Genomic DNA, 264,286 nt, shown 5'->3' with positions numbered 1-264,286 from the left:
CTCTGGCTCTGAACCAGCACTCAAACTGCCTTGGTGGAAAAGGAGTATGTGTGTCGTTTATATTGGCTTAAGCTTTGTGGTCATTAGAATGACTGTAGCCACCTGTGTTCTTAAACAATGACTTCAATGATTTCATGGTTATGGTGAACACCAATAAACCTTTAAACACAATGCGTTTTTTGCATTGATGTCTTTTTCAACAATGATAAGCTATACTTGACAGGCTGAATAAAATGATGGCAAGGTTTTTGGTAGAGCTATCCAAAACGGATGCATGCAAAAGGTATTTGTGTCATCCAAAAAATATTTTCAATGTGGACAAGTGATTTAATGCTTATTTTAATATCGTGTGTTACGTGTCATGTGATGATAAAAATGTGACTTTTTATTGTGTTAAAACTCATTGGTTTACTCAGTCACCTCAGATCTTTATTATAAGATGGGAGGAAAACTTTGATAGCTTTGGTACACAACATTTGGTACACTAAATGCAATGGTACAAAACATATTACAAATATGGAATCCTGCGCAGGTGAGCGGATTTAATCTGTTAAGAGGTTTGTCATCAAATGGCAGTCCAAAAGCCAGTGTCATATTGTACTGACAAATAGACTGTTTTAGCAAACTTATCTTAAAGAATGAAATCTGTATGACTAAAAGGAATAAAAACCAATTTACCCTGAGCATTTCTGTATTGTCACTGTATCCTATGTAACAGCTTGAATGGTAAAAAACAAATATGCAGTTGTTTAACCAGGGGCGGTGTCAAAACTGGTGTTTCCTCTGGTATAAATATAGCATTTAAAAGAATACAGTATTCGAAGGTTACGTTTTTCTATTATATTTTCACTTGATCATAATTTCCTGTTATTATGGCCAGGAAAACTGGGTGTTGGGGTGGGGGGGTGAAGTTACTTTTTTAGACCATAGTTTTGACCTTGTGCCCAACATGTGTATCTCTTTATAGACTGTGGATGGCAAAAGCACCATTGAGGACAGTCCGCCAATGAAAACAGATCTCTCCAGTTCGCGGGTCACTCTTTCTTACGAAAGAAACTGGGAAGCTTTGGTTTGCAAGCCCAGATTCACAACCTGTGGACCTGACTGTAGCTGAATTACTTTATAGCTTGACAAACTCCAACACTTAATAAAACTAATGCACATTAGCTTTGTACAATCTAAATCGCTCTCTATGCGATGTGTACAGTAATGGGTGCCAGCCATTTTGCAGTGTTGTTCAAATTCTAAATAAACATTCCATATATAGTGCACTCCTTTGTATTCATAATCCGTAATGCTGCATTCACACGGAGCGTCTGCATTAATCCTTCTCATTTACTTTGAATGGGTGACGTTTTGCATTGCTGAAATGAATTGTGGGTTCCATTGCATCGCATCACTGGCATTGCTTGCAGCAGAAGATGAAAAATTTCAGCTTTTCAAGCGCCAACGCAGGCGTCAGCCAATCAGATCCCCTTTATGCAAATACCCTAGCACATAGAGGAACATCAAAATGGAGGAAAAGCTTATCATTGCGATGGGTAATCACCCAGTTTTGCAGGCCCCACATCAACAGACTACACAAGCAATCACTAGCGCAACAAAATCGGCATCCATTTCGTATTACAAACTAGCTGTCAAAAGCTGGCTTTTTTGTGTTGTGTTGCAGTCCAAGATGAAAGTAATGTGATTGGCTGTTGTCACTATGACAGTTGCGTCAGCACCAAGCTTTAGACACGAGTGTCATAAAATTACAATTTAGTGGATGACTAGTCAACTAAAACTATTGAAAAATTGTTACTTGAAATGGGATGTCATCCTTGGGATGGGATGTGATCCTTATTGATATACTTTTGATATAAATATTTTTTTAATCTGACTTAAAGCTGCAGTCCGTAACTTTTTTTGGTTAAAAATTATCCAAAATCAATTTTTGAACAAGTACATAACCAGCCAGTGTTCAACACTATCTCATTATCTTAGCTCGATTCACAACGGTAAGCTTGTAATAATGTTTTATAATAAGAGCGACATGGTGGATTTCCGCGGGAAATTTGAGCATGCGGCAGTTCCTCTGTGCGTCATTACATCATGTCCGTAAACAGAAAGGAAGGAGTCCAGGCTAGTCGGTTTTATCACGTGAGGACGCTGCTGGTAGTGGATCATTTATAGCCTGTTCTCACAGCAGTTGAAATAATTAACCCTTATGCGGTCTTCGTTTGGGAAGTACACTCAGGGTCTTCGGGGTCTCCACAGACCCCAGGCAACAAAATGCAATTTTTAAAAACATTTAATTTTACTCTTTTTATTAATGTTTTTACTCCATGTTTGTACAGTTTTTGGAGGATTTATCATATTTTTTAAATTTATATAAATAAATTAAAAAATATTTTTTTAAAATAGGTTTTTATACAAAAACAGCTTTTTATGTAAAATTCACTTTATAAAAGACCCACATTTCTAAATTTCATTCATGGGGATAACATGGATAATTTGACATGGTTTAGTGTAAGATTTTTGCCCATCTTTTGGAAAATGCAGTTTTAAAAGTAAAAAAACTATCATTTTTACCAGTAGATGGCTGCAGAGCTCCACTATATGCTATGTGCTATCTGACTGACTGAAAGACATCTTTTCATAAGTTTTTTTCAGTTGGATTCATATCTAAATATTATGAAATCACAATTATAACAATAAAGGGTACTTTTTGTCAAAGTTTAGCATTTTTTGTAATGAAAAAAAATAGTTTTTCAATATTGTTACATTATGATGAGACTCCACTGTGAAAATGGACAAAATTCATCCTCAAAATCAACATTTTGGAAAAATTAATTTTTTTCAGTACAAAAAATGCTAAACTTTGACAAAAAGTATTTTTTATTGTTATAATTGTGATTTCATAACATTTAGATATGAATCCAACAAAAAAACTTATGAAAAGATGTCTTTCAGTCAGTCAAATAGCACATAACAAATAGTGGAGCTCTGCAGCCATCTACTGGTAAAAGTGATTTTTTTTTACTTTTAAAACTGCATTTTTCAAAAGATGGGCAAAAATCTTACACTAAACCATGTCAAATTATCCATGTTATCCCCATGAATGAAAGTTAGAAATGTGGGTCTTTTATAAAGGGAATTTTACATAAAAAGCTGTTTTTGTAAAAATATTAATTTATTTATTTATTTATATAAATTTAAAAGATACGAGAAATCCTCCAAAAACTGCACAAATATGAAGTAAAAACATTAATAAACAGAGTAAAATTACATTTGTTTTTTAAAAAGCAGTTATTTTATAACAAAATTAAATTTTATTGCCTGGGGTCTGTGGAGACCCCGAAGACCCTGAGTGTGACCCTTTTTTTTACACTAACATAAAAACAAGATATCACTCCGATTTTTTTTTTCTTTGTAGATCTAGAAAGTGTTAACAACGGTACAAAGTTTCATGTCATTTGGACAAAGAGAATATTTTTTTTTATTTGAGCAAACGTCGTTTGGGGTCTGTGCAGACCCCAAAGACCCTATAAGGGTTAAACTTATCATTTTGATGGTGAATTGTAATCCAGAAAGATCCAAGTGACAACTGGAGATTCACCCGTAGTCAAAAAGCAAAAGACTTTGAAATTGAAATCTACAGGTAACGCTAATATACACATAGTCATAGTAATGCTGATGTTGTTAACATTAACAATTTGAGAACAAAGTATAATAATTTGCACGGTTTGGCATGATCCAAGCTAAGCGATCATTAGATTTAATCATCATTGGCAGCGTGATTTATTGTAGGCCTAATGCTTTTTTCCTCAGTTGGTCAGAACAAAAGTGGCAGACATGTTACTTACTTGTTCAGATGATATTTTCCAGTGAAAATTCTTATATTGGTCATACTTTTTAGACGTAGAATCTGTGATTCTGAAGTGCAGTATCCACACTGGTGCGGTGATTGACAGCAAACATTAGATTCATCCGCGCTGACGAGCTGTGCCGAGGCACAACGCACGTACAGATAACTGTTCCGCATATGACTGCAATTGCAGGTTTCAAACAGAGATGGCGACAAAGGAAAAATCGTGGACTGCAGCTTTAATTCAATCAAATTTAAACAATAAAATCTAACACTAACCTTTTTCTTTTACTCTCCGCAGGTAGATGACAATTAAATTTGATCTTGAAAAGTTGACTGAAAAAATTTTTATACACTTCGATGTTCAACAAATCATGTTTATTTTGTAAAAGTAGTCCTTGTGTGTCTGACGGCATCTCTTGTTACAGTCCCAGGTGGGGAAAAAAGTACATTTCTATAATATACTTAAAGTGCTCTATTTCGCGCACTAATTTTGTACTTAATATACTAAAAATTCTACTTTAGTACTTCTTAAGATAATCTTAAGAACATCTAAGTGAACTCAACTGTGCTATTTTGAGACACCATGAAAATGTGCTTTTAATATACTATCTATTTATTTAAAAAATGTATTTAGATACCACTTAGTACACCATGGGTTTTAAACACAGAGATAGTATATTAAATGCACATTTTAGTTCATATTTCATGGTGTCTCAAAATAGCACAGTTGAGTTCACTTAGATGTTCTTAAGATTATCTTAAGAAGTACTAAAGTAGAATTTTTAGTATATTAAGTACAAAATCAGTGCGCGAAAATAGAGCACTTTAAGTACATTATAGAAATGTACTTTTTTTACACCTGTGGGAGGATCGGTGAAGTTGCTGCACTCCCACTTCAGGATTCATATGGACTAGTTTCACTGGTTTCACTCCTTTTAGGAATCAATAGGCACTAGTGAAACCAGCAGAATTAGTATATAATCATAACTGATTAAAGACTAAAAACAACAGACCACCAAAGACTTATTAGGCTGAAAGAGTGTACAATCAACACAACGCTGACCGCAGTATGCCGACTGCTACAACACAGCCGGATAAAGAACAGAGTGCTTTCACCTGTATCACTGATGAACATGGTAACAGAAAAACAGAAGAGGGTCAAGAAACTCCTGTGAGTTCTTTTTAACAAAGTATTTTGTAAATCATTCATAGCTATATACAGAGAACACCTCCTTTAAACGTTTGTATGCTTCTTCTTTTTTTTTTTTTTTAAAGAGGCCAATGTTTCTCTCTTTATTGCTCTTTCTGTGTCTACAGAATAAGGTGAGGCTTTCCCTTTCCAGAAAGCTGTGTTATGCAGTAGGAGGTGTACCATATCAGATGACCAACATTGCTATGGGTTTTTCTCTACAGATCTTTCTGTTGGATGTAGTGCAGGTAAGAATGATGTAAGCATTTTCTCACCTTTGGCTAAATTATAGTCCAAAGATTAATAATGATTTATATTGTCAAATTAATATTTATTGCAGAATATGACCTGCATGTTCTATTAACCTAATAGCACTATATCCTTCTGTTATGTTGATTGGATTGTGTAAGTGGCAAATGCCACAATGGCTAAAACAATACCTAAAAAGCTAACTGGTTATTCATTCAAATTTTTTTAAAAAAGCCAGTGCAGCCAAAGCCACATCAGCCAAAAAGAGAGGTCATTTCAGAGGCAAGTCAGTACATTTCGATGAAAGATTACAAAACCAACCTTTTCACTCTTCAATCCTTCAAAAATGAATAGGGCACTGATAAAATACACTGCTCAAAAAAATTAAAGGAACACTTTGAAAACATCAGATCTCAATGAAGAAAAATATCATGCCGGATATCTATACTGATATGGACTGGGTAATGTGTTAGGAACAAAAGGATGCCACATCGTTTGAATGAAAATGATCAACCTACAGAGGACTGAATACAAAGACACCCCGAAAAGTAAAGTGCTCAAAATGGTACTCAGTATGGCCCCCACATGCTTGTATGCGTGCCTGACAATGTCGGGAATGCTCCTAATGAGACAACGGATGGTGTGTTGAGGTATTACCTCCCAGATCTGGACCAGGGCATCACTAAGCTCCTGGACAGTCTGAGGTGCAACCTGGCGGCATCAGATGGACCGAAACATAATGTCCCAGAGGTGTTCTATTGAATTTAGGTCAGGCGAGCGTGGGGGCCATTCAATGGTATCAATTCTTTCATCCTCCAGGAACTGCCTGCATACTCTCGCCACAGGAGGCCGGGCATTGTCGTACACCAGGAGGAACCCAGGACCCACTGCACCAGCGTAGGGTCTGACAATAAATCCAAAGATTTCATCCCAATACCTAATGGCAGTCAGGGTGCCACTTTCTAGCCTGTAGAGGTCTGTGCGTCCCTCCATGGATATGCCTCGCCAGATCATCAGCAGCATAACATTCTCCACGACTTCTCCAGACCCTTTCTCATCTGTTACGTGCTAAGGGTGAACCTACTCTCGTTTGAAAAGCACAGGACGCCAGTGGCGGACCTGCCAATTCTGGTGTTCAATGCAAAATGCCAATCGAGCTCCACTAGAGGACATCTGGCCCTCAGGCCACCCTCATGAAGTCTGTTTCTGATTGTTTGGTCAGAGACATTCACACCAGTGGCCTGCTGGAGGTCATTTTGTAGGGCTCTGGCAGTGCTCATCCTGTTCCTCCTTGCACAAAAGAGCAGATACCGGTCCTGCTGATGGGTTAAGGACCTTCTACGGCTCTGTCCAGCGCTTATAGAGTAACTGCCTGTCTCCTGGAATCTCCTCCATGCTCTTGAGACTGTGCTGGGAGACACAGCAAACCTTCTGGCAATGGCACGTATTGATGCGCCATCCCGGAGTAGTTGGACTGCCTGTGCAACCTCTGTAGGGTCCAGGTATCGCCTCCAGGAGCGGCCTCCACCTGTAAAACCATTCCTGTTTTCCTGTTGGGGGTCATCTCATTGTTGCCCATCTAGTGCACCTGTTGTTAATTTTATTAACACCAAAGCAGCTGAAACTGATTAACAACCCCCTCTGATACTTAACTGACCAGGGGTGTTTCCCGAAAGCATCGTTGGTGAACCATGGTCGTAAGTCCCATTGAACTCAATTGGTAACGACGGAACTTGCGACCATAGTTCGCTTTGGGAAACGCACCCCTGATCAATATCCCAGGAGTTTAATTGACTTGATGCTATTCTCTGATTCTCTGATGTTCCTTAATTTCTTTGAGCAGTTTTTTTGTTATAATATAATGAACTTATTTTGCTTTCAAGAAATGAATGGCAATAAATGGAAATTAATTTTTGGAATGGAGGAAAAACACTTACTGAGTTTCTTGAATAGAATCATTTAATCTCAGCAATCTTATCTCTGACATGGAAAATATGCACCCGTATTTACTCTTATTTTTCTCTGTTTTGTGTTCAGATGGAGGCATTTTTTGTATCTTTGATTCTGTTCATCAGTCATGCCTGGGATGCCGTGACTGACCCACTCGTCGGCTATTTAGTGAGCAGGAGTAGGTGGACCCCGATTGGCAAGCTTCTCCCATGGTGGGTGGTAAGATAAGAGGGGGAGTTTGTGACATGAGTGGTACTGCATATTTTAATTAAATATTACCTATTTTAATATTAATGAATATCATTTGTAGTGAATTCCAATTAGATAAATTCACAGTACTAATAATGTACTTGCAGATAATGAACTTAATCCTTTAGTGCTGCTCATGTGGCTGTCAAATGAAAGATTTTTTTGTTATTTCAGTGAAATGAATGTAGTATATTTTAGTTTGATATGTTTTTTATTACTTTTTTTTTGGGGGGGGGGGGGTGGTACTAAATTTATGGTACTAAATTGTATCTATGGAATAGTAATGTTCCATTTAAAAATTCAAATGTACTTACTCAGACAGTACACCATTTCGGATGCAGAGACAGTTTTATCGAATCACTTGGACCGTCAGTACATAGCGGTTCACTTTTGCAATTTAATACGACTGCATTCATATTAGCAGCGAACTGTTCCAGAGTTCACATGGACCACCCTTTTTATGCAGATTCGGGTATGCTTCGCAGGTGTGCACCGGAGTACGGAAAACAGTGTTCACACAAAGACCAAAGAATAACACAAGACGTGTCACTCGTATTGTTTTGAATGGGAGAAAGTGTAACGCGCAATATGGCGGAATAAGTCCCGCCTTCTTAATAAGAGTCAATCGCCGACTGGTAAAGTCATCGCGTCACTTCAGCGGCCGTTAGAATCACCGGTTTCTATAGAAACAGTCAGATGCGTGCCTCCGAAGACACACGCATTTAGGTCTGCGCATGCGCATTAGCTTGATCCAGCCTGAAAAATACAGGGTTTTTTTGTCATGATTCGTGCATTTAGAAACTAAATTTATGAGCCAGTTGTTGTTAGATTTCATTGGTGACTTCAAATATGAAATTTAATCGTAAGGTTGGCGAACAGTTTTGGAGAATTTGATGTTTCCCCATTCAAAGAGATTGCATGATGCCCAGGATGCCCGAGAGAAGGTTCAAAGATGGCCGCCGAGTGAAATGACTTGTCTTAAAGGGACTTTGGTTCACATCATCTAAACCAGGGGTGTCAAACATACGGCCCATAAAGGTGTCCAATCCAGCCTGCGGGATGAATTAAACTATAATAATAAAAAATAATAAAAAATAGAGATGCAGTAGTCCACTGGTCAAAAATCCAAAGTTTTTTAGTTTTATTTTGGTCAATCTTTATTCCGAGCTTGCAAACAAAGTGCTTTGTAATAATTTCCCTAACTTTTAATTTGTGTGGAAATATTTACGCGGTCTGTAAACAGGACGTTAACACAGGCACACGCTGAATACAGACACAAAGAAAAGAACAGACGTGCCAGCAGAGAAAATACTCTACCATGCACAAGCTCACTGTTCATGAAACATAGGAAGAATAATATAAATATTAAATTGGGGTTGATGTGAATATATTTCTGAAGGGAACTGTCTTCAGAAATGTTTTGGTGGATTTTCCTCTTATCTCCATATAAAGTAGTAGCCTATTTATCGACGCATCATTGTTTTGTGTATAGCAGTAACCATTGAAATGCTTTATCACTGCTGTTCCATAAGCGCCATCTACTGTCAGAGAGTGAATTTGCATTTTCATTCAGTCCATCTGCTGATTTTGTTTTCTGCAAGTGTCTTATGTAGAATAATTTCACAAAGCTAAAGTCAAACCATGCTGTTTTTGCTGTTAATCTTGAAATTATACAATCATTTAAATTAAAACAACTGCTCATGCTCATGTGCATAACATCTTTGTTGGGATTGTGAAAAAAAATGCAGTGTTTGCCTCTAATATCAAAGAGCTACACATATTTTTTGAACGAATAAATGTGCTTAAAAAAAATCTGCAACTATTAACATACCTGGCCAATTTACTTCTAAAAAAAATTGTAATTGGCCATGAAAAATCAAAATAGGTGCATCACTAATAATAAAAAAAATTTAATAATGCATTATTTTAAAAATCTAATAGTTTTTTCGCTGTAAAAACAAATGCAGTTTTAAAGCGCAGTGTACTTGTGTATATGTTGATTATATGGTTAATATTAATGCAACTATCAGCGCACTAAGGTTTTTTTTGTTTGTTTTTTTTTTGTTTTTAATTAATTAATTCGGTCCGCACATGGTTATTTTTTTCCAATCCGGCCCTCAACCTAAAATGAGTTTGACACCCCTGATCTAAACGAACTAAACTCTGACGTCAATTGAGCCCGGGTGCATACCAAAAGTGTTAATGGAAAAACATCCCATGTCACCTTACAGAGGTTTACCCTACAGTAGTTTACTTCTGTGTTCCATATGTGAAAAGAGTCCATTTAGAACTTTACTAAACAGATAAATTACTGAATCATTCATGTAAATGCATTAACAAAAATAGCTTGACATTTATGCTTTTAAACCCTCTCGCCTGCTTTCCTGATAGGCTTCCAGTGTAAGTGCACTACTGTATGTGCATTTCCTGTTTGTTTTTTCACTGAAGTATGAGTCATAATTATTGTCTATGATAATGGACAGTTTTCAGTACAGATGTTGTTCATAGACTCTTCTAATAAAGTGTTGAGAATGGAATGGTTGTAAAGGGCATAAGTTTCCAGCACATGCAAGAAATGAGAAAAGTGGTTTATGAGGCAGCTTTACCCTGCTTGATATTACTCATCTGCTTCTTCCTGTCTCAGGGCAGTGCTGTCAATGCCGTTGGCCATTCTCGCTTACATCTTCCTGTGGTTCATACCCCACAATGCAGTGAGCTCAGCATTCAGAGTGCCCTGGTACCTAACCATCAGCTGTCTTTTTGAGACCTTCATGAGTGTATGACTTCATTCCTTATTCTATCAATCACTAACATATGCCCTGTCATTTCCCCCATGTGATGATTACAGAAAAAGCTTTTTATGTAATAGGCAAATTAGCCGACTTCCATTAGCAACACTCTTGTGTTCATGATTGAGGTCAAGTGGCTGTTACATCACTCAGCTACCCCCGCATGTCTTTCATGTGCTGTGCTACTTGCTGACGTCTTCAAAGTGAACATTATGCTTCCTGCAGTGCTACAGTGTTCCATATACATCCCTCAACATGTTTCTGGGAGGAGATCAACAAGACAGAGACTCTGCCACAGCTTACAGTGAGAACATTTCAAACACTCACACTGTATGTCAGCGTTAAAAAAAATCTAATTCTGTTATCAATTACACACTCATGTTGTTTCAAACTTCAAACTTGTTTTTCCATGGAACACAAAAGGAGACATTCTTAAGAAATGTTATGGAAAAGAGGGCATTCTTCACAAATTCATATTTTGTGTTCCACGGAAGTCAAAGGAACTTATACAGGTTGAAACAACATGAGGGTGAGTTTTCCTTTTTTACTATTTAATCAAATGTTTGTTGTGGTATGCATTATTACGTATCTTAGAATATTGCGCTACTAGCTTGGCAACATGCTAATGTTAAACTTTGCTGCAATTTTGTTTTTGTTTAATTGAAATAAAGCTGAAATAAAATAAAAACTCAAATTAGATGTCGCCAACTAAATTAAATAAAGTGAAACTCAACTAAAATAAATAATTTGTTAATAAAACAACAAATTAAAATGAAAACTGAAAATTTTTAAAATAAAAGATCATTCAAAATATCAATAAATACTATATAATTTTATATAAATACATATATAACAATATAACAAAATGAAAAAGTTTATTTTATGCATTAAAATGCATAAACAGTAATGCATTAAACTGATCAAAAGTGACAGTAAAGACATTTATAATGTTTTAAAAGATTTACATTTCAAATAATTTTTTTTTTTTTTTTTTTTTTTTACTTTCCATTGAACAAAAAAAAAAATCAGGGTTTCCACAAAAATATTAAGGAGCACAACTGTTTTCGTAATTGATAATAATCAAAAATGTTTCTTGAGCAGCAAATCATCATATTAGAATGATTTCTGAAGGATCATGTGACACTGAAGACTGGAGTAAATTAATGATGCTGAAAATTCAGCTTTGATCACAGGAATAAATTACATTGTTTTAATATATTCAAATGGAAAACAGTTGTTTTAAATTGTAAAAAAAATTCACAATATTACTGTTTTTATTGTATTTTAAATCAAATAAATGCAGTCTTGGTGAGCATAAGACACTTCTTTCAAATGCAACAGTAACACTATGTGTGGCGCAAAGTTGCGACCTACATAGATCATAATCAGCCACTTACAATGTTCCATTTTGGTTAGAATGCTGCCTTATAAGGCAGCTGCCCATTTAGGCAGTAGGCAGCTCACTAAGTTTTGGAACAGGGCCATTATAACCTATTATTACACTGCCAAGACGGCCCTAATTGGAAGCAGGATGTGTGTGATAGCATTTCACTGAGCAATAGTTGGTATTATCGGTGGCTGTATGGTTGCGTGAACATCTGTCTCACCCTCTTTCTGTCTCTCTATCAGGGATGAGTGTGGAGGCGTTAGCTATGCTGATGGCGGCTGTGATTCAGGGTCAGGTGCTGTGGGTGTATAACAAAGACAAAGATCAAGCCTGTCTGAACGTGGACCAAGTACCGGATCTCCCACACAGCACAGCACTTCATGAAACCGTAACAATAACTCCTACACACCAATACCACACTATAAAATACCGTGTAGGGCAAATGTTCAGATGTTACTCAGGTGTTTTTCCATTTATAATTAGTGGTGTTTGCTAAGGAAAGCTTAGCTTGTAATACTGCTCATACTTAGGGATTTGAACAAAGCCATAAAAAGCATTTAACTTTGAGGTGTACTTTTTGGGTCTGATAATGTGTGGCAATTACACAATTACTTTTTAACGGAATTTCTATGGGTAATTTGCAGCCTCGGGGGACAGTTAGTCTACAGGACCATGTGAAAATACACATTCTGATTAACATGTAATCCAACTCACTCATTACTGTTGTAATCTAGCTAAAACATTGTTTGAAAACAGTTGTAGTTTAGTGTAGATCCCTCACGCTTTTTTGGGGAGGTCTTATTAATGCCTCTGTAACTTGCATGAGTCTGTCTTACATATATGTCTGTGTGTTTCCCAACAGAGAAGTGCCTTCATGATATCAGCACTAGTCATGAGTGCACTCTTCTTTGTTTGTTGTATGGTGCTGTTCCTTGGGGTCAAAGAACAAAAAGGTGTGCCACACATTTGTGTACAAATTATTTTTTCAAAGAGAAAAGGTGTGGTCACAATAGACTTTGAGCACTTGAAATTTCTATGGACACTGCAACCGTCACAAAATGACGTCACATTCTGCAATGTAATTTTTAAAAACATTATTATTTAACATATATTACATCAAGAATGTAAAAATATGCAATCTACTCCACTTTACTGCAACACTGCAGATTTAAAGTTTGAATTCTTTTAATTCAGCTAAAAGGTCGCACGGTGGCATATCAATCTTCTATTGGTCTTCACGTGATACAAATTCACAGGTCAGAGTTCACCTAACTTGAACTTTGGAATGCAGTGAAATGTGAAACTTTTTCACTTGAGTTTGCGTTTCCAGTCTCCCGCATTCGTATGCATATTAAGTCAATGGAACGAAAAGTGTAGTGTGACTGTCTCTTAAATGGATAGTTCACCCAAAAATGAAAATTATCCCATGATTTACTCATCCTCAAGCAATCCTCGGTGTATATGACTTTATTCTTTCAGACGAACACAATCAGAGTTATATTGAAAATATCCTGGCTCTTCCAAGCTTTATAGTGGTAGTGAATGGCACCTTCAAATTTGAAGCCCCAAAAAAGTGCATCCATCAATCATAAAAGTAATCCATACATCTCCAGGAGGTTAATAAAGGCCTTCTGAAGCAAAATACTGCATTTTTGTAAGAAAAATATCCATATTTAAAACTTTATAAATTCTAATCACTGGCTTCCAGCAACTGCTGTATGCGAGTCTTGTTCAGGTCGAAAAGTGACCTCTGACCCAACACATTACGTATTGACAATCGCAGAAGCCAAGTATGAAAACGGGTCAGGGGTGAAAAAGGTGAGAAGGATATTACCCCTGTAAGGGGGTCCCGGGGCATGGTCCCTCGGAAGAAAAATTTAAATATTCCATATTTTAAAGCATCAATCTGATGTATTTTGAGATGCTTTTTTTTGCCAACCTGGGGAAAGCTGGAGAAACTTAACTTCAGCCATGAGTCAAAAATTATTATGGCCTCCTTACTAAGTATTATGAAGGGGGATCAAGTGGGAATCTTTATTGGTGTCAATTTTCAGTCTCTTTTTAATGATAGGCTTTACGCATCTGTCAATCATCCCCACTTGCTATTTGGAGGAAGAACCTAGCGCTATGATTGATCGAACTCTTCTTCTTTTGCTGTTGCTTGATTTAAGGACTGCGCGTGCACAGAACCAGGTTTTTGCGTAGTTTAGAGTGACAAATCGTACCGGCGTACTTTGAAGTCAAAATGCATGTCCGCTACGCAAATTGCGTACAGGTTGGCAGGTCTGCTTATTGATAGAACGGTGGACCACTTTACCTTCTGCCTTGTCAGTCCCCTCACCTCAAAATCTACCTCCTCAAAAACGGTATTTAGCTAATAATTTTCCACCGGAGCTTTAGCTAGCTGGCTAACGTTGCGTTTCTCCTGCTGTGTTCAATGACTCAATTCATCAAGCTGTAGCTAACGTTAGCCAAGTCTATGTCAACAGAGTTCCTGGGTAACTCATATACAAGAAAATATTAAAATTATTGAAACCATCACTCACCAAATTCAGTCAGGTAAATCGCCGAAGCTTTCCGCTTCTGATGGTGGTCTGCACTGGTGATGCAAGGCCCTTCGTTAATATTTCCATGCACTCGTGCTCCCTTCTGGCACGCGCACCTGTTCGCAATTCACTGAATCGCAGTTCACTGAATCTCACACTCCCTTCTGGCACCCCCCCCCCCCAAAAAAAATAAAAAATTCTCATCGAATCTACACGATTCACGTAGGTCACCTATTTTGGTTTCAAAACGCCGAATTTCGCCGAAAGGTGAGGGATTTTCATGTATGAGAAGCGCAGAGGATAGAGCAAAACAAAACACCGGTCATGAATTAGAAGTCTAAAATGAGAATTTTCAAAGAGAAATGTCAGAGGATTTTAATATAAGAGAAGAGGAGCTTGAGTTTGTTGCACAGCCCTATTTGTTTCATCCGCGAGAAGCGTATAAACTTATGCTACTCCTACATCCTACGTCATTCATAGGGTCAGAGGTCACTCTTCATCCAGAACTTCAACAGTTATTATAGTTTGGAAAGTTATAAATGTGGATATTTTCTTACAAAAATGCATCGCTTTGCTTTAGAAGGCCTTTATTAACCCCCTGGAGCCATGTGGATTACTTGATTGATGGATGCACTTTTTGGGGCTTCAAAATATTGGTCCCCATTCACTACCATTATAAAGCTTGGAAGATCCAGGATATTTTTTTTAATATAACTCTGATTGTGTTTGTCTGAAAGAAGATAGTCATATACACCTAGGATAGCTTGAGGGTAAATCATGGGATAATTTTAGCTTTTGAGTGAACTATGCCTTTAATTTCAAAGATTTTTTTGTTTTGTTCTGCCAGATTCCATGATCATATTATTGAGCATAAGGATTTGTTGAGTAACATTTAATAATGGTAACTTTATGGCAGACAGTTTGCGAGCGAAACAATATGTGTTTGAACTGTAGTAATTTCAGTGTTTATGATTAAAATCCCACCAAACTAGCTCTTAACTCTGTACCAGATCAGTGTCAAATTTCATAGCTTTTGTAAAGATGTATTGTTGCATCTCGCTCTGGCTCCTGTAGGGCCTCAGAGTGATCACATGCACACTACATACCTGAATGCTTTGAAGAAGCTCATTGGCCATGTGTCATACCAGCGTCTGGTCCTCGGCTTCTTCTTCTCCACTTTAGCTTTTCAGGTAGGACCTTTAGGTAACATATAAAATACATGGAAAATCAGAACTAAAAAAAAGAAAGCATGTTGACGTTCAATCATGTCAACACAATTTGATTGAAATTGTATGTGATAAATAATAAAAACCTTCTGTATTGTATAAATCTTAATGTTTAATTTTAAGCTAGGAACTAATACATCAAATAACTTCCATTCTCATATGAGAGTACTCCATTAATGCTTGCTGAAATTTTCCAGATGTCTTTAGGGAACTTCACAGTGTTTTGCACTCATGTTGTTGGTTTAGGAGCTCAATTCCAGTATCTCGTGTTAGCTATACTGGTAAGTCTGAACATACAAATGCAGAATTAAAAGAATTGTACCAATGGAAGGACAATTTTAGCATGACCTTACATGATTCATGAGATTTTTAACTCCTTGGATGCCCTATTGTGCACACAGGTGGCTGCTACCATATCAGTGCCAATGTGGCAGATGACACTGGTGAAGCTGGGCAAGAAAACGGCACTTTTTATAGGTCTACCTGTAAGTTTCCTCTGATGCCGATGGTGAGGAGACCATACACAATGATTCTGGCTTTGTACCCTAGTGGTTGCAGTTCTGCACTAGTAGCTGGAACACAATGTGCATACCTTAGCTATAAATTTTGTTTCCACTGTAAAACAACTTCAGATTTTTATAGCAAGTCTTTGTCTGTGTTTCTCTATAGCTCCTCATACCAGCTCTGGTGGTCTTAGTTGCCATGTCAGAGAACTTTGCGGTGTACATGGTCATGTGTGTTTTGGTTGGAGCTAGTTTAGCTGCACTGTTCTTGTTACCATGGTGAGTAACAATAAGACCTAGATCTGTTCACTTCATGCTGTTCATCTTTGCTAATCAGGCCAGCGTTCTTCACCATGGAGAGTTTAGCACTTGCCGATCTACCAGCAAATCTTACTTTAATTGTATGCTGGACATTGCAATCCCTTTTGCTTAATATCAATATTTTAAAGGGAAAATGTGCACTTGTTTATGTTGTCAAATGTCAGTTTAATTACTTTCAATCATTCATTGAACCCAATGGAGAGGTCATATAATTGGTGGAGTCTGCTAAGGCAAACATCTGTTAATTACTATTGCTCATACTCAGAGTTAAAGGGTTAGTTCACACAAAAATACAAATTCTGTCATTTATTACTCACCCTCATGCCGTTCCACACCCGTAAGACCTTCGTTAATCTTCGGAAAACAAATTAAGATATTTTTGTTGAAATCTGATGGCTCCGTGAGGCCTCCATAGCCAGTAATGACATTTCCTCTCTCAATATCCATTAATGTACTAAAAACATATTTAAATCAGTTTTATAAAGCGACAAGAACAATTTTGGTGTGCCAAAAAAAAAAAAAAAAAAAAAATGACTTATTGCTGATTTCAAAACACTGCTTCAGGAACCTTCAGAGCATAATGAATCAGCATGTCGAATCAGCTGTTCGGATCGCCAAAGTCGCGTGATTTCAGCAGTTTGGCGGTTTGACACGCAACCCAAATCATGATTCGATACACTGAGTCATTGTGCTCCGATGCTTCCTGAAGCAGTGTTTTGAAATCGGCCATCATTAAATAAGTCGTTATTTTGTTTTTTTGGCACCAAAAATATTCTCGTCGCTTTATAATATTAATATTGAACCACTGTACTCACATGAACTGATTTAAATATGTTTTAGTACATTAATGGATCTTGAGAGAGAAAATGTCATTGCTGGCTATACAGGCCTCACTGAGCCATCGGACTTCAACAAAAATATCTTAATTTGTGTTCTGAAGATTAACGAAGGTCTTATGGGTGTGGAACGACATGAGGGTGAGTAATTAATGACATTATTTTTATTTTTGGGTGAACTAACACTTTAACTCCTCTCACCTCTCCTCTACTGACTTTAACCCTCCAACCTCTGTTAGAGTCTTCACTGTTTGATAATATTTAAAAAAAAAAACAACAAAAAAAAAACAATTATCTGCCCCCCCCCAAAAAAAACATCATGTGGTGCAAGCAACCGTAATGTGAAACTAATTTGGGCCAGTAAGCAACACCCAAGAGAAACCACACAGCAATGTACTAAAAACCACTCAGGTCACCCAAACAACCACACAGTTGTGTGTTTTGCACATGAAAGCACCACTCACTAAAAATCTAGTTAAAATGCTTCTGTTTTGCTCAGGTCAATGCTGCCAGATGTAGTTGATGAGTTTGCTGTTCAGAACCCCTCCTGCAAGGGCCTGGAGCCCCTGTTTTATTCCTGTTCGAGGTTTTGCAACAAGCTTGGAGGAGGTCTGTCTGCTGGCATCTCCACTATGACACTGCAGTGAGTCAGCACTCGCTCTCTCCGAGCTAATGTAATGCCTGATTTAATGTGGCAGGACTGTCAGTTTTTAAAAATATTGTGGACTCTGGCCCTACATTCAAGTACAATTGTTCATGCTCTATGTCCTGCAAGTTTTTAAATACTGTCAGGCAAGAATGTTTGAGCAAAAACAAAATCATGCTTATGTTTGCAGTAGTTCAGCCCTTTTTATGGAAGTCTGAAATGTTCACACTGAAATGTTTACACTGAGCAATGTGTTTTTCTGTTGAAGCTTCACAGGATATAAAGCAGGTGCATGTAGTCATGCGGATGGAGTCATCTTGGCACTGAAACTGCTTTTGGCCCCCATACCAATCACCTCTTTGCTGGTGGGTTTGGTGTTTTTCTATCTGTACCCAATCAATGAAGCATGTCAGAAGCAGATTCAACAAAATCTCGGACACACAAGGTAAGATGTACTAGTGTCAACCAATATCTATCCAGAATATTTAGCTAACTTTCCCATTACAGGGTTGGTTCACCCAAAAATGAAAATTATCCCATGATTTATTCACCCTCAAGCCATCCTAGGTTTATTATCTTCTTTCAGATGATCACAGTCAGAGATATATTTAAAAATAAATATCCTGGTTCTTCCAAGCTTTATAAGTACAAGCTTATGGTACTCTTGTAAAACAAAATGTAAAAATTAAAATAACTAGCTTCCTCCAGACAACCGAATGCATACTGCGCAAGTCGACTTGTGGCAAAAGAGTAACCCCTGACGCGATGTTGGAGTAGGGTAAGCTTAGACGCCTCTCGCGGTTCAAACAAATAGGGCTGTGCAACAAAGTCAAGCTCCTCTTCTATTGAAATCATCTGACATTTCTCTTTAAAAATTCACATTTTAGACTTCTAATTCATGACTGATTTTGTTTTGCTCCATCCTCTGCGCTTCTGCGTTCGTCATTGCGTCATGCAATGGATCAGAAGTTACTCTTCCACCACAAATTGATGTGTACGGCCATCTGCCGAAAGCTAGTTATTTTAATTTATAAAGTTTTAAATATGGATATTTTTCTTACAAAAACCAATCGCTTTGGTTCAGAAGGCTTTATTAACCCCCTGGAGCCGTATGGATTATTTTTATAATGGATGGATGCATTTTTTTAGGCTTCAAAATTACTATTTAGTACCATAAAGCTTGGTAAACATAGGATATTTTTTAATATATCTCTGATTGTATTCAGCTAAAAGAAGATAGTCATATACACCTAAATTGGATAATTTTCATTTTGTGGTGAACTATCCCTTTATGAAAACATTATTACTGAATGTTCTCTGAATGTTTAAAATGTCTAGTTTTTCAAAATGTCAATGTTTTACTTGGTTATGCGGACATTAAGGAAACACTCCACTTTATCATTCTTCAAATATAATGAGAAAGTTACTTTTGAATGTTCTATAAACATTCTGAAACAAGTATTAATATTTAAAGTGCCCCTGCTTATTTTGTTTTGGAGGTCTACAGTAGGTTTACATGCATGCAAGGTCAAAAAACACTTTAATTTTTTCTAATTTCTTTTTGGAAACAATATCTTTATGTGGTTGTGAACTTCATGCAAACACTGTGTGCATGAAAAGTAATATTTAAAAAAAAAAACAAGTTTTCAGCTAAAACATTTCAGAAAAAAATGCTCCATGAATGATGTAAAATGAACGTTTTTGTGCTAACATTTCTCAGAACATTATTAAAGAGCTGGTAACTTTGAATGAACATTCTATTAACATTCCTGGAAGAACGTTTGTTCATAACTTTGAGAGAACCTTGCCAGAACATTCTGAGAACGTTCCCTAATAGCTGAGTAAATCTGATAAGATTTATGAATGTTTTCTCTGTGATGATAATTGTTTTCTTTTGCTTTTCTAGGTCTAACAGTGCCACACTTCCCAATTTAGAAGAGGAAAGGTTTCCCATAAGTCAACAAATCTATGAGCCCAGTCAGAGTTTCATCTTCAAATCAAAGCCCAGAATAACATCTCATCTTAATGCAAACGAATCTGTCTCTCAAGCAAAAAATTCGACAGAATCATCTCCTCAAAAACACTGCAACACAAGTGCTGATTTACATGAGAGTTTCAAGTCAGCAAGCCAGTTTCATAAATCTAGAGCTTACCCAACATCATCACAACAACATAATTCAAGTGTGAAACGTCTTGAATCAAAGTTGAGTGAAACTCAAGCCACACATCAACTTGCACTGAAGTTTCAAGACATTCCAGATGACAGGTCAAAAGTTACATGGGTGTAGACAAAGAGTATAGAAGCCAATATAGTCAATATAAGTTCTTTGGTGTAGATGAGTAAACATAGGCGGCTTAGCAAACATTCCTGTATGAATCTAATCTCCCTAAATAAACATTTATTTCTGTTCGTTGGCCTCCTTTTTTATTCATAATTCGTTGATGAATTTGTTCTGTATTAAAATTTTGCGATTCAAAAACATATGTTGTTCTGAATATCAGCATAGCTGTGATTCGCTGCATGAGTGCAATGTTGATATTTACTACTACAAATAGCAAATAAGTTAAGTAGCTTACATTGTACACAAAACTTACTTTGTGTGTTGCAAACAAAGGCAAAGCAGAACCAAGTTGCTCTGTATAGTGGTTAGTGGAGTTCCTGAATGAATCAGTGTTCTGAACGAATCGATTGAGTCAATTGGTTCAATGACTCACTCAATATGGACAGTCAACGTATGTAACCTGAAAAAAAAAAAGTCACTGAAAATGCCTCAACACTAATGCTGACAGTTTGTCTGGAACACGCAAACTCATTTTATAGTTTAAAAAGCTGGAAGGAAACAAGATGGGTTCTGTGATCTATACCATCCGTATTTCTTCTCATTAGGTGGCGATAATGAAGCGAAAAAGGCGATTAAAGTTATTTTAGGCGGGCGTGGCCTGGTGTGTTGGGCGTGGCTTGAACCGTGGGAGGAGTTGGATAAACATTTAAATTTTAAAATTAAATATCAGCACTCTTGTGTGCACTGTTGTGTAATTAAACATTTTTTCTTTAATTTTGTTGCCTTTCCCAAATTATTTCTGAACAGAACACAACTACCAAATTAATATTGTTGTTGTTGTATTAATATTGTACTCCTGATGATTTCATCCCATACGGAAAAAATGTATTTCATCTGGCCAAAATATATTTTAAATATATGTTGTAAACAGTGAAGTTCAATGAAATATATTTTTGAAACTGAAAATATATTTTGTTTAACCTTTATATACTTATAATATACTTAAAAATATATTTCAGGGGCAAGAAAATACATTTCCAATCTTACAGTTGTGCAAATGTAGGTGGAAAAAAGCCTAGCGATCAAAACTACATTTTGTATCCATTAAATGTTAGAATAATTTCACCATATTTTCCACATTTACCACTTTTGTTCATATGTGATCATCCCAAAAAGTGCAGTGGCAGAAAAAAAAGACAAATTTACGGTCACTTGATCCCTGTAGCCTTACAAGACCTTCATTCATCTTCAGAACACAAATTAAGATATTTTTGATGAAATCCGATGGCTCAGCGAGGCCTGCATTCACAGCAATGACATTTCCTCTCTCAAGATCCATAAAGGTACTAACAACATATTTAAATCAGTTCATGTGAGTACAGTGGTTCAATATTAATATTATTAAGCAACGAGAATATTTTTGGTGCGCCAAAAAACAAACTAAACACTTTGCGAATCTGTTTCAAATATGTTTTTAGTACCTTTATGGATTTTGAGAGAGGAAGTATCATTGCTGGCTACTTAGGCCTCACATCAAAAATATCTTTATCTTAATTTGTGTTCTGAAGATGAATGAAGGTCTTACTGGTGTGGAACGGCATGAGGGTGAGTAATAAATGACATTATTTTCATTTTTTGGGTGAACTAATCCTTTAAATGTTAATATCAGTTACCAACTGTGGTTTCCATGGCAATGCGAGGTTGATGGACGTCCAGAGGTAGAGCGCAGTTCGGTGTTTGTCCGCTGGGGGCGCTAGATGCTCGTGTGTGGCGCAGACAGGGGTTTTCTGCCCTCAATCTCAATTACTGAATTACTGAAGCGCATTTTGTGTGCAGAGCTTCAGGAGTCAAAACAAGCAGCCAGGATGGGAGTCGAGGTTGAAACCATTACACCTGGAGACGGTAAAATACATCACACATGGAATCACATCAACAATTCAAAAACCACAGTACTTAAATATATCAAATGAACCGAATTTTAAATCGATTTATTCTGTCTGTTCTTGGCATCACGGGCGTTAGCCTGCTAGCTAACCACTAACCTCTTCCCATAGTATTTGACATGCATTTTTAATCGTTTTTTCTTCTTGTTTTGGATTTTTAGGAAGTACTTTCCCTAAAAAAGGACAGACTTGTGTCGTGCACTACGTGGGTAAGTTGATAGGTGATCGTGTTGATGAATCCCTGAAGGGTGTTAGCCAGCATTAGCTGATTAGCCGCATTGACACAATAGACACTTTCGCATCCGCGATCAGCTCGTCGAGGCTTTAAATGTGTAATATTTTAATTGGCCTTAATATTTACCACGTTTTGATGGTTCCTTTTACTCAGATCTCTTAAATGCGACTCTTTAACAGCGCCGATTTAGAAACCGTGGCCTGTTTTGCGGATATACAGTGGCTTTATTGCCGTCATTTATGATGAGATAGGCTGTGTTGAAAAATAGCGGGCAGCCGGACAAATGTTTTTGAAGATTTGTCTTAACATCACATTCGAACTTTTTTTTTTAACGCGCTTGTGATGTTCAGAATGTTTAAATTCGAATTTTCAGCAGCTGTGATGTTTAAAAACGCTGTAATTCGAATCCTCGGGCATGTGATTCTCATAATGCTTCGATTTAAACGCGCCCGTGATTATTAACAATATTTCGATTCGAACGACATTAGATTCTTTTGATGAAGCCAAATTATTATAGTGAATAAATTGCATCCATAAAAGGCTTTCTGACGTATACATTTCAAATGAATCATGATTTGGGGTGTTGAACGTTTGTTGGTTAACGGATGTTTTCTTCGCATGATTCATATGTGTTAAAAAAAAAAAGAAAAAAAATCCTGTTTCTCTCAGGCTCCCTGACAGATGGACGCAAGTTCGACTCTTCCCGGGACAGGGGAAAGCCTTTCAAATTCAAAATTGGCAAACAGGAAGTGATCCGTGGTTGGGATGAGGGAGTAGCCCAGGTAAATGCACATTCTTCCTGTAATCCTCTGGGGAAAAATGGATATGATTTGCTATATAAATCTACCTGACCCATATTGAGATGTTCGGAACTGTCTGTTCATAAAGTAGGTCTGTGCCTAATTGGAAGATTTCCTCTTTTGCTTCCTCAGACAAGTGCACACAAGCTGTCTGTTATGGTTTTGATAACCAAGACATGTCACTTCTTTAATATCCGTTTATTGTTTCATATTATACCTAATTTGGCCTTTTCCCCTTTGTAACAGATGAGTGTTGGGCAGCGTGCCAAGCTGACTTGCACTCCGGACTTTGCTTATGGAAGCAAGGGGCACCCGGGCATCATTCCTCCCAACGCCACTCTCGTATTTGATGTGGAGCTGATTGGCTTGGAATAAAGCCCCCACGTTTGGACTCAGGTTATTCCCTATTCATTCTTTCAGGGTATGTGCACAGTTTTCCACATTCAGTTAATTTGTTAATACACTTTATGAATGCAGCATGCATAAAAAAAACACCTTGTAGATAGTTCATCCAGTTGCATGGATAGCGTTAATAACTAAGAGATAATCTTTAAAGGAGATTATTCTAGTCTCGGTCTTAACTGTCCTGTAGAGTTGATTTAACAGGCTCTTCGATTAAACCCTCGTAATCGTATTTATGGCCTTTGAGGACCACGGTTCAGTTGTTTAATAAACCTCTCTCTGTTTTCTTCCAGGTCAACCTTTTTAAGGAACATTGCTCCATGCATGTGATCCTCAAAAGGGGTAGTGTTAATAGCGATACCACTTAGCTTAGCTCTGTTTTGCATTTGTATATTTTGTTGACTTTTTCTTTTCTGCTTGACATAATCACTGGTATACTCAATCATTGGAAGTTCACTAAGACACAATTTTATTTTATTTTATTTTTTTTTTTCCCCTCTCCTCTCTTTTTATATTTGATTTCTGTGTTGTAAACGTGATCACAGCAACAGGGTTTTGGCTGAGCTGGTAATAAGTACTCTGGTGGGGAAATCTGGTTAAGTATAAAACAAACTACTTGAAAATAAATTGTTTATAAAAAGATCAAGCTGGTCTCTGATGTGTTAATTGGGGAAACTGGTATGGTGTGTTTGCAGGTGCATCATTATAATCATGTCATATGATGATAAATGGCTGGACATTTTGACAGTCATTTGGTCCCTATCTCTGATGTTGTGTATTTTGTACTGGGTAGCCCCACCCACAGTGAAATCTCATTGGTCTACTCTAAATCCCACTCCACATAACTGTTAATTGTTCTGATTGCCTGTAATTGTTTGGTCACAGCATTCTGCTTTATTTGAGGACAGTCTAGTAGAGATGGGAGAAAAAAAGCTTTTCGAAGCTCTGAATCAAATAAACCAATTGTCGCCAAATGATTCACTGTTTCGAAGCGTTCGAAACGCCACACACCGCCGGTCAAAAGTGTAAATGCAACCAACTCTCAGGCCAAACATGCTTAAAACGGCTTTTAAAACCCCATTTCAAGTGTTTTATTGAAAGTATAATCTATCAAATACAATTATCTAATAGTAAATATCTGTGTAATATGTTATCAATTTTCAGGGTTTGTTTTATGGATGGCTCTGCTAAACAGGCAAATAAGAGACTATTAACTACTATTGTTCCTTTTAATTATACAAATGTCTCATTAAAATGCCTAAAAGTGCAAAAAAAAAAACATAGACACTTGTTCAAGGGTTCACTGCTAGGGGCGAATCTCAGTGAATCCACATGATTCATGGGTTCACAGAGATCACCCCCAGGGGTGAACCATTGAAATTTTAAAATGATTCGAAACAGTTAAGCCTTGTTTACTGAAATCACTTGACTTTGGCAGTTTGAAACACACTCCAAACCACTGATTCGAAACAAAAGATTTGTAAAGGTTTCGAAGCATCATGAAGCAGTGTTTCGTAAGTACCCATCACTACAGTCTAGGACCATGCAAATTAACAAAAAAAGTCATCAGCACAACAGAAGCCATGTCATTTTAATGAAACACTTTTATTTTCAAGGTGCAATTGAACCAAACAATCAAAATTTACAATAAGGGTTGAGTGCGGACAGGCTCTGTCTAAATACACAATCATACTTTGCAACATTGCTCTTCAAAATCAGCATGAGTTGTTATTCAAATGTCTACATGAAACAGAATCTGTAAGTTTGCTGATAGTTAACTACTAGGAATTCTTGTGCTAACATGCATTCTAAGCCCTTACAATAATCTACTGGAATGCCATGATTGCCTGGTTTTGTTCTTTTGTTTTACTTCAAATAAACAAGACTTTGTTTTACAAATGCATGAAGTAATCTGAAATCTGGATGCATGCAATAGCTGACCCATTGGGTTTGATCAAAAAATCTAAAAACAAGTCTTTATGACAATAAATGTACATCTTCACAACTACTGTTATGTTTATAACCTTAGTGTTTCTAATGAATTAATGTTTTGGCATGATTTTGACTAATTTTGCATCCTCTCTATTACTATTCACCTGAGTTCCACCTGAGACTGAGTTAAAAATAACTGAAAATCTACCACCCAAAGAACAGATTTATAAAGTCATCTTAGGCCATCACCTTCCATTGCTTTATCAATACAATTTGGCATTTTTAGCAAACAAGCTGAACTACTATTCAAATAATTCCATAAATATGCAACTGCACAGTAAAGCATTTTCAAAATTCCTTTTGCTCATATATGAAGAAGCACAGTTGTGCAACTGATAAAACATAACGAGTAGAAAAGACTAGAATGACATCATATTGATCCACTTAACACTCCACATTTAGGCATTTTCATGTGAAGTTTTAATTCTATGTAATGAGTGAAGCATAGTTTTTAGAGATCCAAACAGTTTCTGGTTACCTGATGCTTCTTGTGTTAATATTTTATGAAATAAGATGGATTGACAATGGGTGCTTAGCAACAGATATGTAATGGTTTAAAATTTGAAAGCCTAGCCCTGCTAATTGGTTTGAGCTATGGACTTTAAATTTCCTCTTTTCATGAGCACCCATGTCTTTGTAACCTACCTAAAGTTACATGCATCTTTAAAGTAACAAGTTTTCCTGTGAATGGGCCTCATTCATGAAACTTGAGCAGAATTAATTAATTGCAATAGAACAGTTTACATAAGAATATTTCAAATTATTTACACATTCTTGTCTGACACCTAATGTCAGTGAGTAAATGTTATATCACTAAAAAACCCATAGGGGGAATGTTGCAAATTTACTGAAACTGACAGTGACGGACCAGGGTCATTCATTCAGCAGTTCAATTTTTCTTGGATGAACTGAATAAAAATAATTCTTAAGGCATTTAATTAAAATTTGTGCTTAAAAGGCCTAAACTTCTGTAAATTGTGTAGCTTGGACTGTTAGGTCATTGCTGTTTACAGCTACTTTTGACTGTGTACTGCCAGCTGAGTTTCAGCCAAGAAAGGGAGGAAATAAAGCAGATAAGAGAACCAGGGAAACAAATGGTGGAAAAGAGGAAAAGGGAAACAAATGGTGGAAATGAGCCTTGAAACTTGTGTCTGTGCAAATTAGGGCTACATTCCCTCGATCTTCGTCCCAAACAAGCATTTGAACCAAAGACATATTTAGGCCTCCTTGGTTCCAAGATATTACCTGCTGGGAGATCAAGGACAAAGAGTCCACACAAGGGGCCTCATTTATAAAATGTTGCACAGAAACCGTCCTAAATTTGATCTTACAATCATTACTCAGATGTGCGTACGTGCAGTGTTGGGGTTAACGGATTAACTTGAGATACGTAATCAGATTACTTTTTTCAAGTAACTAGTAAAGTAACGCAATACTTTTTCAATTTGGAACAAAATACCTGAGATACTTTTTCTCAAATAAGTAATGCAAGTTACTTTGTTTTCACATTTATTGCTTGACAGCTCTCCTGTCACCATGTTAAGAGAAAAATGGTAAGTACAGAGGTGTTGTGTGCACTACTATTGTAGTTCTAGACTAAATGTGAACATGCATTAACTCATCTCACTTTCATTCCTCAAAATGAATAAAAAAGGTGAAATGCAATCAGAATTTTACGCAAACCTATTAAATTACACAAATATACTTTATGTATTTAATTACACTTTATTAACACAAATCTTTGCTGCTGACCTTCAATGGTCCAATTCAACCATACTAATAAGCAAAAATTGCTTTATATTAGATTTAGAAATAAGAGTGTTGAACTTCCTTCTCCTGTATCCTTTTCTTCAATTCAGAATGGCAGCACAGCTGAAAGATTTGTTTGAGCTGCGCCCTCTACTGTACAGATGTGAATATGCTTTTCCTTCAGCCTGAGTCTTATTCATTTCAGTTTTGGCGTGAAACGGCCTTAAAGGGATAGTTCATCCAAAAATGAAAATTTGATGTTTATCTGCTTACCCCTAGCGCATCCAAGATGTAGGTGACTTTGTTTCTTCAGTAGAACACAGAAGATGATTTCAACTCCAACTGCTGCCGTCTGTCAGTCAAATAATGTGAGTGGATGGGAACTTGAACAATAAGAGTCGAAAAAACATGCACAGACAAATCCAAATTAAACCCTGTGGCTCGTGACGACACATTGATGTCCTAAGACACGAAACGATCGTTTTTTTGTGAGAAACCGAACAGTATTTATCATTTTTACCTCTAAAACACCACTATGTCCAACTGCGTTCAGCACTCGTTTAGTGAGGTCTGATCGCGCTCTGACAGCGGAAGTGATAAATACTGTTCGGTTTCTCGCACAAACTGATCGTTTCGTGTCTTAGGACATCAATGTGTCGTCACGAGCCGCAGGGTTTAATTTGGACTTGTCCATGCATGTTTTTTTGACTCTTATTGTTCAAGTTCCCAATCACTCGCATTATTTGACTGACAGACGGCAGCAGTTGGAGTTGAAATCATCTTCTGTGTTCTACTGAAGAAACAAAGTCACCTACATCTTGGATGCCCTGGGGGAAAGCAGATAAACATCAAATTTTCATTTTTGGGTGAACTATCCCTTTAACATTAGCAAAAATAGAACTTTTTTTGTTGTCATTAAAAAACAAACAAGCAAGCCCAGGTGAGAAAAAGTACATTACTTTTCATAAAAAGTAACTAAGTAATGCAATTAGTTTCTTTTTTAGGGAGTAATGCAATATTGAAATGCATTGCTTTTAAAAGTAGCTTTCCCCAACACTGCGTATGTGAGATTCATAGAACGAACGTACACACAGAAAACGAGCGTACGCCTCTCTTTCAGATGTGAAATCTATAAATCGCAAATGATCTTGAAATTGCAGGCAGCTGAATGGTTTCAGTTCTGTGCCTTGTAAACGACACCAAATTAATGTCATTTACATATACAAGATCACCAGTCATTGTATAAATTTAGATTCATTTAGAATGGCGAGCTGCAAGAATAGCTTAGATCTCCAAAAACCTGCAGTACTCTGACAAGGAAAAGTGAGCACGTCTGCTCAGACCCTGACTTGGCGCTAAGCACTTTTTCCACGTCAAAGACCATTTTTACAAATATGAACGTTTGGCTTTTAGCGTACACACACTCTAAGATCAAATCTGTATGTACGCATGCTTTATAAATGAGGCCCAAGATCCAGTTAAAAGTTTTTTGATGGTATTGTAATGCTAGGGTTATCAGATAGGTGTCGCTCTTCCTGTTCCCGAGGGGGCGCGACCACAGCCACTGCCAACCCGTCTAAGAGAGTGCAGCGCAACAGCACAGCAGCCGCGCAACAGGGACCCCATGTTGTACATGGGCATGCCTTCATTCCGTGACCCTCGGCAAAGCCAGGCCAATGTCGGAACTACGGGAACGGCCACCGCTATGAGGTCGATCAGGAAATAGCGGCTCCAGTGGTTCCTCTGAGGGGGAGCTGATTCTGCATCCTCCCCCACTCCATCTTCATCATTGACATTTACTACAGTTGTTTCCTGTGGTGGCAGCTCAAGAGGTGGCGATGCTCTGGGACAAGGTTGCTGAACCTGTGGCTTGGTCAACACTGTTGGTGTCGCTGTTGATGATGTAAATTCAACTGTGCTGTCTAGAGGTAAAGTTTCTGTGATGTAAGACATCTGAGCAGGTGAAGTAGTGGCCGAGGATGGCGAAAACAACTGTGGTTCAGCTAAAGTAACGTCTGGTGCGCAAGTTGCTGAAGTGATGACGCTCAATTCCTCTCCTCCGCCCTCTTCGGAGATCCAGGTTATGGTGGGGCTGCAAGCCTGTGAGCGGTACCCTGGCCTGTCACTTACTTCGGATGCACTAGGGGGTGCTGGAGGAGGAGGAGGAGGAGGTGGAGGAGGTGGTGCTTCCTCCTGTGGGAGGTGCAGAAACAGATGGTGGTGTGGGAGGTAGGCATGTGGACCACAGCTACAGTTGTTGTTAACAGCATGGCAGGATCGGCTAACGGGCAACACCGTCTCTCCGCTGCACAATCTCTCGCAGGTGGATGATCGCGACAAAGTGGAGCATAGCGTTGCGTGAGGGACTTGTTCAGACAGTAAAGCTGCCTCCAGAAGTAGATGAGTACGTCCGTCACCTCTCGGTAACGTCATTGCCCCTCTGTTGGCGGGAATGTAGCGATCCGAAAGTATGTTTCCATTGCGATCTGTAGCGCCCGGTGACGTATCACTGCTCAGCCTGGTGAAGGTGGCGCTGCGACTCATGGTGTGGGCTGGAGAGCAGCCACAAGACCTAGAAGCTCCAATTCGTTGGCCTATCCTACCGACACCTAGACCTTCTGACTTACAGTCCTGTTGATCTGCCTCGTGGACCCCCAGATTGGACCTAACTGTTTCAACAGCCTGCTGAAGCTGCTGGATTTCCTTCCGAGCCTTTTTTAGGGCCAGCTGGGCCTCTATGCGATGACATTCTTCCTCTATCCAGTCCTCCTGCATCCGAGTCAGCTGCATCCGTAACTCCTCGATCTCAGAGTCTCTGCCGTGGTACAGAAAAACAAGGGCATAGAAATAAATCTAATGCTGCGTCTGAAATCGCATACGGTTTAGTAGGCACTACATTTGGTTTGAAACTTACTTTGTGTCCATTATTTTACAGTCCTGTTCCCCATGAACATACTATGTATTTATTATATTAATTACAATAACTGGGTAATAACGTACTAACCCTGAACTTAATCTTAAACCTAACCTTAATCCATCAGTGGTTCTCAACTGGTTTGGCCATCTACCCACATTTTGCCATGGTCATTAAGTTTCCACTGGGTAAAGACCCATTTTTTTTTTTTTTTTTTTTTTTTTTAGGAATTTGACCTAATTCCTATATATATATATATATATATATATATATATATATATATATATATATATATATATCATATACTATACTGTATTAACAAAAACTAGTTTGGGATTGCTACATGTATGTGTATGTGAAGTATATATTTTTATTTCCATATATATATCCTTTAAGTACACGTACATTGTAGCAGTCCCAAACTAGTTTTTGTTAATAAAGTTATTAAGTTGGTATGAACCACCACAGTCATTTAAAAAAATATACAAAATAACCCGAAGCGAAAATAAAACGGAATTTTGGGATTATGGAAACGACAGATGGTACATACACAATACTAACATGAACTGTTATTGAAATATGGAAACGGCTTTTTCTCAGAATTGTGTGATATAAGTCGCAATTGCGAGTTATAAAGTCGGAATTGTGAGATATAAACTCAAAATTGTGAGTTATAAAGTCAGAATTGTGACCTATAAACTTAAAATTGGATGTTATGAAAGTCAGAATTGTGAGATATAAACTCAAAATTGCGTTATAAAAGAATTGCGACATATAAACTCAAAATTGTGAGTAATAAAAGTCAGAATTGCGAGATATAAACTCAAAATTGTGAGTAATAAAAGTCAGAATTGCGAGATATAAACTCAAAATTGTGTTATAAAGTCAGAATTGTGACAAACTCAAAATTGTGTTATAAAAGAATTGCGACATATAAACTCTAAATTGCGAGTTATAAAGTAAGAATTGCAAGTTATAAAGTCGCAATTGCGAGATATAGTCAGAATTTTGACATATCAAATCAAAATTGCGAGTTATAAATACAGAATTGTGAGTTATAAAGTCGCAATTGTGAGTTATAAAGTCGGAACTGTGAGTTATAAAGTCGCAATTGCGAGTTATAAAATCAGAATTGCGACATATAAACTCCAAATTGTGAGTAATAAAATCAGAATTGCAAGAAATAAACATGCAACTGCGAGTTATAAAGTCAGAATTGCGAGTTATAAAGTCAGAATTGTGACAAACTTAAAATTGCGTGTTATAAAGTCAGAATTGTGAGATAAAAACTCAAAATTGCGTTACAAAAGAATTGCAACATAAACTCAAAATTGCGAGTAATAAAGTCCGAATTGTGAGATATAAACTCAAAATTGTGTCTTATAAAAGAATTGCAACATAAATTCAAAATTGCAAGTAATAAAGTCAGAATTACAATAAATAAACATGCAATTGCAAGTTATAAAGTCAGAATTGCAAGTTATAAAGTCAGAATTGTGAGTTATAAAGTCAGAATTGTGAGTTATAAAGTCAGAATTGTGAGTTATAAAGACAGAATTGCAAGTTATAAAGTCAGAATTGTGAGTTATAAAGACAGAATTGCGAGTTATAAAGTCAGAATTGTGAGTTATAAAGACAGAATTGCGAGTTATAAAGTCAGAATTGTGAGATAAAAACTCAAAATTGCGTTACAAAAGAATTGCAACATAAACTCAAAATTGCGAGTAATAAAGTCCGAATTGTGAGATATAAACTCAAAATTGTGTCTTATAAAAGAATTGCAACATAAATTCAAAATTGCAAGTAATAAAGTCAGAATTACAATAAATAAACATGCAATTGCAAGTTATAAAGTCAGAATTGCAAGTTATAAAGTCAGAATTGTGAGTTATAAAGTCAGAATTGTGAGTTATAAAGTCAGAATTGTGAGTTATAAAGACAGAATTGCGAGTTATAAAGTCAGAATTGTGAGTTATAAAGACAGAATTGCGAGTTATAAAGTCAGAATTGTGAGTTATAAAGACAGAATTGCGAGTTATAAAGTCAGAATTGTGAGATAAAAACTCAAAATTGCGTTACAAAAGAATTGCAACATAAACTCAAAATTGCGAGTAATAAAGTCCGAATTGTGAGATATAAACTCAAAATTGTGTCTTATAAAAGAATTGCAACATAAATTCAAAATTGCAAGTAATAAAGTCAGAATTACAATAAATAAACATGCAATTGCAAGTTATAAAGTCAGAATTGCAAGTTATAAAGTCAGAATTGTGAGTTATAAAGTCAGAATTGTGAGTTATAAAGTCAGAATTGTGAGTTATAAAGACAGAATTGCGAGTTATAAAGTCAGAATTGTGAGTTATAAAGACAGAATTGCGAGTTATAAAGTCAGAATTGTGAGTTATAAAGACAGAATTGCGAGTTATAAAGTCAGAATTGTGAGTTATAAAGACAGAATTGCAAGTTATAAAGTCAGAATTGTGAGTTATAAAGACAGAATTGCAAGTTATAAAGTCAGAATTGTGAGATATACTGTATGTGTGTGTGTGCACGCATGAATGATAAACAGGACGTGATCTTGTACTGTTAGAATGGCAGGAAGCTATAAAACTCCACTGACACGACAGACAGAAGCCCTACTGACCGGTCCTGAAGCCTCTCCACATTTTCTTTCAGCCGAGCTCGTAAGTGACGAATACACACTTCCTTCTGCTGCAGTGGGGTGAGATACTGCTCAGGAGCTGGTGGACGGATGCCGTGATTCTCACTACAGGTTGCATACTTTGCCTGCCGTCTGAGTCAGAGAGAAAGGAATAATTAATATTTAATCATGATTAATCTCAGAATTTTTAAATATTTAACACATTAACTGTACAGATGAAACTAAATAACAGGTCCAAGTGTAATAATTAGGCTCGGCAAATGGTGTGAGACAGTGTAAATTTATGCAACAAGGATTTTTCACAGAAAGCAACAGATTCTATATATCTCTATATTTATGCTGAAGAGAAAATTACGGAAGCTCTAAGAGGCCATGCATTAAACTTTTTTCTTTCTTTTTTTCTTGTGATCTCAACATAAAAGTTGATTTCTTTTGATCACAACATTTTTCATGTTTTAAACATAAAAGCATGTTGTTTTTTACTGTACTAGGGGCAGCAAAAGCTTGCTGCAATCCTTCAGCATCATCAGTGAACAAATTGGTTTTACTTTGATCAGGGATTCACTCAAGCTAAAATAACTCTACATCTGTGAGTGACTGGCAACTTCCACATTAATGTTGTACATTTGAGAAGCTGTCCGGTCTACAGTTTTATTGCCGAAGACAATATATTGACCCTGAATATGTAATCAGTTTTATTGCCAGGTTGCATTTTGCAAACGGCAATGGTGAAGATGTCAACGTGCATGCAACACCAGTACCATTTTACAAAAACTTCCTTTAGTTCACCCAAAAATGACATTTCTGTCATTAATTACTCACCCTCAAGTCATTCCACACCCATAAGACAGGACTGCAGTGTTCAACCTTAAAGGATTAGTCCACTTTCAAATAAAATTTCCTGATCATTTACTTACCCCCATGTTAACCAAGATGTCCATGTCCTTCTTTCTTCAGTCAAAAAGAAATTAAGGTTTTTGATGAAAACATTCCAGGATTATTCTCCTTATAATGGACTTCAATGGACTCCAAATGGTTGAAGGTCAAAATTACAGTTTCAGTGCAGCTTCAAAGGGCTTTAAACGATACCAGATGAGGAATAAGGGTCTTATCTAGCAAAACGATCTGTCATTTTCTAAAAAAATACAACTGTATATGCTTTATAAACACAAATGATCACCTTGTACGTGCTTCCGCTTTCCGTGTTCTTCGAAAAGCTTATGCTGTATCCTACGCCTTCCCTATTCTACTTACGGAAAAAAAAACGAAACTGCCGCCGCGTTCGTTCCGTAAGTTGAATAGGGAAGGCGTAGGACATACAGCGTAAGCGTTTTGAAGAATACGGAAAGGTGGTGAACATTTGTTTATATAAAGAATATACATATACATTTATATATTTTTTGTTTTTACATATAGTTTCGCTAGATAAGACCCTTATTCCTCGTCTGGTATCGTTTAGAGCCCTTTGAAGCTGCAATGAAACTGTAATTTTGACCTTCAACCGTTTGGAGTCCATTGAAGTCCACTATAAGGAGAAAATTCTGGAATTTTTTCTTATTAAAAACCTTAATTTCTTTTCGACTAAAGAAAGAAAGACATGGACATCTTGGATGACATTGGGGTGAATAAATTATCAGGAAATTTTAATTTGAAAGTGGACTAATCCTTTAATGTTATGAGGTGAGGAGAATACTTTTTGTGCGCAAAAACAAAACAAAAATAATGACTTTATTCAACAAATTTGTTTCTCCCCTGTCATTCTCCTATGCTGTTTATGTTGAAGACACAGTGCAGCGCTTACAGGTTCTACGTCAGAAAGCCGACTCATTATTGGTCGGCACTGTTTATACAATGTAAACAGCATAGGAGATAAAAAACCTCTCGGATTTCATGAAAAATACCTTAATTTGTGTTCTGAAGATGAACGAAGGTCTTACGGGTTTGGAACGACACGAGAGTGAGTAATTGATGACAAAATTTTTTTGGGTGAACTAACCCTATAAAGTTAAAAATACATTGTGAGTCAATCACGATATACAGAGGAAGGATGCGAGTAGTATGAACTACTTTTATGGTGCTTTTTTGTCCTTTTTTGGAGCATGATAGCCCCAGTCCCCATTCACATTCATATAGAAAAGAGCAGCTTGTACATTCTACAAAATATCTCCTTTTGTGTTCTACAGAGAAAGTAAAACAGGTTTGAGTGATATGAGGGGGAGTAAATAAGACTCTTTTTTTATTTTTGTGTGAGCTATTCCAGTACGCACAATCACATCAGTATTTCAGACCTTTTGAATTTAACTAGTAACTAGACTTATAAACGAATCTAGAGTCATGTCTGTTCCATTAATTCTATTTTTGTACTGTACCTTTTGCCACCATACAAAATCTGGAACACGACCCTGATGGAAGACGAATCTAATCTGCCTCTGAGTGTGTGTCGCTCACCGTGGTGTGGCTGGGTTGGAGCGTGGTACAGTATTGCTCTCTGTGCACTTGCAGGATGCTGTTGAGTAACTGCTACGGACAGTCGAGTCCCCATGCGAGTGTCGAGTGCTGCTTGGGGCAGCAGACCTTCTATGACACACACACAGTGACAGATGAGCTCTGACGTCCATATCAAACATGCTGTCACAGTGAAACTCAAACTTTTTACACTGTATGTGTTCTAAAGGAATTCACACTACTGGTGCTGAATGAATATATCACATCATAATAATTGTAACACTATCAAAGTGTCTGATTATGTATGTTTAAGAAGGCAGGTAGCATTACCTGCGGGAACCAGCAGATGGCCTTCGGTTCGCTGGGAGGGACATGGGTAAGGACTGACACCTTGTAAAGGCACAATTACAAGGATTCCTCACGACAGATGTCTCTAAAACACACATACGCCGCAGAATATGAAATATAATCAGTACCAAACAGATAAGACAGGATGCTGGTCTCTTGGACAGGAACCATTTTAATGGAATACAAAAGCTTCAGATTATATTTTAAAAGACTTACTGACCTTGACACACATGAGGGCCTCCTCTCTATGATATCATTTCCTGATTTATGTTTTTTGAATGCATGTTTCTTAATGTGGGCTGCACCACATGATTCTGATTCTGAACAGAAAATAGTTTTTCAAATATGAAAAAGCCTTGATTTGTTTAAAGTCACAATGAAATCAGAATTGGATTTCTTTTTAATGCAATATTGTATTATTTATAAATGATTTATTAGTGCACATAATTTTTTTATTCATGTGCCCTCTTAATCTTTAATCAAAATAACTTCCCTTCTGCAGCGACATCACTTTTCTTCTCTGATGAATGTGTTTACTGGCATGAGGGCGGGACAACCTGTCACTCACATGAGATCCACCAATAGCAAACCACAAGCATACAATCAATTCCAGAAGGACAAAATCAAGTGCCGCAAAATCAAGTTCAGTTGTTTCACTCATCACAATAGGGAAGAAAAGACTATTGACTATTCTGTTTCATGCCGACTTTAAATGTATACACAACCCTATCGTTCAAAAGTTCGGGGTCAGGAAGATTTATAAATGTTTTTGAAAGAAGTGTCTTATACTCACCATGGCTAATTTATTTGATCAAAAGTACAGTAAATATTATTACAGTTTAAAATTTCTATTTTAATACATTTTCAAGGCTTCAAGATCACATGAACCTTCAGAAATCATTCTAATATGTTGATTTGTTGCTCAAATAGTATTATTATCAACGTTGAAAACAGTTGTTCTGTTTCATATTTTTGTGGAAAAATATATACTTTTTTTAGGATTCTCAAACAGAAAGTTCAAAAGAACAGAATTTATTTGAAATATAAATATTTGTAACATTATAATTCTAATTTCTACCGACACTTTTGAACTAAAATTGTATAATGAAAGTTTTGTAAAGTGAAAGTAAAGTTTTCATATCAAGAACTTTGTTGTTTTAATGAGGCTTTTTCATTCATTATGATATCAGGACAGTATCACCCTGACAATTCTGACTTCAAACTACAACGTACTACTTTGACTACAACGTAGCCCAGGAGACAATGGGCCTAAAGATCCAATTCTGGCTGCATCTATAATTCAGATTTTTAATCCCCGTATCCGCTTACATATATTTATATATAATCTATTTTTAATCTCTATAATAAAAATGTATAATTCAGATTTTGATCTCCATATACATTTACATATATTATATATATCTTCCAAGGGGTTTTTTCCCTCCTAGGACTTTTTTCCCAGTGCTAGCACGCTGGGTTTTTCTCCTAGGGGTTTTTTCCACCCCTGGAAGTCAGCCGACATTGGCTTAATGTAGCACCATCTTGTATATGTTACATATTACCAGGCTTGTTTGTACAGTTTATTTTTAACCACTTCCCTTTTTTCTGTGCTTCTAATATGTAAAGCTGCTTTGAAACAATTACCAATTGTAAAAGCGCTATATAAATAAATTTGACTTGACTTGACTTGACAAGTGTTTAATAGGAGACTCTGTAACCTTGTGTCCCACTACAGTACCAAATCCACAAAGACACATGCCAGACAATATTAGATTCCCAAGATGCTGAACAGAATCCAACAGAGAGCATTTCATTCTGGATGTCACATGACTCACAAGACAATAAATGCTTATGTAAACCAAACATTCAGAACAATACACAAAATGAACTAGACAAAGGCACACACACACACACACACACACACACAGCTGACGGATTCTTTCACACTTTGCACTGAGCTTTTCACACACTCACAGAAATGTGAATTGTCTCTCGGGTGCCTGATATGGTGACATGAGTGACGTGTGTGTGTGTGGGTTTGACTGACGTAACATTGGCTGCTAGTGTGAACTATGAGATTCATGTGCTTCTAGATTATGTTCATGCATTTTAGTAAAAGTAAATAAAATATTTAAGAATATTTAATCCCAACTGTCCAAGAATCTTCTCAATCATCCGTAAAGGTGTCGATAGTAGTGGCCCCTTTGAAAGCAGTTGCTATATGTTTGGATTGGACTGATTCTGCACATAAATTGTGATTTTTATAGCATGACCCAGTTCTGATTCACTGAGAAGTCTGCACTGTCATCAGCAAAAAAAAAAAAAAAAAAAAAAACCCTTTCACAATGAATAAGCAGAGTGTGTAAGATATGGCTGTATATTTGGCCTCTGAGAACATCTGACAGACAACAGGGTTCAGTTCAGGACAGAACACTCAGGGGGCAAATATGGGAAAAACCCAACTTTTGGTTTAAATTGTTTAATACATTCTTAATCCAACAATTGGGTTTGTCCATATTTGACCCAAACATGGGTTAAAACAACTCATTTTTTAGAGTGAAGGTCTGCACTACAGTTATCACAGATACAATATCTGGGGACAAGGAATCCATGTGTGCCAAAGCCGATCTGAACAGTCAAATCCATTGCAACTAGGCTTGTGACGGTATCAAATTTTCATGTTGCAATTAATTGATGAAGCTTTTATCACGGTATACGGTATTATCACGGTATTAAAATAAGTTGCAAAACCATTTTTGTCATAGTTTAACAGTTTTAAGAACTCTTTTTGTAATCAAACAAAAACAACTCTGACTGAAATTTTCAAACAGATTAAAATGCAAAAGAAGGCTATAAAGACCAACAGATAACACTTTACTCTGTTTAATGCATTAACTAAGATTTAGCAATAGCTATATTTGTTACAGAAAGTGTTATTTTTTGTTAATGTTAGTTTAGAAACACAAATGATCATTGTTAGTTTCATCTCAGGTCCATTAAATAAGTTCTTTTGATTTTAGTAATGTTATTAAATGGTAACTAAGAAATTAACATTAATTAATAATAATTAATATTTTATAAGTATTTTTATTGTCAGTTTAGTGATAATGAATTAACATGTTAACTAATGAAGCTGTATGTTTTCAAAGTTTTACTGAACAATAACAAATAATCAGAACATTTCTAATCATTGGGGCATGTTGTAGTCCAGATTAAAATAAAAGGATATATATTTTCAAACCTAAACATTTTTATAAGTCTTTTGTAAGTATTCAGTATTTGGTGCTGTGATGAACAACACTGAGATTACAAAAAATGAATGGCTGTTTGAAGCATTTTAAAAACTTCACTAGCGCAGTTACTTTGCACGGTTTCCGTGGTAACCGCTGCACGCTGCTGTTCCATCAGCGCCCTCTGCTGTCAGAGAGTGAACGCGCACTTTCATTCAGCTCGTCTCCTTCACTGGTTCCGCCATGTGCTTCTCGTGCACTTTGGGATTGTTTACATCTGAGCGCAAGTCCTTTTGACGCAGAATACAGCGGTGTTGTGCATTTTATACGATTGATGGGTAAAGTATTCTTAATTGCCTTATAAAAAATTAATAATTGGTAATAAATTATTATTTACGGTATTCTGAAGTGCCAACGATTACAATATCGTGCATATTCATTATCGCGATTTATCGCATTACCGAATATCGGCACAAGTCTAATTGCAACTTTCAAGATACATCTTTAAACAAACCTCTTCAAACTACTTCCTGTTGCTCACTCTCATTTCTGTTCTTGCCTGCAGTTCTTTGAATAATCTTGGAACTTTATTTTGCAGCATTCGTCATTTGTAATTTTGGATTCAGCGGTCTGCAAAATTAATCTAAATGTAGCCTATAATACAATTTACAGTTTTTTCATTTAAACATGGAAATACTCCACACGGCTCTGAAGCCTTCTGAAGCGAAGCGATGCATTTGTTTGAGAAAAATATCCATATTTAACAAGTTACGAAGTAAAATATCTATCTTCCACCAGACCACCTTCTGTATTCAACTTATGAAGAAAGTATAAAACTAATCCTTGGGATTTCAAGGTGGGTTTTTTTAAACAAAAATATTTAAATATTTGCTTGTGTTATGCATTTTTGATTATTATTATATTTAGAATAATCTATTCCTATTTGGCTATGGGCGTAGAGTCTCTGTGACCTGTAGCTGTCAGATATTGTTCAGAGGCAAGTGTTGTTGAATGTGTACGCTATGTCCTATGCCTATTCAACTTACGGGAAAAGCATAACTGACGAGACACCAGTTTACACTTTCTTCGTACGTTGAATACAGAAGGCGGTCTGGAGGAAGCTAGATATTTTACTTCATAACTTGTTAAATATGAGGATTTTTTTTTAATACAAACACATCGCTTCACTTCAGAAGGCCTTTATTAACCCCCGGAGCCGTGTGGAGTACGTTTATGATGGATGGATGTGGATGGAAGCACTTTCTTCAGCTCATACTTGTTGATCCCGTTCACTGCCATTATAAAGCTCGGATGCGTCAGGATATTTATTAATATTTCTCTGATTGTGTTCATCATAAAGAAGAAAGTCATATACACCTAGGATGACTTGAGGGTGAGTAAAGCTTGGGCTAATTTTCATTTTAAAGTGAACTAATCCTTTAACTGCATCCAGCTGAAAACAAATCAAAAAATCTTCTATACTTTCACTATTTCTTAATCCCTCAATGTTCTATCTTGTAGTATTCTGAATGTCTGACACTTTTTTACTGCCTCCATAAAGGTTTAGTTCACCCAAAATGTTGTTTAAGTTCAGCGCTTCATGTTCTGTCAGAATGCTGACTCATTATGGGCCGGCTCTTGAGTCAGCATCACACACTTGCGTCGTGCTGTTCACGTGAACAGCGTCAGCCAATAGTGAGTCACCGTTCTGACGTAGAACACAGAAGCGCTGAACATAAACAACATATGCGAATGATTTCTCCACAGAAGAGAAGATATTGTTGAATAAATTTATTTTTGTTTTGTTTTTGTGCACAAAAAATATTCTCATCTTTAGTACCTTTCTGGACCTTGAAAGTGGTGGTTAAATTCAGGGCTCGACAATAATGACTGCCCGATGAACGACGCTCGGGACTGTAGACGGAACGGTCACTTGCCCGATCGGGCCAGTGCTGTAGGGTGTGCGTTATATATCTTCTGTGATATCTTAATTGTGGATTTAACAATCTGAAATTATCGAGTATGTCCCTCCCTTTACAAAGAACAAACAAAAACACACCAGAGTGCAGGCATACACTACGTGACGTAGTCTAATGCGCGTGCGTTTTAAGAGTGCACACTGTGTGATTTAGAAAAATTTAGAAAATTTAATTTTCTGATAAATGAAAATTTAGAAAATGCCTTTATAATGCCCCCAGAATTCAAAATAAGGGGCAAAAATGCCCCATTTCATATTTATATAATTTAAAATAGTTAACCAATATTACACAAAGAGCACAGTTTTTCTCCAAATATTAGCATGATTACAAATGAACTTAATATAAAGTGACTTACATTTAAGACACCAAATCGTCTATTTCGTCAATGAAAATAGTTCCAAAGTCCATAGAATTGTTTTGCATCGCTGAGCATTGAATGAATCGGTTGAATCTGATTCGCTCATTAACAGTGATTCGCTGCCACCTACTGGAGCGTTTAATTTCACATTTAAAGTGTCTTAATTTTTCTTTATAATTTCACATAACAGTATTTAATGTTTTACATTTTCAACATTAAAAACTTTTTGTAGTTTTTTGTAGGTTTTTTTTGTAATCTGTAACTGCTCTTGACTGATTAACTTTAATAAAGTTTAATCTATTCTATAGTTATACATTAGATTACAATTTCTGTACCTGAAAATCTCCTGTTTAAACCTACATGAAAAACTTGAAAAGCAACATTTATTTCATTGTTTGTTGTTATTACTCGTAATTTGATTATTTGTTAATATTTTATTTATTACAAATGTTTATTTGTTTAACAAGATTTAAGTTAATCTAGTAGCTTTTGGTGTCATAATAACCCTATTTATTGAGGTTAAATGTAACAAAGACAATGATTTATAGGCCCATTTTCTTGTCTTTTACTTTAATTATTTTTTTGTTGTGGGGCCACTGAAAATTTTGGCAGGGCAAGTAATAATTTGAACCACTGGCCCAACTGGGCCAGTAGAAAAAAAATCCTTAGCGTTGAGCCCTGAAATTGCTGTCAGATACCTCTCGGATTTCATAAAAAAATATCTTAATTTGTGTTCTGAAGATGAACGAAGGTCTTATGGGTGTGGAACAACATGAGGGTGAGTAATAAATGACAGAATTTTCATTTTTGAGTGAACTAACCCTTTAAGATTAATCATTTATGCCACTTTGGATTAAAGTGTCTTAATTAAAATAATAAATGTAAAATTAAATGTCATATACTTTAACTGAATTTATTGAAATAAATTTTCAATTTAAACATTTACGCCAAATCAACATCAAATCCAAAAGTCCTTGTAAATAATGCCCAAGATGACACACACACAAAAAAAAACACTCAGCTAAAATACATTTTAAACAACTGTCCCGTCTTTCTGTTTGATCACGGTATTATTTTAATGCTGTCAGTCAAGTTTTGAAGCTCCATCCAGTGTTTTTAGGGCTTATTTTACTTTCATTTGACATTACTACACATTCAACAACACTTGCCTCTGAACAATATCTGACAGCTACAGGTCACAGAGACTCTACGCCCATAGCCAAATAGGACTAGATTATTCTAAATATAATAATAATCAGAAATGCATAACACAAGCAAATATTTAAATATTTTTGTTTAAAAAAAAAACACCTTGAAATCCCAAGGTTTCTTTTCTTTGTATTTTTTAATTAAAATCCCAAGGTTTCAGGACCCATGATGGGAGCGGGGCATGACGTCACCACCCTCCATATGTTGCAGGTAAATCGTCCCTAAAGTAAAGGGCACAAGCTGTCTTACGTAACAGTATATCAGCACAATACTACTCGTCTGTCTGAGACTGAAACGCAGCAACAGTGCGTCGTTGGTTTCGGTGGGCATAAACTACATTATATAACACGCTTAGTCTAAACTATCTCATGCCGAGAAACGCACTTATGATAAACAAGTCATTATGATGATGAACATGAAGCTTCTGTCATAACATTACAGTCGAGTTTATGGAACATCTGCAAGTCGAGAGAATTATTGACACGGAAGAGAAGACCGGGTTGAACGTCACTTACATCCTCTGCTTTTCCGTCGACGATGCTTTGCAGTATCCCAGTGAAGTTTGTTCATGGATGCTGTTGGCTGTGCCCTGCGCGCGGGCCAGTAAAGCGCGCCGCGTCATTTCGCCCGGGTCGATTGATGATGGATGGATGCTGCTGATGAGAGCGCGCACGAGACCTGCGAAAGCAGAAACGACGCATTTGCGTGACGCTGCGACGGCGTTTCTTAAAGGCACAGAGAAGGGATGTTTAAAAAGGGGCCGGTTTATTATAGAATCAGAGATGCAGAGAATGAGGGTATCTTCCGATCTGGACTTCAAAGTTTTTTGTACAGTTACACTACAAATTATAAACACGTGTCTCTTTTTATAGTGGCTTTGAACCTTTGAAGCGTTAACAGTGGCGATTGCTTTAAGACAGCAGCTTCCCCTAGAATGTAATTACTCTTCATTATTAAATTTACCTCAATGGGAGTCTATGGCAAATGCTTGTACCACTGATTTTGCTGGGTAAAGTTTAAAATACCAACATATCAAAACAAGACATACTGTAAAATCTAAATATTTTTATAAACAGTTTATAGAGCCTTTAGACAAAATACTTACCAAAATAAATTCTAAAAACAAAAGTTTGTTTATGCCTGTTTTTTATTTTTTGATACACAAGGCATTTATGGCTCACATAGTAAGATTATTGGGGAATTAGGGGGGGATCTCAATTTTATTCAGAGGCCCAAACTGTAAAAGTATGCAATTTTGTGCTGTTGCTGAAATTTATATGGCCAAAAAGTAAGATGAAATTCTTAATGTAATGTAAGTCAGTGAGATCTTTATAACAGTATAGCAGACTAATTTAATGCATATAAATATCAATTGTCACCCTCCCAATAAAATGTCTTAAGATGATATTTACAAAGCTTTATGATCAAAGCTGCTCTGTATTTTTTATTGGGGTGGGCAAAACATATAATGCAATGCAATACAACTATGATAGAGAGATGAACAAATAAACGCTCCTCAAAAGACTTATGCATCATATTAGATGCTCACATTTTAACATGATTTCTCTTAATAAATGATGTACGTACAGATAATCAAGTAAACCTAAGTTGCTTCAGTCCAGTAAATGAGATCTCAAGACACGTGAACAATATTTAGTATAATTTATAATTATACTAAAAGGCCTTTTACTTGCTAAAAAAATAAAAATAAAAAATAAGAGTATAAATCTTCAAAAATCAATTAGATGACAGAAGGCATGTAGAAGATTGGTGAAACAGGTTTTTCAGCAAAGTTTTGATCAGGTTGATAATTTAGCGGTCTTAGAAATTCATGCATCAAATATGATACACTACACTACTGAACACTACTTTAAAGTAATGCTAAAGCAGCTGCAGAGATAGATTAGAGATCTGAAACGGTCGTATCTACTTTGACAATGCTGTTTTTCTCAGTATAGCATCAGTCCCCATTCACTTTCATTTTAAAAGAGCACCCAGAACAATCTGCTAAACTTCTCCTTTAGCATTTGTGAAAGAATGTCATTGTTTGAAACAACAGTAGAAAGAGTAAATATTTTTTTTTTAGTTTTGCAATATTTAACGGTACTTATTTATTTGATTTATACGTTTATTGTTTTTTAAGGATCGGGTGAAAAGAAAATACAGATCAACATAACCAACATTGAGCAGAACTGTTTTAAAAACTTAACTATTACTACATTAAACTGTAGGAAGAAAAGACTATACATGCTCGACTTTCAAGCTATTGCAACTCACTTTTCAGTAATGAACAAATGTTAATTTACTTAGATCATTAAATTGGTTAAACTGAAACGATCATATTAATGATCATTTGACCCAGACAATTCACTGTATTGAGTGCTGTTCTACGGTACGATTCTGCCATAGCCAAGCTCACACAGATCTGAGCACAACATATATATATATAAATAAAAATATATATAATATATATTTAGTTTTTTTAGAAACAGTAGAACACTATACAGATGCATTTCATTGTGTTAAGCAGGTCTCCTCAGGGATTCATAACACATAACACCACTAAATTTCTAAAAAAAAAAAAAAAAAACCCTGAAATTCATCAAAGTTGCTTCCAACTCAGAACATGTATGACACAGCAAAGCCCTTTAATGAGTCAAAGCCTCAGATGTTTTTCCCTCCATGGCTTCATGGCTACCTGTTCTAGAGGGAAAGAAAGAGAGGCCCAGGTGTGGCGATAATGTCACTGTATGGGGAGCTCTGGTGCAGGTTGAGGATTTGTTGTTTCCTTAACACCAGCAAGCAGAAAAACATGGCTGCCACACATGAACGACTTCTGCTCTCACACAAAGCGTGAAGACTGTACATGGCATTGGGAGAAGAGTCTTGTCTCTGAAGAGAAAGGAGAAGTTAGTGCAGGTTCAAATCTAAAACATGCATACCAACTAACACATTATCAAGTATGCAAATTATATAGTGACTTTCAGGAGGATCAGCCTTTTTTGAAAGGAATCTTTATAGATTATTTTTGGAGAGCAATCAAATGATGTTTGACTTGCACAACTCGCCGCTTTGAAATTATCAGGTTCTATCTGCATTCTGAGTGGTTAAACGATATGGGGAACAAGTCTTTCATACATTAATATGAGTCCCTAAGTGTATTCTAAATGTGCAATATCATAATCCTCTCAAATTTTGTAAATGTGGATTTTTGGAACGGGTCAAATGCAAATAGAACAAAAAAAAAAAAAATCACTTTTCGCTTGGAATTATAAAAGGTAAACATTAATTATCTTGCAAAACATTAATTGAAGCAATATTTTTCAAGAAACACTAACAATTTACTTAATTTATTTTAAAACAAAAAAATAGTGTTGTAACAATGCAACAACATGTATGAGAAAGTTAATGCTTTCTATGACATTTATTTAATATTTTAGGATGAATAATAATTTTCTTCTTCAAGTTAAGCATAAAAGGCATTGATAAATATTTTGTCCAGTGCAGATGTTAATTTTAGGTAGGAATATGGTAGGTAAACACATTATTGCAGGAACCATTAGTTTAAGTTTCTTTTGGTTTAGACAGACAGCAACTACTGTAATACCAGGACTTTATTCCACAGAAACATGTAAAATGGCTTCCTCTGTAGAGATCAAGTTGGACTGAAAGGTTTGTAAATAAACTTTGATGTTGGCTTGAGAAAGCCTAGCCAGAAAGCAGATTTAACAGCTTTAAGTTTGAAATACTTTAAAGTTTTAGTTTAGTAGCTTTAAAAGCTAGAATTTTAGATAGAGATTTAAACCTAATGGTATTCAATACACTTGAAATATTCAAGTCCAAAAATTGATAGAGCGGTTCACACCACAAGCACAGTCGTGATCTTTCACCGCTATATCCTCTAATATTTTTATCTAGAGCCAAATGCACTTCATTCAAGCCCTTTCTGCTGTGCGCATTGCTTCTCTCTCCTGCTAAACACGGTGAGCTGCAAAATAGATACTTTTGCTAAAATGCTGCAGAAAACGAGAATGCAGCAAATACAATTATTTTATCTGTCGTACACTGTCATGTTTAATTAAACCAAGTTTTTGACAAATTAATGCATGGCACCTGTAGAAGTTTTGTTTTTTCCCCCATACATTTAGCATTATTAAAGGAACACTCCACTTTTTTTGAAAATAGGCTCATTTTCCAACTCCCCTAGAGTTAAACTGTTGAGTTTTACCATTTTCGAATCCATTCAGCCGATCTCTGGTTCTGGCAGTACCACTTTTAGCATAGCTTAGCATAGTTCATTGAATCTGATTAGACCGTTAGCATTGCGCTTAAAAATGACCAAAGAGTTTTGATATTTTTCCTATTTAAAACTTGACTCTTCTGTAGTTAAATCGTGTACTAAGACCGACGGAAAATAAAAAGTTGTGATTTTCTAGGCTGATATGGCTAGGAACTATACTCTCATTCAGGCGTAATAATCAAGGAACTTTGCTGCCGTATCATGGCTGCAGCAGTGCAATGATATTACGCAGCGCCCGTGAGCCCCTGCTTGCACAGGGAACGTGCCTTGCAACCATGGAGACGTTTGTGAGAGACGCTGTGTAATATCATTGCACTGCTGCACCCATGATACGGCAGCAAAGTTCCTTGCTTGAACTTTTCATGTTCCGCCAGTCTTAGTACACGATGTAACTACAGAAGAGTCAAGTTTTAAATAGGAAAAATATCAAAACTCTTTGGTCATTTTTAAGCGCAATGCTAACGGTCTAATCAGATTCAATGAACTATGCTAAGCTATGCTAAAAGTGGTACCGCCAGAACCGGAGATCGGCTGAATGGATTCGAAAACGGTAAAACTCAACTGTTTAACTCTAGGGGAGTTGGAAAATGAGCCTATTTTCAAAAAAAGTGGAGTGTTCCTTTAATCAGTATATTAAGAGCATTTCATAATAAACAATGTTATAATTTGGAAAATGATTCAGAAATGGCAAGAGAAGACATCTTTGAAATGACTAGATAACTTTGTTTTGTCCTCATAATGAGAGTTTTGATTATTAGATTATGTACAGTGTTTGTTTTTAGTAGTTTAATATCCCGATCCTATGCAGAACATGTTTCAAATATGAAAGTGAAGTGCTTCAACACGGCCTGGCGTTTCTCCTATGAACAGAGTGACAAATGAATGACAGCGTGTGTGCGTTTATGACCTTAAACCTGCTGTTCTCATCATCACCCATACATTTAATTTCCCATTCTTTTAATCCTTCACTCCTAATCCTCATCTACAGCTGCTCCTCACACCAGGCCCGATCAGCAACAACACTGTCTTTGGATCTGGCGTTTGATTGTTTCTTACTTTGAGGGCCTGAAAGAGGTCATGTGCCCGACTGGTCAGTCTCTTATCCTCCACATCCTGGCTGTTTAGAGCTGACTGCAGACAAAGGAAAGACGTTAATGTTCTGCAGGTACACACATACACACATATACACACATATTCTCTACTCTGAACACAGCAACTCCCTACTGTAAAAGTGTTATTTTTTGATGAATAGAAAGTTCAAAAACAGCATTTCAATCATGACAACTCTCGGAAGATTGTTGGCATGGTAATGGATATGACAATGTTAATGTATTTGGTCTTGGCAGAATAGATCTGCTACGCTGCTGTAGATTATTGCTGTTGCTGTAGATTATTGCTGCTGCTGCAGAGCAAGTAACTTGCCACTGCCAATACACCGATACACTGCTGCACAAAAAGCATATATCAATATTCTATACAGGTGGATCTGGGGAAGGTGGCGGGTTTTAGAGGAACTTTGATGCACACTGCAAACTGCTATAGTGAATGTTACCAGCCATTTAAATGTGTGTCTGGCTGCAAAAGTGACATGGACCAATCAGCTTGTGCCAAGTAGTCAATGCTGTAATTATCATCAGCTTGCGTTAAGGACCCATCAGCCTGCGCCATCTAGAGTGTCATGACGACTGAACTATTTATTTATTTGAAATAGAAATCTTTAGTAACATTTTTTACTTTCATGTTTGATCAATTTAATGCATCCTTGCTGAATATAAAAGTATTCATTTCTTTCCATTCATGGATAAGCTCTATGTAATATATATGACATAACAACATTTGAACAACAATAACAACCACTGTAACATTTTAAATCACTCTCTGTTAGGATAGACTATGTTGCCAAATGGAAATGCTTGCATTATATGACTATAATAGTGTCCTGGTATTATCCATCTCAGCTGCACTTAGTAACATAAGAGCCATTAAGGATCACTCAGATTGTTTGATAGGTAAGAAAATTGTAAGTAATTTTTATCATCTGTTTTAAGTGTGCGAAAAGAGCCTAATCAATCTGAAATTACGTTGAAATACAGCAGTTCAGATGTAACAAAAGCACAATTGGACCCGCCTCTCAGATTCGCATTGTGGTACATTTTTCACAGGAAAGATTGTCTGCAGTGCATTCACAGGACTAAACGCAGCCGAGTACGGCATGGGACAAGTTTTGAATCGCTGTGTGTGGCGGCAGGGAAGATACTGATGTGTGCGTGGAAAGTGGGAGGAGAAAGATGGTGATGTCAGAAGCGTCATTTGTGTGAGGGAATAGGAAAACAATGGAGTGAGAAAAAAAAAATCATACTGAAACTGGACTGAAAAATCCTTGTAGATCTCCATCTGTGGGATGGTGCAGGTAGCAGCAGGACAAAACATAAAAATTGTGGGTGGGAGTGGGAAGAAATATAACTTATTTTTAGAGGGAGAAAGACAGAATCTTGCGAGAGCAGGAACGATCATTCACGCACATACCTTAAGAGCCACAAGAAACTTATTTTTTTTATATAGATAATGAATAAATTGTAATATAATAGTTATGAAAACTTTGAAAGCTCTAATAATATGGCAATTTCCTGCAATGGCCATTAGTTTACAGAATGTAAGAGCAATACAGTTATGTTAAATATTTTTAAAAGTAACTAGAACATTGAAAGTTATTTGAGTTCAACTCATTCATATATCACATAGTTGCAAAGAAATATGACAAATCAGATGGACTGCTACCCCATATGACGTCACTGCACATTGCAAAGAGCTCAATAAGTGATACTGAAATTTGTTAATGACTATTATATATTATATAGACTATTACGGATACTATCGAATACACGACAATAATCAAAGCATAGACCGAGTAGATCCATCAGAGTCCATCAACACCCCCAAAGCTTGCACAGTCCTTTACCTTTATATGACTGTCTGTCTCAAATAACCCAATCATAGTCAATGTGGGGCATTGCCGTTTGAGCTGACACTGAAGATTGAATGAACTGCTTTGCTAGTAGGTTAACCAACTCAACCAAACACATCCTATATGAAACTAACAAGACATATACCACATAGAAGTAATTACCACTTAAATCTGCACGAAAGGATGCAAATGCACAAGTGAACTTGATGTGCTTGTCTGAACATAGGATTACTCTTGTTGTGGATGCATTCTTCCCGTGACAACAACGCTGAAACACGGGCAACTAAAGTACAAAGAATTCACAACATTTTATTACAAAAGTGTTCTGATTACAGGGCTCCAGACAACGACTAAATACTCACATTTTGCGACCATTTTCCCTGCAGGCACAATCAAAATTTGTTAGCACTCATGCTGGCGTGACCACCTGAATGAAACTGACTCGTGAGGCACACAGAGTTACTCACGTCACAAGCCGATCTTTATCACGCGACACTGTTACTACACAGTGCTGGGAGATCCAGTAAAGAAAGCATTTGAATTCCCAACAGAATTAATAACATCGCTTCGAGATCTAGTGAGAAGCATTCAAATTCATCGCAGAGTTCTCCGTTATTAACCGTAGATACCAGATCAAACAGCACTGATGTGGAAACCAGGAGAAACACTGTGCCATGAATGAACAAGTTATAGAGGGCTTTCAGTCCACAAATCAACAACATTTGCCATGGATTTAATGTAGTAACACTAACTGTAACCATGGAAGTTCAGCAGGAATAGTAAAATGCTTTCAAGTACTTTGCACATCTTTTTCCAGCACTTCAAAACTCTAATATTATCATATTTAAATGTTATTTTTAATGTGATGACCAAAACATTATTTGTTCACCCTTCATAGATTATGAAATGAATAAAATGTATAAACTAAAAGTTTCAATGTAGGAAAACTTTCACTTATTTAAAAATAAAAAAGACATTAAATTACCATAGTAACCAGTAGGTGGCTGCAATTTCCACTGCCTAATATATTTTCAATCGTTTTGCTTTTGAATTATTATTTAGACATTAATAATGATAATGCAGCCCTCAGATGCTAATCTGGAGCCTTGCAAACTTAAAATAAAACTGCACATTGTAATTTCTGTAAATTAAGTCTATTTATTACCAAGGCATTTGTCAGTAATACAGTCAAAAAGGGGGAAAATGTGAATAACTGCACTGCAGGTCGATTTAGGTGTGCCCCTAAATTTTCTGCTTGTGCTTCTAAAATTTTCAGGGGCTACAGTGCTCCTAGTTAAAAAAGTTAGTCTGGAGCCCAGCATTATAATGTTATTAGCACTGCATCCTAACCAGTCAGACTTCAGGTACCATCCAAAATGCCGCAATTAATAATTTTTTTTAAGTCACGGTGATCATTGTTTTCATGATCGATTGTCACTGTCACATCCAAGTACTCGAGTACTCCTCCATACCCTTAATTTATATGCTGTTTAATGGTTAATGTTCGCATGAGCCTTGCATGTGCGTTGTCACGATCACAGTCTGTTCCTGTTCACTCCGGACTCCATTTCCCATAATCCTCCCTGCCAATCACATGCACTCACTCCACCAATCACCTGTTGCCACATACACTCATGCACATTCCACATTGATCACCACACCCAGCTGCAGCTCATTATCAGGACTATATAGGACTCTCACTCACATCACCAGTTTGCTAAGTCTTGATTCACCCTGTGACAATTCTAAGCGTTATTATTCTGTCTGCCTGTCTGTTGCCGTTCCTGCCTGTTTCCTGTTTGACGATTCTGTGCTGCCTACCTCTGACCCTTGCTTTGTATATCGACCTGTGTATGTTATCTGCCAGTCCTGACCTCTGCCTGTACCTGGATTACGATTCTGTCTACCCTCTGCTGTTCCTGTTTGCCCCTGGTTTACCCTGCCTGTACGACCACGCTTAACTTTAATAAACGCTGCATTTGGATCCCTGCCTGTGAGCCTCCCTTTTTTACATGCGTAAGCAATGCTTCTTCTTCGCTTGTTTTTGTATCCGGAGATACAAAAGGTACTCTTTCAAAAGACACGTAATAACGCCTAATAAGTACATGTGGCCGTGTTGAAGAGACCAAATGTGTTTTGTGTGTGGTTGAGTGTTTAACACTACCTGAGTCTGTGTCACCAGTGGGGATTCCCTCATCTCTACAGATGGATGAACAAACATGGAGATCTCGGAGACAGGCTCTGGATATGACACCTCCAACCTACTCTCCTCCTATGACCAAAAGGGTGAAAGAATGGTCAAAAGTTATTTCAGGGACAATATTGACTTCTTGACGTCAGTGCTCATTAAGGCTGCATTTACACTACAGGTCTTGATGCCCAATTCCGATTTGTAGATGAAAAATACATCTTTTAAAAGTGACCCATATCCGATATCTGCATTTACACTATACACTTGACAACCCAATTTAGAAGTACAAAATGGCACGATTTGTAATGCATGATTATACAAGCTTTTGCTTTAAAGGTCAGTAAAACATTGGGTTGAGCCTTCGTCCTCCATTGCACCACTGAAAAGAGTCATGTGATCGCAGTTGATGTCGACATCATTCACCACCATCACTTTTTCAATGACATACGGCTCCCGTTGACAGGGGAATATCCGATCTGTCCGCTTACATGGCAGATGCAAATGCACATATCCGATTTATTTCCACATATGAATTAGGCCTGAAACGGATCTGAGAATATCAGAATCCATGTGCTTTTTTCCTGCTTACACATTCATGGGTTATATCCAATCGGAACTGAAATATCAGAATTGTGTCACTTAAACCATGTAATGAAAAAGCGGCCTAAGTGCATGTGTACATGTCTTACACTGGTGGTGTTCCAGGTAGTTGGAGGTTCTAGATGAGTGACAGAAGGTTCTACAGTAGTGTTTGAATCTTCTGCTTGATCTTGAACAACAAACTCTTGCAGCAGACTCCAGTCATCCAGCATCGGCCCAGCAGTGTTCTCCCCGACCGCTATAGGTACACAGATCATTTGCTGAGATTTCACATTCATGCCATTCTAAACTTACTTTCTTCACAACAAAATTTTGCGGAAAGTGCAGACTTACAATACAAGTCATTATTCACCAAATATCTAGCTCTCCTTGTGTGTTTGCAACACACAAGAAAGGTTTTGAGAAGGCAGTGCCATCCTCATGCTATCATTTGATTCCAGAATTAGAATACAATTAATTTCAATATTCAATTCAATTCCACTGTACAGAAAAAAAGCACCAGAGACATTCTTCAACCATGACACAGCAATGGCATCAGCTGTTAAAGGGAAAGTTTGCCCAAAAATGAAAATTCTGTGATCATTTACCAACCTTCATGTTGTTCCCAACCTGTAAGTCTTAAGTTGTGTCCCAATGACGCACTAAACACTACGCATTTATACATTATATACTCGACGTAGCGTAGTGTAGTGTAGTTTTTATATTTTATAAGCTTGTTTTGTCATTCAACATCAAAGTCTGTTAGCCCCTCCCCTTCTGCTAAGTAATTAAAGCTCCAACAGTTGAGTGCATGAAGTGTCCAACATTACACAACTTCATTTTTACGGTTAATTAAGTGCATCATCCGGATATTTAAAGTGCACCTTTTGGAATTTTCAGTGTGAACACACTACTCGTGTTTATTCATTTATACTACAAAACGGCATAGAATTATGCAAATTGGGATGCACCTGTACTTTCTTCTGTGGAACAATAAAAATATTTTCAATGTTTTTTGTTTGTTTGTTTGTTTGTTTTTGGTCTATTTTGTCGATGGTCACCAAAACTGTTTGTTTACTAACATTCTTCAAAACAGCTTCTTTTATGTTCCACAGAAGAAAGAAAATCATGCTTTGGGACAACATGAGGGTGAGTAAATGATGATAGAATTTAAATTTATGGGCGAACTATAGTGTATTATTTATGACATTTACAATGGAACTGCAAGAAAGTCAAACTGGTTTGAAGCGACATGAGGGAGTAATGATAGATTTTCATCAACTCTGTTTCTGTCTGAAGCAATGTGATTTCTTACCCTCTCTAGTTTGCTCTCTCATCTCCTCGGGGTCAGTCTGCTGTCTCGCTCCTCCCTCCAAGCCCTGTCTCCTAGGTGATGTTTCACAAGGGAACAGCTAGAGGAATAGAGGGAGAGGACACTTACCTATGATGCACAGCTTAATGCTACACTGACAGTATAATAATGACAGCTGTGCACTTCAGCTGAGCTCTGCTGCTGTTTCAGCAGTACCTGCTTTAAGTCAGGGTGTAAAAGTGGAAGGCAAAAACTTGAGAACAGCTGCTTCACCCCTCCATTCGCCCTCCACTCCATGAGCTGCCGAGTGGGTGGGGCTATCTCCAAAGGGGTTAAAAGGTCAGAGCAGTCAGCCAGTTGATCTCTAATGGCATCGTCAGTTAGTTCCTTTGACCGGTCAATCACCAGCTTTCTCTTCCTCGCCACTCTTTTCCTTGTTGAAGATGCTGAACACATGTTTGAACTTTCCATTAGTCTGATGTCAATTGTAATTATTAGCAGATTTGTGACCATGCCTAGATTCAGAATGGAATACTAGCGTACTGGTTATTGAGCAGTATGTTCTATAGGATTCTAAAATTAGTCAGTTTAAATATTTCAAACACACAATATGTCAAACAAAGTTGCAAGCTTAAAGGATTAGTTCACTTTGGAATTAAAATTTCCTGACAATTTACTCACCCCCATGTCATCCAAGATGTTCATGTCTTTCTTTCCTCAGTCAAAAAGAAATTCTCTCAATATAGTGGACTTCAACGGGGTTCAAATTGCAGTTTAAATGCAGCTTCAAAGAGCTCTACTTGATCCCAGACGAGGAATAAGGGTCTTATCTAGAGAAACAATCTGTCATTTTCTTAAAAAAAAAGAAAAAAAAAGAAACCACGAATGTTTATCTTGCAATAGCTCTGGGATGCGCATTACGTAATCAGGTTGGAAAGGTCACACGTGATGTAGGCGGAAGTACCGACCCAGCAGCAAGGTAGGGTAGAAATAACTCCATCTCATTTCTCCTCCAACTTCAAAATCATCCAACATCATTGTTTTACCTTTTTTTATAAAGGCCGTTTCACTTAATCTTTGCATGTTTGCTTTGTAAACACTGGGTCGGTGCTTCCGTCAAAGTCACTCGTAACCTTTCCAACGTGATTACGTAATTTTTTTTTAGAAAATGACCGATTGTCTCACTAGATAAGACCCTTATTCCTCGTCTGGGATTGTGTAGAGCCCTTTGAATCTGCACTGAAACTGCAATTTGGACCTTCAACCCATTGCTCCCCATTGAAGTCCACTATATGGAGAAAAATCCTGGAATGTTTTCCTCAAAAACCTTAATTTTTTTTACGAGTGAAGAAAGAAATACATGAACATCTTGAATGACATGGGGGTGAGTAAATTATCAGAAAATTTTAATTCTGAAATCCGTTAATCCTCTAATCCTTTAACGCATCTAGTTGCCATCTCAAAATATAAAAAATACAAATTTTGTATTTTTGATCCAATATTATGCAAAAATGGCTGTATGTTTGGCAGTGCAAATAAAATCAGTAAAGAAAAACTGTGGTTGATATTACTCTGGTTGCATACTACACATTTTGGCAAACATAGTAGTGCATCATGGTATTCTGTGAACATAGAAAATCTACATAGTGTGCACTGTGTACATACTGCAGCAGCTGATTCATTACCATGATCTGGCCTAGAAAATAGATATTTTTATTCCTGGTTGTCAACAGCACCCTCAAGTGGCTTCATGAGACCAGTTAAAACCCCAACATTAAAGGGACAGTTCACCCAAAAATGAAAATTCTGTCATCATTTATTCACTCTCATGTCATTCCAAACCTGTATGACTTTAATTCTTCTGTGGAACACAAAGAAATATATTTTAAAGAATGTTGGTAACCAAACAGTTTTGGTGACCATTGACTTCCATAATGAACACAGAAAACTTTTCTCAAAATATCTTCCATTATGTTCCACAAAAGAAAGTAAGTCATACAGATTAGGAAGGACAAGAGTTTTAGTAAATGATGACAGAATTTTTGGGTGAACTATCCCTTTAACAGTTCAACAGTGAACACTGTTAACCAATTCGAAGCAAAGGTCAATACTACTGCTCATTTTATTCTCCAGAGCAGTTAACACTCACGTGTAACAGCAACAGGTGCAAGAGCGAAACCTTCCTCTGCATTTACCAAGAAAGTTGTCTCAGTCAAGGCTGGACTGCTCCTACCCTTTAAACAGGAAAGTTCTGGTTGCACGGACTCTGAGTCTTTAAGAAAATGACACAGTGATAAATGTTAATGTTGGAAGCAAAGGGAAATTGCTTGATTGATAATGTTAAGTTTGTTACTGTACACCACATCAGATATTACGCATTTGTCATATTATAATCTTAATGGTTGGGTATTAAACGTGTAAAGCCCATACTACACACCTAAATGTATTTGTTATTAAATATTTATATTTAAATGCATGTCAGTTTAGCCTCAATTTGAAAATAAATTTAAAAACTTGATTTATATTCACATCCATGTAAACTGGCTATGTCAGATTTATTCTGCATGACAGCAAAATGCATGAATGCAAATCAAACTTGTCTAATTTTTACAATCTTATTTTTTGCCAGCAAGACTTGTAATACACTTGGATGACAAAACAAATCATTGTGTACTTTTTTTGCGTTTTCCTTCTCATAAGTATTATTTTATCAATTTATTTTCAAATTGTGTGTCTGTAATTTAATGTTATCAATGCTTTGGCAAAGTAAAGACTTTTTAAAACAACTTAAATCTGAATCAGAGCATTCACGTGACTATTTCTTGTATATGTCCACTGACACCATGTCAGAACATTTACTTATTCCTAAAAGCTAATGAGAATAAAATACGAAGATGAATAAACCATGAACAACAATATGGCTGCTGGCTCATCATTTTCAAAGGGCAAAATATAATGTAATCCAAATATGTAAAACAAAAAGTAACATTACCTCCTGCACCGACAGCGGTTGGAGGAGGTGTAGCTGGTAATTCATCAGGAGTGTCTGCATAGAAATCAGGCATCGGAGTATCCTCAGTATTACTCGCTATAAAATCTTGACAGACCACAAACAAAGAAGGAAACAAATATTGGACTCAGAAGTGTAAAGGTGGTGAGGTTCCATTAAGGTTTTTAATAAAGACAAAAATTAGACAAATGTGTTTGTACAAAATCAAATGTAAAAAAATGCACAAAAATGCAAGGGACTCATAATTCATTCTCAACACATAAACATGTGATCATTTTATATATTATTTGATTTTTGGAATTTAACATATTTATTGTGTTCAGTTTAATGTGCACACTGAGCCATGGGGGGGTAGCCATATTTCCTAAACATGTTAAAAAATAAAAAAATAGTAGTCAATAGTATAAAAATAGTCACTTGTCGCAATTCCATTTGGTGGTGAAGAAATTATACAATCCACCTTTCAAGTCAACATTAAACCATATTTGAAACCCATTTTTCTTTTGTAATGTGACATGAGGGCATTTTATGTATCCTATTTTTTTTTTTAAAAAACATTTAATTAAATAAGTTTAGTATTGATTCAAGCATTTAACATTTGTAAGTTATACTTTTCAGAATCGCACACAATAGCCTACTGCACAAATTATAGTGATCACGAACAAGTAGGCCTTCACTCTGTTCCAAACGCGTACACAGTAAGGTGGATAACATATACCATACCCCATCAGTTATATTCAGTTCTATACTGCCACCTGTGCCACCTTCTATACTACCAACTTGTGGCTCGTTTCCACCGAGCGGTACGGTTTGGTTCAGTTCAGTACAGTACGATTCAGGATGGTAAACTCTGATCCGGCTTGTGTTGTTTCCACCGGCAACAGTACCCTTACTTGATGAGCGTGGTGTATGCCGGAAAGTAGCGATCGACGTCATTCTCACGTGAAGAAAAATGTAACAGTAAACAACAACGAAGGACATACAGCAGCTTTGTTTGAGTAAAGATTGAAGGCTGCAAGGAAAAACAGCCAAAAAAATACACATTGTGTTGCAATGGTATTGTGTTGTTATTCCCCTTTGTAGCATGCGCAAGTGATGAATCTCTGTCAGCCAATCAACGTTCTCCAGTGAGGGTAGCTCCACAATTTTGGTACCGGTACTTTGGGTACTACTGTGCTAGGTACCCCAAAAGAAGGGTATCAAAAAAAGTGGGATAGTACAGTTCGGAATTAGGGTACCATTCACAACTTCTGACTATAAAAAAATGGAAACGGCTAAAATTGCGTACAGTACTGAACTGTACCGCTCGGTGGAAATAAGCCATTAAAGAACAACTGTTGTTGTCGAGATCACAAGAAAATTAAGTCGTGATCACAAGAAAACATTTGTTATTTTGAGATCATGAGAAAATTAAAGGTGCAATATGTAAGAATTTTGCAGTAAAATATCCAAAAACCACTAGGCCAGTGTTATACATTTTGTTCACTTGAGTACTTACAATATCACAAATGTTTGCGACTATTTGTAAATCTTGAGAAAATTGCAATTTTAACCAAGGCTTCGGGACGTGTGAGGAGTCGCTTGTTAATTGCGTCATTCCCGCGTTACCCTCGGTTTCCGGTTTTATTTTGTAGAAACCATGGAAACACCAAAGATGCTTTAATATATTATGTTTTAATAGACAAGATACAACTGTTTTGATCTATTTATAGACAGAAAACTAATTATTGTTATATAGCTCAACACGTTTACTCATTGTTTAAATAAATTTTTCTTGATTTTTTTCGAGTACCATGCTTTAAAATGCATCAGAGAAAAACACTATTTTGTGAAGTAGCTAACATAGCATAATCAGATGCAGCTTTATTTTCAGTAACAGTAATAAATAATTTTCTCCATCATACATTACGTTTTAAAATTAATTCCATGCCATTTATCAACACAAGCTATCCAGCATTTAATATGACATTCTAAAATCTTACTGCAGTGTGTAACAAATGTTTCACAGCAGCCAACGGGTGAATGCACAACGTTATAACGTTATGACATCATTTTCAATACTCTATGTATCTAATATGATAAACATAGCTGTGTTACCTCATACTCATGACCGGAAAAGCACAGCCGGCGGCTGTGACATAATAAAAGTTCCGCTGCTCTCAAGGCACGTGTTGCGTAATCACTCCAGCGGCTTTGTTCACAACACTCGCTCCTGCTCTGCTTCATACTACAGTAACGTTAATAATCACATCCATGAACATTATTTCTGCCCGAGTCCTATCCCGATTATTTTCCACCGGTTGTAAGGTAAAGACTACATGCCCCAAGATTCTGCGCTCAAACTTGGCATCATTAAGCTATGCCTTTGTTTTGAATAGGTCTCTAGCGACCTCTAGCGGACAGAAAATTTTATATACTGCACCTTTAAGTCATGATCATGAGAAAACAAGAAAGAAAATTAATAATCATCCTTGGCCTCTTAGGGTTTCTGTATGCAGTAGTGAAAAAAATGTCAGTTTTGATTTCGTGTTGACTTTAAACAGTCATATAGAGGATGTTTTGTTTTATACATTTTTGCAATATTACTTGAAACTGTCTATACTAAATGATAAAAGACTATTTATTAGGTGCACTGAAAGGAATAATATCAATATACATCATCTGTGCACGAGGTAGGGCCTTAAAAACATCAGCCAATTGGCCCTCTGGCTTGTCAATCACTCCCATTACGTTCCTTGTGAGAGACGTGCGCGCTCCAGTAACTTTCCACACTCCACAGGCGCCGCATGCAATGTTTTTGTCAGGAGTAACAACTGCAGATTATGAGTTACCTGTGGTGAGTCCGACATAATGAATCCACTAACACGACACAGCGAATGCCGGTGGTAAACAAACACTCGTATTCCAATGCTCATGCACGAGTTTTGGGAGGCGTTCCCTCGAAATGAGCTGTGAAGGAGGGGGGTTGTTCTTACACATGTGCTCATTTCAAAAACTCAGTAACAGTCTTTGGTTTCTCAGTTGGCGAAAACATCCTCTGTAGCACCTTTAATCTACCGAAAGTGCATTAGCATGTAGAACGTGAATATTCAGTGTCAATGTCATGAACTCACCGATGAGGTCGACAGCCATTTCCTCATCACCAAAGCAGTCGCCATGGACACTGAAACTCTGATCAAACAATCCTTGATAAGCCTGGATTTCCTCCCCTTTGAATAAATAGAAAATACAAACAAAGGCATGCATGGTTTTGCATAGACTATGTAAAAACAACTTGGTTTTGTTGATTATTCAGAGTTGATACCTATTCCCTCGATGGTGAGAAAGTGGTTCCCAAAGTTCTCTTTGAGAGTAATATCTTCAGTGCGGCACTGATTTAAAGAGAAGTGGTCTACCACATCAATGGTGCTGGGTGAGACACAGCATGCCAAATAGGTCATAAAAAAACACTACATCAGAAAAAATATATTGAAGAGCTGAGCTGTTGATAAACACGATACTTGAGATCAGGTAGCTGAGTGTCAAAGTCAGTAAAGTCTTCTGGTAGAGTGATAGCTTTTAACGTGGCCTCCATCGCATCCTCAGGTAGGTCTGTCTGTCCTATGGTCAAAAATGAAATCTCATTAGAGTTGCAGTGTTTGCTTATTCTGCTGTCACTGACAGATTTAAGGCTGCATTCACCTGGCCGGAAAGCCACTTTAATTTTGACCAGCGCATCACTGCAGTCTGAGAGAAGGTATCTGGTCTTCTTTGAGTATATCCGGACAACTCCTAAAAGAAGGTGACCTGAAGTTCGCAGACCAATTTTAATCTGTTGAATCATAGAGTTAGATCACACACACAAATTATTTTCTTTTTCTAGTTTAGCTTTACACTTTATTCTAGCTATAAACATGAGCAGTAAGTTAACCACAATAGTAACCTGATTTAGTGCAAATATATGGATTAACCAGGTTGAACCTTACCTGGGGGGATAGGATTTCCTTGATGGTGGCCTCCAGGTCACATTCAAACACGTGTGCTTTGGTTATTTTCTTCTCCCAGTGGGCTGCCAGCCAGATCTTGGCCAGTGTGCCCCGTTTCGAGATGAAGAGTTGGGAATAAAACATCGTGGTGTGTGCTGTGTCTGTCATGGGAAACCGTGAGCTGGAATTTAGCTTATTTGCGTTTATGCCGTACATTTACATGTAGTTATTCGTAAAATAAGAAAATCCTTTTTGTTTATAAACATGTTGTACTTCGGTACAGGTTGCCACTCCAAAGTCCTTACGTAACATTAGCGTTTGTCTATTTATTAGGCTTTGAATTCGTCTCAAAACATATAGTTAGCTGCCGACCTAGACAGCCTTAATAGGGACCGTTCAAATGTTTGAACGGTCTTCCAAAATGCTGTCTAGATAGTCACCAAACATTTAGTGCTTTCGAAACGAGCCTATGACGCCCTAGGTAGAGAGCTCGCTAGTTTTTGAGACGCCATCTTATGTAAGGCTACTGGATTAACTTAAATACACCTGAATTTTTGCTGTCTTTAGGAGAGGTTTCACCTCATATCGTGAAAATTAGCTTTATTCTTTTAAAAATAAAAAATTGTAAAAGTTTAGACATCTTTTATTTTTCTACCGTAGACCTACCTTTTGCCGCTCAACGTTCATCAACACTGAATCAATTTTCCCGCCCACTTCACGTGCGCTTTATTTACTTGTATGCTATGCTGGACATTAAAAATATTGCCTTGTCTGCTACGTGCTGTTAGATGCTTTTTTTTTCATTGAGTTTCGCCTCTTCCCTATTTAATTTATTTGAATAGCCTATTAAACGAAATGAATAGAGTTCAAAAGAATGTCCCCACGCGCAACCCGCTATTTCTTAAATAATCCAATTAATTATTTCTCTTTTTAAACACAATTTGAAATTCCACTATTTATTTATGAGGCCTATTGCTTTTATTGCCCATGGTTACTTTGCAATTTAATCTATTTATTTTTAGGTTAATTAATTTGTAAACACATTTATTAATGCACATTTTTATTTTACAATTAGTTATTAATTAATGATATGCTTTATTACTATTTCAGTAACACATGTGGACCGCCATAAAAAAAAAAAAAAAAAAAATAAAAAAAATAAAAAAAAACGATTAACATGGAAAAGATACCTTTTATCCCGTCGCGTCTGGTTAGGACACGGTGTAACTCTGAGGCAGTAACACTTGGTAGGCCTATGTCTTATATCAAAGAGACATGTTAGTCTGCTGAGAAAATAATGGTGTTAAATTTCTTCACAGGTTACACAAAATAAATTTGTTTATTTTATTTATTTTTTTATTCACTGTAGGATAAGAGTATATATAGAATAAAGACATTTTATATAATTCCCAGGTCACTTCTGTGTTTACCATTCTCTATTTTATTACTTTAAAATAGTCTTGTGTTTTCTTTTTTGTATTTCAATGACAATGTAGCTACTGTAATTTGTTGACAGACCAACAGTAAAAGCATGAATCCAGTCCAATCTCTTGCAATCAATAAAGAAATATGTGTAACTTTGTACTACTGAAATTGAAGATAAGCCATATAGAAAAAGTGCAGCCCTGTGCATTTTCAATCATTTTCATTCAATTAAAGTCACAGCCATAGTTTATATACCAGGAAATACTGACAGAGTACACTGTTATATTGACAACACAATTTAGAGCATAGCCTAATAGTGCACTTACAGTAGACAGTAGGGTACAATGGGGCTAAAGGCACACCTTAAGAAAGATTATGCTCTTCACTACTCTCAAAGAATATGATTGCAGGAAAAATATATAGCCTATGTTTGTATTGGACATTGAGCAACATATTTTGTGTGAAAAAAAAAAATAAAAAAAATCATAAAGTGGTTAATTTTGTTTAAAAACTTATAAATGTATGAGGTAGTGAGGGGGGCTTTTTACCCCACACATAGGCACACAGTATTCATACAAATACTTTAGCTAAAATAATATGTTTATAAAAATGTATAGGTTAATACTTGTTCAAAAGGATAACTTTAGCAAAGTTTGTACTATTTTCTGTTTATTTTGATAAATAAAAGAATTCATTTGTGTTCATTAAATATACTGTCATTAAAATAGGCCTATATTATATACATTTTATTAAAAATACAGAAATACAGAAACAAAATTATTTTAAAAAGTAAAGATTCTGAAAGCATTGAAGGAGTTCCCATAATAGCCTATTTAATATAGATTTACTGTAGAAAAAATAAATTATATTTTATTATGATATGATTCATATATTTTAAAATATGATTGTTTCATTAAGATGGATAACCAATTTGATATATTATATTTTCCATCTGAATTTAACCATGTCACATCAATGGAAAAGTCAGCCAGCTATTCATTATCATGTTAATTATTGTGCTTTTTGCCCCAACAGCAGGGGCGCCTTTTACCCCAAATACCATACTTTTACATATTCTTCCGTTATTGAAAAACTGTTGCTTGAATTACCTTGAGCAAAACTGAAAATCATTAAGAAGACCTTTGTCTAAAAATATAAACATTAATTTAATGGATTCTTATTTGCTACTTAAATCAACAACATTTAAAAAAATATCAAATATTAGATCAAACTACCTCAGAATCAACTTTGCGTTGCTGCCCGCAATCGTGTCAAGGATCAGATAAATTTGCACGTACATTTTGAAAAACGGATGTTTAGGAAAGTGATGCGGCAAGTTTTTGTGCCATCTAATGGTTAAGAGGAAAATAAAATCAAAAGGTTCCTTTTGCCTTGCCATGCCTTTAGCCCCGTTGTACCCTATAGTGTATACTCTATAATGTTCCAAAATCAGAAAGCAGTAGGCCTGTCTTTTAAAGTCAAAACCTTTTTTTGTCCCTCAGCACTGATGGAACAAAATGGCAACATACATTTGTAGTCAACAAGTCTAAATGTCCAGAATAAATTAACATCAGTACATAGTCTCCATGACCACCATGGGACAAAGGGTCTGATGGCTGGTACGGGGTGTGACTAGAGAGGAACGAAGCTGCTGTGGTAGTTGTAAGCTCCTTTTGCTCTGGTTAGTCCTCTGGTTTTTAGAGTACATCTGGCAAAAGTAAGTGACAGTGGAAAAAAAGATTTGCCGGTATTTGGACGAGACCAGGTTGTAAAGGATGGGATTGATCACAGAACTCACATAGAAAAGTACATTTGTCACCATGTAAAAGTAATGGTAGAAATCATAAAGTTCACTGTGGGGGAAGAAAACAAAACCAAGGTTACAAAATCTGCAAATTATTTCAAAAGCAAAATTATTGTTTGCAAATATATGGTTATATGCAAATACAAAACTCACTTGGTCCACTCTGTTACATAGCAGTACATCAGTCGGCGACAGTGATAAGGAAACCAGCATAAAACAAAGGCAAAAACAACCCCACCTGATAACAGAGAAAAACCACATGGCAATGAACTACTGAACCCAAGAAATTAAAGGTTTTACCACTGGTTAAAATGTGTACATGAGATGAAAATGACAAATGGGCACTGGTAATGACTATTACATAATGAATTATACAACAGTTCTCTTCCTCAAATTTGATTGGACAAGTGGCACTCCAAATGTGTTGATATCCATCTTATTTTGCAAAGCAAAAGTAAGCTATATTTTGTGAATATGTGAGATTTCCAATTTATTAGCAGGTAAATGACTAAAAGAATAACAAAGTGCACATCAGGAGCCCGACGGTTACACTCTAGGACAACAACAGTACTGAGACTTATCACTTTTTGAGTTTGTATCACTCCACTTGTTTTATTTCCATTTTTTAGTGAATCTTTTAGCTGGCTATACATTGTTATGCCAGTAGGTGGCACAAGTGATTGTACTTATGAGTGAACCATTTGAATCACTCAACTTATTTTTTCTAAAACACTCATTCATTAACCTCCTGAGACCCAACATTTATTTATTTTTTTAATTTAGCATTTTTTTTCACGTCATTATATTGTTTAGAGCATAAGAAACAAATGAAAAAATAACATTTTTTAAAAATTATATTTTATTCATATGTTATGCTATGTCCTCTGTAGTGGACACCAGGACTAAGTTGTTTAAAAAATAAAATGACATGAAATGACATTTATAGGCAAAAACAATGGGATTTTTTTTTAATCACCAATCAATTTTTAAGCTTCAATATTGTTTTTAACCAAACTATGTATAAAGATGATTCTCAACTGTGTTATGAAACATATAATGGAATTAATTGATATACCATTTTACTTTATGCAATATGAGGGTAAAATGGCCATACATCGGTTTTCCCATTCAATACAATGTATCTATACACTGTATCTAATTTGCATACCACCGTATTCTTGGAGCAACATGCAATGAAAAAAATAAGTGTAATAATGGGAGCAATAATTGGCAACATTTTCATAATAATATCTAATAATTAATAGGAATATTGATATATAATTTCTTTCCCTATTCACTTGTTGTGTCTCCTAAAATGCCTGATAAACATGATTTAAGTCCTGGTGTCCTCTACAGTGGACATGTATGAAATCAATGTTCTGTTTCATAACAGAAAGTCATATTTTGATTTGAAACCCCATAACATTTTCCTGAGATGTTGATTTATAATAAACAATTTGAAAATTAATCCGATTTAAATAACTTTTAAATTTAATCACAAAATATTATCATATTTCCATAAGAGTGCTAATTTTCATTTTCAGTCATAATTAAAGACCAAGAAGTTGTTGTTGTAATGGCGAAACCTCTAAAAATCTGGTATCTCTGCAAAGCCCTGAATGTGCTCTTTACAGGACATCCAGACTTAAAACTGTGACATGTATGATGTCAGAGAAAACCACTAAAATATAATGTCCACTACAGAGGACAGAAGTCTATTCCTGGGTCCCAGGAGGTTCATTAAAGAAAAAAAACAAGTGATTATGAATGAGTCATTGAATCATTTACTCAACCAGTTTGTTGAAAACCACTGAATCATTCAGTAACGAAAGAAACTCCTCTACTATTTTAATGCTTCTGCTGTTACTTTGGAACCAAACTAAACTTGCAATATTTTGTCTAAAATGTAAAAATATCAGTATTAATCAGTTGTCTGTTTAAAAAACAATTAAACAGTTGCGCTTCCTCCTTGTTACTCCAGTGCTTCTCAGAAACAGCCCAAGTCATCTTTCCTTGTTACTCTTTCTTGTGTGATATTGCTTTAATATATGCGATTTATACAACCCAAATTCCGAAAATGTTGGGACGTTTTTTAAAATTTGAATAAAATGAAAACTAAAAGACTTTTAAATCACATGAGATAATATTTTATTCACAATAGAACATAGAACACATTAAACTGAGAAATTTGACAATTTTATGCACAAAATGAGCTAATTTCAAATTTGATGCCTGCTACAGGTCTCAAAATAATTGGGACGGGGGCATGTTTACCATGGTGTAGCATCTCCTCTTCTTTTCAAAACAGTTTGAAGATGTCTAGGCATCGAGGTTATGAGTTTCTGGAGTTTTAGTGTTGAAATTTGGTCCCATTCTTGCCTGATATAGGTTTCCAGCTGCTGAAGAGTTTGTGGACGTCTTTGATGTATTTTTCTCTATAGATGAAAGATCTGGACTGCCCAATTCAGCACCCAGACTCTTCTACGACGAAGCCATGCTGTTGTAATAGCTGCAGTATGTGGTTTTGCATTGTCCTGCTGAAATACACAAGGCCTTCCCTGAAATAGATGTCGTCTGGAGGGGAGCATATGTTGCTCTAAAACCTTTATATACCTTTCAGCATTCATAGTGCCTTCCAAAACATGCAAGCTGCCTATACCGTATGCACTTATGCACCCCCATACCATCAGAGATGTTGGCTTTTGAACTGAACACTGATAACACGCTGGAAGGTCTCTGTTTGTCTTTAGCCCGTTGGACATGGCATCCATGATTTCCAACAAGAATGTCAAATTTGGACTCGTCTGACCATAGAACACTTTTCCACTTTGAAACAGTCCATTTTAAATGAGCCTTGGCCCACAGGACACAACGGCGCTTCTGGACCATGTTCACATATGGCTTCATTTTTGCATGATAGAGCTATAGTTGGCATCCACAGATGGCACGGCGGATTGTGTTCACCGACAGTGGTTTCTGGAAGTATTCCTGGGCCCATTTAGTAATGTCATTGATACAATCATGCCGATGAGTGATGCAGTGTCATCTGACCACGGGCATCCAAAGGTCTTCGGCCTTGTCCCTTATGCACAGAGATTTCTCCAGTTTCTCTGAATCTTTTGATGATGTTATGCACTGTAAATGATGAGATTTGCAGAGCCTTTGCAATTTGACGTTGACGAACATTGTTTTTAAAGTATTCCACAATCTTTTTATGCACTCTTTCACAGCTCTGTCCATCTTTACTTCTGAGAGACTCTGCCTCTCTAAGAAATCCTTCTTATAGCTAATCATGTTACAGACCTGATATCAATTAACTTAATTAGTTGTTAGATGTTCTCCCAGCTGAATCTTTTCAAAATATCTTGCTTTTTCAGCAATTTGTTGCCCCTGCCAACTGTAGACCTGTAGCAGGCATCAAATTTGAAATGAGCTAATTTAGTGGATAAAAGTGTAAAATGTAGTTACGCTGTATGGCATCTAACAGCAGCAATTTCTATTTTATAATGTCATCCTATAAAATACTGAACATTCTGGTAAAATCATGCATTTCTTTTACTCACGTAGAACTTTGACACTATGGCGTAGGGAACGCTCACGGTTTGTCTCTGTTGTGACATCTGAAGTTGCTGAACAGTATAAGTCATGATTGGTCATTCTCTGGAGCTGATGTCCAATCAGGGCGTTCATCACTGCGATCACCAGCATTGGCACAACAAAAGAGAGAAGGGCATTTACCTGTAAGGAAAAACACTTCAAGGAACTATTCAAAAAGTGGGGCCCGGAAACATTAAGGTAAAGGCATAATGATTATTTCCCAAAATCCAAAGGGGAGAAATCCCTTCCCTGCCACTAACAGTTTCTACCCTGAAAAACACCTGAAAAAAAAAGTGCCTCTATGGTTTGGTCTATTAGTGCAGTTTCATTATGCTCTATTTTGGTCTGCTTTGCTCTTTACTGTGTCATTAATTGATTGACTAAATTATTAATTTGCTCTGAGGTTAATTTAAGGTTTCCTCTTATTCTTCCTCCCTCCCTATACAAATACAGAGCTTTTTTTACTAGCTAGTATTCTAAAATGAGCTTGTCCGTGTGAAAAATATTCTCCAAATGATAGAATATATATTTCATTTTTCCCCCACCATTTCAGATCACTTCATGTCCATAAGGTCATGTTCAGTATATACACATGTGTTCAATTATATCTAACTAGAAATTTTAATAGAGCTTTTTTTTTTCTTTTCTTTTTTTCTTTTCAAGCTGTTGAAGTTAAATCACAATTGACTGTTTTGAGGGCTAATGGGACTGTCTTTGGCATGCCAGCAGCCTTCTATGTATCACTAACTCTCTCAGACATATGGTCATGTTAACTACTTTATACTCAGGGCTTTACTGCATCATCTCTCTTTGTAGACTTGATCAGATTTTAAAGCAAACCTGACATATAGACAAATGGCAAAGAGCTACATTGAAATGTATTATATTTTCTGTAAATACTGTTTTTTTTTTTATTATTATTATTTGCTTTACTATTTACATTTTCAAAACTGAGTACAAAAATCCAAACTGATCACACTTGTTACACAGCTAGTATGCTTTCTTTCCAGTTGTACATATTTTTATTCTACATAATCCCTGTTTCAAAACACAAGATCATTGTGATATGTAATAAGAACATTTGGTTTAATCACCGAAACACAACAGTATGTTTTTCTTTCAATTTAGTACTTTTAACAATAACTTACATGTTTCAAATCACCCTTGTTGCTGAAATTACACAGGCTATGGATGCCACCTTAGAAAATACACTTACATTACCTAAATTACATAGTTAACATAAAATCCATAATGTTTGTAATAGTGTCATTCAGTGTGTTATCAAAAGGTGTAAAGTATGACATATATATATATATATATATATATATATATATATATATATATATATATATATATATATATATATATATATATATGTCATTATTCGTTATGACAGCGGCACTCAACAACTTGACAACCTCATGTTCTCCAGCATGATTTGAGAACGATCTAGAGCCTCTTGTGCTTCAGTGGAATCATTTGACCATCATTTAAGTAGAAATAATGGAGAATCCTAAATATTTCTTCTTTGTAGATAGCAACATTTTGAATTCGGAAAATTATGAAATGTTCTGTTTATTTCCAGGATTAAATAAAAAATAAATTCCATATTTTATACCATGGTACTGAATGACCATGTTCATTTCATGGCATTTATATGGCACTACAAGGTACCATGAGACGACCATGGCGCATGTTCAAAACAACAAAAATAATCTGATATTGCCAATACAGTACAATACAGCAGGCTTACAGTAAGTTCCTTTAAAATACACCCATGAAAGTCATTGCATTGTAGACTGCTAATAATCTGAAGATACTTTATTGTTAGTGCCATCTAAAGTACACAAATGCAAAGAACTAACATGGACCATTTAGGATGAAATAGTTACATGCCCACCTGTAGAACAGTTTTGGCGGTGTTGGTGGAGGCCACAGTGGTGCAGATGCTCTCTTCACCTACGTAAATTTGCCCCATTGTCAAAAGCATCGGTGAGGCGAGAATGAGCGACGCGCACCAGAGCGCGCAGATGAGTCTTCTTGTGCGCCCGCGGGACATCTGACTCTTGGCTTTGAACGGGTGGCAGAGCGCCATGTAGCGCTCCACGCTCAGACTCACGATGTTGAACGCCGTCGCGTACGAGCAGCCGTCCCGCAGAAAGTAATAGCCCCTGCAGACCACTCCACCGAAAGCCCACGGATGGTGAATCCAGATGAAGTTGTACAGCTCCACCGGCATACAAAGCACCAGAATGAGCAGGTCGGACACCGCGAGACTGGCGAGATGATAATGGACGGTGCCTTGGAGATGTTTGATGGATCTTCTCTGGAGGGTTATGTAGAGGGTCATGGAGTTGCCGATTAAACCGACAGCAAACAGCACAGCGTAAATCAACGTCACGAGCACTTTGGAATAAATATCCGTGTTCACATCCAAATCATCCACCGGCGGGGAATCTGTGCTGTTGAGCGCTATCTCCTGGGTCCGGTTGTCCAGGACACGACGAGTCCAAAGTTTTGTCGTCAGATTCGTTTCATTTGACGTCATTTCTCTTCAAAACCTCCAATTGCTTGACATAAACACTGATTAATTGCGTACGTTTGGAATGTGCAGCTGAGGTGACCGACGAGCATCTGTGCGTGACTGCTTTATATGGAATAAGGGCGCGCGGGACTCACTCGCGTGCTGACGCGTGAATCCAAAAAAAAAAAAAAAAAAAGAAAGAAATGTTTAGTGCCCATTATTTAATTATGGCACACGACACAACCCACATTTGAAAATATACTAATACAACATATAACTAAATATTAAACCAAGGGGAAGTTTAGTTCAATTCATAATAAATTAGTTTTACAAAATACTTTGAAACAATCTGTATTGTCTAAAATAAATGTAACTTGACATGATTTTATCAACCAAACACACAGAAAACAGGGACAACAAGAATAAAACTGGTTTAAATGATAAAACAATAGATAGACATAATAAAAAAATAAATAATAATATAATAAATAAATATTAATTTATAATTTAATATAATTATAGCCTATTTAAATAATAATAATAATTGTTATTATTATTCAAATATTCTATTACATTATAACAATTAGAGAAAAAAAGTTAAGAAATATAATACAAAATAAAATGAATATTGAATTATAATAACAATAAAATTGTACAGAACAATGGTAAAATTGCAATAATAATATTCATGGATGTTGCTTTCAACGTTAAACCATAAAGCTGTACTGAGCTTTTATAAGAAGACCTTAAAGATTCTCTTTAGTTGATGAGAGATATATAAATCAATCTCATTATCATGTTAAATATACATGATATATATTTTCTGTACCTGTACCAATAAACAGCAGTGCACAGCTTTCCCTAGTGTGACAACATGCCTTGCTATAAGTCATCATGTTAAATCAACTGTATCTTTCTGAGCAAAAATTATGGAAATGTTCTAAATCTTGATTGCAGTCAAGATTTTATAGTATGTGGCTTACGTATAAGCAAAATTATTGCTCAAAAAAGTGACAACTCCTGCAAATTGTTTACAATATATGCATAAAAACTAGTACGGCACACGTTACACAGTTACACAATGATATATGCATGTGGGGCATCTTGTCTAGCTCTCCTTGATCTATGCATACATGTCATATGATTCTTTTGCATAGGGATATTGTTACTGCAACCTCAGGACTGTACCTCTGGCACTAAACCCATCTGAAATTGTGTGCTTGACTAGACAAACCATGTGCTGATGGTGTAAAAGAGTTTCTTTGAGATTTGAATCAGTGTAGCATTTTCACCTTCCTAACTGGGCTTAAATTATTTAACACCAGTGATGTTTCTTTACTTCAGGGCTCGCCAAAGTCAATTTCAGTTTCTCCTAGTCTACATTTAAACAACCACCCTATTCTGCTCTTTTTCAGTTACATTTCTATAGCTCAGCTGACAAATAGCCATTGTGTGTTTATGCACTGAGCATGTAGTATGACAGGCTGCAGACTTAAGCATACACATCACACATAATAGTATTTTCTATTCAAATTGTACTAATTTAGAGGAATATTCCAGATTCAATATGCAAGTTTAGCTCAGCTCTTGTGACGTAATGTTGATTGGTGCAATAACGCATTGCACGGTTGTACTGACAAAGAGATATTTTGAGAAATGTCTTTTTTTTCCCCAGATAATGAAAGTCATTTTCACCAAAACTGTTTCCAATGTTGGTTACCATCTTTTTTGTGTTCACAAAAGAAAGTATGTCATGTTCTTACAATGACATGAGGATGAATAAATCAGAAAGTCAAGTCACTTTTATGTAAATAACGCTTTATACAAAGTTTCAAAGCAGCTCTACAGGGATAAACAGGAAAATAATGATTCAGTGATGCAAACAGAGATTTAAAGGGATAGTTCACCCAAAAATAAAAATTTGATGTTTATCTGCTTACCCCCAGTGCATCCAAGATGTAGGTGACTTTTTTTCTTCAGTCGAACGCAAATTATGATTTTTAACTGCAAGCGCTGCCGTCTGTCAGTCAAATAATAGCAGTAGATGGGAACTTCAACTATAACAGTAAATAAAACTTGCTTAGACAAATCAAAATTAAAACCTGCGGCTTGTGACGACACATTAATGTCCTAAGACACGAAACGATCGGTTTGTGCGAGAAACCGAACATTATTTATATAATTTTTACCTCTAATACACCACTATGTCCAACTCCGTTCAGCTTCCTGTTAGTGAGGTCAAATAACGCATTCTGAAGACGGAAGTGATCTATCGCCCATATACTTCAATGAGCGCGAGACATCACTGCCGTTGTCAGAGCGCGATCAGACCTCACTAGCCGGAAGCTGAACGAAGTTGGACATAGTGGTGTTTTAGAGGTAAAAAATGATATAAATACTGTTCAGTTTCTCGTACAAACCGATCGTTTCGTGTCTTAGGACATTAATGTGTCGTCACAAGCCGCAGGGTTTAATTTGGATTTGTCTATGGAAGTTTTTTCAACTCTTATTGTTCAAGTTCCCAATCACTGCTATTATTTGACTGACAGACGGCAGCAGTTGCAGTTAAAAATCATAATTTGCGTTCTACTGAAGAAACAAAAGTCATCTACATCTTGGATGCCCTGGGCGTAAGCAGATAAACATCAAATTTTCATTTTTGGGTGAACTATCCCTCTAAAGCAGCTCTAAAAAGACAAAAGTGTCATATTTCAGCTGAATTTAGTTCAGTGTTGATTCAGTTTGGTTCAATAACTGTGAAAAGATCATAAATATGAGTTCAATTTAGCTGTAAGCTGTACTGGAGAAATAAGTGATGTCATTGTCCAGCTCAGTTCAGTTCTCATCCAATAGTGTCAGTGCAGTCAAATCAATAATGTTGTTGAATATTATGTGTCAAATAAGCAAGCCAGGCTTCATAAATAATGACAATTTTTAACACTATGTTTTCAGTGGTCTCATTGGAGCATGGGTTTTAAAGTAAAACTGTAAAAAAAAAATGTTGAAAATAAATAAATAATAAGATTAAAATACATAAGTAAAATGTGATTAAATAGTTATTTATCTGTTAAATAGATCAATTAAAATAAATAATTAAAAAATTTATTAATATAAGTTAATAGAATTAAATGAAACATTTAACAGTACATTATATAGTGAATATATGATAATGTAACTTAATACAAATTAATTTAAGACATAACTTTTCAGTGTATAAATTGGGCGTTATAAAAGACAGATACCTTTTAAATGTAAGGATGGGAGTTCCTCACACAAGGACTATCATATTTGATAGTCTCTGGATTGAAAACCCCTGCATTAGAGCAAAGACTTCAAATCTAAAAGTATTATTCAATGTCTCATTGCGCTCTGCACTGTATTTTATTTCATATCAGTGTTGCTGTATGAATTCATGGGGCTTAGTTGTCGCAGAAGCATATGAGGACAGATTGTTAGTTTTCAATGTGCTCAGCCGCCTCCAGCACACACCCTTTAACCTTGGGTAAAATGAATGTGGATTTCACACAGTCGAAAATCATTCACAGCTGCAAAGATTCTTCTTTTGCTTGAAAATGTTATCTAGTAATTGTATGGCAGATTGCATAACAGACAAAGTGGCTTTGTTGAGTGGAAAACCATCTTTAAAAAATCATAACCAGTGTTTTGGTGACATTGACTGTTGACATTCTTTTGTGGATAAATACAATTCATGCAAGAGTTGAATGAGAGATAGTCACAGGAAAACACAGGAAAACATTGTCACAAGTACAGCTGTATGCAGTGCATGCATCAATGATTTTGTAAAGGTTATTTGGCTGAAGTAAACGTGTTATGACAAATCTGTCAGAAATTGTCAAGTTTAACAGAGAGACTTTATAATATATAGATGCATAATCAAAAGGCTAAGAACCCAAACTCTTTTTAGACAAAGTCATGATACGATGTAGGAAAGCACGCAAAGATAAAGATTCAGCTTCAGCTTCAAACAGCCTTTAATAATATCCAAAGGTATCTCCAACAAAAGGCCGGCAAGCAAACATAAAATAATATTAATGAGACCGGACAACTGAATGCTGAAAACACAGGAACTTAAGTATTAAGGCAAATAAGGATAATTAACAATACACAGCTAAACTGAATGACCTGTAACCATACCCAACTACAGACTGGCGGGAATCTAAAACTAAGGAAAAGGGAAACTGAAAAGAAACAAACTGAAAGTCCATGAAAATGAAACTAAGACAAAAATAAATGAATAAACGTTACATTACACCCCCTCCCAAAAGGCGTGACCTCGCTTTGCAACAGAAAAGATGAGGGTGGGAGGTGGATGAGGAGATGACGAGAGGAGCAGGTGAAGGGATGGTGAAAACAGGCAGAATAAACCAGGGAGGAGTGGATGGAGAAAGAAACCATGGAAGAGATGATGGGATGAGTGGCTGGATGTTGCTGACCCTGAGGGTCCCGGGTCAACAGGATGACAGCCCACGGCAGAGTTGATGGAGGGAGGAGCCATGATGGTGACTTGGCAGGCTACGTCCTGGGGACAACCAACGGAGAGGTAGCCGTTAGGAGAGGAGCCCCTCACGCAAATGTAGAGCCAAGGGAGCGTCGGGACATGATGACCTGGGCGGGCTCGACAGAGCCGCAGTGATGACCCCCCGAGATGGAAGCGGGAATCTGGAGGGCTGAAGTTGAGCTGGAGTGACCGAGGGAGGAGGTGGAACCTGAGGGAGGGCGGATATAGCCGAAGCCAAAGGGGTGGAGGGCCGGATAGCAGCGAAAAGTCAGCTCCCGAAGGCATGGCAATGTCCGATCCAGGTGGAGCCGATGGTCTGAGGGAGCCCAGCGAGTCCGAATGCCCGATGGTCCATGCTGGAGTCGAGAGAGGAAGGAGCATAGGTGCAGGAGCCAGGGCAACAGGTTGAGGTGGAGCGGAGCACTCAGATACTGAAGGCAAAGCCACGGGCTTCCCTCACCCAGGAGGAGATGGCTCACAGCAGGCCCGAGGTGTAGCCAGAGATGGGCGGTATTTTAATTAAATGTATTTAAAATATGTATTTAATTACTTTTGAGTATTTTGTAATTTGTATTTTCTTTAACCAAGAAAAATCAAATGTAATTTGTAATTAAATACTTTGAGAGAAAGTGTTTTGTATTTAAAATACTAAAAATATGCTCAAATATGTTATTGTATTCTCGCATACAATAACTTTCATTACAAGGCTTAAAGGTAGGGTAGGTCATTTTCTGAGAGGTTAGCAATAGTGAGCTAGCTTTGAAAGCATAAGACCCCACCCTCTCTTCAGAGCGTCTCCAAAGCCACACCTTCTTCAAAACACATGAACGCGCACAGCAGGCAGCAAAACCATCACGAGAGACGGCGATAAATTATCTCATGTCTCAAAGAACATAACATTACAATATTAATGAACATAAACAACTTAAAGAGCTCTGCTGCAGATTCATTTCGGCATCGGTAGCGTTGCCATTGAAATGCATAAATATTTATGGCGTGAGCGCAGCATAAGTTCATTGTTTTGGTTCAGAAGGAACTGTAAGGGTGCATTCACATGCGGAGTTGGCGTCAACCCTTGATGGAGGGTCTGAAGCTTGGTGCTGATGTGACCGTCATAGTGACAACATCCTGCCACACAAATCTATGTATTACCTGGACACTAAGTTATGGAAGTTTTAAAGGTGTTCTTTATTAAGTTAAAAACAACCATTTGTGTTTACATTACACTTAAGTGTTAATGCTAATACTTATATAAAAATATAAAAATAATATAATATATATACAGTGGGTACGGAAAGTATTCAGACCCCTTACATTTTTCACTCTTTGTTATATTGTAGCCATTTGCTAAAATCATTTAAGTTCATTTTTTTTTCTTCATTAATGTACACACAGCACCCCATATTGACAGAAAAATACAGAATTGTTGACATTTTTGCAGATTTATTAAAAAACTGAAATATCACATGGTCCTAAGTATTCAGGCCCTTTGCTCAGTATTTAGTAGAAGCACCCTTTTGATCTAATACAGCCATGAGTCTTTTTGGGAAAGATGCAACAAGTTTTTCACACCTGGATTTGGGGATCCTCTGCCATTCCTCCTTGCAGATCCTCTCCAGTTCTGTCAGGTTGGATGGTAAACGTTGGTGGACAGCCATTTTTAGGTCTCTCCAGAGATGCTCAATTGGGTTTAAGTCAGGGCTCTGGCTGGGCCATTCAAGAACAGTCACGGAGTTGTTGTGAAGCCACTCCTTTGTTATTTTAGCTGTGTGTTTAGGGTCATTGTCTTGTTGGGAGGTAAACCTTTGGCCCAGTCTGAAGTCCTGAGCACTCTGGAGAAGGTTTTCGTCCAGGATATCCCTGTACTTGGCCGCATTCATCTTTCCCTCGATTGCAACCAGTCGTCCTGTCCCTGCAGCTGAAAAACACCCCCACAGCATGATGCTGCCACCACCATGCTTCACTGTTGGGACTGTATTGGACAGGTGATGAGCAGTGCCTGGTTTTCTCCACACATACCGCTTAGAATTAAGGCCAAAAAGTTCTATCTTGGTCTCATCAGACCAGAGAATCTTATTTCTCACCATCTTGGCAAACTCCATGCGGGCTTTCATGTGTCTTGCACTGAGGAGAGGCTTTTGTTGGGCCACTCTGTCATAAAGCCCAGACTGGTGGAGGGCTGCAGTGATGGTTGACTTTCTACAACTTTCTCCCATCTCCCGACTGCATCTCTGGAGCTCAGCCACAGTGATCTTTGGGTTCTTCTTTATCTCTCTCACCAAGGCTCACAAACAACAAATAAATACATACAATGAAAAACAAAATCACTAAATATACAGATGAAACAAACAAATACGAATTACAAATTACACTCACACGCAGCCGGTGGCAATATGACTATAGAGCAGGCCACGTGCACAACTCAGGCACATGCGGCGGTAAATGGATAAATGATCCTACTCCAGCCACCGGTTTTTAGTGTGGAAATAAAAACAAAAATAAAGGGAAACATGGAAAACAGCACAACAAACAAAAACAAAACAAAAGCAAAAACAAGAGAGCAAGAACCATACAGCAGCGCCGTCTTAACAGCGTTTGTGCAGGAAACAATCTCCATCTCAATCAGCCATTTTAAAAACACAAACAATTTGAAAGGAATGGACAGTAAAACAGGAAATGCAGACAGTGAAGAAAAATGCAAGTATGGCATTTCTCATGAGGCAAAGTGCAAATGTGGGTACAAAATATGGCAATGAGTAAAATAATTATACATATGGCAGAAACCAAGACAGCAATGGAGGGGATTTCTGTGAACTGAAGATAGACAACAGAACGTGTCTTACACTTCATGGTGCTTTCATCATACCATTCACTCGCTGCACATGGAAAACCCTGAAAAACAGCAGAATATTATGAATGTTTATGATAGTATTTTGCCAAAACCCATACCCTTGTGAAAAGGAAATACAGTGTACTTCAGCATACTTTTAAAAAGAATAACTATTACAGTAATAATAACCTTTAAAATAATATACTTACAGTTTTTTATTTGCTTGTACTATTTTCACAAGGTACAAAAATGTTCATACGGCTAGTCATTCTTTTAAAACAGCTATATATATTTTCTTTCCACAAAATTGTTTCAAAACACAAGATCATTGTAAAATGTAATGGGAACATTTGGTTTAATCACTAGAACACAACAGCTCTTTCAAATTAGTACTTAATCAGTTAATTCAGTAGCAAATAATGCAAGTGTTATGTTTGTTTCTGGGTTTTGTTTGATTTGTAATCCTGTTAATTTTACATCATTCCCAGTTCAGCTTCCTTTGTCTCTGTCGTCTGTTTCCATAGTGTTTGATTTGCTCTCATGTGTCTCACCTGTGTCTAGCTAATTATCTTGTTTTGTCCCTAGTGTTTCTTAGTCTTTATTTTCAGTTAGTCTTGGCCTGATTGCAGTGTTGTTCTGTTTCTCATGTTTTTATTTCAAGATAATCTGAAGTGAAATGTTTGAGTTTATTTTGATTAAAAAGGAATAAATGCTTGAAAATAGATCCAACTCTTTTATTTCCGTTTATTTGAAACTCCAACATGACAAGAAGATCAGACCAATCAAAAGGATCTAGCAACAGTTCAGATCCTCCTCCTCTCCCAGGGGGATGTGTCCCTTGAGGAGCATACAAAGAGGTTTTGAGATCTGGTTCCTTTTGTGCACTACAATGACATCAACTTCTGCGTATTTTAAAAATAAGCAGAGGCTGATGTCATCATATTGCACAAAGGGAACCAGGCAGCCCTCGAGGGACGTTCCACAATTACATTTAGTGGATTTTACATCAGTGCGGATCCCTCATCACCAATGGTGAAAGTCAGGAGGATCAAAATCTGCTAGCGACCGCAGCACATGTTGATCCATTAGCCACGGCGTTAGACCTCATGACCTGAAGCCCAGTTTGTCCCGGAGCCTGAGCCTGAAGAGGAGAAGTAGAGGATAATATGAGTGTGCTGACTTTGAACCCAAATGAACATGTAAGGTCCTGTCCCTGTTTTGTAGCCCAGCACCAAGTCTGTTTTGTCGCCAAGTACCAAGTATGTTTCATTGCCCAGCACCATATCAGTGTGGTTTGATTTTCCCACCTTGCCTCCCACTCCCACCTCCTCTGCCTATCCTGTATTGGCCAAGGAGACTGTTTTTGAACTCTCTGCCTGCCCTGTCATGGCCAAGTAAACCATCTCGTAACCCTCTGCCCTGGTGTGTTGACTCTCTAGCTCTACCTCAAACCTCCAAGCCCGTCACCCCACCTCGGCCCATCTACCAATCTCCCCCAGCTCCACCTGGGACCGTCGTCTTTCCGACTCAAACGGGCTTCCTCATACCTCTGGCTCTGCCTTGGTCAGTCATCGTTTTGCCTTTGCCACGGACTTCTGGACCTTTGTCTGCACCTCATCTCTCCACCCTTTGGCTCTGTCTGGCTCTTCTTTCCCTCTGGCTCCACCTCAGCCCTCAGTCACACTGCTTTTGCCTCAGTCCTCCAGCACCCTGGCTCCACCTCCGCCGCTTGTCATTGCGGCTCCGCCTTGGTCTCCAGTCCGTTCAGTGACACCTGGTCTCTTCAGCTCTTTGGCTCAGCCTAAGACTCCACAACCACCGCCTTTATAAGTCATCCCCCTGGTTTTGCTCTGCCTCTCCACCAAAGAACCACCATGGCTCCTCCCTCCATCGGCTCCTCTTTGGGCCTTCAGCCTGCTACAACTGTTTGGGGTCACTCCCTGGCTCCCCCAGCCATCGTCTCCTCCCTGGCTCCTCCCTCATCCTGTGTACCATCTGCCAGTTCTGCATCCTCCTCCTAAGCCCCTGTCCACCCTCCTATGTTGTATTTTGTTGATGTTTAAAAGGCACAATATGTAAGATTTTTGTATTAAAATATCCACACAAAAAAACACTTGCACAGTGTTATATATTTCATTCAGCTGTGTACTTAAATGATCCTAAATGTTTCCAAGAATTTGTAAATTCAGAGAAATTCACAATTTTTATATATCCCTGGTTTCCACTTGTACTGCATAGTAACCATGGCAACAGACTTGAACATCTGCTTAACGTCTAGCGACACGCTGTTGTTGTTTTGTTCAAACATTTGGACCATGGCTAGCAAACTTAGGGACAAAAGTAGTTTCATAGTTAGTCTCATACAGCCAACAAACTAATACAGAGAATAACAATACAACTTTCACAAACACACACAAATGCAGTATGATAGTTTAAAGGGATAGTTCACCCAAAAATGAAAATTTGATGTTTATCAGCTTATCCCCAGTGCATCCAAGATGTAGGTGACATTTTTTCTTCAGTCGATCACAAATGATGATTTTTAACTGCAACCGCTGCCCTCTGTCATTCAAATAATAGCAGTGATTGGGAACTTCATCTATAAGAGTGCATAAACCTTGCTTAGACAAATCCAAATGAAACCCTGCGGCTCGTGACGACACATTAATGTCCTAAGACACGAAACGATCGGTTTGTGTGAGAAACCGAACAGTATTTATATCATTTTTTACCTCTAATACACCACTATGTCCAACTCCGTTCAGCTTCCGGTGAGTGAGGTCAGATCGCGCTCTGACAACGGCAGTGATGTCTCGCGCTCATTGAAGTATATGGGCGAGTCGTCACTTCCGTCTTCAGAACGCGTGTTTTGACCTCACTAGCAGGAAGCTGAACGGAGTTGGACATAGTGGTGTATTAGAAGTAAAAAATTATATAAATACTTTTCGGTTTCTCTCACAAACCGATCGTTTCGTGTCTTAGGACATTAATGTGTCGTCACGAGCCGCAGGGTTTCATTTGGATTTGTCTAAGCAAGGTTTATTCACTCTTATAGATTAAGTTCCCATCTACTGCAATTATTTGAATGACAGAGGGCAGCGGTTGCAGTTAAAAATCATTTGTGATCGACTGAAGAAAAAATGTCACCTACATCTTGGATGCACTGGGGGTAAGCTGATAAACATCAAATTTTAATTTTTGGGTGAACTATCCCTTTAATGTGAGAAGTGAAACAGTGCTGATTTACCTCACAATTTTAATTTGTCAAATAAACTGACCTGTATTAGTAGTATTTCAGCTTTGCAAGTAACGTTAGTTCAGTAAATAAAATGTCCTCATTCCTTTATATACCCTGGGACTCGCGTGTGGCACTGATATGTCTCTCATTAACAATCGCGCCCGCGATTCTCGGCCACGCCCTGCTTTATTCGGTTGTTAAGTCTGACGTCACGCGGTAGCGCTTCCGGGTCCAAACGCTCTATCTCATACCACAACAAATCAACAAATGGTGCTAATATACACACATGATGTGGTGTAATACTACAAAAAAAATATAATTATAACCTTAATCTCCATACCAATATTCCAGATGGCCAGACAATGATTCATCTTTTATAAATTGTTAAAATATTAATGTCTGTGACGCTGTGAGACTGTTGTGTAGACTGTAAGTTTTCAAAATGTTTAACATTTTAAAATGACTGATGTTTAATATGAATAAATAGCACTCATAAACGGCCGTCGATGGCATTCTCATGTGAAACGAGTCGAGGCTTGGACCAGGAAACGGCATGCCTTACGTCACGATACGGATACCACAGTCATGTTAAAAAACATGAATGCATTCACTCATCCATAAACATTATTTCGCCATAAACATTATTACGTCCGTCGGCATGACAACAAGTTCCATGAATCCACGCTCATTCACTGCGTCATCAATCTACGCCTTTGTTATTGTTTTGAAGTTTAGCGACCCCTAGTGGCGAAAAAAAAACATACTGTGCCTTTAATGCACGTGGATGCACCATTTTGATTGGGTAATGTTACGTATGTTTCTGAGGTTGAGTATTGTTTTAAGTTGTTAGCCTGTTAGTTTTTGCACTGTTCCCAGTTCAGTTTCCTTTATCTCTGTCATCTGTTGCCATAGTGTTTGATTTGCCCTCATGTGTCTCGCCTGCATCGAGACAACTATTTCGTTTTGTCTCTGGTATTTCTCTGTGTGTATATATGGTCCTTATTTTCAGTTAGTCTTTGTCTGATCTCATTGTTATATTAGGTGTTCTGTTTCTCGTGTTTTTGTTTTAAGATAACCTGAAGTGAAATTTTGGTTTTTGATTAAAAAGGAATGGTTCCACTTTATATTAAGTGGCCTTAACTACTATGTACTTACATTTAAATTAATAATTTGATACAATGCACTTATTGTGTACATACATGTTTTTACATTGTACTTATATTTTAAAAACACCAGCATGTAATTACGTCTGTAATTCATTTCTGTAATTACATTTATAATTTCACTGTTGACCCATCCCTTACACCTTAACCCACCCTTAAACCTACCCATGCCACCAAAGCTTTCCCTAACCATACCCATATCCCACCTCAATAGCAGCAAAAGTGTTTTGCAATTCAATATGAACCCAATAAGTACATTGCACTTATTTTTTGATGTAAGTACATAGTAGTTAAGGCCACTTAATATAAAGTGGGACCATTAAAGTGAAAGTACACTTTAGATGGACAAAATAAAAATGAATTAACACAAAAAGTTCTCAAAATGCACAGAATAAGCATGTCTAGTGTGTTTTAACAAGAATTGGAGTATGTCAGAAAAGAAAATTAAGAATCAAAAATATTTATAGAAGATTTATCCATAAACACCATTAAACTTGTTTTTAACTATTAATTTGGGTGAAAGTATGGTGTATTCTAAAAAACTGAAGTAAACTAGCCAGAAAATATGATATATAAACATTATTTTAGTTATGACCCAAATCAAACCCGAGTTTGCAGTCTTTTTTCACAGAGTTTGCTGTCTTGTAAACATGTACATGCGGCAGATGATGTAAACACAATGATTACCTCAACCAGCAATATGACACAAGTCTTTTTTTCAAGATTGTTTATTATTTATTGTTTACATGAGAATGTTGTAGGCTACACCTCCCCATGTTAACAAACTTTCAAGACTATCAAGTTTATAAATTACCAACTTATAAAAACAAATTTTTAGTTGTCTTTGTACAGAAATGCTCATTTTATATGTATCTTGGAGCCGCTGCTGTGATGCTGTACAAATATTTCCAGTGTGAATACTTGCACAGCAGCAGCAGTGCGGCAGCAGTGACGATGTAGTTACGCTAACACACTCCTCAAGCTTGCGGTGTGAAACGGGCGTAACAGTGAGTACAGTAGACATCTAATCCACTTTGTTGACATGTGAAGTATTACCTTACGCGAGTTGCTAAAGTGTGATAGCGTTGTGCTGGGAAGCATTGTGGTCATGGTGGGGATGCACTAGTTACATCCCTTTTCTGACACTGTGTTTTTCCCTTATTCTCAATGATGTGTCACTGAATTAAACCGTATGCACTTTAGTGACGCATGACGGGACATGACGTGAGCACACACCAGATTGACTTTATCAAAGAGTAGTCTGTCACTCACATCAGCTTACGTCAGAGAAACACATGCGGAGAAACACGCTTTGAACTATCTTTGGGTCATACTTCAAACTGGATTCAGCTTCCTGTGATGCGAACAGAATCTTTTGCCTTAAATTATGTTTTATTAACAAAGTTCAGGAGGAGCGCTTTTAAGTGAGCGACCCATTCATCACGTCATTCCAACAAGCAGACAGCAATCAGTAATCAACATGTCTACCCAATCAGCATAAGTGGAGGACATCATAAATACGCAGTCAACTCACCTATGTTCCTCCACAGTTTTTATCATTTGGTCACACCCAAATTGTTACAATGATTGATATCTTCCTGTCTGATGATGAATCCCTCATTGCCCAGGATGTCACCGATGCAAGAAGCACCTGTGCTCCACAGGACACCTGTTCTCCACCACAAGCCACCACATCCGAGCCTCCAGTATCACCACGTGGATGCGGCCCAGCCACGCCGCTTCTCGTACCCCAAAATGCAGAGGCTTGCCCTCACCTCCACCTTCAAAACATCCATCATCACCTTCAGCATTCTCCTACACATGGGCAGTGTTGGGGTTAAGACAAATGCTAATAAGCGATGATGTTCACTTTTGCAGGAGGATGAACAAAGCAGAGCTGTACAACCTGTATGTTTCACTTCAGTCAGCATTCCCCTTCTCCAAAATCCACTCTACATTCCAAAGCGGCTAACAAGACGAGTAAAAATCACAGGGCCCCGAAGCCACAATCTCAAAAAACACTATCTCCTTCCCTTGCAAGAAAGGGCCTTCGAGTTTCAGGCCACGGCAGCAGGCCCTCTGCAAGTCTGGGCCATGCCCTGGATTCCGCCGCTGCCAGTCCTCACTCTCATCTTTGCTCCACCAAACTACAGACCGCAGCTTTCACCAGCACGGCACCTGACGTCACAATACCAGCCTCCATCGACACAAGCTGCCCTGGTTACAAATTAAGACTGCTGACACCAGAGGCGGACCCATTCCCAACTCCAGTACCTCTCTTTTCAGAGCTGATATTCCCATATACCACCCATTGAAACCCCTACTCAACGCCTCTATTAATTCCATTCTTCAAGCCGTTTCCCCCAGAAGCCTCCAATCCTACCCAACTGCTTGGAAGTCCTTCCACTCCACATACAACCTGCCTTTTCCTGATTTTTCACTGCTCACCATCACTTCATTCATATCCTATCTCAACAGGATCAAGAACCTCCAAGCCAGCTCCATCAAAGGTTATCTGAGCAGATTTCAGTTCTTCCACAAACTAATTTTTGGTTCACCCTCATCAGAAATGTTGATTAAAGGCATCCCACCCACCCAGATGCCAGACAACCAATAACTCTAGACATACTCACCAAATGTATCTCCACCTTGGTTGCTGGTCATCAGAGCCTTCCAAGGGCTACATCCGTTCCAATCACTTCCACATCAAAGAAGCTCAATGAACCCTCATCAGCTAAAACCCAAACCTTCAGGCTCACCGCATCCACTCCAATTTAATATCATCAATCCCCTTAACAACGAAAGCAACTCTGCCGCATTAGCATCTCCCCAGTAGCTCCCACAGGAGCTACCTAATTCTTTAACTGCCGCAGCAGTGTTATCTCCTCCACTCCCGCAGGAGCTCAGTTCTCTGTCCAAACTCGCCCAAAGGACAGTTGAAAAGCAAGTTAAAAGCCAGTCTGGTCCACTGCCACAGCAGACATCTTTTCCGCACCACAGGAGCTTCGTTATGCCATGCAAACTTGCTCCACTGCCGCAGCAGTGTCATCTACTCCACTCCCACAAGAGCTCTGCCACTCCATCCATTTTCACAGCAGGGTCATCTCCTCCGCTCCCACAGGAGCCCAATTCTCTGTACAACCAGCTCATTGGATGGTTGGAAAGCAAATTTGAAGCAAGTTCCATTCCACCACCACAGCAGTGTAGCAAATTAGCTCAAAATAAATATGAATAATTAATCATAACTAGTTATAATTAATTATAAATATTTGGATCAGTTAATAAAATTAACTTAATGTAATAAAATTAATATTACAATCAATTAACCTGTTGTCCAATGAACACACAGTGTTAATTGTTTATTAATTCTAAGAAATGTTCATTTCCAGGTTATGGGAAATAACAATCTTATTGTACAGTACTACTAAAAGCCTGTATTCAGGATCTGCATAAATAGGGACTCCAGTATATGAGCGTGAAACACGGACAACTTTACGTGTGACATGAACAAGACTTTATTAACTAGACTAAACACTTAACTACTCTAACATTCACACACATACATGCATACAGTTTACCAAGAGAGAGAGAGAGTTAAAGCAGAGAACAGGAAAGCAAGAAGTTACAGCATTGTTGGACATTCAGCAGATCAACAGCCTTGAGCAAACCATCAGTTTAGTTTTAACAGGCCCTTCTTTAAAAGGGGTAAGGATACTCAATGTATCAGATAATGAGACTTAGTTTGATACTTGCATGTCTCTCCAAGTTGAATTAAAACTGCCCTGATGCATTTTGTGGAGGCTTCTGTTGAATCTTTGCTGATATTGTTTTGATGAAAGAGAATCTGTTGGATTCAGAGGATCTTTGGTGAATGGAAGTTTCTAGGCCAAAGCCTGGCACAAGCCTGGGGTTCCTTAGAAGCTTCTAGCTTGTACAGCATCATCTTAACATTAGCATTTGTCAGTAAAAGAGAAGAGGGTAAAAAGGGAAGAAGAGATTTGATCTTGTGATCAGTGAATATAAAGGGTGAAGATGTCACACCCTCTTGAGGTGTCTGAGCCAATAAGGAGTTTCCCTTTCAGAAGGAAGTTTTACGAGTCTTTGTTCTGTAGCAAGATATTAGCATAAGACACTGGATTGGATGAATGAGAAAAGAACCTTCTAGATTCTTATAATACTAATGTGTCACAGAGTTAGTAACATGTAACATAAATAATCAAATAGGGAACGAAAGTTGGAGTCCGTAGATACCAAACATGCTACCAATGTGATTTCAGTTAACTATACATTTGCAACTATGGAACATTAATACCAAAATAGTTCAAAAGAGAGAATTAATACATAGAATAAAGCCTATTAAAGGAAAGTCATGAGATGGGAAAATTGGATACATGTTTATACATTTCCCAAGTGGTTATATAGAGAATACATAGGATTAAGAGAGTTTATTTGTCCTTCTCAGAAAGAATGAAGTCAGAGTCACTAGTCTCTGCAAAATTCTTCCTGATCGTAAAAGGTCCAAGTATCTGTAGTGGTCTCCCGCAAGCTCTGGGGTGAATGCAGGGATGTGCCTGGCTATTCGTTGGAGGTCTTTGAATGCCACTTCACGTGATGTTTCAGGGTCTGTCTAAATTAATCCTTCTCCTTCTGCAGCTGCAGAGGATTTCAGGAAATTGTCTTAAGGTGTCAAACAGAAGGCTTTGGTTCCCCCCTCTGTACCTCTGTGCTTGGCTGGGGGAGGTTCTTCTGTTGATTCTATGTGGGGAAATGAGATGTTTCTCCTGCAGTGGTTCTTTTTGCTGCAGGTAACTCTGTGACTCTAATCTGTCAGGGTCCTTGTGTTTGTCCTTAGCCTCCATCTCTTTAGCATCCGTCAGCTCCTTGTGAGTCTCTGTGATCTGGAGTTTGAGGTTGTTCACCTCCCTTTTCAAACCTGTGAGGTTGTGGGCCAGGAAGAAGATAACCTCAGTCAGATCTCTGTGATCATACCCCTGGTTTGAGTCATCTTCCTTTAGTTCTCTTCCATTGTTGTCCAGTTGCTTTTGGCTCTGGTGCTGCAAGTGATCAGCAGCCCTGGTTAGGAGGGTGTTCCTCATGACACCTAGCCAGTCCTTTTGGTCTGCCATCTGGGCAGTTAGGCTGAGCATCTGCAACATTTAGGCACGCTTGTGGTGAGAGTAAGGGTAAGGGACTAATGCAAGATCAAACAGAATTTGGAACTGAAGGCACAGTGGGCAGCCAGGTGTATAAAATACAGCTAGGTTTAATAAATGACTTAAGATGGTTCTTATGGTCAAATTATGTCTCAGAACTTGCTGATGGCTCACAACAGGCTTGACCTCTGAACAAATGGAAAAGATAAAGGGAGAGGAAGAGGAGAGCTTTCCTATTAGATTGTGCTTATTAGTGGTGCTCAAAATTATGCCATATCTGCTTACACTTAATGTAATGGTCTGTCAACAGATGTTCTATAAGTAACTTTGCAAGTAAGTCAACTTATTCTACTAACCATGATCCCTTATTTTGCTAACCCTAACCTGACCAGTAATAGTCTTCTAATACTGAACTAACATTCTAATGAGCGTTAGTTGACATATAGGTGCAATGTTACTTAAAGCAGGGTTTCTAACTCTCAAGCATTTGGCGTGAGACAAGCTTTCAGGCTCTGTCACACACTCTCACACTGCCCAAGTAAATCTCACGCTAAATGTGCTATGCAGACTGTATGTTTTTACACATTTGTTGGCATTACTTTTTCCAAAATTAATATAAATTGACAGTGTCATTTTTTTGTAGCATCAGATTGTCACCCTTCCCCCCAGAAATATGGTAATTAATAATGAAACGTGTGTATAATTTGGGGAAACTGGTGTATAATTCTGTGAACCATGTGTATCCAGTTAAATGTATCCTGTCCTTAAAAATAAAGGCCTTCTGAAGCAAAGTGATGTGTCTTTGTAAGAAAAATACCCATATTTAAAACTGTAAAAACTAAAATAACTAGCTCCCGACAGATTGCCGTACGCATCGATTTACGGCGAAAGAGTGAACACTGACCCGACGCATGACATATTGACGAACGTGGAAATGCAGAGGAGGGAGCAAAACAAAACACCAGTCACGAATGTGTCGAAGTCACGAAAATGTCGGATTTCGATATAAAAACCCACATGGAAAAAACCTATATAAACATATATGTTTCAATATAGGTTTTGATATAGGTTTTGTGACATATATAAAATTGGCCGTTTTTCTATATTATATGTACAGATATGTACATATATGTACGCATATATATATATACACATATATGTACGCATATATATACACATATATGTACGCATATATATACACATATATGTACACATATATATGTGCATACATATACCTATATAGGTACATATATGCACATATAGGTTCTTTCCATGTGGGAAAACAGGAGCTTGAGTTGCCCAGCCCTATTTGTTCGAACAGCGAGAGGCGTCAAAGTTTGCGCTACTCCTACATCGTGTCAGGGGTTACTCTTCTGGCATAAGTCAATGTGCGTACGGCTGTTTGCCAGAAGCTAGTTATTTTAGTTTTAAAGTTTTAAATATGGATATTTTTCTTACACAAACACATCGCTTTGCTTCAGAAGGCCTTTGTTAACCCTCCCAGAGCTGTGTGGGTATCTTTTATGATGGATGGTTGCACTTTTTTGGGCTTCATAATCTCATCCTCAATAGAATACAATAGTGAATACACTGCCATTATAAAGCTTAGAAGGGCCAAGACATTATTTAATATAACTCTGATTGCATTCGTCTGAAATAAAGTCATATACATCTAGGACGGCTTGAGGCTGAGTAAATTTTCATTTTTTGGGTGAACTAACCCTTTAAAACAGAATCACAGCCTGTAGTCCATGCACCAAGGAGAGTTCCGGCACCTCTCTGCGAGCATCTAAAAAAGGAGTTGGACAGTGTGACATTGGGTTGTGACATTGGGTCAAATCATGGTCTGTGTAAAGAAAATAATGGTTAGATCTGAAAAACTTGAATGAGAGCATAACATGCAAACATTATCAAATTCCTAAAACAGAAGAAATCACAAGTGAAACGGCAGGTGAAATGGCAATCTTTTAGCAAACTTGATCAGTCCCAGGGGTTCTGGCAAATCAAGATAGAGTAACAGAGCACAAAATATTGCACCTTCATAACTCACTTTGGATGAGATTGTTTTCTGAATAAGGTTGTAATGAGCTATTTTATGGATGGTATAACTGGGTCAGCACTGTGGCTCAAGTGTGTTGCCTCACAGAAAGGAGTTCCCTGGCTGAGCCAGGAGGCCTTTCTGTGTGGAGTTTGCATGTTTTCCCTGTGTCTGCTTGGTTTCCTCCACAATCCAAAAACATGCTGTATAGGTAATTGGAGACACCAAAAATTGTGAATTGTGAACTCTCTGTGCTCCCTTTTAATCTTTACCATGTCTTCTTAATAACTTTACACAACACTGCCATCTAGTGGTACATCTACCACACCGCAATAATAACAATGATCTTGAATGTTACTGTACATCCGCCTTTTCTTTAAAGTGACACATTATTCATAATATTCAACAGTTTAAACACAAAATGTAAAAATAAGCATGCCACTGAACACTAAAACTTTACACAAACTGATATTTTTGTGGCAAATACCAGTTTCAGGGAGTTTTTTTTTTTGAGTATGGCCCTTTATCACGTAATAAAGGGCAGAATTCCTTTGTATAGGCACTTCTTCCTAAGCTTGCGCACACACATCACCCAAAGCAAGAGCAAGAGCAAGAGCAAGAGCACACCCATCAACGTGCTTTGTTTTGGGTTATAGAAGTCCAGAGATTTTTCAACAATGGGTAGATGTGCAATTATTCACTGGAGAACGGTCATCTTGCTGATGCTCATTTAAAGTCTCTTAACTAACTACGGCGATTTCTTCTGACCACTTGACCAGTTTCTGTTTGCACTTTGTAAGTTCTGGGATTAATTTCTTTTAATTACAGTTGCTTTTCTGCTCCATTTATTTGCATTCAACTCTCACTTCATCCTTCCTGGAGAGAGGTATTTTGATTGCTCTTTCTCTTAAATGCTGGAATTCATACTGCCTTGCAAATTGCTGGAACTCCTTGCAATTATAACATGGCGCATTGGCACGAACTACTGCTTTATGAATTCCATGTCTGGCAAATTTATTACATTACTGGCTGTTGTACCTGCCAAAACCATCTATTAGGAATAATAATAATATATCACAAACAGAAAATCTTTCTGTGGCGACCAGGGCGGGCGAGAGCCGTGAGGGAACGGCGCGAGGCCGGTGACGCAAGTGATAACAAGCATCACCTGGGAGGCGCACCGGCCTTGAGTCTCTCACGGAGGAGCTCCGGGAGCATAAAAGGAGGAGCGACGACCGTGGAGGACGAGAGAGGACCAGGCCTGGACTTTATCTTATGTTTTGTTATGTTTGTGTGGCCGGCAGACGTCCGCGAGGGTCTGCCGGCATTACTTTCCTTTTGTTCTTTGTTTATTTTACATTAAAGTTACGTTGAATGTTCGCCGGTTCCCGCCTCCTTCTTCCCACATTTACGAACTGTTACACTTTCCAATTGAAATGAAAGAGATCAGTTCCAACCTTTTCCCAAGCTTCAGACGTCTGCTATTATCATGGCTTGCTTGTTTCTGTATTTGAGGCATGTTTCACACCTACAGTGGGTACGGAAAGTATTCAGACCCCCTTAAATTTTTCACTCTTTGTTATATTGCAGCCATTTGCTAAAATCATTTAAGTTCATTTTTTTTCCTCATTAATGTACACACAGCACCCCATATTGACAGAAAAACACAGAATTGTTGACATTTTTGCAGATTTATTAAAAAAGAAAAACTGAAATATCACATGGTCCTAAGTATTCAGGCCCTTTGCTCAGTAAAGCACCCTTTTGATCTAATACAGCCATGAGTCTTTTTGGGAAAGATGCAACAAGTTTTTCACACCTGGATTTGGGATCCTCTCCAGTTCTGTCAGGTTGGATGGTAAATGTTGGTGGACAGCCATTTTTAGGTCTCTCCAGAGATGCTCAATTGGGTTTAAGTCAGGGCTCTGGCTGGGCCATTCAAGAACAGTCACAGAGTTGTTGTGAAGCCACTCCTTCATTATTTTTGCTGTGTGCTTAGGGTCATTTTCTTGTTGGAAGGTAAACCTTCAGCCCAGTCTGAGGTCCTGAGCACTCTGGAGAAGGTTTTCGTCCAGGATATCCCTGTACTTGGCCGCATTCATCTTTCCCTCGATTGCAACCAGTCGTCCTGTCCCTGCAGCTGAAAAACACCCCCACAGCATGATGCTGCCACCACCATGCTTCACTGTTGGGACTGTATTGGACAGGTGATGAGCAGTGCCTGGTTTTCTCCACACATACCGCTTAGAATTAAGGCCAAAAAGTTCTATCTTGGTCTCATCAGACCAGAGAATCTTATTTCTCACCATCTTGGCAAACTCCATGTGGGCTTTCATGTGTCTTGCACTGAGGAGAGGCTTCTGTCGGGCCACTCTGCCATAAAGCCCTGACTGATGGAGGGCTGCATTCATGGTTGACTTTCTACAACTTTCTCCCATCTCCCGACTGCATCTCTGGAGCTCAGCCACAGTGATCTTTGGGTTCTTCTTTACCTCTCTCACCAAGGCTCTTCTCCCCCGATAGCTCAGTTTGGCCGGTCGGCCAGCTCTAGGAAGGGTTCTGGTCATCCCAAACGTCTTCCATTTAAGGATTATGGAGGCCACTGTGGAACCTTAAGTGCAGCAGATTTTTTTTTTGTAACCATGGCCAGATCTGTGCCTTTCCACAATTCTGTCTCTGAGCTCTTCAGGCAGTTCCTTTGACCTCATGATTCTCATTTGCTCTGACATGCACTGTGAGCTGTAAGGTCTTATATAGACAGGTGTGTGGCTTTCCTAATCAAGTCCAATCAGTATAATCAAACACAGCTGGACTCAAATGAAGGTGTAGAACCATCTCAAGGATGATCAGAAGAAATGGACAGCACCTGAGTTAAATATATGAGTGTCACAGCAAAGGGTCTTACTTAGGACCATGTGATATTTCAGTTTTTCTTTTTTAATAAATCTGCAAAAATGTCAACAATTCTGTGTTTTTCTGTCAATATGGGGTGCTGTGTGTACATTAATGAGGAAAAAAAATGAACTTAAATGATTTTAGAAAATGGCTGCAATATAACAAAGAGTGAAAAATGTAAGGGGGTCTGAATACTTTCCATACCCACTGTATATACCATCTTCTCAATGTCAGCATTTATACCTGGCCAGTATACTGCTTCTCTCGCTCTTCTTTTGCATTTTTCTATTCCAAAATGTATGTCCAAACCATAAACATCACTATAGAAATTTTCACATTCAAATACTAATCCTAAACACCCTTTTTCTGTTTGTGCATACTGTTGTTCAGCATCTCTCATGGTCCTATAAGCATATGCTGGTCTCCATCCAGCACCATCAGATTGTAGCAGTATTGCACGTAATCCATCTTTTAAAGCATCTAGATATCTTCAGTGGTTTCGCAGAGTCAGAGAAGGTCAGTACAGTCTCTGTGGTCAATGTTGCTTTCAGGTCAGTCCACTCTTTTACATGTTTAGTAGTCCATCTAAACCAGGGGTTTCCATGCTCCTGGAGGGCCACTGTCCTGCAGAGTTTAGCTCCAACCCCAATTAAACACACCTGAACCAGCTAATCAAGGTCTTAGTCATACTCCAAACTTCCAGGTGGATGTGTTCACATCATTTATATATGTATGATGCGCACACGTGTTAGAATTTTTGAGGAAAAAGGACACAATTACAAATTTGTAATGTGTAAACGAAAAAGTAATATAACAAGTAGTGTAAAAAACACTGTTGGCAGAAGTAATAAGTAAAGTAATAATATTACTTTTGAAAACAATTACATGTAACAATTGAACACTATTATGGACGTTATATTCTTTATTACAAGTTTAAAAAAAGAAGAGAAACAAAAATTGTGTTTACATTACATTGTTACATTAGTGTTGATGCAATCATCTAAACAAAAGCTTTTTATATGTCAATTACTCATTTTATTCTCAAAAATCACATACTATCTTAATGCAGATTGAACCCCAGAATAGATTATCTTTGCCTATGTGTTTCTTTAACATTGTGGTAACATAAAAGTGAAGAATCCACTAACACAGAGTTTTAGAGTTCACACCTATCCTCCTTATTTTGCAACTCGAAAGTGAATTTCTGTGAATGTGCTCGACGTTCCATTCATTAGCCTCTAAATAACTAGAAGAATAACAAAGTGCAGTAGAAGATAAAGCTATTTGTGCTACAAATCATGTTTATGATTACGATAACAGATTCAGATAATATAACAAATACCAGCAATATCCATCAGCATAAAGGACTGTTTTTGTTCAGCTAAAATAACTGGAAGTGGATGAGACCGGAAGCCTTGCACATTCAAGTTACAAATGGCAGCACTAATCTTACGTTAAAAATAAGGTGGATACACAAAGACTAATGTCTAAGTCCTACTGATAGTTTGGGTGTAATTCTGAATAGATGTTTGAAAGTATGCAGGAGTGTTCTTTTGTGGTTGGAATATTATGACATATGATTTTGGTATGAAATAGCTAAAAAGTATTCCATTTATACTGGATATCTGGGCTATTGCATTCAAAAGAGTGATGTATTTGCTTTTGAAAGATAGGTATGCTGTGAAATATACAATCCAGGTCAGATAGTACAAAATGAGACTAAAGGTTATTGATTTGGCCTCATTGTAACTTTTTGGCAGATCTCTTCCCATATAAGAAAACAGGAGACACAGGAAACCAAGAAACCAACTTATGAACACAACTACGGTTATGGTTAATGTATTCCCCATTTCACAGATGAGCGTAATTTGATCTTTAAAAGTCCATGAGTCGGCGATGGGTTTGTCAGGAGAGAAAGTCATCCATACAACACAAGAAATTAAATGAATGACAGACACAGATGCAATGAATAGCCACTGGCCATTGTGCTTTACCCAAAGGCTGTGCACCTTAGGGAACTGAGCAGCCATTTTAAAAACACAAACAATTTGAAAGGAACGGACAGTCAAACAGGAAATGCAGACAGTGAAGAAAAATGTAAATATGGCCTTTCTCATAAGGCAAAGTGCAGATGTGGGTTTTCCAAAGAAAAAGAACGCACTTATACTAGACAAAATCAAGCATGTCAGCATCAGGAAACACATGCTACCACCAGCAGACCTCACCACTGGGGTGTTGTAATTGTAGGCGAAAATACAAAATATGGCAATGAGTAAAATAATTATACATATGGCAGAAACCAAGACAGCGATGGACGGGATTTCTGTGAACTGAAGATAGACAACAGAACGTGTCTTGCATGTTGTGCTGCCTTCATCAGACCATTCATTCTCTGCACATGGAAAACAGGTATAGGGGTCCCCTGAAAAAATAGTATGAATGTTTATAATAGTATTTTCTAAAAGCTTTGTGAAAAAGAAGTACAGCATACTTTTAAAAAGAGTAATCATTACACTAATAATTATATTATTTAAAAGAAAATACTAAAACTACAAAAATCCAAACTGTTCACACTTGTAACACAGCTAGTCATTCTTACAAAATGTTTTCTTTCCACATAATAATTAGTTTCAATTGTCAGCCTTGTTGCATAAAAAAATAGACACATTACCTAACTTATGTAACTGACCTAAAGGCACAATATGTACATTTTCACCGCTAGCGGTCGCTTATTCAAAACAAAGGCGTAGCTTGATGACGCCCTGATTTCGTGGAATCATGGGAAGTGTTGTCTTCACGTCTATAGCTGGTGAAAAAGAATCAGGACGGGACTCATTGAGATTATTAATGTTACTGTAGTATGAAGCAGAGCAGGGCCAAGTGCTGTGGGAGCTGAACGAGGCCGCTGAAGCGATTGCTAATGAGAGACGAGCGCGACACATGCCTCGAGAGCAGTGAAGCTTTTATTATGTGGGATAACGCAGCGCTGTTTTATCATATTAGATACTTTTGTGTGTGGAAAGTTGTAATAGTTTCTCTGCGTTCGCTCGGCAGCTACTATGAGACAGTTAATGCGCAATGCATTAAGCTAGATCGATATTAGGTATGGTAAAACATGGTACTCGCTGTAAATCAAGCAAATGCAATTTAAACAATAAGACTTACTGTGTTAAGCTATATAACATGATTATTATTTTCTGTCGATTAATGTATCCATCCAAACAGTTGAGGAAATCGAGGGTAATGCGGGTCATTGATCGGTGACGCACGGACAAGGTCCGTGTCCTGGTTAAAATTGCTTATTCCTCTGGATTTAAACATTCTTGGAAACATTTGGGATAATATAAGTACATAAGTCAACAAAATATATAACATTGTTCTAGTGGTTTTTGGATATTTTAATCCAACAATTTTACACATTGTGCCTTTATAGTAAAATACATAATGTTTGTGATAGTATGTATCCAGTGTGAGATTAAAAGATGTGAAGAAGATATGATACAGCCATGAGGTTTTGTGCTAGAACAACAGAGTTTGCAAATGTTCTCACTGTAGAGTGAGTGGAGTGGAGCGGCAACAATTTCCCCTCCTCTATCTAAACTCCACCCACATATTCTGCACTGTATCTTTCGGCTGAATCTATATTGTAGTTGACCTTTCAGATTGAGTGTTAGTTAAAATAATTTGTCAGTCTATACTGAAAAAAACAAGCTATGTTGGGTTGTCATGTTTTATGGTGACATTCCATAGACATCATTTTTCTACTGTACAAACTGTATATTCTATCCCCCACACTAACCCTACCCCTAAACCTACCCATCACTGAAAACTTTCTGATATTTTAGAAAAAAAAAAAAATCACTTAGTAGTCATCAGTTGGATTAAATGATAGACAAATGTATTAAATTAAACAAGATAGATGCTTATGAAAAGATTGATAGTAACAGCATTATGAAAGGCAGTTACTGTGAATGAAACATTTATATAGATTAAACACTAGTGAAAAGGATATTTTTGGTATGTTTTGAAAATTTAGCACTTGTCAGAGTTATGTTATGTTTGGTGTTAGTTTTATTCCTGTGTGTTTGTTTCCTGTGCTTCAGTTCTGTGTAGTCGTAATCACATTCTAGTTAGTCTCCTTGGTTACTGATTACATTCAGGTGTCTGTCATTATGTTGTCTGTGTATTTATACTCCCTGTGTCTTTCAGTTCATTGTCGGTTCTCGTCTTGGTAAGGTGTGTTGATGCTTCCCGTTTGCTGTGTTCTAGACTATGTTAATAAACCTTTGTGTTGGAATTACGATTATCTCCTTTTTCGTCTGCTTCCTGCAACTCACTGTAACAGCACTTGCTTGTGAAAATTGCAACAAAAAACTGCATGTAATGTTTTTGGACATTAATTTGTACTTACGAGAATAATTCACATAGCTATTGCATGGGCATTCTTTACACATAAAACAGCAACTATGAAAACCTTCAGGTTGCCTTGAAAATCCCTCCTTACACTCAGCAGAGCAGTTTGAGAAAGGAACCTTAAAGGAACAGAAATTTTTCATTAAATTTAAAGTTTTTTTTCAACTGATTTTACACATTTCTTTAAACTGACGTCAGTATTCTCAAACAATTTAGTCATCTAAACAATATTCAATTTCCGGAAACGGACTGCGAATTACAAAATACAAGTTATATAATTCCCTTAAACATACAAATTTATCAGATCTTGCTTTCAAATAAAGAAAAAAGATCTTTTGTCAGCTTTATCATAAATGTGCTTTTTCAATTATAAATGCATATGCAATCAACAGAGAACAATCTAATAGTCTTGATGTCAGTATTTCAAAATTGATTGAAATTGATTGATTTGGAAAAACTGGAATCTATAAAGTGAAATGTTTAGATAAAGGCTCATCAAATGAAAACTTACAGAACCATTGTTATGCCATGGCAGGAGAGAGTTGTTGATGGTAAAAGTCACTTCTGGATATGTATCATATGTGCCCACCATCTCAAACTGTGGAGGATTCACGTCAGTGTGCCAGAGCACAACTGCATAACTGATGGTTGGATCATAATTATCATCATATTTCACATGACGGCCATTGAGTGGAAAATCCAACTTCTTTATTTCTCCCAGAAGCTGTTAAGGGTTGTGGTGATTTTTTATTTATTTTTTAACAAAAAGAAAAAACACATAATATTATGACTATAACTTTGATAAAATGAATATTACTTTTGTTTTATTTATTTATTAAATTATTGGGTTTCACTTTATTTTGATGGTCCCTTTAACACATTCTGTTGACTATAAGTAACGTTGCACCTGCATGTCTACTAACACTATATTAGTAGAGGATAGAATAAAGTTGACATGCACTTGCAAAGTCACTTAAGGTGATGATACACGGGGCAACTTTTTGAGCAATGTTGCCGGGCAACGTTGCTTGGGCACTTTCCCACTGAGAATGAGCAACAAATGTATATCTGGATACGTTAGATCGGTCGTGGGCAATTTTTTGAGATCCTCCAATCAGAATGTTAGCAGCCGATCACATGACCGGTTCGGAGATTTCAGAAAAAAATTCAAACAAGATGGCGGCATCTCAGCGGCAGTGGAGCGGAGAAAAGGAGTGTGAACCTTTATCTTTTTACGCTAGTAAGTTGTCATGCGTCAACCCAAAACAGGGGATTTACCTCATATATTGCTTAAAATACCAACAACTGTCCGAAAGTAATGTGTGTATGCTGTAATGAAGCTATTGAATGATTTCAGTTAAATACGAAAAAGACGAAAATTTTTTAAAGTCTGTAGTAGCGTAGGCTGTAGGGCGGTTGACATTTTGAATAGTTTTTTGATGCGATCGACGCGGGTTTGAATCCTCCTTTTGCCTAACTCGCTCTTCTCCCTTTTCCTGTCACAAATCAATTCGGAAAGGCATTTATTTTTAATAAAAATGAAGAAAATATTTGAAAAGTTGAAATAAAGTGCCTAACAAGTGTTTATAATAAAGTATTTATTGAGTTAGCAATAGATTTGCTCCTCTCTGATTAGTTGCTGCCAACTGTCTGTTGCCCTAATTAGTTGCCCTGTGTCTCATCAGGTTGCCTGTTGACGGCAACATTGCCCAGCAACATTGCTCAAAAAGTTGCCCCGTGTATTATCACCTTTACAGTCAGTAGAATGTCTGTTGGTGGACCATCAACATAAAATGTTACCAATTATTGAATAATAATTATAATGTAATATGCAATTTCTTAAAAATGACCAATATTATTTATTATGTAATTAATTAAATCATTGTTATTCAATAATGTAATTAAAACAATGATTCAACTTGTCATGGATTCAAATGAATTCACTCACCATGTATGGCTTAACCTCTGTGTTTTTGCGGCATTCACTCATGTCGCACTGAAGAACCTTATGTAAAGCATGAGCTATGGTATATATGGCAGCATAGATGGCAAAGGAGAATGTGGGATTTTCACTTATAATCTCCTCTGGGGTCAACAGTGTGCAGTAATCACAAACTTGATTACACGTCTTACTCGTACTCTGGATGTCACTCTCTTCATTATGGTTAACATCAGTTGTTCTCCTGTCTTTATAGACAAATTCATTAAATCCAGGCAATGACAACAATCTTTCGGTAATACCAATGATTGTGCCAATTTTCCCAATTCCTGGCTCTCTGGGAATCTGTTGATTCATCGCCCACGCTTGACTTGCAATCCATACTTTGTCTTGGATGTTGTTTGCTATGGCTGCTTTGATAATTTTGTTGGCATATTGTGACACAGCAAAAACAACAATGACATTGATGTTTAGCATATCAATCTTTTGAAGTGCTAGACTGTAGTTTGCATTTAGGCTTAGACGCTCTTGATAGGCCAGACAAATGCCAGTATTGCTTATATACTCGTTAAACAGATTTAGTCCATCTGAACTGTAATCATCCTGGCTACCAAGAAAGGCAACCCAGTTCCATCCAAACCACCGTATGATGTGAATAATCATCTCTATCAGGTTTTTGTTGCAAGGGATTGTTCTTACAAAAGAGGGATACTGAAGTTTATCACTTAACACAGAGCTAGTAGCTCCATAATTCACCTTTGAAAGAGAGGAAAACAAAATATTATAAACAATTCATTAGCATCATACTGTATATAACTTGGTAGTCCTGAACAAAGGGTTGGGAGTAAGTGTGTAAGCATTTCATTATGTAAACTGCATAAAAAGAAACAATTTACCAATGGTATGAGGTCCGTTGTGATTAGTTGTGCAATAGTAATAGTTGGTGTGCTTCCATATGGCCCTGTTAAAGCAATCACTTTAGGCCGATTGTTAAGTTTTTCTTTAGGTTTTATTGATCCATTATTTGAGATAAAACTTAAGACTGAAGGGAAATTCTTTGTATTAGAACAATGGTCAAAAATTTCATAGCCCAGAGAAACATTGGGCAGAAGAGTGGTGGAGTTGTTAATCTCCTCAACAGCAAACCTCAGTACTTGCAACATCTGATAGCCAGATTTTGAGAAACGGTGCCTTGAAAACATCAGTGAAGAAGTTAATAGCATGTAATTAAAGTTTTTGTTTATAAATTTGACTTTGACGAAATGCTGCTTTGATTTAAAATATGAAATATTGAAATAAAAAAATCCTTGCTTACCTGAAACATTGAGTGGTCTCTGGGGAGAACAGGGGTGTCACATGGTCAGCTTCATGTAAAGGGAAAAGGCCACCCAATAAGTAATCTCCTTCCAAGCTGAACTCAGATTTTGAGCAAGAAACTTTGAAAAAGAAACAATTAGTAAAGCCCACAAGGAAAATGTAAATTCTACCGAGACACATTGTTTAAGATGGCCCTTCGGTCAATAAACAGGGATGTGCAGTAGCTAGTCGTTTGAGTGTCAGGCTTATATTCTACTCTTAATTTTCTTAAAACTCATTTCAATTTGCTTAAACCATATTCAATGATACAAATGCCCATTTCCATATCTAAACTCACAAGGCATATGTCAGTCAGTTATTAAATAGAGCATTACACCACAATGCTCATCATAAAAAAAAAACAAATTTTACAAACCCGTGTGAAACAAACTGTACCCTTCTAAACTCTCAGCAGGGGTTTACAGTTGGATTACAATCAAACCTACCGGTACTGAAACGCGAACCCATGACCTTCGGGCTACAAGTCTGACTCTCTAACCATTAGGCCACAACTGCTCCTGGAATGAATACAATGGAATTTCGACACTGTGTCTGATATTGACGCTATTGGGAATGCCATCATAATGACAAACAAGCCAATTTATTGGTGGACGACAGTCAATGATGTCATAAGCTGAGTACCCGCAAGTATAAAATAGCACCTGTAATACATGTCATCAGCCTATTTTCTTCAGGAGCAACTTGTTTGTATGTATGTAGAAGATGAACACTGGGTGCACTCACTGCGTTGCATTCACGGTGTGTTCTTGCTTCATTCTCTCCCAAAAGATGAGAATATAGCATTTGCGCAGAGTGCATTCGGCTCTCGAGGGAATAGGAGGCACTCATGGTCTTACGACCGAGTAAATGAATCGTCCAGCGTTCATTTGAATGGGCTGTAACTATTCACTCTAAAGTGAATATTAATATCCAAACTATAATGAAAACACTATTTATTAGCAAGGTAACAAAGATCAGCAGTTTAAGACATTACGTTCGTAAGAACATAACAAAAGACACAGTTTTAAGAGAGTGAAATAATGAAATCCAAAGTTTCTAGCAATGTATGCACTTTGGAAAACCTGACCTGAACAAACAGTCAATCATTAATTTACCCCGTTATTGTTTCTTAGGCAGGGTTATTACATTTTATATCATTGCACCAGTTTGGGTGAGAGGCGTTACTTGCATTTGTTGTTGATGTCTTTGAATGGGGATTCCCTTTGTGGTCCTTGCTGGAGAGGGATTTCCCAGGTTCTTTAATTCACTGGCGGTTTCTTCGTGTCTGATTATAGTTTCATGTTTCTTATTTTGTAAATAGTCATTGTCATGTTTCATGTTGCCCGGTTTGCCATGTGCTCCCATGTCATGTAATTCCCTTGTCCTCATGTGATCATGTCATGTGCTTCCCTAGTCTCATGTGTTGTGTTGTCATTGGTTTGATTGTGCACAGGGGGGTATTCCAGAAAGCAGGTTATGTGACATACCTGGGTATGTTTAAGAGTAAGTAAGCGGATAACCTCAACTTTCGGTTCCAAAAACGGAGGTAACTTTTAGGGTATATAAGTAGCCATAGCAACTTGCTCTCTGAACATAACCTGCTCCGGAGCAGGTTATGTTCAAGGGTTAGTTAGCTTAAGAGGATATCAGATGCATGTTATATTATCAATATGGTTATATTAATGTATCTAAATTTGTTATATAGTTACAGTTATATACACAATGTTATATTATACAATATATAAATGTTTATTCAATTCTAATATATTAATTTATTTTATTGTCATCTCACACATGGATCTGCTTTTTATCCTTTATAACAGGACATTTTCTATGCTATAATTTCTATAATAAAATACATATCATATATGTGATATATATTAAATAATTAGCATCAAACAAACAATATTAAGATTAAAAAATGATTGCACAACCAACCAATAGGTGGTGATGTGCACCAAGTAGGTTATGTAAATCGCCATTAAACAAAAGAAGAAGAATAAAGTAGAATGGCGCGCATTTTCTTAGCGTCTGTTTCCATGGTGAATCATCGATTCGTCGCTCTGTTGAGAATGTCTTGTGTGTTAACCGGGAACATACTCTGGGTTGGCTGAACCTACTCTCGGACGCATTTTTGGAACCAGCATACCTCGAGTAAGCAAGGTTTGGGTTAATCAACCAAGAGTTCAGGGTATATGTGACAGTAAGTTAACCCTGCTTTCTGGAATACCCCCCAGGTGTCCCTTGTTTTGTTATTAGTCCTTGTGTATTTAAGCCCTAGTGTTTGTCAAGTCTTGTCTGTATACCACTGTTGGAGAGTTTGTTTAGGTTCTTGTTTGCCAAGTCAAGCCTTTGTTTCTATTGTATTTTGCATTGTTTTATATTTGAATTAATAAAACTGCATTTGGATTCGCCTGCAACTTGCCTCAGTGGACTACCTTACAGGAAGCCAATCACATGGGTGTGTTGGCGGATGAATGGAGTCTCCCTCATGGCTGAAGTTTTGAGGTGGGCAAAGACTGGAGACGTTGATTAAACTTTGCGACAAAACTTAACTTCGAACATGAGGCTCTCAATGGCAAAGAAAGGAAACCAACACTCTAAAAACTGCTGGGTTAAATATGGACAAAACCAGGGATTGGGTTGTTTTCACCCAGCCATTTTTTTTCAACCAATTTTGGATTTATTTTTTTAGCCAGCAATATATTAAAATGTTTTTGCTCACCCTCAAATAGGGGCAAATTTGTGGGGTATTTTAAGCTGAAACTTGACCAGACCAGAGACTTAAATTACATCATGTGAAAGAGGGCATAATAAGTGCCTTTTAACCCAACCTGCTGGGTTTGTCCATATTTTACCCAGCTTGGGTTTTTTTAACCCAGCATTTTTTAGAGTGAAGTAAATGAGAGAAAGTGAAACGAGTCAGATGGTTTGAATGAAGCCGTTCATTCTTAACCCATTTTCATCTGATCTTGATCTGCCTGTCTTCATTAGTGATCTGATTCTTTGTGTCCTGAATTTTTAAATTGAGGTGTTTGTCCAACCTCATTGAGAGGTTCTGACCAATTGGGGATCATCTTTGGTTCAGAGGTGGCTGTATTCACAAAACATTTTATCTTGCCACTAAGAGTTCTCCTAAATAGCTGTAAAAGTTCTTAGCTAGGAGTTTTCTCTGAAAACCTGTTCACAAAGCTGCTGAAACAAACTTTTACTAAGGAATAGACTGAAGTCTTAAGCTAAAAGTAAGGGCGGGGTTGACCTCGTTGCTATGGAGTATACACACAGTGATTGGCTGATGGGGGAGGAGTCAGCGATTTAATCATAGAAATATTGTAGAATGAGGTGTCGTGTTTCCATATTAAAATAAAGGTTTAAAATACAAATGTTGCCATATTCAAATAAAGGTTTTAAAATGTAGGCTAAGTGTCACTAATTAAACTAGTATATACAGTTAATTGTCCACCTCTTGGATGTCTGCATCTCAAGAGAATGCAGAATTCAAGCGACAAAGTATGTTTTATAAACAAAGTTTGGGAGGAACACATTCAAACGGTCTTTATAATCAGCACAAGAAGAGGAATAAATACACAGATGAGAGCCGGCTTGCCTTACTTTAACAGTTTTCTGCATCCTTCCACCACCCCGCTCCTCACTCTCGGCTGGGGTCCTGGGGATACGGGGAGAACTTTGGGTTTGGGCTAAATTCCAAGCTCGGAGCCCTTGGACAGTAGGCCTACACCAAATACGCTTATTATATATTTTATTACTCTATTCAATCATTTTTGTGAACTTATGAAAACCACTGCCACAGATATTTTCCATTGGACAATATTTATTTATTAAAGATATACCTTATCACAGATTCAAATCTATAAATCAAAATGTATTGCATTTATGAAGAAAAAGTTCAGCACCTAAAGCTCTATCACTATTATCTCATGGTGTACAGTGTCTTTAGGTGGATTAGGAATGTTTGTGATTTGGTCTTCTTAGTGACTTAGGAGTCCTCTTGACTACTCCTAACGTTTAGCAGATTTAGGAGCTAGTTTTAGTGCTAAAATGCTTTGTAAAATACTCTTAGAGCAAAAATCTAGGACTCCTAAAATAAATTGGTGATTTAGGAGATACTTTTAGTCTTAAGATGTTTTGTGAATATGGTCTCTTATAACATTCCTGCTCTTAGCAGAGAGTACAGGGAGTACAGTTTAGACATGATTTCTCTACATTTTACACAGATTTCATTCAAGCCAAAATTTGAGTTATGAACAGATTTACACTCATACCAAACAAGGCACACTTTCAATCAAACATTCAATAACTATAACAATTACATGATTTGTGAGTGATCTAAGCATAATGGTCACATATATAGGTTGTAGACCTGATATAGAATTATGCAGTTGAATGATGTTTGATTACAAGTCCATTTAGTCATCATTTTGGAATGATTTGATGCATTTTATGTGTAAAAGCTGTCTCTGTGGTTTTTAAGAGACTTCAGCCCAAAAGGTAATTTAAAGGTCTTTAAGAAGAAGGAGGTTTGTTTTGTATCTCTATCGTGAGATCAAACAACCTCTGGCATTATCTTGATGGGGTTCAAACTGTGCCTTCTCCAAACCAATCCGTCTTTAATAAACTGCCAAACACTGACAATGATCTTCCTTTTAGCTAGGATCATCTCTTTCAAGCTTGCAAGGCCATAAAGTACTAAGCTGGGGGTTTTGTTAGTTAGCTCAGTCCTAGAATGTTGATTTGGGTTTTTGTGTGGAACCATGTTTGAACAAATCATCTGGAAGATTAATTTGTGTCTGGTTCGCCCCCAGATCCTAGATGCTCATGGCAAGGCATATGCGAAGGCAAGACGGGCCTGGGCCCTGCACACCATGCAATCCGCCCAACATCAACTGTATCACCAACTTAGTATGCCAGAGGGTGGTGAGACAAACCGGTGATGCAAAGGCTCCAGGCCCGCCTTTTGGGGCAGCATGCTCCTCTGGAGATTTGGTCCAGTGTCAGATTGATAGAATGTAGATGACCTTGCTATACAGACCCTTCATTATTACTCATGGTCTCCTCCTGAGGGAGGATTTGAAAACAACCATTGCCGAATTGGCATAGGAATGAAGCAGGTTTTTTGGTTAAAAGTAAAACAGGAATCTTTCTGTTGCTTGTTTCATAGTGTGCACTAAGCAGTGCTTGCTTACTTATGCACACTGTTGCGGTGATTTAAGATTAGGTTGTAGGATGGCTTATGTCTGAGGATATCCTGCCCACTTCATCTGCCCCCCAAGGTGAGAGTAGAATTGGTCAGTGGTTGTGAGTGGAGGTTGATTGTCTCCTGCATCTCTCTTGCTCCGCTCTGATGTCTCGAAAGTATCTTATTCCAGGGTTGAGCTATATTCTCCCCTATTTTAGGATTTAAAGCAGAATTATGCTCCCCTGTGAACAGGCTGCTTGGTAAGTACCCTCGTAGGGTTAATGCAAGGTGAACAGAATTATGTAGGGCAGTAAACATTCCCTCTACTTCTTTTACCTCCCTCCCCAACTACTGTTGGGTCTTGAAGTAGGAATATATGCTCCCCTTTGGATGAGTGTTGCCAGGGTATCCTATATGGTTACTAGGGTGTGACTAGACAGTTGCCAGGGTGTTATTTAAAGACTACTTGCTAGTCTGAGTCAAAAAAGCCCACAACCTGATCTCTATGATGTTCTGATGCAGAAATATCTTTCACACCTCATTCATGGGTGTATGATAAAGTTAAGATTTCTAAACGATAGAGCAGCCTGCACTCGGTTCATGCTCATGTTTTGGGATGTGGGTTCCTCTCCTCTGTTGGTGGTGCTGATCATTGGGGCTATATAAAGCTCCCCCCAGTGAAGGAAGCTGTCACTGCCCACCTCAATCCTTCTGAAGCTGGGGTGGAAGTCCCATGCAGTGCACCTTTTCCCTCCATATGATGGCTGTCCTGCATATTTACCAGTATTTATTTATTATTGCCATTTTTTTGCCATTATTGCCTTAATTTAGAGAGAGGACAGAACACCCAGAATTTTGCTGTGCCTTGGTCATGCTTTAACTTTGCGATTTCTAGTACTGCATTAGTATTGCGTCCTTCTCATGAGTATTTAATAATTTTTGACTTTTCAGTCTGAGTTAAATCTCTTTTTTGGCTCATTTTGCCTGTAAAAGCAAACCTGCCTAATAATTCTGCACACCTGAATATAAGGCATTTTTCATTTCCAGCCTTCATGAACTATATCACTTAAAAATAATATTAATAGTAGTTATTAAGATTGATGTGGATTGGAATTGGTAAAATGTGCTTGGAAAAAAAATATGATCAGAAAATCAACTTGCCTAATAATTCTGCACACAGTGTATTATTACTAATTTAAAATAATTATTAATAATTCAAAATGATTGTATACTGCCTTTCACAATAATTATTAGCCCAAAGAAATTTTAAAGTGTTGGTCTATATAACAGGTAGGCTATTAATATTTGAAGAGATTTCCACCTGTTTTTTGTTTTTTTTCCCCACCTTTCAATTATTCAATAGAACATGAAATGTTATGTATTATAGACATAGAACATGAAATATTATGTGTTATGAGCAGTAACTACTTACAATAATAATATTACATTTTGCAGTAACTAGTTTTGTAACTATTTACAAATAAGATTTCAGGGTAACGCTTTATTTTTGAGTGTCATTGTTACATGTTAAATGTAGTTACTATAGTATTAACTTTCAATTATGCATAATTACATGCAACTAACCATAAACCTAACCAATCCCTAATCGTAACCCTCTAGTAAGTACATACTGCTACTTAATATTACTCAATACTTAAATGTATAATTACAGTGCAAGAAGGACACCTTAAAATAAAGGGTTACGCTTTATTTTACGGTGCCCTAGTTACATTGTAATTACTCAAATAAGTACTGAGTATTATTAATTAACTACATGTACTTACTATAGAGTTACAGTTAGGGTTAGGGTTTGGTTTAGGGTTAGTTTTTTGTAATTATGCATAATTTACTGTTATTACTATAGTAAGTACAGTACTGTTTTCACGACTTGCACAGGCACATGAAGCCACCAGTGCAGCAGGCAAGCTTGGAATATGGAAAAGCTTACATTTAGTGGATGGAAATATTTCCATTACATTGATTAATAATTTTCCTACTAACTTATGTGATTTCTTTTTAGAAAATACATTATGAAATATAATCATATGGTAACCGAGAAATTATAGCTACAATTATGTTCAAGCTATGACAATTAATTAAATTAATACAACACTTTTACTTAAAAGTCACTATCAATCACCATTGACTGTTTGTGGATTTTGGTCAAATGATGAGGCAGAAATATGTTGTTAGTAACATTTTAGGAGAATTTTATGAGGAATATTACATCTTCTATTTCTAATGCCATAAAGTAATAAGTAAAAGTTATATTACTTTTGAAAGGAGTAACTAGTAATGAGTAATAAATTAAATTTGAGTAACAAGTACGTTCACATTTAGTCTAGAACTAGTCTAGTATAAGTATATTTACACAGCCCACACAACTCCTCTGCACTCCCGATTTCTCTCAACATGGAGACAGGAGAGCTGTCAGTCAATAAAAGTGAAAACAAAGTAACTTGCGTTGCTTATTTCAAAAAGTAAATCAGATATTTTTGTTGTAAATGTAAAAGTAATGTGTTACTGTACTAGTTACCTGTATAAAGTAATCCAATTATGTAACTCGTGTTACTTGTAATGCGTTACCCCAACGCTGGTTATGAGATATTTATTAACTAGTATCTAGGTTCTTAAAGGGGAGCACACTACACAGGCTGCGTTCAGAATAGCATACATTATTTCTCAGAATATGCACTGTGCTCATTATCATGAATTATCAATATGCATGGTATATATGCATGATCTCTCCTATTGCATTGCCAAAATATGCAGCACACCACATGCTTATCCATACTAAGTAGATAATATATCCAACAATGTGCTTTCTTCTATAACCAGTGTGACGAAAGAGCCAAATATTAACCATGATTTCTAACATCTTCTTGATATATTATCTGTAAGTGCCAAAGTTGACATTTTTACACAAAATTGCAAATTGACTACTTCGGTGATAACTGGATGTCACTTGCTGAGTTCATATGCAACATAATGAGGTCCTGTGACAATGTAATATACATGCTTTGCTCTTTTAAAAAATACAGTATACAGCAGTACTGTATAGTACACTAGCATTTCATTACAAACCGCCACAGCCATTGCTCATCTATAGCCACACAATAAGTAGAGGAGCGCAACAAAAAAAATTTATTATGAGATCAGAAATTCAGTAAGAAACCCATATTTTTCAAAAACATTCCAGTTCCCAACATGAAAATTAAAAAAAAAATCTTACATCAACAGAAAAGTAACCTTTTACAGCAAATAAGACTGGATTGCACTGTTATTAAATGAGTGATGAGGAATGTGTCTTTTAGTCTAAACATCTAATGTTCCTATGTGTTTTTCAGCAGCTAAAATGTTTAGACATCTAGTTTCATTAAAACGGAAAATAAACCGTAAAGACACAATAAAGAAGTTTTTGTAATAAAACAGCAGTTGCTTTTGTACAAGAGCAAAGCATCTTACATTTAAGAAGAGGTTTGATGTAGGGACAATTCACCATGGTGCATTCATTTAAAGGCTTAATGTCATAAGTAGTTAGATTCAAGTTTAAACTAAAATCAGTAATAGAAAAAGAATGTTTTCATCATGCCGGTCCTGGTAAGACACATGAGAATTTGTTATTGACATGAACTCATATCCTTCATTACACAGTAGTGCAATATTCACCAGCACAACTCTTTACAGCAAGTTTACAGCAACGTCTGCCGAGCTGTTGGCAGGGTCAGAACAGTCACTAATAAGGGTCATCAGCTGAAGAAATTGTTGCTGTCAGCAGACCAGGAGTACGTTTGTTACATCCCTGCGAGCTCCGCCTGCTTCTCATCCTCAGACTCCGGTTGGTTGTCATCATCGCCATTATAATTAGCTACATCATCCTCTAGATCCTGACCTGCACCTTGGTTTTCATCTGTAAAACACGGAAAATGATTTGTAATTTTATTGCTTAGGACAAAATTACTTCCGACATATAACAATGCAGATTAAACCCAACTTTCTGTAACTTGCTGTCATTTACCACATAAAATAAGTCATCCTTCAGTTTGTAAAAATGACCAAAAAGTGTTAGACATGAATTTCCCTAACATCTTTATCCAATAATTTTAAAATAAAAAATGTTATTGGTTTATATCATGAATATTTCTGTGTGATTATCGTGATGTTAAAGACAACCTTTAATCTTAGAGAGCTGTTTTTCTATCTCGCGCTCATTGTCGTACATAATGGCGTCCTCCTTCCCGTTTGCTTCGTCTTCCTCTTTCTTGTACCCTATTTTGACATCTTCCTCCTCCTCGTCTCTAATCCCAATGTCATTTTCCTTCGGGTCTAAAATCCCTGCATCATCCAGCACAGTATCTGCATGAAGACGGATAAAATTAGTAATGCATGTCTGTGTTGTGTTTTAATAACTGGATTGTCTCCGTTACCCCACCTGTGTCCTTTGAAGCCTGCCCTTTAATGTCCACCACCACTTCTGGATCTTCTACATTGGCTGATCTGTTAAGAGTCTCATTCTTATTGGTCCGTTTGAAGGTAGGGGTTGGTGAGTCTTGTGAAATCACAGCATCTTAGAGAAGCAGACAGAATGTTGTTAAAACACATGCTGGAGGGACATAGAATTTAGTTTTTATTAAAAAAAAAAAAAAAATGACGAGTTAAAGGCCTGTTCACTCAAAGAACGATATCTATGGACACCAATGGACAATAATGTTCTGTTTATTACAAGCACACGCTGCAGTAATGTCGTCTGCTGCTTTAAATGCTCATTAAAGTCGGGTAGATTCTGATTGGCTGCCAATTTTTTTATCGTTAATCAGCTGGTATAGTTTATCTGTTGATACTGTACACTTTGCTATTCTCTTAGAGTTAGAACAATTATTAAAACTTTATTGTTATCGTCCTTGAAAGAGTGATAGTACGGAATCCTAAAACTTACGTTTTTAAGGTTGACTTATGACAAACAACAGACTTTTCACAATACACATTTAAAGTGTTTACACTTCTGTTTAATGTGTTTAGAAAGAAGTTTGAAGATCTGAATTGATCAAAATAACATGCATTTTGAAAAAAGATAGAGTGATTATTAATTTCGTGCCTAGTTTATATGCTGGTGTGGTACTCAATGTTCTACAGGCATGAAAATCAAGTGGTTTGTTGTGGAAAGATGTGCTTGTGCTAGGGCTGTGCCGGTCAACCGCCCCACCCCGGTGCTTTATATGTGAATGCTATTTTACATGAATATTACAACATGACTGAAGCACAAAGCTTTGTTTACAAAAGAAATAATAGGTTAACAATTAAATGTTACATCGAAAACATCTGAATTTGTGAGGAATGAGAGAGGCACATGAGCCCATAATTTTAAGCCATTTGTCGGCTTTGTATTCCGTTTTGCGATCTGGTCACCTGATTTTCCATGAATTTAACAATATTCCATGAGTTGTTCAACTGAACATGGAATCTCTTGTTTCTTTTCCCAAATTTTAGTCACGTCTCACCCATTTTCACAGGGAATTATAAACGTTTCTTCCTTTCATTTACTTTTAACTCATCCTTTACTGTGGTAAAGTAGAAAAACACTGCAGGACAGATACATTTTTACTTGCACACATGCCTGTAATTTAGTTTTGTTTTTCTTGGCAGCGCAAAATCAAATATACTATAACCTAAATGTCTTGCACTGGCAGAAGATAACATTTTCTCTTTAGACCTTTTACAACAAGTGTCAATTGCATTGATATATTGGGAGGAGACATTAAGTTATTAGACAAGAGATGGTCTCTGTCCCACATCCCTCTCAAAGCGCAGAGCAGTATAATATGATGACGCATTTATCTTTGTGGGGAAATATAATTAAACTTGGCTTGGTTCCAAAATTTCATATATATTCTTTTGTTTTCCATGCTCAATGACTTTGTATTGTTTAAATTTGAATGCACTTTTTAAAGTTTGAATCACATTACAAGCAAAATGTCTGCACTGTGTATTATTTGTGTTGAATAATAGGCTATAAATAATTCCAGCTACTTAACCCCCCTCTCCCAAAAACACCACTAACCTTTTGGGACCCAGCACGGTGGTAAAAAACCTGCCACCGTCACAGACCTAGCTAGTACTCTTACACAACCCCATTTTCAACTAAAAACGGAAAACTTTTTATGCGTTTTGGCCGCGACAATGCTGTTTTGGGGGCCTATTAGTTTTTAATTAGACACTTAAACAGGCAGATCGCACCTTTTTCATTTTTCTCCACTACTAACTCATTGGTTTGGACCTTAGCATCATTTTTGGACTGCGAATCCACTTCTGGTTTGCTGTTTGAAGGTTCTGCCACAATTTTATCTGAATGGTTTGTGGCGGGAACATTAGATTTGGCTTTTGAAACAGAGACCTTCTGCATGGAACCATCAGCATTCTGTGAAGGACAGAGATTGTGGGGTAAGAGACACCAAATAAATAAGAATCAATATAAAGGAGTCATTTGAGGCCATTTTTTTTTCTCATAGCTGTATTTGCAGAGCTACCTTTTCAGATGTCCTTTGCTTTTCCAGTTTGGCAGCTGCAATTTTCCCATTGCATTCCTCTTTCATCGCCTCAATTTGTTTGTTACACTGAGTCCTGCACAAACCAAACACCACACAGCCATTATCATACTGATCAAACTCTATAATGTCTTTGGTTTTGTAGATTAGAGCATTTTCAATGGACCTACATCTCACTGCTGGCTTTCTTACTGAGCGTGTCCATGTTATTTTGACAGGACTTCAGCTCGCTCTGCATTTTACTCACATCCTCCAGTAATGACTTCATACGGTCTAATAAAAGAAAGATCAACAGAAATGTGAAGGACAGATGATATGCCTCACAGAGTACATATAATGAAGTAAACACTTACTCTTCATGTCTTGCACCATTTTAGCACTGGAGGAAATGTTGAGCTTCAGATTGTCCTATGAGAGAGAGAAAGCGTTTAGACCTAAAAACATACACGGAGCACATCCAATATCCCATTTTGGCCATCAAAACCTAGTGACCACCTACATAGAAAGCCATTCTCGGTATCATCATGACCAGTAACTGCATGATTACTAGCTCTGAGTTTCCATCTAAACTGTTTTCAGTGAGTGTTTTCATACTTTTTCTTGTTTCCAGGTGTTCAGAGAGCTTTGCTGCTGTCTGTGGTGCGTTTCCTCCATTAACTCCAGCTGCTCGTTCTGTCTGCGCATCTCCTCCTCGGCCTTCTGCTGCTCTCTGTCCTTGTCTGCAGCCAGCTTCCTCATGCGGTCCTCCAGCTCCAATATCTTGCTCTGGAGAACAACACAAAGCTTCTTTCTAGACAGACCCATTATAGTTAAACAGCCACTCACATCTCCACAGACTACATCCAAACACTGAGTGTCAAACCTGCAGCTCAACGTTTCTGGAGTTTGAGACCCAATAGTTGAAGCCGAGCAGGAGGATGCAGGTGATGAGAGCCGCCAACATCAAAGTTGAAGAGCGACCGCCACGCCGACCGTTCCCAAGGGCACCCATCATGCTCTATCACAGTCCCACAAACACCCTAATGATGGGTTTCTGAAAGGGAAAGAGTAAACTTATATAGACATATAGCTCCATAATACAGGAAATAAACACGTAAATGAAAAGAGACAAAGAAATATTGGCTCATTTCCACCGAGCAGTACAGTACGGTACAATTCGGATGGTAAACCCTGGCTTATGTACCCTTACTTGATAGGCGTGGTGTATGCCTGAAAGTAGTGATCGACGTCACTTGATAGGCATCACTTTTACTTTTGCAGCCTTTCTTCACCAATGATACCCAGGTAGGGCAGGGTATCAAATTCTATACTTTTTAGATACCGACCGAATTGCCTCGATACTATCGAGTATCGAAAAGCGTCTTGTCATTCGGTACCAAATTTCGATACCTCCAAACGGAGCCAGGGAGAGGGGGCGGAGAAATGCTGTCGCTATCTCGTTGAGCAATGTAATAACGTTGCACTACATTGCTATTTATATCTAAATATATAAAACTATGCACGCGAGAGAGACCCTATGAGACCCACTTTCAGTTTATCTCCGAAAAGGACAGGTGAGAGTGCGAGCAGCCGGTTCACTACAGTCACTCCAGACACTGTGAACAGCAAAACAGAAGTGCCGCACATTAACTCTCATATCATAGAAAGACGCAACGAACATGCGTCACTCTTTTACTTTCGTTTTCAACTGAACGTACAGTGAAAACCAATCAAGGAAAACGTGTGCCTAGAGCACCTCCTAGGGGTCATTATATAAAACACAAAGGAAAACCCTACATGAGATATTGCTTTATAACTTAACAGCTTTAACTAAAAATATACACAAGCTTAACTAACAGAAATTATATATTATTATGTATCCAACAATGATGTAAGGAAACCGAGACAAAATATAAGTTTGAAGGGAGTAAAGCCTGTGTTTTGGAGCTCTTTATTCTGAACTCTCAAAGAGAATTGATCATTAAAATGTAAAAAATTCTCTCTATATATATTGTTAATAATTTTTTGAAGAAGAAGAACAATTGCTGTGTGATTAAAGATCTGCAGTGAGCCTCACATACTGACTTGAAACTGTTCATTTTGCATTGAAAACTATTTGAACTTTATTTGCACTGATTTATTGTGTTGGTTACATTTCGTTAATTTGTGCTTTTTTATTCCTTTGTGCAGTGCAGTGGCTCAGAAGAAAGTCTGTAAAATAGTCAACAAACTTAAAATATAAAACCAAAGATTTTTTTAGGTGAAACAGATTTTATAAAATTGGCATCAAAAAAGGTATTGTTCAGGAATCGGTATCAAACATTTTTGAAAGATCCCCACCCTATACCCCGGAAGGTCTACACCTCCTGGGTCGACCATGGTACATTGCTGCTCACTGACTTTGTGTTACAATGGTATTGTGTTTTAATTGTATATTTAAGAAAATGGTGCCTCTTGTGGTGTCATTCCTGCGCAAGTGACGATTCTCTGTCAACCAATCAAAGTTCTGCAGTGAGTCCAGCTCCACCCTTTAGGTTCCGGACTACTGAGCTAGGTACCCCAACTGAAGGGTCTCAAAAAAGTTCTACAGTACAGTTCGGTATTTTGGTACCAATCACAACTTCTTATAATCGAAACGGAAATGACTGCCTACTGTACTGTACCGTACCGTACCACCCGGTAGAAATGAGCCATAATTGAGGAGGTTAGACAGCTGTGTGTCAAAACCAAGTGAGCCATTTTTAGCAATCATAACATACATACCTATTACCTACTAAAATAGACAGCATTTCTGTGGAATCTTGCCTACTACTTGGGTAATGCGTGCTGTTAAGCATACATAAATCACTAGTTATCGCTGCTGTTTTCAAGAATATTCCATTGCAGCATGTAATTGGTCATAAAGTGGGTTTGTTTTCATGCATATTTTGATTTCAGAGACTTTCTGTATAGATAAAATCAACTAAATACTGAAACAAGTTTGGTAAATTTTTCAGTTATAGAGTAAAAAGTAATAAAAGTAATAAAAGCATATTGTTTCGTAAATACAAATTATTTTTTTCAAGCAAATAATATTTCACAGCACTGATCAGTTGCTAATGTTTTATTAATAGTAACAATCACATTGGAGTCTGTAGCTGAAAATGTAGTTATGCTCCAGTTATTCTTTCTTTCTTCTCAACGGTTTGGTAGAAGTTGAGTTTTTTTTAACCCTATGAAGCTGACTGTATTTGATACACACATTTCGAAGGGCTCTAAATGATCAACATGAACATGAACTTTGCTGAAAAACCTGTTGTACACAATCTACTACATGCCTTCTGATTGATAGTTTATACTGTTTAGCAAGTAAAAGCACTTCAGGTTGTTGTACAAGTGTGTTTTTTGCTGTAAAATTAGTAATTTTTCAAGATTAACAATTACTTGAACTGAATCAATTTCGGTTTACATGATTAATTATGCATACATCGTTTTACTGATACAGAGGTTTTTTCCTCCAAGTATGAGAGCCTCAAAAGCCTGATGTATCAAATATGATACTCAACAAAAACACATATATGAACTGTTCCATTATATATATATATATATATATATATATATATATATATATATATATATATATATATATATATATATTCTCTCACTATTTTAAATGTCAGGCTTTACAGGGGTAAGAAAAGATTATTTTTATTTTCTTAAGGAACTTCAAAATGGTATACGTTTCCTATTGTTTTTTGGGCGTTACCTTAAAAACCTGTTGTTCTAGTACCAACCCACTAAATTTACACCACCTGTACTTTTTGTTTACATAATTACTAAACAAATACTATATAGAGAACACCAAGTGCACAGGATGTACTGCAGGACCAAATGTAAACCAAACAAACCAAACCAAAGCAGTGTGGTGTAGTAACAGTGACTGTGACATTAATGATCTTCACCAGGGACTTTTACAGGAGGCAACACGTTACTACTGTACATGAAAGAGACATTTCACTGTACGAATGATTAAATAAAGGAGTATTAGGAAATATTAATATTAAACAAGCCACACAGAGTGTAAACACATTTAAAATGTAGATCCATTTAGTACGAAACTGCTTTTGTTCTGGTAGCATGCTTGCTAATACAGCTAACTTACTGTTATTGTTAGTCACACTTTCCTCTTTATTAAAGATAAATGTTAAATATTAGCCTCAGAATTATATGTTTTAGTGTCAAATTTCCCTTACCGGCGTTTAATGTGAAAGGTCTCGTCAGGAAGAGGGATAAATCATGGACATCTCGATATCCGGGATGAAATCACTCAACAAACTGCAGCGTTTTCGCCTTTAACCGCATCGCGCACGCGCACTTCAATCTGATTCACTGTTTTCAGGAAATGGTTGTTTCCTCGCTGAATGGATCTTTGGGATACAGTTTAGACATTTTCCATTCCTTCTCAATGAAAACCTACCATATGAAATCTATATTATTGTGACTTTACCATTTAAGTTTTAAATATGTATTTTTTTTTTTTTTGAGTATAAAAAGCCTCACGTGCTCAGTCAGCGCGTAAATAAACAGTTCTTGTCATTTGCAATTTAAGCTAAATCCCATTATGAAGCATTACATTTAACATTTGTTATAGGAGCAAAATGTCACCAAGCATAAATATAAAATATTTTTAATTGAACATTTCCACTTTTAGACAGAATATAAATAAATAAATAAAAATTATTTAACATGCCCAGTAGGACACGCTTTCACAATGGAACTCTTATCAAAATATAATTTTTTTAGGTAACAATTATTTAACTCTATAAACTGTATTAATTAATAAAAAATTAAATAGTTAAAATGTGACAACATGCCCCAAACCACACTTCTGAAAAATACCCTTGTTGTGAGTACCTTCATCTCATGCCAGTGAGGTTTTATGGTGTTTGCTTGTTACCTGACTGAAAATATAAAAATATGATAATAATGTTATTGTATTATGGAGGACAAAATTTACAAAATACCTTAATCTTAATTTAATCAAATTAAATAAATAGGAATTACTAGTTGATCTTGGTTTTTAAGATCAACATGCAAAACCACTGCCAGAGAAAACAAGAATTTGTGTATTTGAACTTTTGACTGAAAACCGTGACCCGCTAAACCAGTTAATGAAATACAGAGCTTCCCTGTGTGACCTATTCTCAATTTCCCTACATTAAAGTCTAAAATGCAAGAAAAAACTGCCAGAACAGACATTTTGAAATAAATTTAAAAAAATTTATTTATGATATATATTTTATTTTTTTCTGGATGTTAATAGCAGGTCCTGATTATTTAAATGACCGTAATTTAACATGGATCAAAAACATAGATATTCAACATTCAACCTGATGTCTTGGTATTAAAGCATCACTGAGACAGTCTGGCCCTGCAAAACTGCAATTATTTAAATACATTTGAACAAACAATACTATTAAACAAAATTAAAAAATTAAAAATAAGAGCCTCTTACTGCTTATGTGGCATACAATTTACCGTTTTCAGTTCAAAGCATTAACAAACAAGTTTGAGTCTTTTCAAATTTTATTAAAAACATTTGTAGCTCATTGTACACTATATTTCAGAAATTGAGTTGAGAAACGAGGCGTGAAATCATTCTTCAAAAGGCAAACAGATGTACAGCTCAGTCAATTCCTGCTCAGAAACGCTTCCTCGCTTTTTCCTCCTTAAAAACAAAGATATACCAACATTATAGCATTAAATCTTAAAGTACACAAAAAAAATAAATAAAATAATGTTAAGTTTACTGTAAAAAAAAAAACCAAAAACAAGGCAGCATATGGTGACAATATTTCTGGTATTGTAGAATGGCATATTGGTGCCTGTATATATTCTATAACTTTTATAACCAAAACAGAAAGCCACATGATGAATCAAAGTTCATTATGAGTGGCCTGTCCATAAAACATGGATAGTACTTTAGACAGATGCCCCTAAACATGAGACACTAAAATAATACAATAAACATTAACCAAATAACTCAATAAAATGTAACAGAAAACACCCTAATAAACATTTAATAACAAAAATGAGAAAAAAAAAAAAAAAAATTATTGAAAATATAATCATTTCATGTCGTTTTACTGTTTTTCACAGTAAATTATACAACAATTCATACCTTTTAATTCCATAAACCATAATTTTTACAGTATTTTAAATATAATTAATTGCATTCACCTATGTTGCAAACTTAAACCATTTACAGTTTATAACTATATATGGTAAGATAACATAGTTAACCAATTAACAGACATTTTTAGTCTTTTTCTGTAGAATTTGAGGTAGCGAAACACCATGCATCATTGTAATTCAATTTTGAATTTAAGGATGTGGAATTAAAATGGAACGAAATTCACGTAACTCCTATAGTTTAGTGTAGTTTTTAATACATTTGATCAGTATCATTTAACCATAAACATTAAGATAATAATAGCAAACAATGTTTGAAATGTCGCCTATAGAAATTTAGTTAATTAACTTTAATTTTATGGACAATCATCCTCCCAGAATTTATCCTAAAGCCTTCAAAATGGAGCCAAATATTAATAAATATCAGTAGTTTTTGATTTGATGTTATTATTTCAAAATTTCACTTTGTTGAAAATGTGGTGCTGTATTAAATTTTATATTTCAAATCGACAGTAATGAATTTAATATATTTCTGATTAAAATATTTCTAAAATATAAAACAGAATAAATGAGCAAATTCAATCAAAATTAAATACAGAAACAAATGAACTTTTAATTAATGAAAAATTAATTAGTTATATTTTGAACTATATGATGAACTACTGAGATTCCCCAAGTGGCTTTGTGCTGTGATTTCTCTGAACAGCAATTTAGTAAATCCATATTCCTGTTAGTCCAATTTATAATCACACTCATGAATTAGGAGGATTAAGGGATTCTAAGGGTGTGTTCACACTTGTAGTTTGGTTCATTTGGTCTGGATCAAAGAAGAAAAAAAACATTTAGTCCTGGTCCGATTGGCGTTCAGATTGGCAATTTTATCACCGAACCAAAAGATACCGAACCTAAAGGCACAGGGATACATTCACAACGTGATTTGTCGGATTTTATGACGTATTGCCTATTTTGAGGCAGAACTTACCGAACATCCAAAACAATGTTGTTTTCTGAGATAAATGTGCTCGTTGTGTGTGTGTAGTGGTGTGTAGCCTGCATGTGATGGTATTTTGGCCAGCTGGGAACTCGTGAAGAGCTTATAAAATGTGCAAAGTAGTCAAAACAGCGGCGGGAATCCAGCCGTCATACACACAAATGATCTGCTGTGTGGAGACGCGCGTCTGATGCCTGTCATGGGCAAACTTGCGTCTATGACAAGAAAAACCGACATGCGTGAGGATTCTGTCCATTTTAGGGTCTCATCTTGCTGTTTTTGGTTCGGTTACATGTCTTTGGTCAGTGTTGCGTTCATATATCATTTGAACCGCACCAGAGTTCGTTTGGAAGCGGACCAAGACCCATCTTTTCAGCGGTCTCGGTCCGCTTGTTTGGTGTGCACCAGGGTTCGGATGGCAGCGTTCACACATGTTCAAATGAACCGCACCAGGGTTCCTTTTTAATCGAACCAAACATGACAAGTGTGAACGCACCCTTAGATTCCCTACTGATAAAAACTTGCATAATTCAGGCTCCCCAGACAAACATTAAACCTTGTCCAACAGTAAAAGCACTTCTGTAATCCAGGAATAGGTTTAATCCATGTCTGGAAAACTTGCCAATAAGGTCTCAGACAGCTCTGAAGCTTTGCTTTTACCTTCACAGCTATGCCCAGCTCAGCCAGTGCTTGCTCATAGCGAGCCTCCATGCCTTTAAGATTTTCTGGTTGCACAAGCTGCCTCTTTATGCCAGGACTGCCAGCATCTGATACCATCTTTAAAAACCTTGTTTCCTGAAAGATGAACCAAGACTAAAGGTATTGAAGCACAATTTTTATGACAATCAGTTAGACCCTGTTTCCACCTGGTATTAAGATGTGTTCTGGTTGATCGGATCACGAGTGGACGACACTAAATACAGGTGTAAACGCGGTTTAAAATGTTTTGAGCCGAAAAAGCATTTGACCGGATTGCTTTCGTAGTGTAAACACTCATATGGTTGAATGAGTTTGAACAGCCACTAAAGACCACCTGCTCTCCGCCCACTGACCTAATACGTAAACATTATGGGAAGCACGCTAGACAGGAATTAAAGGTGCCATCGAATTGAAAATTGATGGTACCTCGGCATAGTTGAATAACAAGAGTTAACAGTCGGGGTGTACGCCCCCAATATTTGCATATGCCAGCCCATGATCGAGGCATTACACATGGGCAGCCAGTATTAACGTCTGGATCTGTGCACAGCTGAATCATCAGACTAGGTAAGCAAGCAAGGACAACAGTGAAAAATGGCAGATGAAGTCTTTCTAAATGTTTCGTTAGCATGTTGCTAATGTACTGTTAAATGTGGTTAAAGTTACCATCGTTTCTTACTGTATTCACGGAGACGAGCCGTCGCTATTTTCATTTTTAAACACTTGCAGTCTGTATAATTCATAAACACAACTCCATTCTTTATAAATCTCTCCAACAGTGTAGCATTAGCCGTTAGCCACGGAGCACAGCCTCAAATTCATTCAGAATCAAATGTAAACATCCAAATAAATACCATACTTACGCGATTAGACATGCTGCATGACGAACACTTTGTAAAGATCAATTTTGAGGGTTATATTAGCTGTGTGAACTTTGTTTATGCAGTGATAGAGTCGAGAGCTCGGGAGGGGGCGGAGAGCGTGAGCAATTAAAGGGGCCGCAGCCTAAATCGGCGCATTTCTAATTATGCCTCAAAATAGGCAGTTAAAAAAATGTATTTAAAAAAATCTATGGGGTATTTTGAGCTGCAACTTCACAGACACATTCAGGAGACACCTTAGACTTATATTACATCTTGAAAAAAAAATAAAAAATTCAATGGCACCTTTAAACTTTGTTGGCTGAAGACCAAAGTTTGGTTTGAAGACGAAAAATGTACCAAACACAATGTTCTCTCACCATTCCTGATTTCTAACATATGCTCACAGCATTCGGCGTGATCTTGCGGCTGTCAGAGCAGAAACGAAAGCTGCTGCTCTGTGTATGTTTTTCCATCGTCTCAGAATGCGTTCATATGTAGATTGCGTGAGCTTATTTTGTCCATTAGATCGAAAGATCTGAAAAAGCCCATATGTTTACCCACACATAGACCCTCCCCTCGAAGAAATCAGGACAGAAGTGGATGAAAGTGGACAAAAGAGAAACGGGTATGTGTCTCCCTCGTCTACTTGTGATCTGAGCGACCAAAATGCATCTTAAAACCAGGTGGAAACAGGGCAAAAGAGAAACTTATCACAGTCACTCATAATTATTTATTTGTACATTTAAATTGTTTTTTGCTCATAATAAGATTTGCTAATTGACTGAAACAACAAACAACCAAATCATCAATAATTTATGACAAAAACCTGACCTGCACTTTTAAAAGGAAGGTGAACGCCAACCCAGCTTTCCCTGCTCTCGCTGTTCTGCCCACCCTGCAAATGAAAATGCAGTAAAGATGTGATATGTAAATCATAATCCTGAAATCAAATCAATGGATTTATTGGATTTTTATTGTAATATTTCGACTTGCCTGTGAATGTATGTTCGGACGTATTGAGGAGCATCATAATTAATGACACATTTTACGCCATTGATATCAATGCCCCTGGCAGCAGCATCTGTGCTTATCAACCTAAAATGAAAAACATCAACATTGTTCATCATTACAGCCACACAGAATATATTTATGTATGTAGGTATGTATACATACATACATATTATATACATACATATATTATATTATATACAGTATCTCACAGAAGTGAGTACACCCTCACATTTTTGTAAATATTTTATTATATCTTTTCATGTGAGAACACTGAAGAAATGACACTTTGCTACAATGTAAAGTAGTGAGTGTACAGCTTGTATAACAGTGTAAATTTGCTGTCCCCTCAAAATAACTCAACACACAGCCATTAATGTCTAAACCGCTGGCCACAAAAGTGAGTACACCCCTAAGTGAAAAATGTCCTAATTGGGCCCAATTAGCCACTCCCCGATGTCATGTGACTCATTAGGGTTACAAGGTCTCAGGTGTGAATGGGGAGCAGGTGTGTTAAATTTCAAGGTGTTATTGCTCTCACTCTCTCATACTGGTCACTGGAGGTTCAACATGGCACCTCATGGCAAAGAACTCTCAGAGGATCTGAATTGCTGCTCTACATCAGTGGTCGCCAACCCATCGATCGCGATCGACTGGTCGATCTTTATCACTGTTCCAGTAGCTCGCAAAAATAACAGAAATATGAGTATAAAATACATTACAAAAATACATTACATTTCTCCAGTCTTTGTACTGTATTTTTGTATTTATTTTTATGTTACTTTCTGGAGCTACTGGGACAGACAGATAAAGGTAAATAGTCCACATCATGTCAAGTCTGTAAACGGCCGTTAACAAGAGGCCAGAGACGCTGAAGACAGGCGCGAGGACGAGAAAATTCTGTAACTTGGCAGGCAGAGCAGCTCACTGTTCACGATGCTCGAAATATAGGAAGAAAATATAAATATTGAATTTAAGGTGAGGGATTATGAATTCATCTCTAAAAGGAGATCAGTCTTCAGGAAGATTTCGATGACAATGGCATTTTATTTTCCTCTTACCTCAGAATAAAGTAGCTAATTATTAGCGCATTTCAGCTATGTTTACAGCGGTAACCAAGGAAACACTGTATCATTGCTGCTCCATAAACGCCACCTGCTGTCAGAGAGTGAATTTGTGTCTCATTCAGCCTGCTGTCTTTGTTTCATGCTTTTTTGTGTGTGTGTAGCATTTATAATTTCACAAAGATAAAGTCAGACCGTTCTGTTTTTGCTTTAAATCTTGAAATTAAATCTAATTCAAATAAAAAACAACTGCTCATGCAACGTGCGTAGCATCTTTGTTTGGATTGTGATTAAAAAGCAGTGGTTCCCTCTAATTTGAAATGGCTATGTATTTTTGTTTATTATAATAATATTAATAATAAATATCTGCAACCAGTATCAGAATTGGCCAATTTACTTGTAAAAATAAATAAATAAATCAGAATCTACACTGACCATGAAAAAAATACTAAATACAATCTGGGCTGTCTTTTTCTATCAAGTAGATCTTGTCTTTCAAAAAGGTCGAGGTCAGGGATCTTGAGCTTAAAAAGGTTGGTGACCACTGCTCTACATCAAGATGGCGTAGGCTACAAGAAGATTGCCAAGACCCTGAAACTGAGCTGCAGCATGGTGGCCAAGACCATACAGCGGTTTAACAGGACAGGTTCCACTCAGAACAGGCCTCGCCATGGTTGACCAAAGAAGTTGAGTGCACGTGCTCAGCGTCATATCCAGAGGTTGTGTTTGAGAAATAGACGTATGAGTGCTGCCAGCATTGCTGCAGAGGTTGAAGGGGTGGGAGGGTCAGCCTGTCAGTGTTCAGACCATACGCCACACACTGCATCAAATTGGTCTGCATGGCTGTCATCCAAAAAGGAAGCCTCTTCTAAAGATGATGCACAAGAAAGCCCGCAAACAGTTTGCTGAAGACAAGCAGACTAAGGACAATGGATAACTGGAACCATGTCCTGTGGTCTGATGAGACCAAGAAAAACTTGTTTGGTTCAGATAGTGTCAAGCGTATGTGGAGGCAACCAGGTAAGGAGTACAAAGACAAGTGTGTCTTGCCTACAGTCAAGCAAGGTGGTGGGAGTGTCATGATCTGGGGATGCATGAGTGCTGCTGGCACTAGGGAGCTACAGTTCATTGAGGGAACCATGAATAAGCATAGCATGATCCTCTCCCTTCGGAGACTGGGCCACAGGGCTGTATTCCAACATGATAACGACACTAAACACACCTCCAAGACGACCACTGCCTTGCTAAAGAAGCTGAGGGTACCTAAACCCTATTGAGCATCTGTGGGGCATCCTCAAATGGAAGTTGGAGGAGCGCAAGGTCTCTAACATCCACCAGCTCCGTGATGTCATCATGGAAGAGTGGAAGAGGACTCCATTAGAAACCTGCGAAGCCCTGGTGAACTCCATGCCCAAGAGGGTTAAGGCAGTGCTGGAAAATAATGGTGGCCACACAAAATATTGACACTTTGGGCCCAATTTGGACATTTTCACTTAGGGGTGTAAATTCACTTAGGGGTGTAAAATTTGCAAATTTACACTGTTATACATGCTGTACACTCACTAATTTACAATGTAGCAAAGTGTCATTTCATCAGTGTTTTCACATGAAAAGATGTAATTAAAAATTAAAAATATTTACAAAAATGTGAGGGATGTACTCACTTCTGTGAGATACTGTATATAAAACAGCCTCGACTAGTTGAAGGATGGACATGAAACTTCTCTTTTAATTCTTTTTAAATAAACAAAATAAAATTGCATAAATTATTCTTGAAATGGTTCTTCTCCCTATTTAAAGGGATACACACACACACATATATATATATATATATATATATATATATATATATATATATATATATATATATATATATATTATTTTTGTACATTATTACATTTCGTACATTATACGTACAATGGGATCTTCCCTTCCTCAAAGTCTTTCAGTGTTCTTTGTCGTTCACTTGGGCTCAGTCTAGAGGAAAACTCAGCCACTTCCACACCGCCAAACAGCTTCACCAGCAAATAAAGTCTAGTTAGAAAAAAATACAGATGTTTTACGTTCAGTTGATCACAGCTAAGACCCAAGTTTCTGCACATATTTGTTACTTGTAAATTTCATTGTGTACACCATCTAATCTGTGTGGTTAGGTTTCTTTGATGTGAAAAATCCTTGTGAATTGTTCATGATTAATAATTCACACTGATATTAAAAGGAATTATCTCGGGGGCTCCTTCAGACTCCTCTGAAAATGACTAGGAAGCCTCTGGCTTCTAAAATACCCATACATTTTGAATTTACTACCTAAGATTTAAAAAAAAAAGAAAGAAGAAATTGATACTTTTATTTGGCAAGGATGCATTAAATTCAAAGCGACAAAAGTGGGAAGTGACAGTTAAGTATTTTACATTGGCACAAATTACAGTTCTGAAGGATCATGTGACACTGAATACTAAAGTAATGATGCTGAGAAATTCAGCTTTGCATCGCAGTAATAAATTACTGTTTACATATATATTCAAATAGATAACATTTTAAACTGTAATAATATTTAAAATATGTAAATAATATTTAAAATAAGATTTTAAATAAATATTTAAAATAATATTTAAAATATATTCAATAGAATATTTGAAACTGTAATAATATTTTACAAAATTACAATATTAGTTTTTACTGTATTTTTAATGTGCATAAGAGACTTTGAAAACATTTTAAATAATCTTACAGACCCTGAACTTTAAACGGAAGTGTATATGTGTAAATCATAATAATAATTGACATATACTGTATGGCATATTGCTGAATAAGCAACAATATTTATCAAAATATTATACTAAAGTAATTAATGTAATGTAATGAATGTCATGGAGGGACATCAATAAACACTTAACTAGTGACGTAAAAAAAATGCTAAATTGATTCAGTTAAATGGACAGATTGAAAAGATTGATTGGTGAATATTAACCAGATTTTCAGTTCTACTTCCAGTGCCGACTAGATTTCTATTCAATGCTGCACGTTTTTGTTTTTTTAAATTTGCAACTATTTTAGTCACAGCCTGGAGCCCTGTGTATAAATATGTAAGTCCTATATCTGCATCGTGCTGGAGCTTTAAATCCATCATTACCGGTGTGCTCCTTCTCTGGAGTTTGTGAAGCACAAAGCAGGACTGAACTTGAGCCGAAGTAGGAAGTGAAGGATGATGAGCGGTTTGTTGCTTTGGTTGCAGGAGACGTAATACTCCTGCATAAGACATTCCCATATGTTAAAGGTGTGCAAAGGAGAACTGTACCAGTGTGTCTGATTACAAAATTTAGGAAATGTTGTTAAACTCACAGAGAGGCCCTGAGGAAAGTTAAATGTGTCCTGGCTTTGAGGGGTCTCTGAAAAGGTGTGTGTGGAACTGAAGAGTCGAGGCTGGTGCAGATCCAGCAGTTGTAGTTTCTCAGGGTTTTGTGTGAGGGTGGCGGAAAACAGCAACTTCTGCAGAGGAATCTGCGGTGGAGACAAACTGACATACATACAAACAAACAGTCATAAATATTGAGTCAAGTCAAGTCACCCTAATTTATATAGCGCTTTTTACAATGCAGATTGTGTCAAAGCAGCTTTACATTGATAATTGGTATATAATTTTTCTTTTTAAAGAATAGTGTCAATGCAGGCAGATCAAAAGCACTGTTGAATAATTGTCAAGGATACTGTTGAATATCAAATGTCAAGTCAAATTAAATTAAATTAGGGCTGCACGATTAATCGTATCATATCACGATAACGATATCTGCTTCTCTCGATTGATTTTAAATAATCGTCACGGTATTGGCCCGCTCTATGAAAATGAACATAATTTGGAAATATTGGAAGTAATATTAGGAATTTCGCTGTTTTATCTTTTGAAGTTCCTAAAGGTTTTACCAGTTTTCATAATGTTGATCAGCTAGAAATGATTTTTCTTTACTTTACGAATTTGCCGGGCAATTTGAATCTGGTTTGTCTTATTGCAAACGAATTGTGTTGCTTTAAAATCTAATGTGAATACATATTACAAAGCGCTCACCAAAACCATGTTTTGTATTGATTTACCATCTAACGAAGTTAACATAGTTGGTTAAATTTATTTATTTTATATATTTCTTTATTTGAAAGGGGACAATGTACATTAATAAACATTAAAACAATGTAAATGTACCCGAGTTAGCTCAAAAGTGCTAATTTTCATTGGTAGTCCCCCAACCAGATTTAAACAAGGCAACCTTTAAAAATAATCACAAGTACAAAATCACACACACACAAAAAAAAACCATTATGGTTAATAAATGCAATTAATATAAAAACAATATAATATTTAAATACACACATAGAAGCATTAGTGCCCACAAGTTTGGCTCTCTCTACAAGCCATTTTTTTTGCATTTTTTTTGAATGAAAAGAATGACAAAGACTCTCTAATGGTTGCCGGCACTGTGTTCCATTGCTGAACTGCTCTTACGGAGAAGACGGCCTGAAAAAAGCTGTTTTTCTCCGGGGTATGATGCAGTCTTCCCTCACTGCCCCTCTAGTTACCCTAACCTCACTGGATCTAAAATGTATAAAATCACATAGTGGAGGAGGTGCTAAGCCATACCTAATTTTATAAATTTTATAAATTAAATGTTTTTAAATTTAATTAGATTGTCCCAGGTAAGTAACTGATATTTCCTTAGAATACTACAGTGGTGGTAGTGGTATGGTTTTTTTATCCAGTATTTTTAATGCTTGTTTGTATAATCTTTCTAATGGTTTTATTGTTGTAGAGTGAGTATTGGACCAGCTTATTAAGCAATATGTTATGTGGGATAAAATCATGGAAAAGAAATATAATTTAGCAGCTTCTGTTGACATGAAATCTCTAATGAATCTGAAATTTGCTAAACCGAACTTAATCCTATTACTAACTTTTTTGATGTGAGTTTTGAAATTAAGATTTGAATCTATATATAATCCTAAATATTTATATTCTGTGACGACCTGTAACCTTTCTCCAGATATAAAAATTTCAGGTTCTATATTTATATTATTTTTAGAAAAAAACATGGTAACTCTTTTAGATATATTCAATTGCAGACAGGATTGTTGAAGCCAGATTGAAATCGATGACATGGCATTAGTTAGTTTAGAGGCAACTTCCTCTGCAGATTTTCCATAGGCCAAAATAACTGTGTCGTCTGCATAAATCAAAGTGTCACAGTTCTTACACAGAGATGGTAACTCGTTAATGTATAAACTAAAAAGAATTGGACCTAAAATTGAACCCTGTGGAACACCAGTTGACAATAGTAAGGGGGTAGAATTATATTGGTCAATTCTTACACTTTGTGAACGAGATAAAAGATTAATAAGAGTTAATAAGACTAATATATTTTGAAGAAAAATTAAATGCATGAAGTTTGTGCAGTAAAACTGAATGGTTGACTGTATCGAATGCTTTACGAAGATCGAAAAATATTCCTTGCACGATCCCTCCTTTGTCTACATTTGATTTAACCTTTTCCAGAAAATAACATGTTGCTCTCTCTGTAGAATGATAAGCCCTAAATCCAAACTGCATTGAGTGCAAAGGAAAAGAACTGCAATTAAGATAATTGATGATTTGTTTAGCAACCAATTTTTCAAAAACTTTAGATACTGTTGGCAAAATGCTAATCGGTCGGTAATTAGATGTAAGAAGGGAGATGCCACCTTTAAATATAGGAATGACACTAGCAATTTTCCATGCCTCAGGAAATTTCCCTTGATCTAGTGACACATTGATGATATGTGTTAATGGACCCTTAAATGACTGACCTATTTGTTTTAGCATAAGTGTATCCATCCCATACACATCTTTTGCTCTTGAAGACTTAAGCTCTATAATTGCCTTTCCACATCGGATATAGATACAGATTTTGGATATAGTGGGGGCTCAATTAACAAACCTGAAGTAATGACAAGTAAGTTGTTATATTTCACAGGGAAACTTTTAGCTATGGTATCCACAGAATCAACAAAATACTCATTTAGTGTCTGTACCACAGCAGATGGGTCCTGCAAAAGCATGCCATTAATCTTTAGCTGTATTGAATTATTACTAGAAGAAGTTTTACCTGTTAATTTATTAATCTGATCCCAAGTCGCTTTTGAGTTTCCATGACAATTTTTAATAATTGTGATAAAAAAATCTGCCTTTGCTTTTCGTAGTTTTAAGTCTTTGTGCCACCTACAGGCCTTTTGGGTGAAGTGTAGGTTGGTAAAGAACTTGCAAATTAGCCATAGTTTCATTACTCTTTTGATAGAATAAACATGATTAATAATCGTGATTATAATTGTGAGGAAACTGTGGCACTGGCTGTCGTGTTGATGATTGAGCTCAGTCACAGCAGTGTTTCCCACAAAATTCTGTGAGACTACGGGGAGTGGACCTCGACTGGGGCATTATTATTTATAATACATTATTATTATTATTATTATTATTATTATTATTTGTATTGTTGTAGTTATCATCATTATTATTATCCTTAAGAAAGTTATACAGTACTTTTTTTAAAACAAATGCACTGTAAAATAAATGTAAATGAAACATATTTCAAAATAAGTATATTAATTATTATTTTATTTTACATTACAGAGGTAAAATTACAACAATACTGTCTTAATTTCTTCACTTCCAAGAGTTAAATCCTCAAGCTTTTATTTTGGTGAAAAACAGTAGGGAGACCTTGCAGTTTCTGTGAAAGCAGGTTTACAAATGCTTCTCATAACAAATCTAGTGAAATGCTGTAATTACATTACATCAAAATATGAAAAAGCATAACTGCCGTGTATTAAACTCGCAGCACATGCAGGGATGGAGTGAGCTGCTCTAAAAGACTTGGAAAACATCAGATTATGAGCTGAATTAAAAGGGCACAAAACCATGTTGTGATTTCAAATTTAGTTTGATTGACAGATGCTTTGCCAAAGCAATGGCACAAAACACAATGTTAGAGACCTTTTATGTGAGTGCAAATATACTTTTGAGACAGAATTGATTGCGGTAGGCCACCAGAGGCTTGGTAATTAAAGGGAAATACAGGTCACATGTTCTAGTTGTGACGGGTGTATTACTGATTGTTTGAGCAAGACCCAGCTTACTCAAAAGTTTAACGTTAAGGTATGCACAGACACCATCGAACTGATTGGAAGTGAAAAATGTTTTCCTACTAATGGATAAAGAAGATGACATCCTACCTTGCCACTGTGATTGGTCCAGGCAGTATTCTTCTGAAGAAAGACATCTGTGTGTCACCTGGGTTTCTGTATACTGCTTTAGTCACCTGACTGAGCCAGGACTGATGCATGCTGTCAATCATCCTGTCTGCCTCATCAATAATCTACAACATTAGATTATTTAAACACACTTTATAAACACACACAAGTAGTTTGACTTTAACATCATGTATTGTTTAGGACTTTCTCTGTAGCTGTGAGTAAACTCTCCTCATCCCTAGCTCCTATTGTCTGTGGGGTTCATTCAGGGGCTGATTCTCTTTAATCTGTATATACTTCGCCTTGGAAATATTATCAGGACACACTATATTTCCTTTCATTTGTATGCTGCTGAAAAAGAGCTATATCTTCCTCTGAAATCTGGTCATTCTATTTAGCCTTTGCTGGACTGTCTTGATTTAAAATGTCGTTGGCAAATAACTTACTCCAAATTAATGACAAAACAGAGATAATAATCTTTGGTTCCCCTTAATCTAAATACGGTCTTGTCAATAAACTTGTCCTTCCTCAATCCTCATTTTTTATTCCTCAATACTCACAGTTTAATGTGTTCTTGTTTGAAGGGTTAGTTCACCCAAAAATGAAAATAATGTCATCTATTACTCATCCTTGTGTCGATCTACACCCGTAATCCCTTCATTCATCTTCGGAACACAAATTATGATATTTGATAAAATCCGATGGCTCAGGGAGGCCACTATTGAGAGCAAAGCCACCGAACCTCTCAAGATCCATAAAGGTACTAAAAATATTTAAATCAGTTCATGTGAGTTCAAGTATTCAACGAGAATTTAACAAAAATATCTTAATTTGTGTTCCGAAGATCAACGAAGGTCTTACGGGTGTGGAACGACACAAGGGTGAGTGATAAATGACATTATTTTCATTTCTGGGTGAACTAACCCTTTAATAAATGTATTAGAATGTTCAAAATGTATATGCCAAAATATCTGCCAAAAGCTATTTTTAGGAGTATACTAGCATTTAGATAACCTCAAAGCTAACAGAAACTAATTCAGAGTATGGGTTACTATACTATCATGTCGCTAATTAAACTCACCAGGAATCGTAGGTGTTGTAGACTGAAGTTGTCATTTTTGTTGATGTGATCCACCAGTCGGCCCGGCGTGGCCACGACGATATCTGCCAAACTGTGGCTAATACCTCCCCTACACAAAGATGCAAATAGTTTAACTGAAGTTATTACTTACTTGTAGTTTCACCTACTCTGGGTGGTCATTAGTCACGTATTTTAAGTGAGTCAAAGCATCTATTGTTATCCTACTCTATGAGTAGAGCTGCACAATTTTAATCATTAAAAGATTGTGATCTCAATTCAAACACCCACACAATCTCATTCTAAATGACAATGATTTGCCTGTCTATTAAACCTTTGACAAAATCACACCAGAACATTCAAGTCTGCGTTTGCACTGCCTCTGACCCAGAGAAAGCAGTTAGGCTATCTAGGTATGAAACAGTATTGTTATTTCCGTGTTACTACTAAGATTCATATTATCACAGAAGTACTGGGATAAAAGTTTGGATATAAACACTGATGCCTACGGAAGTGATCAAAATAGAGAAAATCACATTTTGAAAGGAATTTGAGTCCACAAGTGACTGTTAAAACATGTATTTGTCATTGAATCATTCATTCAAGAGATTCGTTCAAAAACGCTGATTCATCCACTAATCAAACCAGCAAAGTATTTATGAGTGAGTCATTGAATCATTCATTCAAACCGATTTAAAAAAAAAATAAAATTAAAATAGACTGCAGCAATTAAAATTCTGTCATAACCTCTAGTAAATTACATGTTATTTCGTTTAGTGGTCTGTTCAGAATCGTGGGAGAATCATGACCTCTAATTGAAACAAATAAGCAGCTCTATCAATTAGCCTACAAACACTCACCTGCTTTCAGAGAGCGCTGCTCGCTCTGCAGCAAATGATTTCTGGCCTGCGATTATGACCACCTTTAGACTGCTGCCCTCAGTGTATGTGCTAAACACCTTTGACACCTGTGGGGTTGAAATCAAGGATGAACAATGAACATAGGCAGTTATGTAGATAATTAATTGATAAATAATCAAGGATTAAAAAATCATTACCTGTTGAGCTAACTCCTTGGTGGGTAGAACAGCGAGTGCACGGACCTCACACACCACACGCTTGGACAATGCCTGCGTTAGCAAACACACACACATATACAGTGCTGGGTAGATTAAAAATTGCAAATTGTAGTCAATTACTGACTCCAAATTACATGACAAAAATTGTAGTTAGTAATGTAATCTGTTACATTACACATTTTAGGTAATGTAATCCAACTACTTTTAGATAATATTTATAATAATATTATTAATATTTCACAATGTTAATGTTTTCCTGTATGTTGATTAAATAAATGCTGCCTTGGATAATAAGAATAATGTTCTTGACAGGTTTCATGACAAAAATCCAAAATATGACACAATGGGGCACGTCTATTCGTCAAAGCACATGTGCTAACCACTAAGTCACTAAGTTCCAATGCCAATCTTTTGGAGAGAGAAATAAAAATGCATTCTAATGCAATTCATTGTTTGTACCTGAATAACAGGTATGACGAACGCCAATGTCTTTCCACTTCCAGTAGGTGCAGAAACACAGATGTCTCTGGGCCTGTAGCCACCAGGACCCAGCAGCAGCCCTGAGCTCACGCTTTCTAGAATGGCAGGGATGACCTCAGATTGAACTGAAAAACACAAACACAGCACAGCACTAGCAACGTCAAGGTCATGAGTTCTTGATCAAACGTGAACACTAAATGAAGTTACTACAGTAGATGAAAGATGATGGCAAATTCATAAATGTAGAACAGAGTTAAATAAAGTTATCCTTGTCAGAGCTGATGTACTTACCTGGAAAGAAGTTCTGTATTCCATTAGCCTCTAATTTCTTCAGCAATATTGGACAGATTCCTGGCACCTGACTGATGGGAATGAGGTTATTCTTCATGTCCCTCTGAATGACGTCAGGCTGGGCCAACCACTGAGGCAATACTCTTCTGACCTGCAATTGTGCAAAAACAGTTCTTTACAAGACATAACCCTCAATACAGTTACACTCAGAACTTAAAGATATTTTACCATGCTACCTTTTGCACAGTCTTCTCTTTGAATCCTCCCAGGATGTGGAAGGCGGTCTGGGAGGTGCTGCTTCCTGTCTCTGCTTGGATCTGATCGATCTGAGGGTCCACAGCTTTTTCAGTCTTCTTACTTTCCTCTGGGACACTTTCAGTTGTTTCTGTGATTTCTACAGACTTCTTATTATCCGATTCATTATCTCCTAAAATGAATGATAAATTTCTGTATAAAGCAATTTCCACAAAAACAGAGTTCGAAATCTTAATAAAGTCTTTTATTACCCAACAAATGCTCAGTTAAAAGAAGTGATTAAAGGTTTAGTTCAATTCTGAATTAAAATTTCCTGATAATTTACTCACCCCCATGTCATCCAAGATGTTCATGTCTTTCTTTCTTCAGTCGAAAAGAAATTAAGGTTTTTGAGGAAAACATTCCAGGATTTTTCTCCATATAGTTGACTTCACCAGGGTACAACAGGTTGAAGGTCCAAATTTTAGTTTCAGTGCAGCTTCAAAGGGTCTTATCTAGTGAAAAGATTGGTCATTTTCTAAAAAAAAAATAAATAAAAAAATAAAAATGTATATACTTTTTAACCACAAATGCTCATCTTGCACTTCTCTGCGATCTGCCACGCATTACGTAATCACTTTGGAAAGGTCACGTGTGAAGTAGGCAGAAGTACCGTGGCAGGGTGAAAAACTCCATCTCATTTTCTCCTCCAACTTCAAAATCATCCAAAAAATGTTGTTTTACCTTTTTTTTTGTAAAGGGCATTTGACTTAGTCTTGCTTTGTAAACACTGGATCTGTACTTTCAACTACGTCACACGTGACCTTTCCAACGAGATTACGCCATGCATGGTGCATCGCAGAGGTAGTGCAAGACAAGCATTTATGGTTAAAAAGTACATACATTTTTATAGATTTTTTTTTTTGAAAATGCCCAATCGTTTCGTTAGACAAGACCCTTTTATTCCTCATCTGGGATCATGTAGAGCTGCACTTGAAGCTACACTGAAACTGCAATTTGGACCTTCAACCCGTTGAACCCCACTGAAGTCCACTATATGGAGAAAAATCCTGGAATGTTTTCCTCAAGAAACTTAATTTCTTTTCAACTGAAGAATGAAAGACATTTACATCTTGGATGACATGGGGGTGAGTAAACTATCAGGAAAATTTAATTTAGAAGTGAACTAATCCTTTAACTTTCAAATAACATTTTTTTGAGCCATTTTATTTTCTATTATTTAATTTTATTATTATTTTATATGAGGTTTGCAATTTTTGTAACTCTGCTACCAAAATTAGAGTTTAAAACAGTTGCCCTGATTTTTAGACCCTGTTTTTTGTGATTTTTTTTAATGACACTGACAAATAAATAGTATGCAGACACAACAACAAAAACAATATGGTAGAACTTATGGGTAAACCCAGCCTGATCTGCCGGCGATTGGATTTCGCCCGGCAACTCAGTCTGGAAACCCGTACATTCATTTCTACTGCTTCCGTTACACTTTTGCGGGAACCAATCACAGACTGGCTTATCCACCTTGCTTGCTATTGGCGTATAACACGATGACGATAGAGAAGCGACAGCAAGCACGATCGTCAATCCAATACCTTTTAACCTCTCGACGATGCTGAATGACTTCTTTAGATTAGCAAACAAATCGCTCGAGTGGGTGTAAATACCACTCACTTTCATGTTTTTTTGCACAACCTGCAAAAATTGCTCGATGCCATTGCTGCTTCTGCAAACCGCTGATCAATGCTACAAACCAATACAAACTAAACCTGTCTGGAGTTTTCGCATCGCTCTGCAAAGTACGGATCACCCGGATCGTTGACCTGATTGGTTGAAGGACTATCCAATTGCGTGACTAATGCTCGTTGATCACCGCTTTTGTGAAGTAGAAAATACATACAGACTCCCCAGACCAATGTTCAATTTTAAATTGAGCTTGGTCTGGTGATAGCCAGACAAGGTAGAACTGGTAACAGTGTTGCAAATTTCCTTGGTAGCTGTTTTGGAAATGTTGATTTGTAGCCACTGAAATATGTGTATTTTATTTAAAAAAAGAGAAAAAAAAAAGAATTTTTTCTTAAAATAACTTTGGTAACTGGGTCAAGTATTTGAGCTTGATAAATAGAGTAAAACACTAAATTAGTGTAAAAATTGAGAAAATTTCATATTATTTACTTGTCTTATTGTTATGCTGCTGCTGCAAAAAAAAAAGATTGAATATGAATGTTCAATTTATTAATGCAGGAAAGTCAATGCAGTAACAGGGCTGCAAAAAATGTGGCATACAGCTAAATATAATATTTTGGCATAATATGATATGCCAAATTTTGAAATGTCATATTCATAGCTACTTTTCAATGTTCATTTATCTAATATATTTGGGATTTAGGAACATGGGATTTATGACTTTATTGTTTTAAGAAAAGCAATGATGGAATACCCTATTTTTTTTTCTAAAAAGTGCCAAAATATTTTAAGCACACCAAATCAACAAGATCGACTACTTTAAAAAAAAAATCAAAGATTGTAAGTCAGCATTACCTGTATTGACGCTCTCATTTTCATTGGACACTGTTTTAAGTTTTTTGTGTTTTTTCTTCTTTTTAGTTGAACTGGCAGCTTCATCATCAAGATCAGTTTTTTTAACATTGTCACTCTTCTTTGTTTTATGCTGCACTCCGTCAGCCTCTTGCCGTTTTCTTTTCTTTTGTTCTTTATCACTCTGATGGTGGTCATTATCTTCTTCAGCTGTGTTTGAGATGCTCTGCTGTTCTCTGGCTTTGACCTGCTCCTGAAGTTTAGCCAGCAAAGCACTGGATCGAGACTCTCTGCTAGATTCACAGTCCTCCTCCTCCCCTAAATACCTGATCACAGGTAAACACAATAGACAGGGTGTCACACCAGATGATGGGTTGATGACATAACTTTGTTCAACACAGATTTTAGGTTAAATTAGATCAATGTATAATTGAAAAGCCATATTTTGTCCCCGTTTTATATTAATGTATGTTTTTCATTCTTTAATTCACCAATTTACTTGAATAGCTCTGCAATGTGAAACTCATTTAAAAATATAAATACTTAATGAAGTCACATAATTATACAATTAGTTAAGTAATTTCAGATGAAGTGTAAAGATAAACAGAGAATCATATGCCAGACTATACAACTGAGAGTGAGAGTCATTACTTATGATTAAACTGGCCAAACAATTTACTCTAAGAAGTTCTGTGCCTGTTAACTAAATGTGCAGCGAACAACATATACTTTTAATGTAATATATACATACCTATTTATCATAAATAGCGCCATATTGACTCCTGGCTTGTGTCAGTGCCACGAAGACCTTTATTTCACTCACTTACAATTATGATAACTGCCTGTATTCATGCACAGCTTTCATAAACGAAAAATTAAACCGTACAGTGTACAGTTCTGCTGACCATGTGGGATCCTCCCAAGAACTGTTTTGCAGTCGCGAAGTGATGACGTAGCGAACCCTCACAGAAATAACAGGAGAGCAGAATGGCGATAGTCATGATACCATCTCTGATGATACTGGTCGCTGGTTACCACAGACGTAGTTTTTAAATGTTTCAATAATTTTCCTATTCTAAATCTTCGCTGTTTATCATTATTTACAAATCTAGATCGTGTTGTCACGTGGAACCAAAGACTATAACGTTAGCCTAATGTAAAGGACCGATCGCATTTGTTTGTGATTACTGAATAAGTATTTCAGTAATTTTTGTCGATTACTGGTGTTTAGTATAAAAACACCGTTAAGAATCATTTGAAAACTGCCTGCGACCGAAGAAAAGGACTTTTGGTGCGGCTCCTGAGCCGTCGAGCGCCCCCTGGAGGAAGAACTACACAAAAACAGTACGTAGCAATATTTTCGCTCAATTAGAGCGCTAGATGGCAGTGTTTATTCTTTTTCTTTGATTAATGTCTTGATAAATTAACTAAAGGATTAGTTCAGTGTAGAGTGAAAATTACCCCATGATTTACTCACCCTCAAGCCATCCTAGGTGTATGACTTTCTTGTTTCTGATGAACACAATTCATGAAATCACCCTGACGCTCCTAAGCTTTATAATGGCAGTGAACGGAAACCACCTGTTTGAAACTCAAAAAAGTGCATCCATCATAAACGTACTCCAGACGGCTCCAGGGGGGTAATAAAGGCCTTCTGAAGCAAAGCGATGCATTTGTGTGAGAAAAATATACATATTTAACAAGTTATAAAATAAAATATCTAGCCCCCTCGCAGTTCGCCTTCCGTATACAACTTCCGTGCACCGCCATTATAAAGCTTTGGAGCATCAGGGTGATTATTAATAACTCCGACTGTATCATCTGAAAGAATAAAGTCATACACTTAGGATAGCTTGAGGGTGAGTAATCATGTGGTAATGTTCATTTTAAAGTGAACTAATCCTCTAAAGTTTACAAACACTCCACACTGAACTAACAGGGGTGTGTTTCCCAAAAGCATCGTTAGTCAACTAAGGTCGCACATTGCGTCGTTATTAACCCTTACGAAAATTAACCACGAATAATTTATGAATAAAACCAAAAAACTGTTACTATAGTTAAAAGCATGGTAACCACAAATTAACCATAGTTTTATTACACTAACCATAGTTTAACCATGGTATTTGTAGTGAAATGGAGGTTATACCATGGTTAATAGTTCAACGATTCTGTATTTTCCGAAACCCTAGTCCAACCTTTTTTAGTCTATGGTTCCAACGAACATTCGCAAAAGTTGTGTGGTGGAATGACAAAAAAGCAGAATTACTTCTCAGACATGTCCGTAATTGTAACAAAAATAAATAAATAAATAAAAATCTGGAATGACTAGAGTTGATTTCTTCAACGACACATTGTACTTTAGTAGTTAAGCAGTGAGTTAACGTCTATTGTATATTACAAGCGTACACACACACATACAGTATCTCACAGAAGAGTACACCCCCAACATTTTTGTAAATATTTTATTATATCTTTTCATGTGACAGCACTGAAGAAATGACACTTTCCTTCAATGTAAAGTAGTGAGTGTACAGCTTGTATAACAGTGTAAATTTGCTGTCTCCTCATAATAACTCAACACACAGCCATTAATGTCTAAACCGCTGGCCACAAAAGTGAGTACACCCCTAAGTGAAAATGTCCAAATTGGGCCCAAAGTGTCAATATTTTGTGTGGCCACCATTATTTTCCAGCACTGCCTTAACCCTCTTGGGCATGGAGTTCACCAGGGCTTCGCAGGTTTCTACTGGAGTTCTCTTCCACTCCTCCATGACGACATCACAGAGCTGGTGGATGTTAGAGACCTTGCGCTCCTCCAACTTCCATTTGAGGATGCCCAAAAGATGCTCAATAGGGTTTAGGTACCCTCAGCTTCTTTAGCAAGGCAGTGCTCGTCTTGGAGGTGTGTTTGGTATCGTTATCATGTTGGAATACAGCCCTGTGGCCCAGTCTCCGAAGGGAGGGGATCATGCTCTGCTCATTCATGGTTCCCTCAATGAACTGTAGCTCCCCAGTGCAGCACTCATGCAGCCCCAGATCATGACACTCCCACCACCTTGCTTGACTGTAGGCAAGACACACTTGTCTTTGTACTCCTTACCTGGTTGCCTCCACATACGCTTGACACTATCTGAACCAAACAAGTTTTTCTTGGTCTCATCAGACCACAGGACATGGTTCCAGTTATCCATTGTCCTTAGTCTGCTTGTCTTCAGCAAACTGTTTGCGGGCTTTCTTGTGCATCATCTTTAGAAGAGGCTTCCTTCTGGGATGACAGCCATGCAGACCAATTTGATGCAGTGTGTGGCGTATGGTCTGAACATGGCCTGTTCTGAGTGGAACCTGTCCTGTTAAACCACTGTATGGTCTTGGCCACCGTGCCGCAGCTCAGTTTCAGGGTCTTGGCAACCTTCTTATAGCCTACGCCATCTTTATGTAGAGCAACAATTCTTTTTTTCAGATCCTCTGAGAGTTCTTTGCCATGAGGTGCCATGTTGAACTTCCAGTGACCAGTATGAGAGAGCAGGCATGAAAACGGGTCAGGGGTGAAAAAGGTGAGAAGGATATTACCCCTCTAGGGGGGTCCGGGGGCATGCTCCCCTGTAAGAAAAATTTAAATATTCCATATTTTAAAGCATCAATCTGATGTATTTTGAGATGCTTTTTTTTGCCAACCTGGGGAAAGCTGGAGAAACTTAACTTCAGCCATGAGTCAAAAATTATTATGGCCTCCTTACTAAGTATTATGAAGGGGGATCAAGTGGGAATCTTTATTGGTGTTGATTTTCAGTCTCTTTTTAATGATAGGCTTTACGCATCTGTCAATCATCCCCACTTGCTATTTGGGGGAAGAACCTAGCGCTATGATTGGTCGAACTCTTCTTCTTTTGCTGTTGCTTGATTTGAGGACTGCGCGTGCACAGAGGCGTCAAGGAGTGAGAAAACATACCAGCGTACTTTGAAGTCAAAATGCGTATCCGCTACGCAAATTACGTACAGGTTGGCAGGTCTGCTTATTGATAGAACGGTGGACCACTTTACCTTCTGCCTAGTCAGTCCCCTCACCTCAAAATCTACCTCCTCAAAAACAGTATTTAGCTAATAATTTTCCACCGGAGCTTTAGCTAGCTGGCTAACGTTGTGCTCCCTCCTGCTGTGTTCAATGACTCAATTCATCAAGCTGTAGCTAACGTTAGCCAAGTCTATGTCAACAGAGCTCCTGGGTAACTTAACTTAGATATACCATAAAATATTAAAATTATTGAAACCATCACTCACCAAATTCAGTCAGGTAAATCGCCGAGGCCAGGCGTGCTTTCAGCTTCTGATGGTGGTCTGCACTGGTGATGCAAGGCCCTTCGTTAATATTTCCATGCACTCGCGCTCCCTTCTGGCACACTCAACTGTTCGCAATTCACTGAAACGCAGTTCGCAGTTCACTGAATCTTGCGCTCCCTTCTGGCACGCGCACCTGTTCGCAGTTCACTGAATATTAATTTTTATAGAAAGCATAAGAAAAGCGTCTGATCATAACAACATTGGTATGTTAGCTCGAGCTCTGCAAAATTAGCACTCCAGTCATGTCATGTTTATTTACATAGCACTTTATTCAATAAATTGCTTAAAAGCAAGCAGCTTTACAGTATCAAACATGAAAAACAGTGATCAGAAGCACAACTTCATTTTGTACTATAAAGCAGCTATCCAGTGTGTTCATGTTTTCACCCGCGGAGATCTTATCTCAACAAACTCTACAGACGAAATGAGCCAGAGAAGACTTCCACGTGAAAGAAGACAGAGCCTCGGCGCACACCTATTATCGTCACGGACCAATGGTAGTATGAAGGTGTTTTGCAGCTGGAGCGAACTTTTCCTGAAAGTTCTCTTTGGTAAACCGTTTCGAACTTCCAAAAAGAACACAAAACTATTTGGCCTGTTTTGTTCGAAATGACGTCACATCAGTTCGTTCTTCAATTTCGTTTGAAGTATATCGGGGCCTTAACGAGTCACATGACACCGGGGGAGAGAAAATGGCTAATTGGGCCCAATTTGGACATATTTTAACTTAGGGGTGTACTCACTTTTGTGGCCAGCGGTTTAGACACTAATGGCTGTGTGTTGAGTTATTATGAGGAGACAGCAAATTTACACTGTTATACAAGCTGTACACTCACTACTTTACATTGTAGCAAAGTGTCATTTCTTCAGTGTTGTCACATAAAAAGATATAATAAAATATTAACAAAAATGTGAGGGGTGTACTCACTTCTGTGAGATACTGTATATATATTTAGAAATATTTTGGAAATATGAAAAAGAGCTTTTTTTTTTTTTTACTACTGAGTAACCTATGAAATGTACTACTCCTACTCATAATTAGTATTTAATACATATTATTTAGTTATATCGGATTATATAGTTAAAAAAAAAAAAAAATCAATACAATGACACCTTTTAAACATTTCATTTATTACATAGAGATTCTACACCAGTGAGTGTTCTGCATAACTCAAGTATTTCCAAAAGAGAAGTGCTTCCAAATTCATTCAAGGCCACCAAACAATCATGGCTGTTTCAACATTAAACATAAAAAATATGAACAATCCCCAGTCTCACACTCATATAAAACACCTTTCCACAAAGAGCAACGTGGATACACACCTAAAATTCACCCTATATAATATAAACTACACCTTATAACTCTTAGTGTCATAGTGAAAAAGTGTATGATGCACATGTGTATATTAACTACACCCTTAATGCCTCATTTGCATTTATGGGATGAAATGCTAAGGCGGCAAATGAAGAATGACAATTGTATTGAAAATTTACACGAGCAAAAGTTACGTGTTTCATGAGTTGGGACGGAATTTGCACATACTGCATTTAATAAGAGATTGAGTGGATATTGTGAACAGCAGAGATAACAGCATCTTGGTACTCGAGCTGCCTGTTAAAAACATAATAAAGGGAATGTGCAGTGTTTATTGATAGCTAGAAAATAGTATAGAAACATTCTATTACAGTTGTGTGCAATATAATCCAGCATCAATTGGATTTAACGTCCAGCTGTATAATATGAGCCCAACACTAATGTGCTAAATGAAAAACATCATTAGATTGTATTAAACACTGTACACTAGCACTGCTCTTCCATAAACACTGTGCACGAGATCAGCTATTGCTCATTCAATATTTAGAGCTTATGTCTGCTTGCTTTTCATTGGCTTTCATGCTAAACATGATTATTAGGAAAATACTCAGTTGGAGCAAACTCTTATTAAGGGTCAAAATGAAAAAAAAAAAGGTGATTTAACATATGGATAATTTAAAAGGTTATTGAAAAATAGATTTTAAAACTATTATATATAATTTCATAACTGCAATACATTCAGGTTTTCACAAGCAATGAGACAATGTGACAATGTGATGCTTTCCCCATTCAGATGTGCAAATGTAACATACTTAGAGCTATAATGATGAATCTGACAGAAATAACCTGTTTTCTTTTCATTGTAACATTATTTAAATTAAGCATGTTTAGACAGCAAAATAAATCTATAATGTACTATTTAAAATATTAAGTAAATTTATAAAGTATACATGATAGTAGTATGAATTTATGCTGATTTTTAATTACATAAAACAATAAAAGTGCAGTAAAAATGTATTACTGTATTTGTTTTTTACATTACAGTAATACGAATGGAAAAAATTGTCATGAAAATAATGTTACAATTCAAAAATATTAAAAGATTAGTTCACTTTAAAATGAAAATTAGCCCAAGCTTTACTCACCCTCAAGCCATCCTAGGTGTATATGACTTTCTTCTTTCTGATGAACATAATTGCAGAAATATTAATAAATATCGTGACGCATCTGAGCTTTATAATGGCAGTGATAGGGTTCAATGAGTATGAAGCTGAACAAAGTGCTTCCATCCACATCCATCCATCATAAATATGTGCTCCACACAGCTCCGGGGGGTTAATAAAGGCCTTCTGAAGCGAATCGATGCGTTTGTGTAAAATAAATATCCATATTTAACAAGTTATGAAGTAAAATATCTAGCTTCTGCCAGACCGCCTTCCACATACAAGTTACGAAGAAAGTGTAACTGGCGTCGCGTCAATTGCACTTTTTCCGTAAGTTTAATAGGGAAGGCATAGGATGTAGCGGAAGCGTTGTGAACTGCAAGAGGTTTACACTTTCTGCGTATGTTAAATACAGAAGGCGGTCTGGCGGAAGCTCGATATTCGACTTTATAATATCTATAAATATGTATATTTTTTTTACACAAACACATTGCTTCGCTTCAGAAGGCCTTTATTAACACTCTGGAGCCATGTGGAGCACATATTTATGATGTATGGATGTGGGTGGATGCACTTTCTTCAGCTCATACCCATTGATCCCTATCACTGCCATTATAAAGCTTGGATGCTTCAGGATATTTATTAATATTTCTCAGATTGCCTTCGCCAGAAAGAAGAAAGTCATATACACCTAGGATGGCTTGAGGGTGAGTAAAGCTTGGGCTCATTTTCATTTCAAAGTGAACTAATCCTTTAATGGTGCTTAAAACATGTTTTCTTTTGCATCTGGGGTAAAATTCTTCACGAAAGGGGAAAAATAATTCAATTTCACAGCCCAATGAAATGTTGGCTGATAACCTTTTGTGTGTGTGTTTGAGAGACTAAATCAACTAATTAAATCGGTTTTATTTATTATCAATTTTTGGGACAGGATGTTTCCTGTTTTTATTATGATGTGTGCGACTCTGCCAGATCTGAGCCTTTACAAAACAGCCTGGCATGCCATGATAGTAGAAGTACCATCGGTAAGCAGAATAATACAAACATTTAATAGTGGGAATAATTATTTAAGTTCATGCTCATAATAGAAAACGATCCAACATTTTTGCTAAGCAACACCCCAATTCAGTTTTTCTGTGGACGTGGTACATAAACAGTACAGAAATTAAGTTTGACAGCATGAGAATGACCTGAGGTAGCAAAAGATGTCACACAATCAAATGTTTACCCAGAGATAGACAGCCAGAGGCCATTAATGTGCTTCATTCTCAAATATATTACACTCAGGATACAGCATTTTATAATGCTAAGCTCAAATCTTTTAAGGGGCGATAGTACTATGGTGTGGTTTCAGATGCCATTCTCTTAGCGTTTATCATGACGGCCTTTAAGGTGGAAGGGCGCCGAGACAAACGGGTCACCAGAAGCCACATCAGACGTCAGATTGTGATGATGCTCACCGCTCGGTTTGTGCTCAGGGTCTGTGTTCACGGGTCCTTCGTAGTGTCTGGAATACTTTGAAAGTGCCTGGGGTCTAAAGGGCAGAGGCGTCACTTGGCCGAGGATGCTCTGGTCAAGAGAAGAACCTGGATGGGGGTGTAAAAATCTCTGCTGGGCTGCAGGATTGGTGTAAACCATTCCAGAAGTTTCCTTCTTCCTACCAAAGGGGGCTTGGAGGAAAATATCAGGCTGTTGAGGCCGAGCTGGCGGACGAGGAAAAGGCGCATTGGTGAATACATCTCCATCGCTGTCAGCATCTTGTCCAATCCGAAATGGAGCTTTGGAGAAGATATCGACGCCTGGATCTGCACCTGAATGTTGGGCTTGTGACACCAGCTGTGGCGAGTGGTTCTGAGTGTGGACAGAAACCAGAGAGGACTGGTTTTCAACTGGTACCTCGGATTCGGAAGACATCTGGAGGTTTCTCGAAGATGCAGGGCTTTGGTCATCATCGTCATCCGAGTCTTGAAGTAATGGTCGGGAACCACTGCAGTCCAGACTTGGAGTTTCTTCTCCACTCACCTGTGACCTCCCCCCTTCTTTTTCTCCATCGTCTTCATCACTGGAATGAAAACAGTCCTCCACAGGGTCTTCAACATCCCCTCCCTCTAAAAGCATTCCATATCCATCACTCTTCCTTCTGGCTTCTGCAAAACAGAAAACCGTAAAAAGAAAATGGATAGTTAGCGACATTTTCGGAAAAACTCTACAGTATGAATTCAATAGCAGGAGAATCATTATGGACAATTTAATGATTGTGACCAAAAAGTATTTTGTCGTTCTGTAGAACTACAGAATGAAAAACAAAAAGGTTGAAACAACCTGAATCCTCTATTGTTGCAGCTTGTATCAGGACAATGACATTACTGTGCCTCCTCTATCGGATAGTTCACCCAAAAATGAAAATTCTGTATCATTTACTCACCCTCATGTCATTCTAAGCCTGTATGACTTTCTTTCTCCCGCTGACCACAAAAGGAGGAACTTTGAATTCTGCACTGGTGTTTTTTGAATGAATGCGGACTGGAGAGTTCAAGCTTCAAAAAGGAATCAAGTCTACTGAAGCCATACAGTCACTTTGTGTGAGCAGATTAAGCCAAGATTAAGCCAAATTTAAGTCATTATTCCATGAAAATCTGGAAATCCAACATAGATACCATCAGGAGATCAAGTTCATCAAAGAACCAGTCACAGCAGTTCAAGAGTTAACAGCCTACTGAAGAGGAAGACTGTTAATTTGGTCTCTTTGGCCCTGTTTCCACCTGGTATTTAGATGCGTTTTGGTCGATCGGATCACAATTAAACAGGTTTGGAACAAATATGATGGTACGGAATGATGACAGAATTTTAATTTTTGGGTGAACCATCCCTCAAGACGAGGATCTGTTTGTCAAATGTATGGATAGTTCACCCCAAAAACGAAAAGTCTGTCATCATTTACTCGCCATCGTGTCATTCCAAACCTGTACAATGTTCTTCTGCAGAACACAAAAAAAGATCTTTTGAATAATGTTGTTAACCAAACAGTTCTGGTGACCATTCACTTGCATTACATGAACAAAAACAAGCACAGAGACATTATCAAAATGTTCTACAGAAGACAAAAAGTCATAGAGGTTTGGAACAACGTGAGTAAATGATAACAGAATTTACATTTTTTGGGGAGAACAAGTAAATAAAATGGGGGAAAAACAAATTATTCAGGAGGACTCCATTACACAAGATGGCTACACAATAAAGCAATAGAGCAATACAGGACAAATAAAGCACATTCTACTACAGTATAATCCACAGAGACGCTACGGACTAACACCACAGGAAATACCATGAACAGTCAACATCTATAACAGCTACCACTGACAAACAACCTTGTTTCCACAAACTGTCACCCTTCATTTGAACACATTTCTGAGAAATGTCAGGTCAGAACATTTAAGTTCATAAACTAATAAACAGGAAGAGCAACTACTTTTTTCCAGGACGGTCAATATAACAAGTAGGTTGAATGTGCGATATCTATATACTAACAATGACAGTCCTACATTTGTTTTTTTGAAAGTTGTACTAGCAACAGACAAGGTTAATCAACTCAGTGCTGGAATTATAAAATTAATTAACGAAATACCCTAAAAAGAGCCATGGAAACAAGGAGGTTACAGAAAACACAATGACTGAACTGAGATCAGAGCAGAGACGTGATGCAAGTCTTACCTTTAGGATGAAGTAAATGGTTGGCATTAAATTCAGGATTAATACAGCAGTGCACTAAGATTTAGTTAAATTATTAGTGCTTACATCCTAAACACACTGCAGAGCCATGGACAGTGTTGATTATCTGTGTAAAATGTGCTTTTGTTTGCATTATATATATATATATATATAGTGGGTATGGAAAGTATTCAGACCCCCTTAAATTTGTCACTCTTTGTTATATTGCAGCCATTTGCTAAAATCATTTAAGTTAATTTTTTTCCTCATTAATGTACACACAGCACCCCATATTGACAGAAAAACACAGAATTGTTGACATTTTTGCAGATTTATTAAAAAAGAAAAATGGTCCTAAGTATTCAGACCCTTTGCTGTGACACTCATATATTTAACTCAGGTGCTGTCCATTTCTTCTGATCATCCTTGAGATGGTTCTACACCTTCATTTGAGTCCAGCTGTGTTTGATTATACTAATTGGACTTGATTAGGAAAGCCACACACCTGTCTATATAAGACCTTACAGCTCACAGTGCATGTCAGAGCAAATGAGAATCATGAGGTCAAAAGGAACTGCCTGAAGAGCTCAGAGACAGAATTGTGGCAAGGCACAGATCTGGCCAAGGTTACAATAAAAATTCTGCTGCACTTAAGGATTATGGAGGCCACTGTGCTCTTAGAAACCTTAAGTGGAAGACGTTTGTGATGACCAGAACCCTTCCTAGAGCTGGCAGTCCGGCCAAACTGAGCTATCGGGGGAGAAGAGCCTTGGTGAGAGAGGTAAAGAAGAACCCAAAGATCACTGTGGCTGAGCTCCAGAGATGCAGTCGGGAGATGGGAGAAAGTTGTAGGAAGTCAACCTTCACTGCAGCCCTCCACCAGTTGGGGCTTTATGGCAGAGTGGCCTGACGGAAGCCTCTCCTCAGTGCAAGACACATGAAAGCCTGCATGGAGTTTGCCAAGATGGTGAGAAATAAGATTCTCTGGTCTGATGAGACCAAGACTTTTTGGACTTAATTCTAAGCGGTATGTGTGGAGAAAACCAGGCACTGCTCATCACCTGTCCAATACAGTCCCAACAGTGAAGCATGGTGGTGGCAGTTGCAGGGACAGGACGACTGGTTGCAATCGAGGGAAAGATGAATGCGGCCAAGTACAGGGAGTGCTCAGGACCTCAGACTGGGCTGAAGGTTTACCTTCCAGCAAGACAATGACCCTAAGAACACAGCTAAAATAATGAAGGAGTGGCTTCACAACAACTTTGTGACTGTTCTTGAATGGCCCAGCCAGAGCCCTGACTTAAACCCAATTGAGCATCTCTGAAGAGACCTAAAAATGGCTGTCCACCAACGTTTACCATCCAACCTGACAGAACTGGATAGGATCTGCAAGGAGGAATGGCAAAGGATCCTGGATCTGAATACTTAGGACCATGTGATATTTCAGTTTTTCTTTTTTAATAAATCTGCAAAAATGTAAACAATTCTGTGTTTTTCTGTCAATATGGGGTACTGTGTGTACATTAATGAGGAAAAAAATTAACTTAAATGATTTTAGCAAATGGCTGCAATATAACAATGAGTGACAAATTTAAGCGGGTCTGAATACTTTCCGTACCCACTGTATATTATATATATATATATATATATATTGATGAGGCGGGATGTGGAAACGCATTATTTGAGTGCAGATATGTACTGATTTGACAAAGATGAACAATGCAGAACAAAACCACTTAAGGAGTCGCCTTAAAGGGCTAGTTCAACCAAAAATGAAAGTTCTCTCATATTTTCTCACTCTCATGTTGTTTTAATGTTGACTAACCTTTTTTTCTGTGGAACATAAAAGAAGATATTTTTGTCCATACAATGGGAGTCAATGGTCACCAAAACTGTTCGGTTACCAACATTCTTTAAAATATCTTTAGTGTTACAGAGAAGAAAGAAAGTCATACAGGTTTGGAACGACATGAGGGTAAGTAAATGACAATTTTAATTTTGGGGTGAACTAACCCTTTAATAGTGAAAATTGGACCCTAAACTAAAGTGTTACCAAAATCCTTTGTAACATTATCAATATCTTTAATGTCATGTTTCAATTTAATGCATCATTGCAAAAGTATTAATTTCTTAAAATGAAAAACAAATAAATAAAAACCACTGACCTTAAACATTTAAACAATAGTGTAATGGAATTTAGAAAAAAAAAACTTCTCTAAAGGTGTGTGAAAGCAAAAACCAGCATTCATGATGTTTAGTTACCGCATTTGCATTTGAATGTGGCATCCCTGATATCTATGAACACAGACTAAGACACAACTATCTGTTCCCATTGACATTTTTATTTATTATCTTCCTTTTCAGAATTTTCATTGTCGCATAAAAACAGAAGGAATACGGTGCTCGATAACATGAAGAAAAAAGGATGAAGCGATGGCATTCCATTATAGATAAGACTTTTTTGTTGTTGTCATTATTTTCTCCTGACATGGGCTGTAATACACGCTACAACACAATAAAGACTTCAACGTCAGACTACTTAGCCACACCGCTAGGTGCATAAGAGTACTATGAGCACTACAGTCAGATTGCATAGGTCAGCCACATTAAAACAAGCAAAGGGAGGAAAAAGAAAAGAGAAACTGACAACAAAGAAAACATTCACTTAAACATAATATTGCCAACACACTCTCATGGTAATTTGTGACCATTTTACGCTTTGGCTAATTCGAAAGAATCTCATTTGTGGGTTTTCGTACGATCTGCTTACGTCCCAATGATGGTTTAAACAACGCTATCTCATGACCAATTCGTACGTATTTACGACCTCACTTGATTTAGGGTTTTAGGTGATTGGTTTAAAGGTGGGGTGGACCATCAGGTTTGTTTTATATTTTTCTAAAAATCGTGCGTTTCCATATGAATCACTCCGTACAAATTAACACGAAATCACCAACTCGTGAAATAGTTATGTATTCTCATGAGAACGGGTTGAATATTACACAACAATGTTCTACTGATGCAACATTTGTACAAGCTTTGGACAAAACATTGACTCAAAATAAAACAATTCTCTAGGCATTTAACAAAAAACATTGAAGTACACTATAAGAAGTTACATCTCAAAATAAATAACTGTGTATTATTACTGCTTCCGCACATCTAATTATGAAAATTCAAACATCATACATATACATAAAGACATGTTTTCTTAAATTGAGCTGTTTTATGTTTGATATGTGTCTTTAAAATTTGACTTTGTAAAGATTTGTCAAGAGTCAGTGTCGACATGTCTGATATGTGCTGCCTAGACACCGGTGTAACGTCAGCTTCAGGATAGTGATAGACCGATATATAGGCCAATATTTGACCATTCTGAGATATTGACATTTGTTGAAAAGTTCACTCGAAAGATAAGGTATTTCTGTTGTCAATTTTTTAGTGAATTTTGAGTGCATCTGAAGGTAAATAAGTGTTTATTTAATTACAGTAATTTTAATGTCTCAAATTGTATTAATATCAGCTTTATATACACTCTTAAAAATAATGGTTCCAAAAGGATTTTGCAGTGATGCCATGGAAGAACAATTTAGGATTCCACAAAGAACATTTCATTGAGCCAATCTCAATGAAAGGATTTGCTGTGAAAAAAAAAAAAAAAAAACGTTTTGGTGTTTTTCTTGGTGTGAAGAAAATGTTAAAAATCTAAAGTGTGCTTTTCCACTATAAAGAACCTTTTATGCAATGGAAAGGTTCCATGGATGTTAAAAGGTTCTTCATGGAACCATAAATGCCAATAAAGAACCTTCATTTTTAAGAGTGAAAGACCTGCTTTCTAGATGGAGGGTTCCCAAACTTTTTGTCCAATGAATTTCCATCACTTTTCCATGACATTTCAAGTTGTCTGTGATTACTGGAAAGGATTTTGAAAAATTTGTTTGATTGAGACAATAGCATATTAACCATTCAGGCCGATTTGTGAACTATGCGTCTTTGGACAACACAATTAGTCTATAGAAGAGCAGTATCTAGCTGATGAAGTACTAGTTAGGCGTATCTATGAAAAACAATTCACTGTTGTTATATACATGACTTCCAGGCCCAGAAAACACAACTTTAAAATCTCATAGATTTTCCATGATTGTGAGGACCCTGTCAATTTTGGTATTGCCTGTTGAAAAGCACAATTACTTGTTTAGGTTGTTATTTTCCAGATGTAACTGAATGAATCATTGTGTGTTTGTCATTTCTGGTAAACGTCACATGGCAGATGAGACCTCGGGAGGAGCAGACCGTCATAGGCTCAGTCCAAACACATTTACTCACAGTTACAAAATAAACACATATCTGTCTTATTGAATTTTTAAGAGATTACGATGCAAAATAGAGGTTATTTGAGGAGGTAATGGATAAAAATAAATGCTGCCTACAGGCACAGCTCATGAGGTTTTGGAACAGTTTATATTTACATTTATTATTTAGATCTTGATGGATGAAATGTTACTGAACACTGAATTTCTTCAGAACTCTGATAGTCTGATCTGTTCAAGTTCAACAGGCAAAATGTGACAAAAGAAAATCCAACTGACAGAAAAGCAAATTTGACAACTTTGTGCTCTAACATACAGATAAATAATCTTTATCTTATAATAATTATCTTGAGAATAATACACATTTATACAGATTCTCAGTTTTTACATTCATCCTATACCATCACGGCCTAATTTACCCTCAATATGATGCATGCTTCCTTTTCATCTACAGATTGCATTTATCCTTTATGTGTCTTAAAAGGGGACGATGCATAACTGGATTGGAATTATAAAAATTAAATTTACACCATAGTGGTAGAACCGTATGTCCGTATGTCAGATATAGCAAAAAGCAAAGAAAAAGAAGCAAGGGGCATGAATAAACAAACAAACAAACAAAAAGACAACAAGGAAGGAGATGAGACAGAATGACAGAAAAAATAAATGACAGGATCAAAGAACATCACAGAGGAATGAAATTCAAGACGATTAATACTGTGACAGATTATAACGACTGCAAAGGGAAACATCTGTTTAAATGTGTGTTCATTTACAGCAGTTTATACATTTATCTGTGATATTGCCTGTCTAGAACTTTGCAGGATAATATGAATCTAATGTAAACGTACATGAGAAAACTTTAAATGCAACTTCTAAGGGCCAAAACATACTCAGCATAAGTATGTGAATGCTAACAGTTCTAGACACTTCAGCTCTTGTTCTGTTTTAATGGCACAGACATTTTAAGGTAACCTCACCTTTTTGAGGACTATGGTTTATTACCATCAGAACACTTGCTAATAACATGCTAGCAGTCCCTAACATGTTAGAAGTCTAACATTGCATGTTCTACATTACGGTTCAAAAGTTGGGGTCAGAATGATTTTTTTTTTAAGGAAAATAATACTTTTATTCAGTAATGGTCCATTTACTTAATTAAAAGTGGCGGTAAAGATTTCCATTTTAATAAAATGCTTTTCTTTTGAAGTTTCTATTCACCAAAGAATCCTGAAAAACACATATATCATGGTTTCCACAAAGTCAATGGAGTTCACACTCGTAATCCTATTTTATATGTTCATATAACTATCACATAATGATATATTCAAATAAAACTTCTAAAATATTAATACAAAAGTGTTTTTTTGTTTGTTTTTTATGTTTTGTATAACGCTAGTTTTGCTGTAGTTCATAATTTGAAATTTCAAAGAAAGTTTTTTTTTTTTTTAAATTAACAAAATTAATGTAAGTTGGAGGTTGATGTAGTAATAACATGTTAATAACACGGTAACTTTAATAAAAAAATAATAATACACATTCACATGTTGCTAAATATGCTAAACAATGGTTTTAGTTGAAAATTGACAATGAATGTTTTATATGCTTAAGTTCCACCAGGTCAAAGCTGACCTGGGAATGCGAAGGCGTATGCTGATTTTGAATGCATTAGGAAGGTTAAGAAGTGCAACTGTTGATATTATATTGATATTAATGAGAAATATTACTTGAGCAGTGTTCTGGCATTGCTAGCATGTTGTAGCTGGTTGCTAGAGTGTATAGTGTGGCCAAGCATTCATATCTATGTTTGTATACTTATGCAGAGTATGCTTTTGCTCTTAATGGCTCAATTTCTTGAAATTTGCTTTAGTCTTTGCTTTAGTTTAGTTTATTTCTGCAGCATCTTCCTTTTAAGATGTTAAACCCTAACCCCCGACTTACTCTCGTTTTTTTTTTTTTTTGTAGTCTGTCTGCCACTTTATAACCACATTGGGTATAAACAATGTTACAACTGGATAAAATTGGCATCATATGCCTGGAATCATCAGTTGGCTGACCACATCAATAATCAGAGGAATCAAAATGTACTTAAATGTGTAGTTGTGCATGATTCAACCATCCACATTATCCTAAAGATGAATGATTGCTTTCATAATCCTTTAATAAAATGTAAACTTTACTCTGGATTAAAATAAAGAAAGAAATATATCGTCAAAGTCGGGCGGAAACCTTGTATAGTTATATTTCAACATCATTTTTTCATAAATTATTGATATTTATCAACCTTTATGTCTGTCTGTGGGTTTTGCAAACATTTATCCAATGAAAAGTATTACTATAAATTGAGACTAAACCTTGTAACGCATTGGATCCTCAAAAAACCTCAACCTCATAACTCCACCTGCCTCGATCTTGAATGAAGTGCCGCATATATTTAAACTGCCTCTGCTTGTTTGCGATGCAAACATGGATTGAATACAATTGCAATGCACGGTTGTTTGAATAAGTACAGCATTTTCTATATGTATAAAGGTGAATGTTTTATGTATTTAAGGAGTGGAGAAGAGTGTCTTAGTCCAGCATTTGTCATAAAGTCTCAGTCAATATTGTCTAAAATAGCCTGTGTGTAACACTTCATCTTGTATAACATGAGATTTTGGCCAAATGACAGAAAAGCGCACACATAGCTTAACTTTATAACCTGCAAGTTGATAAAAAAAAAAAAGTATTGCGATGCACTGACTGCCTCAGATGCGCTTCTCTAATGACAGACAAAACGTGTGTCTGATTATATATAAAGCCACAATATAAACTTTAACAACACTTTAATTATTTAAAAAAAATAGTGTTTTTTGCTATTCTCTGAAAAGTAGCATTTTTGGGAAAAAAGGTTTCCGCAGCAACGAAAATCTATAGGTGCTTGATCAGACAAACATCCTCATCACAATACTAATGTGTTACTGGTGGTTTCCAGAGTGTCAAAGTGTTGTTATATGGTTGTTGGGTGTTCTGAGTGCTTTTAGCAAGTTACTAACAGGGGCAGTCGTGGCTTAATGGTTAGCGAGTCAACCCAAAGGTTGCTTGTTCGATTCCAGTACCAGCAGGAAATGACTAAGGGGCCCTTGAGCAAGGCACCAAACCCCCAATCACTCCCCGGGCACCACAGCAAAATGGCTGACCACTGCTCTGAGCGTGTGTGTCCACGGTTTGCAGTGTGTGTGCGTGTGTTCACTACTCACTACTTTGCTCCTAACGTGTGTGCACTAACTCTGATGGGTTAAATACACTTTCACTAAGTTCAGGTTTTTTTTTTTTTTTTTGAGTGGTTGCTTGATAGTTGTCAGGCTAACATTTAATAAGCCAATCAAATCCCAATGGATTAATTCAAATTCAGTCACAAGTTTCTTCCCATTGAATATTCTGTTTCATTTTTATATGTCACAGTGACAGAAGGCCATTTCATTATGTCTTTAAAGATCCGTATTCAAATAGTATTTAAAAAAAAATTTGGTATGTTATAATTGAGATGTAAGTTTTGGGGGTTGAAATAAATCATCATTGGTTGCTGTGTTTTGACATCCTGAAGAATGAAGCATAAATCAATGATAGAGTCATGAGAATGTTTATGGATCAGCAGAAGAGAGACAAACAGCAAATGTGAAAAGAATGCCAAAGGAAATGTGCGTAAGGACGCCCAAGGGTGGACAAGGTTTATGGGATTACTTAAGGTTGAGGTTTCTAAACTCTCGCTATATTTTTAAGAATTGCACGCTGCCCTCTCCCTCTCTCTCTATTCATCTGCCTCTCTTTCTGTTTCCTCTATAAGTCGATGAGTTGGTCCACCAGCAGAAGAGAGCGTGCCAGCGAGGGCAGACTGGTCTCAGAACTGCCACTGTTGCTGCGAGAATGACCACCTAGAACATGCCGGAAAGAGGAAAAGAGAAAGAGTGAGAGGAGAGAGAGAGAGAAAGAAAGAAAGAAAGGGAAGGGTGTGAGTAATGAGAATTTCGAGAAAGAATGAGGATGAAAAGAAGATAAAACGTTGACGGAGGGTGAGTGAAGAATGAGGGTTGAGAAATGAAAGGAGGAAAGAGAAAAAGCAAAAAACAGATGAATAGCAGGAAAGAGAAAGCATAAAACGCTAAAAGATAACAGCAGAATCGAAGTGGAATATTTTAAAGAGGATGGCTAAAAAGAAAAAACAAAAAGCCTAGGTAACATTTTATTTTGATGGTCCCATTAGACATTCTGTTGGCTATAAGTAGCTTTGCAAGTGCATGTCAACTTATTCTACTAACCGTAACCCTGCCCCTAAAAGTCTCTACTAATACTCTCATGAGAGTTAGTTGACATGTAGGTGCAACGTTACTTAGAGTCAACAGAATGTCTAAAGGGGACCATCAAAATGAAGTGTACAAAGTCTAAAGACTTGAGCTGAATTACAGTGTGTTCGCTGTAATGCTACTTTAGGTCATATAGTTTACTTTAGGTCATATAGTTTACATTTTAGGTATAATATATTATGTATGTAGTACAGGCAACCACATACTTCAATATCATAAAAGCCATGTCATATTTCACCCCAAAATTAAAGGAAAAATAATAGCAATTACATTTTGCATAAAGAAATGTAAGAAAACTAAGCCAATTTTAGGAATAATTTTAAGCACCTTTTTACTCAAACTCCCATTATACATACATACATACACATACATACATATACATACATACATATACATAATATATATACATACATATACATTATATATATATATATATATATATATATATATATATATATATATATATATATATATATATATATATATATATATATATATATATATAAATGTTTTTGAAATTCTTAATTTTTAATGTAATTGTTAATGCTTAATTTTTAACAGAGTTTTTATTTGAATGTATTTTAAAATGTAATTTATGCTGAATTTTCAGTGTTAGTTTTGAATTAGTTTTCACTTTTAAAACGCATGATCCTTCAGAAATCATTCTAATATGCTGATTTGCTGCTTGAGAAACATTTCTAATTATCTTATTTTGAAAACGGTTGTGCTGCTTAATATGTTTGTGTTAATAGTGATATTTTTTTCAGGATTCTTTAATGAATAAATATTTTGTAACATTATGAGTGTCTTTACTGTCATTTTTGGTCATATTAATTGCTGAATAAAAGAATTACCATTTCTTAAAAAAAAAAAAAAATTAACCCCCAAAGTTTTCAATGGTAGTGTATATACAATAAATATATAAATAAATATAATGAATTACTTTGTGTTAAAATGACTGTATTTCAATCTGTATTACAGCATTTTTTTTTTTTTTTTTTTTTGAGGATTATTTATTTATATATTTTTAATGAGAATAACCACTGATAATAATGGAAAAAATCTCAAAAGTAAAACACTAAAGATATTAAGGTACTGAGAATTTGGGAAAATAGATGTCACAATGCAAAACATAACTGCATATTTTTTGTCTTTTGATTTTTTGGTGAAATATGACTGACATATTTTGGTAAGATTCACCCATTTAAAAATGACTGCGACAGGACGAGGACAGTTTGCGATGCAGAAATTTAAGAATGTGTCAAAGGAGTGTTTCCTATTCTTTTTCATTGTTCAAAGCCAGGTCAATCAGCTTCTACTTAAACGGTTGTTTAAACAACATCAAAAACTCCAGCGTCTCAGAACAATCTAACGGTACAGTACCTCTTTCACTTTGATCACTCAAAAAGTTTGCAACCGTATGCCTACATTTCAGTGTGAATTAGATGCATTAAATAAAGCATGTGCTCTTTTCCAAAATCTTTTGCTGTTATCCAAACTCCCTTACCTTGGCTGGAGCTTTTGGAGATAAGCACCGGAATTGGGTCAAACTGGTTATCAGAGCTTTGGTCCCCAGTCTCAGAGGACTGGAAGCCTGAGAGGGTAGAGGCTGCAGGAAGGGTTAGAGCCACAGCAGACCGGAGGAGAGGAAACAAGAAAAGAAAGAGATTAGGAAGAGTGTTAGAGAGGGGGAAAAGAGAGTGACGAGTATAGATAAGCAAGAAAAGGTAGGTAATGCAAGAAATGGTCATTAATATGCGTCAACAGACTTTCCGAAAAATGTAGCGTTTTAATTTGGCAACACCTATTCTGAGTACAAATTTTCACCATTTTTGCTGGCTGTGTAGGCCAATTTTATTTATTTGCTAAGCAAAAAACCTTTATCACAGGCTGATTAAAATTGGTTTCCATTTTGGTGACATTTCGTTGGGAAGCTCCACCCACTGCGAATCTCATTGGTCCTAACTCACACTCACACTGACTATGCATTGAAACATTAAATATGTCCTGATTGGCTGTGATTGTGTCTTGTCACATAATTGCTTGTCATTGTCAGTGCTTTATGTTGTATGTTTGGTCTTGTACATACACCTCGCTTTAAAAGTTTGGGGTCGGTAAGATTTATTAATGTATTTGAAAGAATTCTCATGCACCAAGGCTGCATTTATTTTTATTTTTAAAAAGAAATATTTGTAATTTATTCCTGTGTTGGCAAAGCTGAATTTTCAGCATCATTACTCCAGTCTTCAGTGTCACATGATCCTTCAGAAATCATTCACCATTTGGAGTCTAAGTCTATTACAGTCTATGGCTCGTTACATATACGACATGCAACTGAGGTGAGTGCATATAGTTCTTACCCTGGTGGGACTGTCCACTGCTCAAAGCAGTAGTGGTAAACTGGTCCATAGATGGTGCAGGGAGAGATGAGGGGGATGAAGCCAATATTAGACCCCCAGTGGAAGGGAGGGAGAGAAGCGGCCCATCCAAAAGAGAATCCTGTCCAACCAAGGATTCTGGAGGACACAGGGCAAGCAAGAAGAATAAAGAATGACAGAGAACAGAAGGATGAGTGACAAGAGAAATAAAATATTGAGAATATAAAGAGAGAGTTCCAAAGACATTTACAAAGTTCAGGTGGGACAGATAAAAAAAGAGCACTAAGGAAATATGAAGAGGATGGGTAGAAGGTGGCAGTGAGAAATCAGAGAGAAGTGAATGAGGCCCACAACATACCCTACGAAAGCTTGATTTCGCAATCTTGTGTTTCATAATGTGGCAGAACACATAAGTATATGCAGTAGTCTCATTTTTTTGGGTCAGTATTCTCTTTCAGGTCAACTACTGTCATGGTAGAGCGATAGTTGCACACACTGCTAAACTGCCACCGTGTTTATAGCAACACACCTAGTTTAATGGTAGGCAGCATAACCATCCCCTTGACATAGGGCCCTATGAAATCAGTTTTATTTTTCTCCAAATTCTGCGCTTTCCATTTGAAAGTCAATAATGTAATACAAATTTATAATCAAAAAATGTGGTTATCAAATGAACGCATAAAATGTACCTATTCATTTAATCTTTTAAAAAAACAAAGAAATTTGAAAAAATCCTTTCATTTGTGTAAAACAAAGCGCTGCATAACTTTAAGTTTACTGTTTAAATCAAAACATGGACAAAACTGTGATATTCCTTAAAAAATTATGTTTTTTATTTTTTTTAATTTAAAATAATAATAATAATTTTTAAAAACTGTATTGTAAACTTTAAGTACATTCAACTGTATAATAGTAATATATTTCTGTAAAGTTAAAACATTTCTACAAGTTAAAAAAAAAACTTATTTTGGTGGGTTGTAGTGAAGACCTTTGAGTTTCTGTGTATCTGACGATAGTAATATGCTGGTGAAGTGACTCTTGGAGCAGCTCTGGAGGTGACATTCATGTCTTCATATAGTAAGACAGCAGATCGTTAAAAACAACCAAGAACGTTACATGTGCTTGAGGGTGGTAGTAGATGAAACAACACCGCTCATTCACACAGAGATATGCAGACCATACACACTTCATATGTAAAAACAGTCCTTTTTTAGAGGTTTAATATTCACACAAACTAGTCTGTATCGTGATTTGATTATGCATTCTGCCCTATTTATTTATTCATCCAAATTTTGTGACATTCTGCGTTATACAGTAAATTCCATTTTTATGACTGGATTCCGTTATTCCGGATTGTTACCACCAGACCAATGAGTACACTTTAAATATGTACAGTGGCCAAACATTGGTGTCTGAATTCTCACACTTCTGCAAATTATGTTTGAGGCCTGAGACCACTTGAAAGAGTAAAACAATATCCCTGACAAAAATAAAGACTACTGAATAAATGCTATAAAGCTTCAAAATAGTTTTTGGGGGCCACAACGATGTCAGTGATGCCAATCAAACAAATAACTACTAGTGCTACAGCATAGGCTGTAGTACAACTACAGCCAACAAACTCACAATAAGACACACACTGGGAATAATCTATGAAGTTATGTGAAACACACTGGGATGTAGTAAGCTATCTGGTCACCAGATGGCTCTACTCACAATATAATCAGACAACAACACAGTCCAACCTGGACTGCAATATCAAGAAAGGTGACACAGCACTCTGAGGCTTTTAAAGAAATATTCTGTAGGTCATCACCCTAGTATGGCCAACAATGTGCCATTGATTCATCCTTTTTGCTGCCAAAATAATTCAGTACTTATTCAACCAAACCATCCACATGTTCTCATCAACAAGCGATGACAAGTTATTTCACTGCTAATAAGGACAGATGAGGTCATGTGGTTATTGTGCAGAAAGTATCAGCATGTTTTCATCAGTGGAACTGAACTGCTGTTCTTGAATCCCTTTTTTAAGAAAGGAAAAAAGATCCTGCTCTATTTCACGGTACATAGAAAACACTGGGATGTAAATCTAATAACTAACTTCAAATACTGATACCTGAAACAGAGCAGAAAATCTGCAAAACCAATCTTAATAAAATTATAAAATGTTACACCTGTTACAGTAATCACAAACCTGTGATCCAGCCAGATCAGTGAGAAAAGTAACCCTACTAAAACAAAAAGTACCATGCGTCAACACTATCCACGTGCTGCTTTAGTAGTGCTTATGATTAAAATGTCAATCATTGGTATCTAATTATTTCAATGGAGGTTCATAACTGGCAGTGATAATGTCCTCCAGAACACCTTGCAGATTTTCCTAGCCTAATGTCAGCAGATTCAGTGCTTCAGTGAGCCGCTTTATAAAACATTGGAGAATATTTACCGAATTGCTGACCTGGTAGTGCAGCTGACCCAGGATCAGTCTGTAGAGGATCCAGACCAGGGATCAGAGAATCCATCCCAGCTGCAGAAAGAAAAAAAGAAGAGAAAAATATGACGATTTATGTAGCAAATGTAAATGAGGAGAGAGATGCTTGTGATGTCAATTCACTCCATGCATGAAGCAGCACTCTTTAAACCAGATCATTCAAAGATATACAGATATACAAAGTTTACAACAACTACACAGATGGAGAGATGAAACTGCAGTGGGGTTATAAGTACAGACAGGAAGGAGTAAGTCAGAAATGGGGACGACATCCAGAAGTTCCAGGTGTTACTCTGAGCTGAACTGAGAAAACAATCACCATCAAAAGACCAATGAAGGCCAGTGAGGCGATGAATCAGTTGTGGGGTTATAGGCAAAAAAACAACACTAAACAGACAAGCGGCTAGTTACCATGACTACAGTCTGCAGGGCTGAAGGGGTCATTCAAGGGAAGGTCAGGGAGGGTCAGGGAGGAAGAGGGCTCTGGAGACTTCAAACCCTCGATCAACTTCTCTACTCCATGAGCCAAGAGGAGACAGTGAGGAGAAGGGAAGAGAGAAGAAACAGTGAGAAGAGGAGAAAATAATTGAAAGGGAGACGTTGGGAGAGACAGTGAAAAGAGAAGAGTAAAGGAAAAGAAATGAGTCAGTGAGGAATGGAGGAGATGAAAGGAAGAGGGGAGACAATAAAGAGAAAATTAGACAGGAAAATAGAGAGGAGAACAGAAATTGTGAGAAGGAGAGCGATTATAGTGAGGAGAGTAAGCAAGGACACAGTAAGTAAAGGTGAGGAGAGAGTGATTAGAAGAGACTGAGGTGGAGTGTAGATGAAAGGAGAAGAGGAGATGACGAGGAGAAGAGAGGAGGCAGGAATGAGACAGCAAGGAGAGGGGAGATGGTGAGGAAAATAAAAGACAGGAGAGGGGGGAGAAGAGAGTAAGTAGAGGAGAAAGTGAGAAGAGGAGAGACAGTGAGGAGATGAGGCAGTGAGGAGAAGAGAAAGTGAGAAGAGGAAACAGAAGAGAAAGTGAGAAGAGGAAACAGAAGAGAGAAGAGGAGACCATGAGGGGAAGAGACAGTTAGGAGAGGAGACAGTAAAGAGATGAGAGGAGAAAATAAACAATGAGGAGGAGAGGGGAGACAGTGAGGAGAGAAGAAGAAAGGAGAAGAGAGCAGACAGTGAGGTGGAGAGAAGAGACATTGATGAGAAGAGACAGTAAGGAGAGGAGAGAGGAGAGTGAGGAGAGGAGACAGTAAAAAGAAGAGACAGTAAGGAGGAGAGGAGAAAATAAAGAAAAGAGGAGTACAGAGATAGTGAGGAGTAGAAGAGGAGACCATAAAAAGAGGAGACATTGAGGAGAGGAGACAGACGAGAGGAGAGAAGACTGTGAGGAGAAGATATTGAGACAGTGAGGAGAAGATAGTGGGGAATGAAGGGACAGCGAAGAAAGGAAAGGAGAATAGAGGGGAAACAGTGAGAGAGGAGAAAGTGAGGAGGACAAGACATAAAAGGAGCAGAGAAGACAGTAAAGAAAGAAGGGAATAGAGAAAGTGAGGAGAAGAGAGTAAGTAGAGGAGACAGTGCGAATAGGAGACAGAAGAGAGCAGAGGAGACCATGAGGGGAAGAGACAGTAAGCAATAAAGAAAGGAGCGGAGACAGTTAAGAGACAAGAGGAGAAGAGAAACAATGAGGAGGAGAGGGGAGACAGTTAGAAGAGGAGGCAAGGAGAAAGTAAGGAGAAAAGACGAGAAGAGAAGAAAAGGTAGCAGACAGCGAGGTGGAGAGGAGATGAAAAGGAGGTGAGAAGACAATGAGTAGAGGAGACCGAAGAGATGTGAGAAGAAGATAGAGGGGAGCAAGGGGACACTAAAAGATAAGGAGAAGAGAGAGAGTGAGGAGGAGAGCGTACAATAAAGAAAGGAGAGATGAACAGAGATAGTGAGGAGCAGAAGAGGAGACCATAAAAAGAGGAAACTTTGAGGTGAGGAGACTGTGAGGAGAAGAGACAGAAGATAAGTGAGGAGACGATAGAGGGGAGTGGGCGGACAGTAAAGAAAGGAGAGGAGAAAAGAGGGGAAACAGTGAGAGAGGAGAAAGTGAGGAGGACAGGGCATAAAAGGAGGAGAGAAGACAGTAAAAAAAAGAATATAAGAGAGACAGTGAGGAGAAGAGAGTAAGTAGAGGAGACACTGCAAAGAGGAGACAGAAGAGAGCAAAGGAGACTATGAGGGGAAGAGACAGTAAGGAGAAAAGAAAGGAGAGGAGACAGTTAAGAGACGAGAGGAGAAGTGAAGTAAGTAAGTAAGGAGAAAAGCGGAGAAGAGAAGAAAAGAAAAGATAGCAGACAGTGAGATGGAGAGAAGATGGAAAGGAGGAGAGAAGACAATGAGGACAGGAAAGACAGTGATGAGAAGAGACAGTAAGGAGAGGAGACAGTAAAGAGAAGAGACCGTGAGGAGGAGTTGAGAGAAAGAGGGGAGAACAGAGATAGCGAGGAGTAGAGGAGAGACAGTAAGGAGATGAGGCAAGGAGAGGAGATCGTAAAAATAGGAGACATTGAGGTAAGGAGACAGAAGAGAGGAGAGGAGACCAAAGAGAAGTGAGAAAAAGATAGAGGGGAGTGAGGGGACAGTAAAAGAGAAGGAGAAGAAAGACAGTGAGGAGAAAAAGAGGAAACTTTGAGGTGAGGAGACTGTGAGGAGAAGAGACAGAAGATAAGTGAGGAGAGGAGACAGCAAGAAAAGAGAGGTGACAGTTATGAGCAGAGAGGGGAAACAATAAGGACAGGAGAGTTTACAGTGTGGAGAGGAGAGTTAAATCAAGGGTGTCCAATCCTGCTCATGGAGGGCCAACGTCCTGCAGAGTTTAGCTCTAACCTGCTCCAAAACACCTGCCTGAACGTTTTAGTAGATGTCCTGAAGACCTTGATTAGCTGTTTTAGGCATGTTTAATTAGGTTGGAGCCAAACCCTGCAGGTCAGTGTCCCTCCAGGAGCAGGACTGAGTTAAGTCAAAAGTGTTGCTCATAAGGAAAAAGGATATTTATTAAGACAGTTTAAGAATTAATCATACATAATCCTGCAGACAAAAACGCAAACTAACTGAAAACCCCAACAAAATCCTTTAAAACAAACAACAGAAAGAGCAAAGACAAAAGAGAGAGTGAGAGTAGCTGTGTTCCGCATGGCATACTACATACTATTTGCACCATTTTGTCAGTATGCAGCATGTATACAGTGCAAAGTATTTTCTGTATGCTTGGAATAGCCAAATGACTGACCACATTTACTAAAACATGCAGTATACAACAGAGCACACTGTGTGAAATACTGTACTGGGGTTGTGTAGCAAAAGGGTTCTCAACCCTGATCCTGGGGCCCCCGAGCACAGCACATTTAGAATATCTCATCTGCCCAATTAGGGATACATTCAAAATGTGCAGATTTGTTCCAGTAACAGGATTGAGAACCACTGGTGTAGCATACTATGGTTTGAAAGAAACCTATTATTCGTGTTAGACAGACAATCCATACTTCACAGGCTCAGGGTTATAACTCGAGCAGAAGGAAGATACAGTACTCGACTACCAGACAAGCTATTAGTTTTGGAATGTTTGGAATGGTGCAACTCACTGTTTCATTCAAACAGATGCATGCGGATCAGTTTAGAATCGGACTCTTCGTTACAGTGCTGGAGTCTTACTCACAGTTTTTTTTGATTGAAAGGAGGACTTTGGGATGAGAGTATGGGGAGAGGAGAGGGGTACTCAGGTCACAGAACAGCAGAATGCTCGCTTTCCCCCTTTCACTAAGGCAAGAAAGCAAACCATCAACCTTTAAACAAATGAATCAAGGAAGGTCTTCAAATCTTAGAGAACACCACTCCTACTTTGAGCAAACAGACTCAACTAAGGTGTTGTGAACGGCTGCCAGGGCATAGCTACAGAGATTCTCTGGCATTCTGAGTGGGTTTTAGTTATATTGTTGTGCAGTTGCCAAGGTGTTCCAAGATGATTGCTTACTGGTCTCAATTGGTCCCTAGATATGGCTCCTAACTATTGTTGGGAAAAATATGCGTGTCATAGATCTCCATGGAGCTACAGTACACATGATTGCCAATTTCATGACCTTGCATCCTACTGCTCTCAAAAGGTTTACCTGTGCCTTAAATTTACCCAGCATGATCTGTTGTGTGTCATCAGTTCCAGAGAGGATTACCAGACTGTGCTTATGTAAGACTTGCAAGCGTTAATCCACTCTCTGTACTTTCTGCTTAGAATCATCACACATGCATCTCTTTTGCAAATTCTAAAAATCACAAAGAATATTTTAAAAGAATAAAAGATAGAAGAGTATTTATGCACCAAACTGTGTGATTATATGCAGTGTAGCAGAATATGTTGTTTAAATATAATGGCTAATGTCTGTTTTTTGTGGTTAAATGGCAATATGAGATGCATGGTACTTTTCACAAATAGAAAAAGAGGACCTGTAATTCATACAAACCAAATAAATCAATAATTAAAACCAAATAATAGTTACACTCGAATGCTTCACACAAAGGCCATGAAACATGTACCATATTTGTGGAGAGTGGTATATATTTACTTCAGGCTTTTATTTTTATTATTATTTTATTATAAACATTGAACAACCCACCACATACATTGATAAATATGGTAAACGTCAGATCAGCTGTATTTGAACAAACCTCACTGATTCTTGTGAAATTTCAAATGTGCTTGCCTGATATAAGAACAAACCTCATTGGTATCACGGGAGGGTGGAGGAGACGTTTAAGTTTTTCCCTCTTTTGTAGAGAGGCACAACCTCCAGCTCCCCGTCTCTGGAGCTCCAGCTCCCCCTCTCTCGACCTAATGTGGGCATGATGGGTGGAGCTGCATCCTCCAACCACACCCTAACCCTACCCATAACCCTATCTCCTTATCCTTAACCTTATCTGGAGGTCATTTTGCTCTGCAGTGAGCAATACTTGCTTTTGTACCTTGCTTTTAAATCGCTAATTTGAAAACTAAAGTAAAATTGCATGGACATTCATAATGGTGCGGAGCAGAGTGAACGTTTTCAATTAATTCCTATTGAAGTTCAATTCGGAACCGGCAATTGCTTGAATGGGTTCATTATTATTCTTAAACAGTAGAAAACAAACAGGCTTAAATTCGCTTTGAAACCAAATCTTCCTTCATCGGCTTATCAGTCAAGAGTGAAGGCGATACTTCTGACTCCTGCTGCGACACTTTCAGATCATGCTGATTTAACTGACATGTTCAGATTTTAATTGCTGTGTATGTTTTCTAACTGAACTTATTTTTATTAAAATAAAAAAAATAAACCGACAGTGTGGATGGTGCCACAGTGGGCAAGTGATGTAACCAGTGTTGCGGCTGAACACCAGTAACAACGGCAACACAAACTATCGCAGCAAGCCTAGTGTTGATCAATGTTTATATGTGAATAAAAGCCTAAATTAAATCTGTTCATCATATAAAGTGATCGCATGTCTTCGGAAGACTTGGATTAACCGTTGAGTTTATGATGGTTTTACACATTATAAATCCATTACCATGTGGCAGATTGGGTGTTCTAAGAGGTGGCTAAGGCATTGCTCGGCAGTTGCTTATACAGACGCGTGTCAGAAGAGCCCCAAGTCCCAAGTCTCTACTGCCGTTTTTCCACTGCGTGGTACTACTTGGCTCGGCATGGCTCAGCTCAGCTCGCTTTACTTTCGGTTTGGTTTTCCATTGCAGTTTAGTACTGCTTCAAAGTGGGTGGTATTATATACTGATCGTATAGTTGCGCCGCCTCTACTGCCGTGGATTCGCCCCTCATCTACCAACGAGTCTGTACCTCATCTACTGACTACGATGCAGCCATTTCTTTTTTCAAGTTGCTTGTGATGGTCATTTAAAGCAAGTCGTTTTGCGAACAAATGATAATGCGGTGGCTGTTACTGAATATTTAAATCTAGCAGGTTTGGCATCTTGTGTTTCAAATCCAATGACGCTGGTAGTGATGATTCTCTCTAACCAATCAGCAGTCTGCAGCGTTTGCACATCACATGTAGTATCGGTTCGGCACGCTTGGAACCGTACCGTTCCGTACCGAGCTGTACCATGCAGTGCAAAAGTGCCATATGATGTTCTGGTCTTTGGATATGGCTTGAGTTCCTCCCTTTATGCAAGTTTATGTGATTTTTGATAGTTTTATCATCAACCAGGCGAAAGCTGTAAGCCTGATCACTTCAGTAAAGAAATAGCACACCTCTCCGCAACAAGCCGTAATCTGTCGGATATCATTCATGTCTGTAGCACAAATGGAGCTTCAGGATGAGTTTCAGTACTCACCAAAGTTCGCCAAAATCCCTAACCCTATATTGGAGCAATAGTGAAAGAGTCTTACCAAAACTTTCGCATACTCCTTTTGACACAAATCACTACAAAGAGAAACTATACCATTAAAAGGGGACGTATCATGAAAATCAGACTTTTTCTGTGTTTAAGTGTTATAATCAGTTCCCCGGTGCATCTACCAACCCAGAAAACATGAAAAAGGACAACCCAGTAACTTTGTTTTGGTAAGCCTTTCTCTGCAAGCATGTGAAAAAAAAAACAAGCCACTCAGATTTCGCTCCACACCCAAAAACAGGCAGTTAAAACATGGTATAATGAAAAATCCATGGGGTATTTTGAGCTAAAACTTCACAGACACATTCTGGGCACACCTGAGACTTATATAACATCTTGTAAAAAGGGGCATAACACTTGACCATCCAGTCTTTATCTCTATTAATAGGTAGACGAAAGGCTTATCACAAGGCTGCTAGCAGGTGAGATGCACATGTTACTTTATTTCTGGAAGGCTAGATGAGGTCAATTACATTTACTGCTTTTTAAAGCATCTCAAAAGACTTCGAAAGTCATGAATCAACATTCACAACCCATTTTACTTCTACAACGTGGCATGTTTCTGGGTGAAACAGGATATTCAAGACAAAAATGTAGGGTGGGACTTGATCCATTGGGAATTACATGGATTGTGAAAAATTGGCATTCCATTCCAGGGTTTGCAGTAAATTATGGAGGACTATCCCCCCTCCTGAAAATCAGGCAGCACTCACTGGTTGAATCTGTTTTAGTAGAAGTCAACAGCATTTGTGGCATCACATTGCTTTGAAAGTGGAAAAACAACGGTTTCCAAACTAATTCTGCAATGCAGTTCTGTCTTGAGCATTAACAGACTCCCAGCAAGCACTGAGAAAAAACATAGAGAGACCGAGAGAGCGAGACAGAGAGAGACAAAGATAAATAGACTATACCTCCTCCCTGGAGAAAGCCTTTGTTGGAAGACGCAGACTGCAACCCAGAAATCTGATTTTCAGGACAGGATCTCTCTGCCATCTTAGCTGGAAACACACACACATGCACAAATATTACTGAAGTGTCTCTGTAGAGGTTTGTTTAAATAAAGTGTGCAGAATAACTAAATATTGTGCTAAAAGTGACTTAGAGTACTTGATTTCATATGAAAACGTTGTTTTTACCATCCAGTTTGGCAAAATCCTTGTTTAGCAGCTCTTCTGCTGTGAGTTTGGAGAAATTGTCATCACCAAAGGGGTTCCAGGATGCTGAAGCTCCAGCTGTAGGTCCCGAAGCCTCTCCTGACTGATAAACACTCTGCTGTGATGAACGTGGAGAGCCAGAGGGAGTGGTGCTAGCTGACCTACAGCCGTGAGGAGAAAAAAACAAAAAAAACAAAGCAAACTTTAAAAAGTTCCACTCAAGGTTTCTTGCACCAAAACTGTCATTTGGTTTTGATGTCAATTTTTCTATCTTTGCTACTGTAACTTTAAGGTGGTTATGCAACAACCATGAGACATTCTAAGACATTGCTCTGTCCGGGGGAGCATAACTCTACAATAAACATAAAATAGCAGTATGCTACATAGTTCTCACATGATCTCAGCATGTTGCAAAACTATTTGCTTTTTCAATTTGATTGTGTGTAAAAACATCCAAGGCCATCACACATCAAGTCAACGGTCAGTCAATGTTTGGCTGTTGGTTGAGCATCTGTCGGCCCAGATTTTTTGCGGTGTGCTCTGACACTAGTCGGACCCCATCTGAGTCTTTTCGGGCAACTGAGCGTGTTGAACTGCAGTCAAAGCCATCGGTGAGAGAAATCAGTCTTAAGGGACTTTCGCACCGAATATGTCTAGGAACTCCATTATAGGAACTAGCCACTAGGATAGTTCCCCGGGAACTAATTTCTCCCTCGGCCCATGTTCTTGGTTGCATTCGCAACAAGAATATGAACTCTGAAGCGGCTGACAGCGGCATCTTTATGCACGCCATTTACAAATGCTAAAAACCGGTGGATGGAGGATGCCGTAATCTGAACTGTGTTTGTTGTGGGTTTCGTGATAACAGAGATGGAATGTAAACGCAGAATTTAAGCAACTGAAAGAGCAGAAAGTGGGGTTAAAGACGAAATCTCCAATGACAACTTTCAGTATTACATATCATCGAGGCGGATAAAAGAAGCCCCTTTAGTGAACAAGTACACAAAAAAAAGAAAGTCAAAAGCAAGCAAATGATCTCAGCATGTTGCATGTGAGATTCGTCAAGTTATCATCTTGAAAATTAAAAACTATTTGAATTTAAATTTTGTGTAAAAACATCTAAGACCATCAAACTTCAAACAGACGGTCAGCCATCGACCAATGTCATGCCGTCACAGAGCCATCAGTGCAGAACACACCGCACAGACGCTCAAATTGGACCCTGTCTGGGCCTTTTCTGCCAACTGAGAGAGATCACTCTGATTGGCTTTTCAGTCTTAGTGAACCAGTTCACGAGAAAAAAATAAAAAGCGATGAAAGCAAGCAAATGACAGTCATGAGCGCAAAGGTTTATCTAATTTTACATCTTCAATTCATCTCACCATTCAAATATGCTGATATCAACATGATTCATATTAAAATAAGCAAGCACTGTTTTGTTAAAGGGGGGGTGTAATGCTATTTCATGTATTCTGACTTATTTACATTGTTGAAAAGTTGGATTCTCATGCTAAACATGGCCAAAGTTTCAAAACATGAGTTGGACGTATGATGGAGTATTTCTGTACCAAATGACTACTTCCGGTTTCAGTACAGGTTTTGAAGAGTTTTTTTTTTTTTCCAAGTATGGCCTGTATGACTTCAAAAGAGAGCGGAACTCCTTGTATAGGCACTTCTCCCTGATAAGCGTGCACACACACATCACCAGAGCAAGAGCAAGAGCACGCCCATCAATGCGTTTCGTTCGGGATACGGAAGCCGAGAGATTTTTCAACAATGGCTGTGTCCCAATTCAGGGGCTGCACCCTTTGAAGGCTGCAATACATCACTGGTCTCATTTAAGAAAAATAACCATTAGATTGCAATGTAATTGCACCTCACAATGAATATCTGTCAATTTTATTATGGTTACTTTTCTTAAATTTGACATCCTTGATGAAGTATTCATCTCCGGAGGACACAGCCTCCGAAATGAGACGCAGCTCCTGTCAACAACAGAGTGTGTTTTTGGTTGTGAGGGAAAGATTACCTTCAGCTTCCCAAAGAAGAGTGGATGAAGTTTGTTTTTCCGAGGCAGCAACGGAGTTGAGCATGTATGTTTGTTTTTTCCTGGGATTTCGGTGATGAATACTTTGTAAACAAGTCCCAGATCGGTGCTGGATTTGCAGATCGCGGGTGGTGAGTAAGGCTGCATCAGATGTCTGTGTTTTGTTGGCAATCAGCAAGCAAGTGCATATAATGTAAACAACACGAACACTTTTGTTCCCTTTGTATTTATAATGATGTCGCAGACGTCGCAGAAGCTGCGCGTGCTCTTTAGCTCCGCCCACGGCACTGACGGCAGATATGCCTACAGGATCTCAGCTTTCTCCGGAAAGACTTGGTTTAGCGAATCTTTTATAAATATGACAAAACTAAAGACTTTTCGGAGATATGAAGGATGCATTGTTACTCTATATGTAATCAAGATTAACATGAGATTGGCAGAAACTCTGTGTGATACGGGGGGTATCACACACAGTTTCTGCCAATCTCATGTTAATGATGTGTATATCCGCAGACAAACCCTGCGTCTCAATCAGCTCCCAAGGTCGTGAATCAGTATATCATGTAAATGAATGTGGCCGATTCCCTGATCAGTGCCCTGACTGTTGAACTAGGGAGATGATTGAGACGCACCCCTTGTCTCTTCTTTTTTTTTTTTTTTTTTGAATGACGAACACAGACTACTGCCACCTGCTGGTATGGACAGTTATTTCCTCTCACGCCACAAGTTATTTGACATTGGCTTGGTGTGTCAAGGCCTTAAACATTTAGCAATCCAAAAATAATTAATCAACCCTGCTAAAAAATATTTAACAGCTTAAACCAGCTTAAGATGGTTTTCTAGTCTTAGCCTGTATCACAGCTTGGTCAGGGCAGGCTAGGATGTTGGCTGGTCTTACAGGGGTTTTGGGTTTTCATGTAAACGAGTTGATCACCAGGCTGCTGGGATGCCAGCTAGACCATTCAATTTTTATTTTTATCTTTACTCAATGCTGGACAATGTGATGGTTAAAACTGAACTATAAAATTATTAAGTATTTCCTTGATTTACTTGGACTTGTTAAGGCTGGCCTCTGCAGCAGCAGCTTGAAGCAGTTGAGTGGACTTGCTCACAGGAACTCCAAATATGGTGCTGTGTGTGACATCACTCAGAATTCGTCTGTGGCCACCCTTTGGGGCGGTCTTAGGAGAAGAGGGTGGAGTCAAAGAGCCGACTTTATGCACCCCACGACTTCCAGCGATGGACTTTTACAGAAACAAAGGTATAAAGACAAAGCAACATTAAAACCTGTGGAAGCTGAAGCATATTTATAGGGGAATTTAATTTCAGAAATGACAAGAGTGTTGTTCTGTAGAAAAGATGGTGGTCTTTGAAAGGTAAAGGAAGAGAGCTTCAGATACACAAAACAAGACAAATATGATATCTCGCTGATCTGTGAAATGAGAAAATACCAAAAAAGTTCACCTTTGAAAGATTAAATGTCTGTTAATGTCTGTTTAATAGAAATGTTAAATCTGTTGAAGTATTTAATTTATTCACCCTCATGTCATTCCAAATCTGTATAATCTTCTTTTTACATTTGATCCGGGGTACACTTTTTTTTCATACAATGGAAGTGGATATGGACTCGGGCTGTTGTGCTCCAAAAATGACAAAAACACCATAAAGCCTCATTGAAGTAGTCCAAAAGATTCATGTGCTATATTTCAAGTCTTTGTAGGCCATAGGATTTGTGTGAAGAACAGACTGAAATGCAAGTCATTATTCATTGAAAATCTTGTCCTCTGCCATTGCCCTCAAATCTCCTTTGTGCCAAACTTAGAGTGTGGTGACCAATATACAAACACAAATTAAACTTGTGGAACAGAGTAGAAGGCTTTTCACTGAATAACATTTCAACATTTGTTTGTCACACAAAGCTGACTTCTGGAATTTAAAAACACTTTCACTTAATGTGAATATTTTGCTACATTTCTTTTGTGTTTTACAAAAGAACAACAAATGAGATGCGTTTAGAATGACATGCGAGTTAAAGATGAACTTCAGATGTGTCGTGACAAAGTTATAGATTTTAGTCAGGGTAGCATCATATATAATTTTTGACAGAAATGAAAAGGAGGCTGTCAGGGATAGACATACGCTGTGTTCAGTGGCTTGTACTGTTGTACAGTGGCAATTGTTCAGCTGACGAAACACCTTAATTCAATATTTAATTAAATAGATATGCACCAAGTGTTTCAGAGTAAAGGGCAGCACTGTTTTCTTAGACGAGAGTAGTTCATTATCAGCCAGTGTTTGCAGCGTCTCAGAACGAATCAGTTACAGTAAATGCTGATCCACACGAACATCATCTCTGCATCTGTTCTGAATTTGGGTCGTTTAACGTGCATTTGGAACATTTTTCCATAACATGCACCAACCATCTTTCCATACATGTAAGTGCTTATAATAAACAAAAGAGAAGTTTTTAGAAGTTTCCTGCGATTTCCTGTCAAAATAAAAGCTTGATGACTTAATATTTGGAAATAAAGACAGGCATAAAAATTATTATTGTAAGTTTAATAGTAATATTTATTATTTGCTTTTAATTTAGTATTTAGTAAAATAATAATTATTATCAATATTGCAGCCCTAGTTGAGTTTACAAATTACACTTGATTTAGGACCTTTATATAGGGCATGCCATTGTAAAGACTATAAGTCTATCTCTCATTTTCATATATTCAATATGACGAAAACCCTGACTAAGGTCTATTAGATAGAACAACCCCATCTAATGATTTTATGTAAATCTTAGGAACAATAAAAAAACAAAACAAAAACAAACAAACAAAATATATATATATATATATATATATATATATATATATATATATATATATATATATATATATATATATATATATATATATATATATATATATATATATATATATATTATATATGCATGAAAAAATATATTTGCTAACACTTTAGTATGGGGACCAATTCTCACCATTATCTAGATGCTTAATAGCATGCATATTACTAGCATATTGGCTGTTTATTAGTACTTATAAAGCACATATTAATGCCTTATTCTACATGATCAGATTCTATATCCCTTAATCCTACCACATACCTAAATTTAACAACTACAAAAACTACCTTACTAACTATTAATAAGCAGTAAATTAGGAGTTTATTGAGGCAAATAGTGAATATGTGTTCCCCAAACTAAAGCGTGACCAAATCTTTAAAACAATGAATCCCTATTGATCAAGTCAACAAGTGGAGGATAAAGGCTCTAGAAGGCAAAGAGAATCACTCTAACAGAGCAGACAGATGTTAGGAGGGTTACCCTCTGCTCTGGGTCCACTTCTGAGTCAGCGGATGGTGCTGAGGTGGTTTTAGGTGGAGGAAGGGTGGAGGCATGCGGTGTAGGGGGTGGAGGTGCCATTGCTTTGGTTTTAGGTTGGGCAGACACAGTCGCAGAGATTTCACCATCTACATTATTAATATGTGAATACTCTGCAGGTGGAGCTGGGGACATTGCTTTGTTTGTTGTCTGTGCAGTTGCTGATAATGTCAGGAGGTTGGTTTGAGGGTGGTGTATGGGTGGAGGGGGGGCCCTATTCTTAGGTTTAGAGTGTGTAGAAACAGGGGTGAAGGATGATGCAATCGTTTGTGCAGGTGTGGCGCTGGTCTGCGTTGAGTGATGCTGCTAAAATAGGAGGTAGGTGCAACAATTGACATCACATTGTACAAAAAAAGTTATTATTTTTGCAAAAGTAAAAACCTGTAATGACAATGACCCCTTATAATTCCACTATGCAGCATTTCCCAGATGATTTATCTTAAATTCACATGAAACCACAATCACAACCCATTTTACTTTAATTTATGGAGGAAAATAGGGTATTTGACGAGGTAAAAAATGCAAGGTAGGACATAATTTTATCTATCTGGATTTGATTAGATCATTAAAAGAGTGTCAGATCTGAATTTGAGATTGCAGTGCATTAAGTTCACAGTAAGACATGAATGTGTATTAAAGTAAATAGGGTCAATTCTGATTTCACGTGGACTTTAAATTATATTTTATATTTAAGATTATATCCAGAATGTTTTCTGTAGCAGTTACCTGTTGTTGAGCATTAAAGAAGGCTGTGTTTTGCTGCTGTACAAAAAGTGCGTGCTGGGGCGTGGTCTGGGGTGGAGAGGGAGTGGCCTGTATTGGAATAGGAGTGGCTTGTTGCTGAGTGACAGGAACCTGTGATTGGCCAAGAGCAACAGGCTGGGAAGCCATGTTAACACCTGTGAATGAATAGAAAAACACAATAAAAACACACATTTAAAATGAAATCTCAAAACCTTACAAACTTACAATATTCACAATGTCATTTTGATATTTCAAGTAAATTTGTTTAGATCTGTCTCTATTCAGTATACTTTAAATAGTTCTAATCCACAGCATAATATATATGTATACATATTAAATCTTATTCTCTAATGGAAGCCCTTAAGATGCTCTCTCTTATTATTTAGCACTCTGCATTTTTAGTAATTCTACACAGTAATTTAATCAACAAGATATGGTCAACAGGTTAATGTGTTTACATGACATATTCCAAATATACATGCATCATATAAAGTGTTTATGTGATAAGGAATTATGATTAATACAGGTATAAGCCACCTGTTTTATTCAGATTTCCAGAAACCAGATATTCACTTACATTATGATCACCTAAGAACTATGAATTTGATAAAAAAAAAAAAAAAAAAAATTATATTGTGAAATATGATTACAATTTAAAATAACTTTTTTCTATTTTAATACACTGCCTGGCCAAAAAAAGAAGTCGCTTGGCGAATGATTCTTCATGTTCTCTGAACCATTCTTTCACAATTTTTAACCCTGGTGAATCTTGACATTGTCATCCTGGAATATACCCATGATACATCTTAACACATGGTTGTTTAAGAAATGAAAAGCTACACAATCCATCTTAAAGGGTTAAAAGAACCGTTGCCAAATATATAACATGATAGAAACATAATAATCACTGTAATAATGATCCATTCGTAGATTCTTAAGTATTTGCCTATTAAAATCCAAACAGCGACTTTATTTTGGCTGGGCAGTGTATATTTAAAATGTAATGCATCATTACTCAAGTCTACTCAAGTGTCACATGATCCTTCAGAAATCATTCTAATATGCTGCTCAAACATTTCTTATCATTATCAACAGTGAGTAACGCATTACAAGTAACAAGTTATGTAATCAGATTACTTTTTTCAAGTAACTAGTATAGGAATGCATTACTTTTAAAATTACAACAAAATATGAGTTACTTTTTCAAACTAATTGTGAATTTCCCATGTTTTGACTGAGAGCTCTCTTATCCCTATGTTGAAAGAAATTGGAAGTAAGTGCAGAGGCGTTGTGTGCGCTGTGTAAACATGATGGTTATTGTAGTTCTAGACCAAATGTAAGTTTTGCTCAAGTATTCCTCAAAATGACTAAAAACAGTGAAATGCAAACTCAGAATATCACACAAACCTGCAATAATTAAATGTTAAATAACACAAATACATTTATTAAACAGTGTCTTTGCTGCTGACCTTCAATTTTCCAATTCAACCATACTAATAATCAAAAATGATAAACATAATATTTGCATTTTATTTATTTATTTATTCATTTATTCATTTTATTTATTTTTACTGCTGAAGTAAGAGTGTTGATCTTTCTTTTGTTGAATCCTATTCCAGAATGGCAGCACAGCTGAAAGGTTTGTTTGAGCTGCGCCCTCTACTGTTCAGGCGTGAAAGGGCCTTTGTTTTTGTTTTGTTTTTTTGATATTAAAAAAAAACAAGCCTAGCCCAGATGAGAAAAGGTAACGCAAAAGTAACAATCCATTATTTTCCATAAAAAGTAACTAAGTAACAAAACTTTTTTAGGGAGTAACACAATATTGTAATGCATAAAAGTAACATAAAAGTAACACTGGTTGCCCCATCATACACCCGGCGTGACAAAAGTGTTTTTTGCGAGTTTCAGTCCGACGCAGTTATCATTTTCACGTCCTGCACCACATTGTTTAAAATGCAAATGCACTTGCACCCATTTGTGCACCCATGGGCGTGCTGGTCTGAAAACGAGGTGTGTTCAGATGCAGTGTTGGCACACTGCTATTTTGAGGCAACTGAAATAGACTGCGCCAATGACCAACAAAAACCTAGTCTAAAGCCAATGGCACAATATTTGTTTTGTTATTTAAAGGGTGTGTTAGTGATATGTGCCTATAGGCGGGTGCACAAAGTGTGTACACTCTGCTTGTTACACACACAGGGACACACAGCAGCACACAAACATGCCAAATATTAAAAATGAAAGGATTACAATGTAAAAGATTATTATTGTGTGCATAAAGCTAAAAATGCTTTTTTGGAATTCGGCTTGTCCTGTAGATGGTCTGACCTCGCACATGAGCAGATCCGTTTCCTTATAAATAGCGAATCCACCATGGCACGAGCGCTACAGGCTTTTAAAGGGAATGGGAGATGAGATTGATTGGTTTATTGCACGTTACGCCCAAAACACACCCATTACTCATTAAGAGAATAGGGACAACCCTTTTAGACCATGCACCGGGTTCACCGACCATTCTTCCCATCTTTAAACTAGCAAAAGTGGATTCGGACACGCCCTGAATGCACTTGCGCCGTGCGCATTAGACCATGCTCTTAGATCATTAAAATAGGGCCCTGGTTATCAATGTTGAAAACAGTTGTGGTGCTTAATGTTTTTGCGGAAACCTTTTTTTAGGATTCTTTGATTAACACTAGCACTACCGGAATTCTATAACTACTAGAACTGCCAATAGCAGTCATTTTGACTGTTCATACCAGACAGCAGTGAATGTCATTTTTGTCATGTTATATTTACTTCAAAGCTTCTATGGTCATGTTTTATGAAAAATGTGGGGTAATTTAAGCATACCTAATATAATATGTTCGTGATATTATTGTGTAAGAGCTACTAGACCTCCCACAAAAGTGCATGCCGCAATTTGCTTTCCGCAATTTGCATCCGGCAAGCTGGAGATCAAAGTTTTTCACCGCAGTTAAAATGTTGTTTTTGAAAGTCAAAATGTCAACAAATATAAAATGAAGCAGAATATTTCGTTAGATAAAAACATATTGTGAATTTTGGAAATGATTACATCTGTCTTTATTCAATACATTTTGACTTTTGGAGTTTACAATGCTTTAGCATTATCGGAAATGTTTGGACCACACGAATCGGAAACAATTTTATGCAGCCTCTAATGAAATCTAGAATGAATAAATAGTTCTGTTATATTAGGACAGATAAAATCTCTGAATCACTCTCAGAATCAGTGTCAGACGAACTGTCAAGAGACCAAGAGACATCGCTCTCTGCTCCTCCATCAGACTCTGCATCATCAATGTTCTCAAGCAAGGATAAAACCTCAGTGACAGTCATTTTCTTTCTTGTTGCCATTTTGACGGTAAAGCTAAGTTTTAGCTTAGCAAAAGAATACAAAACTGCCAGAGAAAGGTTGCTAGGCAACAGCTACGCACATCTTTAACGGCGGGAAAAAGCGCTGAGGAGATACCACCCCTGTAATATGTGTGGTCAAATTGACCGCTATGGCCATTCAAGGTAGAAATACTCAGAACTCTTTTGTGTTTTGTAATTTTAATAAAATAACAATGTTAAAATAAAATTTACATTAATTTAAGAAAAGTCATGGAACTGTAGTTATATGGGTTTTATTTCAACAAAGTTATTACATTGCAAATCTTTAAAACGGTCAAAATGACTGCCTTGCTAGTTCTAGTGTTAATCAAAAGTTCAACATTTTTTTTAAACTGCTATTTTTTATTTACTACCATTTATTGTACATTACATTGTATGCCATTATATTGTATATTAAAAAATAAATAAATTATAGTCTGTGTGGTTGCAATTTTGTTGCTTTGTTTAGCATTTTCAGTGATAATAAATTACTTGATACAAATGAAACGTCATCCTAAATCATGGTGTTACCTTCCAGACCCAGATAATCTGGTGCCAAAACATTGCAGGAGGATAATATGTCAGGATATTCATTACCAATGAAACATGTAGGCCTTTAATTAGCATTGATTTCAGAAATAATAAGTGAGATGACAGCTCAATAGGATTCAGTGTGTCAGGCTCATTATTGAGGTTTTGAAAGCTCTCTCTAATGACACACTGATTGAACCAGTGGGAATACTAGAGCCGTGTGTGTCAGCCAAAGACACATGCCGCTCAATACAACGTGTGAAGTGTTGTCAGGGGAAGAGAGTAAGCATAAGGAGATGAAGGACTGTAGCCACACAAATGCGTTTGTTCTGGTGGTGATAGTGTTTGATTTTGGATGTAGGTGAATAAACGAACACTCACTGATTGGTTGGCTGGGTCCTGTAGGTGCATTGGCTCTTTTGCGAGGGGTGAGTGCTGGTTGGATGGGCAGGATGCCTGCGATTGCTTGAGCTTGGCCAGCCTTGGGACGTTGTCGTGGTGCTATGGATGTCTCAAGAGTGGGGATTGGATCAGTGAGCCTGAATGAAAAAAAAAAGTTCAAGTAAGTCAGAACTACTATTATATAAGGGGATGACATCACAACCTGGAAGACTTTCCCTCAGAATTTCCCTTTGGGTTTTTATAATGGGGTTTTTATAATAATTTATGAGTAAAGTAAGGTCTGTGATAAACATAACTTGACAATACTTGAATGTCTACATCATAAACTGCACACACCCATATCAAGACCTAAATTTTGATAATGTTATGTTTATTTTAAAAAACATATGTTTCTAATATGTAACTAAAGAAGTTTTGGGTGTGAATGTGTGCAGTTTACATTGTAATCGTCAAGTTATGTTTACCGCAGACCTTATTTCACGTCATCCCTGCACCACTATATGCATCGAAAGGACTAAAAAAAATATATGTCATAAAAATGTAAAAACATCTGAGATAAAAGAAAGTCTCACCTGGCTTTGTTTTGACTCTTCTTGGCCACAGCTTCGCTGGCTCTGATTGGCTCTGGGAGTTTTGCTGGAATGGGTGAATTCTAGTGGAATGAGAAGAATATTACTACCATCCATCACATTGTTATTTATATTTTGAATTTGATTGTCTTTAGTCAACATGAAACATTTGCAACTCATTTTATTTCTGAGATTTCTGAAATTCAACACAAAAACAAGTTGAGTGGTATATATGAATTTACTTGATTGTGAAAAGTGGGCATCTACTGATTACCAATATGGAGAGAGCAGAAATTGAGTTTGAGTTTGCAGAAAAGAAAAGGTATTCCAGATGCGGACCAACTTTTCGAACGAATTCCAAAATCCAAACATTTTTGGAATAAACAACAGTGTAGTTACTGGTAATTAAAACCAAAACTAAAACTATTACAAATTGTTATAAGGCTGAAATAAAATATCAAGTTTACATGGAGAAAAAAAAAAAAAAAAAAAAAAAAAAAAAGTAAAAAACGTACAATTTTGTTATTTATAACAAATTTGAAATGTTGCCTTGGCAAATAACAAATAAAATTAGTTTACAATTACTGGATTTACTAAAACTGAAATAAATAAAGCTAAACAGAAATATATTAATACATTTTATTTTTATAAAAAAAATAATAATAAAAAAAAAAATGGCAAAAGCACATATCAAAGTTACAAAAACTTGAACTTAAAAGCTAATATAAAATAAAAGCTTGTTCAAATTATTAATAAATGCTATAACAGTACATAAATAAAAAATAATAATAAAATATCACGGAATAACCTGCACCAATTATTTGTGCATAAAGTCCAGTAACATTTTAAAAGTTAATTAAATAAGTTTCTTAATTTACTTCAGTTTAATTTAAGTTATATAGTTATTTAATATAGTTTCCCAAGTGTCTCATTCCCTAAGTATCATAATTTAATTTCCATGAGTGTGTAAAAATAACTGAAGATGACATCAACAACAAAAGATAGGTGTGTTTTTGGCACAAACACAAGTGTGTAATAAAGGCATGTTCAGTAGCTCTGATATTTATTTGTAGACGCAGTCTGAGCCAAACATCCCCACACTAGGGATACCTCTATAACACTGGATTTCCCTACCCTAAAATAGCTGTTTACTTTACAATAAGATTTTCCATGTGCTTATAAGAACAAAAAAAATATTTTTTTTCTAAAAAGTCTTTTTGTAGCAGCAACACTGAAAAAAAAAAACCTGTTTGACAGAGGTCATTCCTATTGAACTCTAAACAACACTTTGCTGTGCCAATGTTAATATATCTTTGATCATGACTCAATGCTTCCATTATGCTATCAATACTGCACAGAGTGGGAGGGGCCACTGGATCTGGGCCAAATGGCAGCAACGAGCAACATTCCACTTCCTCTGCGTTACGTGCAAGCACTTACGATATCTACTGAAAGGGATGGGCATGAATTAAACATGGATTTAGAAGTATGTGCTAGAATAGAGAACAAAAACCATGTAAAAACCATGTGTTACAGGAAAACAGGTGAGAAGATCAGGGCAAATGCACATGGGAGTTTGTCTAGTTATAGCACAGGAGGAGGGAAGAGAGATCTTAAGTCATTTGTCTGAATGAGCAGGTCTTACCTCAATATTCTGTACTGGGCATTCTTTCCGTGCCAGTTTAAAGGCGAAATAGGACACCTGGTAGATATCTGGCCTTACATCAGGGTCTGGCTCCAGCATGTAACCTAAAATGGGAAAAATGAAACGAATCAAAACAAAAAAATTCTACTGGTAAAAATCAGTTTTGGTAAATCTTGAAAACTTGCATATTTTTGTTCCACAGATTTTTTTCTCTTTTTGTTATATGAAGGTCACATTAAAGTGGACCTTTTTTTTTTTGTTTGTCTTTATTTGTTTTTGCTACTTTTCAAATGCTTACATATATTTCTGTCATGACAACTCTCGGAGTGTTTGGCATGATAATGGCTATGACAACGTAGATATATTTGGTCTTGGCAGAATAGATCTACTGCTTTATTTTTATTGCTGCTGCTTTATTGCTGCTGCTGTTGATTATTGCTGCAGCTGCTGCAAAGCAAGTACGGGACTGCTACTGCCAACACATTCATGAATTACCCATAGCAGATTTATAAAATGTGGAGCTGGGGAAGGTGGAGGGTTTCTGAAAGCACGCTGCAAACTGTTACAGCAAATGCTGACCAAGTATTTGCAGGTTGAGCAGTGAGCTCATTGGCTACTGATACAGCAGGAGCCAATCAGCTGTGCCCTATAGAGAATGATGTGATTGCAAGCAAATTCAGTTAAGGACCTATCAGCCTTTGCCATCTAGAGTTTCATAACAGAACTTTGTATATAGCCTCTAATCTAAACTACAAAAACACATTCAAATCATTCAAAAGAAGCCTCTTATGCTCTTGACGTAAACTAATATTGTGAAATAAAATTACAATTTCAAATACCAGTTTTCTGTTTTAATATATTTTAAAATGTAATTTATTCCTGTGATGACAAAGTTGAATTTTCAGCATCCTTACTCCAATCTTCAGTCACATGATCCTTCAGAAATCATTCTAATATGCTGATTTAAGCTGTAATTTTGCAAAACTATGCAAGCATAAAAATATTGTTTAATTGTGTGCATTTAGGACATGCACATGAAATGAAACTAGCAAGAAGTGTCTCTTCAAGACAATCTTTCAATAAAAAACAAACAAATTAGATAGCCAATCAACAGCTGAACTTACGGATGAGACAGTGCATGTCGTGCGAGTAGCGGGAGTTGTCTGGGATGGTGAAGCTGCCGTCACAGATGGCCACCTGACTCTCTCCAAACGGCAATGTGAAATAACACAGCTTATACAACAAGCAGCCCAAAGCCTGAGGACACAAACATACAAAAGTCATTGTGTTTCTGAACACTGTAAAAAGACAAGACAATTAGCAATCGAAGGACTAAACATCCATTATAATGTTTAAAATGCTATCAAAAGGAAGGGTGGCTGAAGACAAATGCTTTGGTTGCTACTGATATACACTGTTGTTGTAGATAACAGAATTATCCTCTAACAGTCTTCACCTATTTAACTTACCCATATATCTGCTTTGGTAGTGATAACCTTGCCCCCATAAAGATTCACCATTTCTGGGGCCCGGTATGAAAGAGTAGTGTACCTTAAATCACACAGAGAGCAAAAGATTTAATTGGTGTAAACAAATATTGGTGTGCAATATAAACAAAGAAACTGAAGCTCACTTCTTAATTTCTTCTTCTACAGCTGCCACGCCTTCTGTTTGTGGATTCTGGGAACGGTTAATGGCACTGCCAAAATCACACAGTACATAATGACCTCTGTCATGCAGCAAGATGTTCTCCACCTATAAAAGACACAAAGAGAGGAGGTTGTAAAACGGGTACAAATGTAAAAGGGTACAAACAAAAAGTAAAGCCAGATATTAACCCTATAAAATCTACTGTATATTTGATACACAAATTTCTAAGGTCTCAAAATTATCAGTAAGATCAAAACTTTGCTTTATTTATATAGTATGTATTTTTTTATACTTTTTTAGTAAGTAAAAGTCTTTTAGTATAATTGTAAAAATGTCCCCCATGAGGCCGTGTTTTTTTTTTTACCGTGAAACCTTTACTGATTTGTTTTAAAGTTAAATGTAAGAATAACTTTTATATTGCTAGTAATATTTTAAGATGAACATTTACTAGACTGAATCAACTGATGTTTACTTGATTATCCATACATAATTTTACATAAGTTTATTAGTACTTATAAAGCACATATTAATGTCTTATTCTGCATGAACATATTTTACATCCCTTAATCCTACCAATACCTAAACTTAACAACTAATTTACTAACTATTAATAAGCAGTAAATTCAGAGTTTACTGAGGCAAAAGTCATAGTTAATAGTGAATATGTGTTCCCTAAACTAAAGTGTTACCGGTAACATATATTCACTATTAATTACGACTTTTCCCTCAATAAATTCCTAATTTACTGCTTATTAATAATTATTAAGGTAGTTGTTGTAGCTGTTAAGTTTAAAGGGATAGTTCACCCAAAAATGAAAATTTGATGTTCATCTGCTTACCCCCAGTGCATCCAAGATGTAGAGGACTTTTTTTCTTCAGTCGAACGCAAATTATGATTTTTAACTGCAACCGCTGCCGTCTGTCAGTCAAATAATAGCAGTGATTGGGAACTTGAACAATAAGAGTTGAAAAAACTTCCATAAACAAATCCAAATTAAACCCTGCGGCTCGTGACGACACATTGATGTCCTGAGACACGAAACGATCGGTTTGTGCGAGAAACCGAACAGTATTTATATAATTTTTTACCTCTAAAACACCACTATGTCCAACTTCGTTCAGCTTCCGGCTAGTGAGGTCTGATCGCGCTCTGACAACGGAAGTGATGTCTTGCGCTCATTGAAGTATATGGGCGATAGATCACTTCCGTCATCACAACGCGTTTTTTGACCTCACTAACAGGAAGCTGAACGAAGTTGGACATAGTGGTGTATTAGAGGTAAAAATTATATAAATAATGTTCGGTTTCTCGCACAAACCGATTGTTTCGTGTCTTAGGACATTAATGTGTCGTCACGAGCCGCAGGGTTTAATTTTGATTTGTCTAAGCAAGTTTTATTTACTGTTATAGTTGAAGTTCCCATCTACTGCTATTATTTGACTGACGGACGGCAGCGGTTGCAGTTAAAAATCATAATTTGCGTTCGACTGAAGAAAAAAAGTCACCTACATCTTGGATGCACTGGGGGTAAGCAGATAAACATCAAATTTTCATTTTTGGGTGAACTATGTCTTTAAGTATTGGGTAGTATTAAAGGTGCAGTATGTAAGAATTTTGTCCGCTAGAGGTCGCTAGAGGCCTATTCATAATAAAAGGCGTGGCTTGATGATGCTAAGTTTGAGCATGCAATCTAGGGACATGTTTTTAGAATATCATAGTAAATGCTGGATCAAGAAAATTAGATTTAAACAATAAGACTAAACGTGTTGAGCTATATAACAATTATCAAAACATCTTTGGTGTTTCCATGGTTTCTTCAAAATAAAACCGGAAACTGAGGGGTAACACAATCTGACGCAATTGACAGGGGACTCCTCCCACGTCCCGGAGCCTTGGTTAAAATTGCAATTTTCTCACGATTAATAGTTGCAAACAATTGGGATATTGTAAGTACTCAAGTGAACAATATATATAACACTGGCCTAGTGGTTTTTGGATATTTTACTGCAAAATTCTTACATATTGCACCTTTAAGACATGTAGAATAAGGTCATGCAGAATAAGGCATTAATATGTGCCTAATAAGTACTAATAAACATCCAATATTCTAGTAATATAAGCAACTAGTTAAAAGACCCTAAAATAAAGTGTTACCCAAAAAATATTTAAAACTTATTTTGTGTTTCATAAGAAAGTCATATAGATTTGGAACAAAATGGGAGTGACTAAATGATGACAGAATTTTCATTTTTCTGTGAACTATTTCTTCAAGAAAGAAATAGAATAATAAATGTCTGGAGAGTTCATACTTTGAGATCCCGGTGGATGATGGGAGTTTTGCACTGATGTAGTCGAGCAACAGCTTCACATGTGTCACAGAAGATCTGCAGCACCTCTGGCTCACTGAATCCAGTCTGTAAGCGCTGGTTCATCAGGTTCACAACCTGCCCACCTGGATTATACACACAGAAATATGTTGCACAGTAGGTCCAGACCACTAAAAGTAGTGGGAAAAAGGGGTCTGGATCCCAATTTGCAAACCATCTCGCAAGAGGAACACTGACCTCTACAGAAGTCCATCAGTATGAGAACTTCCCAAACATCTCCTGATCCCACTGCTGTGATGCTGGAGTCCAGGAAACCAACAATGTTTTTGTTACCCACAAGGTCCCTCTGTTGAAGAAAATCAACACATTTAGGGCACGTTTACACAACACCATTTTCAACTAAAAATGGGAAACTTTATGTGTTTTGGCCATTTATTTACACGGCAATGGCATTTTGGGGGCCTTAAAACACAAACTTTTGAAAATTATAGCTTTATTGTCTGTGTAAACTACAAAATCGCAAACCTGTAGCAACTGTGACGTCATGCATATGTGTATTAGTGCCTGTATCTCGTTTTGAAGGCTGCGTCCTTCAAAGGTCACATTTGTTGTCTTATTTCAGAAAAGTAACAAGTAATTGACCGTTATTCCTAGTGAAGCATAAATTGTTGTAATTTCTTTATGACTTTGGAATGTAGAGGTCAGTTTAATGACAAGAAGCAGCATTATTAGTCGTTTTAATGGATCCATGTGAACGGAGATCGTTTTGATAATGTACACGAAAAATGCAAAGGAAAAACTTTTCGATTTTCAGTACATCGTTGCCGTGTAAACGTGCCCTTAGAGAGCAAGCAAAAAAAAAAAAAAAGTGTACATGACATCTCTCAAAGAAATGAAACTTTTGCACCATTGATGTAAAAATTACAACCTAAGCAGTGCCACGGAATACTAAAGTTGATGCAAAGTCCGTTGATGCTTCATAAGCTCTTTGTGGCCCATGGCTCTTGTAGTAGCATGCAACCAAAATGTCAGAAATATCTTTCAAGAACAGATGAGATTTATTGGAGTCATTTCAGGTGAAGACAGGTGCGTACTATTTCACATGAACTTGATAATTAATTGCAAATGGGTTATTTTAAGTTTTTATTTTTAGCTTTTTTCTCTGAAATGTTACTTTGGTTCTCAATGGCATTACATATAAAACCTACATTTTCCTGTTTAAAATTTTTTTTTTTGATGAAAAAAATGAAACAGAAGGATAATATCAGAACTTTTGCACATTTATTGTAAAAAATTTATAATTTATAAAATATATAAATTTATAAAATGTATTTATAAACTTTTTATATCCACTGTGTGTGTGTGTGTGTGTGTGTGTGTGTGTGTGTGTGTGTGTGTGTGTGCGTGTGTGCGTGCGTGTGTGTGTGCGTGTGTGCGTGCGTGTGTGTGTGCGTGTGTGTGTGTGTGTGTGTTTGTTTGGAATGTCCTTTGGAGAGTGGATTTCAAACTAGATAACTTGTGACTATTTACAAAGTTAACATTAAATGGAAAGACTCCCGATACAACCTTAATTTTTGTCTTAACTCATTTAAAATCACTAAATTCGTTCACTAACAAATGTTATTCTCTCTGTATATAAAAGGCAGTTTATTTGGTGTACAAATAAATACTTTGTATTTATATGAAATTCCTGAAATTAAGGTTTGTCAGAATTACTAAACAGTGTCTGAAATGTGAAAGCTCACTTTGTTTTCCAACCATTTGCTAAAAGCTCAGACAATGATCCTTTGAGGCGACTAAGTCAATGCTAGTTTTTAAATGAAATAGCTTAGCTGGTCAATGTCCTTTCAAATCGACTCATTCATTCACAAATTTGAAATGCCCTCAGTTAGTCGTCTATTTAGGAGTGCACTGTGAGCAGCTGCTCATTTTGAAACAGCAAGACACTTTGTGAAGCTAAAACAGTGCTGACATTTTCCTCCCTGTCTATTTAGTAGGGTGCACTGGATTTCCATTCGAAACTCAATCCCAGAGGACACGAATGACCTTTACCAGCACTGTACTGTTCTCGGCACTGTATTTACTGCACTACATGCAAACTGGGGAACAGTGGACCTCAAATCCTTTTAAGATTGTTCATGGCTCAGATTTGAAGGTCTAATTGTAATGGTATTAAGAGGATAAATCAAATAGAGGACAAATTGTGATGGGGGAGGGAATCTACAGAAAACATCTGTTTGGAACAGGTTTAAGGAATAGTGTACCCAAAAAGTGGATGAATGCATCTGAAGTCATACAATACATTTGTGTGAGCAAATAACTGAAATTTAGTTCCTAATGTACAAGATAATAATGTACAGCCAGTCAGTTATGTTAAGAATAATTGACAAAGGGCCATTGAATTATTACAAAATAACGCACTCCCGAGGTTCTAATGCGGCCATGACAAGAAGTGTTATTTTCTAACAGTCAATTATTTCACTTATACTAGAGTTAACCCCTCAAGACATTGTTCAGATATTGTATTTCAAGACATTTGTCAGGTTTTTATTCCATAAAATGCTCTTGTGTGTAGAACTAATTTCTTATGCATCTCATCCTACACCTCATTTTAGAGCAAGTAACAGAGACTTGAGCCATTGATAGCAAAATAATGCAGTTATCAATGCAGCTAGAGAGAGAGAGAGAGAGAAAGATCAAGCGTGTGTGAATTACCTGAGTTGGTAAGTGTCTCTACAGTGTTCAGTAGCAGTGCCTTTACCAAAAGCAAAATTGTAAGTTTATCTGCTTCAAGAACATCACAGTCATTACCTTGCTAGTATGAAATATCATGTAGCTTTTACGTTGCTAAACTATTTTACTAATAAAATCGTCAGAGCAGCGCTGACAACACGTTTCTGTTCAAGTGTGTGTTCGTACTGTATGTGTAAGTGTTTGAGTGTGAGAGAAAGCGGGAGAAAGGGTAAAATGCAATTGAGGCAAAAAACATGGAAATAATTTGTTGGTTTTATCCTGTTGTTCACAATATTTATTTATTTGCTTGGTCGGTGTCATTGTGGGTTTTGTTTCTTTTGCGGTTGTAGGCTGTAAGGTCCTTTGAAATAACTGAAATCATTTGGCAAAGTGATATGGAACTGCAATGTGGTCAAGAGCTGCCTGGAACTACTTTAGCCTTGCGTTTCCCTGAAAATAATTGCACACCTTAGAACAGTTGTCAACCAATTAGATTTAAGCATTCAACAGCCCCGTAGTATAACACAAAATAAACTGTAAAGGCTATTAGTGAAATACTCAAGTTTAATTTTCAATACAATTGATAATTGTGACGCAAGATTGGCACCAGTTGTGTTCCCAAGGGAATTAATATACATATAATATTATATTTGGAAAACAAACAAAAAAAGTGTGTGTGTGTGTCTGTAAATTTTTTTTGAATCGTCAATTTCCATCTATCAAAAAAAAAAAAATCACTTTAACTTATTTTAGGCAGTTTTTCCGTTTTGCATGAGATTTGCTATTTATCACGTAGAGTCCCTGCTGACAAAAAAAATAATAAACAAACCTAAATAAATACAAATTAAAGCTATTTTGTCAATTTTTTTGTTGGCAAACAAATGCTAATTCAGTTTTTGGCCATGACCCATAATGACTTGGTCTAAATACCTACTGAACACAAAGTCACATCTGCATGAAATTTGATAGGCATCAATAACAGGATATTTTGGGGACACAAATTTCCACCAGTAGGGAACAGCATAAATAAAATATCTGTTAACTGAAATTCACAACCATAAATATTCTGTTATGGCAAATCTGGAAATTGTGGTCATTATCTCCCCTTTTTCAAAGAGCCTGACCCTGATAATTGCTGCCTGTGGTGATATGCAATTGACATTCATTAATTTGGCAGATGTTTTTCCCCCAGAAAAGCTATAAATATAAATATATTTTAACAGTATGTTTGTGCCTTTAGTGTCATGCTCTACCAGTTGAGCTGCAGGAACATTACAAAAATGTGCAAGGCATGTAAAGAACCATGTAAGGGAGTATCTCACCATAATCTGAATTTCCCTGTTGCATACTTGAAGGTCATATTCATTGTTGACATACATTCTCTTCAGCGCACAACGGACGCCCTGATGAGTCCTCACCAGAAATACGATAGCAAAACCACCTGTGGAAAGAAAACCATCAGCCTGAAACTCTTTAAACACAGGACAGTTGAGCTACTGAGAGCTCACGTGCACAGAAAGGCAAATCGATCTCATTTGTGATTCAACAAATGTAACAGCACCACAAGGAACACTGGCAACCTTTGTCCAGGGAAATAAGGAGGTATTGAACACTGGCTCCCTTTTGCTATTAGAGCAACTGTCAGTGGACACTAAGTGCATAATCATATTACTGATAGGTTAACCTAATTTTAATTATATTATGTCTGAGAGTAAGAGTAAGTCCAAGTACTCACAAAAAACCTTTGACTGTGCAAATACAACCCTCTGTCTAAATGAAAAAGAATTGGGGATGCATCCTAATAATTCTCATATAAACATACATCATGGACAGTTTGTGAGACGTGCTATTACTTTGAATCTGTTTCAGGTTCTCTTGTACAGTTCATTTCACAGTTCATGTGGATGGTTTAGAGTTACTGCTTATTTAGGGGCCATTTACACGACTAAAAATAGGAAACTTTCAATGCGTTTTGGCCGTTTATTTACAATTGGAACAGCATTTTGGGGGTCTGAAAATGCATACTTTTATAAACGGGTTTCAAAGTACAAGTTTTTGAAAACAATATTTTTATTGTCTCTGTCTAAACTACAAAAACATGAATTTGTGAAAATGGTGACGCCATGTGCATGCGTATTACATGTTCAGTATATGTTGGAGCGTAGTGTTTCTTTAGAAAGTGACATCACCAACTACTGGCAACATAACACAATGTCTAAACCGGATGCGAGCGGCGCAACGTGACGCGTCAAAAGACAATAGAACCCATTATAATCAGTGATATTGTCTAAATGAGGCGTGGTGCGACGCGACACAAATTCCCGAAAGTAAACTGATTCCCCGTTCTATTTCTGACAGTCCAAGTGCTTTGCAATGGTCGGTTTGTCGCGATCAGCATAGACAGCTTTTAGCAGTTGCGGCGCAGAGCAATGCGACGTGACAACAGTCGCATCTGGTGTAGACACGGTGTAATACAACGTTGTCGTCTGTACGTGAAAAACACAAAAAGAAAAACATTTATGCTTTTAGTGCATAGTTGTCATGTAAACGTACCGTCAGACAAATTATTTCATTAGTAATTGAGCAATAGGAAATTATATAAATGCAATCCACAAATAAAAGAAAAATATTGATACAAAGTATAAAGTAAAGCTCAAATAATAATAAAGTATGCTCAAATATCATATAAATATCATAAGAAAATACATGATTGAATCAGCCAGCAACATGCTAAAAAAACAACACCTAGTTATGGCCCATTTACAGTTCTGCTCATACATTTACATAGCCCTTGCAGAATATTCAAGATGCTAATATATACAAAAAAAATAGAGGGATCATAAAAATTGCCTGTTATTTTTTAGTACTATGCTAAATAAGTGGCTTTACATATAATCCATAACAAGACAAATGAACCATTTCATAAGTTTACATACCCTTGAATCTTAATACTGTTTGTTGTCTGGATGATCAATAACTCTTTTTATGTTTTGTAATAGTTATTCATGAGTCCCTTGTTTGTCCTGAGCAGTTAAACTGAGCACTCTTTTTCAGAAAAATCCTCCAGGTCCTGCACATTCATTGGTTTTCTAGCATCTTTTGCATATCTGTAGCCCTTTGCCAACAGTGAATGTATGATCTTGAGATTCATCTTTTCACACTGAGGACAATTGAGCGATTCATACACAACTACTAAAAACTTAAAAACATTCACTCATCTCTCAAGACGGCAACATGACACATTTTTTTTCATTTAGCACTGCCCTTCAGATGTTCTATTTTGTTTTAGAAGTAGGATTTCCGACCTTGAAGAGAAATGTGAGAGTTGAAATATATTAAGATTCAAACCGGATGATGCCGCCTAAAACCTGAGATCTTGTTACAACTCATGCCAAAACCTTTTCCCAAATATATTTTGCATGTATTTTTAGCTGTGCATGTATTTGTGCAGACATTGAATATGAATATTAATGAAACAATATGGCTGACTTTGTGATGTTTCTCATCAAAAAAGCAGCAGATACGATCAATGCTGCTGTTAAGACCAAGAGTTACACCTGTCATTTTCATAAGAATGAAAGTTATAAAGTCTAGCATATCCTCTAAACTAAGGTTGAACTGGTTGGTCTACTGCATGTCTGCTCACAGGCTAATCAGTCAAGTAAAATATTACCTAGAGATTAGCAATGCAACAACATCCCTTTTAACATCTGACACTGAAGTTACATTGTGGCAACAAATCCAGGACTCTCACTTTCGAGACTGTCGCAGTGTTAATAGTTACGCTGACACAGTGTGATCATCAGATTATGCTGTCAGTTGGAATGAAGCACCATGAGGTCCAACAAAAACAAAAATAAAATGTCACAAATGTCCATCCAAATGAGCATCTGGACAAGAGGAGCTCTGTCCAGAAACCTGTCAGAACCCTGAACACTGTCAAAGCCCTAGTGAGTGTAACAATGAACTTTACTGTCAGTAAATTTTATACGATTTGGCACAAATCACATAAAAATCTCATGACTTCAGACTTTTGATTTTCAGCTAGTCTTTGGTCAGATTGTCCATGAATAGTCATGACCATACCCACCACTTGAGGTTTGGACCTCTAGATTTTTTATATATAATAAAAGTTGTGAAATTGGCAAATGATAACTGTACTTTGGTTCTGCAAAGATACTGTACAGTGCCAAGATTACAGACTGATCATCTGAGCTCTCCAACAGCGCTTAACATTGTCAAAATCACTGAGGTTGCAAATCAAATCAAAGTGGTGCTCTAGATGTAATGGTCAAAGAGTGTGATGTTTAGATTAATATTTTACAATAGAAATATTAAATGAATGATCCAAGGATGCCATCTACATTTACATGATTAATGTAATGTAATCTGTAATTGTCAATGTGACAAGACAATAAACGTAATGCAACACAATATTGTGTTACTCCCTTAAAAAGTAACTAAATTTGCTACCTAGTTACTTTTGATGTAAAGTAATGTTATGTTAATATTGCATTTTTTTTTCTCACCTGGGCTGGGCTTGCTGGTTTGTTTTTTAATAAAAAAAGAAAAACTAAAGTTCTATAGTTGGGACCATTTACACTAAAAGTGAAAGGAATAAGCCTCAAACTTTCAGCTGTGCTGCCATTCTGGATTGCAGAAGAATAGGACACAAACGAGAAGAAAGTTCAACACTCTTACTTCAACAATAAAAAAGAAACAAATGTGATGTTTATCTAAAGTCATTTTTGCTTATTCATGTGGTTGAACTGAATCATTAAAGGTCTGCAGCAAAGACATTGGTTAGTAAAGTGAGATTAAATGCATATTTGTGTTATTTAACATATTTAATTATTACATTATTTGCATTTCACTGTTTTTATTCAGTTTGAGGAATACGGATTTCTTTTGTGCAAGTGAGATGAGTAAATGCATGTTCACATTTAGACTAGATCTACATCTAGCATTGCTTTGCTAGTTACCAGAAAAAAGTAATCTGATTACAGAACTCATGTTATTTGTAATTCATTACCCTACCACCAACACTGTTAGGCCCTGGGTAGGGTATACTTCGTTTTTTACGCGTACGCTAGTGTACACGTACAGGCGAACACACAACATCTTTGTATTCTTTCATGCTAGAGTTGTACAAATAAGGGGAATTTCTAACCTCTTCACACAATCTCGCCTATGTAGGCCTCCATCGTCACTGTAGCTTGCATGTGTTTGCATGTGTCTATTCTGTTTATGCAGTCTGTTCTGTTTATGCAGTTTTTCTTTGACTACCTTGTGAACTGACTCCCCCAGGGCACTGTTGCCATCTTGTGGAAAAACTAATTACTGCAAAAAAAAAAAATTTAAATGCGCGTGTGACCTGCTCATACAGGTATGCACGGTTTGAAAAAGTTGGTGGTGCGCGTAAAGTACATCATCTTCTGATGACGCAATTCACGTGAACTAAAAAGTGAACTATATTTTAGGCTTTAGTCATTAAGGTGGCATTCACACAGATTAAGATTATAATATTAAGGTGGTTTTTACACTGGGCTTGTTTGCTGTTATCTGAGTCTGAGCGCAATTATTCCTGGCGCCCCCCACAGCATTGGTCTGGTTTCACACTCACTTGATTCTATTGGACCTCGGTGCATTTGTGTTCATCTTACATCATCCCAAAAGTGAATGGTGCATGATAGAAAACAAAGCACAGGTCAATATATTGTGTTTTTTATTATTTGGTGCTAATACACGCATCAGAGTGAACGTCGCATGAAGGCGGCTTTCTGCTGCTTGCAAACGAACTCTTTTAAAGTGAAAGCTGAGACAGCCGCTCTGATTGCATTCACTATGCGCGATTACACTGCAGGCTCACTCTCGCTCGAATCCAAGGTAAAATCATCACCACTGTCATCCCTTATGTGTCGGCTAAAACATATGCGCAGTTTACTTTACTTCCTGAACAAGTTGTGTGTGTGTGTGTGTGTGTGTGTGTGTGTGTGTGTGTGTGTGTGTGTGTGTGTGTGTGGGTGGGTGTGTGTGTTATACATATACAGTGCTCAGCGTAAATGAGTACACCCCCTTTGAAAAGTAACATTGTTAACAATATCTAAATGAACACAAAAACAATTTCCAAAATGTTGACAAGACTAAGTTTAATATAACATCTGTTTAACTTATAACCTGAAAGTAAGGTTAATAATATAACTTAGATTACACATTTTTCAGTTTTACTCAAATTAGGGTGATGCAAAAATAAGTACACCCCACTGAAAGTCTCTGGAGCAAAGCTAAATTTTAGACTACAAATGTCTAATTTAACAAGAATTCAACCATAGGTGAGTCTAATCATTCATTACACAGATGTCCAGCAGACAGTTGACTATAAAAGGGTGTTAAAACACCTTCCCAATGGCACCACATGGAAGAGAAATGTCTCAATTTATTTACACCAGAAAGGTGAAGGCTACAAGAAGATCAGCAAAGCTTTACTTATCAGTCAGAATACTGTAGCAAAAGTGGTACAAAAATGTAAAAAAGATGGAACTGCAACAATCTCACAGAGACGTCCAGGTCGTCCACTGAAGTTAACTCCTCAACAGGAGCGTCTTCTGATGAGAAGGGTTGAAGAAAATCAGCATGCAAGTTCACTGCAGTTATCTAAAGAAGTAGAAAGCCAAACTGGGGTAACTATTTCCCATGAACAATACGGCGTACACCGCAGAGGAATGGTATGCATGGGTGCCATCCATGAAAAAAGCCTCTTCTAAAGCCCAGGCACAAAAAAGCCCACCTAAAGTTTGTCAGGGCCCAACTGAGAAAGATGAAGACTACTGGGACTCTGGAGTGATGAGACCAAGATAAATGTTTTTGGAACTGATGGTTTCAAAACTGTATGGTGTTGCAAAGGTGAGGAATACAAAGAAAATGCATGGTGCCTACAGTGAAACATGGTGGTGTCAGTGTCCTTATGTGGGGCTGCATGAGTGCTGTGGTGTCGGGGAGCTGCATGTCATTGATGGCATCATGAATTCACAGATGTACTGCTCTATACTGAAAGAGAAGATGCTACCATCACTCCATGCCCTTGGTCGTCGTGCACTTTTCCAACATGACAATGATCCTAAACACACATCTAAGGCCACTGCTGGATTTCTGGAGAACAGGGTGAAAGTGATTCAGTGGCTCCTGATCTGAACCCAATCGAACACCTATGGGGAATTCTGAAGAGACAAGTTGAGCATCACTCTCCATCCAGCATCCAGTCTCTAAAAGATGTCATTCTTGAAGAATGGAAAAAATAGTTCATTCCATGCCTAGAAGACTTGGTGCTGTCATTCAAAATCATGGAGGCCGTACAAAGTACTAGATGTAGTAGTTTTTGTTGTGGGGTGTACTCATTTTTGCATCACCCTAATTAAGAGTAAAACTGAAAAAAGTGTAATCTAAGTCATTTTATTAACCTTACTTTCATGTTATAAGTTAAACAGATGTTATATTAAACATAGTCTTGCTTCATTGAGATTACTTGTATTGTTTAAAATGTTACTTTTCTAAGGGGGTGTACTCATTTACACTGAGCACTGTATATGTGACCCTGGACCACAAAACCTGGACCATAAGGGTCAATTTTTTTAAATTTAGATTTCTACATCATCTGAAAGCTAAATAAATAAGCTTTCCATTTAATGTATGGTTTGTTAAGATAGGACAATATTTGGACAGGATACAACTATTTGAAAATCTGGAATCTGAAGTGTCGAAACAATGGCGGACTGTTGACAGCTCACTCAGGGCGGGTCTATGCTAATACAGAGTCCATCAACAGACGTGGGAGGGGCCTGTGCAAATTGACCTCACTTTGCCAAGAATCTGCTTTATATTGCTGTATATGATGAACAGATTGAATTTAGGCTTTTATTCACATATAAACATTCATCAGATCTCACATCAGTTGTAGTAAACGGAAGCTCAAGCATGTTTGCTTGACGTGCAAGAACCAATGAGGTTCATTCTTGTGTGTTATGCAGCACGTTCTCGCGTGTCAAGCAGGTTAAGTTGAGCTTCTATTTATGTTCACTGATCAATGTTTATATCTGAATAAAAGCCTAATTAATTCTGTTCATCATGTAAAGCGATCATGTCTCTTTAGAAAATTTAGACTAAACCACTCAATTCATATGGATTAGTTTTATGATCTCTTTATGTACTTTTTGAAGCATCACAGTGGTAGTCACGTAGCTGTCAATGGAGGGAATATCTTTTACAATATATCCTATATCCATCTTTATTATTTGAAATATCTTAATTTGTGTTCCGAAGATGAACAAAAGTCTTACAGGTTTGGATCAACATGAGGGTGAGTAATTAAAGGATCAGTTCACTTTCAAATAAATATTTCCTGATAGTTTACTCACCCCAGTGTCATCCAAGATGTTCATGTCTTTCTTTCTTCAGTCGAAAAGCAATTAATGTTTTTGATGAAAACATTCCAGGATGTTTCTCCATATAGTGGACTTCAATGGAGCCCAAACGGTTGAAGGTCAAAATTACAGTTTCAGTGCAGCTTCAAACGAGCATAAGCATTCCCAGACAAGGAATAAGGGTCTTATCTAGAGAAACCATCACTCATTTTCTAAAAAACAATAAATAATAATAATAAAAAAAATTATATAAGTTTTAACAATAAATGCTCATCTTGAACTAGCTCTCTTCTTCTTCTTCTCTATTTGAATTCCAACAGTATAAGACACTGCTAAGTGTATTACTGCCCTCCTCAGGTCAAAGTTTGAACTAAATTGTCATATACAATATGCTAGTGCAAGTATATACAAATTAGTTCAAACTTTGACCTGAGGAGGGCAGTAATACACTTAGCAGTGTCTACAATGCCAGAATTCAAATAGAGAAGAAGAGAGCTAGTTCAAGATGAGCATTTATTGTTAAAACTTATATAATTTTTTTTTTATTTATTATTGAATGTTTTCATCACAAACCTTAATTTCTTTTCGACTGAAGAAAGAAAGACATGAACATCTTGGATGACATGGGGGTGAGTAAATTATCAGGAAATTTTTAATTTGAAAGTGAACTAATCCTTTAATGACAGAATTTTCATTTTTGGGTGAACTGTCCCTTTAAGAGGGCACAAACAGTTTCATATATAAAAACTGGGATGTATAAATCAGGACACAGGTTGTTCAACCTGCTGCCAAAAGCTGATTAAATCAAATGCTCTGTGAAAAAGTATATGCACACATACAGTACTCAGCTCCGCACACACTCTGATCCCTGTATCCATCCTGCTGCTTCAGTCTGCGTTCAGATAAACACACGGAAAATGGCAATTACTTCAAAAATAACAAACCACGCCTTTGTTCTCACCGCAAAACACACAAGCAGCACACACACACAGTGCTTTCGGATGAGGTGTGGTGTAGTCATAAGTAAACTGAGAATGTGATTATGTAAGGGTCTATAAATATCACCCCACTATCTTGTTTATGCCACTTACAAAGAGTCTAATAGGCTAAACTGAGAAGCTTACTGTACTCAAAACTGCAGCATCTTAAAGGAATACTCCACGTTAGACTCTTAAACGTTACACGTGTTGGCATGAGACTGCAAATTTATATCCAATCTTTCAACTTCTGCAGTGCAGAGCTAAAAAGTAAATCCGGTTACTTCCAGATGGTTTATGTGTGAGAAATGGACATGGCATGGACGTAACTCATGTCAAGATACCAGTACACCAGTACTTTATAGTAGAACCTTCCCTCTCATTTATTTTATCAATAATAAGAATCAATGACAAGAAAAAATGACAAGTGCTCGCTTCTCATAAAAGCTTGAAGTTATGTTTACTCAATTGACATACGATATTGTATTGTTTCATTTGTTAATATTTATATTAATTTGACTTTAAATAAAGCAGTAGAGTTTGTTCAAGTATATTGGTTTATGCTGTGGTAACAACATTGGTATAAAATAAACTAGTATTTTCAGGGTCAACAACAACTTTTTTACTGTCAAAAATACATTACAAATATAATTAATCCACACAATGACTTAAACACACCCTATGATGAATAGGTTTCATTTCTGGATTAAAAATCCTATTTTTTTTTTTAGGGGCATAGTGTAAAAAACTGTACTAAGATTAAACAATACAAAATAATACAAACAATAATAGTTCGGAACCTCATGAAGCTTCAAAGCATTACGAATCTTTTTTTCTCGAATCAGTGGTTTGGAGCGTGTATCAAACTGCCAAAGTCACACCCCCCTGTGGTGAACCATTGAAATTTCTAAACACGTGACATACTGAAATCACGTGACTTTGGCAGTTTGATACATGATCTGAACCACTGATTCGAAAGATTCTTAAATCTACGAAGCTTCATGAAGCTGTGTTTTAAAATCGCCCATCACTAGATATTGTTGAATAAAGTCATTATTTTGTTTTTAGGTGCATGAACTGCAATTTTGCCTGATGTGTTATTGTTACCAATTATTTATTATTTATTCATCCATCCTTTTTTTTTTTTTTTTCTTTGATGGAGCTATTCTGGAGTCCTGGGAATTATTTGTCTTTTTTTCAGAGTTATATCTTTCATGTGGTCGTTGTTCTTGTGATTTTTTTTTTTTTTTCTCCAGATGTGTGATTATTTCTAGTATTGTCTTTAATTGTGATTTGTTGTTTCAGATGGACTTAAACTGGAGTCTGTGGACTGATTAAATGATTGCATAAATTATGATCATGATCAGGATTTGTAGTGCATTTTCTATATTTTTATTAAGAGTGAGTGAAATTGTGACACTGATGAAGGCGAAGAGCTGAAATGTTTGTCATCTTATCTCCTGTGTACCATGATTAAAGTGCTTCAGAGTGCAGACCTCTTTTTTATTCTTATTTTGATATAGGTTTCAGCACCTAATTAGCTGGGAGAGGGCGGTGAATGCTTTGATTTTTTTTTTTGGCGCACAAAAAGTATTCTTGTCGCTTCATAACATTAAGGTTGAACCACTGTAGTCACATGAACTGTTTTAAATACGTCTTTAGTAGCTTCCTGGGCATCTGAAAGTATTAATTATCTTGCTGGCAATGGAGGCCTCACTGAGCCATTGGATTTCATCAAAAATATCTTAATTTGTGTTCCGAAGATGAACGAAGGTCTTACGGGTGTGGAACGACATGAGGGTGAGTAATTAATGACAGAATTTTACAAAATAATATTACAAATAACAAAAGACAATTAAGTGCAGTAACTACAACTATCAAAAGGCTGAGAAAACAGCCCATTTCATTGAAAACACGGTCTGTGACTGTTTCTGTGCCATCTCTATTGTGATGTGAACCCTGTGTCCCAGCATGCACTACTCAGGTTTCTTCACAGTGTGTCTCACATGTCATTTCAGTATTGTGCTGTTTTACAGAGGTACAGATATAAAATTACATGTTTCCAATTCTCAAGGGCAAATGATGCAATTGAACAATGCTTAGAGACATTTCTCTCTACTGATTTGAAATCCATTTTTTTAATTTAAATCCTCCTTCATTGACTACTGTTTGTATGCCATTCATGGGTTTATCTCCCTCAAAAGTGTAAACACTGAACCTCCCAGACACCATCAAAACATTGAGATCCATCAGTCTCTTTCCAGCTCAACCTTTAGCGAGAGTTTGGGGCGTGGCTACTGTAGCAGGCATGGCCAGAAGGTGTTTAGCTGGTGTGGGACCATGGCTGATCCGTTACATGGGGAAAATAGGCTAATTCAGCTTCGGTTAAAGACGTGCAAGCCAAAATTCACTGTATTTAGACCTTCAAAGATCAAATGGGTTATTTCAAGCAAACAGTGCATTGCACTAAAATGGACGCTGCAATACCATAATACAACATCATGCAACCCTTCAGAGCGACATATGTACCAGTTTATATTGTTTACTTTGGTGTGTCTAGACAGCCTCAAACATGTCAAAAAATGCTCCTGGTGCAGATGAATATTCTTTATTTTTGCACTACCACGAGGTGCCAAAAGTGTCGCAAAAACGAAATACTTCACCTTTAACTTAATGGAAGTAAATCAAAAACAAACAGACACACACAAACATAAAAACACACAGACAGTGACTCAGGACTATGCTAAATTTAAACAGCTTTGTTGGAGAGGAGGTATCATTTCCTTTCACCCTCCATCTCTCATTTCCTGTCGTCCCTCTTGTGTGTTAGAAATCTCCTCACAGGAGGTTGAAGCAGGCAGAACTGGCAGCATAACTATGACTCATCCATTCAGCATTGACTCGCACACTCCCACAAAAACACTGTAAACCTGCATGTGTAGCACTGAGCCAACTATTATAAAAAACGTGCGTATATCCTTCTGACCTGAGTCCTCAAACATACAACTATTAAAAAGAAAAAAATTCTAGCTAGTAGCTACACTAGCTTGATTTCACATGTTGTTGTGGTTACAACTCAATTCATTACAAAAGGTAATTTTTAAGGTTTGCCACCAGGGGACTGTATCTTGCCTTAGCTTAACAGTATTCTACAGTTTTCTCTTTTATCTAATTTCATGGTGACGAAACAGTCTGAAGAGAACCTTTGAGCAAGTTAATTAAGGTCCATACTTTGGGAGGTTTGCTGTACATGACTATATTCTTTCAGATGAACACAAATCGGATACACATTTAAAGATATCCTTACTCTTCCAAGCTTTATAATGGTACTGAATGGGGGCACATTTTGAAGCCAAAAAAATAAAAAATGCATCCATCATAAAAGTAATCCATACAGCTCCAGGGGGTTAATAAAGGCCTATTACTAAAGGAAAGCGATAGGTTCTTCTAAAAAAAAAAAAATCCATATTTATAACTTTATTAACTATAACAATTAGCTTTCGACAGACTACCATACGCATCCATGTGCGGCAGAAGAGTGACCTCTGACCCGACGCATGAGGTAATGACGAACGTGGAAGCTCAGAGGATAGAGCAAAACAAAACACCAGTCACGAATTAGAAGTCAAAAACGATCATTTTTAAAGAGAAATGTGGGAGGATTTCGATATAAGAGAAGAGGAGCTTGAGTTTGTTGTCCAGCCCTATTTGTTTGAACCGTGAGAGGCATCTAAGCTTACGCTACTCCTACATCCTACATCATAGATTGCGTCACGGGTTACTCTTGTGGCACAAGTCGACTTGAGCAGTACCAGTACCACCAGCTTGGAGAAGCAAGGATATTTTTAAATATATCTCTGATTGCTGTGTACCACACGTAGCCTACAACATAGCCTGACGTGCACGTCTTCAAAAATCTAACAACGCGTCAATTCTACACAGACCGCAAGCGCTGTGATTGGTCTGCTAGAACCCCTCCCTCAGGTGTGGAGCAATCGGAGAAGAGTGAGCGTTTTAAATTTCCATAGCAATGAACAAACGTTCTGTTTCAGGAGAAACACACCGTCAAACTGCAACAAAAGTCGTTACCTATTTGTCGCTTCTATTTGTAAGCTTCTTTGACAACGTACGTAACAAGCTTCTTCTTGGGCTTTTGACTTGATACTCAACATGACCGCGGACACTGCCTCCTAGTGGTCTGCATGCACATCGACGTGGACAACGACGCAGAAGTATAAATGAAAACAGACGCATAGCCTACGGCGCAGAGGCTCTGGCTTAGGTCCGACACAGAAGTATAAATCAGTCTTAAGTAAATCATGGGATAAATGGGTGAACTTTTTCTTTAACTGTAAAATGATAGAATGTTGTCGCTTATGTGAATAGCATATATGGTGTTTTTACCAGAAAAGACAGTCTGGTAATTTTATTAGTTTATAATTTACCAGTATAATGTGTGAAATGGGCTACTCATTCATCCAATGGACTATTTCTTTTAATAAAGGCTAAACCCAGCTAGACTAACACAACTACAACCAACAGAACCCACTAACATGGAAAGGAAAAAACAAAACACACCAGAACACACTGAGCATGACAGCTGAGGGCCGACAGATGGCGGCCATTAGAAACATTAATGAATAAATCAGTTGTTGACCATCTATTATTCACAAACACACATACACACACAGTCCCACTGAACAATCAGAATGAGGCAAAGACGCTCTCCATGGACAGTCTGATGTCTACTCAATGATAAAAACATCAACGTTGACCCCAGAGCTTCGAACAGAACCAAGACATTTGCTAAATCCCAATTTGCCAACTTATACTATGCCCTAAAAGTATGAAAGTACATACATTGATTACAAAAGTTCTACCGCATCATAATTGTGTCTTTAACGAACCACTCCTTTGCATAGTCAAGTCAAATTTAATTGTATAGCGCTTTCCACAAAACACATTGTTTCAAAGGAGCATTCAAAAGGCAAACAAATCATAAGGTTGTGCTACAAATAATCCTTATCAGTCAGTTTAAATGAGCTGTAAAATTTCCTTCATGTTCTCACGTTCAGACTTCAAGAGAATACGCAACGCTTGGTAGTTTAATGTGACGTGGTATGACAAGAATATCTATAGCAAGTCACTGCATTCTTTTCCTCGTGTTTTTCCACTGTAACAGTATAAAGAAGACAGCATATACTGTGCATTTGTGGTCTGCTCTTCCGATTTAATTTACAATATATCCCATAAATAATTCACTGAAATGCACTGAAAAGAATCTCTCGTTTTTCTTCCCAAATCCTCACGTCTCTTTCCAGGTTTGTTTTCATACGTATGTTTTAAAATACAATTGTCTCCCCTTTTCACTTTTAATCCCTATCAGCAGCGTTTACTGGAATGTTTCTAAAGCAGGTTAAATATAATATTTATTTATCACTTTGAATTAGTATCACTCAATGTTCCAGTTAATTAGCATTTTTGATTAAGGCAATGTGTTACACAATACAGACATATTACTACAGTGATATTTAACATATCCATAATATTACTGTGGAAGTAATTGGGGTTATTCATGGTCTGTTGTAGTAATTTGTTAATGCTTTTACACTTTCAAATGTCCTTTTAATGTTTGATGGTTGAAGTAGAATAATGTCATCTCATCATGCCCAGTTTTTGAAAATGCTTACTGTGTTCATAGAGCGAACCTTTCGCTGATTGTTTACAGTTTAACCAAAGTTACTCCTATAATTCGCACAAATCGTCATGGGACATAGGAAAGAGGTGGACAGTTTACATTTTTTACTGTTATAACAATCAAGCAGTTGAGATTTCCTATATACATATTACTTAACATGAGTGTACTGTCTGTATCCAGGGATGGTTGGATATACTTATAGTAGTTATTAGCTTATTCATAAAATTAGCATTGTTACATGCACACTGTCATCGTAAACTTGATTTTTAACCAGTATAACGGTAATGAACAATGTGTCTTTGTGTACCTGCATCTGCATTTATTTGTCAGCCAATTTCTGACAATTTGACTGAGGGGTGGTGCCAAAATCAAAAGTGCATTATAGGTGTTGAGTTTTTTTTTGGCAAAAAGGGAATGCCACAGCCCTTTTTCTCATGTATTTTGTCATGTAGCACCAACTAAATTTTTTTACTACTGCATAATCCAAGTATTATTTAAAGCCCATCTTGCCAGCAGGGTAATTACCGCTTTAATTTACGCAATTCTTAACAATTCCTACCGTATTGGAGGGAAAAGTAGTAGCATGATGATCTGCCAGTCATGATTCTTTCATGCATGAAATTCATTTTTTTCTTTTTCATAATGATGCATTTGATGGCCAAATGTATATTTATAAATTTTACAATGTTGTTGCAGATGAAATATAACACGGATAACATTTTACCAAAACCCTTTATCTAAAACTCTCTACTTAACCATTGGTCTCACATATTCGGCATGTTTGTAGTTTTTAACACTTTTTATTAATGTTTGTAGTTCTGAACCAAATCCTCCTCCAATGGATTGTGGGCAATATTAGCATTTAGAGTGTTCATGGATCTGCATTTCAAATTTTCACCGGAAATCGTAGAACATCCGTGTACCTTTGGGATCCATCATATAATTTGGGACACGCCAATTCTAATTTTGAATACTGGTCAGGGCGAATAGTACATGAATTGGGATGCATGCAGCACCTGAAATTGTAACAAAATCTAGATTCGAATAGAATGGATTGACATCATGACATTTAAAGGGATAGTTCACCCAAAAATGAAAATTCTGTCATCACCCTGTTGAAAAAAAATCAGCATATGCTAGTTAGGTATGCTTTGAAGTATGGCAGCTGGTTTGAGCTGGTCCTTAGTTGGCCCTTAGCTGGTCAAGAGCTGGTTTAAGCTGGTCAAGTGTTCATCCTAAGATGGTACTAAGCAACTACCTCCAACTCAGGACCAGCTTAAACCAGCTCATGACCAACTAAGGACCAGCAAAAACCAGCTCAAAGCAGCTGCCATACTTACTTAACCAGCATATTCAGTTTTTTTTTTTTTTTTTCAACAGGGCATTTACTTGTGATAAACTTGTATAAATTTCTTTTATCTGCTGAACACAAAAGATGATATTTTAAAGAATATGGGTACCAAACAGTTAATGGGCCCCACTGACTTCCAAAGAATGGAAAAAATGCCATGGAAGTCAGTATTTGTTGACTTCCAACATGGAAGTTTAAATTTTATTTTTTATTTTGTTACTTATGGCAGTAAGATCAAATAATAAAAAGGATATTTGTGAAAATTTGCAGATGATATGGCTTCTGGTTTGTTCTTCTCATCTTCTGTTTATATTGAGATGACCGAGCACATTGTGCGGTGTCATTTGTATATTGTGCACAGTATACATACTGCATACTACATTATTTCAAAGATAGTAGGTTGTATACCAAGGGGAACATACCCTGCACATGCGTATGCCCTCTTTGGTAGTGTAGCCAGTGCACACGTTATTAGTGTATCAAATAACGTCTTTACACTGAGGCCACAAACATTCCCAAGGTCACAAAACTCCTAATCCATCTAGCAAAGCAACTGTCTCCGATCCAGTCCATGTGTCATGGGCGACACTCACAGCTGTTGACATTCAGCCATCCTGTTTAATTTAAGATCTGCCTGCAGTAAAGATCATGTAACACACGAAGCATGTGCTGCAGTCATACACACAAACTCTCAGTGTTATGTAATTAAATACGCCAGGCCTTCATTTCTATGTCTTCAGTGTGTTAATCCAATTTGCTTCAATCCACTTCTATAGTTCATAGACAGCTTCCCATAATGAAGCTGTTGAAGTCAAGCATCATTGCAGAGTTTACTGCTTTGTGGGTAATTATTCTGAAATGAGCCTGCAGTGTTGACCGGACAATTATCTCCTAAATACTATATTTAGATAATTCACGTTTTTAATTTTTAGTTCATACACGTTTTGACTGCATGGGTGAGTGTTTAATGACAGAATTTTTATTTTTGGGTCAACTATCCAATGTTTTGACACAGAGTCACAGTGTTTACACTTCACTTACTGATGGATTATTCAACGTGCTCTCAATACAGAAATATATTTACACTGCGGTGGCCAAGTCGTATGAATTCTTACATTCATTTGTAGGTTTTTGTACAATCTGCTTATGCAACGGTTTGACACATTGGCTTTATATGGTTTTCAAAATAAGTTTCAGTTTAATAACTAAGAAATGTCATGTGGCGTAACCAAGTTAATGTAATAAAATAGTCTGTATACCTTGAATGCATGTGATTGATCTTAATCATTATCAAAATAGTTTTTAAATATGTATTTAAGGTTAAGAAGTATTTTTTTCCAAACAAACATCATATTATTCATTCAAGTTTTTGAGAAGTTGCACCACATGACATTTTACTTTATTTTGATTTCACTGAACTAACCTTCAAATTATCTGATATTTTGAGATTCACCCAAAAACAAACATTCTGTCATCAATTACTCACCATCATGTTGTTCCAAATCCATAAGACTTTTGTTTATCTTTGGAACATAAGATATTTTTACAACACAATTCATAAATATTTAAAGGTGCCCTAGAATTAAAAACTGAATTTACCTTGGCATAGTTGAATAACAAGAGTTCAGTACATGGAAATGACCTACAGTGAGTCTCAAACTCCATTGTTTCCTCCTTCTTATATAAATCTCATTTGTTTAAAAGACCGAATCTCAACATAACACCGACTGTTACGTAATAGTCTGGGTGTACACCCCCAATATTTGCATATGCCAGCTCATGATCAAGGCATTAGACAAGGGCAGGTCATCTGGATTTGTGCACAGCTGAATCATCAGACTAGGTAAGCAAGCAAGAACAATAACAAAAAATGGAGATGGAGCAATAATAACTGACATGATCCATGATATCATGATATTTTTAGTGATATTTGTAAATTGTCAGCATTGTTTGCATGTTGCTAATGTACTGTTAAATGTGGTTAAAGTTACCATCGTTTCTTACTGTATTCACGGACACAAAACTGTCTTTTTTTCATTTTTTAAACACTTGCAGTCTGTATAATTCATAAACAACTTAATTCTTTATAAATCTCTCCAACAGTGTGTAATGTTAGCTTTAGCCACGGAGCACCATCAAACTCATTCAGAATCAAATGTAAACATCCAAATAAATACCATACTTATGCGATTAGACATGCTGCATGACGAACACTTTGTAAAGATCCATTTTGAGGGTTATATTAGCTGTGTGAACATTGTTTATGCTGTTAAAGGCAAGCGCGAGCTCCGTGGGCGGGGAGCGTGAGTATTTAAAGGGGCCACAGCCTAAATCAGCTCATATTTAATGATGCCCCAAAATAGGCAGTTAAAAAAATGAATTAAAAAAAAATCTATGGGGTATTTTGAGCTGAAACTTCACAGACACATTCAGGGGACACCTTAGAGTTTTTTCTTGGCATAGATGCCAATGCTGTCAAAACGATCCCTGTTCACACGGATACACGAAAACAATGTCACAATGCCACTTTGAAAAGAAAGACTAGACGCATTCTTTTACAGTTTTGGTTGTTTGCACGGAGATGATAACAGTATTGTTTTCAAAAACTTGCACTTTGAAACCCGTTTTCAAAAGTTTGCATTTTCAGGCCCCCCAAAACACAGCTGTCATTTAAATATACGGCCAAACCACATAATAAGTTTCCGTTTTTAGTTGAAAATGGTGTTGCGTAAACAGCATCTAATTACTATGATCGTTTTCATACGTTTAGGGGTGGCCCTTCATGCTTGCTTTTCACAGTGTACAAATTCATCAGAAATCGCCACCTTGTAAATTAGTTACATTAGCTACGTGAGATCAGGTTTCAATTTGTACATTCAATTCATACAAAATTGCCACTTTATTAAAATTGTTACATTTTCTCATTGGATTGGATTATTTATTTAGATTTATCCCAAAGCTGGGGATATCTTCAGAATCTTGCTGAGCAAGTTGATCTGTTTATAGCTGGCATCCTGAAGAATGTACAACAGAGCCACACACTTGCAAATAGTTTGGCCAAACATTTGTGTCTGCATTTGCCTACTTGCATAGGGTGTTCTTGGCCATGCAGTGTGTGTATGTGTGCTTGTAGGAACCTCCAACTGTTCCTGTCAATCTTTTAGAGAGTGAAAGGTGACAGCCTGACTCAATCAATGATGTAATGGTTTAACAACATTGAGATATCGCTTGAAGGCCTCATGTCACGAACTCATCTGGATGACTAGGCAGAAGCCAAACATCCACTGAACTCTGCTTCAAGGTCAAAGCCTCTAGACCTTGACAGTTTTTCCTTGACAAAATGGCTTAGACAGCATAACTGGCCAATATATTAAGGTGGCCGACTGCCATGAGCACAAGGTTGGATGCTGTTCTTCAGGAGGAGCCAGCTGAAATCATTCACAGTTCAGCTGTTGTGTTAGGCTTCCTAAACTCCCCTGGAACAAATGCAAGTGACTGAAATATTGCATTTTCTGCTTCTCTTCTATTCAATTTTAATAGAAGTTCAAATTAAATGTTAAAAGTTAAAATGTTCAAATTAAAAGGTTTACAGTGATTTGGAGCGCCAAAGTAACATGATTTCAGCAATTTGGTGGTTTGATACGCAATCCGAATCACAGATTCGATTCATAAAGCTCTGAAGCTTCATGAAGCAGAGTTTTGAAATAGATATTGTAATATTAAAGTTGAACCACTGTACTCACATGAACTGGTTTAAATGTTTTTAGTACCTTTTGGATCTTGAGAGAGGAAGTACCATTGCTGTCTATGCAGGCCTCACTGAGCCATCAGATTTTAATCAAAATATCTTAATTTGTGTTCTGAAGATGAACGAAGGTCTTACGAGTGTAGAACGACATGAGGGTGAGTAATTAATGACATTATCCTAAATTTTTGAGTAAACTAACCCTTTAACATTGGCTTCATAAAAAAATACATTTTGAAATGTCATGTGGCGGTCACTAAGTTTAAAGTAATATTGTCCTTACACCTTGAATGAATGTGAGTGATCTGAATCATTATTATAAAAGGTTTTTAAATATGTTCAAGGTAAAAAGTAAATTTTTAACCAAATATCTTAAGTTTTTGAGAAGTATGTTCAGCTCGTAACTATTTTATGTTTTTTGTGAATTGGTGGCTAATTAGTATGTTTTCATACAGTCTGCTTATGAATGTCCTATGGGTTTTGAACAAAATCAGGGTGAGTAAAGGACCATGCACGATAACTATAACAATAAAGATATAGCTCTAAAAATCGTTATAAATCCAAAAGAATAGCAGAGCCCACACCACAGCTATAATGATAACGACACAGAGAAACTATATCTTTAGAATCATTTTCAGAGCGATTTTTTTCTTGCTGATGAACAATAAAAATACTGGCATTAAATCAGAATCCATCCTGATTTAAGAGCGCAATCATTTAAAGCGACAGACGACATAACTGCAGTATGTGCTTAGAATAAACAGAACAATATTGCTGGTGGAAAGGCTAATATAGCTATTATATTTATAGTTGTTGTTCTTGATGTGAACAGGCCTTAAAGGGATAGCTCACCCAAAAATGAAAATTATCCCATGATTTACTCACCCTCAAGCCATCCTAGGTGTACATGACTATCTTCTCTCAGACGAACACAATCAGAGTTATATTAAAAAATATCCTGACTCTGAAAAATTCATCCATCATAAAAGTAATGCACATGGCTCCAGGGGGTTAATAAAGACCATCTGAAGTGAAATGATGGGTTTTGTAAGAAAAAAATTCATATTTACAATTTCATAAACTATAATAACCAGCTTTCAGCAAACATCCGTAAGCAAGTCAACTTACGGCGGAAGCGTAACCTCTGATGCGACGCATGACGTAATGACGAACGTGGAAGCGCAGAGGATAGAGCAAAACAAAACTCTGGTCATGAATTAGAAGTCTAAAACGAGAATTTTTAAAGAGAAATGTCGGAGGATTTCAATATAAGAGAAGAGGAGCTTGAGTTGCACAGCCCTATTTGTTTGAACCGCGAGAGGCGTCTAAGCTTATGATACTTCTACATCCTACGTCAGAGGTTATGTTTCTGCCATAAGTTGACTTGTGTATGGATGTTTGTCAGAAGCTAGTTAATATGATTTATAAAGTTGAAAATATGAATATTTTTCTTACAGAAGGCGTTTTTTATCCCCTTGGAGCCATTTGGATTACTTTTATGATGGATGAATGTACTTTTTTGGGCTTCAAAATCATGAGCGCCATCCATTATAAAGCTTGTAAGAGCCAGGATATTTTTTAATATAACTCTGATTGTGTTTGTCTGAGAGAAGATGGTATACACCTAGGATAGCTTGAGAGTGAGTAAATAATGGAATTTTTTTTTTTTTTTGTGAACTATCCCTTTAAATCATGAAAGAATTTTCATTTTTGGGCAAACTCTCCCTTTAAGAGGTGTCTTTAAATTTCCAAATAAGCTTGACTGGAATGGCAGTGGAATGAAAGTCAAAATCAACCCCAGATTTTACATCAAAACCCTGTTTTGTTGAAACACACAGAAGCAGCAGTTCAGAGTTTGTAAGAAAATATTAGGTTGACATGGTTATAAAGTACAAGGGTCTGAGAAGGACGACACAATGCATGTGTCTCTAATGCAAAATGGAAACATTTTGTGGCAAAATGTAACTTTGAAGTGAATCCCTTAACAGACAAAAACACATTATTGAATACTGAATTATCAATATTCTCACTTGGATGTAGACTTTTTTTAATGCCAGGATGCCTCGGGTCTCCCATGAGACACAGTGACTCTAAATGTGCTTACAGGCAATAACAGAGATGACTTGTGTAAGGCGTTCAGAAGTCTCTATGCATTGAGGTCAAGACATGAACATATGACAGTCGGTTCTGTCTCTCAGCCTTGATAATATCGTCTGCATTACATGGTGAGTTGGGGGACAGCTCATCCTTTGTAACTCTAAGACGTAGCTTGAAATTTCTCTCACACCATAACTAGTTTTGAGTTCCTGATGCCCTGATTACGAGGCCCTATTAGGATTCGGCAGCTAACATCTCAGTGCATCAGCAGGGGGAATGACTTCAAATCTGCTTAAGAGACTTAAAGCTGATGACTCATGTAATGCATCCTGTGCATTCAGTACTTTCCATGCACAGTTCCAGAAACCCTGGTAAACGCATCGTTTTTAAAGGAATTTCTGTCGTCATATATGCTCATCTAATATCATTTTTTGTGTTCCATGGCAAAATGTAAGTCATCTGGGTTTGGAACAACATTAAAGCGACGTTTGAGATTTCTAGACGTGGATATTACAGAGGGTCATGTGCTATGCTTGCATGCTTGCATGTTTTTTAATGAATTATTTATTTATATAATTTAAATTTTTTACATATATTAAAAAACACATTTAAATAAATTCAAAAGAGTTTATAGTAGTGGCTGTTTATAATAAACTCACATATGTTAGCAGAGCTCTATTTATTAATTTTATAAAAAAAAATTCATAAGATACCATCCATATTAAAATGAAAGCATGTGGAAGATGCGCAAATGGTAGCTCAGGTAGGTCAAAAAACACAAGAGGAGAAGCGTTAAGATGATACACCATCAGCAATCACACACATTTGCATTCGGATGGGATGATATTTCTCAGAGGACCATTAAGTTAGAAACAGTAATTTGCTCTGGAAGTTTTATTGAGGCTGTGAGAGAAAAACACAGACATGGCAGATTCGGATGTGATTAGAATCACAAAGTGTGCCTGTGAAACAAATTTCTCTAATGTCCTCCAGGAAAAATATAACACACATTTGCATTACAAAACACACAAAAGCCAATAAAGTTTGGCATCATGTCAAACCTGCTGTTGACAGTTGGATATGTACAGACTTAGGCAAGATTTTCAGTGAATAATTTTTATTTTCATTTACCAATCAATTTTTTGGGGGGGGGTTTAGGCTAATTTTTAACTTTATATATCTCATACTCTCACATCTCATATTTAATAGGAATATATATAACCTGCTGCTGACAGTTGAATACGTGCAGACTTGGGGAAAGATTTTCAGCGAATAATAATTTAAATTTCAAACTGTTCCTCACATACAAATCATGTCAAATGTCAAAACATAAAAATCAGAATACTTGTAATACAAATGCACAAGTCATTTTTGGTTACATTAAAGGTGCAATATGTAATATTTTCTGTCCGCTAGAGGCCTATTCAAAACAAAAGGTGTAGCTTGATGATGCCAAGTTTGAGAGCGGAATCTTGGGACATGTGGTCTTCACCTCAACGGCCAGTGGAAAACAATCGGGATAGGACTCGGGAAGAAATCATGTTCATGGATGCGATTATTAACGTTACTGTAGTATGAAGCAGAGCAGGACCGAGTGTTGTGGAGCTGAACGAGGCCACTGGAGCGATTGCACAACACACGCCTCACGAGCAGCAGAACTTTTATTATGTCACAGCCGCCGGCGCCGCTTCCGCTTTTCCGGTCATGAGTATGAGGTAACGCAGCTCTGTTTATCATATTAGATACATTTGAGAGTGTTGAAAATTATGTTATAACGTTACTCTGTGCATTCGCTCAACTGCTGTGAGACACTGTTACACACTTCAGTAAGATAGATCGATTTTAGAATATCATATTAATAAATATTGGATGGCTTGTGTTGATAAATGGCATGCGCTTAATTTTAAAACGTACTGTATGATGGAGAAAATGCTGTATTACTGTTACTAAAAATAAAGCTGCATCTGATTATATTATGTTAGCTATTTGACAAAATAGTGTTTTTCTCTGAGGCATGGTAAAGCATGATACTCGCAAAAAAAAAAAAAAAAAAAAAAAAATCAAGAAAATTAGATTTAAACAATAAGACTAAACGTGTTGAGCTATATAACAATTATTAGTTTTCAGTCGATAAATATATCAAAACAATTGTTCCCTTGTCTATTAAAACATGTAAATATCAAAGCGTCTTTCGTGTTTCCATGGTTTCTACAAAATAAAACCGGAAACCGAGGGTAACGCGGGAATGACGCAATTGACCGGCGACTCTTCACACGTCCCGGAGCCTTGGTTAAAATTGCAATTTTCTCAAGATTTACAAATCGTTGCAAACATTTGGGATATTGTAAGTACTCAAGTGAACAAAATATATAAGACTGGCCTAGTGGTTTTTGGATATTTTACTGCAAAATTCGTACATATTGCACCTTTAATGGTAGTCTTAAGATGTTTTTTGTCACTTTTGGAGCTTAACATTTCTGGTCTCCATTCACTTTCATTCTTTTGGAAAAGAGCAGCGTCGACATTCTGCCAAACTTCTCCTTTTGACTTCCATGAAAAAAAGTATGTCTTATGGGTTTGCAACACCACAAAGGTAAGTAAATGATCAACAAATTTTAATTTTGGTGTTAAATATTAAAAGAAACCTCTGCTGAGGCAGCACGCCTCACTACATGCAGTCAGCAGATATTAAGATGACGCATGAGTGAGACGAGTGACGACAGAGGCTCGGAGTCGTTCACAAGGCATCGTTATTTATTTATATAGACATGGACCGTAAAAGCAGCACCAGTGCACACATTTAATTCAGTATTTGTCTATATGAAAGCATAAAGTCGCTTACCCTCCGCTACAGTCTCCTCCACGGTCACTTGATATCGTCCAATGGAGAAAACGCGTCCGATAAACGCGCCGGACGCCGCGCTGCCTCCCGCACCGGCTCCAATCGCGGGCCCGGAGCTCACCATCTCCCGTCGGGTATCGAAGAACTTCTTCATTGTCCAACCAGCAACACTTTTTCATTAAATCATGAAAAACAAGCAGATTCTCGCGTGTTCTCCAGATCCAAACAAAGGTTGACAGTCGGTGAGATGCAGAAATGATCTAAAAGCGCGATAATCTCTTAATGTAATACAGTCCAGTTAGAGACTCCGGGGAACAGGCGAGCTCAGCGGACCCTCATCACAATATCAACACAGGCTGCGTTAAACTAAACCAAGTGTTAGATATCCGAAACAACTCAACTGCATAAGAAGGAGTCGCTTATTAGACCAGTAGGATGAGTCACCATTGACATATCTTCATACTTCTGTACCAATAACAACAGCTTATAATAACATATCTGATGAGTGCCGACGCACTCCTGCCAGCTCCATAAACAAGACAGCAGGGAAGCAGCTTTATCCAGGAGTGCACGCTGTCTTTTGTTATGCACTTGCTATTCAGCAACGATTATCGGCAGCCCAGCATTCAGGAGTCGCTCTCTCCTCACCGTTTGCTCATTCAATCTTCACAGCTGATCCTCAGAAAAGACGCTTGCCCGAAAACCCGGAAGTGCAACGTATACGCAGGGAAACAGCCGGTTCGATGGGGTTTTCACTAAGCAAAGTGAATAATAGTGTTCGACCATTGTCTGCTGACGAGGTTAAATTAAGGAAATGGTTGTATATAAAATAAGAACGAGAATAAATCGCGTGTTAGGATGGACTCGGTCGCCTACAGTCAGTGAAGCTCTGGTAGATGTAGTTTAACAGAACGCGGTTACGTCAGCGGGGACGCGCACGTGCGTGTCCGATAAGAGCCACTAGAGGGCATCAAACACACACGCGACATTTTTATGTCGTTATTATTGAAGGGTTAGTTCACCCAAAAATGAAAATATTGTCATTTAATATTCACCCTCATGTCGTTCTACAGCCGTAAGACCTTCATTTATCTTCAGAACACAAATTAAGATATTGTTGATGAAATCCGATGGCTCAGTGAGGCCTCTATTGAGAGCCATTCAAACTCTCGATCCATAAAGCTACTAAAAACATATTTGAATCAGTTCATGTGAGTTCAGTGGTTCAGTATTAATATTATAAAGCGAAAAAGAATATTTTTTGTGCGACAAAAAAACAAAACAAAATAACAACTATTAACAATATATATAGTGATGGGCCGATTTCAAAACACTGCTTCAGGAAGCTTCTGAGCTTTATGAATCTTTTCTAATCAGTGACTCGGATCTCCTATCAAACGGCTAAACTGCTGAAATCACGTGACTTTGGTGCTCCGATTCAATGATTCGATTCGTAAAGCTCTGAAGCAGTGTTTTAAAAATCAGCCCATATATTGTTAAAAAATCTTTTTTTTTTTTTTTTTTTTTGGCGCACAAAAAGTATTCTTGTCACTTTATAATATTAAGATAGAAACACTGAACTCACATTAACTGTTTAAAATATGTTTTTAGTAGCTTTATGGACCTTGAGAGTTTGAATGGCTTTGTTGTCAATAGAGGCCTCACTGAGCCATCGGATTTCATCAACAATGTCTTACTTTGTGTTCTGAAGATGAATTATGGTCTTGGTGTAGAACGACACGAGGGTAAATAAATGACATTATTTTCATTTTGGGTGAACTAACCCTTTAATTAAGCATTAGAAACAAATGGAGAATTTTAAAAATATATATATATATTATTAATATTTTATGTTATATCCTCTGTAGAGGACACTTGGACTCGGTTATTAATAAGATAAAATGGCATTAAAAGACGTATTTTTTTAGGTTTCAGGCTAATTTATAACTTTGTATATCTCATATTCTCATATTTAATAGGAATCTAATTTCTTTCCCTATTCACTTATCGAGTCTCCCAAAATGCTGCAAGTCTTCTACAGTGTACATATAAAAACTATGCCCTATTTTCGTAACGAAAAGTCATATTCTGAATTGAAACCCCATATCGTTTTCCTGAGATGTTTATTTACGACACACAATTAAAAAATTAGATTTAAATGATAATTTACAAAATATTTTTTTTCCATAAGAGTGCTGAATTTAATCATTCAGTGAATGTCAGTCATTTTTAACGACCAAGAAGAGGGAGTTGTCATGGTTACGCCTCCAAACATTTGGTATCTCTGTACAACCCTGGATGGTCTCTAAAATATACTGTCTACAGAAGAAAAATTCTATCCCTGGAGAATAGCATAACATCACATTTGAATTGTAACATATATTAAATTTAATGACTGAATCATCGCAAAATGTATCACAAATGCATAATGGATAAAAGCTCTTATTACATGCACTTGCCAGAACGACACGGTGTCTGCGGTATTGCTGCCCCCTACAGGAAAATGTACAATACCACAAAGTCAGAAAGTGAGTGCAAGGAGTGGATTATTAAAGGGTTAGATCACCCAAAAATGAAAATTCTGTCATTTATTACTCACCCTCACTAAATTTCAACTAAAATATCTTCAGAACACAAATTAAGATATTTTTGTTGAAATCTGATGGCTCTGTGAGGCCTTCATAGGGAACAATGACATTTCCTCTCTCAAGATCCATAAAGGTACTAAAACATATTTAAATCAGTTCATGTGAGTACAGTGATTCAATATTAATATTATAAAGTGACGAGAATATTTTTGGAGCGCCAAAATAACAACTTATTTAGTGATGGCCGATTTCAAAACACTGCTTCAGGAAGATTTGGAGCACAATGAATCAGTGTATCGAATCTGCTGTTCGGAGCGCCAAAGTCATGTGATTTCAGCCGTTGGCAGTTTGACACAGGATCCGAATCATGATTCGATACGCTGATTCATTAAAAAACGCATTAAACTGCTGAAATCACGTGACTTTGGTGCTCCGAACCATTGATTTGACACACTGATTCATTATGCTCCGATGCTTCCTGAAGCAGTGTTTTGAAATCGACCATCACTAAATAAGTCGTTATTTTGTTTTTTTTGGCGCTCCAAAAATATTCTCGTCACTTTATAATATTAATATTGAACCACTGTACTCACATGAACTGATTTAAATATGTTTTTAGTACCTTTATGGATCTTGAGAGAGGAAGTGACATTGCTGGCTATGCAGGCCTCACTGAGCCATTGGATTTCAACAAAAATATCTTAATTTGTGTTCTGAAGATTAACGAAGGTCTTACAGGTGTGGAACGGCATGAGGGTAAGTAATGACAGAATTTTCATTTTTGGGTGAACTAACCCTTTAAGATTAAGGATTTGTCTATTGACTATTATTTGATCTTTACTCATATTTAACTTATTCGCTGTCAAATTACACACATCAAACCTTTGACAGGCAAACGTTTTTAGCATTAAAAAAAACGTAACACTTGCTACTCGGCTATGGGCTTGTAAGATGGACCCTATATATCTTCGCATGACTATAACGACCGGCACATCTAATCCCACGCTCCCTTCCTGTTCAAAATATAGATAACAAACCCCAGTTCTGAGAAAAGCGCTGCATCATGTGTTTGCAGATGCCAGATGGTTTGATGTTTTGTTATCTAATGCAATGACATTCATACATTTTTAGGTGGAACCCAAGTGTCTTTTTGGCGCTTCTGTACTGTAAATGGAAATGCAAAATATTGTAAGATCATGTTTATCAAATTTTCATATTACTACATACAGAATATAATGCACAAAGTGCATCTATTACATTACACTTTATCTTAGATTCAGACTCAAACAAACACTCTTGCAACTATAATACAGAAATACATTACACTTTATTTGGTAACACTTTATTTTAAGGTGTCTATGTTACACTGTAATTATACCTTTATGTACTGAGTAATATTAAGCAACTACATGTACTTGCTCTAGGGTTAGGATTTGGGTTTGGTTTAGGGTTAGTTGCATGTAATGCACAATTTATAGTTACTACTATAGTAACCAGTATTGGGAGTAACGAATTACAAGTAACACGTTACATAATCAGATTACTTTTTCAAGTAACTAGTAAAGTAATGCATTACTTTTAAATTAACAACAAAACACCAGTTACTTTTTCAAATAAATATCGCAAGTTACTTTGTTTTCCCATTTATTGACTGACAGCTCTCCTGTTCAAATGTTGAAAGAAATCAGGAATGCGAAGCGTTGTGTGTAAACATGATGGTTATTCTAGACTAGTTCTATATTTAATATGATAATTTACTCATTTACATTCTTTGTATTACAGAATGGCAGCACAGCTGAAAGGTTTGTTTGAGCTGCACCCTCTAATCTTCAGGCATGAATTTTCATTTCCTTTAGCCTGAGGCTTATTCATTTCACTTTTGGTGTAAAAGAGCCTTAACATTTGTCAAAAATATAACTTTTATGTTGTTATAAAAACAAACAGACCAGCCCATGTGAGAAAAAGTAATACAAAAGTAATGTAACACATTACTTTCCATAAAAAGTAACCAAGTAGTGCAATTAGTTACTTTTTTGGGAACACAATATTGTAATGCATTACTTTTAAAAGTAACTTTCCCCAACACTGACAGTAACTACATGTAACATATGTAACAATGACACTTAAAATAAAGTATTACTCTTTATTTGAAGTTGTCCTTGTTACAGAGTAATTACACAATTAAGTGCTGAGTAATATTAGTTAATAACGTATTTACTATAAGGTTAGGGTTTGGTTTAAATGCATGTAATTATGCATAATTTACTGTTGGTATTATTATAACATGTAACACGTGTAACAAGGACACTGTAAAATAAAGTGTTACCAGAATTATCACACTGCAATTGATTTATTCATTAAACCTATTAAAAAAAAAAAAAAAAAGTAATAAGCAGTGAAGGGACACAGCCTTTTAATAGCATTTGAAGTGAAAAAATTTACACTTAGTTATTAAAATCATCTTGTTTTCTCTTAACCAGCAGCACAAGAAAACCTAAAACATGCAATGTCTTTACAAACCTAGGAATTAACAAACCTATTAATTTGTTTTGATGAAGATTAATTTAATACAGTAAAAATGGCATTTTCAAAAAAAAAAAAAAAAAAAAAAACATGCTAACCATTTTTTTAAAAATTATACATTATACATTTTTTATATATATATATATATCTCCCCCTCCAAAAAAAAAAAACTGCACTTTATTGGGAAAATGTATCCCCATCTCAAATTTTTATTGAAGTTACTGAAGTTCTCTCCATTTGCCTTTAAAAAAAAAAAAAAAAAAAAAAAAAAAAAAACTATTCTAGTTTTTATGGCCCAGCAAAAAAAAAAAAAAAAAAAAAAAAAAAAAAAAAAAAGGAATAAAAAACAAAAACAAAAGAACATCAACCTTCAACCCTCTCCATCCATTTGTAATAGTTAAAGCACTCAACTTTATGTTTCCTCTGTAAAAGAAAAAAGAGAGACAGTTTTAATTGGGAATGCTTATACGATAGAAACATACAGCCAGTATTTTTGTATCAATATTTTAATGGAATGCACGCTTGCTTTAAAAATCCTGACATACAAAGTGAGGGGGTTTGAAACAGTTTACCTACTGAAGAATAACTTACAAACAGCACGAATGGATGCGATTAAAGTGGACAACTATGTACAAAAATTAAATACAATGCTACAGCACATTAAGAGAATTATAAATGTTCATAAAAGGCAAATATTAACATGTGGCAAGATGGAACTCCACTAAGTCCCAAAGATCAATAATGTCTCCTCTCTCTTCAAGGAAGCTTCTTGCGTTAGTCGGAATACTGAATCTAATGTTATTATCGATGAAGGACATCAAATGTACCATGGTTTGAATATTAAACTTCCCACAATTTTATATTATATTCCCATGTTTGTAAATTATAAATCAGGAAATAGTTCAGCCAAAACTCGTTTCTCACCCTGATTTAGTTCCAAATCTGTATGACTTTTTCCATGTGTGACACACACACACACACAATGGATATTAAGCAAATTTTTCATGCTGCCATTTTCCATAAAATGAGAGGTATGGAAAAGAACAGCAGGGACATTCTGTAAAATTTCTCCTTTTGTGTTCCACTGAGGAAAAAGTCATACAGGTTTGACATGAGGATGAGTGAATGATGATGAAATTTGCATTTCCTTTTAAAATCCATACTGGAGATGAGTCTCAAATCCTCTAGGTTTGAAGAAGAATGGGGACCACTGAGCAAAAAAAAAGTCAAATCTCATATTTAGTTGTCCAAATATATTAAAATTTGCCAGTGTAGAAGCTCTCAACAGCATTTCTCAAAGGCCCGAACCCCAAACGCTTAAAGGCATCATTACAGTCTCAATGTCGATCAAAAGTTTCAACAGGCTTGGCTTTTTCTTATTCAGAAGAAGAAAAAAGAAAAAAGAAAAAAAAAAAAACCTCAACCCCCTTTACGCACCATTCTTCATCAATAACTTTAATTTCGGGAAAGGGAATTTTAACTAGCAAAGGTTTTCCCTGTGTCTTCCTTGCCTCTGTAAGTCCTCTTCCCATGTGTGAAGGGCAGGTATCTATACTTGATCATGTGCTGTAGAGGAAACAAAAACAGTGTCAAAATCTCAACAATTCAGCACAACATTACATCACCGGAACTTTATTTTAAGATAACACTGCTAATAACTGCTCAGCTCAGCTATATGAGCTTCCATTGCCGAACCTTGATCTGCCGTTTCATGGTGATGCAGAACAGCATGATGAAATACATTACGAGGATGGGCCAGAACACTGGCACGTCAAAGGCGTCGAAGAATGTGCAAATCATAGCGATGACGATGCCCTTCGTCGCTGAATGCCTGAAACGTCAACCAAAAAACAATAAACACATTAACCATAGCACATGGAAGGAATATACAACATTCATGTAATTCATACATAAAAGGAAACTAAGGCCTGGTTTCACAGAAAGAGCTTAAGGCCTTTGCAAACTGAGTCCGAACAGAGTTTCGAATAAATTTTTTCGTATTCGTAATCCTAAAAATTCGTCACGCACAGAGACCTTGCACACTGAGTCCGATGCGTATTAATGAATGCGTTGCGGGGAGAAAAAAAATGAACAATACAAAATGAAGTCTTCAAGCAGTGAGCACGATTTAGTTGTCCTCTCTCTTCTTAAAAAGAGGAAATATTGGGTCCATCCAATTTCGCGATTGCATAAAGAGAAAGGAGAGTTTCACCTCATTATCCCGAGCGTTTCAAAGTTTACTTCAGGATGTCAGTGGCTCAGTTTGATGCTTTGCTACTGGCACAATCTGTCTTTGTATTGCACACGTTGTTTGTCATACAGTGCTGCTGTTTTGTGCTGTAGGCAACATGGATCAATCAGATGGCATTCGGGATTTTTGCATTCACGTACGGTGGCTTTGAATTGTCAAAACGTCTCTTAAAATGCGCGCTACGGATGCGAAAAACACAGAAAATCAAACCTGATCCGAATATTTTTTTTGATGGACGAAAGTTTCGGCGGCAGTGTGCAAACGTGATTGACATAACGTGAGGTTGAATTTATTTTTTAACGTGCGAAAATTTCACATGCGAATTTCGGACTCCGTGTGCAAAGGCCTTTAGCCTAAGCCAGGATAAGGCCTTAGTTCAATTAGGATATTTAAAAGGTGCTCTAAGCGATCCTGGGTGGAGTAACTTCCTGTTGACGTTCGAAGTGTTGTCAAACAAAACAGAGGCTAGCTAGACTATTTTAAGATCTGTCAGTGTAAGTTACTTTCAGTTAAATCATGCAAACATGCATTTTATTCTAAGACTATCTTAAACCTTGTCTGTAAAACCAGGGGTGAATGTCTAAAATTAAATAAATATGTAAAGCCTTAAAAAACAGTAACACACTAAATCGAAAAATATTTATAGTGGACAACTGATATATCAGAAAATATGATAAATTTGCAGACATTTGTAATTAAGGCCCGAGCACCGGTGGTGACCCTATTGTAATTGTTCGGTCAATTCTTCTTCGAAATGAATCACATTTTTGAGGGCCTAAACTCATGAAACTTTGCACACACATCAGAAGTCGTAAAAATTTACGTCCGATATGGGTTTCTGAATTAGGTGTGGAAAAATGGCTCAATAGCGCCACCTACAAAATTTCAATTGCACCCTTCGCGCAACGTTTCACATACAGGTATGAAATTCGGTACACAGATGCAACAGCCCAATAAAAAGTCCAAAATCTGTAAACCCAAGAGGAAGTGAGATATTTTTAATTTTCTCTGCAATTTTTTTGCAGTTTTTGCCATTTTCAGACGTACTTCTCCTAGAGATTTTTATCAGATAAACATCATATTTGGTCAGCCTAATCTAAAGGGCCTTCACAATGTTAAATTGTCCGTGGCGGCCTGACAAAATTTGTTTTTTTTCCCCTGAAACAGGAAGTTGTTGTATTAAAACAATTTAATATTTTAAAATGCAATCAAATGAAATCTGAACAGCTCTTTTAAATTTTCGACAAAGTTCCGAACAGAGGTTTATGGTTTAAAAACAAAAATACAAATATTGTGACATCGTGGTAATCCTTAAAAAAAAAAAAAAAGATGTATAAATAAACTTTTTATTATTGTTATTATTAGTTTGGGAAGTGCATTCTACAGTACCACAGAAATCATTTCTGTCATAACTTCTTCACGTTAAACTTTTTGTTGGGTTGTAGTGCAGACCATAGAGTTTCTGTGTGCATCTGACGATAGTTTAATCAAATGAATGGTGAAATGCTGGTGAAGTGACTCTCAGAGCAGCTCTGGAGATGAAGTTCATGTGTTCATGTCCTCGTTTAACAAGACGGCAGACATATTCATATTTTAAAAAAGTAATTTTAAAGCTTAAGTAGATTAATGACCAATAACTGAATAATTAAAAATGACTAATCAATGACCAAGTGTACAGCCCTACTTTTTATTCATCCATATTTTGCCAAATTCTGTAACATTATGTATTATACAGTAAATTTCATTTTTATCACTGGATTCTGCCCACGTTGGGCTCTATTTATGATCATTTCTGCACATCACTGGATCAAGTTAATCCACTCATCAAGCCATTTCATGGGATCTTAAAATGTCACCCATAATGTGAAAACTCACCAGAATTTGAATTCTGGCAACCTCCTAATGAACGGCCGGAACTCTTCGTTCTGTTTTGTGGGTAGTGCTGGACCCTCATCTAGTGAAGAGACACATCGATTAGGGGGAAGAAAAAAACACATCTCAGTGATGATAATAAGATCACTTCAAAAGCCGGTCTTACCTGGATCATCAAGCAATGAGGGATCCACTTTTGGTGAGAGGAAAGCAATGAAGAGGTTAAGGTGGTAGATCCCAAGAGCATATGTGACTATGTACCAGCCCTAATAAAAGACAAAAATGTTTCATTGCATTTGATTAATGTTTTGTGATCAAAAATGCACCAGTTACTCAAATCAAATGAACTTTCTAGACCTGCAAGGTACAATTACACAACAAGAACATTATCATCAGTCTACAACTGCGTGATAACTCTACCAATATTGTCAAAGAATATATGAAAGTTAAAATTGAAGTCATTTGCAAACATTCCTAAACAGATGGTGTATTTACCTGTAGAATATATACTCTGATCATATAAATGGCCGTTAGAAGAAGAGTGACCGCCCATCGGACTGCTGAGAACGGTGTCGACTTGTCCAACCATGACTGATAAACCTGCATTTACAAGAGAAACAGTACTTCTCATTATCCAACAGCACTCAACAGAGGTGGGCAATATACCAGTAGGCACGATTAACCGGCAGAAATTAGTCAGCCAGTAGAGACTTTTGACTATCATCTCTATCGTGGTTACGCTCACGTGACATTGGTCATGAAAGCTTATAATTTAAATGCTTTTTTAAGCATTGCGGTTTAAAAACAAGTGATTTTAAACTGTTGAAGTGCAAATGGCAGCAAAAGAGAACTCATTTCACACGGGACGATTATCGCATGCTTATCGCCAGCGTTTTGAGACGTTTCTCGTTACGTTTTTGTGTTTATACCCAAGCAATTTTCACTGGCGATGCACCGAGTGAACATCTAAATTCACTTCCTGACAGTATATGGTGCTTGTGCTTAGTGCAAGTGAACAGTAGTACAAATAAACATTCTTCTTTCTGATGAACACAATCTGAGTTATATTAATAAATATCCTGATGCGTCCAGGCTTTATAATGGCAGTGAACGGGACCAACGAGTATGAAGCTGAAGAAATTGCATCCATTCATCATAAACGTACTCCACGCGGCTCCAGGGGGTTCATTTTCCACCAGACCGCCTTCCGTAATGACTCTTACAGTTCAAAATGCTCAAGCTACATCATACACCTTCTGTATTCAACTTACGAAAAAAGTAAGTTCTTCGTAAACTGAAGACGGAAGGCGGTCTGGGGGAAGCTAGATATTTTACTTTATAACCTGTTATATATGGATATTTTTCTTACACAAACACATCGCTTCACTTCAGAAGGCCTCCATTAACCCCCAGATCCGTGTGGAGTACGTTTATGACAGATGGATGGATGGATGCACTTTCTTCAGCTTCATAATCACTGGTCCCGCCCACTGCCATTATAAAGCTCGGATGCGTCCGGATATTTATTAATATAACTCAGATTGTGTTCATCAGAAAGAAGAAAGTTATATACGCCTAGAATGGCTTGAGGGCGAGTAAAGCTTGGGCTCATTTTCATTTGAAAGTGAACTAATCCTTTAAGAAGGGGTGTGCAATACATATAGTCTAAATAATATCATAATTGTTGTTTTAACAATGTGCAATATGACATTATCAAGCATGTCCCTCACTTTGCAAAAAATAGACTACTGCGTGTGCACATTTAGAGTGCACGCTCTCACTACGTGAGTTAAGCCTCACACAAAGAGTGCCCCCCAAATATCAGCACGATTGCAAATGTGATATTATACAACAGTTTAAAAAACAATTAAGTGACTTGCATTTTAGACACAATATTACCCGTTTTGCTCTACTTCACTGCCGAAAATAGTTCCAAACAAAGACAAGGCAGAACTGATTTGCATCTCTGAGCAACACACAGCGGTGTTTCGTTACTGAATGAATCAGTCCATTTGAATGAAATGGTTAAGTTAATGACTCAAAGATTCGCTGATTAACATTGACTTGCCGCTACCTACTGGTATTCATATTTAAAGTATCCTTTTGATTTTAAAATCATTTCATATATCATCAGTGTTTAATTTTTTTAAAACATTATTTATGCATTTGTAACTGCAGGTTAAGTGCATTTATGGCTCCTCTGAGCTGCATTAAACAGTTTGTAAATACATCTAAACGTCACTCAAGATGCAGCTTCTGTGTTTTAACTGCATTGCAAAGACGGATTTTGTTGATACTCATTTCATTTGATTGTTAACAGCCATATGGTGTCTTATTATTCTAATTGAATTTATTGATTAAAATGTAATAATTGCTGCGAACTAACCACCGCACAAAATATGAAACCTTAGGAGTCAGCTGTCCACAGCGGTCTTAAATAGGGCTGCACAACGATTAATTGTGATTAATCGTTTGCAAAATAAAAGTCTGTGTTTACGTAATAAATGTGTGTTTTCTGTGTATAATAATTATGTATATATAAATACACGCACATACATATGTATATTTAAAAAAAAAATTATATTTATATTTATATAATATATTTAAATATATATATTTATTTATACATGCATATATTTCTTAAATTTATACATGTATGTGTGTGTGTGTGTGTATTTATATATACATAATTATTATACACAGAACACACACATTTATTACGTAAACACAGACTTTTATTTTGCAAACGATTAATCGTGATTAATCCTAGTCCTAAACCTGTCAAGGTACCAGCACAATAACACACAGCAAAAGATTGCCTGATCATCATCATCATCATCAACAAAATCCCAGAAAGTACTGAGATATTACTTTTTGTCAATATCGCACACCCCTAGTCTTAACTGAATGTAAACAGTTGAGAAAGAAAACACATGTATAAGAGTATACTGGATTCGTGCATTTGGTCTTAAAGTGACAGCAGCCTAATAATCCTGCTATCATCCGCGTCGTTAATTTTAATCAAACAACAAAAGAGAAAATCTCTAACTGCTCATGATTGAATCACTTTTGTAACAGTGAAGACTAGGCAATGTTTTTTTCTTATACATTTGATTATAATTCTACTTTGTTCTACTGTAGTTTGTTGTCCTATTGATTGTAATTAATTTTCTTTGTTCTTATTATCACCAACTCTTTACTTGTTTTCCGTAAGCTTGAGAGTTGTTTTAACTTAGGCTAGTATTTTTTTTTTTTGTGATATTGAAATTGGTGACAAGAATTTTAATGCAAAAATGACATAATGACATATATATATATATATTTGTCATTTTATAGTCATTACTATATATAAAATCACTCACATATCGTGACATAAGATTTTGGTCACACTTTTTAAATGACTTGAATAGTCAGACAGTGGCATTTACAAGAGCCTCACCTGCCCGAGCCGTTTAAAGAAGTTTCCAATCGCTGATGGTTTCCCATGGATGGATTCACCAGCACTGTCTCCTTCTGGCATTCTGTCTGTGAATGTGGAGGAACATAATGAGGGTACAGTGAAAAGAGGATTATTTTTGCATGCTATTTTTATATTTACAGATAAATATAAAAAAAAAAAAAAAAAAAAAAAAAAACTTTCTACCAAAGACCCTGAAATAACACAATATAAATCTCTTCAGTGAGCTCAGTGTCTACACAAATCTACATTCAAAACTGCATGTAAATCATTCTACCATTTAGAAGTGCAATTACACAGTTCCATCCTACTGTAAGCATGCTTTTCTGTACATTATAACTGTTCATATATATATATATATATATAAACTTATAATGGTGTTGAACACCAATGCAAACTCTGAATGCTTTGCAGCCAAAGCATGGAGAATTACAATCTGATGCATTCATTTCTAAGATGTAGCAAAATTAGCATGACTAGTATGTGGAGCCTTAATTTAAAAATATCACTCTAAAAAAGGAATGTGATAAAGCTCTCATTTTGTTTTTAATTATTTTTATTTTCCCCTAATTAACAAATCTTATTAAGGCAGTGATTTGAAGCAATACCTTATCAAAAATTCTTTAAAAAAAATTTATTTATACATTTGTATAAATCCTTTACTCAATTTCTATAAATCCTATTGAGACCCAACCAAAAATGGAAAATCTGACATTCATTCAGGATATTTTATTCTTCAGCCCTATTGAATTGTGTATGGTTTACTATATCTCTTCACATAAAAAGATACAACAACTGAGACAGTCTTTGGACATAAACTGAGCAAATTGCACAGACATTTGACCAACAGAAATTGAATAATGAGTCTCTGAACAGAGGGGGGGGTCAATATTAAAATGCAGCAGTCAGTATTTAATGTGACCACCAGCTGCTTTAGACTACAGTGCATCTCATCCTGCTGGACTGAGGCCGATTTGCCAGCTCTTGCTGTGAGATGTCACTCCACTCGTTTACCAAGACACTTGATAGTTATTGAAAACATCTGTGGGGACATGTGGTTATACATAGTTTGTCACTGCAAGGACAATCACCTGTCCATATTTTTACTGAGAATATTTTTGGTACGCCAAAAAAAGTAATGACTTATATAGTGATGGCCGATTTCAGAACACTGCTTCAGGAAGCTTTGGAGCATAATGAATCAGTGTATCGAATCTGCTGTTCAGAGCACCAAAGTCACGTGATTTCAGTGCTTCCTGAAGCAGTGTTTTGAAATCGGCCATCACTAAATAAGTTGTTATTTTGTTTTTTTGGCACACCAAAAATATTCTCGTCGCTTTATAATATTAATGTTGAACCACTGTACTCACATGAACTGATTTAAATATGTTTTTAGTACATTAATGGGCCTTGACAGAGGAAATGTCATTGCTCCCTATGCAGGCCTCACAGAGCCATCAGATTTCAACAAAAATATATTAATTTGCATTCCGAAGAGTAAAGAAAGTCTTACGGGTGTAGAAAGGCATGAGGGTGAGTAATAATAATGACATTATTTTCATTTTTGGGTGAAATAACCCTTTAAGGACCGTTCCACAGGTGCATGTGCAATAACTGTTCATGGTTCATTGAACAAGCATGAAAAACATTGTTTAAACACTTTCCAATAGAGATCTGTAAAAGCTTCTTTGGATTTTACAAAATTATTGTTAAAATGTCTTTCTTATATAAATATATGTAAAGATCAGGAATCCCATATCCCATCTCTCTTTGGATCACCTGATTTGCTCTGCACTGACTGAATGACATGTCATAGGCGGGGTGTACTATTACGTTTAGCTTCGTAAGTGTAAAATCTAAATATTTGACGACTAAATCATCTACCCTGCGGATCAGTGCATTTCCCTATTTCAGTCAATGGTAATATACGATTCACTTACATGTGCGCTTAAAGGAATTGATTTCCTGGTAGTAAAACAGGGGAAGCCTCCGTGTGACAGATATAATGTGAGGCAAAGTCCAAAAAAAACGACCACGTCAATGAACAACAGCTAGTTCGTGTAAAATAATCAGCCTAAATCAAGATCACCTTCAATAAAACGGCGCATAAAATGAATGGTTTGGTGTCTCTGCTCAAGACTGAAGCCTCAAAGCAGCTCATCAGCCTTATTTCTCTCATCTTTCTGCGACAGTGAAAACTAATGCCTCATTGTGGTAAATACCAACATGTTTATATGTCAATTAAACTGTAGTAACCTACAATTCTTGATCCAGATACGTCTATTTCCTGACGTCTATTACAGCAGGCATGCAAAAGGACACTAGCTTTAGTTCCGGTACAGATCTGTTCGGAGTCTGTTCTCATTAGTGAACCAGAGCAACACACTTACCTCAATGTTTATTTCATAAACTAAATGTTAATGTAACCACCTAACTAGAAGAATAGTGGTCAGACCTTGTAAGCTAATTTGCTATTTAGCATCGGTTTGTTAGCCGTAGCTGATTCCTTTAAGGCGTAAAGCATGCTGGTTAATGTAGTTTCTAGAACAGGTCTACTGCGTTGACACAAAACACGGACGACTGCTTATAAACTACACTTCCCATTCTACCATACAACACGGCGGAAACTCACTGGTTGTAGTTTTCGATTGCAAATGTGTCGTTGAAATGCATCGAGAAGGAACTACAAAGACCAGCAGACACGCAGAAAAGTGGACAACTCACTTCCGGGGAAATCCGAACGCAGGCGAGGGGTAAACTTTGCTAGCACTACCTTTTACTGAATTTTATAGGAAATATAATTTTACAATCGTCATGCCATGAGCGGAAAATAACATTAGGCGGACAATTAACATACTCGAGGAGTCGGAGTGGCTGTTAGAGGTTCATAAGAGGAGTGAGATGGCAGGAAATTTGTTTCTCTTACCCGGTTGTGCCGCTGTGTCACTCTCGGCTGCCGATCCGCGCGTCGCGCTGCTGCTCTGTGAACACGTCAGTGCTTCTGTAACCGCAGCCGCGTCAGACCGCGCCAGTCGAGCGCAGACAACATCGCTCCCCGTCAGCACCTCCAAACTGAGCCAATTATTTGTTTGGGATGGCGATACTAAACTTTTTCTTAACTTGACACGATACCAATAGAAATACTGATACTGATTATTTTTAAATGGGTGTGTATTTTTATTTTAATTTTTTTAGAAAAGAAGATAAGTCTCTATGTGCCCATCAACACAAATTCATATGTACGTATTCAAAAATTCAACTAGGGTAAGATGGGCGGAAAAGTCCCCTTATCCCATCGGAATGAGAATACAATTTTGTCGCATTAGCAATATGAACACACAAAAAAATCAAGGACATGATTCGGATATGTTAAAGAATAAAAATAGTCACTCTTACCTTCTTTTTGGCGGTCAAAAATGGCCGACATGGGAAATACGAAAACTCAGAGAATCTTTAGTTGGTACAAACTACAAATTAGCCACTGTGCATATCGCATATCAGTTATCGACACATAAACACAAATTATCACTCATATATCACTCATATTATTACTCACCCTCATGTCGTTTCACACCCGTAAGACCTTCGTTCATCTTCGGAACACAAATTAAGATATTTTTGTTGAAGTCTGATGGCTCCGTGAGGCCTGCATAGGGAGCAATGACATTTCCTCTCTCAAGATCTATTAATGTACAAAAAACATATTTAAATCAGTTCATGTGAGTACAGTGGTTCAATATTAATATTATAAAGCGACAATAATATTTTTGGTGCACCAAAAAAACTAAATGTGTGAAATAAAATCAAAAAGTTAGCCACAAAGCAGTAAAAAAAAAAAAAAAAAACACAAGAAAGTGGTTACACTCAAAAACATCGAGAGTACAAAACTTAAACACCCACTCAAACACAGACTCACTTACACACACTCACAAACACACACCATTATACACACAAATGAACCGGTGTGGCTATAACAATATGGTCAAATTGAGCCAAAACTCAAATAAGAGGTTGAAATCAGATCAGACCCAGATTTATTAAGCTGTAATAAAACACACCTGTTCATTTTTGTTATATTTTTTATTGAATTTTGATGTTATGTGTGACAAAATGTCCTCCTCTGTGTTCAGGTTTGACTGTAGTAAAATTATTGCAAAAATCGACACTTCAAATCAACATTTCAAACAAAACAAAATTAAACCTTGACAAAAAGTAGTCTTTGAGAATGTCTAAGTATAAATCCAAATCCAAAACTTAATAAAAAAATAAGTATTTGTGTCTAAAAACCACTACAGAATTTATAAGCCACTTTATATAGAACTACAGGTGCTGGTCATATAATTAGAATATCATCAAAAAGTTGATTTATTTCACTAATTCCATTCAAAAAGTGAAACTTGTATATTATATTCATTCATTACACACAGACTGATATATTTCAAATGTTTATTTCTTTTAATTTTGATGATTATAACTGACAACTAAGGAAAATCCCAAATTCAGTATCTCAGAAAATTACAATATTGTGAAAAGGTTCAATGTTGAAGACACCTGGTGCCACACTCTAATCAGCTATTTAACTCAAATCACCTGCAAAGGCCTTTAAATGGTCTCTCAGTCTAGTTCTGTAGGCTACACAATCATGGGGAAGACTGCTGACTTGACGGTTGTCCAAAAGACGACCACTGACACCTTGCACAAGGAGGGCAAGACACAAAAGTTCATTGCAAAAGAGGCTGGCTGTTCACAGAGCTCTGTGTCCAAGCACATTAACAGAGAAGCGAAGGGAAGGAAAAGATGTGGTAGAAAAAAGTGTACAAGCAATAGGGATAACCGCACCCTGGAGAGGATTGTGAAACAAAACCCATTCAAAAATGTGGGGGAGATTCACAAAGAGTGGACTGCAGCTGGAGTCAGTGCTTCAAGAACCACTATGCACAGATGTATGCAAGACATGGGTTTCAGCTGTCGCATTCCTTGTGTCAAGCCACTCTTAAACAACAGACAGCGTCAGAAGCATCTCGCCTGGGCTAAAGACAAAAAGGACTGGACTGCTGCTGAGTGGTCCAAAGTTATGTTCTCTGATGAAAGTAAATTTTGCATTTCCTTTGGAAATCAGGGTCCCAGAGTCTGGAAGAAGAGAGGAGAGGCACACAATCCACATTGCTTGAGGTCCAGTGTAAAGTTTCCACAGTCAGTGATGGTTTGGGGTGCCATGTCATCTGCTGGTGTTGATCCACTGTGTTTTCTGAGGTCCAAGGTCAATGCAGCTGTATACCAGGAAGTTTTAGAGAACTTCATGCTTCCTGCTGCTGACCAACTTTATGGAGATGCAGATTTCATTTTCCAACAGTACTTGGCACCTGCACACAGTGTCAAAGCTACCAGTACCTGGTTTAAGGACCATGGTATCCCTGTTCTTAATTGGCCAACAAACTCACCTGACCTTAACTCCGTAGAAAATCCATGGGGTATTGTGAAAAGGAAGATGCGATATGCCAGACCCAACAATGCAGAAGAGCTGAAGGCCACTATCAGAGCAACCTGGGCTCTCATAACACCTGAGCAGTGCCACAGACTGATCGACTCCATGCCACGCCGCATTGCTGCAGTAATTCAGGAAAAAGGAGCCCCAACTAAGTATTGAGTGCTGTACATGCTCATACTTTTCAAGTTCATACTTTTCAGTTGGCCAAGAGTTCTAAAAATCCTTTCTTTGTATTGATATTCTAATTTTCTGAGATACTGAATTTGAGATTTTCCTTAGTTGTCAGTTATAATCATCAAAATTAAAAGAAATAAACATTTGAAATATATCAATCAGTGTGTAATGAATGAATATAATATACAAGTTTCACTTTTTGAATGGAATTAGTGAAATAAATCAACTTTTTGATGATATTCTAATTATATGACCAGCACCTGTCATATGGTTACACCATGGCATTACATACATTTTTTCTTTTTTTTTTTTTACTAATCTAACTTAAAAAAATTGTGTATTATTTTCAATGGGGGAAAAATAGCTAATAAAAACTGTATAAATATTGCATGGTATCATAAAATACCCTCAAAAGTTTATACAATAATCAAAAAATATTATTGAACAAAAATATATTACATTGGTTTTCCTGAAAAACAAAAAAAGTTACATTTCAAGGCTTTGGCCACTTTTGACCGTAAAGAAGACAAGTGTGACTCCTAAACAAAGAGGACCAGAGGGTTAAAGGGATAGTTCACCCAAAAATGAAAATCTTGTCATCATTTACTCAATCATGTGTTGGTCCAAACCTGTATGAGTTTCTTTCTTTTGTTGAACACAAAAGAAGATATTTTGAAAAATGCCAGTAACCAAACAGTTGACAGTAGCCACCGACTTCCATTAGAAATTTGATGGGTACTAAAATACTATGGAAATCGATGGGTACTGTCAACTGTTTGGTTACCAACATTCTTCAAAATATCTTCTTTTGTGTTCAACAGTAGTGTGTGTGTGTGTGTGTGTTTTAAAATGTCATCAATATAACACTAAATCAATTAAAATTGTGTTTTGGAAATTATTTAAACAATTGAGTAAGTCATGACAGACCAAACAAAGAGATTTATCTGAAAGGTATATACATCATTCTATGATCTGTATAGCCTACGGTCATATTTTTTTAACAGTCTATGATATATACATGTTTAGTTGCAAATATTCTTATTAAAGATATGTCATCATATCATTCAAATTGAATGATTTTACTCAATTAGCCTGTAGGTTTTAATGAATAAAGATATACTTCTAACCCATCAAAATTTGTAGGCATTCCATGATGGTTTACTGGGCATAACCAACCAGTTTTACTCATTTTACATGGTGATAAATGGACCAAAGGCCGAAAAGAGCAAATTCTTCACTCAAATAATTGTCAAGTCAAGTGCTCTTTCAGATCTCATAGATGGCTAATCTTGATCATACATTTTAATATGAAATTTCATGTCTGGAATGACTGTCCACTGCATTCTTAACCCTCAATAAGGGTGATCCTCAACCGTTACTGACCTTGCATTAAAACACCCTCATTTTTGCACACTTTAGTATTTATTGAAAAAGAAATCACTTTACATAATTCAAACAGGGTGATATAAAAAAAGAAACAGCATTACAACTCTTTAATGAAAACACAAGATAATAATTTTTAAAAACATTTCTAAAATCTGTAGTTGTCAAAATGACACAGCATGACATAATACTGACTGATATTTACTGTAAATATAACATTGTTTACAATATCCTAAAGCCATAAAGTGCTTGGATCTATATGATGGCATTTCACCATCACGGCCAATTTAAAAACTCATTTTTTCCCTCCTGAGACCCTTTAGCGGCGTCCAATTTAAGATGTGCTGCTGTTATCATCACATGAATAATATGGTTAACACTAGTTATTTACAAATGCATTTGCATGTTGAATAAAGGTTACAAATGTAACTTTGACTACATACAATCCACCAAATTATTAATGTTCAAGACAGCTCTTAGTTCAGTTTTATACACAGACTGTACAGGAGTAAGAAATATAAATACATTCCTTATAAACCACAGAGGGCAATGTTCTCCTCTGATGACAGCTCTGCCTGAAACACTTTTCCATTTTAGTTTTCACCTACACAAGACAGTAGGAGTTTGATGGGATCATATCATAATAATTGTTTTGGTTGGCTGAGCAAAAGTATTTCAATCTTTGTCTTCTTAGTACTAGTTGTAGTAAGTGATATTAAAGTAAAGTCTGGGTCTTAAAGAGTTCATATACAAGATTTAGTTATTTTGTCTTAGATTGGTGAATCTCGCAAAAATTATGCCAGCTCATATTTCAGCCACAAAATAAGACCAATTTTAGAATTTTTAAAGCAATTACCATTTTTATCCCAAAAATTATTATTGGCATAGTGCACAAAATATTTATATGTATTATAATTTTTTATTTGTTTATACGTCTACAGTACTTATACATCATGACAGCATTTGCTGTTCTTTATGTTGAAAATGCATTACTACAATGAGAATTTTGTCATGAAATTAATGGCAAAAAATTATAATGACCCTAACATCAAATTTTTAATTTATTAAGTATATTATTTCTTATCTTTCTGGGCTGAAATGTGACCTGGAATTTTTTTTTTTTTGTAAGATTCACCTTAATACCTTGGATGAGCCATCATTTTACTATTAAAAACATCATAAAATTAGACACAATTAAAACAGTAACATAACAAGACCATCTGCTAAAGGAAAAATAGATATAACAACAGTACAGCATGATAAATAAAACCTTGTCCTGCAAGGATAATACCACAAACAGATGAACTCTAAAAGTCTGATTGTAAAGGCATTAAAAACCCTTATAACGATCCAGTGTCTCTCTGTCAACATAATACTTAACAAATACATAAAAAAAAATAAAAATAAAGTACCAAAAGCAGTAAAAGATGTCTTGTTAAAATAAGATGTTTTTCTTTCAGTTACCTATAAATTCACATGTACGTTTATGGTGCGGTCTTCACTATCATTGTGAAACTTTGATGACATACGTACAAATAATAGGTATGGTATGACATATTTTAATAAGAGAATAATTCAAATACACAACGCCTTTTGATCTAGCCATACACATATGGCTTTGATAAACCTGCGTTTATCAAAATAAGTAAATATAAAGTAAGATTTTGTGGGTCAAAGCATCCACTTTATCTACGGGCATTACTTCACACTATTTTTTTTTTTTCAATATGATACACGATTGCACACTTATTATTTACACCAAGCCAAAAATAAATAAGGTATGGAAGCTTGTTTCCGCCACTACATAAAAAAAAAAAAAAAAGGTAATTACAACTTTTTATCTCACAATTCAGATTTTTTCTCACAATTGTGAGATTTAAACTCTCAATTGTGAGTTATAAAGTCAGAATTGCGAGTTATTCTGCTTCTAACCATTCATGACTATGTCCTAATAATGTCATTTTTATGTGATGTAATATTAGAATAAGGCCACGAATGAAAATCAAATAAAATGACTGGTCATAAAACGGGAATTGTTTGCACAAAGATTTCTACTCCTCAAATCATTTCTTGTCAAATATGGAAGTGCTGCTATATGGAAAATAAAAACCGTCCATTGCAGTTTTAAGAACTCAATACGGACAATATAGAAATGGAAAACAATGGATGAGCGGTCCTTCTCAGCGAACGTCGCTTTCTGCGAACTCCTCCTTGATGGAGTGCTTGTGTATCCTGCAGTCGGGCATGTCAAAGCCAAAGTCAGCCCATTCCTCTCCTCCCGTGGATGGGCCGCGGTTTGGGATGGTGATGGTGTGACGCACTCGGAAGTGCACGGCCTCCATGACGCGCTGGCGCTGCAGCTCTCCTCCGGGACCGATGGCCATTGTGGCCATGTTACTGCTGGAGCGAATGAGCTGCTGTCCGTAATCGTGGCCCTGCTTCATGTCCTGCAGGCCCCTCCAGATCGCCAGCCGGAACTGCTCAGGAATCTTCAGGGCCCCAAGATCCTGAGGAATACAAAATTACAGTAAATGTCATATTATGAATATGCTTTCATGGTAGGAAAAAAAAAAAACAGCCCTTTGTGAATCATATTTTACTACAGAGTGCAACAGTCGGGCTCCGGAAGTTAAAACTCCATTCATTTTTACCATAGGGAAATTAATTTTTAATAACTTATAAGTTTTTAAAGACAGCCTTATGGGGCGTTCACACCAGACGCAACTTGCGCGAATAAATCACGCTATTCGCGCGTAGTTGGACGCTTTAACATTTTGAGTTTTCTTTCTGCACACTTCCTCTGAATAAACACAACTCGTCAGTGGGAAAGTAGGCGACCGTTTTTTTACAACTTACCAGATTGCGACCTCCTCACTCTCTTTCTTCCAAGCAAGATCCTTTTTATTCCTGTTTCTATAAAAGTATGAAGATGTATCGTACAGCGACGATGGTTTTGTCCTCCATTGTTGTTTCAGATTTCTGCCTCTGCTCGTAATCACGTCACTACTAGAGCAAGCTCCTGATTGGTTAACACGGCGTGAATTTTCGCCAAAGTGTAGATTTTTCATTTTTCAACATTTCACGCGAATCACGCGTTACGCGCACCAAACGCCCGAAACACTCTATTCGCGCGAATCACGCCGCAGGATGTTTATTCACGTCTTTGCATTGACTTAACATGTAAATCACTCGCTCTTAACACTTCATTCGCGTCTGGTGCTAAAGCACCATTACTGTGAGCTACAAAGTTGTTAAATGAAAGTATTTGGTTCTGTCGAAGCCTTCAGCCCACATTATTTAACTTATTTTTAAAATAATTGCGTTAAATGTTGAATTTGTGGTGAAAACTACATTACCCATGATGCTGTACAGAAAATTCCACCATAGTGCCAAAAGAGCTCTTTAGCTCCGCCCACTTCCATGAAGCACTGGAAATGACGTAATGAAGTCTCCCTATGCTCTCAAAATACTTTAATATTTCTCAATTGTTTTTTAATTAGATTATGCTGTTCAGTGTTCACAGTGCTGCATGGGATTGTAGTCCTTTCCCAACTGTGCTGAAAAAGTGTATGGGCACTGTTGCACTTAATTACAAGACAAATATATGTATCCCACTAAATTTAGTGTTGTTATACAAAAAGATCTGTCCACAAAATGCTACTGATCAATTAGAATCAAGTATTTCAGAGTGACTGTGCAACATTTGGGCTCTGGAAGTAAAAATGTTTAAAGATAACTTATAAACCTTATAAGACGGTCTTACTGTGAGCTATGAGGTTGTTAATTGAATGTATTTGGTTCTGTTTAAGCCTTCAGCTCACATTATTTTAACTTATTTTTAAAATAATCATGTTTAACAGCGGAATTCCTGGTGAAAACCTACATTACCCATGATGCTGTACAGAAAAATTACACCAATCAGAGAGTCAAAAAAGCAACATGCGGCAAAAGATCTTGTCAGCTCTGCCCACTCCAATGAAGTACTGCGAATGGCATAATCAAGTCGATCTCTCTACGCTCTCAAAATACTTTTTTTTATTTATACTTATTTTTACAATAATCATGTTTAAAGATGCAGTGTGTAAATTTTAGCAGCATCTAGTGGTGAGTTTGCGAATTGCAATATATAGAAGCTACGGTGGCCAACACAGGACAAAGAAGTCGTCTGAGACAACAGAGAGTAGCCAGTCAAGCAAACGCACTCTGTAGAACAGTTTGTCCATTTAGAGCTACTGTAGAAACATGGCCGTGCAAAATGGCGACTTAACATGACCCGCAGCGTATGTAGATAGAAATGGCTCAATCTAAGTTAATGAAAGCATAACGGTTCATTATGTAAGGTCTTTAAACACCACTGAAAACATAGTGATGTATATTATATTGCATTTCTGTCAATAGATCCTGCTAAAATGTACACATTTCACCTTAAACTGCTGAATTTGTGGTGAAAAACTACATTACCCAAAAAATTCCACCAGAGATTCGCACCATAAGAGCTTGCAGGGAACGCCCACTCCCATGAATTGCCACGAATTAAGTGATTGTGTCGTAAAATATTTAAATATTACTTAAATACACATTTTTATATTTTTCCATCGTTTCTAAATTGATTATGTCATTCACAATGCTTCATGGGATTGTAGTTCTTTCCCACACTAAAGCTGTTAAGTACACAGTTTTGTACCTTCATCTTTTTTTCAAATACTTTTTTGCTTCAAATCAAAGTTTGTAATGTTGTGATTCTCCCTGAAGCTGATCGGCTTGGTTCATGGCGCTTATAACATTTTAACAAAGACTTTAAAAAAAAATCCCTATAGAAAAAATGAATGGAAAACAAACAATACTTTCGGAACCAACGTCACTAACGAAAATGGATAAAACACAAATGATACAAGAATGAAAAGAGCATGTTGACTGAACTGTTGCTTTACCTCCATAGAAAGAGTCTGAAGATGGTAGACACTCTGGAGTCCCTGTGACGTGAAGTAGTCGATACAGTTTTGGCAGCCCAGGCTGGTTAAGAAACTGTTCAGAGAGAAAAGGAATCCCACTAAGACCAAGCGGCTGCGTCCTGTGAATTACATATTCACCCATGGAGAACATAACAAGCAAAGCACCACGGCATTTGCATCTGCACAGTGATTATTATCATCAAGTACTGATGGAATAATAATGTGATTGTATTTAGGCAACAAAATACTTGATTAAAAGAAAGAATTTGTATTTTAATCATAATTATGATTAAATCTTTGATGATTCAAATACCAGTTAAATATGGTGAAATGTTCAGCTGGTAGTGAATGTAATATACGCTACCATTCAAAAGTTTGGTAAATGTTTTTGAAAGAAGTCTCATATGCTCACCAAGGCTGCATTATTTAATTATATAAATACAGTAAAAACAGTAATATTTTGAAATGTTATTACATCATTTAAAATAACTGTTTTTTATTTCAATATATTTTAAAATGGAATTTATTCCTGTGATCAAAGCTTCATAACTCCAGTGTTCAGTGTCACATGATCCTTCAGACATCATTCACTTTTCAAATCATTCTTATTATTATCATCAAGGTTGAAAACACTTGATATTTTTGTGGAAAGTGTGATTCATTTTGATTAATGGAAAGTACAAAAGAACAGCATTATTTATTTGAAAGAGATTTTTTGTAAGAATGTAAAAGTTGTCACTTTTGAACAATTTCATGCATCCTTGTTGAATAAAAGTATTAATTTCTTTAAAAAGAAAAAAAGGTTTTCTGACCCCAAACTTTTGAACAGTAGTTAAATGAAATGCTGCATGCAAATGTTTGTGTGTTATTTTTTCCAGAATTTGTATAGGATTTCATTTTATAAATAAAAACGCAATCAAAACATGCAATTACATTAATGATGCGTAACAAGTTTTTCATTGCATTGATCTTTTTATTATAAATATTTCACCAAAAAAATGATTTGCTTGATACAATCAAAACAGGAAATGTAGCAAATATAAAGCCGACAGAGTTATTTTAAATGTAGAGCAAATGAGACAAACAAAACTACAAGAAATTGAGTATGTGTAGTAAATTCAACATCTGACTGTAAAGTGTTTTGAATGGCTTAAAGATCACAAAATCTGATTTAATATTAGCAGTTGTGCAGTTTAAGTCATTTTAAACAAAACATGGATTTGAAAACAAATGTTAGCTTTGTCATAATTATAGACGCTGCCCTTAATTTTCACCCTGATACATTGAAAATTAAATGGAGATGGAACATTGATTTTAATAAATTAAATTTGTGACAATGGAGTCGGTAAAACAATGCAATGTGCATGGGAAATGACACATTTAATTTAAAAATAAATATCACTCTTGGTGCCAATATATAAGACTTATGATTGGCAAAGTAGCACAAATGACAATGCTATTAACTTTGTAGATAATGTTAACAGGTTTTTGGTGTCAATGGACTAAAAAAAAAAAAAAAAAAGTTCAGACATTTTTTTGTGAGATTCACCGGATGAAAACTGCACAGGCCATTTAGGCACCTCGCCACCCCCTACCCAGCCCAATGTGATAAACAACTGCATGTGATCGGCCGTATGTATAATGATGTAAAATGTAAACACATAAAGTGTTTGAAATTTGAATATGTATATTAATGAAAAATGCTAGGTTTGATATGTTTTGCACACTGAGGTGTGATTTAAAGTCAAAAGGTTTCTCTGACCAGCAGAGAAATATTTACAAAGATATTACTCTTATGTACAATAATGTCTGAAATAGAAACCTTTTTAAAAGTAAAGATTTTGTTTTAGGGTGAATTCAGGGTGATTATTTAGGACACTTGGAAAAAGTGTCCCAATCAACCTGAATTCAGACTAATAAAAACCTCTTTTGTGTATTAGCACAAAAGAAAGCATCAGTATACTGTAATTCCACAAGTTTATATGTAAAGATAAATGATTAAATTGAGGAGAAATGGAGATGCATCTAAAGTGGCATTTTGAATGATTTAAAGTTGCTCTTTATCTCTATGCCCCTGTTTCCACCTGGTATCAAGATGTGTTTTGGTCTATCGGATCACAAGTGGATGAGGGACACACATCATAACATCTGGTGTTTTAATCCTTCTCTTTTTTCCACTTTCAACCAATTCTGTCCTGATTTCTGTGAGGGGAGGATCTATGGTTGAATAAATGTAAGGGTTTTTTTCAGATCTTTCGATCTAATGGACAAAATAAGCTCACGCAATTTACATATGAACGCCCGGAGATGATGGAAAAACATATGGGTCCTCATTTATCAAATGATCGTACACCAGAAAACTGTGCTTACTCCATGCAAAATTTGGCATTTATCAATATGAGCGTGAGCTCAAATCTCACATCAGGTCTCAGCTCGTGTACGCACGTTTTTGAGTCAGCGGGAACTTGTGTGTGCAGCATAGTAAATCTGGTGGAGAATTGTTATGAGAACATTTAGATTATTTTCCTGACCGACAATCAATCAATCTCTCACTAACCGATCATTAACCATTAAAAGGCACGATTAAAATGTCAAATTAAAATTAAATTAGAATAGATGTGTCTTAAAATACTACAAATGTTTTTTTTTTTCTTTCGCTTTGTATGCACAAATGGCTGCATCAGCAGAACATTAGGATTGCAATGCAGAGAAATACAGAATAATATAGCCAACAAGGAAAAAAAAAAAAAAAAAAAAGGACTACACAAAATATATTTCACTGAAATAATTAACAGATTAACAAAACAAAAGAGAAAAACTGCATCAAGTAGGGCTAGTACAGACTACGCTCGGGTTGTATTAGTTTTCTTTATTTCATTCAAATATTTATCTTTATTTTATTAAATCCAATTGATCGCGCAGGCACCTCACTCACACACGCAGACCCAACATATCAGTTCTAGCATTGCTAACTTTACATTTCAGCCATTTATCAGCAAACTAAAATGCAGACAAAGTTAACACTGCTCAGTTTAATGGTCCGCTATTCGTCCGTACCAGTCGGTGCACGCTACGCCCAACCAAACATTTTCCGCATATGAAGGTGATGTTTTATGTGGATATTGAAACAAGAGGGAAATAGAAAGCCTTGTTAACATAATGAACAGTAGTTCAATGCAACCAAAAAATGTTACATCGTGAATATGGAAACGTTTGGATTCCTCCCGAATGAGAGAGATAGGCTATCTGAGCCCTTTAATTAAATTCATTTCTGCTTTATAATGAATGCCACTATAGCCTAATTTATAATATATAGCTACTTATTTTTTGTTCATGTTCTGTTCTGAATAAAATAAATTTAAAGGATTTTCTGTGGAGTGAGATACTAAAATAACCAAATTTATATATATTAATAATGTTTGTAAGTAGGCTACTTCATTTTATTTACCAGTATTTTTATTTAAAGGGATAGTTCACCCAAAAATGAAAATTTGATGTTTATCTGCTTACCCCCAGTGCATCCAAGATGTAGATGACTTTGTTTCTTCAGTAGAACGCAAATTATGATTTTTAACTGCAACCGCTGCCGTCTGTCAGTCAAATAATAGCAGTGATTGGGAACTTGAACAATAAGAGTCGAAAAAACTTCCATAGACAAATCCAAATGAAACCCTGCGGCTCGTGACGGCACATTGATGTCCTAAGACACGAAACGATCGGTTTGTGCGAGAAACCGAACATTATTTATATAATTTTTACCTCTAAAACACCACTATGTCCAACTTCGTTCAGCTTCCGGCTAGTGAGGTCTGATCGCGCTCTGACAACGGAAGTGATGTCTCGCGCTCATTGAAGTATATGGGCGAGACATCACTTCCGTCTTCAGAACGCATTTTTTGACCTCACTAACAGGAAGCTGGACGAAGTTGGACATAGTGGTGTATTAGAGGTAAAAAATTATATAAATAATGTTCGGTTTCTCGCACAAACCGATCGTTTCGTGTCTTAGGACATCAATGTGTCGTCACGAGCCGCAGGTTTTAATTTTGATTTGCCTAAGCAAGTTTTATTAACTGTTATAGTTGAAGTTCCCATCTACTGCTATTATTTGACTGACAGACGGCAGCGGTTGCAGTTAAAAATCATAATTTGCGTTCGACTGAAGAAAAAAAGTCACCTACATCTTGGATGCACTGGGGATAAGCTGATAAACATCAAATTTTCATTTTTGGGTGAACTATCCCTTTAAATTAATTTTATTGTTTGCAATTACGAGGTTGAGGGGTGTTTTTAGAGTAAGATAAATTTTCATGTGATTACATCCTCTTCATGGCCGGGTTATGTTTCTCTGTGTCGTAAACTATAGGGCGAGGCTCCTAAAATTTGGGGCGTGATATTTAAATGAAGACAGCTTTCAGCCGCCACATTTATCAACACCCGTTCATTCATGCGACGGAATCGGCCGCATACGAAAGTTTAATGAATCACACGTGAGCATCGTAAGCTGATTTTTACGTTCGGATGTACGCTGGTTTCTACGTTCGTTTGATAAATGACAGCCATGGAGAGCAATAGCTTTCGTTTCTGCTCTGACAGCCTAAAGACCACACCAAATGCAGTGAGTGTGTGTTAGAAATCAGGAATGGTGAGAGAACATTGTGTTTGGTACATTTTTATCTTCAAACTAAATTTGGGACTTCAGCCGACAAAGTTTAAATTCCATCTCACTAGCACGCTTCCCATAATGCTTATGCATTAGGTCAGTAGATGGAGAGAAGGCGGTCTTTTGTGGTTGTTCGAACACATTCGACCACATGAAAGCTACACTTCGAAAGCTTTCCGGTCAAATGCGTTTTCTACTGCCTCTGGAAGTGATCGAAAGTGGACATGCTCAAAACGTTTTACACCCCGTTCACACCTGTATTTAGTGTCGTCCACTCGTGATCTGATCAACCAAAATGCATCTTAATACCAGGTGGAATCAGGGCCAAACTTCACTCCTGGAGGGCCACTGTCCTGCAGAGTGTAGCTCCATAACACCTGCCTGGAAGTTTCTAATAATCCTGAAGACCTTGATGAGCTGGTTCAGGTGTGTTTAACTAGGGTTGGAGCTAAACTCTGCAGGACAAGAATAAGACAACCTGAAGCCACTGTTGATGAGACACATGAGGCTAATTTCAGTCACACTGCTGTAAGAATCCACATGAATTGCAGTGTTGTAAAAAGAAGCTGAACATCATTTGTAGTCTGTGTACACATGTGTCAGGTTGGTGCTACTGCAGGGTGAAGTACCTGACGAGGCTGGGGTCGGGGTTGTAAGGTGGGGGAGGGGTACAGTGAGAGGTGGACACTATAGACTGTGACGGGTGAGCTCCATTCACATCGCCGTTAGACTGCATGTGGTGTCCACCCAGCATGTTTGTACCTGCATGAACAAATCCACAAGAGACAATCAATAAAAACACAACAACTAACCTAAATGAACACTCACCAAACATCAAATGTGCATCATATAATGCTTCGCTATTGGCCAAAGGTGTTGTAGTTTTCATGAATGCAGATGTCATTGCTGGAACAATAGTGTCACTTTTCAAATCAAATCAAAGAGATACTCTTGTGAAAATGAAGTGCGCTTGATTGTATTAAATGTGCAGTTGTAGTGTACTTCAAATCTTAAAAGTAATATATATATATTTAAAAAGTACTTGCAGATAATATAATATTACTGAAATAAAATGTCACTTAAGTCTACAAACGCGATTCCAAAAAAGTTGGGACACTGTACAAATTGTGAATAAAAACAGAATGCAATGATGTGGACGTTTCAAATTTCAATATTTTATTCAGAATACAACATAGATGACATATCAAATGGTTAAACTGAGAAAATGTGTCATTTTAAGGGAAAAATAAGTTGATTTTAAATTTCATGGCATCAACACATCTCAAAAAAGTTGGGACAAGGCCATGTTTACCACTGTGTGGCATCCCCTCTTCTTTTCATAACAGTCTGCAAACGTCTGGGGACTGAGGAGACAAGTTGCTCAAGTTTAGGAATAGGAATGTTGTCCCATTCTTGTCTAATACAGGCTTCTAGTTGCTCAACTGTCTTCGGTCTTCTTTGTCGCATCTTCCTCTTTATGATGCGCCAAATGTTTTCTATGGGTGAAAGATCTGGACTGCAGGCTGGCCATTTCAGTACCCGGATCCTTCTTCTACGCAGCCATGATGTTGTAATTGATGCAGTATGAGGTCTGGCATTGTAATGTTGGAAAATGCAAGGTCTTCCCTGAAAGAGACGACGTCTGGATGGGAGCATATGTTGTTCTAGAACTTGGATATACCTTTCAGCATTGATGGTGCCTTTCCAGATGTGTAAGCTGCCCATGCCAGACGCACTCATGCAACCCCATACCATCAGAGATGCAGGCTTCTGAACTGAGCGCTGATAACAACTTGTCCTCTTTAGTCTGGATGATATGGTGTCCCAGTTTTCCAAAAAGAACTTCAAATTTTGATTCGTCTGACCACAGAACAGTTTTCCACTTTGCCACAGTCCATTTTAAGGCCCTGAGAAAACGCCTGCGCTTCTGGGTCATGTTTAGATATGGCTTCTTTTTTGACCTATAGAGTTTTAGCCAGCGAATGGCACGGTGGATTGTGTTCACGACAATGTTTTCTGGAAGTATTCCTGAGCCCATGTTGTGATTTCCATTACAGTAGCATTCCTGTATGTGATGCAGTGCCATCTAAGGGCCCGAAGATCACAGGTATCCAGTATGGTTTTCCGGCCTTGACCCTTACGCACAGAGATTGTTCCAGATTCTCTGAAACTTTGGATGATATTATGCACTGTAGATGATGATAACTTCAAACTCTTTGCAATTTTTCTCTGAGAAAATCCTTTCTGATATTTCTCCACTATTTTTCACCGCAGCTTTGGGAGAATTGGTGATCCTCTGCCCATCTTGACTTCTGAGAGACACTGCCACTCTGAGAGGCTCTTTTTATACCCAATCATGTTGCCAATTGACATAATAAGTTGCAAATTGGTCCTCCAGCTGTTCCTTATGTGTACATTTAACTTTTCCGGCCTCTTATTGCTACCTGTCCCAACTTTTTTGGAATGTGTAGCTCTCATGAAATCCAAAATGAGCCAATATTTGGCATGACATTTCAAAATGTCTCACTTTCAACATTTGATATGTTATCTATATTCTATTGTGAATAAAATATAAGTTTATGACATTTGTAAATTATTGCATTCCTTTTTTATTCACAATTTGTACAGTGTCAACTTTTTTGGAATCAGGTTTGTACTTAAGTAGATTTAAGCACAGATTTTAAAAGAGCTGGTAAGACATGAACTTGTATATGATGAGAGTATATGACAATGCAATGACTTGCACTATTTGCAGGAAATAAAAGAAGAAAAACTGCAAATATATATATATATTTTAAAGGAATAATAAATCAAGTTTCATGACCAGTAAAAGCTGGTAAACTTCCCTAGTTCATAACTGGCAGATCTGTCAAAAAGGTCATTATAAACATTCAAATGATGTGGAGGAGCTTACCCATGTGTGACATGGATGCAGAGGGTCCTGCACTCTGCTGAGTCTGTTGTGTCACCAGCTGATTCACTGAGGGAAGCTTGCTGATGGGCCCGTGAATCTTATTCATGTTATTGAGCGTGCCATATGGAGACGGAGAGGCAACATGACTCCTGTGAATCACATGAGAGGAACACAATTACAATAATGATGTTAAAGAATGAGCTGAAGGAGGCCATATCATGAACAGCTGAATATGCTTTCCCATACTGATATGTCAACATACTGTACTTTAAAGGCACAATATGTAATTTTTGCTGCTAGAGGTCGCTTATCCAAAACAAAGGCGTAACTTTGTCGTTTGAATGTGATGTTATAACGTTATTCTGTGCGTTCGCTCAGTGGCTGCTATAAGAGGTTTGTTGCACTTTGCAGTAATCTAGATCCATATTATAATATATAAAAGCTGGATGACTTGTGTTGCTAAATGATATGCAATTCATTTTAAAATATATTGTATTATGGAGAAAGCTATCTCTGATTATGCTATGTTAGCCACTTGACACAACAGTGTTGTCTCTGAGGCATGGTAAAACATGGTACTCATGGTAAAAAAAAAAAAAATCAGGGAAACAAGCGATTCAAACAATAAGACTAAACGTTTTTAGCTATATAACAATGATTAGTTTTCCGTCGATAAATGTATCCAAACAGTCACTCACCTGTCTAATAAAACACATAATATATTAAAGTGCCTTTGGTGTTTCCAAGGTTTCTACAAAAGTAAAAAGTGGAAAATAAAGGTACGTCATTGACAGGCGGCGCAATGACACGGTCCGTGTCCTGGTTAAAATTGTTGATTTCTCTGGATTTAAGCATTGTTGGAAATGTTTGAGATAATGCAAGTACACAAGTCAACAAAATATATTACACTGTTGTAGTGTTTTTTGGATATTTTAATCTACAAATTTTACATATTGTGCCTTTAACATTCACAGTGAGTGTACAGTTAGTTATGGCAGTTATGATATTACAGTCAACACTGTAACACGACTCATTTACATACCAAGGCCTGTATTCAGCAACTTGGTAGGTATGAAATTACTAATTTTACATGCAAATTTTACATGCAAATTTGTCAGCCAATCATAACAGAGATCATTTGCATAAGTCTTAAAGTTACATTAGCAAAACTGCTTTTTTTGTGCAAAAAAACTTGACTAACATAAAAACTGGTGTATATGTTGTACATGTATATACAGTATTGTTCAAAAGTCTGAGGGCGATAAGATTTGGGGTTGGTAATGTTTTTGAAAGTCACTTATACTCACCTAGACTGCATTTATTTGATCAAAAATACAGTAAAATGATAATATTGTGAAAAAATATAATTTAAAATAACTGTGTTGTTTTAATATATTTAAAAATGCAGTTTATTCCTGTGATCAAATCTGAACTTTCAGCATCGTTACTCCAGTCTTCAATGTCATTCACAAATCATTCTAATATGCTGATTTGCTGCTCAATAAACATTTCTTATCATCAATGTAGAATACAGTTGTGCTGCTTCATATTTTTGTAGAAAATTATACATTTTTTTCCAGGATTCTTTGATGAATACAAAGTTCAAGAGAACAGCATTTGTTTGAAATGCTGATTGTCTGTCACTTGACTCTGAACTTTTAAACAGCAGTGTATGATGCACTTATAAACACTCACTGTCTCTGTAGGAGCTGCTGCTGTTGTTGTCTGTATGAGTCCACTAACTGCTGTGGTACAAACTCCACAAGTTCCAGACTGTCCTTTATCTTCATCAGGATGTCAAAATTTTCCCGACCACGCACCTTCAAATCAATCCAAAAATATTACAAATATTATTATTATTATATAAAATATTATAACTTAAGACATTTGAGGTGGGGAAAAATGTTTTGCACGCTTCCACACTCACTGGTATGTAATACATCTCTTCTTCTCCATGTCGCCTCTTCTTGATGTTGATGGAAGGGCCTGTAATATTGGCTGGAGTCTGTTTGAAATCTGTAAGTTCATAAACAGAATCTCCAGTTTTAACCAGAGATTAAATAACTAAGGGTGTGTTCACATTTGCAGTTCGGTTCTCTTTGTTCATTTGGTCCGGACCAAAAAACGAAAATAATACATTTTGTCCTGGTTTGCCTAGCATTCATACTGTCAAATTTAACAATAAACCTAAAGATAACAAAAATAAAAAACGGCTATGACGTATATTTTGCAACGGACATCTAAAACAATGATGTGTGCTTAGTTAAATGAATTTGTTGCTTGCATGTACATATGGTGGTATTTTGACCAGCTGAGAACTCGTGTAAAGGAGTCAAAACAGCAGCAGCAATTCCTCAGTTGTACACAAATGAAGATCTGCTGCAGGGAGATTGTGTTTCGGATGACTGTACCAAACTGTAAAGGGCAATGTAGCTCCTATGATGAGAAAAATCAGGTATACTTGTGCATTCTGTCTTTGGTTTGTTTACATGTCTTCGAACCGCACCAGAGTTTGTTTGGAAGCGGACCAAGACCCATCTTTCCAGGGGTTTCGGTCCACTTGTTTGGTGCTCACCAGGGTTCAGATGGCAGCATTCACACTTATTCAAATGAACCCTACTAACTGAGCAATCGCACCTGAGTTTGTTTTAATTGAACCAAACCTGCCAAGTGTGAACACACCCTATGATCACTATCTATCTATAAGATTAGGAACTTATGTGGAATATGAAAGTATGAAATACATTCATGGCTCACTTCGTTTATTGGCATTTCCATTTTTGGCCACGCTCTCATTTAGCGCCTGTTGCTCCCTGAAATGATCCTCGTCTGCTTTGCGGTCTCGACCCGGACATGCACAAATCCGGCCCTCGAACGAACGCCTACCGAGAACCTGTCCGCTGTGGAAAAAGATGGCAAAGTTCAGATTTAACTTCTGCCATAAGTGAACCAAATCTTCCTATTCAGTTTTCCTAGTCATGGAATTGTTGACATGCAGTTCACAGTTTTTAAGTACATTTTTGTTTACTGAAGCAAAATAAGTGAAGAATCACTGTTTTACACAACACATATTTCAGCATGTGACAAGCAAGTAACGTTTTCAGTGCTGAAGACAACTTGTCTGTATGGAATGAAAGAAAGTAAAGGTGTTCACTCACTCTCTTGTCTCCAGCGTGATGATGATGAGAATAGGCCTGCGGTTCATTCCACCAACACAACTGCTGTTGCACATGAAATTATACAGAATCGTTGTGAACTCAGTTCCCACCTTGAGAAAGAGAAACAAAGAAACAAAGAGAGACATATTCAGTTTCTAGCATTATATTATATTGCAAATATGGCATATAAATATAACATTTCAGACAAAATAAGGCATTGGGTAGTGAAATTCACTTTAATGAATTCATTCAGGTTCACTCAGAAACACTGAAATGAACCAGTTCAATAAAACAGATACAATGATTCATCTAAGTCATCAGTCAATGATGTTCAAGAAGTCCCCTTTTTATTTTACATGCATTTTTTGTTTTGAAAATCAAGTTTTAGTTGAAAACTGCTGCTCATCACTATTTTTGAACCCTTAATACATTTTATTCAAATGATGCATTAAAAAGAAATAGAAATGTATTTATTAATCAAACGTCAGCACTGACAGAACGCAAAATATATGTATCTGTAGGTGGCACCAATTTGCCGTAAAACACAAAACAGAGCAACAGTGTAAAAAGAGGAATAACTACAGGTATTGTTACTGAGAATAATCCTTGGGCTATTTATAGCCAGTCAGAACATGTTAAGCATCCTGAACCGAATGATCATTGCATGTATATTGTACATTTACACATGGATTGTGTTCTGAGTGAATGCACAATATGTTTATATATGTTGCTTTTGTGACTGCACATAGAAAACTACAGAAACAGTTTGTGACCTAAAACAGCACTAGAACATGTTCTCTCTGAAGCATACCCTTGTGAAAAAGAAGTGTGCTTAAAGGGTAAGTTCCCAAAAATGAAAAATACTGAGCCTGCGTTCAGACATAAACAATGAAGCTCTGCAATGAAAATATGAATGCAAAATATGTAGCAGTATGGACTGGACGAATAGCAGAGGACAGACAAATTTGTTGAATTAAGTTGCTATTTTTGTTTTGTTTTTGCACACAAAAAGAATTATCGGCGCTTCATAAAATTAAGGTTGAACCACTGCAGTCACATTGACTATTTTATCAATGTCTTCTTTAATACCTTTCTGGACCTCAAAAGGTGCAAATGTCGTTGCTGCCTATGTGTGGATCAGATACTCTCGAAGGTCTTACAGGTGTGGAACGACATGAGGGTGAGTAATAAATTACATTTTTGGGTGAACTAACCCTTTAATTGTACTGAATTAAACCCACTACACTTGTAGTATACTTCAAATCTTTTATATTTTTAGAAAAATGTACTTGTACATAATATAATATTACTCAAATAAAAGGCCACTTAAGTGTACTTAAAGAGAGTACATTTCATGACTAAAACAAGGCTGCATCCTTCGAAGGTTGCTTGCGTCGCCGCAATGTGAAGAAGGCTGTCCCAATTCAAAGGCTCTTTCAAATGCAGCCTCGAAATGCGTCCTTTCTTTCGCAGACAATGAAAAAGATACAACGGATGGATATTTTGCATCCTACCCAACCCAGAATTCATTGTGTGCCATAAAAATTATAAATACAGATTGCCCATTTTGGAGAATTATGTTAATTGAAAGCAAAGAAATTGAGTTTAGAAGAGAAACACAATTTTGTTGCATAGATCGCAAATATTATAATTAAGTAAATTTGAGAATGTGTTTTTCTATGTTTTCAGTGTACATTTAAAGGGGACTTTTAATTCACTTTTGCATGGTGTTTGGCCATAAATGTGTGTTGGCAGTGTGTGTACACAACCACCCTATAATGATAACAATCCAAACCACTCCTTTTTTTTAATCCCCAAAAATCATAAGCAATGTCTCAGAACAAGACGTTTGCAGGTTCCTGGCAGTGTGACATCACATTAGCCACAGGCCCTCCCCACGAATGTTGACAGACACTGTCGTTTTAACATAGAACCGCCCTGAGTGAGTTCACAGCGAGTTGTACAGTCCGTCATTGCTGCACTGATGAGAATGTCTCCCAAGCGTTTTAGGTGTTCTGTAGCTGGATGGATTAATCCACATATCTCTCTCCATTTACTCCCTAAATCTGAGCCGCTGAAGATGAGGTGGATTAATTTTGTTTTCGAAGAAAATGCTCCCTCAACTCTACCAAAATTCGTTTATGTCTGCACGAATCATTTCACACCGGACTGCTTTGTGAACGAATGTCATTACAAAGGGACAATACAAAATAGAGGTTGTGCTAAAAAGTTGTTACTCAAGTATAGATCAGTACAAACTGTTCATGATCCAGCTTACAGTCTCCAAAGTGTTACTGAATACGGCAGTATTGAAGGTGAGAGCACTTTATTACAGTTCATCGGAGTTGATTTACGGTTGTAAGTTTACCAGTTTATTAAGCACCACCAAAAAAGGCATAAGGTCTTTATATATATGTTTACTGTTAGTTGTAACGAGTGTTTCTGTGTACTTCGCTGTGTATGTTGATGATAATGCAAGGGAGAGAGAGTTTATGGATAATATTTTAATGCATACTTGCACTGTGTTTTATTAAGCTCTTACAGTGATTTTCTAAAGTGAAAACGGACGCTTCTTATTTGTGTGAAGTACAATAAACATTATAAAGCTCATCGATAATCAGGCTTGTAGTAGGGCTGGGCGATATATCGCATGCGATTGTCACGCCGGTTCCCTGATTACCGCTAAATCGCCATCACCTGCTTTCAAATGGAGCGGCATTTAATAGACAGAGCCAATATGCAATATCGCGTTCATTATCGAAGGCGATTCATCTGCGATAACGAATGCGATATTGCGTAGCTTGTCAGTGAACTACTGCTCTGTCTATTAAATGCCGCTCCATTTGAAAGCAGGTGATGGTGATTTAGCGGTAATCAGGGAACCGGCTTTACTGACGAAATGCGCGTGACAATCGCATGCGATATATCGCCCAGCCCTAGCTTGTAGTAATATAGTGGATATAAACAAGACGACAATATAAGTTATAACTGTAATTAAACAAAACTATACCTGTTCTATCTCTATGCAGCATATATTTGCAGTTTCTGACATTATAGTGCGTCCTGACTGACTCCTGACACCAGAGAATCAGCTCTTGAAGCTCCGCCCTCTTAGGCAGACTTATTTTACATCTTGTAAAATGTGGCATAATAGGTCCCCTTTAAAGTTAATATATTTTAAAAATGCTAAATTGCAACTTCATCATTGCAAATTTGTTAATTCAAATATATTTAAATACATAAATACACAAATAATATATTTTAGTTTTCCATAAATGCTTGTCAGTACATTCTGCAGTAAACTCTAACTATATTTCAAATATAATAGAAATTATTATGAAGTAATATATAAAGATGTACTTAAGTCCTTCTTAATGGGTCAAAAACGACACTCTTAAGTTCAACTAACTGCATTTAATATCATTTTAAACTAAATTACATTCATTTAATTGCAAATAACAATTAACAAATAATTGCAATTATATCACACTTAAGTATATTATTTTAAAGTATCTTATTTCTGTATAAGTACTCTTTTTAAAAGAATGCTACTTGTTTTTCACAAAAGTAAGTGTGAGTAACAATATGCATTTTTACATCTTTTGATGAAAATGTGAGCGATTCACCCTGGTTGCCAGGGTGTTGTTTTGTGTTACTAATGTGTTCTGAGTAGGTTTGAGAATTGTGAAACATTGTGCTGTAAAAGACACTGTAGAAAGCAACTCTTCCACTAACCTGTGGAGACTCATATGGAACTAGAACACTCTGTCGTCCTGTCACAGGGTCGTCCACATACTGACTCAAATTATTGCCCTCCACCCGTATCAAGTGACTGGCAGGAGCCGTCTGACCTGGACAGAGAGCAGGAAAAGAAAGCTCCTGAATTAGAGGAGGAAGGAACAGAGGAATATTTCTGTTTGTGTTTGACAATCTTTGGAATTACATATCAGGAAGAAAATGATGAGAGCTTAAATATTATTTACCAGCAATGAAACAACTACATTAATCCTTATTAAAGTTACAAAAGTTATTCAGTCAAAAGCATTGAGTGAGTTTTCTTTGTCTTTTGTTGTTTGATTAAAATTAAAGGATTAGTTCACTTTAAATGAAAATCACCCCAAGCTTTACTCACCCTCAAGCCATCCTAGGTGTGTATGACTTTCTTCTTTCTGATGAACACAATCAGAGTTATATTAATAAATATCCTGATGCGTCCAAGCTTTATAATGGCAGTAAGTGTTACCAAAAGAGTATGAGCTGAAGAAAGTGTCTCCATCCACATCCATCCATCATAAACATATTCCACATGGCTCCGGGGGGGTTAATAAAGGCCTTCTGAAGCGAAGCAATGCATTTTTGTCAAAAAAAAATTTATCTATATTTAACAAGTTATGAAGTAAACACATATACATATCTAGTAAACCCACACACATATCTAGTTTCCGCCAGATCGGCTTCTGTATTCAAGTTACAAAGAAAGTGTAAACTGTCGTTGCATCAGTTACACTTTTTCCGTAAGTTGGGAAGGGAAGGCGTAGGATGTAGCGTAAGCTTTTTGAAATGCAAGAGTTTTACACTTTCTTCGTGAGTAGAATACGGAAATTGGTCTAGCGGAAGCTAGATATTTTACTTCATAACTTGTTAAATATGGATATATTTTTACACAAACACATCGCTTCGCTTCAGAAGGCCTTTATTAAACCCCCGGAGCCGTGTGGAATATGTTTATGATAGATGTGGATGGAGACACTTTCTTCAGCTCATAGTTGTTTGGGTAATGCTTACTGCCATTATAAAGCTCGGATGCCTCAGGATATTTATTAATATTTCTCAAACTGTGTTCATCAGAAAAAAGAAGTCATATACACCTAGGATGGCTTGAGGTTGAGTAAAGCTTGGGGAATTTTCATTTGAAAGTGATCTAATCTAAAGTAAATGAAATATTGAGTTCCCTTTCATGTCTTCTTGCGCTTTCGTGACATTGCAGCACTGGCCCTGTCATCTGTCCTGAGTGTTGTTCATGTTTGTTCATTTTCATGTTCTCACAACATTGCATTGAATCCATAAAAATGTTACCGGCCAAACTGCTGATTGACACCGTGTCATATACTCGCCATCACCGATATTTACTCGCATTTGATGCTTGGCGAGCATTAATTTTAGGCCCTGTATAGTAGAGTGAATAATGATAATAATATGTTCAAATGGCTTTGTTAACCAATATGGTCCATTTTCACTTATAAATCTGTTGTCACATCATATAGAGAAAGAAAGCATGTTTAATTTGACATTTTTTCCCATTAACATGAACAGTCAAACAACAGAAAAAGTTGCTGCATTCAGACAATGAAACATCACAATATCAAACAAGAATGAAGTTTACAAACTTTCGTTGAAGTCCCGTCCAAGTTCATGGTTAGGACACCGTTTGACCACCTCTGTGACGTGTTCAGCCTTCTTGTAGATGGGCATGGCTCGTATCACGCTGCCATTTGGGGGCGACGAAGCCAGTTTGATCTGAATCGGACAGGTCTTGGCGATCTGACAGTACAGTTTCTTGAGCAATGGAGAGTACTGCAGAAAAAAATAGAAAAACAATCGTTTATGCATAAGCATTTGAATCAATATGGCTTACACAGTGAAACCAAGACAAAATGTTATAATTGCACATTTTTATGAAAACTACTAGGGTCTGTTATGGCAAAATGAGATAAGTTTCCTTCTTTATAAATGAAGACAAATTCATCATCATCGGACAAGCTCTTTCTCACACACACACACACACACACACACACACACACACACACACACACACACACACACACACACACACACACACACACACACACACACACACACACACACACACATACAAGGCACATGTCAGAGCTTGTTTAAACCTATAAAGACATCCCAAATATTCCCTCAAAAACCAAATGTACAGGACTGCTTTGTGTGGACTTGTATTAATGTGATTCAGATTTTATGAAAGGGATATTGTACACCAGGTGCAGCAACAGAATCGATGTGATGAACACTGTTTGCTGAATGCTACTGATGTTGCAATCAATCATACTCTATAAAATCATAAATGTTTCCCATAAACTAAAGCTTATGAAAGCTTTGGTTTATTGAGCTCTATGTTAATCAGTTGTGTAATGTAAATAGTACAAACAACATCTGATCTGGTCATAAAACCTATCACTAATTTCAGAATTAAACAGAAACCACACTGTAAAGCCAAAATAGTAATAAGAAATATGTTAAAAATAATTGTTAGGAATTGATTTAGTAGTAAGTAATCAAACAAGCCTATAAATCCCCCCCCCCCCCCCCCGATAAATTGTGACAAAAAGAAACTAGAAAGAAAATAAAGACAAAAGAAATATTTATATATATTTATATTTCTTACTCACTTTCTAATATACTGCTAGAGAAACTTTAGCAGAGAAAGATTAGCATAATTCTATTGGAAATTCAATACTGCCTACAAAGTCCAGTTCAGCCCAGATCTGCCAATTTCATATATTGAATGATAAATTGATAATTTCATAATATTTGAGTTAATATCGTAATAAAATCAAAGTGATGCAAGGCATATTTAGGGGGTGAGACTATCGTAGAGATTTGACTTGGGTAAGCAAGCATCCAGAACACCCTAGCAAACATATAATAATTTGTGGCATATTATCATTATGACTGTTTCAGCATTCAGGCCTATTCCTTCATCTCCAATTTCCATAAAAACAACAAAAACACCTCAAAAAGTGGTGCAATAGTCTCTTTTCTGTGTAGTATTGTTTAACTTTGCAGTTATTTTACTATAAGAACACCAGCACAACATCTTCACACACTTTCACTGAGAGATTATGTAAATGAGTAACAAACACAGTCTTTCATAAACACACATACACACACACAAGAGAGCCACATAAATCATTGGGTGCAGACATGTGAGCACAGGGAGACGTCTCAACACGCCCATGTAACACGCACCCCCTTATTCACATCATCTTGCCACTGTTTTACACTTAAGCCATATTCTTTTTTATATGCACCTTTTAACATTCAGTTGAATTTAGCTGAAATGATTGTTGGGTTGAAAGAAGGTTAAATAATTAAAAAACTGACTGATTGAAAGATAAGAGCATTAATGTGTTTATACTGACAACTGAAAGTGGAACAAGAAGAGCTCCATTAATGATGTTCCTACACTCCTAAAAATAAAGGTTCCAAAATGGGGGTTTCACAACAATGCCACAGAAGAACCAGACTGGGTTCCCAAAAGAACCTTTTAGTGAACAGTTTCTAAAAGAACCATTTTTTTTTCTTAGTGAGAAAAACATCCACATCTTCAAAAAACAGACTTCTTGTCAAGAACCACTGTTCTTGAATTGCTACTCATTCTTGAAGTTACATTATGAAGTTACAAAATGAGGATTGTCAGTAACGGTGTTAAGCGTTACATTGTTCAAACCGGAGTCGACACTGATGTCTCTCTGCTTATCCTGAGGTGTGCCGGGTGCTGGATTCAGGCCGTATCCAGATCAGATGGAGAACCTGTGTCTGGACCTGACTACAACGTAGCCCAGGAGACAATGGGCCTACAGACCCAGTTCTGGCTGCATCTATAATTCAGATTTTTAATCCCCGTATCCGCTTACATATATTTATATATAATCTATTTTTAATCTCTTTAATAAAAATGTATAATTCAGATTTTGATCTCCATATCCATTTACATATATTATATATATCTTCCAAGGGGTTTTTTCCCTCCTAGGACTTTTTTCCCAGTGCTAGCATGCTGGGTTTTTCTCCTAGGGGGTTTTTTCCACCCCTGGGAGTCAGCCGACATTGGCTTAATGTAGCACCATCTTGTATATGTTACATATTACCACGCTTGGTTGTACAGATTATTTTTAGATGATTTTATTTTTTTTTTTTTTGGTGTTTCCATGGTTTCTACAAAATAAACCGGAAACCGAGGGTAACACGGGTATGACGCAATTGACCGGCGACTCCTCACACGTCCCGGAGCCTTGGTTAAAATTGCAATTTTCTCATGATTTACAAATAATTGCAAACACTTGGGATATTGTAAGTACTCAAGTGAACAAAATATATAACACTGGCCTAGTGTTTTTTGGATATTTTACAGCAAAATTCTTACATTATGCACCTTTAAAGGCTCTTCAAGGAATCATATGACAATAAGGAACCTTTATTTTTAAGAGTATATGGCATCAGATGGTCAGAACCCAACCTTTTTGGTTGCTTTTAAAAAATTGTTGCTTTTAAAAACAGCTTTGGGTTTCATGATCATTTTCAAAAACCTTTTTCCACAAAAAAAAAAAAAAAAAAAAAAAACATTCTTACAAAGTACTATACTTGATGTCGTGATAACCATATAGCCCCTCTAGGCCCCTATGATGCTGCAAACAATCCCTGAAGAACTTTTATTAAAAAATATGATATAATATAATATAATAGTTGGGTCATTCTACAGAAACGTCCACTTTTCTGTCCCTAGACTTTACAGAAATATTACACTTGAAAAACACTTTAGGATTACAATTTTTTTATATTTTAATATGAAACAATACGTTATTTGAACAATTAAACCTTCTTGAGCCATCAATGTGCCAATATTTGTTTTTTAATTAATTCTAAAAATTCCAAGCACCACAGAAGTGCTCGTCCCCACAGTCATGTACAGAGGGAAAGTACTTTATTTTGAGCTCACAAACAGGTTTTTCTACCATTTTAATTTCAATAATGTATGCATACCTATCAAATATATAATGTAAATAACATAAAAAAACCAAATGCCAAATAAATATTATAAAATATATCATGAATGTAGTGGTCCCCTGGTGTTGTGTCACTGGTGTTACCTTTAAAAAAAATCTCTTATTTTGAAAGAAAAAAATCACACTGATGGCATCACTTGACTTCCTTCTTCCTGTTTCCTGAAGATCAATGAAGAAAGGCAAATGGAAATTAAATTAAATTAAAATAAATTTTCAGATTATCAGAAATTTTAATTAGAAAATCATAATTTCATACGAAGCTTTTAGTTGAAGTCACTGGTGTGACCTACTTTATTGCTAGGGAATTATAAAAAACTAGAATACAAATGGATTAAACTACTTGATTTAGTAAATATATCATGATTGACAACATGTGGGTTGACACCTTGCAGCAGCCATTTTGTAAAATGCATTTTTCATGAAAATTGTCACTGGTGTTACTGTCACTGGTGTTACCTTTTTATGAAATTGTCACTGGTGTTACCGTCACTGGTGTTACCCATTTATAGATAAACTTTATTTAAAGCTATTCATTTAGTTCTTTTGCATAAAATAGCACTAAGATTACATGATTATAACTTTTCTTTCTCATTGTTAATCCTCCTCTGGTCAGATATGGCTAAATTAAGGGTATTTGGCTAAATTCAGTGCAGCGACTTTACAGACAGCGTATTTTACAGACAGTTTTAAAATGTTGTTTATGATCTTTTTCTGACTGTTTTCACTAAGTGTCAAAGATAAGTCTTTTATTGTACACCAAATGTAAAAATTTAGTCCAATCTACTTAATTCTAGTTGAAGAATAAGGATCTTTGATCTTATGTATACGTCACTGGAGATTCATTTTGTCACTGGTGTTACTGTTTTTTGTCTGCCACATTAAATAAAATGTGTCATATGTGACATGATAATAATTTTACATCCATTGAATTCTGCTACACTCAAGAATTAAGATTTAAAGGATTGCATCATTACTTTTCATAACTGTTTTTCCAAAGTTTTCATTGTTATAGCAAATACATGGTTGCGAAATTGAATTATTATCATTCAATCACACTTTTAACTAACCTGATTAAAATAAAAAACACATAATCTCTTTATTTTTTGCATTATCATTATTATTCTGTAACTCTGACTGCATGTGCTGAAAAAAAATGAGAAATAATATTTCATAAAATTGTTTAAAAATGCCAGAGAAGTAAGGTAACACCATTGACAAAAAAGGGGACATGCAGTCTTTAAATAAATGTACAAAAAAATTAAAAAATCATTAAGCTGTCATTTATGTGTATTCATAAAGTCAAAGTGTAATATAATAATGTGGTCTAAGTTTAAATGTTAGAAAAAGAAATACATTTTAAGACATTTTGTCCTACCAAAAGTGGACGTTTCTGTAGAATGACCCAGTTATTAATTTGAAGAAGAAACAAAGGCTAAGCATTACATGCATAAAGCCCATCTACACTGCAAGCAAACAAAAACACACAAAGCCATTTGCACTGTAAGCACATGAAACAAAGCATGAAATGTGCACTTTGTAGACAGCTTGCTTGATTATAATGGCAGCGCTGCATCGCTCGCCTGCAGTGTAGACACGGTGTAAGTGTTGTAAGGTAGAATAAGATGATGGGCTGGAGGAAGGTGAGCATTGGAAAGGCGCACGTTCGGGCAAGCTTGGCGGCCTAAGTGATAATGACGAGTCTGACAGCCTGATGGACATGTTTCAGCATGCCACCCGCAAATTCAGCCAACTCCCCATCTCCGTCAATAAATTCACAAATGTGCTGCCTATGCTAACGGCTGTGAAATTGCAGCCAGCATCACATACTGCTCCACTGTCCCTCCAAGGACACACTTGGGAGAAATAGTTGCACTCCACAAATGAAGAAAATTTCTTAATTTGTGGAGTGCTATTATAAAATGAAATAGTAATAAAGACTTACATGAGCAAGAAAAACCATACATCATTAAAAAAAAAAAAAAAATTCTGTCATAATTTATTTGCCCTCATGTCGTTCCAAACCTATAAGACTTTCTTCTATGTATCACAATAGAAAATATATATTTTTTAAATATCCAATGTTGTTTCCTACGTTTCCCTGCATGCACATGACATGTTGGAAAATATTTTTTGTAAGAATTAAGAATTCATTCCCTCATTTTAGTTCAATCGTAGCCACGAATTAAGAATTTGTTCCCTTTTTTAAGTTAAATCAAATGAGGAGATGAATTACTAAATTGAGGGAATGAATTAATAAATGAATTAATAATTCTTAATTTGTGGCCATGATATATTTGTATTTGTCTGCATGTCATGTGCAGGGCTCTGAAGTTTTTGACCCCATTGACTTTCATTGTACAAAAGCAGTTATAACATAATTCAGATGTTCCTGGAAGAAAAGGCCCTTTTAAGAAAATCACCTCCAGTTCACATCAAAACTAATACCTGGCATTTTTACAGCACGCCAATCACATTTATTCTCAAGTTTTTCAGATTCACTTTACGTCCATTTGAGCCTCGTCTGAGCTCAGCACATAACTCATTTCCATATTTTTGGAGGGCCTTACTTTGGAGTTGGCTGCTGTTTGCTGACATGTGGAAACAGGTATTCTTTACAGGGAGGGGCAGACCTTTTTTTCTTAATACAATTCTTGTTTTGTTCAAATATTCAACTTAAAGGGATAGTTCACCCAAAAATGAACATTCTGTCAGCATTTATTCCCCATCAAGTTGTTCCAAACCTGTATGAATTTCTTTCTTCTGTAACCAAAGAGTTGACGGTAGCCACTGACTTCCATAGCATGGAAAAAAATACTATGGAAGTCAATGGGGTCCATCAACTGTCTGGTTACCAACATTCTTCAAAATATCTTCTTTGTGTTCATCAGAAGAAAGAAATTCATACAGGTTTGGAACAACTTGAGGTTGAGTAAATGATGACAGTATTTTCATTTTTGGGTGAACTATCCTTTTAAGAACCCAGATCATAATTTAAAGGGTGAACCATTTTGTTTTTGCATGTTTTATGTCAGATCTCTGAATTCAGAAACTGGGTAGTCGAAAAAACATTTTTGCGCAAATTTTTAGGTTCAATTAAAATATTTATGTTAAAATAAATTTGTAAAAGTAAGAAATATATATATTGTGGATGATGCTACTGACAGATTTAGCCTTTGAATGTCCAAGATGCACATTTACATGCAATGAAAGTGAACAGCTAGTTCCCATTCACTTTCACTGTATGGAAAAATCTCCTAAATTTCTCTTTTTGTGTTCTGTGCAAGAAAAAAAAAAAAGAAAAAAAAAAAGTCATGTGGTTTGGAATAACATGAAAGCATGATTTTTCATATTTAGCTGAACTATCACTTTAGTTTCATTTCGAATAAGGCAAAACCGAACTAGAAGAATGATGGGCTAACCTTATTTCACATCTGAAAATGCATGTAATGCGTGTGCGCATTTGTAGGAAATCTCATCATTTGTGTGTGCTGTTAGGTTTTGTCATTTGGAGAGGAAAGGATGCGCTGGCTTTGGGGCGTGTTTAGACCCGCTAGCTGGCTATGAGGGTAAAAGCTAAGAAGAGCAGCCTCAAATACTCCAGAAGCAAAAACGTGCTCAGACTTGCCCTACTTATATGCCAACAATGAAAAAAAAAGTGTTGGGGTCTTTATTGGAAAAGCTGAGGTGTCAGAACTCATTTTCATCCCTTATGACAGCTCATGCTTTAAGCCTATAATGTGCGTTTGAGAGTGAGCTTTTAAACAGTTATCTCTAACACACAATTTGTTTTTATGATTCACTCGGTGATATCATGCTATAATTGGGGCCTAAAAAGACAGAGGCAAAAGCCCAGGCAGAAACAGACATGATTTAGAAAGATAACATGAAATGACCTTAACAAAACCTTCTCAGCATGAAAAAACCTTTAGGAGCTCGCACAAAGTCCTTTAAGAAACGCACACAGCTGAATGAACGGAAGGGGTTCAGAACCAAGGACAGGGACGTGGTCTCTGAACTCTACACCAATCTGAGTGTTACACAGGTCCATTCTGAGCTTGACTGTCTTCGATCTCTTTCATTATTACTAAAACAGGTAGGGAATGGTGAGGAGAAAAGTGTTTGAATGTTTTTTTTTTTCTTTCACACTCTCAATTATTCACACACAAATTGTTCCAAACCCAAATTATTCTTTTCCATTCAACACAAAAGTAGTTATTTTGCTTAATATCTTGTCTGCTGTTTTTCATTAAAATGAGGGGGGTTTCATGAAATAGAATCATAAATAGTCATGTCATATGTCAAGTGATCATGTGATCTCTGTGTGATGAATTTCATTTGTTATTCCCTAAAAATCTCCCGATCCGATGTCAAACCTGGTGTAACATGTCTTGATGTGCCGACAGGAATGTGTTCAAGGACTAAAGACTAAAAGTTCTGGTCAATTCTCACACAAAATTATTGTACGACTTCAGAAGACTTTGAATATTGTGCAAAAGTCGTATGGAATAAATTTAAGGGTTTTTTTGTTTGTTTTGTTTTATTTTTTAAACAAAAACTATTAAAAATCCTTTTTCGCAAAAAAAAAAAATAAATAAATAAAAAAAATATATATATATATTTCACATTTTTGCTTAAGTTATATTATATATATATATATATATATATATATATATATATACAAAAGTACTGAAATTACTAAAACTAAAAGTGAAATAAACTAAGTTAAACTGAAATATTTAAACAGAAATAAATTTGATAAAAGCACTTAACAAAATTACTAAAACTTAAAAAACAAAATGTAAAAATTAAAACTGAAAATATAAAATACAAGCTAATATATTTATAATATAAATAATACAGTACTATATAAATAATTCTAAAATAACACCATTCTGCAAAGCATCTCCTTTTGCATATTTATACATTTTACATTTATACATGCCACTTAAACACTCATTTAGAGTGTTAGCTCACCCAAAAATGAAATTTCTGTCATTAATTACTCACCCTCATGTAATCCCAAACCCGTAAGACCTTAGTTTATGTTCGGAACACAAATTAAGATATTTTTGATGAAATCTGAGGGCATCTGATTCACACATAGGCAGCAACGACATTGCACATTTTGAGGTCCAGAAAGGTACTAACTGCAGTGGTTCAACCTTAATGTTCTGAAGCGACGAGAATACTTTTTTTGCGCAAAAACAAAACAAAAATAACTTTTTTTAATATTATTTATGTTATAAATATATTAGCATTTATTTTATATTTTCATTTTTATTCAACAAATTCATCTGTCCTCTGTCATACTACTACGCTATTTTATTGGCCAACTTTTTTTGGCTCATTATTGGCCAACTGTTACTGAACCGCTGTTCGTATGTAAACACTGAAGCTGAAACTGAAGCACTGCAGCAAAAATAGCAGAGGACAGAAGAATTTGTTGAATAAAAATGAAATGACACTGGTCCCCATTCAGTTCCACTGTGGAAAAGAGCAGTCAAGACATTCTGCAAAGCACCTCCTTTTGCATATGTTTACATTTATACATGTCACTCACACACTCTTTTTAGCAGGCCGTGCGCAATTCGTGATCGTCGGTTTTATTAAAACAATTTATACAAGCATGATTATAGGCAAATATCATAACCAGAGGGATCCAAAAGAGTGAGGAAACATTACCCCAACCATTCTAAGACAGTCGATTGTGCAATCCTCAGAATTTACGAATGGTTTATCCATGAGGAATGTTGTTTCAGGTAGCGGTGAAAAGCCCACTGCGGATCAAGTAGATTACAGTCAAAATGCCCCCATGCCTCTCCCAAAGCATCCCGAGGCTACACAAATCCAAGAGCATCATGTTTTAACCCTTCAGTTAACCGCACAATGAGTCACTTACCACTTACACTTTAATCCCAGATATCCTCATCCTGCAAGCCTTTGTATACCTGGAAATTCCCTGAATTTGAGGCTACACTGAGATTTTAAATATCATGACTATAATCCTGAGTCATTTTTGCCTTTCTCTGTTTCTTTTGGATGATAAAGTAAACAGTTTAATGGTCTTTAGAGTGGGCGGCAGAGTGAAACTGAAAGCTGTTGCAAAAAAGTAGCAAGGCAAGCAGCTTCTTGTCTTCCTGTGATGGATATTCACATTCAGTAGATGTTCTAAAGTTACAAGCAATAACTAGAATCTATGATATTCTTTACATGAAAATGTAAAGCAACGGTCTTCAACCGGGGGTCCGCAGTAAAAAACATCACAAAGTTAAATTTTAAAATAAGCACCCTGAAACGAAAGCAAGAGCACCCTCTGTTGATACTGTAATAATATCATACTGGTGAAACAGATTTGAGATTTGGCAAACATGCAGTGTTGTTTTGTGTTTGCGCTCTGGAGAGCGTCAAATGTTTCTATTTGCAACTTGTTTTTGCAGCATTGAGAAATGCAGCCAATCACAGTCATGTTTGTTGATTGTTTTAATGTAATTGCCAATTGGCAGGGTTGCCAGGTCTGTGCAACAAAAGTAGCCCATGTGATTTTCTCCATTGGGCGACTGAATTCTGCACTGAATTTGTATGTCTGGGGGGTGTTTTGGGGTGTTGGAGCAACAAAATTATATGTATGGGGGTGGAAATCAACCCATGAAAAAAAAAATGTACCCGCGGCAACAACTTAAAAGTAGCCGGAAAACCGCGGACTTGGCAACGGTGATCAGAGGTGTTTAATTTAGTAAACAATAATTAATAATTTAATAATTTAGTGGAACTTTGTGAGATCACGAACTGGGATGAGTGAGAGTTTTTTAGTGATTGTAAGTGACTTTCAAGGCTATACATTATCCATTGAATAGAGGGTATGCACGTGCCGTCACCGTCGACCGTTACGACTGCGGTCACGCCCGCTGAGTGGCAAAAGATTGAGCGGCATCCAAAACGGGAAAGAGCTTTGCGGCTGACTGAACAAATAGCTTTGACACAAGAGCTACAGAAAAAAGAAGCAAATGAATCACTGCAATTCACAGAAACAACTGGACTCCAGGCAGAGAAACATGGATTTGCAGTTATCATTTTTTATCAAATTGTTGGATTTTGAGGTAAAATCATACCGTATATATTGTATTGTTATATATTGTGTTGACAACTCATCAACTAAATATTTTCCATCTTAAATTCTGCAAAATTGGGTGTTTTTAAATAAACACTGACAAAAACTATACATGTTTTAGGGCTGGAAGATATGACGATATAGTGATTACTCGGATTTAGACCCACATATTTTGTAGTTATATAAAATATTCACAGGCAGATTTGCTTTATGTATTTCCCCCGCGTTGAAATCAGGCACATATGAATGTCAGGAATCACGACTCCTGGCTGCATGTCAATATCCATGGATTAGGTTTATTTGACATGTTATAAGGAACACTTTCGAGTCCAACCTTTAGTGTAATCGTTAGTTTTACTCGCGTTTTCGCAGTTTCCCCTATTAAATCCAGTCGCAGCAGGTTCTTTTACCACTCAGTCCAGCTGAGGGAGCGCGTTCCGGCGGGAAAGTCACGTCGATGCATACCCTCTATAAAAGCTTTGTTGTTCATGCTGCTAAGGACCGACGGCCGATTACACGCTACAAAATTTTAGAAGTGACATCACATGTAAATGCGGGATTCGCTCTTAAAACTGCAATTGACATAATGATAACTAGCATGTGATAAAAATATGGCATGTCAAAATAGATACACTTGTACATGCAGGCTAATAGATTAATAGAAAAATATTCGTATCAATGTATTTTTGATATTCCATTCCAGTTATTTGTAAAAGTAATGACTTGTAAATAATCTAAATGTATCACTATTGTTGTTGTGGTGGAGCCGTTGCTGACACAATACATCCGCACTTGACTAGAGAACCTGAAATAATTTCAGATGCTCAGATTCTTAATCGTCCATCAAACAGTAAAATTAAAATGTGAGTAAACTTTAAGCTAAAGTTCAAGTAAATGTTTAATTGTCCATCTGACTAGTAAAATTAAAATGTATGACACTGCAAATACATAAAATGATTTACAACAACTTTGAACGACTACTGAATAGTGATTTTATGATGCATAAATCTAAATTTTAACAATGAAAAGTAATATACAGACAATGATGCATGTGCAACAACAATAACGTGCACAGTTCTTAAAGTACACATGAAATCAAAATTGACCTTATTTATTTTGTTAGCTCAAATTGCTAGTTTGTGGTGAACAATTCATCCGTGAAAGTCAATCCACACAAAAAAATTGTTTGGCTTCGTAATATTTAATCAAAATCTGAAAATGCTCCTCCCCTCTGCAACGGTGCCCCTTCTCTAATGACATCAGTTTGACGGCATGGGTTGTAAACACTTAAACCACTCCCCTCCGACCGTTAGTCTGCTATGAGTGAGAGATGGAGAGGAGGAGTGCTAAAATAAAACTCTGCCCTCTATTCAATATTCCGTTTCACTTGGAAATGCGTCACAGCACTGGAGAAAAGTCGTTTGCAACTTCCTGTTCACGTGGACTTTAACATAACTATCATAATATGGTTGGTTTCTATTAATATCGAAGGCTATATGCTTAATATATCTCTGTGACACAATTCGTATCGGGGTCCATGCTCCATGTCTTTATCGCCTAAGGGGTCCTTGCCCTAAAAAACGCTGAAGACCCCTGATGTAAAGAATATTTCAGAACAGATATGGCTTTAAAGACCCTTTGTGGCATTTAGTATGTATTTTAGCTTTGAAGCCAACACACTAGTGTGCTAGTGTACTTCTACAAGATATTCAACTTGTATTTTAACTTTTAGCAGACACATACT

General features: G+C 36.7%; 11 protein-coding genes across 26 annotated transcripts in view; 2 read left to right on the top strand and 9 right to left on the bottom strand.

The window, feature by feature from the left end:
• The first annotated feature begins 4,919 nt into the window (after window positions 1-4,919).
• mfsd2al2 (major facilitator superfamily domain containing 2a-like 2) lies at window positions 4,920-20,123 on the top strand. The gene is made up of 14 exons (XM_067393838.1): window positions 4,920-5,021; window positions 5,168-5,287; window positions 7,326-7,450; window positions 10,132-10,264; window positions 10,502-10,580; window positions 11,906-12,051; window positions 12,526-12,616; window positions 15,284-15,399; window positions 15,633-15,716; window positions 15,837-15,920; window positions 16,105-16,217; window positions 17,595-17,738; window positions 18,010-18,186; window positions 19,648-20,123. The coding sequence occupies exons 1-14, from the start codon at window positions 4,920-4,922 to the stop codon at window positions 20,027-20,029; spliced, it is 1,896 nt and encodes a 631-aa protein (XP_067249939.1). The 3' UTR covers window positions 20,030-20,123.
• A 1,664-nt stretch (window positions 20,124-21,787) lies between these two features.
• On the top strand, window positions 21,788-24,050 carry fkbp1aa (FKBP prolyl isomerase 1Aa). 2 transcript variants are annotated; one of them, XM_067394037.1, is made up of 5 exons: window positions 21,788-21,925; window positions 22,128-22,175; window positions 22,871-22,983; window positions 23,248-23,397; window positions 23,697-24,050. In XM_067394037.1, exons 1-4 carry the CDS (start codon window positions 21,889-21,891, stop codon window positions 23,374-23,376), a joined length of 327 nt encoding a protein of 108 aa, XP_067250138.1. In that variant the 5' UTR covers window positions 21,788-21,888; the 3' UTR covers window positions 23,377-23,397; window positions 23,697-24,050. The 2 variants fall into 2 exon arrangements, with proteins under 2 accessions (XP_067250138.1, XP_067250137.1); XM_067394036.1 differs by having other exon boundaries at window positions 21,793-21,925; window positions 23,248-23,422.
• Window positions 24,051-28,087: 4,037 nt separating this feature from the next.
• On the bottom strand, window positions 28,088-42,909 carry LOC137026635 (syntaphilin). 2 transcript variants are annotated; one of them, XM_067394034.1, is made up of 5 exons: window positions 42,805-42,909; window positions 35,496-35,598; window positions 35,169-35,297; window positions 32,703-32,852; window positions 28,088-29,959 (listed from the first exon to the last, which is right to left on the bottom strand). In XM_067394034.1, exons 2-5 carry the CDS (start codon window positions 35,537-35,539, stop codon window positions 28,660-28,662), a joined length of 1,623 nt encoding a protein of 540 aa, XP_067250135.1. In that variant the 5' UTR covers window positions 35,540-35,598; window positions 42,805-42,909; the 3' UTR covers window positions 28,088-28,659. The 2 variants fall into 2 exon arrangements, with proteins under 2 accessions (XP_067250135.1, XP_067250136.1); XM_067394035.1 differs by lacking the exon at window positions 42,805-42,909 and having other exon boundaries at window positions 35,090-35,297.
• A 2,083-nt stretch (window positions 42,910-44,992) lies between these two features.
• On the bottom strand, window positions 44,993-60,755 carry rad21l1 (RAD21 cohesin complex component like 1). The gene is made up of 13 exons (XM_067394032.1): window positions 60,612-60,755; window positions 60,328-60,457; window positions 60,147-60,246; window positions 59,951-60,054; window positions 59,760-59,855; window positions 56,629-56,733; window positions 55,786-55,902; window positions 53,853-54,082; window positions 53,640-53,736; window positions 52,435-52,583; window positions 51,719-51,823; window positions 47,646-47,720; window positions 44,993-45,181 (listed from the first exon to the last, which is right to left on the bottom strand). The coding sequence occupies exons 1-13, from the start codon at window positions 60,753-60,755 to the stop codon at window positions 44,993-44,995; spliced, it is 1,641 nt and encodes a 546-aa protein (XP_067250133.1).
• A 2,851-nt stretch (window positions 60,756-63,606) lies between these two features.
• Window positions 63,607-69,985, bottom strand: LOC137026483 (neurotensin receptor type 1-like). Its single transcript, XM_067393837.1, has 4 exons — window positions 69,338-69,985; window positions 67,404-67,578; window positions 63,994-64,078; window positions 63,607-63,889 (listed from the first exon to the last, which is right to left on the bottom strand). Exons 1-4 carry the CDS (start codon window positions 69,983-69,985, stop codon window positions 63,607-63,609), a joined length of 1,191 nt encoding a protein of 396 aa, XP_067249938.1.
• Window positions 69,986-93,284: 23,299 nt separating this feature from the next.
• LOC137026633 (taste receptor type 1 member 1-like) lies at window positions 93,285-99,646 on the bottom strand. Its single transcript, XM_067394031.1, has 6 exons — window positions 99,465-99,646; window positions 99,046-99,340; window positions 98,159-98,905; window positions 96,722-96,934; window positions 96,209-96,329; window positions 93,285-94,219 (listed from the first exon to the last, which is right to left on the bottom strand). Exons 1-6 carry the CDS (start codon window positions 99,644-99,646, stop codon window positions 93,285-93,287), a joined length of 2,493 nt encoding a protein of 830 aa, XP_067250132.1.
• Window positions 99,647-107,807: 8,161 nt separating this feature from the next.
• golm1 (golgi membrane protein 1) lies at window positions 107,808-115,562 on the bottom strand. Its single transcript, XM_067394030.1, has 10 exons — window positions 115,456-115,562; window positions 112,107-112,277; window positions 111,839-112,009; window positions 111,598-111,652; window positions 111,415-111,517; window positions 111,227-111,320; window positions 110,937-111,117; window positions 109,135-109,269; window positions 108,876-109,058; window positions 107,808-108,612 (listed from the first exon to the last, which is right to left on the bottom strand). The coding sequence occupies exons 2-10, from the start codon at window positions 112,236-112,238 to the stop codon at window positions 108,497-108,499; spliced, it is 1,170 nt and encodes a 389-aa protein (XP_067250131.1). The 5' UTR covers window positions 112,239-112,277; window positions 115,456-115,562; the 3' UTR covers window positions 107,808-108,496.
• A 1,044-nt stretch (window positions 115,563-116,606) lies between these two features.
• Window positions 116,607-136,333, bottom strand: ddx51 (DEAD (Asp-Glu-Ala-Asp) box polypeptide 51). The gene is made up of 16 exons (XM_067394029.1): window positions 135,757-136,333; window positions 135,009-135,331; window positions 132,452-132,642; window positions 132,216-132,366; window positions 131,904-132,049; window positions 131,424-131,495; window positions 131,227-131,333; window positions 130,370-130,478; window positions 129,271-129,413; window positions 125,362-125,536; window positions 125,153-125,268; window positions 123,937-124,053; window positions 120,941-121,042; window positions 120,779-120,842; window positions 119,046-119,180; window positions 116,607-116,930 (listed from the first exon to the last, which is right to left on the bottom strand). The coding sequence occupies exons 1-16, from the start codon at window positions 135,777-135,779 to the stop codon at window positions 116,904-116,906; spliced, it is 2,001 nt and encodes a 666-aa protein (XP_067250130.1). The 5' UTR covers window positions 135,780-136,333; the 3' UTR covers window positions 116,607-116,903.
• A 6,201-nt stretch (window positions 136,334-142,534) lies between these two features.
• Window positions 142,535-212,095, bottom strand: aak1a (AP2 associated kinase 1a). Of its 11 annotated transcripts, none has more exons than XM_067395383.1 (20): window positions 211,199-212,095; window positions 187,394-187,512; window positions 183,576-183,684; window positions 183,321-183,463; window positions 180,994-181,115; window positions 180,830-180,911; window positions 180,485-180,617; window positions 179,361-179,464; window positions 177,719-177,798; window positions 177,126-177,283; window positions 172,803-172,975; window positions 172,020-172,382; window positions 169,730-169,923; window positions 166,615-166,793; window positions 166,390-166,476; window positions 159,466-159,567; window positions 159,010-159,090; window positions 156,543-156,698; window positions 155,690-155,791; window positions 142,535-143,968 (listed from the first exon to the last, which is right to left on the bottom strand). In XM_067395383.1, the coding sequence occupies exons 1-20, from the start codon at window positions 211,350-211,352 to the stop codon at window positions 143,187-143,189; spliced, it is 3,423 nt and encodes a 1,140-aa protein (XP_067251484.1). In that variant the 5' UTR covers window positions 211,353-212,095; the 3' UTR covers window positions 142,535-143,186. The 11 variants fall into 11 exon arrangements, with proteins under 11 accessions (XP_067251484.1, XP_067251486.1, XP_067251485.1 ...); XM_067395385.1 differs by having other exon boundaries at window positions 159,022-159,090; XM_067395384.1 differs by having other exon boundaries at window positions 172,020-172,379.
• Window positions 212,096-216,613: 4,518 nt separating this feature from the next.
• Window positions 216,614-226,885, bottom strand: rer1 (retention in endoplasmic reticulum sorting receptor 1). 4 transcript variants are annotated; one of them, XM_067395380.1, is made up of 8 exons: window positions 226,816-226,885; window positions 223,872-223,957; window positions 220,928-221,032; window positions 220,599-220,698; window positions 220,436-220,514; window positions 218,005-218,140; window positions 217,747-217,875; window positions 216,614-216,732 (listed from the first exon to the last, which is right to left on the bottom strand). In XM_067395380.1, the coding sequence occupies exons 2-7, from the start codon at window positions 223,950-223,952 to the stop codon at window positions 217,786-217,788; spliced, it is 591 nt and encodes a 196-aa protein (XP_067251481.1). In that variant the 5' UTR covers window positions 223,953-223,957; window positions 226,816-226,885; the 3' UTR covers window positions 216,614-216,732; window positions 217,747-217,785. The 4 variants fall into 4 exon arrangements, with proteins under 4 accessions (XP_067251481.1, XP_067251483.1, XP_067251480.1 ...); XM_067395382.1 differs by having other exon boundaries at window positions 216,620-216,732; window positions 217,821-217,875; XM_067395379.1 differs by lacking the exon at window positions 216,614-216,732 and having other exon boundaries at window positions 216,800-217,875.
• Window positions 226,886-233,114: 6,229 nt separating this feature from the next.
• tp73 (tumor protein p73) overlaps window positions 233,115-264,286 on the bottom strand; it is a 49,370-nt gene continuing 18,198 nt past the window's right edge. The window contains exons 5-14 of the mRNA XM_067395378.1: window positions 252,009-252,195; window positions 250,357-250,472; window positions 246,622-246,731; window positions 246,221-246,363; window positions 245,391-245,479; window positions 245,159-245,283; window positions 243,464-243,612; window positions 241,179-241,311; window positions 235,866-235,959; window positions 233,115-233,441 (exon numbers count right to left, since the gene is read on the bottom strand). Coding sequence (XP_067251479.1) covers window positions 233,115-233,441; window positions 235,866-235,959; window positions 241,179-241,311; window positions 243,464-243,612; window positions 245,159-245,283; window positions 245,391-245,479; window positions 246,221-246,363; window positions 246,622-246,731; window positions 250,357-250,472; window positions 252,009-252,195 — 1,473 coding nt within the window. The remainder of the gene's footprint in view (window positions 233,442-235,865; window positions 235,960-241,178; window positions 241,312-243,463; window positions 243,613-245,158; window positions 245,284-245,390; window positions 245,480-246,220; window positions 246,364-246,621; window positions 246,732-250,356; window positions 250,473-252,008; window positions 252,196-264,286) is intronic.

Source organism: Chanodichthys erythropterus, chromosome 9, assembly GCF_024489055.1.
Source record: "Chanodichthys erythropterus isolate Z2021 chromosome 9, ASM2448905v1, whole genome shotgun sequence".
Lineage (NCBI taxonomy): Eukaryota > Metazoa > Chordata > Actinopteri > Cypriniformes > Xenocyprididae > Chanodichthys > Chanodichthys erythropterus.
The sequence above is the reverse complement of the archived record's forward strand: the minus strand, read 5'-3'. Positions and strand labels throughout refer to the sequence as shown.

Coding starts and splice junctions, on each gene's coding strand:
- mfsd2al2 (XM_067393838.1), top strand. CDS start 4,920: ATGCCGACTGCTACAACACAGCCGGATAAAGAACAGAGTGCTTTCACC. Junction 5,022..5,167: donor AAGAGGGTCAAGAAACTCCT/GTGAGTTCTTTT, acceptor CTGTGTCTACAG/AATAAGGTGAGGCTTTCCCT. Junction 18,187..19,647: donor CAAAATCTCGGACACACAAG/GTAAGATGTACT, acceptor TTGCTTTTCTAG/GTCTAACAGTGCCACACTTC.
- fkbp1aa (XM_067394037.1), top strand. CDS start 21,889: ATGGGAGTCGAGGTTGAAACCATTACACCTGGAGACG. Junction 21,926..22,127: donor AACCATTACACCTGGAGACG/GTAAAATACATC, acceptor TTGGATTTTTAG/GAAGTACTTTCCCTAAAAAA. Junction 22,984..23,247: donor GGGATGAGGGAGTAGCCCAG/GTAAATGCACAT, acceptor CCTTTGTAACAG/ATGAGTGTTGGGCAGCGTGC.
- LOC137026635 (XM_067394034.1), bottom strand. CDS start 35,539: ATGTCCCTCCCAGCGAACCGAAGGCCATCTGCTGGTTCCCGCAG. Junction 32,853..35,168: donor TCCAACCCAGCCACACCACG/GTGAGCGACACA, acceptor TCTCTGACTCAG/ACGGCAGGCAAAGTATGCAA. Junction 29,960..32,702: donor GTGGAGAGGCTTCAGGACCG/GTCAGTAGGGCT, acceptor GTACCACGGCAG/AGACTCTGAGATCGAGGAGT.
- rad21l1 (XM_067394032.1), bottom strand. CDS start 60,755: ATGTTTTATTCCCAACTCTTCATCTCGAAACGGGGCACACTGGCCAAG. Junction 59,856..59,950: donor TCTCACCATCGAGGGAATAG/GTATCAACTCTG, acceptor ATTTATTCAAAG/GGGAGGAAATCCAGGCTTAT. Junction 55,903..56,628: donor AACCGCTGTCGGTGCAGGAG/GTAATGTTACTT, acceptor TTAAAGACTCAG/AGTCCGTGCAACCAGAACTT.
- LOC137026483 (XM_067393837.1), bottom strand. CDS start 69,985: ATGACGTCAAATGAAACGAATCTGACGACAAAACTTTGGACTCGTCGT. Junction 67,579..69,337: donor CCGCCAAAACTGTTCTACAG/GTGGGCATGTAA, acceptor TTTTCCTTACAG/GTAAATGCCCTTCTCTCTTT. Junction 64,079..67,403: donor CCATAGTGTCAAAGTTCTAC/GTGAGTAAAAGA, acceptor CTCTGTTATCAG/GTGGGGTTGTTTTTGCCTTT.
- LOC137026633 (XM_067394031.1), bottom strand. CDS start 99,646: ATGTGTCTCGGTAGAATTTACATTTTCCTTGTGGGCTTTACTAATTGT. Junction 99,341..99,464: donor GAGACCACTCAATGTTTCAG/GTAAGCAAGGAT, acceptor GATGTTTTCAAG/GCACCGTTTCTCAAAATCTG. Junction 98,906..99,045: donor CAACGGACCTCATACCATTG/GTAAATTGTTTC, acceptor TCTCTTTCAAAG/GTGAATTATGGAGCTACTAG.
- golm1 (XM_067394030.1), bottom strand. CDS start 112,238: ATGATGGGTGCCCTTGGGAACGGTCGGCGTGGCGGTCGCTCTTCAACT. Junction 112,010..112,106: donor CCAGAAACGTTGAGCTGCAG/GTTTGACACTCA, acceptor GTTGTTCTCCAG/AGCAAGATATTGGAGCTGGA. Junction 111,653..111,838: donor ACACCTGGAAACAAGAAAAA/GTATGAAAACAC, acceptor TCTCTCTCATAG/GACAATCTGAAGCTCAACAT.
- ddx51 (XM_067394029.1), bottom strand. CDS start 135,779: ATGGCGCTATTTATGATAAATAG. Junction 132,050..132,215: donor AATACAGAACTTCTTTCCAG/GTAAGTACATCA, acceptor TGTGTTTTTCAG/TTCAATCTGAGGTCATCCCT. Junction 124,054..125,152: donor TCCAGAGAAGGAGCACACCG/GTAATGATGGAT, acceptor TTTTCTAACTAG/ACTTTATTTGCTGGTGAAGC.
- aak1a (XM_067395383.1), bottom strand. CDS start 211,352: ATGAAGAAGTTCTTCGATACCCGACGGGAGATGGTGAGCTCCGGGCCC. Junction 180,912..180,993: donor GTAGAAGAAGAAATTAAGAA/GTGAGCTTCAGT, acceptor GTGTGATTTAAG/GTACACTACTCTTTCATACC. Junction 156,699..159,009: donor ACTACCAGGTCAGCAATTCG/GTAAATATTCTC, acceptor TGTGTCCTCCAG/AATCCTTGGTTGGACAGGAT.
- rer1 (XM_067395380.1), bottom strand. CDS start 223,952: ATGCCAGAAGGAGACAGTGCTGGTGAATCCATCCATGGGAAACCATCA. Junction 221,033..223,871: donor TCTTTAAACGGCTCGGGCAG/GTGAGGCTCTTG, acceptor TTGTAAATGCAG/GTTTATCAGTCATGGTTGGA. Junction 217,876..218,004: donor CCATGAAACGGCAGATCAAG/GTTCGGCAATGG, acceptor TTTCCTCTACAG/CACATGATCAAGTATAGATA.